This window comes from Lemur catta, chromosome 8 (genome assembly GCF_020740605.2).
Source record: "Lemur catta isolate mLemCat1 chromosome 8, mLemCat1.pri, whole genome shotgun sequence".
Taxonomy (NCBI): Eukaryota; Metazoa; Chordata; class Mammalia; order Primates; family Lemuridae; genus Lemur; species Lemur catta.
Genome location: NC_059135.1, coordinates 29,228,658 through 29,475,395, shown reverse-complemented (window position 1 = coordinate 29,475,395; position 246,738 = coordinate 29,228,658). Strand labels below are relative to the sequence as shown.

At 35.6% G+C, this 246,738-nt stretch overlaps 3 protein-coding genes and 1 non-coding gene across 4 annotated transcripts; 3 read left to right on the top strand and 1 right to left on the bottom strand.

Annotated features, from left to right (window-relative positions):
• Nucleotides 1–23,878: 23,878 nt before the first annotated feature.
• NBEAL1 (neurobeachin like 1) lies at nucleotides 23,879–182,617 on the top strand. Its single transcript, XM_045559692.1, is given in 57 exon segments — nucleotides 23,879–24,031; nucleotides 24,937–25,212; nucleotides 45,496–45,587; nucleotides 51,452–51,613; nucleotides 59,565–59,646; nucleotides 60,146–60,273; nucleotides 64,198–64,280; nucleotides 72,608–72,693; nucleotides 76,832–77,138; nucleotides 78,610–78,716; nucleotides 82,398–82,484; nucleotides 84,855–84,938; nucleotides 86,811–86,909; nucleotides 86,999–87,579; nucleotides 88,648–88,780; nucleotides 89,633–89,752; nucleotides 90,721–91,024; nucleotides 93,323–93,408; nucleotides 96,148–96,237; nucleotides 98,343–98,511; nucleotides 99,334–99,467; nucleotides 99,940–100,099; nucleotides 100,204–100,306; nucleotides 100,866–101,022; nucleotides 102,504–102,662; nucleotides 103,577–103,736; nucleotides 104,453–104,541; nucleotides 106,863–107,438; nucleotides 107,767–107,942; nucleotides 109,082–109,235; nucleotides 109,529–109,657; nucleotides 114,161–114,466; nucleotides 114,556–114,705; nucleotides 116,600–116,716; nucleotides 116,718–116,758; nucleotides 119,339–119,463; nucleotides 124,904–125,030; nucleotides 130,851–130,996; nucleotides 131,955–132,088; nucleotides 134,062–134,163; nucleotides 135,927–136,022; nucleotides 136,419–136,543; nucleotides 139,124–139,264; nucleotides 143,569–143,699; nucleotides 146,536–146,645; nucleotides 151,740–151,857; nucleotides 153,202–153,299; nucleotides 155,955–156,071; nucleotides 159,248–159,337; nucleotides 160,921–161,030; nucleotides 162,410–162,582; nucleotides 164,293–164,387; nucleotides 174,115–174,231; nucleotides 174,990–175,151; nucleotides 175,788–175,936; nucleotides 178,458–178,593; nucleotides 181,485–182,617. Coding segments are annotated over 56 exon segments (8,166 nt in total). The 5' UTR covers nucleotides 23,879–24,031; nucleotides 24,937–25,161; the 3' UTR covers nucleotides 181,587–182,617.
• Nucleotides 134,235–134,346, top strand: LOC123644215. The gene has a single exon (XR_006737037.1). It is a non-coding gene; the product is annotated as a U6 spliceosomal RNA (small nuclear RNA).
• Nucleotides 182,618–196,010: 13,393 nt separating the features above from the next.
• LOC123643865 (cytochrome P450 20A1) lies at nucleotides 196,011–238,369 on the top strand. The gene is made up of 13 exons (XM_045559688.1): nucleotides 196,011–196,191; nucleotides 203,518–203,567; nucleotides 204,186–204,352; nucleotides 207,779–207,921; nucleotides 212,081–212,248; nucleotides 216,815–216,893; nucleotides 223,609–223,724; nucleotides 224,630–224,684; nucleotides 227,468–227,588; nucleotides 234,202–234,313; nucleotides 235,492–235,556; nucleotides 237,868–237,957; nucleotides 238,083–238,369. The coding sequence occupies exons 1-13, from the start codon at nucleotides 196,120–196,122 to the stop codon at nucleotides 238,231–238,233; spliced, it is 1,389 nt and encodes a 462-aa protein (XP_045415644.1). The 5' UTR covers nucleotides 196,011–196,119; the 3' UTR covers nucleotides 238,234–238,369.
• Nucleotides 231,633–233,366, bottom strand: LOC123643866 (dnaJ homolog subfamily A member 1-like). The gene has a single exon (XM_045559689.1). It carries the CDS (start codon nucleotides 233,240–233,242, stop codon nucleotides 232,052–232,054), a length of 1,191 nt encoding a protein of 396 aa, XP_045415645.1. The 5' UTR covers nucleotides 233,243–233,366; the 3' UTR covers nucleotides 231,633–232,051.
• Nucleotides 238,370–246,738: the final 8,369 nt, after the last annotated feature.

Genomic DNA, 246,738 nt, shown 5'->3' with positions numbered 1-246,738 from the left:
AATCAGGTTTGAAAAACATTTTGGTAGAAATCTGCATTATTTTTTGTTTGATTTCTAAAAATTTGTTATTGGTACAAATATCTGTACCTATTTATGGGGTACATGTGATATTTTTGTTATGTGCATGCAGTGTGTAATGATCAAGTCAGGGTGTTTGCAGTGTCTGTCACCTTGAATATTTATCACTTATGTATGTTGGGAATATTTCAAGTCCTTTCTTCTAGCTAGTTTGAAATGTACAGTACATTCTTGTTAATTTTAGTCACCCTACCCTGCTATCTAATATTAGAACTTATTCCTTTTATCTAACTGTATGTTTGAACCCATTTACCAACCTCTCTTTATTCCCACTTACACACCTACACACTTCCTGGCCTTTGGTATCTATCATTCTATTCTCTACCTCCATGAGATCAACTTTTTTAGTGCCCACATATGAGTGAGAACATGAGGAAATCCATTATTACTGAAGATACTACTGTTTATCTGCTAGTCCTTTTCATTTCTTCTTTGTGCATAGGGATGAGGATGAGTGTAAGCTTGGATGTTCAGAAGGTTTCTCTTCAAACTGACACCCTTTGCAAAAACTGTCTCAGATCATTTATAAAAATCTTATCAGAACTTTCCTCACTCTTGTTTTATTTTTATTTTGTACATGAAATTCTAGTTCTCATGGTGCATGGTAGGGGATGTCCATACAAAGTGCATGGGATTTGACTGACTATTGCCAGAGTCATGGGTTTATTTTTAGGCTAGGTCTGAACTCTCTCTGGGCTGGACTCCTATATTTTATATGTATTTATATTAGAATCAAAATTTGTCATCTTAGCTTTTGAAATGATAAAAGGGTTATTTTGAATTATAATGAATACTTTGGGTAACTTTTGATCTGAACTTTTGGAGGCAACTTGGAGCAAAAAAGGAAGGAAAATCTCAAATATCTAATTGTCTACATTTTCGGCAAGAAGAAACTTCCAAAGTATCTCCAGATTATGAAATTGCCTCTAAAAGATGTCTTGGCCAAGGCAAGACAAAAATGTGAAAAATTTAAAACTTACTTTTAGGTCCCTCTATATCACAATTTGAATATAATACCCTTTATCCTTCTATTCTACTTCCCCATTCAATATTCCTCCATTTCCCTCCGTTCTGGCTCTCCTTCTGACTTTTTCTCCTTCCTTTCAAAACAACTCATGAGGAGATGGTCTTGTTGGTCTGATAGAGAAAGATCACTTTTTTTAATATAGTAGCCACCCTTCGCTCTCATTTCTATACTTCAAGTATTTATAATTTCTGGGTTTTTAACCATACAAATTAAATTGTCAGGGGCCTGGATTAATACTTAAACTAGTTTATTGACTCTGTCTTATGTGTGCATGCAAGTATGTTTGTACTCATGCGTGCATTTATGTCAAAATAGGTTTTCTTGCATCTTAACTTTCCTCTCTCCTTAATTAAGGAAAGATAATTAGCCTTTTACTGTGACAATTTTTGTATTTGACTAAAGCTGGCTCACTCTCATTTTTACTTTCTATTCTGCTTCCCATTTTCTCTCTCGGTACACTTTAAAGATTAATTGATGAAAAGAATTATTCTGTCATTATATGCTCACTCTAGGATTTCTAGTGAAGAATTTTTAAAATAAAAAAAATCATTAAACTTCTTTGTGTTTTTTCTTTTAAAAAAGAATGTTCTGGTTAAAACTACAAGAAAAGAAGAAAAGGCCTTGTTTCCAAGGAAAAGGGTTTTTAAGCAGGATTTAAAGAGTTTTTATAATTTGATTTATGAATATAAAGTTTCTATATTGCATGGAAAATGTTCATAAAATATTCCTGATTAATAGATACATTATTGAACAAATTAGAATGAGTTAATCATGTTGGTTTAAAGGGTTTAAAAACAATGTTTTTCTTCCTCACTTTAATATATGAAATTAATGACAACACAATATTCTAGTTTATACAAGAAGGTTCAATGTGTTAATTTAAACTTTCTATATTGCTTGCATTGATATTAAAGGACAAATTATTATTTCTACAAATTGTTTATGATTACAAAATTTACAATCATGATTAACTGAAATGTAATTATAGGTATCTTAAGAGTTTATAATCTTATGATATTTCTATAATATTAAAATTCTTTTTTTGCCTCTAGATAAAATGCCTTAAGATATAATATTAAAAATTTTAAGAACTTTATATTTAACTAAAATTTCTAGATTCATAGCTAACTTAAAAGACCTTAAACAAATGTTAAACTAAGTTAATTGAAACATAATCTTTTCATACTTGGAAAAAATGAGAGAGAAAACATTGGTCCCTAAACAGTTTTATTTTACTATTATTATTATAACATTTTAAAATAGATACTGATTTACAGTTGTGAAAGTGTCTTTGGATTTTATTATATACATAGCCTCCTTAAAATTTACAAAAATAATATGAAAGTCGTGCTCATGTAGAAAAATAGCTAAACATTTCCTGGTTTTCTATCTTCTATTTTTGTCTGAGGGGAAAAAAGTTGGCCACCTTTGTTAAAAGTGGCAATTAAAACTTTATATTCAGTATATTTATTCAGTGTATTATATTTGTTCAGTATATTATATTCAGTATAATTACAGAGAGATATGAACATTTATGCAAGATAATTGACATGGTTTGTTTCTAAAAGAAATTATTACACTTTATTAAGATGATAAGTAAATCCGTAGAATGCTAGAATCTCTTTCTAAAAGCAGAGCTGCACCATTAACTCAGAGGCAATACTCTGAAAAGATCAGTACCGTCGTTGAATATCCTTGAATATGTAATATAAGCATTAAACCAGAGGTGCTGTGCTCCCAATAAGAAGAATACATGGGTCCGGGATTCAAGGGGCAGAAGTAGAAGTGGTCCCGTTTACCATCATTCCCAGTGACACACTGGGAGATCTTATACTTCCCATCCTTTCAGCTCTGGGCTCTGCTGGGCTTGCCCTGGTCCCTAAAGGGAGCATACTCTTGACAGAGGAAACACAGAGTTTTTATTGAACTACAATCTGGCTGCATCAGTGTATTTTGGAGCCCTTGTATCCAGAGACCAGCATGTGAGAAGAGGTATCAACATTCTGGCAGAGGTAATGGACTCTCATCAGCAGGAGCATGTGGAACCCAGATGATCCATTTGGGCACCTTTTGTTACTCCCATGCCCAATTATAACTGTGAATGGACACATGCAGCAGTATTGTCCTAAGGACAATATGATTGCTCAGACCCTTCAGCAATTAAAGTTTGGTTTACTCCATTAATAAGCCATCAAAACCTGTTGAGGTGATAGCTGAGGGTGAGGCAAATTAGAATACCTAGTGGAAGAGGAAGAGCCATGAGCACCATTTGCAACCCCTAGATCAATTGCAGTGTCAGAGAGTCCTTCTAAGTTTGCCCTCATGAAGATAAACCCACAGGAGCCATGGAGGAACTGTACCGTGAACCTGTTGGAAGACATAAATCTGTTCAGTGCAAGGAGTGGGCTGTGGCGGCAATGAAAATGAGTCACTCAGAGCCCTTGCTATACATCAACTAATTGATAAATGGCCCTCACTGCTGTGCTCCAGTTCTACCATCGTGCTTGCAGAAAACATGCTTCCCTCAGGATGCACCCAGCCAATGGATGAGTATAGCAGAGGTACTAAGGCAGGTTCAGTTCTATGAGAAGGAAGACTCTTTGTTGGGCACCTTTGGCCCGTCAGCCTTGTGGACTTCATCAATATCAATCAGGTTGCTGTATTGAAAACCTCAACTTAAACCAGACCCCAAAAAACCTCATAAATACCTCCCCTTTGCCTTTCCCTCCCAGAGATACTGTTAAGATCTGCCAAGGTAGTAGTTTCCCTCACTACAGTAAGCAGAAAGCTCAGTTTTGCTTTATCAACAGGTTATAGAAGGCCAGTGTGGCATAAACCTGGAGATCAAAAAGGTTCTATGTGCCGGGTGCGGTGGCTCATGCCTGTAATCCTAGCACTCTGGAAGGCCGAGGCGGGCGGATTGTTTGAGCTCAGGACTTTGAGACGAGCCTGAGCAAGAGCGAGACCACGTCTCTACTAAAAATAGAAATAAAAATTATCTGGCCAACTAAAAATATATATAGAAAAAATTAGCTGGGCATGGTGGCGCATGCCTGTAGTCCCAGCTACTCAGGAGGCTGAGGCAGGAGGATCACTTACGCCCAGGAGTTTGAGGTTGCTGTGAGCTAGGCTGATGCCACGGCACTCACTCTAGCCCGGGCAACAAAGTGAGACTCTGTCTCAAAAAAAAAAAAAAAAACGAAAATACATTGTAATGGTTTTCTTATTTTTAAATCCAATTATTTTATTTTTTATTTAAAAATATATTGAGGGAATACAAATGATGTTATTTCATAGGTGAATAGTATAATGCTGAAGTCAGGGCTTTTAGTGTGCCCGTCACTAGAATAGTGTACGTTGTAACTGATAGGTAAGTTTTTATCCCTCTCTTCCCTCCCACCCTCACCCCTTCTTAGTTTCCAATGTCCTTTTATCTCTTTGTCATTGTAATGTTTTGAGATCAAATTTATATTCATCAAAAATGTGGGTATATTTAGATCTTTGTAAAGAATTTAACCAAAACATAAAGGGAAGAACAAAACAACACAAAAATTTCTAGTTTATAGTAGCTACAAAACAACGTTTGGCTTTCAGGGAAACAGACTTCTATGTCAATTGCATAATAGTAATTCTTTATTCATGAGATCTCTCTATTTGCATGGAAACAGTGAAGTCATTTTAATTTTTAATTACACTAGAGTTTACATACAGTTCCATAGATTTTAACTCTGAAGTAGCAAGCACAGAAGCTAGAGCTTTACCCCTTCCCATTTAAAAAAATACAAAGGAGGAAAACATGGTTTAAAATGATTATGAATTTCAATTAGTTACAACCTTTAGCTTTATGTTGATTATTTCTAATTTCTTCTAAACCTACCCTGCAGTGTTATATCCAATGAATTCCTCTAATTTTATCTATACATTTTTGTAAAAAGTATTTTCATAGGAAGTAAACTACAATAGAAAATGCAGCAATGGATGCTGGTAGGATAAGTAGTTTGTGAGATATGTGAAATTAATGTGAAGTAATAGACCAGAGAACTAGTTCCACCTCCTAGCTAAGTAATCTTGAGTATCACTTTACTTCTTCGGCCCTTAATTTCTTCATCAGCAACCTGAGGGAGTGAGGATGAATGATCTAAGATTCCTTCTAGCTTTAGAATCTAGTGGTTTTCTGAAATGTCATGGCTTTATTAAGCCCATAATTTGTGGGAGCTATCTACATTAGCCCAGTATTAATATACTTCTCATAACATGGTCATTTGTCAACAGGGACTGAAGCAGACCAATGATAAAAAGCTATTAGATATAACAAATTGTTCACTAAGTGGATCTATTGCAGATTTTATAGCTAGGGAATCTTTTATTTTCTTTTTGTATCATTAAATTTCCTGATATAAAAGTTTTATAGATTCTGTTTCTATTTGATTATGGTAATTTTCAGAATGCAAAGGACAAAGGAAAAGGAACTGACATTTACTGAATATCTACTGCATATTATGCATTGTGTTTTTACTTAATGATTTTTCAATCTTTGTAGCAATCCTATTAATAGCAATTATTCATAAATTAATTTGTAAATAAAATTACTGTTTCATTTTATAAATGAGAAATTGAGCCTTCAAGAGTGTAATTCTGTGCCATTTGACATTTGAAGATATGACTTAAAGTATCATTATGAACTTTCACTGTGAAATGAGCTTTAGCTTCTTTCCTGTTTGTATTTGCTAGTGGTCTGTATCAGTAGTTCTCTACCTGTTGAGTGAGACCCCCAAGGGATTGTAGAGTAATTGTAGAGAGATCTGAGAATCTAATATTGTCTCTAAAAAAATATATGACTTGCATATATATGACTATTTGTTCAAATGCAGTAATAAAAATATGCATTGATTTTAGTGGCATTTTGATTTGGTGGCAAATTTCATGGCATTTGCTTTTTTTTGTTCAAAGAGTGTCTCAAAGAAATGTTTTGATGTGTAGAAGTAACAGTTTGGGAAAACACTGATCTTAATAATTAGGTCTTGTAGATTTTTAACTTTTGGTGCTTGGTTTTCAGTTTTTGTAACTATAGGTAGCTAGCTGTTATAATATCCCTGATCTCAGTTTGTACAATTGTACAGTAGCAGATGGTTAATAAAGTTTATTCTTACCTTAAAATCCTAATCCAGCCCTCTTCAACTTTATTGACATTCTTGAATTAATCCATCACATTTGCAAAAACTGTCAAACTAGACTATAAGGAAGAAATTTATACTTTAGCAGTGCTATCAATAAATATACTGGATCATGAACATTGTTAGACCTAGAACAAATCTTGGAAATCTGGTCCAGTGCCTTTTTTTTTTTTAACAGATGAGTGAATGTGACTCTGCGGGGTTAAATAATTTTCCCAGACTCATACAATTAGTGTCAGAGTTCGAGCTACTTTAATCTAGGTTCACTATAAAAGATGCAATGTTTTATCTAGTCAATTAAAATATTTTTATTGTATTGAGTTGGGTTTTTCTACCAGGAAACCAAAGATTAAACAGACAACTGCTTTGTCTGAGACATTGTTTAAAAAATGGTACTGAGTAAATATAATAAAAAAATCAAAAGTATGAAAATAATAAGATCCCATTGAGGAACCTTCAAAAAGATAGAAAAATAATTATATTTAAAACCTAGTAGTTATATGTCTTATTTAAACATAATTTGGATCTTATGCAGTTATAAATCCTGCTTTTTAAGAACTGAATATTACATTGTATTTTTCCATTGCATTAAAGGTTCTTCAAAATTATGATTTTTAATGGATGCATAATATTGCATAATATAGATATATCACATCTATTTATTCATTCCCCATATTTTTGGACATTTATATTATTTCTACTTTTTTATGCCAGATATTTTTTGTATAAAGATTTTTTTTTTGCATCTCTGACTACTATGTTTCTTGATTTAGATTCCTAGACATGGAATTGCTGTTTAAAGAGCATAAGCATTTTTCACACTTTAATACTATTATCGAATTTCTTTCTGTACATTTATATTATTGGCTGGGCATAGTGGCTCACACCTGTAATCCCAAGGCTTTGGGAGGCTGAGGTGGGAAGATCAGGTAGGAACTCCTTGAGGCCAGGAGTTCAAGATTAGCCTGGGCAACAGAGCGAGACCCCATCTCTACAAGAAATTTTAAAAATTAGCCCAACATGATGGTGACTGCCTGTAGTTTTAGCAACTCTGAAGGCTGAGGGAGGAGGATTGCTTGAGTCCAGGAATTTGAGGTTGCAGTGAGGTATGACGATGCCACTGTACTCTAGCCTGTGAGACCATAGCAAGCAAGACTCTGTCTCAAAGGAAAAAAGAAACCCCCCAAAAACAAAAACATGATATTTGCAGGTACAACACCCACATATGACTTTTCGTTTCTGCAGGCCAGACTGGGGCCCTTGAGTAAGCGTAGATTTTGGTTGAGGCATGAGGGATCTGGGAACCAATCTCTCCTCCAAGATACCAAGGGATGACTTTATATGCATCATACAATACCTACTATTTAGCATCTTAGTTTTTTCACTGAGTATATCTTGAAGAGCTTTCTTTTTTCCCCTCAACAATGTAAAAAGCTTTTTCTGCATTATTTGCATAACACATGATTATTATAAAAAATTTGTTGAAGACATAAAAGATGTTTTTAAAACAATAAAATTCACCTAAATCTCTCCAGAAATAATCACCACTAATATTTTGGCAATCTTTCTTTAATGAATCTCTTAATGTATTTTATGTAATTGGTGTTTATTCTGACAGCAACTGCAATTTGATTCTGGCACTAAACACCCAGAATTAGCACAGACCACAGAAATTAAAGGGCATGGTCCTCAACAAGACTGCCCCCACTTCAGACACCAGTCAAAAGTAGGGACCCCAGGCCACCTGCATTTTCAACTGACTGCAAATCTGGGAGGTTCCCACATCTCTCTTTAACTTTGATAATTCACTGGAACAACTCACAGAACCCAGCAAAGTGCTACACTTACAGTTTTATTAGAAAGGATATAAATCACAAAGAGCCAAATGAACAGACATAGGATGAGATCTATGAGGGTCCCAAACACAGAACTTCTGTGCCCTCTCCTCATGGAATCAGGGCACATCATCTTCCTGTCATATTGATGTATGCACCAACCAGGAAGTTCCACTGAGTTTCACGTCCAGAGTTTTGTTTGGTTTTTATTATATAAGCACGATTGATTGAATTATTAATGCATGTTTGAACTCCTCCAGCCCTACTCCCTTTCCTGGAGGTCAGGAGTTTGGGCTGATACCATGTGGCTCAAAGCCCCAATCCTCTTATCATGTTTGGTCTTTCTCGTGTGACCAGCCCCCATCCTGAAGCTATCTAGGGGCCCATCATGCATCTTCTTTTTGCAAAAACTCAGGTATAATTCAAGGGGCTCTTGAATAACAAAGACACTCATATTACCTGGGCAATTCCAAGAATTTAGATTCACTCTCAGGAACCAGCAACAAAGGAAAGTCAAATTCTTTATTATACTGCAGTGTAATATGCAGTTTTCTTGTTTTATTTTAATTATGGATGCCTGTTTTGGTCTCAAATTTCTTACCATGTCACTATACTAGGTCCCTCTCATTTTTTTTCAAGGCTCTTGTGCAGAATGCAAAATATTTTATATTTCAAATGTATTAATCCTCTGTCTATAATAGTTTTTTTTTTCCTGTTTGTAGTTTGCCTTTTAATTTTGTTAACTTTTTTTTTTTTTGAGACAGAGTCTCACTCTGTTGTCCGGGCTAGAGTGAGTGCCGTGGCATCAGCCTCGCTCACAGCAACCTCAAACTCCTGGGCTTAAGCGATCCTACTGCCTCAGCCTCCCCAGTATCTGGGACTACAGGCATGTGCCACCATGCCCGGCTAATTTTTTGTATATATATTTTTAGTTGGCCAGATAATTTTTACTTCTATTTTTAGTAGAGACGGAGTCTCGCTCTTGCTCAGGCTGGTCTCGAACTCCTGAGCTCCAGCGATCCACCCACCTCAGCCTCCCAGAGTGCTAGTATTACAGGCGTGAGCCACCGCGCCCGGCCTAATTTTGTTAACTTCTATGCTTAGACAGTTCTTCTTCTTCAAATATTTATCTAAAAATTTCTGTATCTTTCTTATGTCTTTTTCCCCTATATATTGGAATTAGTTTGGTGCAGAAGATAAGTAAAGTTTAAATAGTTTTTTTTCAAGTAACCAATGGAATGAATTTTTTGTTTTTTAGATTCACGCTTGCAAGGAGTAGGTGGGTTGTAAGGAATGGGGGATTTGGTGTGTTATAAGGAAGGTTTTTTATCCCCATTTTTTAGGATGAAGACTCTGAAGTTTAAAAAGGTAAAATAATTTTCCCAGGTCATCTGCAAAGGGGAGAATTGTCTATCTGACTCCAAAATCTAAAAAAGACACTTAATATTAACAGCAAATATTAGAATCACATGTAAATACTGAATGACTTAGAAAGTACCTAAGATTATGATACAGTTTGTTCTGATAGGAAAATTGAAAATTAAGTGGAACATAGAAGGAAATCTAGTTGTGACACTGGACAATAACATTAGGGTGAAATCTGGGTCCTCAAACAAAAAGTAAGTTTCCTTTGTGTTGATCAATTTAAACTAAGTCTCTATTTGTTACTGAATCATACAAAAATGTTCACCAAATTTAGGGGGTACATTTATAATGGTCCAACTTGTAGGTTTTGTGGTTCACAGAAAATTCACTTCAGGATATTCAAAGAGGCATATCAAAGAGATAGCTGTATTCCAGAGTGCTAAAATTCAGATACCTCTGTATAACAAAGAACTATTCAGAGACACGTCATGCATTAAGATAGAGGAATGAAAGAAGTGGTTTCTGCCAGGCGAGGCAGCATGGTGGCTTACGCCTATAATCCTAGCACTCTGAGAGGCCGAGGTGGGAGGATCACTTGAGGTCAGTAGTTTGAAACCAGCCTGAGCAAGAGCAAGGCCCCATCTATACTAAAAATAGAAAAATTTAGCCAGGCATGGTGGCGTGTGCCTGCTATCCCAGCTACTGGGAAGGCTGAGGCAAGAGGATCGCTTGAGCCCAGGAGTTGGAGGTTGCTATGAACTGTAATGATGCCATGGCACTCTAGCCCAGGCAACAAAGTGAGACTCTGTCTCAAAAAGAAGTGGTTTCAAATAAGAGCCCCAAATTGAAGGTCACAAGGGAAGATGTTGATTACTGATCATGTGGCTTCACATAGGCAAATCTGTGTATTATGCTTTAGAGTGAGCAGCATGGATTCTCTTGTTTGAATGATGTTAATGACGGTGAATGAATTTTAGAAGGAACTCTGAGAAAGCTAATTGTCAATAAAAATTTCAGTGTAATAGTATCGTTTCCTTTTTTTCCTCTTCTCAACTCTCAATGCCAGGGCACTTTGAGAAACATTTATACCTAAAACACTAGAATATTAAAGTGAAAAGAAGGAACAAAATAGCAGCAGATGAATCAAATAATTAAAATTTCAGAGATAGATAGCAAGTGAATAAGATAGCACTTGTGAAATACTGCATTAGCAATATTAGTAGCTAAAATGAATTGAACCTTTAAAAAAGATGAAATTAGGTAGCAAGATTGTTGAGAAAGTGAATCAACTCTTAAGTGGCATGCAAGAGAAACCTGTGTTAATACTGATCCAGTGTTTTTACTACTGTACTACTAGTTAAAACAGTAGCTATTCTTGTATTATCCAGGGCTGAGAATACTATAAAACTAGCAAAGCAGTTTATCAGTTGGTGTGCCATGAAATTGTTATAGAAACTGCAAGGAGGTTTCAGCCTAGGTCCAATTGCTCATCCCATAAAGACCCCACGATTGAGACAATGAGGGTTGCCAAGGAAGAAAGAAATTATTTTAATACAAAAGACATCTTTCCGGGAGAAGTGGAGAAGCAGCCTCAAATCTGTCTCTCTGACTAAGGGAGATCATGGGCTTTTTATGGAGGGGTGATATGCCTTGGGGCAAGTTGAGGAGGAGAGTGAGTCTTGGCATTAGGAAGTCTACCCTGGGCCCTTCAGAATCTCAGCTCCTTTGTCTTGAAGAAAATCCACCATTCTGGGAAACAACCCCAAAGGTGGAATAGTTAATTAAGGGAGAGGATTATAAAAAACATATAGGTTTCAATGAAATTTGTTCTTGGAGCCAGTTACAAAAGCATTAGAAGCACGGTTTGCAGAAAAATCCATTTTATATACTATAATGTATTTGAGCTTTATATTTTCTTCATAAGATAAGTAGCATTTGTCATTCACTTTATTTCAAAGTATATTTACATATTACTTAACTTTTATTCACAAAATTTCTGTGATAGAGCCAAATTCTTATTTTACTGCTGAGGACACTGAGTTATAGGGAATAAGTGACATGTTTATTAGTATTACATGTGTAATAGTTTGGAGTTGAAATTATATAGACACATTAACTTGCAGGTAGTCTTCTGATGCTTAGCTGAATAATTTTTATATTTGAGATTATCTAAGCCATAACCATTAAAGCTTAGAATTCTTAGATTTTCTTGCTTGCCCTAGCTTTTCAGTAATTCTGTTCACAATAAAGGACCTAAAGCATTTATTTTAAAGAGAAATGAACAGAAATGCACTGAATCACTTGTTATGAAAAAAGAATTATCTCCACTTCTGAAGTATTGCATGGACTTTGTGCATTGATATAAAATTAAATGCACAATGAATGACAATATGTTTAATGATTTATTTTTTCAGTAATGTATATGGAACCTACAATACAAATGTTAGTATTTCAAAAGTCATTTAAAGAGAATTACCTAAAGACTTGCTACATAGCAGTATACACTTTCTTTTTTTTTTTTTTTTTTTTTTTTTGAGACAGAGTCTCACTTTGTTGCCCGGGCTAGAGTGAGTGCCGTGGCGTCAGCCTAGCTCACAGCAACCTCAGACCCCTGGGCTTAAGCGATCCTACTGCCTCAGCCTCCCGAGTAGCTGGGACTACAGGCATGAGCCACCATGCCCGGCTAATTTTTTTGTATATATGTTTTTAGTTGGCCAGATAATTTCTTTCTATTTTTAGTAGAGACGGGGTCTCGCTTGCTCAGGCTGGTCTCGAACTCCTGACCTCGAGCGATCCACCCGCCTCGGCCTCCCAGAGCTAGGATTACAGGCGTGAGCCACCGCGCCCGGCTACACTTTCTTTTTAACTTGCCTTCCCATCCCCAAGTTAAGCAGCATTGCACTATTAACAATGCCAGAAGCACTCTCGGAGGCCGAGGCGGGAGGATTGCTTGAGGCCAGGAGTTTGAGACCAGCTTGGGCAACATAGCAAGACTCTGTCTCTACCAATAAAAAAAAAGAAAAAAGAAAACTATGGGAACCTTTAGAAAAATGTTGTGATAGATGCATAAATAACTTCATAGTTTTTAGTCTCTGGAGATATTGATATTATAAAGAGAATCCAACAAGCCAAATTCCAGCATCATGATGGTGGATCTAGGGTGGCATGGCAGACTGTAAGTTGTCTCCGTCAATCCATTTTTGTATAGTAGTAGCTTGGCACATGAATTCTGGTGAGAAATAATACTTTCCAGCTGAATGTAGCCATTGACTAAGGTCCTTCCCTTTGGCTGTGAGAAGAAATGATAGGAAACTTCCCTACACTTGCCTAAAAGGAAATTGCCCTTTATTTCTACTCTTTCTCCCTTCCTGTGAACTGGTTGACAAGAACAACATCATAGGGGACAGAAGAACAATGAGAAGGAAGGGACCGAGGTCTCTGAATCTCACTGTGAACCAGAGTTGTCCTACCACCTGAACAGCTTATCTACCTTTAGATTGTTATAGAAAAGAAATAGGCTGGGTGCAGTGGCTCATGCTTGTAATCCTACCACTTTGGGAGGCCGAGGTGGGAAGGTCACTTGAGCCCAGGAATTTGAGACCAGCCTGAGCAAAATAGTGAGACTCTGTTACTACAAAAAATAGAAAAATTAGCCAGGCATGGTGGCAAATGTGGCTCTAGACCCAGCTACTTGGGAGGCTGAGGTGGGAGGATTGCTTGAGCCTAGGAGTTTGAGGTTACATTGAACTATGATGGTGATGCTGCACTCTAGCCTGGGCAACAGAGCAAGACCGTTTCAAACAAACAAACATTCATTCATTCATTCTGTCTTATTTAATCCACTTTATTTTTGGGTAACTCTATTACATTAGCTTAACTCCCCCCTTGACTTATGTGGGTGGTTAGAAACAGGACTGGAGAGACAGAAAGATAATAGGTTTCCTAGGGGCATAGACCAGGCAGTTGGCAAGGCTGGAGATGTCCAAGCCGTCCCTTTAAAGCAAAATCTGCAAAGGGTGGATCTGGAACCTAAATGGGAAAGGAAGTTGCTCTTTTCATTATCCATATTCTGACTCAGCTGGTCAATTAATGATCACTTGGGTATCTGGAACTTGTAATTCATTCTATAAATTCTATTATTTTTAACAGTTGTTACAACTGATAAGAAAATTTACAATGCATAAAATATTACACAAAGTATCTAATTTGGCTTTTAGAGTTTTTTGCCTTTTTACCATAACCCAGTCAAGTGGGATAACTAGTCAACTGGTTCTCTCTCTCTGTCTCTCTCTCTTTTTTTTTTTTGAGACAGAGTCTCGCTCTGTTGCCCGGGCTAGAGTGCCGTGGTGTCAGCCTAGCTCACAGCAACCTCAGACTCCTGGGCTCAAGCGATCCTACTGCCTCAGCCTCCCAAGTAGCTGGGACTACAGGCATGCGCCACCATGCCTGGCTAATTTTTTGTATATATATTTTTAGTTGGCCAGATAATTTCTTTCTATTTTTAGTAGAGACGGGGTCTCGCTCTTGCTCAGGCTGGTCTCAAACTTCTGAGCTCAAGTGATCCTCCTGCCTCGGCCTCCCAGAGTGCTAGGATTACAGGCGTTAGCCACTGCGCCCAGCCTCTCTGTGTCTCTCTTAGTTTTGTATTTTATTTTATTTTATTTTTCCTTTTAGAGACCTCTGTTGCCCAGGGTAGATTTCAGTAGTCCTATCAGAGATCACTGCAGCCTCAAACTCCTGGGCTTAAGGGATCCTCCCATCTCAGTTTCCTGAGTAGCTAGCTAGGACTGCAGGTGCACTCCACCATGCCCAGCTAATTTTTAATTTTTGAAAATTTTTGTAGAGATGGGGTCTCGCTATGTTGCCTAGGCTTCTCTCTCTTTTATTATGGTAAATTATACATAACATAGAATTTACCCTTTAAAACATTTGTAAGTATAGAGTTTGTTGGCATACAGTACATTCACATTGTTGTGCAACCATCATCCATCTCCAGAACTCTTTCATCATCCCAAACTGAAACTGTGTATCCATTAAACAATAACTCTCCATTCTACCCCCACCCCAGTGGTTCTCATTTTTTTGGTAATAAAATGTTCTTTCAGTATCCACTAAAATATCAGAAATCATTTAATTGGCTAGAGTGGGTAACTGCAAACAATACGAAGACATAATTAGGAAACTAAGCTTTTGCAATGCCATTTCTATTTCTAAAAATTATTCAACTAAGGATATATCTTTTACAGAGGCTGCTTGATTTCTGATTTGGAAACCTAAACAAGTTGAAAAAAAACAACAATTTTTTTTTCTTGAACTTTCTGTCCTCAGTCTAAATTTATACTGAAACAAGCTTTTGTTTCATTCATAGTTATTTCTTTAGGGCACTATTTTCCATCTGCTTATTCACAGCTAGAAACCATAATCTTCTTGACGACCTAATCTGTTTTGTGGTGATGAAGTGATGAATCATGTGATAAACAAAAGCTAATGATCCTTTTGGCAGAAAACAAATATGGGAATGGAATGCTCAATAAACAAAGATATGTCCTCTATATTAAATCCATTATAATAAAATAAAAAAAGGAAATATGTAACTTTTTTCAGAAATGTCTTCAAAAAATTGTGAAACATTTGCTATTTTAATCATTGTTGAGTTGAATGCCTTTAATATTAATATGCGTGAAACTGTCAATTTAAATAGGAACTACTAGATCTCAGATCTATTCTTTTTTAAAAAGAATACTTTATTACTTTATTACTATTAAAATTGTGATTAATATGAAAACACCCTATGAGTCATGGTTATAGTCTTTTACTGATGAAACTCTAGATCTCATAATTTTAATTCCAAATAAATTAATAATTATTAATCCACGTTATTACTCAAACAGAAAGAGTAAAAAGGAGCTGATAAATTAAATGAATATATGAGTCGAAACAAGTCTCCAGAAACCTGAAAACACAGTACCAGATATAGTTCCTATGAATGCTAATAGATTAATGTTAAGAAATAGCTTGCATTGCTGGACTCTTACTATGGAAAACATAGGGAAGAACTAACTGAGATGAAGGGTAGAGATTACATAAAGATGTTTTTTTTCCTTTTTAATGCTTTTAGTATAGGCAGGGCATAGTAGCTCATGCCTGTAATCCCAGCACTTTGGGAGGCAGAAGTGGGAGGATCACTTGAGGCCAGGACATTGAGAACAGCCTGGGCAACATACCGAGACCCCTTCTCTACAAAAAAAAATATTATTTATTTATTTTAGTATTATATTGCTATAAGAAAAAAATGTTCCTTGATACATAAGAAGTAAAGAGATCTCAGGTATTGATTAACTTGAATTTGAACTAGAGCAATTAAACTTCAAAAAAGCTGCTTTCCACCGGGAGCGATCACGCCTGTAATCCTAGCACTCTGGGAGGCTGAGGCGGGAGGATCACTTGAGTTCAGGAGTTTTGAGATCAGCCTGAGCAAGAGCAAGACCCCATCTCTACTAAAAATAGAAAAAAAATTAGCCAGGCAACTAGAAATAGAAAAAATTAGCTGGGTGTGGTGGCACGTGCCTATAGTCCCAGCTACTTGGGAGGCTGAGACAGGAGGATCACTTGAGCCCAGGAGTTTGAAGTTGCTGTGAGCCAGGCTGACGCCACGGCACTCTGACCCAGGCAATGAAGTGAGACTCTGTCTAAAAAAAAAGAAAAAAAAAAATAGCTGCTCTCTTAAGAGAACAAATGTTCCATTCTTAAAAAGAAGAAATGTCTCAAAATATTTTCACATTTGTAAAGAAGAATTTAAAAAGAGAAAATGCTAATCTTTAAACAAAAATTTCCTGTAATTTCCTTTTTTCTCTTGATTAAAGAATTTTTCTCTACTGTAGAATGTAGAAGTCTTAACTTTCAATTAACTTCCTAGCCAGCATGGTAAGTTCATTATAGATGAAAGTGAAGTGGTTTTCTTTCATGTTTCAACTTAATTTTAATTAGTGTATTCTGTGTGTGTGTGTGTATGGTTACATGTTGCCTTGGGCAAGATGTCACAAGGTCTAAGACAACAAACATAGTTTTACTCTTGTTAAATTCCTGCATAAAAACTTTAATTTTTACACAGAATGAAAACCAAATCATTGAAGTGGTCTTCAGGGACCCATTGTGAGCTGGCTGCAACTTATATCCTCCCAATCTTACCTCTTTGCTGCTTCTACCCTAGATAGACAGGTCAAATAATTCATGGTCTCCTCAAAACACAGAGGCAAATTTCCTCAAGAGCCAAGCTTTACCTAAGTCATTCTCCTTTCAAAATTCTTGTCTTTTTTCTTTCTGGACACTGGAATTCTAATTCAAGGCCTACCTAAAGTACACTCTCCATTGGATACCTTCCCTAACTATAGTGATTACATGGTATGTCTCTGTAACTCTCCCCAGTCAGTGAAACTTTTCCTCTTTTAAGAATTCCCTTCTTTGTTCTATTTCTTTTGCTTTATTTATCTTATGCTTCAGATATGCCTCTTCAGCCCTGAGTCCTAAAGAGGTTGTTAGAGTAGGCATTCAAGTAAAAAGTACATAGGTGTGAAAGTCAAATATGGCTAGCTGTTATAAATTTTGCTTTTCTCTTTTGCTAGTTAATTGTGTGACCTTGTGCCAGTTACTTAAATTTTTTGAATCATAGTTTTCTTTTCTTCTTCTTTTTTTTATTTTTTTAATTTTTTATTATTTTTTTTATTTCAGCTCATCATGGGGGTACATAAGTTCAGGTCATATACATTGTCCATGTCCCGCCTATCCCCCCGAGTCAGAGTCCCAAGCGCGTCCGTTCTCATTCTCCAGACAGTGCGCCTGGCACTCATCATGTAGTCATACCTCCATCCCCTCCCCCCCCCCACCTCCCCGGGTCTGCACCTTCAAGCATGACCATTCCCCAGAGGGTGTGCAACGCACTCGTCATGTAGGCATACACCCATCCCCTCCCCCCACCCCCCATCTTTTTTTCTTTTTAAACAGAGTCTCACTCTGTTGCCGAGGCTAGACTGCTGTGGCGTCAGCCTAGCTCACAGCAACCTCAAACTCCGGGGCTCAAGCAATCCTACTGCCTCAGCCTTCCGAGTAGCTGGGCCTACAGGGATGTGCCACCATGCCTGGCTAATTTTTTATGTATATTTTTTAATTGTCCAGCTAATTTCTTTCTATTTTTAGTAGAGATGGGGTCTCGCTCTTGCTCAGGCTGATCTCGAACTCCTGACCTCAAACAATCCACCCGCCTCAGCCTCCCAGAGTGCTAGGATTACAGGCAAGTGCTACCGTGCCTGGCCTGAATCATAGTTTTCTAATCTGTAAAATGAGGAGAAGTACATTTGCCTTGCAGTGTTACTTTGAGAATTAGAGATAAAAGATGTAAAAGCATAATACTATATACATGGCAGCTGCTCAACAAATGATTATTATGCAGGCTTGAATTTAGTCCCCATTCTACTGATGGCCACCAAAAGGGAGCCCTGTATTAATTTGTACTTTTAGAACTGGATCACATTCTTGAAGTTCTCATTTCAGCAATATCAAGTAAGTTGGACCTACCTTGCCTCTCATGAGGGTTCTGAAGGACATCTTACAGGACTATGAGATTCTGGAAACCAGAGATTCTGAACCAGAGTTTCTCAACTGGGGACAATTCGCATCCCTCCCTCATGGGGACATTTGGCCATATCTGGAGACATTTTTGGTTGTCACAACTGGAATATGCTCCTGGCTTTTACTGGGGTAGAGGGTAGGGATGTTGCTAAACATTCTACAATGCACAGGACAGCTCACAATAACAAAGATACATCCAGTTCAAAATGTCAGTACTGCTGAATTTGAGAAATCCTGCACTAACCTCATCATCCTATGGACTCTGAAAAGCCAGCCCAATGTAGTAAAAAAAAGCCTAGGAATAAGGAGTTTTGGTTTCTAGTGCAATTTCTGTCAACCACAAGTAGTGTATTATAGGAAAAGCTAACCCCTCTGGATCTCAATTTATTTTTAATAAATTGTCATTTAACTTACTCCTTTATCCCCTATGTTTCCTACAATTCAAATTAGCTCTGGAGCTGCACTTTCCAATACAGTAGTCACTAACTACATAGGACTATTAAAATTAAAGTTAAAACTAAAAATTCAATTCTCACTTGTATAAGCTACATTTCAATTGTTCGATAGCTACATATGGCTAGTGCCTACTGTTTTGAATAGCACAGATGTGGAACATTTCCATTATTGCAAAAAGGTCTCGTAGCACTGGTCTAGAGGCTTGGTTAGATTCATATTAAGGCCTTGATTTTTAAAGTTTTAAGACAGAGGCACTGAATTACATGAACTCTATGGTAACATCCAATTCTTCAGTTCTGTGATACTACAGGAGAATACATAATCTACTTTAATAAAAGAATCTGTAAATGGGTGGCTGAGTAGTTTTGATAACACCCACATTCCAATGAATATAATCATAATGAGAGTGTTTTCATGAGCATATCTGACACTGTAGCTTAGACAACTGTATGGTACCCACTGGAAAGGTATGGATAACACTGCTGGTGTCTAGGAACTTGGAAGACTCTGAAGTCCATCCTAGCAACAAAAAGCTGAACAAACTAGGCTAGGTGCCGTGGCTCACATCTGTAATCCCAGCATTTTGGGAGGCCAAGGCAGGAGGATCACTTGAGACCAGAAGTTAGAGGCCAGCCTGAGCAACATAGCAAGACCCCTGTCTTTACAAAAAAATTAAAAAATTAGCTGGATATAACTGACATCTATTGACTACTTATCCAACAACAGCAGAATACACATTCTTATCAAGCTCACATGGAACATTTACCAAGGTAGACCACATTCTGGCCCATAAAACCTACCTTAATAAATTTAGAAGAATACATATTATATATTGTTCTGCTCTCAGACTTCAATACAATTAAACTAAAAAAATCTATACTAGAAAGATATGTGGGATCCCAAATACTTGGGAGATCAAACAACAGACTTCTAAATAACACATGGGTCAAAGAAGAAATCTCAAGAGAAATAAAAATATATTTTGAACTATGTGAAAGTACAACTTATCAAAATTTGTGGGATGCAGCAAAAAAGTGCTTAGAGGGAATTTCATAGCATTGAATATATATGTCAGAACAAAAGGAAGATCTAAGGTCGATAATCTAAGCTTCCACCTTAGAAAACTAAAAAACAAAGAGCAAATGAAATCCAAAGTAAGCAGAAGAAAAGAAATAACAAAAATTAGAGCAGAAGTCAATGAAATTAAAATAGGAAGTCAATAAAGAAACTCAAAAGCAAAGCAGGTTTTTTTAAAAGATCAATAAAATCAATAAGCCTCTAGCTAGGCTAACTAAAAAGATGTGGACAGAATGGAGATAGCTCAGATAGGATTTAGGAAAGGGGAGCTTGGAGAACAAAACCTTGGCCATATGTCTCCAGCTCTGTCTGAGGGAAACTGTGCTCAAGCTAGCAGAATTGAGTATCTCTTTCAATTGGCAGGTTGCCTATAGTGGAAATGGTTGCATGCAGGCTATTATACAAGATGACACTACCCATCAAATTAATATAATTAATTTTACTTTTTAATGACTCATGATGAAAATGCAACTCTTGGAATATAATTTACTTCCTTATGCAATTCTTTCTACAGGGAGATAATGCCCTGAACAAGAGAAATGAATAGTCCAATTGCCTCAGCAGGTGTATTTTTCATTGTTAATTAATTTCGTGGTATTTTAAGGTTATATCTGTTGAGGCGAACTGAAATTCTTAACCCTGACATCATTTGAGAAGCTATTTGAGTGCAGGACCATTTAAGTTAATGTGAAGGCCTTTTGTCATAAAAATCAGACCAGAAATATGCTTGTAACATAAAAAGGCCAGGCTATTTTAGAAGCTGCTGGGTCACACAATCTTATTTTTTAAAATCAGCATGGTAAATATGTTTACCTGAGGTTCCTTAGGAGAAAAAGTAGCTGTAGCTTTATTGTTGGAGAGACACCTAAGTGTTGTTGAAGGGCCCACTCATGAAATCAAAGCTTATCCCCACTCCTGGAAGCCATCAGAAGCCTTCGCAGAGGAAGAATATTGGCATCTAGCTGACACCTGGATGCTACCTAAATGCAGCAGAGTTTACCAGACTCAAGAAGGGGCTGGGACCCATATTATTCTGTGAGGATAATGGAGACACTGGAGGGGAACGGTTTAAAGCTAGGACTTTGGGGAGGGACAGAAGGAAAACTGAGGAGAATTGGGGGAACTAGGAAACTAGGGATTGTCCAGGAGGGACATCTTATTTAAACTTGTGCAATGAGGTATTGTGATTGTTGCCTGTGTGTGGTATAAAGGAAAGAGTTAGCTAAACATAACTCCTGATCTCCCCTGACTCTGTTGCCTTGGGAGACTTGAACCCTTTAGCAAAAGAACTGCTTAATCCTCTATTGCAATCTAGTGTGCATTTTGTCTGAGGAAAAAGGGAAAGGAGATATTAAACTGGGATAATTCTTGTTCGCAGAAGTTTGGTGGGCACCAGCCTTAGTAGAATTATTAGACAGAAAAGAGGATCAACTAGCAGACTCCCCAGAGACAATATGGGTAAGTTGCCTGATTTTCTCCTCCTTAGTGCATAACTTCAGCCCTCCTATTGGGCTGAATGGATGGATCTGCCACACAGGTTACATGTTTTAGTTCTTTGTGAGGTTGCCTACGGTAAGTCAGTCCCCTGGAGTTTTCTCACCTGCTGGTAAATCTGAGGCCTGCTTCTATGATTCATATCAAAGCAAAATACTGTCATCCTTTGAGTCTCACTAGGGACAGTCATGTGGCATCCCAGATGATGTATTTATCTCTTTCTAGCTGTAACTGCAATAATGTCATGTGTGGGGATTCGATGCCTCCAGGTAGCAATTGGTTTGGTTTTGTGTCACAGCCACAGACTACACCTCTTCGGTATCTGTATCATTAGTCACAAGGGGAAGAAAATGAGAATAGATGGATGAATCTATGCAAATCTATCAGTACTATCTTCAAAACAAAACAAAGTTTCCTATTAACTGTAAGAACCTTAGTACTGAAAGTGTGGACTCTGAATCACAAGTGTTGGTATTCTGGGAGCTTGATAGATTGCTGACCCACTGAATCCCAGCCCTGTTGCTTCAAAAGCAGCATTTTAACAACATCCCCAAGTTATTAGTATGCACTTGAAAGTTTGAGAAGCAGTGTATACAGTATTATCAACCTTTGTTTATGGACAAGTGTTTTGGACTTTGTTTATGGACATTTCTTACTTTTTACTCTAATTTAGTAATTAAGTTTATGTTTTATAGTGCTAGTCTTGTGAAAAGTCCAACATGCTGTAAACTAACAGTTTATAGGAAATCTGGAGATGGAACAGTATAGAGACATACACTAAAAGAGGTAATTTCATTCATATAGTCTGCAAATATTAATATTTCTTTAGCTCCTTCTGTGTGTAAGACACTATTCAAGGACCTGAAAATATAGCAGTGAGCAACGTCCCTGTTTTCATGGTGCTCACATTTTAGTAGGAGGGTACACACAATAAACAAATAGTATGTTAGCTGGTAAGTGGCTATAGTGAAAAATAGAGTAAGGAGGAACAGAGGTTGCTATTTTATAAGGAAGAGTCTGGGAATGCTTTATCATAAGATGATTCTTGAACAGAGACCTGAAAATTGTGTGCAGACATCTGGGGAAAGAGATGTCCAGATAGAGGGGACATCATGTGAAAATCCCTGAGGCTGCACTGTGCTTTGTGCATTTGAGGAGCAGCAAAGATGTCATGTCTTGAGTAAGATAAGGGAAGGACAGACTAGTTGGAGAAGAAGTCAGAGAGGAAAATGTGGGAGGAAAACAAAGTAGGTCTTTGCAAGCCTTTTAAGTGGGATGGGAAACCCTCAGAGGGTTTTTAGCAGAGAAGTGACATCTTATTTTTATGTTAAAAGATCACTCTGCTATGTTGAGCGTAATGCATGGGTGGGGGAAGAGTACATAGGCAGAGGCAGGGAGACAAGTTGGAAGGTTATCACAATAATCCAGAAAAGACTTAGTGGTAACAAACTAGAATGGTGTTGATGTGGAGAAATGGTTAGATGTATTTTAAGCTATAGCTGAAAGGATTAGATTGGATGTAAAGTACATGTGAAAGATGGTAAGTACACTTTCTAGGTTCTTGGACTGACCAAGTACAAGAATGGAATTGCTAATTACTAAAACTGGACATCCCACAGGAACTCCTCCTTCTCCTGAAAGTTTGACGTGTTAAGTTTCACATGCCTGCTGGACAACCAAGGAGAAAAGGTGAATGTAAAATGTAACTTCAGTATAAAAAATTGAAGGCATAATTTCCAAGCAACTACTCTCAACTCTACCACGCTGGAATGAAAGCAGCTATTGACAGTAGTAAAGGAATGGGCACAGCTGTGTTCCAGTAAAAACTTCATAACACGGAAACTTGAATTCCATCTAATTTTCACGTGTAACAAAATATTGTTCCCATTTTTATTTTTGTTAAGCAAGTTGTAAGCGGGATGGGCTGCAAAACCTAAAAGGTTTACTCCCTGGCTCTTTACAGGAAAAGTTTGCAGACCATTGTTATAGATGAAACAAGATGGGACGTTAGGTGATCATTTTTGAAGCGGGCGGTAGTATATTGGTCCTCATTATATTAAGTTTACTTTTGTATATACTTGAAATTTTTCATACTGAGAAGTTTTTAAAATGTTTAACAAAGGTGATTAGTCCTACCCGGTTTTTTCCTCCCTTTAACAAAACAGAAACCCTCTGAAAGTTGTTGATAGCTAGTAAGTCTTTTGTTTTTTTTCCTGACCTAGGAAAACCCTTTTGAAGCCTTTAGTGGTGGTAAAATAAGCCCTTTGGACTGACATTTGGTGACGGCGAAAGTACGAGGCACAAACACGATTAGGGAAAACGGTTTTTTCCTTGGGGGGGGCAGAGAGAGGAGAGAGAGGAGAGAGAGAGAGAGAGAGAGAGAGAGGGAGAGGGCGAGAGCGTGCGCGGATTTCCTTTTACATTACCATAAGAAATCAAAACAAGATCCCCCTTAGCTATCACAGTCGGGTTTCCCGCCCACAGAGGACTAGCGGAAATGACGCCACCAGCCGAAATCTCGGTGGCCGGACCCCAGCAAGGGCGGGGCGTAGACGTCAGCGCGCCTGCCCTCCTCCTAGTCCAGCTGGGGGAAGGCCGACTCAGTGCCTGGCCTGGGGCCAGTCGCGGGTAGGGTTGCAGGAGCCGTGTCGACTGCGGCTGCGCAGGTATGTTGGGGCGGGGCTTCAGGTCACCCCGCCCCTCTCCAACCTACGCGACCATTGAGCCGCGGCCGCCCGAGGGCCGGGTAAATCCTTAGCGGGCGGAATGATTAGCCGAGGGGGCAGCCCCGCCCCTGGCTCCTCCCGGCCCTCGCGCCCCGCCTTCCTGTCCCGCCCGCCCGCCTGGCTGCGGGGTGACACGGGGCTTCGCCGTGGGAAGGGGGCGAGGGAGCAAGTGAGGTGAGCGTGGTGAGGTGAAGGGGGTCGTTGGGGAGAGGCACCCAGGTGGCGAGAAATGGGAGCGCCCAGGTGCTTGGTGGCGGAGGGGCTGTAGAGTGAGGGGGCGACTGTGAGGGGGTGAGGCTGTCGCGGGCGTGTCCCGGTACGGCCGGGCTGGCATGGAGCGCGGGGTCGGGAGACGCCAAGCTCGCGTTGCCCCAGTTCTAAAGCTTCTCTTGGCAGCCTGGCACATCTTAAGTTTGCCTCTGTTTCGGTCGTCTGGGATGCGAGGAGGAAATTTAAAGACCCCCGAAAATAGTTGGAGGCTTTCCCGGGCATTTTTCTTTGCCTGCGTGTGCGTGTTGGTTTCTTCCTGGATGGAGAGGTGGAAAGGCCAGGTGGGCAGGTTAACTTTCACTCTCTGAGGTTTGTTAAAACAAACAAGCCAGGAATTCCTCACCCCTCCCCCAATGCCCTGCCCTGCAACACAGCAAACATTCCCAACAACTTTTAAGAAGCAGACTAGTTTGAATCCTAACTGAGAAATCTGAAAAAATTAAAAAATAAAAGCAGACTAGAAAATTCTAAAAGATTTCATGTGTTTGAAATATGACTTTGAAATATGTGCCTTTATGTGTGTAGAAAATATGAAGTGTGAAGGGAGTCTTTTTATTATCACTGGATGCATTTTTGGTTATGAGTATGCATTCATTTTTATGCGCCTAGAGGGTTCTATGATGTGACATTTTGTTAGCTGTGATGATTTCCTGAAGCACAAGTTTCTCTGAAATGTAATCAATCAGTGTAAAAGTTTAGCCGGTTGTTAGTGAGAAAGTGAAGGAGATAAATCTTTAGTTTCTGATAAGTCTAGATTCTTAGATATGGCCTCTTTTTCTAACAAACCTTTGGGTCTTTTTCCTTTGTAGATTTATTTAATTGCCCAACTACCATTACTGAAGATATGTTGAAGTACTGCTGAAACTGCCTTTTATTGGCCAGAAGACAGTCCATTTGTTTCACTTTTTTTTGTTTGCCCTACTGCTTTGAGCTTTACTGTAACGGCTGAAAAACTTGGAAAATAAAATGAACATGCTATGGTCTTGAACATAATTTTTTTGAGGAAAAATTAAAGTGCCAGAGTGAAAGCCAGAATGGCATCCAGAGAGAGGCTCTTTGAACTTTGGATGCTTTATTGTACCAAGGTAATCACTTTCCTTTTTATTTCTGTGCTTTAAAATAATATAAGATTTTGTGACTGGCCATATTATCACTTTATTTAATGGATAATAGTGTATTCATTCATACTGATTACTCCAAACTTAAAAAAACTTAAGGGATTTTCTGTTTTCCTTTTTTTCAGGTTTGAACACATACTTATATTATATTGACATACTGTTAAAAACTAGGGTGAGGTTTTTATTTGATACTTATGATCCTCCCCAAATCCCAAAATTATATAAGTAAAATTATGCTCTTAAGAGAAAAATATTTTTTTGTTTGTGCTTTTCTTTTTCTCCTACAAGTGAAAGTGGGATAGAAGAGATTTTTTTGTGAGGAGAGCATTAAACATTTTTCTCAAAATTAACCTTTTAAATTGTATAAAAAGGTTATTGATGGAGGTTCTTACTGTATGATTGCCACCATTTTAGAACTTCATGAGCATTATCTAATTTGATCCTTACTACAATCCTGTAAGGTGAGCATGATTATCCCCTTTTACTGATGAGAAAACTGATGCAGGAGTTAAATGAGTAGCTGGTAGCAGAGGAACTCAGTACTTACAGACTCAAGTCTATGCTTTTATTCATTTTGACTTCTTGATATGTTTGTTTTTGCCATGCAAAAATTTTTTTCCTCCTTGTCTCTATATGAACTTTTATATAATAGCTTTGATTTTAGGTTATTGAGAAGAGGACTACTTAAAAACATGTTTTTCAAGTAAGTAGCTACATAACTACTTTGAAGATACTGACAAGGGTCAGAGAAAAACCCGTAATCTACTATTTAAGTTAATTTAAATCTGTGTGGTAAAGTTCTCAAGTCACAGCTTCTGTATGGGCATTATCCCTTCGGGCTTCTTTTTTAATACTTTTAGCTCTTTGAAAAGCAAATTATTCTTTAACACTAGTCTCATTTATCTGTAATATTAAACTTTAGAGATTACACTGGAATTTTCTTTGACTTCCTGGTCTGATATTATAATTACTAACAGTGTATACTTTGAAATGTTTAATATGGGTTTTTAAAATAGCTTTTAGTCTTGTGTAATTTAATGCCAGAAATGTCTTCTTAAAAATAGATAACTCTTCCAATAAAAAAGGAATTGAATTCACCACTTTTGAAAATAGTCACTAACACATGGTAGCCAAAAATTGAAATAATTTTTAGTACAAATGCCTGTAGTTTGAAAATGATTTATTAAAAAAGTACATCAAGCTTACTAGGTTTTACTGTTTTCAGAATGACAAAGGTAAATGAGGCTGCATTGTCTTATTAATTAGTTACGTTGTTTTAAGGTAGATCTAATATTTTATTTAAATAACACAGTGCTTATTAAAAAGATAGTATAGTTCATTGGCATACAATGGAATTTTATTTGTAATGATGTTTAATATAAATATGAATCCCTACTCTTTGAAATGTCTATCAATAATGAAGGCCTCTCATGGTCAAGTTTTGAAGTCTATCTCTTCTTGGACAGGAAAATAATTTAAGATTTAAATAATTTGTGCACTTAAGATTTAAATTTTTATTCACTTGTTTTCAAAGATTAGTTATTTAAAATCATGATCTTGTGTTTCACCAGTTCACAAGTAAGCTACTTGTAAGCTAGACAGCAACTTTCTTTTCTGCAGACACCTTGAATCAGGTATCTACCAAATACACCTCAGAGATTTAAATCTTCTTAGGATGATTACCAAATACTATTCCCAGTTGTTCTCTATGCTGTCTAGGCTTATATTTCTCCCACTCTAACATTTAGCCCTTCAACCCACTTGACTTTTTTTTCCACCTGACAAACTTTTAAGACCCTTTAAAAAAAAAAAACACTTGTAATGATCTTTCAGACAACTTCAGGACTGCTCAGATCTTATAAGAATGTTTTCTACAAGTTAGTTCCAAGAGCGTCTTAGACGTTCCTTTTTGTGGGTTTACAATTGTAGCATCTAGTTTTGGCTCTGCCATTCTGTTTTGTAATCTTGAGCAAGACTCACCTCTTTCAGTCTTAGTTTTTCTCATTTGTTGAGTAAGAGTGTATGTGTGTGAGAGAGAGAACACTTGTCTAACTCACCATTAAGATTTTTGTTTTGGCCGGGATAGTGGCTCACGCCTGTAATCCTACCACTCTGGGAGGCTGAGGCGGGCGGATTGTTTGAGCTCAGGAGTTCGAGACCAGCCTGAGCAAGAGTGAGACCCCGTCTCTACTAAAAATAGAAAGAAATTATATGGACAGCTAAAAATATATATAGAAAAAATTAGCCGGGCATGGTGGCGCATGCCTGTAGTCCCAGCTACTCGGGAGGCTGAGGCAGGAGGATTGCTTGAGTCCGGGAGTTTGAGGTTTCTGTGAGCTAGGATGATGCCATGGCACGCACTCTAGCCCGGGCAACAGAGTGAGACTCTGTCTCAAAAAAAAAAAAAAAAAGATTTTTGTTTTGACTTCTGAAGGACAAAGTATAGTTTTTTTGTCCTTATTCTGTGGATTGTTACATGGAACTTTTTAGTTCTTTTTAGGCCTTTATTATGGAAATTTTCAATCATGTGCAAAGTATAGAAGATATTATAGTAAACCCTTTCGTATCTGTCATCCAACTTCAACAATTATCAGTTCATGTTCAGTCACTGTTCATCTGTAACCCTCAATTTCCCCTGTCTTTACTCTTGAATTATTTTAAAGCAAATCCCAGACAATTTATCTTGTCTATAAACATTTAAAAATATATCTAAAAAATAATTCCTCTTAAAAACAATCACAACACAATAATTCTTTAAATTATCAAACATGTGGTCAATGTTCAAACCTTGCTAGTGTCATAATCTTATTTTCCCACTGTTGGGTTCAATATTGTTTCCCAGTTTGTTTGGCTCAATATTTAAACAAAATATACACATTGTATTTTCTTGAAAATGTCTGTTAAACCTTTTAATAATCTATAGGTTCCCCCTCACCACACTTTTTCATTCCTTGCTATATATTTGTTGAAGAAACCAGGTTTTGACCTTATAGTTTGGATTTTGCTCCTTGAATTCCCTTGATTTCATTTAATTGTTCCTTTCTTTTGGGGTCTATAAACTGGCAGATCTAGAGGCTTGATTGATTCAGGTTCTATTTTGGGTGGGGAAGGCTAGAATAATTCATAAGTATAGTGGTCATCAGTGATTTTTGCCTATATGTGTTGTTAAGATATTACAACACTGTATAACCCTATAATTTCTTCAATTATGAGTAGAGCACATAGCAAAGTGTCCTTTCATTGATGTTTGATGACAGTTCCTTAAAAGGGAAGGCAGGTAGCATATATGTTTGGTTCTCTTTGTCAGTTTTCACAAGAATAGCTTAATTTACTAACATCCTCCCAAGGTGATCTATTGTTTTTCTTGAGTATCAAGTTCATCTTTATTAAAGTTTAAATGGTATCTACTGTTTTGCTGCCCTACTTGGTTTGCTGTCTACACAAAACATACATACCTGATTAAAGAAGACAACTTTGAAGATTTATGAAGGACTGCTTCAGAGCAGTACGATTAAGACATCCTCCATATTTGCCACAGTGTTAACTTCAGTACAGGTATTCCATTGAGTATTAGCAATAGGTCAATATAAAGATACCATCGCAGTGTTTCTGTGTAATGTAATGTTTTAAAAGTTGCCGTTGAACATTATAAGAGTTTAGTAGGTGTAGTAGGTAGTAGGACTACCTCAGAAAAAAAACCTTGGGTAATACTGGTTGGTCAAAAGAATGCTAATGGAATATGTAACTATGTATTCTATTAATACCTATTAGTCTGGGTTCAGTTGCAAGACTAAATACTCGTGATTAAGTCCTTTAAGTAGAATTAAAATACTACTTTCAGTTTTTAGCAGATGAGTCCCCATATATTAAACTCTGTATTTGGAAAGAATTTGGATATAAAACTTTGCAGTTTGTTTTTTTTTAATTTTATTTTTAATTGACATTAATTGTATATATTTATGGGTACAGTGTGATGTTTTGATACATGTATACCTTTTGGAATGATCAAATGAGGCAAATTAACGTATCACATACTTATCATTTCTTTGTGGTGTGCAGTTTGTTTTTGTTACCAAACTTTTGAGATCTAACTTTTTACTTTCTCCTAGGAATAGGCTTTAAATTCATTGTTAGAAACATGGGTCTTCCTAATAGGTTATTTGTTAACCTAACCTTATGTAGTTATTATTACATAACACAGGCAAGATGATTTCTGATCACCCAACATTCCTGCTCTCTAAAGATTATTTCACTGGTGTTTAAGACTACTAATTCAAATTATATAGTTTGAACTTCTTGCCTCCAAATGGTCATCCCCACCCATGGTCAAGGATTTGATTAACAGTGCATTTCTTACAGCTTTTATAAGTTAAACATTAATTTGAACAGTTTTAATCTTCTGTCTGGATTTTAGTTTCATAGTTTACTTCGTCTGAGTGTATTTTTCTTATGTATAGAAGGCAAAATGACTTATTTTTTACTGTCTAAAGATATTAGTTTATATTATCTGTAGTGGGCACCATGTTATTCCCTATATCTTTTGATGTTATTTCATACTTAATGTACCAAAGGTAAGAGAGACAGTGCTGAGAACAATTTTTGTTTCTATCATATTGGACAATTTCTTGAAATTGATGTATTTGCATAGGAAAAGACATATGTATCATAAACTCCCTATCTCAACTACTCCCTTGGACAGGCATAAGCTTGTACTTCTGTTAGACATTTGGGCTTTTAGGAGTGCTGCAGTTGGTCACCAGAGTATGTAGATGAGAGAAACTGAGCCTATCAAATTCTTAGATAAGATTAAGCTATTTTTGTTCTATCTGATATAAAATATCAAATACATTAACTGAGTAAAAGGATACAAAGTGACTCAAAAGCATGGCATTTTGAAATGTGGTAATAATGTAGGTTGAAATTCATGGTTCATTTTCGTCATTAGCTTTTTTTTTTTGAGATTTAATTTACACTGAACAATTTTGGAGCCAGTATTTTGTCTCCATACTGCTTCTGATCTTAAGGACTTAGTAGGTTATCTAGTTCCTTTATATCTCAGTTTTCTCATCTGTCAAATGAAAAAAATAATTATTTCAAATATCTTTCAGAGTTGTTGAGAAAAAAATGAATTTATTGTATTTAAATTCTATCTTGAGAATTAGGAGATATATAAGTGTAATATTTATAAGTATTTTGTAAATATATTTGTGGGAGTATGTGTATCAAGATCTCTTCCATTTTGCCTTTATACTGTATAATAATAAAGGGCAATATTCTTTTATTTGTTTATCAGTAATGAAGCTGTGTTCATGAATGTCTTAAATAATTTTTAATCTGCACTTATTTATTTTTGCTTTGAAGCATAGTGCTCAATTATGTTGAATAATGATTTGAGGGTTTTTTCCCCTATGCTAAACCAAGTTTGTTTTGGACCTTGGTGATGCTCCATTTCCTGCTGTTGCCCTTTGTCCTGCTAAATCTGGAATATGACTGAAATAGATAGTTTTGCAGTGAGCTCACAGTAAACTTCCTTTTCAGAATAAAAGTTTTGCTTCATAAAGAAAATAGAATTTAGAGGTTTTTTTATTTAGTTAAAAAGGCAAGTACCCTTTTTATACATAGATTTGGATAAAATGGAATGCACAACTACTCATCTAATCATAAAATTATCAATTTATTTGTATAACTTTGGTTATAATCCTAAATGAAGCTTTTAGTAAGATGGACCAATACACATCAACCCTTATAATTTAACCTGTATTTAATAAGTCTTTGGTATGCACAAAGTGTGGAAATGGCTGTTGATTTTCTTTGACTTAATAATGACTTTGTACATAAGAAAGGTAATGTTCTTGACACTAAAGAAAACAAAATTATTAACAGCCTATTAGTCATTACTAGTTATATGTTTGTTTTAGGAAGTTAGATGTGAAAGCAAGAAATGCATATTTTATACCACTAAACCTGACGTTAGCCCTTAGGAAACTTTGTGGTTTGGCTTGAGGACCTTATGCACTACTCTAAAAAGTTGTTGAGATGCATGAAAATGTTTTATTCTTTCCTTTTTATTATTTTTCCAGTATCAAAATTTAAATTTCCATGGTAGAATGTAGAATTGATGGCACTTAATGTGTAGGTATGGAGCATAATGTGTAGATATGTAAGAGTCTAAAATAATTTCCAGGTTGGTTTGTTTTGGAAACTGATACTTGGTCATCCCATTCACAAAGTTAGCTAGTACAAGATCACTAGGTTTTCAGGTAATCAAGCTGAGTTTTCAGTCCCTGTGGGACATTTAAGTAGAAATACTCCACGTGTATTATTCAGAAAGGAGGTCTATGCTGGAAATAAAGGTTTGAGAGTGGTCATATTGGAAATCATTGGAAAGTTATATGAGCATGAGAAGAAGAGAGTAACAGGAAGTCCTGGAGGACATGATCATTTAAGAAGATAGCAGAAGAGCTTGCTAAGGAGTTTGAATGGGAGAAGAACCAAGAGTGAGTGGTTGCATCAGAAAGTAGAGGGGCATTATAAAGGTCAAAGGAGTGGTCTGCCTTTTCTATAACTTCCTTTTCCTTTTTGCAAAATTGCATGGCAAATTTGTGTAAGTGAGTGAAGAATTGGGACCAAGATCTAATTTACCACAGTCAACACAGTTAAGAAAAGCATTATGGAACATGTATTGTATTCAATGGTTCAGAGATTATTGGTGGCTTCAGCAAAACCAGTTCTAAAAAAGAGTGAAAAAATATTAAAAATACAACTCCTCATATTATTATTTTAAATTATTAAATTCAACAGACTTAAAATTACTACCACGTTGCTATTAAAGTATTTAACATTTCCTCTTGATTTTTGTATTAACCTGGTTAAGGACTTTTATTGGTCTGTGTTTATGTGGTACTGCTCTAGAGCATCTGAAAATTCTCAGATTCCCAAGAATCCATCTGTAACTTTGGAGATAGGCAATTTGAAAAATACTGCTCTATAAATTGAACAGTCTCTGATGACCACTTGATATCAATGCATTGTGACCACTGAAATTAAATAATAATATTAGTTACAAGATAGTCATTCCTAATATGCTTAAAGTAATTAAAAAATTGATAGAAATAAGAATACAAACTTTAAAAATTCTTATATAGAGCTTAGAGACCTCTGAAAATATTTCTGATAACCCCCAGGGTTCTTGGCCCCAGTTTCAAGAACACAAGCCTTAATCAATTATTATATGTGATGTACTGCTGTTTCTCTGCCTCTTCTACAGCTTCCCTTTTTGCAAAATTATGTGGCAAATTTTTATAAATGAATGAAGAATTGGGACCAAGAATCCAATTTACCACAGTCTATTTTCTTGTCATAATTATTCATATCCCTCCCATATAAAACATACACTTCATGTCCATCTCAAGAACTTCAAAACTTCCAATCGTATCACTTTTGAAGCACATGATCTTGTGATGTGTATCAGATCTAATTGTGGACTTTTTTGATATTAAGACCTGTGAACTCAGAAGACACTATTCATATCTGTCGTCTACAGATGCACCACATAGTGGTGAAACTGAGATGGGAGTGCCACAATAAAGATTCTTCAAAAGGGAAAGAATGAGAGGTACATAGAAAGCAATTCACAGCAATTCTGAAAACTCTGGGAAATGTTGCCTGGTCCCTCCCTCTACGCTCAGAGAAAGAATGTTCCATGATTTGACTCAGTTCTATTTCTTGGGAACAGCTGCCCAGGCCACTCTTCTCTCTTGATTTTGGCTTTATACTCTTGTAGGTTGTGTTTCTATCATTTTCCTTTTGCCAAATCTTAAGAGGGCATCAGAGACTATGTACTTTCTTATGACTAAGCATCTCCTTTAGCCTGCTTTCTGCATTAGAAAGTCTCCTATAGAAAGTGGGGACTTCTCTTTCCTTCTAATTTTTCTGCCTCTGGTTCTCTTTTGTCTAGTCATATTGTCTAATAACTCCAACATTATACTTTATAGTGTAAAGTATATATAGTAAAGTGTAAAGTATATAGTGTAAATAAGGGACATACTTGTCTTGCTCCTCATTTTAGCAGGAAAAAGACTGGGTTTTTCCATTACATTAGCTTCAGACTTTGTGGCTGAGGCGTGTATATGTATGTGTATATTTTTGTGTATAACCATTTTAAATCATACATCAATTTAATTTATAATGATGGACAATTTAGTTCCTTATTCACTTTTTTCTAGGTCTACTGATAATGCATGTCTGCCACTATTAGAATGTATTATACAACTACTAAAAATAGTTTTATATGTGTATATGTTAAGATATGGATAATTAGACTATTCTTAAGTTCCAGAGAAATGATATTAAGACTTCATGTAGTTGAAAAGAATCACTGTCATTACTTGCATTAATTATTGGTATTTAGTAGTTGTCATTTTAAGTATTCTCCTTTATTATAATCCTCATGGATTTTAAGTAGGTACATTTGGAGCTAGGTGTGGCACTTAATTTTCAATAGTCCTTCACTGTTAAAGATATAAAATAAAATGCGTATAGAGCAAGGGTTAATGACTTCTAGTGTCTGAATATGTGTTCAGCCTGGCTAACTTTTTCTGCTTATACTCAAAGTCCTTGATGTTGATAAAAACTCTTGATTTCTGTTGTTGAAAATATGGCATTTTTTTTCTGGTCACTCAAAATCTGTTAAGATACAGGGAACTATGTAGACTGACTACGTAATCTGCCATAGCCATAAACAAATCCTTTGAAGGTGGGAGAATTCAGGCAAGGGTTAGTAACACTTGCTGCCTTATCCCTTTGTTATTAAAAAAAGTTAACTCTATAATGTGACACTTCCTCAGGCAAGGGAAGAGGGAGATCTTCTCTTAAATATATTTTATGTAGACCCTGCCATCTTAAAATATGAAAAAATAACTTATTCTTACCTATAGCTAAAGAATATGAACATTTTCCTTTTATTTGTGTCTTGCAACTTAGATTCAGACTGGTAGAGGTATATACTCAAGTTGAACCAAAGCATTAAGTAATCTATGCATTTCACACAAATCTCAATCTAGCATTTCAAAACAAACTGTTTACCTCTAAAAAAAAATGTAATTTTGTTTGATGCATTTAACTAGTATATAATTTTTCCTTACATTAAACATTTGAATAGTGGGAAAGGTATTCACTATTTTAATTTGTGATGCTATTGTGAGGTGAATTTATACTTCTTTTTAATGAATTTTGACATGATCTTTGTCAGTTCAAAATATACAATTTAAACCTTTCTGTTGAATCTTCTTCATTTTAGGGAAAAAAAACTAGATTCTAAGAAACAGTAGTAATGATGTTTTACTTTTATGCTGACCTTTAATTTTTTTATTATTTAAGATATATAAGTTAATTGTAAAAAATTTAAAAATTACAGATATGTAGAAAGTCACTCAAAATCTCATATTCAGAGACTTTTAGTTAAAGTACTTTATGGATGTGGTTAAATACTTTATGGCTGTATAAATTAATTACATTTACTACTACAAATCATTAAGATATTTAATTTGAAAAACTTCAACTTCACATGAAAATTGAACATTATTTTAAACTTTTAAACTCCATTTAACAAGTGTCGATGTCATATTAATGATTTATATATATATTAATATATGTGTTAATATATTTAATTAATACATAGTGGTAATGTTTTTCTTTTCTAAAGAATTACCTTGGGCCGGGTGTGGTGGCTCATGCCTGTAATCCTAGCACTCTGGGAGGCCGAGGCAGGTGGATCACTCAAGGTCAGGAGTTTGAGACCAGCCTGAGCAAGAGCGAGACCCCGTCTCTACTAAAAAATAGAAACAAATTATCTGGCCAACTAAAAATATATATAGAAAAAATTAGCCGGGCGTGATGGTGCATGCCTATAGTCCCAGCTACTCGGGATGCTGAGGCAGAAGGATCGCTTAAGCCCAGGAGTTTGATTGAGGTTGCTGTGAGCGAGGCTGACGCCACGGCACTCACTCTAGTCCTGGCAATAGAGCAAGACTCTGTCTCAAAAAATAAATAAATAAATAAAATAATAAAAAGAATTACCTTTAGTGTGATTTGACTAGTTTTTATTGGGTGCCTACTGTATGCACATGTTATTTACTGTCATTTCATCCCATGATTTTCTATTTTTTATTTGGTTAATTTTTTAAAATTAATGAACTTTAAATTTTAGAGCTGTTTTACGTTCACAGCAAAATTAAGCAAAAAGTGTAGAGTTCCCACATACTCCCTGTCCCCACAAATGCACAATTTCCCCCACCGTCGATATTCTGCACCATGGTGGTACCTTTGATCAATTAACAGACTTCCCCAAAACATCTGAACCAGAAATTTCTTTACCTGTCTACCATGGGTATGAAACTCCAAGATAAACACAAAATTCATGTAACAAGACATATTTTACCTAGCAGTGCAATGTTGGCCTTTTCAAGTCCTGCTGATTTTAACTGTGATTTTTCTATACTACACTGATAAGGCCTGCAACTTTATTAGTTATCTGAATGGATAGTTATTTAAAATCTGAGCTGGGCATGATGGCTTATGCCTGTAGTCGCAGTTACTCAGGGAATTGAGGTGGGAGGACTGCTTGAGCCCTAGTTCAAGTCCAGCCTGGGCAATGATTTGAGATGCTGACTCTAAATAAATAAATAAAATCTAAGAAATACGTAAAATAAATCGGAAATCTTTCTCACTAGGAATTGGTGTGTTCCAAGCCTATTTTTATTAATAGACCTCTATTAGAATATTGCTGCTTTTGTTTGTGTTTAAATGGCTTCCAAACCTTTCCTGGTTGTGACAGGTTTTCCTGTCATCAAAACTTTTGCTTTCCTCTATTTAATTATTACTTTATCTGAGGTCATGCTTTTCCAGCTAGAGTCAGTTTCCTACTTCGGTTGTATTTCCAGATAATAAGAAAATTAAGGCAAGATGGAGAGATAAAGTCATCAGAGATGGCTTAGTGAAAGAGGTAGTGGTGATGAAGGTTTTAAATAATGTACGTAGCTTAATAGTTACAGAAGATGTTCCAGGTAAGCAAGCATAAGACATTACCAAAAAGTATAAAGGAAAATGGTTTTAGTATAGATTATCGTTTCTGGTAATAAAATAGACTAGGCTGTTGGAATTAACCCTTCTGAAAATTACTGGAAATTCTGGATAAAATTTAAAAAACATCTTGAAAGCATTGAAAAGCTGGCAAGATAGTAAGGCATTATGAAGCCAAATCTTAGTAAAACCAGAAACTTAGAGGTAAGTGAAAGCTACTTTTGCCTGGTGAACTTGAGCTTTTGTCTTTTGTGATCTTGTGGGCAGATGGAAGTTAAAGCCAACTGACTAACCAGAATGAGATTTTTCCCTTCTAATTCCACAAAGCTTACACCTTTGGCATAAGGATGAACTAGAAGCAAACCCACTTCACTCTCCCCTCTGCACTAAGGGATATCAGGGAAAAGTGCCATGAATGAGAACCAACAGAAATAGGCAACAAAATAGATCTGGAAAGACTGCATATTAGAAGGCAGAGATTATATGCTTACCAAGTAAAAGTTGAACAGATTCCGTATTTCATAGAATCTGAGACAACTTTGATTATAAGATATATCATTACTTTATGTAACATTTAGAAAAATGCGTCACTTAGATTGTAGCTTAATAATTTAATTCATGATATATGAATTGACCATACCAGGTCCTCATTGTTCTCAAATTTCTTTCGTCTTTTCCTAGAGATTTGGCAGTTTCTCATCTTCATTTGCATGACTTGGCATATGATAGATAATCCTTTTGCATGTATTTCAGTTTCATCTATTTGGGAGTATCTCTCATTTTCAAGTTTATAGATCACTAGCTGCTGTTTGCAAGAAAACAAAATTGTGATTATTCCTACAGTAATGCATATTTGCTTCATTAATGTCAAATAATATCCTGCTGCTCTGTTTTCATGCCTTTCTCTGTACACAATAATTTCATTTTATTGCCTAATCATAGTATACTTTTTTTGAAGACATTTTAATGGCGGTTAAATTCATCTTGTTTAGTACCCATTATACATGTAGATCTAGTGAAGGGACATAAATATGAACACCTATTGTCAGGTTTGGACATACACAGGCAGTAACAAATCTGTCAGCTACATCTCTAAGGGCAATTGTAAGATGCATTATAATTTCAAAGATGTCAAAATGTTGAGTGTATCTTAGAATCATAGAAATACGAAAAAAGTGACCTGGCAGTTTTAAAAAAAAATGAAATGTCTAGAAATGGGCAAAAAATTAGAATTTTTTTGAATTGAATGATAAAAGTACATTTTAGAACTTGGCAGCTACAGAATTACTTAGGAAAATAAATAAATTTACTTACTTACTTTTAGAGACAAAGTGTTGCTCTGGTGCCCAGGCTGGAGTGCAATGGCATGATCATAGCTCACTACAGCCGCAAAGTCTTGGGCTCAGGTGATCTTCCTGCCTCAGCCTTCCAAGTAGCTGGGGCTAGAGGTGCATGCCACCATGCCCAGCTAGTTTTTTAAAGTGTTTTTTAGTGATGGGGGTCTTACAATGTTGCCCAGCCTGGTCTGAAACTCCTGGCCTCAAGTGATCCTCCTGCCTCAGCCTCCCAAGTAGTAGCTGAGATTACAGGCATGAGCCACTGTACCTGGCTAGGAAAATTTAAATATGTATGTTAGAAATGAAAAAAGGCTAAAAATTAATGAATTAGATCCTCCAAGATCCCCACCTCCTGGTGTTCACACTCTTGTGTAGTCTCCACATTGTACCAGGGTTGGTCCGTATGATCAATAGATTTTGGGAAAAGTAATAGTATGTCATTTCTGACATTTGGTTATAAAAGACACTGTTGTTTCCACCTCAGTTGTTATTCTCATATTGGGGAAATCCAGCAGTTCTGAATTGGGTAAGTAGCCCTTTGAAGAGGCCCATCTTGTGAAGTAGTGAAGCCTCTTGCCAACTACTACGTGAGTGAACTTTAAGTGGTTCCTCCAGCCCAGTCAAGCTTTGATATGGCTACAGCCTCAGGTGACATATTCATTTCAAGTTCCTGAAAAATACTGAGCCAGAACCACCCACCTCACCTACTCTTGAATTCCTGATCCTCTGAAACAGTGAGATAATGAATATTTGTCATTTTAAGCTACTAAATTTTAGGGTAATTTGTTATGCAGGAATAGATAAGTAATGCATCATCCATTTAAGAACATAACAACAAACCACAAAAAAGTGAAGGAAACTGTAGTTTTTTTATGTGAAAATTCTCAAATTTATTATATTTTCAATTGCGGAAATATACATATATCACAAGGTTGGCATGTATAAAGGAATAGATTTAAAGTTAATAAATATCACTATTATATAAAATCTTGGGCTGAATGGCATAAACAATCTGTATCTGGATACACTTTTAATTGAGAATCTGGAAGTGGCATTGAGAGTAAATAGCTCTTCTTTCTGCAGATCTTTTTAGTAGTCATCGTGATGTAAGAAAGTTATAAGATTTTTGCAGAAATTTCTTATAATGAAATGCTGGATCTAGGAAATGATGATCAGTAGCTTCTAGTATCACACACACACACACAAAAAGAGAGATAACCAGATATATACCTTCTGAAGGACATATCACCTATGTAGTAATTTTTGCCAAAAAAATGTAATCTGAATTTAATCCTCTAGATTTAATTAGTTCATAGGAAATACAGAGGACTAAGGAATGTGTTAAATGACACAAGGATATGCCTTCATCAGAATCCCTAATGTGAGAAATTCCACATCACAAATGCCCTAATATCTACAACAAATATTTGGGGAAGGAGAATGATGGTAGGGAAGAGGTGTAATGGAAACCTATAGGTTAAAAAAAACTTAAAAGGTATATCAACCAATTGCAATATATGGACTTTGAGTCCCGATCTGATCAAACTGTTGAAAAAGAAAAGCATTTCTGAGCGAATCAGGAAAATTTGGACACGGTATTAAGAAATTGCTAATTTATTCTAGATGTGATAAAACAGTCATATTTTAAAAAGATAGTTTTAAGGATATATACAGAAATATTTGTAGATGAAATGATATATCTGGGTTGCTTCAAAATAATACAGTTGAGGATAGGGCTATAGATGAAAAAAGATTGGTCATGATTTGGTAATTGCTGAAGCCAAGTGTCCATTCTCTATTTTCATGTATGTTTGAAATTTTATTTAATAAAATATTTTTAGAAAGAGTAGAAATTAATGAAATAATAAACACAATGGAAAGGGTCAACCAAATAAAAAGTTGGTTCATGGATAAGGCTAATGAACTTGAGTCAAGAAGAAAAGGTTTGTGGTTATATGTATGTGTTTGGGAAATTTCATACTATATCCACCCTTTTCAGTCCCCTTCATAAGGTACATTTCATTTAGAGACAATCTTTTCTTAAAAATCTCGTTTAACTTAATTAGTGCTTCTGAAACTGAATTGAGCACCGACATCCTTTTTTTTTACACTTGATCTTAGCCGAAAGGCCGAGGAGCTACTGACATCCTCTTTAAAAAAAAAAACAAAAAAACTTTTCAAATCGTATCTGTTTATCCTCCAAGTGAACAGTGTTGGGTTGTGTACTTGCTTAGGAAATGTTGACTTCTCCAATCTTGTAATCCTACATAACCCTCCCACTACTTCCTGTCATTTCCACACTGGAATGATAACAAATATGGTACATCTTTGAACATATCTCAATTATTTTCTCTGTCTGGAATTCCTATCTTCCTCATTCCCTTCTTCAGAATATCTATTTATGATTCTGTAAAAGTTTTTTTGAGTGATTCTGCTGCTCAGTTACATTCATCCTTGACAGAATCAATAACTCACTTCTTTGTATTTTTTCAATACTTTTCTATGTTACTTCTCATGTTTTGCATTTATTTGTTTATGCCTCTTTTTTCTCTTGAACAATGAGCACCTTGAGGAAGAAAAATTCTATTTTATTTGTCTTCATATCCATAGATTCTAGCATGGGGTTGGTACATGGTTGGCAAGTACTTATTAAATGTTTTTTATAGTTGCTAAGTTCTATCAGCAAAACTTGAGGGCTGACCTGAAAGACTAATCACCATTAATGATTCCTGGTTCTATGAGGGGAATTTATCTTCTTTTGTTAGAGTGTTAGAAAATATATAATAAATATAACTGACTTAAATGAACTTTTACAATGCAACTCATATGTAAATTAAGAGCTGCCCAACATATGATTGAAATGCACATATGTATCTAAAAGTTTATACTTTATTTATTTATTTTTTGTTTTTGAGACAGAGTCTCACTTTGTTGCCCGGGCTAGAGTGAGTGCCGTGGCGTCAGCCTAGCTCACAGCAACCTCAAACTCCTGGGCTTAAGCGATCCTACTGCCTCAGCCTCCTGAGTAGCTGGGACTACAGGCATGCGCCACCATGCCCGGCTAATTTTTTTTTTTTATATATATATTTTTAGTTGTCCAGATAATTTATTTCTATTTTTAGTAGAGATGGGGTCTCGCTCAGGCTGGTCTCAAACTCCTGACCTTGGACGATCCACCTGCCTTGGCCTCCCAGATGGCTAGGATTACAGGCGTGAGCCACTGCGCCCGGCCTAAAAGTTTATACTTTAAAAACTTGAATGAATACTATAATCCAAATATCATTGCATGGAGGAAGTAAGGTATTCCCTTTGTTATTAGCTGTAACTGTATCCCTTAAGAACTAGGTGAAATTACATGGATCCCTTAATTCCATTATCCTCTAAAGCCTCCCCAAAGGCAGAGTAGGGGGTGTGGGGTTAGGGTAGATGTTATGAGAAGATAAAAGCCTACTGTGCTTTAATGTAATTTAAATTTAAGTAATCACATGTGCCTATAGGCTACCATGTTGGAAAGCACAGCTCTAAATCTAAGTGTTTAGATTTCATCCTTTGCTAATGGTTGGTGGGGCAGGCATTGAAGGTATTTTAGCAGGAGAGAAGAGATGATTGGATTTAACACATTGCCTTGTGAGTAATATTTAACTCAGGCTAGTTTTGAGCGGGGGCCACGTGAAGCAAAACCCTGCAGCTGGTTTGTGAAAATCTTGCGGATGTTCTTATTGTTACAATTAATATTGACAATTTAATTCTAAAAATGTGAATTGCATTGCATATAATGCATGCACAGAAGGCAATAAAAAACAACAAATTAGAAAGGATCATTTTGTTTTAATAAAACACTGTGGCCCCAGGAAAAATTTTTTTTCTAGTGTGGCAGTCAGTGTGTTAAATTTAATAAATCCCATTAGTTAGCTGTGTATAGATTGGAGAAATTGAAGCTACAGACCAGTAGGGAGCTGTGTAACAGTCTAAAACAAAAGACTATCATAAACAGTGGCAGATGAGATGATTGCAGAATCAATAAACTTGATTTCATAATTATTTTGCTTATTTTCTTATATTGGTCTATGACCAACTTGATGGCAAAGTCTATACTGTAATTATTCTGGTAACCAACATGTTTTGAGTGTTTGCTAAATGCCAGGCACTGCTGAGTGCCTTGGTGTGCATTATCTCATTTAGTGCTCTCAACAACAATATGAGGTAGGAAGCATTATCTTCATTTTGTAAATGAAGAAAAGCTCAGAGCAGTGAAGTAACCTGCCCAATGTCACACAGACAGTAAATGCAAAGAGGTTTGAGAGGAAAAGAATAAAATGAAAAATCAGGTGGTAAGGGGAATTATGAAATATTTAAGTATGTATAGCATAGAACATTCCTGTCTTGTGAGGGTTTCCTAATTTTGTCACATAGTAGGTTATGAAAATAATATTGATATTTATTGAGCACATAGTATGTGGTAGGCTTTCTAAGCCCTTGACATGTATTTGGTTATTTAGTTTTTGCAACAGTCTTGTGAGATAGATTCTATCCTTATGCTCATTTTTATAGAGGAGGAAACTGGTATGCAAACATAGGTTGACTTGTTCAAGAACGTGACAATAGGAATTAGGGTTCAGGTAATTTGGCTCCAGCACTCCTGCACTACTTAATGCATTTGTGTGTGGTGTTAATTGATAAATATTGTACAAATGGGGAGATAGACCATATGATGGTATTTCAGTATACCAAACCATGAAAGTAACTAAGCTTGAGAGTTAATTAATACTATTTCTGTGTGTGTGGAAATCTTTCTTTTTATTGCCTTTGGCAGTGAAGTATAGATCTTCCAAGAGTTTTATTAGACTCTGTGGAATGTGGCTGCTTTTTGTGTTAAATTCTTTATGGTCTTGAGTTTACTGATCCTGACTAAATTCCCCTTTTCCTTTTTGTCTACTAAAGCTTGATTTTATTCATGCGCACAGTTTAAAGTCATTTTAGTGTAGTGGAAAGAGCGCATATTGGATTCATGTATCCTTGGATTTTAATCCCTACATTGTCAATTACTAGCTGTATGACTGGGCAAATTATGTATCTTTAGAACTTCCCTTTTCTAACCTATAAAATGGGCAAAATTAAACCTTCTCTGGATAGTTTTAAGGAATAAATGGGATGATGTATATTTAAAAATGCCTGCTATACTACCTAATACATGGCAGATGCTCAAAAAATTTTTTTACTTCTTAGTAAATGAAACATTTCCAAATTTAAGTACCATTTTTTTCCTTATAGTTGCTCAATTGTTTTAGAACTCTGCGCTTGCCAAATACTTGGTAGCCTGAGTAGATACCACCAGAGTTCCTAAATAAAATATGAAGAGAAATGCATTAATTCTTTATGGTGTTGTGTGACTGTTCTGTATCTTTTACCAAGAGATCATCTTCTGCTGTATTAGAGAGAACAATGATAAGGAAACCTCTAGCTATTGGTATTTCTAGAGTTCTATCCTGAACGGATAAATCAATGAATGAATAAATGAATGACATCCTGGTTGGAAATGTAAAAAGCAAGTAATGAAACTCTTGAAAAAATTTCTCACGAAAGATAGCTCTTTTTCTAAAGTATTTCCTTCTTCTAATTTCTCAGTGATGGAGTAGATAGTGGTAGTTTACAAGCTGATTTTGGAACAGTATATTAATAGAAGGAACAAATACACAAAAGGTCACAGTCCCTGCATATTCAGGGAACATTCTTTTAGATTTTGATTTGTAGTGTAATGATTTTATTTTAGGGAAATAAGTTCTTTGAATTCCCATTATCCAAGAGCAGTGTTTAAGCAATGATATTAATGACTAAGTAACTGAGACTCCTAAATCACATGTTGAAATTTGACTGAAATAACGAAGTGTTGAGGAGGCAAAGGAAAAAAATTGAGCATCAAGATACAACATATGCATACACACACACACACACACACATATATATATATATTTGTATATATTTGTTTTTTTGACACAGGGTCTCACTCTGTTGCCCAGGCTGGAGTACGGTGGTATGATCATAGCTACTATAACCTTGAATTCCTGGGTTCAAGTGATCCCTCCGTCTCAGCCTCCCAAGTAGCTAGGACAACAGCCATGCACCACCACACCCAGCTAATTTTTAATTTTTTTGTAGAGATGGGGTCTTGCTAGGTCACCCACACTGGTCTTGAACTCCTGGCCTCAAGCAATCCTCCCGCCTTAGCCTCCCAAAGTGCTGGGATTATGAGTGTGAGCCACTCTACCTGGCTAATAATACCATTTTATACTCCCACCAGTAACGTATGAGAGTTACAGTTACTCCACATCTTCACTAACACTTGATTTGGTCAGTCTTTTTACTTTTAACCATTCTAGTGGGTATATAATGGTATCCCGTTTGATTTTAATTTGTATTTCCCTTGATAACTAATGATACTGAGCACATATTTGTGGGCTATTTGGCCATTTGTGTATCCGCTTTGGTGAAGTGTCCAAGCCTTTTACCCATTTTTAAAATTGAATTGTTCTTTTGTTATCGATTTGTGAAAGATCTTTATATTCTTGATTCAAGTCCTTGAGAATATTTTCAGCCAGTATATGGCTTGTCTTCCCATTTTCTTAATTGTATCTTGTGATGAGTAGAAGTTTTTAATTTTGATTAACACTGGTTATCTTTTTTTCTTTTTGGCTTATGATTTTTGTGTCTTACCTAAGAAACATTTGTTTATCCCCAGCTAGCAAGGATATTCTTTTTTTTTTTTTTGAGACAGTCTTGCTCTGTTGCCCGGGCTAGAATGCTGTGGTGTCAGCCTAGCTCATGGCAACCTCAAACTCCTGCCTCAGCCTCCCAAGTAGCTAGGACTACAGGAATGTCCTGTCACACTTGGCTAATTTTTTTTCTATTTTCAGTTGCCCAGCTAATTGTTTTCTATTTTTAGTAGAGACAAGGTCTCACTCCTGCTCAGGCTGGTCTCTAACTCCTGACCTCAAGTGATCCTCCCCGCCTTGGCCTCCCAGAGTGCTAGGATTACAGGCATGAGCAGCGAAGATATTCTATATTTTCTTCTAGAAAGTGTCATTTTCAGTTTTTATGTTTAGATTTCCAATTTGACTTTACTTACGCATTTTACGCTTCCTATTAATTCACTGGACATATAAAATTTATTTAGCATCTTCTTAGTATCAGGCACTGATTTAGACACCTGGTATCCATTAGTAAACAAAAAGATAAAAATCTCTACACTTATGAAATCTACATTCTAGGGGAAGTGACAAACAGTAAATTCAATGAATAAGTAAATTATAGAGTATGATAAGATGTGGTAAGGATCATGAGGGGAAACAGAATACAGTAAAGTAAAGAGCAGTGAGAAGGTTTGCAATTTTAAGAAGGATGGTAAAAAGTAGGCCTCATTGAGAATATGTTATTTAAAGAATGACTTGAATAAAATGAGGAAGTTAGCTTCCCTGCCAGGGGAAGAGAAAACAGCCAGTACAAAGGCCTTAGTGTGGGAGCAAGTCTGCCATCTCTCAGAACCAGCCAGGAGGCCGTTGTAGTACAGACTAACAGTGGATAAGGTCATAGTGATATGGGAGGGCAGATTGTTTATAATCTTATAGGACATTGTTAAGACTTTAGCTCTCTGAGTGACAATGGAAAGCCATTTGAGAGTTTACCATACTTAATACATATTTTAAAACAACACATATGTATGCCTGAATATCAGTTAGAGATTTCATATTATTGTTTCTTTAAATATCTGCTTAACAGATATGAAAACATTTTTTTCCCAATAGATATGTTGAATATTGTAATGGTTTTCTTCTTTCAGAAAGATCCAGATTACCTGAAGCTTTGGCTGGACAATTTTGTTTCTAGCTATGAACAATTCTTAGATGTTGACTTTGAAAAGCTGCCTACCAGGTATGTAGAAACACTAATTTCTTAACCTTGGATGAGTTTGTTCATTTTTGGCACAAAGATTTTATTGATGACATATTATCAAGCATAGCAATTATGCTACACTCTTGATAGTCCTGCATAACTTGTTCTCATGGCAGACATCAGGAATTGATCATAGCAGTCTTTCTTGGTGATACTAGATCTGGCCCCTAGAAGCCTCTTTTCTGCTTTGTTGACAGACTGCCTACCAACTGCGTGTCCTGCAGGTCACATTCCAGTGTTAGCGCCAGATCCCACAAGTTAAGGGCAAAGTCCTCCACGAGACTGCCCTCGCTTCAGATATCAGCCAGTAGTCTCGGGGGCCACCTATACTTTTGACCAACTGGCAATGAATTCAGGGTTCTCACTCCTCCCACATCCCCATTCAGGTTCAGTAACTTACTGCACTGACTCTAGGAACTCACCGAAAACACACACTTATGATTACACCTTTATTATAAAGGATACACATAGAACAAGGTCTGGAAGGGTCCTGAGTGCAGAAGCTCCATGCCCTGTCCCCATCAAGTCAGGGCACATTGCCCTTCCTGAACGTCAGTGTGTTTACTAATCAGGAAGCTCTTCAAGCTTTGGGGTCCAGAGTTATACTGGGGTCTTATTACATTATTGATCACATGGTTGAACACATTCTCCAGCCCCTCTCCCTTCCCAGGAAGATGGGGTGGAGGTGAGGTTGAAAGTTCTAACCCTCTAATTAGTGCTTGGTCTTTCTGATGTGATCATTCCCTCTATTGAAGGGCTCACCATGAGTCACTTCATTTGCACAACTCAGATGTAGTCCAAAGGGGCTTGTTATGAATAACAAAAGGCACTCCTGTCACTCAGAAAATTCCAAGAGTTTTTGAAGCTCTGTGCCAGGAAACTGGGACAAAGACCAGATATATATTTATTATATCATAGCCATGTGAGTTGAAACTTATTTCCATTCCTGGTCTTAGAGTAAGACCTTAGAAAACATCTTAGAGGAGGTGAAGTATTTAGTTTTTTAAAAACTAGAATTTTTTTCCCCCATAATATGAGAAAAAAATTAATGGAAAAGTACAAATCTTTTCTTCCATTCCTCTATCCATCACCATTTCTGCACTTTCGCACCATTTCCCAGGCTCACTTCCCAGATAAAGTTTTTTTTCTATATTTTAAGCTATCTTAAAGACCTAGTAGTTGTTAGTTAAGAGAGGTTAGCTGGGATAAAAAACAGGAGAAATGGGGAGAGGCATTTTGCTACAAAAGGAGCTCCAGTTATATTTTGAGGGGAGAAAGGAGGAATGGATGGTGGCTGATGATGAGAAAGAGTATCTGGAGAATTAAAAATCAGCAAGGAGGAAAGTGTTTGCTGTTTGGGAATGGAGGTAGGGATTCAAAGAGGGTAGGTACAGGAGAGTTGAGTCTGGAGAATCAAATAGGGGCCAGATCATTAAGTGCTATGCATGCAATGCTAATGGACTTTGATTTTTTTCTTATGGAAGATAAGAGTGCTACTGAAAAGTCTTCTGTGTAGAATGTCATGATCAAATTTGTTTTTCAAAAGTTACTTTGGTAGCATTGTAAAGGTTGGATTGGAGAGGGTTGAGACTGAAGACAAGAAGCCTAGTTAAGAGATAATTATGATAATCCAGAGAAGTCAGTAGTGCTTTGGACTAAGATGTTGAATACAAGAAAGGATGTGGTTGTGCTAAGAAAGGACTAGTATTTCATTATTTATAAATTCACAGTTTCAGATTTCTTCCTCATTAGAACATTACTTATGATAGGTTTGTAAAGGTTAAAAATATTAAATCTTGAACTTTCCTCAAAATAAGATTATGTATTATTGATTTCTACTAGTAAAAAAATATTTTATTTGTTTGTTTATTTTTTTAGAAACACAGCCTTGCTCTGTTCCCCTGGCTGGAGTGCAGTGGAACAATCATAGCTCACTGCAGCCTCAAACTCCTGGCCTTAAGCTATCCTCCTGCCTTAGACTCCTGAATGGCAAGGACTATAGTGCATGCTGCAATGCACAGCTAGTTTAAGGTTTTTTTTTAGAGACGGGAGTCTCACAGTATTACCCAGGCTGGTGTTGAACTCCCAGCCTCAAATGATCCTCCTATCTCGGCCTCCCAAAGTTCTGGGATTACAGACGTGAGCCACCATGCCAAGCCAGAATATTCTTACAATTTGTGCTTAGAAATACTTTTATTTTAATAATTTATAGCTCTTATTTATTTATTTGGAGATAGGATCTCTGTTGCCCAAGTTAGAGTGCAGTGGCACGATCATGGCTCATAGTAACCTCCAATTCCTGTGATCAAGTGATCCACCTCAGCCCCCTGAGTAGCTGGGACAACAGGTGCATGCCACCATGCCTGGCTAATTTTTAAAAATTTTTAGTAGAAATAGGATCTTGCTATATTGTCCGGGCTGGTCTCAAACTCCTAGCCTCAAGTGATCCTCCTGCCTTGGCCTCCCAAAGTGCTGGGATTACATGTGTGAGCCATTGGACCCAGCATACAGTTTATTTTAAATCATGGGCCTAAGGATTTTTGGAGTTAAGATTTGGGCCTTTGAATGTTTAAACTATTGGAGCAAAGGCTTCTGAAGTTTCTAAGCTACAGTTGTTATCATCTACACATCAGTGAAAATGTCTCCTTTCTTGGGAGATCTTTTCCAAAAATATTATATAGACTTATACCATCACAGTGTTTCAAGTAAGATGAGGAATACTGAGAGCACTGCTTTATTTGCAATGTAGTTGGTTTATTTAAAATTGTGTTTTATATCAAAACTGAAAAAACTGAACCATGAATTTAATTTTACTAATAGAAAACCTTCAGATTTTCAAGTACATGCTATATGCAAGACATTGAATAAAATTAGTCAAGTCACCTTAAGGGTAAAAAACACATGGATAATCCTCATTTAAAGTAAACTGACTTTATAGAATTTCCAAGTCAGAGGATTAAAAATGCAAGGCAGCGATGGCTTTTACCACAGTTGAAAGCCTTGAACCTTAAGCTAGGCTTCTTCCTGTGTTGGACACAGCCAAGCATTGGTAGCTGTTTATAGTAGATATTCAATAGCCAGACAGAAGAGTGGGACAGATTTCTGGAATTTGGGAAATTATAGCAAAAGGAGCATAGAATTTTGGATAGTAAAGTGCTAGAGGTAGGAACATCTTCCAAGTTTTTAAATGCCCATCACATTAGGAACATGGGCAAAATTTCAACTTTATGGAGTGGGGATTTATGGAGTTATATAATGCATGTTCTACTGAGCCCCAATTTTGTTGAAAGTTAGTTTAAAAAAATTTCTCTTTCAGAAGCTATTTTTTTTACACTGTCTAGTTACTTATTTAAAAACATGTGCAAATAGAGAACAAGATGACCAAGGACAAAGTGAAGTACTTTTTTAAATAGGAAGGATAAAATATTAGAAAATTTAATGTTTTCTTTCTTGTTGACATATGTTTTTGGAAAAGTGGGGAGGAATAGTTTAGGCTAGTCTTGAAAATAGTATATTTAAATCTTTATTATTTTCAGATTACTCTGGTTTTTCTGACTGCCTCTCTTTAGCAGGAAAAAAGTATATATAAAAATGAGAGATTTTTCTGGTACTACCTATAAATAAGAGAATGAAAGAATCCAAAGCTACAAGTGAAGTGATGCCCAGACTAAAATGAAACATTTGTAACTTGGTTATAGAATTTGACATTATTTTTAATGTGCATTGTGGTTTATTTTTTTGTGTAATTTAATTAAAATCAAATGTTAATTTTATAAAACATTTTCTGGCTGGGTGTCGTGGCTGACACCTGTAATCCAAGGATTTTGGGAGGCCAAGGCGGGAGGATCGCTTGAGCCTAGGAGTTCAAGACCAGCTTGGGCAACATAGTGAAACCCCATCTCTACAAAAAATTAAAAAACTCAAGCTGTGCATGGTGGCACACATCTGTAGTCCCAGCTACTTGGAAGGCTGAAGCAGGAGGATTGCTTAAACCTAGGAGTTCAAGGCTGCAGTGAGCTGTGATCATGCCCCTGCACTCCAGCCTGGGTGACAGAGTGAGACCCTGTCTCAAACAAACAAACAAAAAAACTTCCTTAATTTATGTTGTAGGATGGTTCAGAAAGAGACTAATTATATTTATTCTATGTATTTTTGTGACTGCTGGTAATGTGCTTTAAATTTTTCTGTCTGCAGTTAATCACATAGCCTTTTACTCAAGTATAAAAAATACTAGTAATACTTCAGATTAAGCATGATCTGAAGAATAGACTACTAAGGTATAATTGCCATTTAACCATAGGTGCGTGCTCTTTAGGAAACTCCCTTCACATTTGGACATTTTTCTTAATAGCAGTAGGGGAAATTAGTATACAATGGCTCACGAAAAGATTCTTAGGCTTTAGTGATAGTATGTTTAAAGTACGTTTTTATAGTTCTTTAGTACCTAGGTCTTTAGACTTTGAATCTAGGTGTGGGTTTTTATTATGAGAGACACACCAGAGGAGCCGCTCACATTTGATGTTGGCATTTGCCCTTAAGGAACCATACAATCTTGTTATACAGAAATCACTTGTCACAAAACATTGGTTAAAAAACTTTAAAACATCTTCTATTGATGTTCATGCTAAGGGTTCTTCATTCACCCTTTTTCCCCCCACCTTCATATCTTTCTCCTTTCCTTTTGCTGGTTATCTTTTCTCCTTCTTCTGATCACATGGCTTCTGGAGTCTATAGGTAGGTCAGTGATGTTTAGTAAAGCAGTTGAGAAATATTAAACTTGTTATAGGTACTTCATTTTTATTTTGTAGTTATTGTTTCTTTTAGAAATGGCATGCATTCTAATATACATAATATTTGGTATACATATTAATAATATTTCTAAGTGGAAAGTAAATTAATTTATATTCTGAATATTTTCATTAAAAATAGTACAATAGTAATTGGCTAGGCGTGGTGGCTCACATTTGTAATCCTAGTACTTTGGGAGGCCGAGGAGGGAGGATCACTTGAGGTAAGGAGTTTTTTTTTTTTTTTTGAGACAGAGTCTCGCTCTGTTGCCCGGGCTAGAGTGAGTGCCGTGGCATCAGCCTGGCTCACAGCAACCTCAGACTCCTGGGCTTAAGCGATCCTACTGCCTCAGCCTCCCGAGTAGCTGGGACTACAGGCATGAGCCACCATGCCCGGCTAATTTTTTTTTTTTTTTGTATATATATTTTTAGTTGGCCAGATAATTTCTTTCTATTTTTGGTAGAGACGGGGTCTCGCTCTTGCTCAGGCTGGTCTCGAACTCCTGACCTCGAGCAATCCACCCGCCTCGGCCTCCCAGAGCTAGGATTACAGGCGTGAGCCACCGCACCCGGCCAGGAGTTTGAGACTAGCCTGAGCAAGAGTGAGACCCCCGTCTCTACTAAAAATAGAAAAAATTAGCTGGGTGTGATGGTGCATGCCTGTAGTCCCACTTACTCAGGAGGCTGAGGCAGTAGGATTGCTTGAGCCCAGGAGTTTGAGGTTGCTGTGGGCTTGGCTGACACCACAGCACTCTAACCTGGGCAACAGAGCGAGACTCTGTCTCAAAAAAAAAAAAAGTATAATTGAAGATATTCATATTCTCTCTCTCTCTCTCTCCAGTAATTCTCTTGTGAAGTAAGACTAACCACACTGCTCTAATAATCTTCTGGTTAATAATTATCTGGTGGTGCTTTACAGGCAAGAAGGCGCAGAGTATCTGTAAAGAATAAAAGAACTTCTTTAGAATTTGGGCTGAAAATGGGGTTCATTTAAGTGCCAGAGATTTTCTTCCTACATTTCAACATCCTTCTTATTTTCTTCCCCTTATATTGTAGGGTGGATGATATGCCTCCAGGAATATCTCTGCTTCCTGATAATATTCTGCAGGTTCTGAGGATCCAGTTGCTACAGTGTGTTCAGAAAATGGCAGATGGGTTAGAAGAAGAACAACAAGCCCTGTCAATTTTGCTTGTGAAGTTCTTCATTATTCTTTGCAGGTATCTGGTAAAAAAAGAAAAAGAAAAAAAAAAAACAGCAAAAAAACTAATTATCTGTTTTAAAATAATCATTACCAAAGTAATCATTTGTTGATTACTGATGTTTATAGTTCACGTGGAGCTTTAAAGAGTGAGTACAACCTTTTGCAATAAGTTTCTGGTTTGTGAGTATAATATATCAGAAAGCCTTTTAGTTACTACACCTAGTTACAGAGACATTCAGGCAAGATTTTAAAAAATTATTTTAGAGTAAAGTCAGTGACAGGAGTTTTTCTTCAGCAAGAAATTCTTATACCAGTATTTTCTGCATGATTCTCACTTGTATATACAGTATTATTACTGTGCATTATTATTTGTGAAAATGTATTTAAGTCTTTCATTTTACCAAAAAAGTGTAACTATCCTACAGGTTATCATATTTTCTAGTTTTATAGATTAAGTTTGCAGTATTTACATTTTGGTGTGTGTAAGTATCAACTGGGAAGCTTAGTAGAAAATATAGTGCTTGAACTTATGGAAATTCTGATTCAAAAGGGCTCAGACATCTGGATTTTTCAAAGATGCCACATTAATCTGCACAAAAGAATGTGAGACTGTTGGTTTAGGGGCAGCATGTACTTCTTGAAATCTGTCGTCTTTGTGGAAGCCACTTCCTATAATATACAGTGTTTGTTTTATAAATATTTTATAATTAATTAGTAGGTGAATAGGGACCTAATTTACCTCTTAGTCTTCATTGACTTAATTGCTCATTGCTTTTGATTACAGGAATTATGGAATGATTGGGCAATAATTGCAAAAACATTTCACCCCTAATTTGAGCTTTCCCAGAGCCTTAGACATATTTCTGTTTTTGTGCTCCTTCTCCTCCTTATAATTTAGACATCCATTATGTTTAGATTTTGATAATAGAGGAAAGCACTGGAATGCTCAACACTTTTTTTGAGTTTTTGAATTTTTTTTTATTAGGAGATGGTTTCTGATGATAAATTTAATGTTCAGTAGCTGCCCATCACAGAACCTGTTTCTATTTCTAGAGACCTCACTTAACTTTAAGCTCCTTTTAAAAATTTTAGTAGACTTTGCTTTAGAGCACTTAAAGTTTACATAAAAATTGTGAAGTACATAGAATTCGCACATACTCCCTTCCTTCAGCCCCCATTTTCCCCAATTATTAACATCTTGCTTTAGTGTGGTACGTTTATTACAATTGATGAGCCAATATTGATACATTATTAACTAAAGTCCACAGTCTACATTAGGGTTCACTATTTGTATTTTTAATCTATAGTTTTGCCTTTTCCAGAATGTCATATATTTGGAATCATACAGTACATAGCCTTTTCAGGCTGGCTTCCACTGATCTTTTAATTGTGTCTATAGTTTTGCCTTTTCCAGAATGTCATATATTTGGATGAGAGTATGTAGCCTTTTCAGATTGGCTTCCTTTACTTAGCAATATACATTTAAGGCTCTTTCATCTATTTTTGTGGCTTGATAGCACATTTATTTTTATCACTGAATAATATTCCACTTAGGAATGTATTACAATTTTTTTTTAGTCATTCACCTATTGAAGGACATCTTGGGTACTTCCAATTTTTGGCAATTATATATAAAGCTGCTATAAACATCTGTGTGCAGGTTTTGCATGGATGTAAGGTTTCAATTCATTTAGGTAAATACCTAGGAGTGTAATTGCTGTATCCTATGGTAAGCTTATGTTTAGCTGTGTCAGAAACTGCCAAATTGGTTTCCAAAGTGGCTATATCATACTGCATTTCCACAAGCAATGAATGAGAGCTCTGTTGCTTCCCATCCTCCCAGTATTTGGTGACTTGGTGACACTATTCTTTTAGATTGTAGCCATTTAAATATGTGTGTGTAATTTCTCATTGTTTTAATTTGCAATTCTTTTTTTTTTTTTTGAGACAGAATCTCACTTTATTGCCCGGGCTAGAGTGAGTGCCGTGGCGTCAGCCTAGCTCACAACAACCTCAAACTCCTGGGCTTAAGCGATCCTACTGCCTCAGCCTCCCCAGTAGCTGGGACTACAGGCATGTGCCACCATGCCCGGCTAATTTTTTCTATATATATTTTTAGTTGTCCAGATAATTTTTATTTCTATTTTTAGTAGAGACGGGGTCTTGCTCAGGCTAGTCTCGAACTCCTGACCTTGAGCGATCCACCCGCCTCGGCCTCCCAGAGTGCTAGGATTACAGGCGTGAGCCACCGTGCCCGGCTGCAATTCTTTAATGACATAAGATGTTCAGTGTCTCTTCATGTAGCTATTTGCCATCTGTATCTTCTTTGAAGTGTCTTTTTAGGTCTTTTGCACATTTTAAAAATTGGGTTTGTTTTCTTATTGTTACGTTTTAAGAGGTCTTTGGATATTTTGAGATACAATTCCTTTATCAGGTATCTTTTTGCTAATATTTTCTCGTCCGTGATTTATGTTTTCATTATTTTAATAACAGTCTTTTGCAGAGCAGTAGTTTTTTTTGTTTTTTGATTTTTGTTTTGGAGGCAGAGTGTCGCTCTTGTTGCCCCAGGTAGAGTGCAGTAGTGTCATCATAGCACACTGAAACCTTGAACTCCTGGGTTCTGCTTCAGCCTCCCAAATAGCTGGGACTAGAGGCATATGCCAGATGCTCGGCTAATTTTTTTCTATTTTTTAGTAGAGATAGGGTCTCACCCTTGCTCAGACTAGTCTGGAACCCCTGAGCTCAAGCAGTCCTGCTGCCTTGGCCTCCCATAGTGCTAGGATTACAGGTCTGAGCCACCGCACCTGGCCAGAGCAGCTTTTAATTTTAATGAAGTCCAACTCAATTTTTTCTTTTCTTGGATTATACTTTTTTTTTTAAACTAATTAATTTTTAACAGTTGGGGTCTTGCTCTTTCTCCCAGGCTAAGTGCAGTGGCATGATCATAGCTCACTGCAGCCTCAAACTAGCCTCAAACTCCAGGACTCAAGCGATCCTCTTGCCTCAGCCTCCTGAGAAGCTGGAACTACAGATACGTGCCACCACACTGGGCCACTTGATTTTGTATCTAAAACCTCATCAGCAAACCCAAGGTCACTTTTATAATATAACATTGCTGTCATTTATTTCACTTCTCCATAAAAGCTAGAGTCACCCAATATATGATTGTTATTATTTTGAACAAACTACTCTGTTAGATCTATTAAGAATAAAAAAATAAAGTATTGCATTCTGTGTTCATTTATTCTTTTTAAAATTCTCTTCTGTATGTAATCCCTGATGGATCTAAGAAGAGTTATTGATTTTTCAGTTTGATCTGCTTTTTTTTTTTTTCTTTCAACTTCAGTCTCACTCCTTGATGCAGCTTTTTTCTTGTTGTGAGGATGGGAGTGATAACTTCCAAACTCTTTATATGTTAGACTGGAAACTTAACGTCCCACTTATCTTATGAAAATCCGAAGTTAAGGCTTTGAATAAAAAGAAAAAGAGAGAGAAGTTCAGATAGAGGCTGGATGCACTGACTCACACCTGTAATCCTAGCACTCTGGGAGGCTGAGGAGGGAGGATCACTTGAGCTCAAGAGTTCAGGAACAGCCTGAACAAGAGTGAGACTCTATCTCTACTAAAAATAGAAAAATTAGCTGGGCATAGTGGCGCACGCCTGTAGTCCCAGCTACTCGGGAGGCTGAGGCAGTACAATTGCTTGAGTCCAGGAGTTTGAGGTTGCAGTGAGCTATGATGATGCCACTGCACTGTAGCTGGGTGACAGTGTGAGACTGTCTCAAAAAAAAAAAAAAAAGTTCTGATAGAAATATAGGTAGGAATAGAGCCATAGTCTTTCAAAACTGACAAGTTTTTATATTTTGCAGTTTTGCTGCTTTATGGATTACATTTTACCACTGTAAAGATGTTTTTGAAATTGTAATGTAATCTACACTGTATTATACCCCTCTCTCCATTTCAGAAGCATAGCTGTAAGGCTTATTTATTAAATTATAGATAAGATATTTTCTTATTAAATATTTAAAAATAACCCTGCTATTTATTTGTAGGACTCTATTAAAACCAAATAACTGCTGACTAATCAATTTAATTGTAGAATTATGTTAGTCAATTTAATTATGTTGTCTTGTCATTTGGAGATATATCTTCTTTTTATACTAATTCAGGTTTAACTTTGTATCATAATTTTTTTAATAAGTTTTATGGAGAGATAATTCACATGCTATATAATTCATCCATTTAAAGTGTATCATTCAGTGATTTTCACTGAATATTTACAGAAGTGTGCCATTGCAGAATTGTGGATCTACCATCACAGCAAATTTTAGAACATATTCATCACCCCATAAAGAAACTCTTTACCTGTTAGCAGTGACTCCCCTTTCATCCTACTTTCATCAAGTGCTAACCACTAATCTGTTTTCTGGATAATTTTTAGAAATGAAATCATACACTATGTGGTCCTTCATGACTGACATTTTTCACTTAGCATTATATTTTCAAAGTTCATCCATGTTGTAGAATATATCAATACTTCATTCCTTTTTATGGCCAAATAATATTTTATTATATGGATATACCATGTTTTATCAATTCATCATTTGATGGATATTTGTGTTCTTTCTACTTTTTGGCTGCCATGAGTAATGCTGCTGTGAACATTGACTTATAAGTGTTTGTATGGACATATATTTTTTTTTCTTTGGTTATATAAGGAGTGGAATTGCTGGGTCATGTAATAACTCAATGTTTAAGGTCTTGAGAAACCGCTAGACTGTTTTCCAGAGTGGTTGTACCTTTACATTCCCATCAACAGTATGTGAAGTTTTCGTTTTCTGCACATTCTTGACAACACTTACTGTCTTATTTGTTATAGCCTTATTAGTGGGTATGAAGTAGTATCTTACTGTGGTTTTGATTTGCATGTGGTTTTTCATGGCTGATGGTGGTGAATTCTTTTCATATGCTTATTGACCATAATTTCTTTGTAAGTTTTTTCATGTTTATTCATTCATTTATTAAATAAATAAAGGCATTTAATAAGTATGTTCTGTGTTTGTATACTATATTTAGTGTTCTGGTTATAAGGGGAAAATAGATATAGTTCTGATGCTTATAAATCTTACAGAAAATGTATATACAGTAGAAATACAATGTGAGCTACATATAATGTAAATTTTTGTAGTATCATTAGAGAAGGGGGAAAAGAAGCAGGTCAAATTATTTTTAATAATATGTTTTATATATGCCAGTATAGCCAAAATATTATTTCAGCATGTAATCAGTATAAGAAATTATTGATGAGTTATTTTGTGTTCTTTTTCAGTACCGAATCTTAAAACTTTGGTGTGTATTTTCTGCTTAGAGCATAACTCAATTCTGACTATCTACTTTTCAAGTCCTCAATAGCTGCTTACAGCTAGTGGCTACCAAGTCTAGAGGGAGGTATCTGTTATTTGGCCTTTATTTATTTACAATTTTTTATTGTAGCAAAATATACATAATATAAAATTTATTTTGAGCCAGTGCTATCTTATCTCTCTTCATTTTTTTTTTTTGTTTTTTTCTGTTTGTTTATTTTTTGGTTATGTTTGAAATTTTCTTTACATCCTGGGTTCCTGTTCTGAGAGCCAATCAGAAAGACTTAGATTTGAATCTTGGCTTTGTCATCTAATAATTCTTTGAACTTGAGAAAATTATGTATCATTTTTAAATTACAGTTTGGAAAGTTATATTTTTATCTGTCAAATAGGGGATCATCTTACCTTTTGTAGATAGCTGTTACGAGTTTTAAATGAGATAGTTTAACATATTAATATAAAAACAGCTATGATAGGGTCTGACACATAGAAGACATTTAGTTAAAGTTATTTTCATGTCATTTTTTGCTTTAGACTCTGTACTTGATAGGGTATTATTGGTACCCAGAGTCCATTCTATGTCCTTTCCTAATTGCTACCCCCTCGCTACTTTCCAAAGGTAATAATTATCCTGACATCTAATACCATGGATTAATTTTGCCTAATCTTAAACTTCATATGAATGGAATTAATCACATACTTTCTATTGTTTTGTGCCTGGCTTTTGCTTTTGCTCAACTTATGGTTCTATTTCTTTTGTGCATTGTTTCTTTTGAGTTTCAAGCTTTTGAGTTTCAAGCTTATGTTGCCTTCTCATGTAGTTATTTTTGATTAAGTGTTGGGCATTGTTTTTGAAAAGTGTAGAAATAATTTTGGGCCTTTCTTCTGAGTGTTACCTTTTGGGATCTCAAAAAAAAAAGCCTTAGAGACTATTGTTTTTGGGCTCTGAATTCTAGTTTTGGTTCTTTTTCAGCATGGTTAACTGGCAGAAACAATTATCAGCTTCTCATTGTTTCATCTGTTACCTCTGTCAGGAATGATAGAAGTCATGAGTACAAAAATGGATGTATATGCAGGTCTCATCTCTTTCTGTTTCCTTTTTCTGTATCTTGGGTTTATAATTTTTCATTTCCTTCTAGCTTTCTGATACCTTTAGACAGATATATATTTTTTTGATGTTTTTTCCATCTTTTCCAGTTTTTGTCAGGGAGAAGATTGGTCCTAGTTTGCCATTATTAGTAGTAGAACTCTTGCAAAGGCTTTTAATTTTACCTATGTCTTTATCTTTATTTTCTCTAATGTCATGACAGTTTGACTTCTTACATTAAGAAGTCTGTTAATTCAGTTAATTTTCTCAGATATCTTAGCATCTACTGGATTTTAAGATATATAGTATTTTACAAAGTCAAAATATCTCAGAAAAGAAAATCAATAAACTTTTTTGTTATGCCAAGAAAAAGATTTTAGATGTAATAAATGTTACCATATTACATGTCATACCTCAGTCTTATTAAAATGGAATAAAAATGAAGGCCATATTTTAGTTATTCACCAAAAACTTATTGATCTACTACTTTAAATAGGACATGATATTGTGCCCTCTTAGAATATGTAAAGATGCTGGTGGCCTTTCTATCAAGGACTTTTTAATATATAGTTGAGGAGATGTGACATAAGTCTAAAAGGGGAACTAAGCTGGGCATTGTGGTACAAGCCTGTAATCCCAGCTACTTGAGAATGCTGAGATAGGAGGATTGCTTGAGCCCAGGAGTTCAAGACCAGCTTGAGCAACATAGTGAGACCCTGTCTCAAAAAGTAAAAAAATAAAAATAAAATGGGAACTATAATTCAAAAAGTAAAATGAAAACTCTTAAACTACACATGTGGTATAATGGCAACAGTATATACAAAAAGAAAACTAAGAATCTGCTTAGAGAAAAAAACCTGTAAGGAAATAATCTAGATGTAAATAGTTGCTTATCTTCTTATTATGTTTGGGTTGTAAGAATACTGGTTTTTTTTTTTCCCTCTTCTGTTTGTACTTTGTGATATTTTCTAATTTTTCTATAATAAATGGATGCTAATCAGCATGTACTTTTAAAACATTCTCTATATAGAGTAGATAAATGGTTCTTGAGATGTATTTCACATTCTTGTTGAGAAAGCAGTTCTATAGCCATATTGATTTTATGTTTTAATAAAAGTCATTTGCATTTTGTTTGCCAACATGTTTTCTCAAAATCCAAGCTGAATACATGAACATACGTTTTGTTTGTTTATTTTTTGAGACAAAGTATCGCTCTGTTTGCCTGGGCTAGAGGCAGTGGTGTCATCATAGCTCTCTGCAACCTCGAACTGCTGGGCTTAAGTGATCCTACTGCCTCAGCCTCCCAAGTAGCTGGTACTACAGGGGAGTGCCACCACACCCAGCTAATTTTTCTGTTTTGTAGAGATGGATGGGGTCTCGCTATGTTGCTCAGCCTGGTCTCAAACTCTTGGCCTCAAGTGATACTCCCAAAGTGCTAGGATTACACCCTGCCCAAACATATACTTTATTAACCATTTCATACATAAAAAATATTAAAAAATCTTTTTTATTCACAGAAATCTATCAAATGTGGAAGAAATTGGGACTTGCTCATACATTAATCATGTCATCACCATGACAACACTCTATATCCAGCAAGTAGGTGTGAACTAATACATTCCTTTTTGTTGCTTTACTGAGAATAACTAGGTTTTACTTTTTTTATATTATAGTTAGGATAGTTAAATGTTGTAAGAAGAGGTAATAATTGAGAAGAGAATTAAAATCATTGTTGGGTAATATATATTTCAGAAGTCTTATACATATCATCTAAAAGTAGATAAGTATATATTATTTTAGTTAAAAATTTATTTGTTATATCATTTGTTAAATAAATTAAAACAGTTTGTGATTTTATGTATTTATTATTCATCGTAAATTCCTCTTACTGAAAACATTAATTTTTCAAAAGATGTTTGGCTATGTATTTTAAATGTGTTCTAGGATATATCTAAAACTTGAGAGACTATCTCTAGTCTATATGATTAAATAACTCTTTTAGTCTCAAAGTGTGAATTAGGCTTATTTGAGTAAGCACAATTTGTTGTCAGACATGAATGAAACATGTCTTTAATTTTATGTTTAACTTTATTCTCAGTTAAAAAGCAAAAAAAAAGAAAAAGAAATGGCAGATCAGACATCTATTGAAGAATTTGTGATTCATGCGTTGGCATTTTGTGAAAGTTTATATGATCCATATCGGAATTGGAGACATAGAATTTCAGGGTATGTGTTCTAAATTATAATGTTCATTTAAAACCTGAATGTCATATGTGATTCTTTAAAGCAAGTCTTCCCTATGAAAGCAATTGGAAAGATGTATATAAGATCCACAGATTGAACTCTGAGCTAGAGAATGACATAGGAGGGAATGAATTAGTGATAAATGCCATTTCCAGATAATTAAATATACTCTGAACTTGTATTTTGCAATGCAGTTGAATGTTAATAATCTAATATAATAGAAATGTTAAAAGCACAATAGCATCAAATAGAGTGTACATATTTTTCAAGAAGATTTCTCCTTTTTATAAAACATTTCATATTTAACATGCTTTTTAGCAATGTTTTGTCCATTTATTTTGAATTGTGGAGTTTGTGTCAGTCAGGAAAACAGAAGCCACATGAGATATTTAAAAAGAGGAGATAATACAAAGAAATTATTAAACAAATGTTAGAGAATTGAGAAAGCAAAAGTAGGACACTGAGTTAATGCAGAGAGAGTGACTTTAGGAAACAGCCACTTTCCCTAAAAGGGAAGACTGTGGGAACAAAAGGAAGAAATGGAGTTATCAGAATATAGACTTTTGGAAAAGAGTCTATACAGCTCTGGGGTTCAGACCTGTAAGGAAGGAGCATTGCTTAGCTGGTGCAGGTATTGCTGAGTGGCCAAGAGGCTGGTTCTGGGACTGCCAAAAATAAACTGAAGACAGTAACCAACTGCCATTGCTACAGTTCAGAACTGTTGCTGGGATGATGCTCACAAGTATAGTGAAAAATTCAGTGTTTCATTACTAAATGGTTTTCATAGGTTTTTCAGGGTTTCAAGAGTGGTATACCCTCATTTTGAATAGCCACTATTAGATGATGGTGAAGAATTAATAACTGAGAGAACACATTTATATAGACTATGTGGTAGTACATTTTGTATGTTCTGTATAGTGATATAATATTTTATTGAAATAAGAGTGGGGGCACCAGCCAGGTTTCATGACAGCTACCCCAAATGCCCTTATGCCCAGAAGTAGTTTTTTCCATCCCTTCTCCCTGCAGCCAAGGGAATCCTCCCAGCCCCTAGGATATCGCTCTTGATTCCTTCATCCCTGATACACTTAGAACAAATTCAGGGAGTGTCTGATATATCAGTGCTGCAGGGGAGTACATAAAATTTGGGTCAAGTGGAGACTTGAAGCAGAGATAAAGGGAAGTGGTAGTCGTGGGAGCCATTAGTTGATTTCCTTAGACGATAGGGCCTACTAAGCCACATGCCTAAGGCACTGTTGCCTCCAAGTGTGTAAGGGTGCAGGGCCCCAAGATGGCTGCCCGCGGGACATATTCTTATTTCCACATTAAAAGTTAAAAAAATAAAAATGAGTATGCCCCAGGAGCACAAAAAAGTATAGCTAAATTAACCAGAGGACATGACCTTAGAAAACTGAGATACGAACAAACATGTTGCAGGCTTCTCAGAAACCAGTTGATATGTATTAGCATCTGCTAAATGCTGCATGCTGGGCCCAAATATCAAACAAGAATGGAGGAATCAAGTATGTTATATTCTAAAAATGGTGCAAGACTGAAGTTTATTTTTAGCTCTAGTAATTTAACCTACTGAAAACATATAGCACAACTATTTATGCTTCAATTTTTGTGTTCTAATATATATAATAGTTCTCACCACTTTTGTCTATGTTACCATATTAAATTTTTACCATGAATATGATGGAAATTATTTGTGTTCATATTGTTACATCTAATATAGGGAATTGAGAATGAGTCATTAATCACAAATTGTATAAGTACATTTTTATAATGTTACTTAGTTAAGGATGTTTATTGTTGTTTATAGCACAAGTTGTTTGGCTAGGATATAACCAACCTATTAGTTACTACCATAATCTTTAATATTATAAATGCACTAGGTAGATATAATTTCATGGGAAAATCTAACCGAAAGTTAAATCACATTTTATCCTTTTAAAATTACTTTTTTTACCACATGACTGGATTTTTTATTTGAAACCCCAGTAAATTTTGTATTGTCATGAAGATGTAAAAAATTTTTGATAATGGTTTTAATTAAATGGGAAGATCTACTAATATTGTAAAATGTTATGTTTAGCATTAAAATGAAGACAGTTACTATGTTCATTTTTATGCCTTCTACACACTAGAAATAGGCATATATTTGGAAAGCAGTGTAGTAGCAAATGTATCTGATATGATTTCTAATGAATCTGGATGTTAGATCTGGATCTTAGAACTCTTTATTCTGCCATCAGTAAGTCCAAGTGTGCTTATCCTATTTGGTTTATTCTATGGTCAATTGGCTTTTCTTCCTAGCTTCAAAATACTTATAAGGAAAGTAATTCGAATAGCTCAGTTATGGTTATTAAGAAGACGGCATCTTAAACCAATGGTTTTTCAGTACATCACACATAGATGAGTGGATTTCTATGTGGCTGTCTTTCAGATATTTTTCATTTTTGTTGGCTTTAATAATATTAAGTGCTTTTTCAGGGCATAAAAAATGTCTGTGATTTTTAAAAATTTTTTTTTACTATTCCACTAGTTGGAATATCAACAATACCCTTTATTTTCTAATCTCCACACCATCGTGCCCATGTAAGAGATTCATTTTGTGTTGAGTTGAAATGTTCGTGGTAAAAGCTCATGCAATTTGTGTTAGCCTTATGAAAGTCTGTAGAAATCATCACATCTATCAAAACTACTGGAATTTTCTTTTTTTTTTTTTTTTTTTTTGAGACAGAGTCTCACTTTGTTGCCCGGGCTAGAGTGAGTGCCGTGGCATCAGCCTAGCTCACAGCAACCTCAGACTCCTGGGCTTAAGCGATCCTACTGCCTCAGCCTCCCGAGTAGCTGGGACTACAGGCATGAGCCACCATGCCCGGCTAATTTTTTTTGTATATATATTTTTAGTTGGCCAGATAATTTCTTTCTATTTTTAGTAGAGACGGGGTCTCACTCTTGCTCAGGCTGGTCTCGAACTCCTGACCTCGAGCGATCCACCCTCCTCGGCCTCCCAGAGCTAGGATTACAGGCGTGAGCCACCGCGCCCGGCCTGGAATTTTCTTTAAAAACAAAAATAATCCCAGCCCGTACTGGATCTATATCCTTAAAACGAAAGCAATTAATGGTATGGACTCATTGTTCCAGATAAAATTTCAGAAAGTGGCAGAGTAATGTGATTTCTGATAAATTTTCAGTTTTATTGTAATAATAAGCTACTAGCCTTAGCTGTCAGTTTAGCAGTACTGCTGAGCAAATTCTTATACAAGTTGGAAATTATTATTTTTTTTTTTTGAGACAGAGTGTCACTTTGTTGCCCTGGCTAGAGTGAGTGCCATGGTGTCAGCCTAGCTCACAGCAACCTCAAACTCCTGGGTTTAAGCGATCCTACTGCCTCAGCCTCCCCAGTAGCTGGGACTACAGGCATGTGCCACCATGCCCGGCTAATTTTTTCTATATATATTTTAGTTGGCCAGATAATTTCTTTCTATTTTTAGTAGAGACGGGGGTCTCGCTCTTGCTCAGGCTGGTCTCGAACTCCTGACCTTGAGCGATCCACCCGCCTCGGCCTCCCAGAGTGCTAGGATTACAGGCATGAGCCACCGCGCCTGGCCTACAAGTTGGAAATTTTAAGGGCTAGTTCCTTGTTCAATTTCCAGTTATTTGGAGAACTTAACCTAGCTACTATGTTTCATAATTCAAAAGAAAAAATCCTTTAATTGATGAGCATTTCAGTTATTGGCTAGACTTCTTTTTCAAGATTATGCCAGTCCTGGAGTTGTATTTTTCAATATACAAATCAAAAGTAAAATATTATATTTGTTTTATAATTGTCTTTGTAATTATGCCATCTCTGTTTGCCCATGTTATAATTTGTTATTAACTTCTTTTTAATGATAGACGAATCCTTAGTACTGTGGAAAAGAGCAGACAGAAATACAAACCAGCTTCTCTCACAGTGGAGTTCATCCCTTTCTTTTATCGTAAGTAACTCCTCTAGTTTTTCTTACTGTGATTATTCTTTATGCTTGCTCTGATTCTGACCTTGATTCAGTTTGTAAATGTATAAGATAAAGGTTGTAAGAATATGTCACTAGAGTATGGCACATGATTTATGTTTGGCTGTGATTATTGTTCTTCGTTTTATTTAATTTACTGTTCTTAAAGTATTTTGAGAAGAGTTGAATATATTAATGACAGTAGTATATATTAGAACTTCAGAAATTTTACTAAAAATAGGAAACTTAAGAATTGACCACCATATTAGTGACTTATATGGGCCCTAATTTTCTTTCTTAAAAAACGATTATGCGGGTGGGTGCGGTGGCTCATGCCTGTAATCCTGGCACTCTGGAAGGCTGTGGTAGGAGGACTGCTTGAGCTCAAGAGTTCGAGACCAGCCTGGGCAAGAGTGAGACCACCCCCCCCTACACCCCGTCTCTACCAAAAATAGAAAATAATAGCTGGGCGTGGTGGGGTGCACCTGTAGTCCTAGCTACTTAAGAGTCTGAGGCAGGAATGTCGCTTGAGTCCAGGAGTTGGAAATTGCAGTGAGCTATGATGATGCCACTGCACTGTACCCAGGGTGACAGAGTAAGACCCTATCTCAAAAAAAAAAAAAAAAAATTTTGCCATCTTTCAAAAATACAGAAAAATTTGCAGGATATAAAGGGAACACTGTGTTCCTTGAGTATGTGTTTCCCACTCAAATTTGTCAGACTTAACATTTTGCCATATTTGCTTCAGTTCTCTTTTATTTTTTTCGTATGAAATAGAGCAAGACAGAAACAGTCCTTGGTGACGAGGATTGCAGTGTCTACTCTGCTTGACCGCCAGTAGTGATACTGGCTTTAGCTACATAATCAAATTCACATGTCCACAATAGGCCATCTCTGGAACTGGCCTCACTTAGAAGATATAACACAGCAATCTTGCATGCCAACAGAACAGTGTAAGGGGTTTCTATTCAGCAGGGCTCCTCAAAGCAGTCCAAAGGCTATTCTTCGGTCCTCCAAGTGAGGTTATGAGATCAAATTGGTGCATATGGGAGACACTGGCTTAGAAGTGCTGCAGAGATACTGAACCCTTTGTATCTTGTATATATAGGCCATGCACATATTTTATTAATTTATCCCAAAGTATTATATATTTTTTATGCTTTATAAATGATTTGTTTTTAATTATATTTTCCAAGGTTTATTACTAGTATATAGAAATACAATTTATTTTTGTATATTGATCTTGCTAAAGATTTGTATCTTGTGACCTTATTAAATTTACTTATGAATCATGATAGCCCTAATGTTATTCTTGAGGGTTTTACATGTATACAATCATGTCTGCAAAAAAGACAGTTTTACTTTTTCCTTTCCAAACTATATGCCATTTTATACTGTTAAATACAAGTGGTGAGAGAAGACACTCATGTCTTGTTCCCACATGTAGAGGGGAAAAAATTCAGTCTTTCACCATTCAGTATGATGTTAGTGGTAGATTTTTTTATAGATGCCCTTTATTAAGTAGAGGAAGCTTTATTCTAATGCTCTTTGGCCAATAGTTTTTATTATTGAATGGATATTGACTTTTTTCACACACTACATCTATTTGAGGTTTTTTTTTCAACTTTAGTGTGTTAATTGGTAAAATAAAAGATTGATTTTTGAATGTTAAGCTAACATTGCATGCCTGGCCTAGAATACCTTTGGTCATGATTGTATGATTATATTATCCTTTTTATGTAATACTGCATTTGATTTGCAAACATTTTATTAAAGATTTTTGTATCTATGTTCAAGCAAAATATGGGTTTTTTTTCCTTATATCTTGCGTGGTTTGTAACAGGGTAATTGTCTTAATCTGCTTGGGCTTCCATAACAAAATACTGTAGACTGGGGGGCTTAAATAACAGAAATTAATTTTCTCACAGTTCTGAGGGCTGGCAAGTCCAAGACCAAGTTTCCAGCAGGGTTTAGTTTCTGGTGAGAGCTCTCTTTGTGGCTTACAGATAGTCACCTTCTTGCTATGTCCTCACATGTTGGGAAGAGACTAGTGTCTATCTCTTCTTACAGGGGCATCAGTTCTATTGGATCAAGGCTCTACTTTTATGACCTCATTTAACTTTAATCACCTCCTTAAAGGCTGTATCTCCAATGCACTCACATGGTGGGGGATGTTAGGGCTTTAACATATGAATTTGAGGGGGAGGGGACATAATTTAGTCCATAACATTCCACCCATAGCTCCCCCAAACTTATGTGCTTATCACATGCAAAATACATTTATTCCATCCCAACAGTCCCAAGTGTCATTCTAACATCAGCTCTGTAAAGTCTAAAATGCAAAGTCTTATCTAAATGTCATCTAAATCATATATGGTTGAGACTCAGTTACAACTCATCCTGAGTCAAAATTCCTCTCCAGCTGTGAACCTGTGAAACCAGGTAAGTCATGTGCATCCAAAATACAACAGTGGGCTAGGCATAGAATGAGCATTCCCATTCCAAAAGGGAGAAATTAGAAGGAAGAAAGGGGTGACAGGTCCCAGGCAAGTCTAAAACCTAGTAAGACAAATTCCATTAGACTTTAAAGCTTGAGAATAATTCCCAGGCCCACTGTGCTAGTGTCACCCTTCTGGCTCTGCAGGTCATCCCTGCCCCTTGTGTTCTGCTTTCTATATAGGCTTGCTCACATGGCTGTCTGTGAAGGCAGCCATGCCCCTGAAGCACTGGGTGGGGGCATCCTGGCACACTGAAGCCTGATAGGTGATCGCACCCTTTGAAACCTAAGGAGGAGGAGGAAACCGCCTTGCCTCCTGGGTCTGTGGTGTTATTCTTCCCTTTCCTTGAAAATAGCACAGGTTCACAATTTTGGTCTGGTTCTATAGAATCCAAGGAGTCCACTGTAATCTGAGTACTTTGGGAGGCTGAGGCAGGAGGATTACCTGAGGTCAGGAGTTCAAGACCAGCCTGGCAATCTACTGAGACCCTGTCTGTACAAAAAAAAAAAAATTAAAAAAAATTAGCTGGGCATGGTGGTGCACATCTGTAGTCCTAGCTGCTTGGGAGGCTGAGGCAGGAGGATCGCTTGAGCCTAGGAGCTCGAGGCTACAGTGAGCTGTGATCATAATGCATTCCAGCCTGGGCAACAGAGTGATACCTCATCTCTAAAAAAAAACAAAAATAAAAATGAGAGGTCCTTCATTTTTTTCCACTTTTTCTATCTCGTTTAGTTTAAAATGGTAGTGTCTTTGCTGGTATAATTCCATCACTATTCCTGGCCACTGCTGAGATGGCTGAAGTCCATTAGTTGGGTGTAACTATGATCTGTTTATTGGCCACACCCTTAGTATTTTTATTCAGAACTAACTTTCTCATTTTGCAAGATGGATAGTCTGAGAATTTTCAGAATCTGTAGGTTTTGGTTCTTTTTGGCTTAACAAGGCCTTTGTTAATTCATTTCTCTCCTCATACATTTTACTATAAGCGGCAAGAGAAATCAAGCTGTTCCTTCACCACTTTGCTTAGAAATTGCCTCAGCTGGCCGGGCGCAGTGGCCCACGCCTGTAATCCTAGATCAAGGCGGAAGGATTGCTTGAGCTCAGGAGTTCAAGACCAGCCTGAGCAAGAGCATGACCCCATCTCTACTAAAAATGGAAAAATTAGCTGGGTGTTGTGGAATGCACCTGCAGTCCCAGCTACTAGGGAGGCTGAGGAAGGAGGATCACTTGAGTCCAGGAGTTTGAGGTTGCTGTGGGCTAGGCTGATGCCATGGCACTCTACTCAGGGCAAAGGAGTGAGACTCTGTCTCAAAAAAAAAAAAAAAAAATTGCTTCAGCTAAATATCCAGTTTCATTACTTGCAAGTTTTGTGTTCCACAAAACACTAGAGTACAGTTGAGCCAACTATTTTGCCACTTCGTAACAAGGATCACCTTTCCTCTAGTTTTCAATAAGATGTTCCTTTTTTCCATTTGACACCTTACCAGAATTGCCCTGAAGATCTGTATTTCCAGCATGCACCTCAAAACTCGTCCAGCCTCTACCCATTGCCTGATTCCAAAGCTATTTCTATATTTTTAGGTATTTGTTTTAGCGGCACTACACTTCTTGGTACCAAAATCTGTAAGTCTGTTCAGGCTGGCATAGCAAAATACCATTGATAGGTGGCTTAAACAATAATCCTGGTCTTATTAAGTGAGTTGGGCAGTATTCTCTTTTCCTCTGTTTCCTGTGAGAATTGATTTGAGATTGCTATTATAATGTTCTTTTTTTTTTTTTTTTTTTTTTTGAGACAGAGTCTCACTTTGTTGCCCGGGCTAGAGTGAGTGCCGTGGCATCAGCCTAGCTCACAGCAACCTCAGACTCCTGGGCTTAAGCAATTCTACTGCCTCAGCCTCCCGAGTAGCTGGGACTACAGGCATGAGCCACCATGCCCGGCTAATTTTTTTGTATATATATTTTTAGTTGGCCAGATAATTTCTTTCTATTTTTGGTAGAGACGGGGTCTCACTCTTGCTCAGGCTGGTCTCGAACTCCTGACCTCGAGCGATCCACCCGCCTCGGCCTCCCAGAGCTAGGATATAATGTTCTTAATATTCACTAGCAAAGCCATCTGGACCTGGAGTTTACTTTGTGGAAAGTTTCTAAGTTTCTAAGGAGTCCATTTCTTTACTAGATATAGGACTATTCACATTTCCTGTTTCTTCTTGTTAGGTTTGTAATTCATGTCTTTCAGGGAATTTGTATTTTTCATCTGTGTTGAATTTACCAGCATAAAGTTGTTTATAATATTTCTTTCTTTTTAAAATCTATGTGATTTAGGTTGATGTCCGCTCTTTCATTCCTGATATTGGTAATTTACATTTTCTCTCTTCATTTTTCTTTATCAGTCTAGCTAGAGGTTTTTAAATTATGTTGATATTGGCATATACTGTTTTTTCCGCTACTTGGGAGGCTGAGATAGGAGGATTGCTTGAGCCCAGGAGTTCAGGGTTCTAGTGCACTATGATCACACCTGTGAATAGCCACTGTACTGCAGCCTGAGCAACATAATGGGATCCTAGCTCTTAAAAAATTATATTGATCTTTTCAGTAAAGCAGCGTTTGATTTTATTGATTTTTCTCTATCATGTGTTCATTTCCTGTTTCATTATTTTTTCCTATTTTACTTAGAGTTTAATTGGTTCTCTTTTTTTTTTATAGCTTCTTAGAGTGGAAGTTTTGATCTTTAATTACATATGCCTTCTTTAGACCTTCTTTTCTAGTATGGACATGAAGTAATGCTTTAGCTGTGCCCCACAGATTTTGATATGTTTGTTTTAATTTCCACTTGGTTTAAAATATTTTCTAATTTTGGGATTTTTTTTTTTTTGACACAGTGGTTATTAAGAAATCTGTTGTTGAGGAGACTGGAGAAATGCTGGTCAAAGGATACAAAATTCCAGTTAGACAGGAAGAATAAGTTCAGGAGATTTGTCTATGACATGGTGACTATAGTTAATAACAATGTATTATATACTTGAAAATTGCTAAGAGAGTAGCAGTTTTTAAATGTTCTCACGACAAAAAATGTTAAGTGTGTGAGGTGATACATATGTTAATTAGTTTGATTTAGACAATCCACAGTGTTTATATATTTCAAAACATTATGTTGTATACCATAGATATTAATATATATAATTCATATTTGTCAATTAAAATAATTAATTCAAGAAAAAAGGAAATGTGTTGTTTAATCTGCAAATGTTTGGGGAGTTTCCAGATCTTTTTTTTCTTCATGGTAAAAAAATTTATGTTTAGAATTAGCTGGCTGGACTCAGTTTAGATGATCCCAGTTTTTTGGCTGTATCCAAAGCATCATAGTCTAGAGACAGTCAAACATATATATGCCTTCTTCTTTCCATTGGGCTTAATCAGAGTATTGACCTTGGCCACATCACTGTAATAGAGCTTTGCAGCTTATTTCATCTGGTGCTTCTTGGCCTTGATATCCACAGTGAACACAAGTGTGTTGTTGTCTTCTGTCTTTTTCATGGCTGACTCGGTGGCTAAAGGGATCTTGGTGATGCCACAGCAGTCAAACTTGTTTCTTCTGTGGGTATTCTTCCAAGGATATTTAGGCTACCTTTGGAGCCGCAGTGTCTTAGGCCACCAGAGGTGGGTGATGTTCAGATCTTTTGTGTCTGTGGATGCCTCAGCACTGACTGCTTGGCCTTCAAAGCCTTTACTTTGGCTTCAGCTTTGAGAGAACCAGGGGCCTCCTTTCTTTTCAGTTGCCATCTTCATGAAAAGAGTCTCCAGGTATCTTTTTATCATTACTTTTTTTTTTGAGAAGGAGTCTCACTCTGTCACCTGGGCTAGAGTGCTGTGGTGTCAGCCTAGCTCACAGCAACCTCAAACTCCTGGGCTTAAGCGATTCTCCTGCCTCAGCCTCCCGAGTAGCTGGGAGTACAGGTGCGCACCACCATGCCCAGCTAATTTTTCTATTTTTAGTAGAGACAGGGTCTCACTGTTGCTCAGGCTGGTCTTGAATTCTTGACCTCAAGCAATCCTCCTGCCCCGGCCTCCCAGGGTGCTAGGATTGTACGCGTGAGCCACCATGCCCGGCCTCTTTTTTTGATTACTTTATAATTCCATTATGGTGAGAGAACATATTTTTTATGACTTTAATCAATTTAAATTTACTGAGTCTTATTTTCATGGCTTATTTTTGATAATTAAATGTTCCTCTCTACCCATGGTAATATTCCTTGCCTACTTTGTCAGATGTGAATTTATATAGCCTCCCCAGCAATCTTATGGTTAGAGTTTACATGGTATATATTTTTACATCCTTTATATATATTACCTTTCTGTGTGTCTACTGTGGCTGAATTATACTCTGTCATCTAGCTCTGAATGAAATCATCGATTTATTCAGCTTACAGGTTCTTTGTAGTTGTTTTTTTTTTTTTTTTTGCCTGTCTTGTGAGATGTCACACTAGCATGTGAGGATTGATACTGAGACACAAAGTGAGCTATTTATATATTTCTGGAGCACTTTCTCTGTATGGCTTTCTCCATTCCAGTATGCTACTTCACAAATTCCAATTGCCTAGGCCTCTCCAAACGTTGATTTCTGGCTCCCCAACTCAGCAAATAGCCATGTTCTTTTAGGTTTCCTTCTTTTTGTGCAGTAGTCCAGAAAGTATCTCCAAACAGGAATCTGAGGTGTGATCCTTGGGCTCACTTTGTTTTCCTTCTCTTGTGTATCACAATTCTGTGTTGTTCATAGCTGGAGGTCATGTGTAGTGCCAGTTATTCTGACATAGCTGGAATGACTTAATTTTTTAATTGTAAATTTCAATCAGTACATTTAACCTCAAAGCTGTTTCTTTTTGGTGACATTTATTGTGTATAAGATTGGAAATAATTTTATTATTACAGTCTTGTCTAAGTGTGTAATGATGTATGCAAAAGGATATTCATTACAGAATTATCGGCATCAAAAGAAAGAGGAAAGGTATAACATTTATCAGCAGGTTAAATGAAGACACTTCATTGTAGTGATATATGCTCTGTGGGCATAAAAATGAATAAAGCAGACATATCTGTAAAAATGTAATAATATCCAGAATGTATTAAGTTAATAAACAAAGCATAATGTAGGAGTATATATTTAGCTTTTTCCTTTTCTTTTTTAAGGCAGGGATAGTGTGGTCGATTGAGGGATAGGTCAGAGGGAGACTTATTTTTCCTCATCAGCTCTTTTATGCTTTTTAAAGTTTTTTTTTTGTCATGTGTATGTATAACCTTTTAAAAACAATAAAATAATTATAATGTTAAGAGAAAGATTACTCTTGGTACCAGAATTTAGAATATTGGCCCTAGAGTGGAGTGAGGAAATCTTTTTGTCCAACTCTTTCATTTTATAATTGACTAGTTGTAGTCAATTATGCCAATAAGAGGCAGTAGTAGTACTAAAGAGGCATCTAATTTTATGTCAGGTTTGGGTTAATTGCCAGTGCTGTCACTTAGTAACCAGGCAAGACATTAACTTCTGACCTTCCATTTGCTCATTTATAAATGGGGGCAAAATATCATCATTATATGGAGTATTATGAGAACTAAATGAGATAACATGGAGTACCCTAAAGTGCCCCCTGACAGATGGTTTCTGTTTTTCTAAGACAAAATTTATATCAGCCTTTTAAAAACACATTTTTGCCTTTTCACGAATAGTTCTTCATGTTTGTATCAAACATTCCTTATAGATAAGTCATATTGTGAAAGAGAAATCTTATTTATTTATTTATTTGTCTATTATATTTACAGAATGTTTTCAGGAAAGTGAACATCTTAAGGAAAGTCTTAAGTGTTGCCTGTTGCATCTTTTTGGAGCCATTGTAGCCGGTGGGCAGGTGAGGAAAGTGTGGAAAGTTAATATATAATAGTTAACAATGCAAAAAGCTTTTGGTGGATTATTTAATGTATTCTTTGTCTTTTTATAACTTCATGAACTACACACTTATTTTTACAGTTCTGTTTTGTTTTAAACTGATCTACTTATTTCTTTTGTTATCTTCTCAAAAACCTAAGTAATAATTTTAGCATTGACAATAAAATTACTGGATAAATAACCAGATTTAACAATTTTTTATATTTTAAGTCTTATTTGTGTTGGGTTTCAGCTACTAGTTTTTACTTTGGAGTATGGAGGAAGTCAACCCTGTCAGTCCAGATGAAATCAAACTCTAGCAGTTGGGTTGACTACAGGAAAGAATTTTAGTAATTTTTTTTACATTAAACATCTTAAAAGCTGTCTGTCATAGACTTTGAGTATAACTTCTAGTTGACAATAGGATTATAACTGAGAAAGAACATTCTACATGTTTTCTTCAACCACAGTTTAAATCAGAGGTTCATAACACTTTTTGTGCTTTTTGTAACACATACTCCTTCGGCAGTCGATAAAGCCCCTTGTCAGAATGTTTTTAAATGCCTGAAATAAAATACATGAGATCACAAAGGAAACCAACTATACTAAAATGTAGTTACTAAAATATTAATAAAACAAACCTGTGACATATTAATATGCACTTCTTTATGACACATTAATTAAAAAGATATAGCAGCAAGTCTACTAGCTAATGTCATTTTTAAAAAAAGATGAGCATAAATGATGTTTTGAGAGATGCAACAACTATAATATATGAACATGCATATGATTTTTATTGGTGACAAAATCACCAATATTACTTATACTACTGTGCTTTGTTGCTTACATTTAAATTTGAAGGAAATACTACAATTCAGTTAGAGATTAGTGGAAATAAAGATACAGCTTTTTCCATCCAAGTTTCAGATCCTATCAGTTCCCTCTCTCCATCTCTTCCTTTCTCTCTTAGATTGAAAATTCTTATCTTCCTTTTTTTAGTTATTAGCTTTTTCATTCACATGAAACATTCTCTTACATCAGCGTACTATGTTGTTTATATTGTTATACCAAATTATGTGTTTAAATTACAGTTTTATTTAAAAACTTAGAAACCTATATTTTTGAAAACTTTAATTTTACTTAAAGATATAAAATTATACCACTAATACACTAGGCGTATCACCTTATCATTTTGGAAATTTCCTTGTCTATGTTCCTTCCATTTAGGAAAAAATCCTTGTCTATGTTCTGGAAGACATCATGAAAGTTAATACTTAGACATTTGTTTGAGTTCAAGAGCCTCTTATGAAGCTCTTTTTTATCTTATAGCAGTAGGGAAATTTTAATATTGTAACATAGGCGATTGCTATTTATTGGATAATTTATTTTTCATTTCCTATTCTGTTTAGAGGTTTAAGAGTATAATATTCATTTTTCAAGTGTGCTTCATAAGCAGATGACTATATATTTGGGTAATTCCTTTTTTTTAATGTGCCCAATTTAGATATATTTTCTTGGGTATTAATCTTGTAAATACCATCCTGAGATTAAGAGTTTCCTATCTGTTGGTATTGCTGCAATTCCCTTTTCCTCCTTGTCTTGACTTTGTTTTCTCTCTGTATTATCATTTTTTTCGTTGAATGGCCCTTGTGCTCAATGGGCATTTTTTTTTTTTTTTTCAAAGTAAGGACTTCTGAATCCATGGGCATTTTTAAAAAAGTACTTTTGTTCCCTCTTACCCTAGTGCCCTATTAGCTCCCAGAGTGTTGCCGAAATTTCCTTCTCTTTTGTTTTATTGATTCTATCCCCTTTTTTGGTACCAGCCACGATTTCTACTTGGGTATCCTGGTGGGCTATGTGACCTTCTCCTCTTGACACTGGTTGGAAGATAAAAGTCTCCTCGTAGTGAGGGAGATGGTTACCAGAATCTTATTTTCCAGTTTATGTTTGCTTAATCACTTTCCTGTAATAGTTGATTTCCTTCTTTTGGGTCATTATCTCCCATTTCTATTATTTCTGTATTTCTCCACTACTGCTACAAAGAATTAATTAGTGTACATGAATGAAAATGGAAGTGGCATTGTTACTGACTAATGTAGAAGCTGACTGGATCCTTTTTTTTTTTTTAAATGCAGAGATTTGTTTTTTTAGTGCCCAAAGGTAATCAAGCCCCAAGAAACCTCTGTAATGAAAACTAACATGAAAATCAAGATATCGGAAGCCCAATTTCTTATTTTATATACTAAAAATACTCTAAATCATTGTGATCCCGGCATATATTTAGAGTTATATCGAAAGCAGAAAATTATTTGTTGAATATGGCATCAGTACAAGGGTATTTAGATGATTTGAATATCTATAGGTGTAAGAAAGATCTTGTCACAAAGAAGAGAAAAATTGAAGTTCAATTACTGGTCTGCTTTCCTAAAGAATTGTACCTGGGCTTCCCATTGGCATGTCTGAAAACTGTTCTATTTTGTGTTGTGTTAAAAACAAGAGTTTTGGAGCCAGACTGACCTAGCTTTTAGTTCCATGTCCATCTCTAGCTAGTTGGGTGACCCTGGATAAACTATTTACATGTGTTTTAGATTCTTTATAATATATGGAAATAGTGACACTTACAGGATAGTTGTAAGGAGTAAATCACAATATTATATCTGTAAAGCACTTAAAGTGCTTGTACTTATAAAAACTAAGTAAATCACAACTGTATTCATTAAATTTATGATTCACTGTAGGTAGCAGTTAATAATAAAATTATAACAGCTTAAGTTAGTTAACTTTTCTCTCTCATTAAAAAAAAATTTAAACAGTCCAGAGTTAATCTGGTGCCTCTATGATTTTCACGGACTCGGGTTCCTTCTGAATGTTAATCTGTCATCCTTATTCTTCTGTCTCACACTACAAGGTAGCTTCTAAAATTCTGGCTATCATGTTTGCATTTGGGGCACAAAGATAGAGGGGGCAACGAAGAAGGAGGAGACAAGCGGCATGTGCCAACTATCTTTTAAAGAGATGCTGAAAAGCTGACACCTGCTGCCTTTTTTTATCTCATTTGCCAAGCTCTTGGTCATATGACTGCAGAGAAGGCGAATATGTCCATATATAAAGTTTGATAAAACTTGCTTCCTCAGCCTCCTTGGCAGCAGGAGAGTTTAGGAAATGTGATCTTTATTCTTGGTAGCCATGTGTCCAGGAAAACATCAGGGTTTTCTATTAATAAAGAAGGTTGGGGAGATTGAATATTGAGTGGGCCATCCACAGTTTCTTCTGTAGTAGTACTTATTATTATTGACATTATTTATTATGTCCATAACTATTGATAATAAGTCTTAATGGCCTAAGTGCTATTACTTTCAGATGATTTTCTGTAACTATGTTCTGTTTCATTATGCTTTGATTTAACAATTTAGAGCAATACATATGTTTATTTCTAAGTTTTACTGGTCACCTCAATATAGCTACCAATTACTTGGTGTAGTTAGTTTTCAGAAATATGTTTATAAAATCAGATCCAGGCCAGTCATAATCAGTTGGGGTGGATTTGTTGTAACCAACAGAAAACCTGAGAGAGATGTAAGCAATTTCGGATTATTGTTTTGTTCTTGCTTAAGAAATCCAAATGTAGGCAGTTCTGGGCTGGTACAGCAGCTCAATGATAACTTCAAGGACTAAGGCCCTTTGATATTCCTGTTCTGCCTCTAGCCTGCTACTTTAATTCTTGGGCTTATCTCCTCATGATATAAAGGGGCCTCCAGGCCTTACGTTTGCATTCCAGGCAGGAATAAGGTGAAAAGGCCAAGGGCAAAGGGTCCTTCTCCTTTTATTTGTAAAGTAATACCCTCTTCATAGTCTACTGCCAAATATTCTTGACCAGAACTATATTATGTGGCTACCCTTACCTGCCAGGAAGGGTGGAAAGTGAGTTTTCTGCGAGGAAGGGAAGACTTAAAATGTATAAACCACTAGCAGTGTCCATCAAATCATTTGTTAAACATTCTTATATATGTTGATTTATTAAAAGAAAAAATTGTCTGCAGATTTATTAAATTCTCTTTGTTACAAACATACAGAACTTCAATTAGGTTTGGGTTTCATTTTTGTCATCTTTAATATTTCAGAGGAATGCTTTGCAAGCAATTTCTCCAGCCACCATGGAAGTTCTTATGCGAGTTTTAGCAGATTGTGATTCCTGGGAGGACGGAGATCCTGAAGAAGTGGGTAGGAAGGTAGAACTAACTCTCAAGTGCCTTACCGAAGTGGTACATATCCTTCTCAGTAGCAGCTCTGACCAGCGTCAAGTGGAAACCAGTACTATTCTGGAGAACTATTTTAAATTGCTAAATTCAGATCATTCAGCTTTACCTAATCAAAGAAGGTCCAGACAGTGGGAAAGCCGATTCATGGCTCTACAGATCAAAATGCTGAGTAAGTATTGCATAAAGACAGTTTTCTCTGAGTCTAATTTTTATTTTCATATTTCTCATTTTCTTTTGAAATACAAGGCCATCATGTGGAAAGTATTGATTGTTTAGTTCAGATATTGTGTGACTGTTTAGATTTTGACTTCCAAATAATTAACATAGAATCATTTTGTTTGTCTAACATCTTTGCTTTAACAAAGAGAGGCAAGTCTCTATAGTCTTTTCTGAAAGGATAGTCCACTAGAAGAATCAATATTAAAAAGAAAGTCAGATATGACTTTGAAATTGTAGGAAAAGTAAATTTTCAGATAATGCCATTTGTAGTAACCTATGGCAAAAAGTCACATACAATCAATTTTGTATATGTCTCTATAACATCTCTGTAAAGGTAACTTCAACATCTGCCCTTCCTCTAGAGGGCCCCTTTTTGTTTTTGTTCTTCATCAGATCCTCTGTGTGTATGTGTCTGTTTCTTTTTCTCTCTCTTTGTTTTGGTTGTTTTGTGTAACTCTGTGCTTACATCTCTCTCTCTGCTTTGCAAGCTCCCTCACCAACATACATGATTTCTTATTGTATTTCCATGTTATCATTAAATGCAAATATTATTAACTCATAGTTACTTAATATAGAAATAAAATATTTTCATTACAGCTAACTAGGAGATTCAGATAAGTAAAAAAAGAAAATAAAAGTTCTTTATATCTTACCACCCAGACATAAACAGCATTAATGTTTTGGTGTATAGCTTCTAAAGACATAAAAATGCTTTTATGTGTTTATGTGTGTGTGTGGTGTCAATTTAAACATATTGGACATCAAAATCTTGTTGAAAATGATCCATTACAACATTTGTTTCTTTAGGAAAATGAGATTTTCTTATGTAATTTTTATTCCTGTATAACATGCCATGTTTTATAATTATTACAAATTTTAAGTTTGTGAGTGAGTTTAAGTCTATATTGAATGGACTTCTTTTTTATTAGGATCTATGGTATTGCCTGTGACAGATGTCCTTTGATTTATGGATGGGGCTATCCCTTCAGTAGGAAACAAGAGCAAAACATTGTCATAAATGGATTAATTGAAGTCTCATTTTCATAATGGCCATATGTTAATTTTATAGTATATAAATGAGACTATGTTGCCAAACACTATGTTGCCAACCAGTTGTTGTTTATTAATAGCAAATTGGGCATTTAAATGTGAGACTTACGATGGAATAACAACTAAATAAGTCTCTGGAAAATATATATCACTCATATAAAATTTAAATATTTCAAATAATAAAGTATAAAATTTTTCACTTTTCTTATCAAGTGGTAATTACAGAATTTGTTTGCTATTCCTCATCCCTATTATTTCCCAATACATTTACATGTTTTGTTAGCTGAAAAGCCTAAATTAAAAATATGATTAAATATTCATATGATCCTAAACTTTCATTTTACATGGATGATTTGCTTTTATTTTTCTAGATACCATCACAGCCATGTTAGATTGCACAGACAGGCCTGTTCTTCAGGCCATTTTTCTGAACAGTAATTGTTTTGAACATCTCTTACGACTGCTACAGAATTGCAAGGTATTTCTCTATTATCATTATTGTCTTTGATTTTAATAAGCTATTGTTTGTGGGTTTTTTTTTTTTTGCTTGTTTTTTGTTTTGAGACAGAGTCTCGCTGTGTTGCCCGGGCTAGAGTGAGTGCCGTGGCGTCAGCCTAGCTCACAGCAACCTCAGACTCCTGGGCTTAAGCGATCCTACTGCCTCAGCCTCCCCAGTACCTGGGACTACAGGCATACGCCACCATGCCTGGCTAATTTTTTCTATATATATATTTTTAGTTGGCCAGATAATTTCTTTCTATTTTTAGTAGATATGAGGTCTCGCTCTTGATGAGGCTGGTCTTGAACTCCTGACCTCTTGCAATCCACCCGCCTCGGCCTCCCAGAGTGCCAGGATTACAGGCGTGAGCCACTGCGCCCAGCCTTGTTTGTGTTTTAATTCACATTTGAGCATATTAGTACTGAATTTTTATAATAAATTTCTGTCTGCATTTAATTATGTAACCAAGTTTTATCTTGAATTGAAACTATTATATCATTTGTAATTTTTTAAATACTTTAAAGGTGGCTGGGTGTGGTGGCTCATGTCTGTAATCCTAGCACTCTGGGAAGCCTAGGTGGGAGGATTGTTAGAGCTCAGAAGTTTGAGACCAGCCTGAGCAAGAGCGAAACCCTGTCTCTACCAAAAATAGAAAAAAATCAGGCACACACCTGTAGTCCCAGCTACTCGGGAGGCTGAGCCAGGAGGATCAATCACTTGAGCCTGGGAGTTTGAGGTTGTAGTGAACTACGATGATGCCTGCACTTTAGCTAGGGCAACAGAGCAAGACTCTGTCTCAAAAAAAAACCACAAAAGAATGACAAAAAAGACTTTAATGGTAGTCAAATTGGAAACTATTAATAATTTCTTTGTATGAGAAGCATTTCAGTACATGAAGTGTTTTATTTTGACTCTACCCAGGAATATCTTTGACATCCTCTAAGTCATTTGTTGCTTCTGAGCTTTCTTAACTATTTGTGTCAAAGGATATTAATATGATCAAGATTTTGCCTTTAATTCTTTGAAAAAGTTAAGCTTCTCATAGAAATGCTGTCTTCTATTGCAGTCTGCAAACCTGACTCCAAGTTACCTATCTTGAACTCTGTTTTTGTTAAGTTGAAATTTCAACTTCACATAAATAGAAATATTGCTTATCTTTTACTGGGTTTACTTTCAAACCAAATTGGAATGTGTGCTACCAGTACCATGATTCCTCAGTATCTCTGGGGGATTGGTTCCAGGACTTCTCATGGGTACCAAAATCCACAAATGTTCAAGTCCCTTATATAAAATGGAATAGTATTTGCATATAACCTATGCACATACTTTAAATCATTTCTAGATTACTTGTAATACCTAATACAATGCTATGTAAATAGTTGTTATGCCATATTGTTTAGGGAATGATGACAAGGAAAAAAAAGTCTCTACATGCGTAGTACAGATGCAATTTTTTTCTGAGTGTTTTCGATCTAAGTTTAGCAGAGTCTATAGATGCAGAACCCAGGGATAGAGAGGACTGATGTAGCTAATCAAACAAGGAAAGTGTTTGATGACGGTAATTTTTTTTTTTTAGTTTTGCATTTCATAAAGGCTTTTTGACATATTGTCCAATTGAACAATTTTAATTACATGCATGTTGTTGCAACATGTTCTTTGTAGAAAATATTCATTGTAGGAAAATTGAAAAATTGAGATAATAATGAAAAAGAAAAGGTAACCCCTATAATTCTATCAACCAGAATAAAAGCTACTGTTTATTAACTGCTTACTTTGTCATGTACACTCTGTTAGGTACCTTCTGAGGTCACACAACATATGCTGCCCTCATGATGACCAGTTGATAGATTAGGCAAGAAGTTTCAGACCCAGAGTTTCAGTTTATTTCTTTGTGACTTCAAGGCCTTTGTTTTTAACTTTTACACTATGTGATGTCCAAAATGATAATTTTATATGTTTATTTCCATTCTTCTTTTAAACATGTAATATTTTTGTGTGTGTGTGTATATATATATATATATTTTTTTTTTTTTTCTTTTTTTTTTTGGGACAGAGTCTCACTCTGTTGCCTGGGCTAGAGTGCTGTGGCATCAGCCTAGCTCACTGCAACCTCAAACTCCTGGGCTTAAACAATCCTGCTGCCTCAGCCTCCTGAGTAGCTGGGACTACAGGCATGCGCCACCATGCCTGGCTAATTTTTTCTATATATTTTTAGTTGTCCAGCTAATTTCTTTCTATTTTTTTTTAGTAGAGATGGGGTCTCACTCTTGCTCAGGCTGGTCTCAAACTCCTGAGCTCAAACGATCCTCCCGCCTTGGCCTCCCAGAGTATTAGGATTACAGGCATGAGCCACCATGCCTGGCCATTTTTGCATAATTTAAATAAAAATTTATAAATAATTTGATGCCTTGTCAAGGCCAAATAACATATTCTATGATTATTAAAGTAGTACATACTCATTGTAAAGTAGAAACATTGATAGCATATTTATTCATCCATACAATAATAAATATATTAATTCCAAAATTTTTTGCTCATGAGTGAAAACTGGTGATAATTCCAATAAAAAACAACCTTCTTAGGATGCTCTTAATAAAGATTTCTTTATAAATCTAAATCTGAATTTTTCTTTCTTTTACTCTTTTTCTTTTTTTTTGAGAACGAGTCTCACTCTGTTGTCTGGGCTAGAGTGCCTTGGTGTCATAGCTCACTGCAACCTCAAACTCTTGAGCGAGTGATCCTCCTGCCTCAGCCTGCCGAGTACCTGGGACTACAGGCGTGCATCACCACACATGGCTAATTTTTGAAAAATTCTTTTAGAGATGGGGTCTTGTTGCCCAGGGCAGTCTCAAACTCCTGGCCAAAAATGACCCTCCCATCTCAGCCTCCCAAATGCTAGGATTACAGGCATAAGCCACTGCGCTGGGCCTCCCTTTTAATTTCTTTTGAATTATCTTTCTCTTTACCGAAACTGAGCTAAGGCCAAGGCCTTTTGGGGTGCTGAGTTTTATATACTGAAACTAAAATACTTAATTCGTTTATTTAATTCGGAAGATGGTAATCCCTTTACAGAATACAAACTAATATAATTTAAGCTCAACTCTTGATGACTTTGGAGAATACTGTTATCCAAAGTTTTAATAAAATGAGCAGATAAATTCAGTAAATGCTACATCTGACCTCCCTTATGAAAGTACATATTAGCATATTTGAGACTCTGAGAGATATTTCTGGAAAGAACCCTTTTTAAAATTAGTTTTATAGGATTTCACAAACTTACTTGACTATAGGACCCTACATATGTATTACTCATTTCAGTATCTTTAGTCTATCTCAATAGCAGCCTTCCTTCTTTTCTGTGAGGCATTCTTTGCTGATTCTTTAGGAATTTTTTAGGAATATTAACTAATTCTAATTATTGCTGTTGTTTCTTATTTTCATAACTTTGAGTTCCAAGAGATAAATATTTAGTATATAAACTAATAGTAGTTTGTAATACAAAAAGTGAATAATCTTTAATTTCTAAAAGTGTGATATACTTCACGAGTGGATTCTTAGATTTATTTTCAAGAGACATGGGAATCCATTTAATCTTCATTACTGCTTATAGGTAACAATTTAATGTTCTTTCTCCATTATTCTTGTCTCTGTTTTTAACAGCTATTTTTAAATGCTAACAATAAGGTGGCAGACAAGAACGAGAAAGACCTTGCCAACAAATTACTGACAGAAATGAATGAGGACCAGGTATCTACAAAGCCTGCATCTTGTTTCAGCTGAAGTCCAAAATCAGTCAATGGGAGTAACTATTCCTGTACTTTTCTTCTTACATCTTAAAATACACAAACAGTATTTAATTCTAATATTCACTAATTACTTTTGAAAATTATTTAAAAATTGAAATAAAAATTGCTTTCCTCTAAAGGATAAGTATCTTCATGGTTGACATAAACAAGCAATGTGTATTTTTTTTTTTTAGTTTGAGGAGATATAAAGTACAGGAATGGGATCCCAAATATCAATGCTGTCCACCTGGTGGTGATTTTCATATTTTGGGGGCTTCCTTTTCTAAGCACTGTGGTACATTGAGACCTTAGGGCTTTGTTTGTGAATATGTATAGTCATTGTTAATATCTTGATTCTTTGCTTCTTATTGACAAGTAATGATTATAATTTAATGGACAACTCAAATCTTAGAGGAAGAGAAGAAGATGCCGAATGCTTTGAGTGTTAATTTAGCATAAAACCTGACTTTCTTTCGTTCTAAAAATTCAACTCTATATGGGTATGATAAAGTAAAAATATGTAATTTTGTTGCTTCTCACAATACATTAGATAATTTAGTTTGAAAGAAAACTACCTATAAAAATTACTTTGCTATTTTTCTTTTCCAAAATGTTTGTGAGAGAACTTACATTATATCTTTTATTAACATTGTTTTAATGTCCAGGTTTATAAATAGAGTTATGGTATAACGAGACATTATAATCCATTGTTTTCTATTCTGGATGTGAAATATCAATTTACAGAGTACTGTTTTAGATTTTTCTGTAAGTATTAATCTATCTTAAGGCCTACTTACATGGATTAATAAAACAATTATAATAGTCTCTTAGAGGCTTATGTTACACTTCCAAATTGTAGGTGAAACAAAGTTTTTTTTGCTTCTCTTGGATGAAGTCTAGGACTGATTTTATTTGTATGAAATTCTGCTGTATGCAGAATGTTTAGTGCATATTGTAATATGTTTATTCTATGAAATATTTAACAAACAATATAAACAAAAACCAGGATTCTAAATTAAATAACTTGTCTAAAATTGGTAAAGCTTAGCTTAATACTACAAAGATCTAATACTCAAAGGTGTTTTGCTCAGAGGGAGAGAGGAAAATACTATTTGTAGAGTGACTACAGTCAGCTCATAGTAATATATTCCTGAAAGAAGATTTTTGGGATTGTTTTTACAACTTTGTAGTCCTCATTCTATGCTTTCATGATTGACTAAGCCTGATATTACAGTCATGTTCTATCTTTTAATATTGTTGATGTTAGTTTTGGTTTCCACAATAAATGCACTGCCCTGAAATTTAACACATCTCTTCTTTATGATGAAGCTTAAACAATAAAAGGCAAAATGAAGCTAGTTTTTATTTTTTCATAAAACTTTTTGCATTAAAAGGTGCCTTCTCAGAAACATGACAGTACTTATGTATGTCATTTTATGTATCTGCTTCAAAGTTTGTACTTTATGTAAAAATAGATATACATAATTGTTTACAAGTATGATTAATTGGTGTATGCACATACCGTTTCAGTTTTTTTTTTTTTTTTTTTTTGAGACAGAGTTTCACTCTGTTGCCCAGGCTAGAATGAGTGCCGTGGCATCAGCCTAGCTCACAGCAACCTCAAACTCCTGGGCTCAAGCGATCCTTCTGCCTCAGCCTCCCGAGTAGCTGGGACTACAGGCATGCGCCACCATGCCTGGCTAATTTTTTCTATATATATTTTTAGCTGTCCATATAATTTCTTTCTATTTTTAGTAGAGATGGGGTCTCGCACTTGCTCAGGCTGGTCTCGAACGCCTGAGCTCCAACGATCCGCCCGCCTCGGCCTTCCAGAGTGCTGGGATTACAGGCGTGAGCCACCGTGCCCGGCCCTGTTTCAGTTTTAACAAAGGGTTTGGAAATTAAGTGAAGAAGATTATTTTAGCTATGTTATACATGCAAGTGGAATTTAAACCCAGAAAGTTCAAGTGTATTTTTGAAGGGAAATTAAAACATAATAGAATTTCAAATGATAGATCTCCTTCCCTTCCTCTTGAGATTGTCCATTATTTTTAAAAAGCATGTGTTAAGCTTGGTGTTTTTTTCTTAAAACATTTTAATGTAATGAGTGAATGTTGCCTTATCCTTCTTGACACATGGCTTATTTTCTGTTAAGTAGGTAACTTTTCTTGCAGGTTATAGTGTTTCAGAAATCCATTTCATTGAAAGAGGAATGTAATGCATGTTAAGTAATTATTTCTTTTTTTCAGGTTTTCAGGACAAAGGTTTCCTAACTGAATAAAAATCTTGAACGCATTTGTTAATTTCTTGCTTTTTTTTCCCCCTCTGGTAGGCATTTCAGGGACCGTTGGATTGTTTGGCTGTATCAACCATTCAGGCTTTGACGGCAGTAATGAACAAGTCTCCAGCTGCTAAGGTAAACCATATATTCCCCTAGTTTTAAGATGTTGTCTTAGATATACTAGTTTTCACTATATAAATCCCGAAGTAATATATGAAAGTATATAATACTTACGGGTTTAACATCCGAAATGAAATAGTTCTCAAAATAATATCATCTTAGCATAAGAATAAGTATACTATTATTTGCTTATACTACTGATAATTTTAAAGACAAATCCCTGTGGGCACTACTTTAGGATTTTAAATGACGTTGATGATTGAACTGCAAACTAATAGGGATTTACAATGTTGTTCAAAGAATGGGACAATGGTACTGGTGTTGAAATGTTGAAATGATCATTTTAAGTGATTCTATGGTTAGTGAATTTAAGAAATTTATGTATTTTTATATTATAGTTTTTCTTTATTAATAAAATGAACGTTTTTCACATGTGAATAGCCTATCAATTCGGGACTTGTTTTTCCAGATTGTGTGGCCATGGGAATTCTGCTTCTTTGTAGCTAACCCTCAGGGTTTTCTGTCCCCTCTCATTCTCTACCACTGACTGTTCTGTCCACTTTCGTTGGTAGTTACCTTACATGCTGATAGTTACCTTATTGGTTTTTGTCAGGATTAGTGAGATCATCTGTGTAAAGTGGCTAGCCTAGTGCCAGGCAGATGCTAAGTGTCAGTGACGGTTATTATTATTACCACTTTATGCTTTTATCTGCCATGTCTAATATACTTCATGCCTTGCCTTTCTGGTACCAGAAATGAATTAATTACTGCCTGTTCCTTGAGCCATGCCTTCAGTTGTATTCCTTAGTTTCCATTGGTTTGTGTTAGGAGACCGTAACTTTTGCTTGAGAAATGTTAATGTAGCTCATGGTTAGGTTGCTATTGAGTAGGCTTTTACAACTTTTACAGTCTGGCTTATGACTTTAATCTCCATTTAATAGTAGTTTCTACAAGGAAGAAATCATTTTAACTTCTGAGTAATTGGTTTTTGATCACAATGGACCACCTATACTGTATTCTGAAATTCAAACCTAAAAGATATTCAAGTCTTTTTAAAAGATAATTTTTTAAACTATGTAATATCTTGCATGGTTTAAAATTCAAAAGGTTATATAACAAACATACCTTTTAAAAAAAAATTTCCTTCCTATCCTTGACCCAAAACAATTATTCCCCTCCCCAGAAGCAACCAGTCTTACTGGTTTTATTTAAAACCTTTTGATATTTTAGTGAGTGTATATATTTTTACCTAATTTAATGGGCCAATTTAGTCTGTTCTAGGCTTTTTGGTTGTCTTTATATTTCACTTCGTGGCTTTGGGTGCCCACGCGTTCAAAAATACATGTGATACAGGACTTCCTAAAATGAACTTGGGGCTTCAGATAATTGAGACCATTTAGATACAAAATAGCAGGGAGAGAAAACTTTGTACTCAGTTTCTTTCCGGCCACCACTCAAAATTGCCAGAACTCTTCAGTCTAATCCTTTGAGGTTTATGTCTGATTCCTCTTACCCTCAAAGTCTCATTTTTTCTCTAGTTTTGTTTTGACTTCACCTAATAGCCTACTAATTACAAATCAAGTGAAAATAATGAGGAAGTGTCATGCCCTAATCTGCAAATAATATAATAACTCTATAATACACAGTTAATGCTAATTTCTTTTTTTTTTGTATTTTGGTAGATTATTGTAACTTCATTATTCTAGAAAATATATGGATTCTGTTTTAAGGTGAAGGCATGTGACTTAAGAAAACATATATTGAATTCATAATATTTTTATTTAATATTAAGTTAATTAGCTTAAATGGGTATTGTTGACTATTTTTAATATCCCAACAAATTTAGTCTTTGAAAATGTGCTTTGATGTATTATTTTCCCCTTCTAGGAAGTATTTAAAGAAAGAATTGGTTACACACATATGTTTGAAGTATTAAAATCCCTGGGTCAGCCACCACTGGAACTACTTAAAGAACTTATGAATATGGTGAGTTTTTAATCTTTCTTAAAAAGAAGTTCCATTATCTCAATTTCAAAAATGACAGCTAACCTTTTGTCTTTTATGTTACTTTCCAGGCTGTAGAGGGTGACCACACCTCGGTTGGGATTTTGGGCATTAGTAATGTCCAGCCTCTCTTGCTTCTTATCCAGTGGCTTCCAGAACTAGAATCCTATGACCTGCAAATCTTCATCTCTGATTGCCTGAAAAGAATTTGTTGTCTTAACAGACAGAGTCGGACTATTTGTGTCAATGCAAACATGGGAATTAGAATCATTGAAACACTTGACTCCCATTCTTCCCTCCATCGAATTTGTGCTGAGAACTTGATTGCAATCCATGGTTCCTTGGGGAGTCAGTCAGTGAGCTCAGAAGAAATCCGTCGACTACTACGATTGCTGAGAGTGGATGAATCTGAATATATTCACCCTTACATCACTCCTGTGACTCGAGCAATCCTGACAATGGCCCGAAAACTAAGTCTAGAGAGTGCACTGCAGTATTTTAATTTGTCACATAGCATGGCAGGAATTTCTGTGCCTCCCATACAGAAATGGCCAGGGTCTGCCTTTTCATTTAGTGCTTGGTTTTGCTTAGATCAGGATCAGTTGTCTCTTGGCATTGCTAACAAAGGAGGAAAAAGAAAACAATTGTACAGGTACTGGTCCAAGTTATGGATTATAGGTGAATGCTGTCATAACAATATATGCTGTGACTTTTAAACAGGAAAAAGTTTTTCCAAGCATCTACTGTGTTTTTTTTAAGGGGGAGAGTGAGGATGGGGATTCAATTTCCCCCCCTTTTTTTTTAAGACAGAGTCTCACTCTGTCACCCTGGGTAGAGTGGAGTGGTATCATGGTAGCTCACTGCAACCCAAACTCCTGGCCTCAAGTAATCCTCCTGCCTCAGCCACCCAAGTAGCTGGGACTACAGGTGGATGCCAGAATGCCTGGCTGATTTTTCTATTTTTAGTAGAGATATGGTCTCACTCTTGCTCAGGCTGGTCTTGAACTCCTGATGTCAAGCGATCCTACCGCCTCAGCCTCTCAGAGTACTAGGATTACACGTGTGAGCCACTGTGCCAGGCCAAGCATCCAGTTTTTAAATGTACAAGAATTTATCTAAAATGTTTTCATTCTTAGTCTGCACACAACTTAATTATAAATGCCTTATTGCTTTCATAATAATAGGTGTATATCTCAAATATTTTGTTGTTAAGTTCTGAGACTTGTTTGGAAATAAGTTTCCTTCTTAAAAGTAGTGTAAATGTGGAGAAAAGAGGAATAATAAATTTGAAAATGAATGATGATCTCTGTTCCATTGGACATGCTGTATGTTTATATGAAGGAACAGAAAACCTATGTGTATGTACATCCAGACTTTACTAGCTAGTAATTTTTAATATGTCTTGTCATTTTTAAGACCTTTATTTATACTTTCTGAATCTTATGTGGAAGAATTTTGAAAATTTGAAACTTTATGGTTTTACTTTTGCTAGTGAAATTCCACTTGTAAGTCTACCTTTTATAATTTACTAAACTCTTATGCCCAAAAAGGATTTTAAAAATATTGTTGAAACAACATTGCATTGATGTGTGACAATAGAATGTAAAGCATAGCATTGTTGATAAAGATGGTCATGATGGCTTTATGATTTTGTATGCTTCAGTGATGATGAAACTCAACAAGTGGCTTCAAGTGTTCTGATAATATGTATTTTTGTTAGCTTTTTTACAGGAAGTGGCATGGGTTTTGAAGCTTTTATTACCCATTCAGGTATGTTGGTTGTGGCAGTGTGCACAAAAAGAGAATACGCAACAGTTATGCTTCCTGACCACAGTTTCTGTGATTCTCTCTGGGTAAGGCTTTAGGACATTACATTTAACTATTAATATGGTTAATGCTATTTACCATCATCATCATCATAAAATCAGGAGTAATCATTTTTCTGCTAAAAAAATTGAACATTACGATTTCTTGGTTTTCTAGAAGCAAATTTGATTTTTTTTTTTTTTTTTTTGAGACACAGTCTCGCTCTGTTGCCCTGGCTAGAGTGCCGTGGCATCAGCCTAGCTCACAGCAACCTCAAACTCCTGGGCTTAAGCAATCCTCTGTCTCAGCCTCCCAAGTAGCTGGGACTATAGGCTTGTGCCACCATGCCCGGCTAATTTTTTCTATATATATTTTTAGCTGTCCAAATCATTTCTTTCTATTTTTAGTAGAGATGGCATCTCGCTCTTGCTCAGACTGGCCTCGTACTCCTGACCTCGAGCGATCCACCTTCCTCGGCCTCGCAGAGTGCTAGGATTACAGGCATGAGCCACCGCACCCGGCCTGCAAATTTGATTTTGAATTTCAATTTTAAATGAGATGATAGGTTGTTAAAAACAATGCATTTCTATTGCTTTTCTAAAAATATATAATGCTTCTCATTAAACTGATTCTAAATATTACTTATAGCCTTGGAAATATAGAAAATTTACGTTACAGTCTGTGTAAATTTTCTAGAATAGGATTAAGTGCTTTTGTAGTACTACAGAAAAAATTGTTATTCACTTTGAAAACATCATTTTAATCAGCATTTAACTATGCTTAATCTTAATGTTCTACTGTTCACACAAACTAGTTATAAAGTAATATTGTGAAAGCGTTTTTCATTCCAAAGATGTAATATAATTTTAGTCTTTTAAATGTGTGTTTTACTTCACCAGCACAATATAACCATTGTTCACATGCCTGGAAAAAGGCCCTTTGGTCAGAGCCTTGTCTATATTTATGACAATGGACAGCAGAAGGTTTCTGCACCTCTCAGATTTCCTGCCATGAATGAAGTAAGCATATCTGACCTACTCTTTACAGATACGATTGAGAACTCTTGAAAATTTTCAGTTAACGTAGAAGGTTCTGTTTATTCTAAATATGTGCCCCCAAATTTTAAGGTGTTTTCTGTATTCTAAGACATATGGTACTATTCAATTCTGTTAGCCTGTCATTATTAGGTGAAATCAAACAATGAGAATAAAGGAAAACAATTCAAGGAAGAAAACAAATGTAATTAAAGTCTTGGAAAAAGAGACTTATAACAGGAAAGCCAAAGAAATGAATACAGCAGACCAAGGTGTCATTTAATAAAGCTCTCCAAATATGTGAAATACTTAAGAGAATATTATGATGAACTCTTTTCCATCTCCATTGTAATTGAAACAATGAAGAAACTTAAAACCTTCACATTGCAGTTAGGTATAAAATAGAATTTATTTACTGAAGTGGTTCTCAAAGAACACTAGTATAAAAAGTTCATTGAGAATTTTTGGATAATTTTGAGAGGGACTTTTCTGAAGGTAATGGAATGGAGTAGATTATTTATCAAGTCCTAGGATTCAAGTCATTCCTTCTGGCTTTTCATCTCAATGACAGGATAGCCTGTAATTAGTGTTAATATTCATGTGTAATTCTCTGTTTATAAATTTAAAGGAGAAAAGTAGCTTTCTTGATTTTAGAAAACAGTAAAAACAAAAAGTTTCATAATATACACTCTTTAAAAATTCAAAATTTGCAGAAGGATATAAAGTGGGTCATAAAAGTAATGCATCCAAATTCTGTAGATCAAAGGTAACTTTGCTAATGATTTCTTATGTATATATATGAATGTACACATTATGATCCAAGAAAAATAAAACTGCTTCCACTTTTATTTTCAATTTATTTATTTTTGTAATTTTATGTACTGTTTAATTTTAAATATGAGGATAGATATTTAATTAAAATTGTATAATTTTTTTGTTTCTTAATTTTTTAGCCTTTCACTTCATGTTGTATTGGTTCAGCTGGACAAAGAACCACCACTCCTCCACCATCCCAAATCCCAGATCCACCTTTTTCTTCTCCCATTAGCCCTCATCGGACATCATTTGGTGGAATTCTTTCATCAGCCTCCTGGGGAGGAACAATTGAAAAATCAAAATTGATTACCAAATTGATATCAGCTGGAACCCAAGACAGTGAATGGGGATGTCCCACATCTCTGGAGGGTCAGCTAGGGTCTGTTATCATCTTCTATGAAGCACTACAGCCTTCTCAGGTGAAGGCATTATATTTAGCAGGTGAGCATGTACAGTCATAATGCTTAATTAAATTTAGAGTTTTTTCTGTTGTCTAAATGTATTCTGAAAAATATATTTGATCTAAAGAGTGTATTTGTTTTAATTGAAGCTGAAAGGGAAGAAAAAGCCCACCATGTATCATACTTTTTTTTGGTAGGCATAAATAAAGCAAATCTTTGGAAAATATTTTTAAAATCATCCATAATACTGCCTCTATTAGTCTGCTACGGCTGACATAACAAAATTTCACAGACTGGGTAGCTTTAACAACAGCAGTTTATTTTCTCACAGTCTGGAAGCTGGAAGTTCAAGATCAAGGTGCCATCAGGTTTGATTTCTAGTGAGGTTCTATTCCTGACTTATAGGTTGCTGCCTTCTTGCTGTGTCTTCACATGATCTTTTCTCTGTGTGCACATGAACAGAGAAAGAGATCTCTGGTATTTCTTCTTTTCTTATAAGGGGCCCTATCAGATTAGGGCCCTACCCTTATGACTTCATTTAAACTTAATTACATTCTTAAAGGTTGGGGTTATGGCTTTAACATAAGAATTTTAGGGGAACATAGTTTGGTCCATAATACTGCCAATACTTTTGACAGATTTTCATGATAGAAACAGAATATAAGCCTATCATAAGAAATTATATAACTGATTCCAAAATCATGAGTCTTACTCCAAAACTTACCATTTTTACAATTGATATATTAATATATCTGAAGAATCCATGAAGGCAGTAGAATTAGGAGACCTTGGATAAGTTTACAACTGGTTTTTTTGTTATTGTTTTGGCTTTTTCTTTTTCTTTTGGCTATGATTTTTTTTTTTTTTTGAGACAGAGTCTCTCTCTGTTGCCCAGCCTAGGGTGCCATGGTGTCAGGCTAGCTCACAGCAACCTCAAACTCCTAGGCTCAAGCAATCCTTCTGCCTCAGCCTCCCAAGTAGCTGGGACTACAGGTATGCGCCACCATGACTAGCTAATTTTTTCTATATATTTTTAGTTGTCCAGCTAATTTCTTTCTATTTTTTTTAGTAGAGACGGGATCTCACTCTTGCTCAGGCTGGTCTCGAACTCCTGAGCTCAAATGATCCACCCGTCTCGGCCTCCCAGAGTGCTAGGATTGTAGGCGTGAGCCATTGTGCTTGGCTGGCTATGATTTTAAACATACATACCAATGGTTATTATTGGATCCTAATTACTTTCAAAATTATAACTGTACTCTAGCAATATGTTCAGGAGTTAAGCCTTTAAGAGTCATATACATTAACTTAGCAGATTAGCTTATTTGTCAAAATGTCTTTTTTAGATTGCATGGGAATTTTGAGATGAATGGGACTGTACAGATTTTCAAAGTTTATATTAGAACCTTATCATTACTTTGAAACTCACCCAAATAATTTGAGGGTGATCTGTAATCTACATAAATTCCAAGTTAATAATAAGTCATTTAGTGTAGTCATTACAGCTTTCTAGTTTAGATTTTGTTCTTATAATTTTTCCTACTTATTATTTTACTTTTAAATAATAATTGTTACATAGTTTTCATAAATAATTGTTTTTAGTGGCTACATAATATTTCCTTGGATTCATAATGTATAATTAGGTCATTTATAATTTTTAATACTGATATAAACTTCAAATTTTAAGTATAATATACTTATGGTTTTTCTTATTTTGGTGTACTTAATGATGAATTCCCAGGTTAAATATTTAAAGTGTGTGAATATTTTTATAGCTCAATATATGTTGTCTAATCAGTTTCCAGAAAAGAATATACCAATTCACAATGCCTACCAATAACACTTAAGTGTACCAGTTTCTCCACAGCCTCAATAATATGGAATGGTCAATACTGTTTTCTCCAATTAAATGTAAAATGGAGCCTTGTTTTCATTTGTATTTCTTTGATGTTTTAGTAGTTGAGAATTTTTTCTTACTCATTTGCTATTCTATTTCTGTGCTGTCTAATCACATTTTTGATTCAATGTTTTGCTCTTTTGTCTTATATATTTGAATTGGTTTACATTAAACTAATAGATTTTGCTATATTTGGTAATAGTTTTTAATGCTATATAAAATTTCTTTTCTAGAGTGGAGCTTGATCCACTCCTCAGCTTTTATAGGTTTTCAATATAATTGGAAGTAATATAAAAACTAAAGTACATTTTAGCTTATGTTTTTTAACTGTGTTGTTTGAGTAGCTTGAAACAGCTTAGTTTTAAATTTTGTTCTGATAACACAGAACCAAAGAGACTGTATATATTCAATGATGTGTGTATATGTGTATAAATAATTTTGCAGGTCCAAATTGTTTAAGCCCTTGGAAATGTCAAGAATCTGATATGGCTGACCTGCCCAGTAATGTCCTTCTTCACTACACAGCAAAGGTCAGAGTAAATTCACGGACTGTCCATGTTGTTATAAGTATGCTATGAATTGGAGTTCTTTTATATTCCTTTTGTCGCTTCAGTGGGTAATTGAAAGGAGGGGCTTGAATTGCCATTTTAAAAATTATGAATTTTCAAAGGAAGGTGAGAAGCAGTAAAAATTAAGGTGTACCTTCTCAACTGGGATTTAAATGTTCCTAGCATTATGTCATCTCGGTAGTATGAATAGGAATAGTTACAGTTGGAATTTGTACTAATGACTTCAGTAAATGAAACTGTCCTTGTATTCTCTGAGTTTATTGAGAGATAAAACAGAATTGTGCTCAGCTTTTTGTTTGTTTTTTAAATGTGATATAGCAAAAAAAAAAAAAAAAAAAAGGGAGGGAGGGAGCAATTAAAAAAAGAAAAAAGAAATGTTTGCTTCCAAGGGAGAAAAAAGTAACTACCTATGTGCATACCATGCCCAGTCCTTTTTCCTTCAAGGATTTATCTAATAAAAATAATTGTGGTCAGCAAGGACTGAGGGAAAGAAAATAAAAGGTAGAACTGGGAGGGAAAAAAGGGAGAAAGAAGTAGGCCAGGCACAGTGGCCACACCTGTAATCCCAGCACTTCAGGAGGATTGTTTGAGGCCAGGAGTTTGAGACTAGCCTGGGCAACATAGGAAGACCCCAGCTCTACAAAAAATTGAAAAATTAGCCACTCATAGTGGCGCACACCCATAGTCCCAGCTACTAGGGAGGCTGAGGTGGAAGGATCACTTGAACCCAGGAATCTGAGGTTACAGTGAGCTGTGATCAGACCACTGCACTCCAGCCTGGATGACAGAGTGGACCCTGTCTCAAAAAAAGAGAAAAAAAAGAAGAAGAAGAAGAAAAGGGAGAAGTAGCAAAAAACATCAGAGGCCTCCATTATACTCAATGCTACATGGACTCAGAAAATGCTTTGGTTTTGTGAGATTATATATTTTTGAGTATCTTTTTCTGGTTTAGCCAGCTGGTACATGATCATAATTTATTACGTTTGAATTTTTTTGTTTTATCTGACCTAATAAAATTTACTTTTTATTTTGAGAAATAAACTTTTTATTTTGATAAATTTAAAAGGTAGAGAGAAAGTCAAAAGAATGGTAAAGTGATATCCTGTATATTTTTCACTTAAATTTATCAATTATTAACATTTTGCCATACTTGCTGACTTTATTTTTTCTTTTATACTTGCTAACTTTATCTCAAATAATTCATGAAAGCAAATTCACATTGCTATCAAAACACTTCATCCCTAAATATTTCTACATAATCACTTACCTACATAAGAAAGTGATCCATAATTCATCTAATAAGCAATATATATTCAAAATTTCCCCCAAATATTTATTTAGCCTTTTAGAAATTAATACTGGATCCAGTCAAGGTTCATGTATTGCATTTGTTATAATGTCACTTAAATCTTATTTTTTGTTTTTCATAACTTTTTTCTCAAAGAAATGTTTGTCTACCCAACCATATTTTACGTTATTTCTTTGAAGGGCCATATCTTATTTGTATTCTCTACTGTCTAATATAGATAGCTAGGATATAATTACATTTAATCCAAATAACATATTTAGTGGCATGTGATGACCAACTGGTCTTTTTGACATCTGGTCATTGTATTCTTTCTACAAAGTAACTTTGAACTTGATTACATTAATGTTGGATTTTTTTTTTTTTTGATATTGAAAGTAAAAAATCTATGTTATTAAAAAAATAGCTATTGCCTTGTTTTTCCCCAAGAAACCCAATATGACCAACATATACAATTAAACGGTTTACTGAAAGAATATTTCTCCAAAGTGGTGATATGTCATGAGACAAGGGTCTGGTCTTGTCTTTTCTTTTCTTTTCTCTCTTTCCCTCCCTCCCTTTCTTCCTTACTTGCTTTCTTCCTTCCCTTCCCTTCCCTTCCCTCCCCTCTCCTCCCCTCCTCTCCTTTTTTCTTCCTTTGTTCTTTTATTTTCTTTTCTCTTTTCTTTTCTTTCTTTGGAATAGGGGTTAGATTGAAGGATGCTTCATTACCTGCAAATTCACAGAATGAATGTGAAGTTCATGGAATGGAAGTTTACAAAATGCCTTTATGAATGGAAGTTAACAAAATGACTTTAACAGTTTCTGGAGTTGCAGACTACGTTCTCAATCTGAATAAAGACAGAATTGTCTGTCAGTAACATGAGGGAAAATAGTGTCTTAAACCTGTAATTGAATATTTATATTATGATATATTTTTCTGTTCCGTGATTTCTGTATCTCACATTTTAATCACATATTTTATGTGTATCATTAAATTGTGCCTAGGTAAGTACTAATGGGAATAAAACTGTGACTTTTTTTAAAAGTGAAAAATCTGTTTATATATATCGATTTAAAAGAGAAAAAATTTAAAACTCTGTAACTGGCGAGTAAGTTTCAGCTATAGCCCATTTTTCAAATGACAGGCAGTGGTGATCTGCTTTTGAAGAGTGAGTGCTTTAGAATCTAGTGCCTGATTCCTTCTTTTACGAGACTGAGAACATTGCTTGACATTCTATGCTGAAAGAAAAAAGAAGAGACAGGGAACAGTAATACCAAAATTCATATGATGGGCATCTTATCATTGACTATTCTATATATCTCTTAAAATTATGGTGAAATGTTCCATACACAAAGTTATGTTTTGTTCTAATTGCACTTAGTTATTTGCCATATTTTTCTTCTATTCTTAGGCCTGCAAAAATTCAATCTGTCTTGATTTATCTGCTAATTGTTTGCATGGAAGATTAACAGGAAACAAAGTAGTGAACTGGGACATTAAGGTAAATTAATAATAAATGTTGGACGACATATAAGTTTACTGATCCTTTTAAAGATTTTGTCTTTTAAGCACCACCAGATTGTTGTGAATAATAGATCTCAGTTAAATGTTATGCAGACATATAATATGAAGGATAAACAACTGCAAAGTTAAATGACTATACTAGTTGAATGACTGATTTGCTTGAATAAGCAATCAGACTACACTAGTTGAATAACTGCTTTGTCATGGTTATCTGTAGCACTTTATTATTTCACTTATCATGGTGAATAGTAACACTTGTTTGCTTGACTCTCCAATAGTCCTTAAGAACTTTGAAGGAAGGGCAACTAGTTTTTTCACCAGTGCTTAGTACAGGGATATGCAATCAATAATTGCTGACTGAGTGATTAGATTAGTAAAGGTTAGTTAGGCTGATATGAAAGAGATATTCCATTTCTTAAATACAGTATTTCCTTGAAAGATATCTTAAATAGAAGTTATAGCCTAAGTAAAAGCAAAAGAAATATAAAAGATAGTTATAACGGGTTGTGTTGGTAAATCAGCAAAAAACTTTTCCAGTCAGTTAACACCAATCAAATATGTTTATTGTTTCAGTGGAACAGAAATCATTAGGATAATGTTGCCTGTGTAGAAATAAATCCATTAATTAATGTTAGTCTCATGTTATTCATGTTGTATAAAGCATTTTTCTCTTTAATTTTGGGATAAGAACATTTATCTGTTAACAGTAAGACTTATGACATGATTGACAAAGTCATAAGTTAACTTTTGCTTCACTTGTAAGATTGGTTTTGCAAAGCTAGTTCTATGTAGTATTATATATAGAAACCTAATTATTTATACCATATAGACCTGAAAATCTAAAAATTAAATCATCTTTGGTGCCTTAAGTTATAGCCATGTGGACTAACTAATTAGACTTTTGCCCGATGTGGAAATCAAAAAGGAACAGAATTATCAAGAGAAAGACAAGTTTATTTATTTATTTTTTTCCTGCAGCAAAATCAAAGACAAATGAAATGACTACTGGTAAAAAATATTTGACATTCAAAAAGTTAATTTACTTACTCTACAAAGAGCTCTTAAAAATCAGTATGAAAAACAGGCAAAACAAAGTAGCAGATATGTAGGATGAACAAATCTAGAGGTCTAGTGGAAAACATGAGGATTATATTAAATGAAATTATTTTGCACTAGAGAGTTTTGTTAAGTAGATTTTAGTTCTTGTTACAAAAAAGTAACTATGTGAGATGATAGATATGCTAATCTGCTTCACTATAGTAATCATTTTACTATCTGTATGTATCCTATAACATCATTTTGTAAGCCTCAAATATATAAAAAATAAAATTTGTTTTTACAAAAACAGGCAAAGAATATGAAGAGGTTGTTTACAGACTTAAGCTAGGTCCACATGGCCATTCAAAACCTTATATGACATTCACTGTATATCACGCATAAGCACTTTTTATATATTAGCAGCAACTTTATGAAGTAGGTATTATTATTATCCCCATTTATAGATGAAGAAAATGAGACTGGAGAGATATTAGTAACTTATCAAAGGATAGAGAGTGTATTTTATTAAGCTACCCAAAATATCCAAAACTTTGAACTTTGGCTGAACCACCCTTTCCACCTTTTTGTTAATTAAAAGTAGAGGAGTGGGTCATATTTCTACCACCAAATGCATTTTTTTTTATGATTTATTCTGCTGTTCATTATGCCTAATTGCCTAGTGACAATTGTTTGTTCTTCCATTATTGGAATTACATTATAAGATCCACTTATGAGCTTATGTTTGGATTGCCTGTGTTCAAAAATCCCTGAACTTTGGAAAACAAAGATAAAATAAAAATGGTCTGGCATGATCTGTCTTTAGTATGGATTACAGTGCCCTCTGAGGTTGCTCTTTAAAGCATCTTCCCCTGCAATGGGTCCTTTAGCTTAGGTTCTTTTAGCTTAGGTTCCTTTAGCTATCCTATATATTGCTTAAAAGTTTATTTAGCAAATTATATTGTAACTTCATATATGTTGTATAGATATTAAATGGTAAAATTGCCCTTTTTTAATAAAATTAAAAAATTGTAATTTTCTTTTTAGGACATCATAAACTGCATAGGTGGATTAAATGTACTTTTTCCTTTATTGGAACAAATCAGCCATTTGAGTGAAGGACAGATTCCTGAAGAAATGAATGAAAGCACAGTTCCTGAAGTGATAACACCTATGGAAAGAGAGGGTATGGTATTGACCTCCACAAAGGCATCAGGTATTATGATGAAATTATTAATAACACAAAATTGTCTTTGAGAAATTTGAGAATTCATTGAAAAATAGATTAAAATATCTTACCACCATTAAGAAGAAACTTAACCCATTTGTAACTGTAGCAGCTGTCCCTGGTTTTACTAATATAGTTCAGAAAGTTTATACTTTCATCAAAAAACTAAAGATGTTGTTTTTACTCTCCACTATCCTTAGTTTATACTCTTATTGGAAATATGACTACATTGTTAAATTTGTGGTGGAGAAAATGTTTACATGCCCATATAAGTATACAATACACAGTTGCTGCTTTTTCTGATTCCTTTGTACAAGTAAAGCTTGGAAACAAACTGCTGAACCAGATTCCTACTTTATTACAACATGCATTGTGATATAGAAAATGTGATACAAAAGTGATTATAACAATTAGAATAATTTTTTTTTTTTTTTGAGACAGAGTCTCACTCTGTTGCCCGGGGTAGAGTGCCATGGCGTCAGCCTAGCTCACAGCAACCTCAAACTCCTGGGCTCGAGCAATCCTCCTGCCTCAGCCTCCCGAGTAGCTGGGACTACAGGCATGTACCACCATGCCCGGCTAATTTTTTCTATATATATATATATATATATATATATGTTTTTAGCTGTCCGTATAATTTCTTTTCTACTTTTGTAAAGACGGAGTCTCGCTCTTGTTCAGGCTGGTCTCGAACTCCTGAGCTCAAACAATCTGCCCGCCTCGGCCTCCCAGAGTGCTAGGATTATAGGCATGAGCCACTGCGCCCGGCCAACAATTAGAATAATTAATGATATGTTCCTGATTCCACAGAGTCAAGACTAGAGAGAAACCTGGTTGCAACATTCATCTTGATTGTGAAGCATTTTATTCAGAGACATCCTATCAACCAGGACAATCTTATTCACTCCCATGGAGTTGCGATTCTTGGTGCCTTACTTCAGAAGGTGAGCCAGTCTAAGATTGTGTTAATGTATCTAATGATTATAATTAGCATCTAGTGTTGGGTTCTTTCCTTCCTAATAAATAAATATAATTTTAAATATAACAGTATTATAGCCTCATTTATATTAATGGATATAATTTGTTTCACAGGCAGCTTTTAAAAACTTTTATGGAATCATTTAAGGATTACTTAGTTTCTATAACAGTGTGTAATCTTTGATATGTATGACCTTGTTTGTTAGCTTTGATGTTTGTGATATTTGAGAAATACAAGACTATTTCAGGAATATGACATTAGGAAAATATTTTCCAGTGTTGAATAAGAAAAATTACTGTTTAAACTGTTTATATTTTTCTAACCTAGGTACTTCTATTTTTATATTTAGTAGATGTTCTGAATTAATGATTGAAATTATAGCTTAATGACAGTTATTTAAAGTGAGCTTTATAGAACCTTCTTCTGTTTGATTTCAGGTGCCAAGCACCTTGATGGATGTCAGTGTGTTGATGGCAATTCAATTACTAATTGAACAGGTATCATTAGAGAAAAGTATGCAGCTCCTGCAACAAATGTATCAATATTTACTCTTTGATTTCCGTATTTGGAACCGTGGCGATTTTCCCTTTCGAATTGGTGAGAACAGGCTATTAGATAACATTTTGTAGTTGTTTTGGAAATTTATAACTACCTATGTGACTTTATTTTAGACATATTTACCAGTGAACTTTCTATTTTAGGTCACATACAGTATCTTTCTACCATCATTAAAGACAGCAGGAGAGCTTTCCGAAAGAAGTACGGTGTGCAGTTTCTCCTAGATACACTTAGGATTTATTATGGGTATGATGCCCTTGCCCCTTCTCAGTTTGATATAATGTTTTCTGTCTGCTACACATTGGATTGGTAGATTTTCTCGTTACCAACAATTCTAATATCTTTTAATTTCAGAGAGGCAGTATAGTGTAGAGGTTAAAATGAACAAGGGGGTCACATTAATTGAGTTTGAATCTTGCTTTCATTAATTGTGCAGCTATAGGCAAATTACTCAACTCCTCTGTGCTTGAGTTTCTGCATCTGTGAAGAGTAGATAATAAAACTATGACCTTCTGTGATTGTTTTAAGGATTAAATTAAATGAACTAATATAAAGCCCTTGCAATTGTGTCTGCTACATAATGAGTGTTGTATAAACATAAGCTGTTTTAATATCTTTAATTTTTGTTACTGAAACTCTTAACTTCAAAAGATTTTCCTTAAAAAGAAAAAGAAGCCAAATGTACTATGAATTTCAATAATTACATGGAAAGATCTTTTTTTAAACTATGAATTCTTTTATATAAGAAACACAAAAAATGTAAAAATTACAGTTTCAGTTCATGCACTTTTGTTTTCTCTTTCAGGAGTGGTTGTAAATATAATGAGCTATCTCTAGATGATATTCGAACAATAAGGACTTCTTTGTATGGACTAATTAAATATTTTCTGTGCAAAGGTGGAACTCATGAAGAGATACAAAGTATTATGGGTTACATAGCTGCTACTAATGAAGAAGACCAGGTATTACACCTAAGATAAATCTATTTTTCCTTTTTAACATTGAAGTTGCCATGTCATCTTATTATAAATTTGCATTTTGTTTAATTAAATATTTTAAGAGTAAAATATGGTATAGTGTCACGTGTAATACCATGCAGTTAAAGAATTAAATTTTATTGACTAACTGAAAGTTTAGTAAAATAGATGGCCATGTAATTTAATACTTCAGTTAGCTAGAAAATACAGTATGTGGAAATAGTTCTGAAGTCAAGTGCTCTGCCCCTGAGCTATACCCCCTGTCTGGCAGTTCTGAAGTCTGTTTTCATAGTCTACATGGTATATGTTTACTTATCATCAGAGTTACTAGGTAGATTTCTAACATGAATTTTAATATAACATAGGTTTATAAAAATGTTGCATAAAGAGTAAATTGTAAATGTGTGTCTAATTTTAAAATACTTTTACATACATTATCTGATTTAATCCTTAGAACTACCCTTTAAGGCAGTGGTTCTCATCGAATGGTCCCTGACCAGTGTTACCTGGGAACTTGTTAGAAATACAAGTATACTACTGATTCAACTTCCAGGTTATTCTGGTATGCATGGTAAATTTTGAGAACCACTCATATAAAATATACACATCAGGAATTACTCTTCTCATTTATACTTTTGGAAATTTATATTCAGGGAGACAATGTGATTTAAAAAGTCATAGCTGATAAATCTGGAACTAGAACCCAAGTATATTTACTGCTGTTTCAGCACTCTTTCTGTATAACCCTCTCAGCACCACAAATTTGAGCAGGTTTATGTCCACTAAAATATTTTGCCCTCATATGTAATATTCATCGCATACTCAGTGGTTTATATGACTTCAGATTTGGTATTATGTAGTTGAGTTAACTTAGGCGATTTTCCTGTAAGGTTAGACTGCTTCAAAAGCTTCTCGTTATTTAAAATGATGAGTAGCCATCTTATTTCATGATAGTTACATCTGTGATTCATTGCCAGTGGTATAGTCAATTCAGTCAAAGCATTAGTTGTTGAGAACTTTCTATATACAAAGAATAATATTAGATGTTGCAGGTAACCTAATGAAGAATAAATTATTATTCTTACTTTTAGCCGTATATGGGAAGGGGTCAGTAAGAGGTTTATAAATAACTATGAAGCAAAGTGGAGTATGATAATAAGTATGATATCTATAAGAGAGGTACAAATTGGAGACCAGGAAAGGCTTTATGGAAGAGACGCATTTTCATATGGATAAAGCAAAAATAGGTAGAGTTTCAACAGGTGAATATGGACAGTGAAGTGGAGTTGTGCAAAAGGAAATGGAGTAAGACAAAAGCAGGGCTGGTTCAGAAAACATCAGATAGTGCAGTTAAGCTAAAACATTAGGGTATGTAGGATTTAGTTAAATATTTTGTGATTTATGACTTTATTTTTGCGCTTACATATAAGTGTGGTGTTTTGTTTTGTGTTGTTTAATTTTAAAAGCTCTTTGGAATTTTGGATGTACTCTTCAGTCTCCTACGTACCAGCCCAACTAGAGGTCAGCTTTTCTTACTGCTGTTTGAACCAGGAAATGCTGACATACTTTATGCCTTGCTCTTAAATCAGAAGTACTCCGACAGATTAAGAGAAATCATTTTTAAGGTACAAATATTTCTTAAGCATCTTTGTATTTGGGGACATTTGTGGATATATGAATTTTCTTGCAACATATACATTCTGTGACTATAAATTCTTTTTTCATATCTATTTCTGATTTTAAATTGTTCAACTTATTTTTATATACATTTTTCATGTTTCAGTTGTTTGCATATTAAAAAGCTAATTATAATCTGAAAAATCATATCAGTGAAATACTCACTTTGTCATACCATCCTCATCTCCTTTTTGACTGATGGTGGGGTCTATGTGGCAATTCACAACATTTTAATAGTTAATAATAATAGTTAACCTTATGTAGCACCCACCGTATGTCAGGCACTAAGCACTTTTTATCTATGAGGTTACTTAATCGTTGCAATAACTTTATGAAGTAGGCATTGTTATTATTCCCATTTTACAGATGAAGAAACTGAGTCCAGAGAGATTAATAACTTGTTGAACGTATGGATAAGTTGCTTCACAAATGTTTCCTTGTCCTTGAAAATTATTTTGATAACTGTTACATAAATGGATTACTAGATTGATCCAGAGCTGTCTTGACACACCTTTGTTCCTCTTGTAGGCTGTATGGTTTGTTTCTATATAAGCCTTAGCCATTAGGAAAGAAAATTTTAAATTATTTCTCTTGCATTTGCCATATTTAAATTACAGTTTTAAATATATTAATTATCTAAATACACTTGCATTTAAGTCCAATTTATTCCTAAATCCATTTTTTAAGGTGAATATAATATGGAATGTTCCTCCTATTAGTGCTGGGTTTTTTTTTTTACATTTAAGGAGTAAAATGATGCTCCAAAAACAATGTGTGTTTATATTTTATTCAGTATTAACCTAAGCAACAAACTATTCTTAGTTCTTTATATTGAGAAGAATATATCACTTGTCATGACCAGATTATGGAACAAATGTTGAAATGCACAAACGTTTATGAACGTAGTAAACAACGTATTCGACTCAGAGAAGTTGGCTACTCAGGATTGGGACTCCTCCTTAATGAAGCACTTATTAATATTTCTCTCATTAAAAACCTGACCAACCAAATCATAAATACAGGTACGACTAAGGCTAATAATAACACATTTAAGAACTGTTTTTTTCTGGAAGTTTTTTTACTCCTTTCTCAGGTTACTTTTAAAATTACTTGTTATTTATTCAGCAGGGCCTTCCTTGGGTACTGTGTCTCACATACTTTTGTTGCCTTTGTCTCCTCAGAGTGTAGCACAGTGCCTTACTCAGTAAATGTTTATTGACAGAGTGATTAAATTAATAACTGAGTCTACATAACAAGAAAAGGACACTAGAGAAAATATATACAAAATATTTTTTTCTTCAAGGGGTTTAAATTTTTAAAGGCAAAATGAAAACTAATTTTAGATATTCATTTTTTCTGGTTTTTTTAATAAATTTTTTTTTTCAGTACTTATTACAAATGGCAGAATTTATGCCAGATGCTGGGAGTTTTCGAGTATAAAGTTTTTTGTCTTAATAAGACAAGACATGTACATGAAAAGATAAATAATAGTATAAGAGCCACATAGTATGGACCGTATGTTCCAGCAATCAAAAGTAAAGAATACTTATTTAGGGTTAATCCAGGAGGGTGTCAAACATTCAAAACTTATTTTTTCTGTAAAATTTGAACATATATATATATAATTCCTATTTTAAGATGAAACAATTATTTCAGCATTTATACAAGTATTACCCATGGTTCTTTCTTTGGTCATCTCTGGAATTTATTTGAACTTTTTGTTTTTTTCCCACCATAGATCCTGTTATTAATTTCAAAGATCTGTTATCTGTGGTATATATCTCTCACAGAACGTACATAAATGTTAGAGTGGTCATCTGCAGAAAGGTTAGTAAACCTTTAAGATACATTTTAACAATAGCATCATCAGCATACTGTAAATTACTTTTGCATCGAGTGTTTTCTAGCAGATAGAAGTTTTCATTTCTTTTATTTTATAAATGACATAATTTTATAAGTAAATAATTTCCTTTTTGAAGTGAGTTCATGTAATCACCAGAAATCAGCATGTGAATTTGTTGTTCTTAGCTCTTCATGGTCTCCTAGAAATATTCCCTTTCCAGAGTCAAAAATTTATTACCAGAGAATAGTTTCTTTATTAAGAACCTTCAATGATTGTGGCCATTTCTAATTTATGTACCATATTTTAGAGTTTCTGAATCTTTCAACTCTTTGGGAAGAATTTTCTATATTTATGAGTATTCCAACAATTATTTGTCTTCAGTACACATTTAACCTTTAAGGCAAGAGATAGTTATCCTGTCTGCCCCATTCAGATCATGACCTTCTCTCTCCTCCACTAGTAACCACTGATCTGTCTACTATTTAATTTGCTTTGTTGCTTCTCTTTTTAATTCTACCTTCTAATTATGTCATAGTACTTTTCTGTCAGTTAAAAACAAAACAAACAACTACAACAACAGATATGTGTGTGTGTGTGCGTGTGTGTGTGTATCTTTTTAATGGCTGATAGTTTTTCATTCTATGGTTATTCTATAAAGTATTATCTTACCCGTTATCGATCGACATTTAGGTTATTTCCTGTTTTTTCATGTTATAAACTGCTGTTAAGAAGATCTTTTTATGTATTTCTTTTCCTTTTTGTGGTAATACATATGTAGGACATACTCTATGAAATAGAATTACTGTGTCAGATGAAATTCAAAATGTAAATGTGATTTTGCCACACTGTCCTTTTTTTTTTTTCCTCTTCTCCATCCTCCTCCTTTGCAGGCACACGTTGTCCTTCAAAATAACTATACCAGTTTACATTTACACAAACTGTGTGTGACAGTGACTATTTCCCCGCAAGTCAACCCTGAGTATTTGAAGTAGGTCATGTAAATTGATCCTTTCATTTCAGTGTGCAGTTAGAAAGAACTCTCAGTGCAGCTTGGTTTTTATCCATTATATGTGTGTGAAATAGATATAAGTCTTATTTTATGGAAACTTTAAAGTCATGAAATCATGAAAAGTTTCTTTGCCAAGCAAAGCTTAATCTGGAAGGAAAAAAAATCGTATTCTGCACCAACAAAGTAATGGTAGCTCACTGACTGATATACCATTAGTGAAGTAAGAAACTTCACATGTCATTGTGCCTCATTGCTTTCTATATCAGCGTACATTAGTACTATTAATATTGAAGTCCCTGCCAACATTATTCATTTCCTGCTATGAACTTGTCAGAGTTAGAACTTCTGTTAAGAGAGATATTCAAAACCTTGAGAGCCAAAGTTCTTTTAATCTACATGAAGTTTATTGGCTTTGTCATAAAAGTGTCTTAATGATCTTAACTGAATTTCTGAAGGTTTTTAAGAACTTGTTTTTATTCAAAAATTGAAATAATCTCGGTAGTAGAGATGATATGTATTCCCATGTCATCATTGTTCTTTAATTTCAAATTCTTATTCCAGCTAAAAAGCAGCATCTGTTTTCTTGGAATAAATTTTTTGGAATTAAAGTTTAGTTTTTGTTTTGTTTGTACAATGTAGACTTATTAGATAAGATAAGCTTCAGTATAGATTTACTGAACAAAATGTTTTTCAAAAACAACCATTAACTTTCTTGGGAAAAAGATGAGACAGGAAAACATTATTCTTCGTATACCCAGCTTCTATCAAGTGTCTTACGTGTTCTATTCAATCTCCTGACTCTAGTGCCTAGAACCGTGCCTAGCACATAGTACATGTTCAGTAATATTTGCTGAATATAGTAGGCTTGTGGAAAGTATTTAGTTGAGAAAATATCAGCTTATTACACTTTACATATATCATCATTCTATTTATATTTTCTCTGTGACCAAATTAAATTAATAACACGTGTGTCTTGGCGTGTGGAAGATCATTTTAGTTGTCCTTTCGGACAAACTAGAATGGACAGGAAAAAATAAGTTTTCCTTTTTTATCTTTTAGCAAATAATTTAGTATATACCGACTCTGTACAATGAGTACTCTGCAGATTAGTTGGAAACACAATGTTAGTCCTCCAAATAGTTTATAAACTAAGTAAGAACATAATCTTTTGAAAGTATATCCTTCTATAGTTTCTCATTCAATTGCTTTGTCATTAAAATAACTGAAAAGAGACTATTCTTGATATAAAGTACTGTGTACTTTTTGAAGAATTTTGTATTCTTAATCTCTTTGCAGATTTTACAGATTTTGCAGTCCCAGCCAGATGCAGCACATCAGATATCACAACAAGTGGGTTGGCAAGACACCTTAGTTAGGCTTTTTTTAAAAGCAAATTTTGAAAATGAAAATGCTCTTCATAAGCACAGTAGGGCTGTTTTAGTGAAAGACAATGGTAAAAATATATCAACTGAAGATTTTAAGAGGAACTTTGATGAAAAGACAGATGAAGAAAAAACCAACTCTTTTGCCTCAGCTAATGTGGCTTCAGATCAGTGGAGTTTGGAAGACAGACACTCTTTAGACTCAAACACACTGTTATTTCAAGAAGATAGCTCTGTGGGAGAATTGTCTTTCAAATCAGAGAATCAAGAAGAATTCTGGCATAGTAACCCTTCACATTTGAGTTTAGATCTCAGTGGAATTGACTCATGTGAAATGAGTGATAGTGGAAGTCAAATGCCAGACAGCTTGCCTAGTACGCCATCCCCAATAGAGTCTAGTAAGTCATTTTCCATGCAGTCTGACAAAGAAAGCAGCATCACAAATGATATGGGCTTTAGTGATGACTTCTCTTTACTTGAAAGCCAAGAGGTAAATTTCCTTATTTTTCTTTTCATATGTATGTTATATACTTCTAATCCTTAGAAATGTGCAAGCAGTTGTTAAAAATTTCGCATTCATGTTCTAAGTTTCATGATCTAAGGTTTAGAAGCCTAAAAGTCACTAGATTGTGAGTTTCTTGAGAGCAAAGCCAATGTCTTATTCATCTTGTATCTTTAGGGCCTGGTAAAAGTTCCAGGTTCATCAAGGCACTTAAAAAATATGTTAAACAATTATAATCATTATGTGTCATAGTTCTTATTACGTACTTTTAACACCTCCTCACTCCAATTACTTAAAATTCCTTTATCTTTTCTAGAGATGTGAGGAGGAGCTTCTTCAGTTACTGACAAATATTTTGAATCATATAATGTGTAAGGGACTGGAAAAGTCTGATGATGATACTTGGATTGAACGAGGACAAGTATTTTCAGCACTAACTAAGCCAGGAATATCCAGTGAGCTACTTCGACCATCAGATGAAATAAAACTAACGTAAGCATTCAGTTAGTGATTTTCCACCCTCCTTTTGAAGTGGGTAGGAGTCTGAAATTATACTCATTATTGAACTTTTGTTCAGTATTCAGTGGATTTAAAGGAAGAAAAGGAGACACTTTGTGTTCAGTTCCTTTTCCTATCTTTTGCCATTCTGTTAGGACCTAAAGAGTAATCCCAAACTAACTCAAATGTGAGGAGATTGAAATCTTTTTTTTTTTTTTTTTTTTTTGAGACAGAGTCTCACTCTGTTGCCTGGGCTAGAGTGCTGTGGCATCAGCCTAGCTCACAGCAACCTCAAACTCTTGGGCTCAAGCAATCCTACTGCCTCAGCCTCCCGAGTAGCTGGGACTACAGGCATGCATCACCATGCCCGGCTAATTTTTTCTATATATTTTTAGTTGTCCAGATAATTTCTTTCTGTTTTTTAGTAGAGACGGGTCTTGCTCTTGCTCAGACTGGTCTCGAACGCCTGACCTCGAGCGATCCTCCCACAGACGTGAGCCACCGTGCTCGGCCCTGAAATCTTAAATAAATTTAAATTTTAAAAGATTACAGAGTCTTTGTTTAAATTGTTTTCTGCAGGATTTGAGAACTTGATACATGGTGTTTTATAGGCTTGTCCAAATTTTGAGTGTTTCCATGCTTAGGGAAGGGAGTAGTGTTTTCATGAAAATTACTTCTCTGAAGGATTTAGGGTTCCCTGTAGATAATAGGACTCTGTAACAACAGCACACCAGGATAGAATTACCTCTTTGTTTTTCTACAGGGCTAGACCCTCTGTAAGGCATAATGAGCCTTTCTTCCCTAAACTTCCCCATTTTCAGCTTTAGAGAAACTGTTTTAAGTATCTCATGGAGGATAGAATGTGAATTATTGTCATAGCTTTTTTATAGTCAAGTAAAATAGGTAACTTTGACTTTTAGTATTAGATATATTAAAGATTGATACTCCAAAAAATTAAAAAGTTACTCCATCGTTATTAAATTCCGTCCATAATGTCTTAGTGATATCTGCCAGTGATGATGTATCTTTGGAGATAAAGTATTGCCTCTCAAGCTGTTTTTTCCTTTTTTATTCATGTCCTACTATCTTCCTAAGATCACAGTGGTTTTAAGAGGACTTTGTTTTACACTTAGTTTGCTACAGAAGATGTTAGAATGGGCAGTCACAGAAAACAGAGAAGCAAAAACTAACCCAATAACTGCTGAAAACGGCTTCCGACTCATGCTGATCATACAAGACTTTCTACAATCTGAGGGACTAGTTAACTCAAATATGTGGACTGAGAAGGTGCAGTAATATCCCTTTGAAATTATATTTTGGGAAGTTAAGAACTTTATTCAGAGAATGAAATTTTGTACCCCATCTTTTTAGAGCATTAGTACATAATCAGATGCAGTAAACGTGGGCAAGATGTGATGAATAGTCACAGATTTTGTTAGACATTGCTTTTATGACTCTTTTGGCTTTTGCCAACTGAAATTGGGCTAGTTTTGAAATATTTATGATTTGTATTAGTGTTGGGGAAAACTCCTCAGTGGATTAAAAAACTGAATGTTTTTATTTCATAATTTTTCCCTTAGCTTTTAGAGGATATGATGCTGCTCTTTGACTGTCTGTCAGTCTGGTATTCTGAAAGTCCAGTATGGGTAAAACTCTCTCAAATTCAGATCCAGTTGCTTCTTGGATTCATTGGAAGGGGTAATTTGCAGGTTTGCCAATGCTTTTACTTTATTTTCTATACTTGCATGCAGCATAAGTATTATTTTTGTGACAACCAAATGATAACGTCTTTTAACTATTTTAATTATTTTATTAGTTCCAAAAATATCCATGATTTGACTTGGAGTTTGAGTTTAGTGAGATCAGAAAAGAGCTTGAGAGAGGCAGCTAGCTAATTGATTATTTCTTCCTGATATTTATGAGTTGATATAATTTTAAGGCTTCCTTTTATAGGATTTATACATAGCTTATATTAAAAACATTACTCATATCATCTATATTCAGTGTAGCCAGCTAGGTGCTAGACAGCCTGCCTAGACTATTTATATATGTACATTTTAGAGCTTATAGTTTTAGGAAAATTATTTTTTAAATTGTTCTTTCAAAGTTTTTTCTAATATTTTACTAATCTACAATTTTACATTTTATCTCATACTTTTCTTTGTTCATCAAACACCAAGTATCTTTCAAGTACTAAGCATTGTGCTAGGTTTTGAAATAAAGGTAAATAAAATATGGGTCACAAGGAATATTTATCTCTATTTTAAATTAAAATTTTAAAAGGTTGGAAAAGTTTCAAGTGGATTTTAGTCTGTCATTTTTCTATTTACATAGGTACTTGTGAGAATCTGGGTTGCATTAGTCATGACAGGTATCCCACAACTATTTATCTGACTCTATTTATTTTCTTTTGATGTTTTAATTTTTGTATTTGGTTCAGGGGCTTTGGGTTTGACTGGTTTCTAATGTACATAAACTAGATAGAGTGTTGATAAGAACATGGAGAGGTTAAAGCCCAGCCATCATGGCTCACACCTGTAATCCTAGCACTCTGGGAGGCCAAGGCAGGAGGATCACTTGAGCTTAGGAGTTTGAGACCAGCCTGAGCAAGAGTGAGACTCCGTCTCTGCTAAAAATAGAAAAAATTAGCTGGGCGTGGTGGCATGTGCTTGTAGTCTTAGCTACTTGGGAGGCTGAACCAGGAGGATTGCCTGATACCAGGAGTTTGAGGTTGCTGTGAGCTAGGCTGACACCATGGCACCCTAGCCTAGGCGATAGAGCGAGACTCTGTCTGAAACAGACAAACAAAAAACCATGGAAAGGTTAAATTTCTAACATAAAGTTGCCCTGTTTTAAAAAGACCATAATCTGACGATTCTGTTTTTAATAATTATTTATTTCTGATTATAAAAGTAACACCTGCTCACTGTGGAAAATACCCAAAAGCATAAAGAAGAAACAAATAAATTATTCAACATCTCATAACCTAAGAGAAAACAACTGTTAGTATTTTAATATTTTTTTGTCATTTTTTTATGAATATATCTTTTTCATATGATTGAAATGATCATATATTTGGGTAATTTTGTATTCTTTTTCTTCCTATTAGATAAAACTCATTTCCCCATGTTACTTTTTTAATAGGAGTTTTTTTCCTTTCATCATTGTAGAAAACTTGAAAAATGCCAGAAAACTAAACAAGGTATTTAGGGTATTAAGACATACAGATGATAGTTTAAATTGTACAGCCTTTTAAGTGTAATTCTAAAATATTTGAACTAAGAACTTTAAAAATGATTATACTCGTCTAGTAATTGTACTCTAAAACTAATCCTAAAATAATAATATTACTGAACAATCTTTGTACACAGAGATGTGCATCATAATATTCTTTTTTTCCTCTACCTAGAAATAGAATGAGGATAGCTTTTTTGGGTTTTTCTTTAACATTAGCCTAATGAATATTAAAGTAGTTGCAACTAGCATGCCAGGTAGTTATTCAATTTAGATGTTGGGACTCAAGGTAAACTAGTTTACCTTGTTTTTTTATTTGATGAAATTTCCTGAAACAAAATGCCTTTGTTTAGTTCACCATTAAATATCCAATGCCTATTTTATAGTAGGGGCTCTATAAATACTCAGTAAATAAATAAATGAATGAGTACAATACCTACAGATAAGACTGATCCTATCTTTCAGTAGTTAGTGACCTAAAACATTTCTCACTAGCCTGTTGTTTAATTTCGTTCTCTCAGAAATAAAAGCATATTTCCTGGAGGTACATGTTAAAGGTTAGGACAGGAATCTCTTTCCTTATTAGGGTTATAATACAGCTGCCTGCAAAATGAATCTGGCTAGGAAAGTTGTTTTGTTTGGCCCATATGTATTAATTGCAAGTATTAGGAGATTTCATCCAAAACCCAAGATTTCCCAGCTTTTCTCAAAAATAAGACTACATGGTTATTAATTCATTTAGTTACAGCATATGGTCCCGAGTTGGTCTGAATCCCTACTCCCCCAGTTTTCTTAGCTCAGCCAGGGACTTTTATCCCTGGCTGCACATGAAATCACCTAGAGGAGCTTTTAAAAAATACCTTGGTAGAATATCACCCATAGTAATTAACTCAGAATCAGAGGGACTAGGGCATCAGTATTTTTTAGTAATTCCTCAGGTGACCCTAATGCAGTACTGTTTATAATATTAGATAGGAGGGGGAATATATGTGGTATGTGTGTATCCAAAATTAAAGCAATGGTCAAGTAAATTATCTCATGTTCATTACAGAGTTTATTTATTAAAAGCAAAGCACTAGATATTCAACTTTTTATGTAAACAATATTTTTAAAGACACATAGCAAAAAAGGCCCAGAATGTTAGCATTGGTATTTCCTGGATGTAGAGATTTTATGACTTTTTTTCTTCCATTTATTGGACTCTATTGGAATTAAGTTCCTTTAGTCAGATTCAAAGACTAAAGTGGGGTAAAGGGTTAGGGGAAAATATGAGGAGGGTGAAGAAGCTTCACTGTCTAGTAGAAAAGTTAAAGCTTTGAGCCATCTTAGAGATTGTTTCTCCAATGCTGTTTGCTTTGTTAAGATTTGCATAGAATGACTGCCTAACGTCTCTTGTTGCCTTAGCCTGCAAAGACCTGTGTGTACATTCCAGACTAGCTTTTGGCACAGATAAATTCTTGAAGTGGTGTCAGGTTTTAATACTTTTTAATTTTCTTTTGCTTTTCTTTATTTGGGAAGATCCAAAATAAGGAAATAGAGTTTAAAGGGGGAGACGAAAGAAGCACAATATATCATTTTTACTGGTTTGATTTTAAGGCTTAGATCTTTCTCTAGCCCCTTAATGGCGTAATTTACCTTTCCACCTTGGGGTTTAAGGTCAAACCTTAATAGTAATATAGAGTATTTCTTTGCTGGGGCTTGTGCTCTTAATATGGGAATTTTAAGGGTAGTTAGGTTTCTGATCAAGAACTTGGACTCCTATATACCTGTCCTTTATGTATCGGAATACTTTTAATCTCAAGTAACAGAAATACCAATTCAAATTGACTTAGTTAAGAAGATTTATTGGCTCATAATTGAGGCTTCCATAGTTAAGATGAGTTTAAGGCAGGGTTCAGTCAGGACTCTGGTTCCATTTATTTGCTGTTCTCATAGCGCTACTCTCGATCATCTGTCATCATAAGCTGTCTTCCCTTATGAAAACAAAATGGCTGCCCAACAGCAATTGGGACTGTATGCTACCTATTTTCTTTTTTTTTTTTCTTTTGAGATAGGGTCTCACTCTGTCAACCAGGCTGAAGTACAATGATCATAGCTCACCATAGCCTCAAACTCCTGGGCTCAAGCTACCCTGCCATCTCAGCCTCCTGAGTAGCTAGAACTACAGGTGTGTATCACCATGCCTGGCTAATTTTTTTATTTTTTGTGCAGACGGGGTCTCACTATGTTGTCCAGGCTGGTCTTGAAATCCTGGCCTCAAGTGATCCTCCCGCCTCTGCCTAACATACTGGGATTACAGGCATGAACCAGTGCACCTGGCCCTATGCTACCTCTTTCATATCCAGAGAAAGAGTGCTTCTTCCTACGGTTATTTTTGGTAGACAATTAGCCATGAGGCTGTTGTTGTGTTTCTGCATATCTTATGAATAGAGACTCTGGCTGCCTTTGTTATGAACTGCCTTTTTGATGTTGTTTGTATGAGCAACTTTGGAAGATAGAGATCATGTCTCCCTCGAGAGCAAAAGGCAGAGTAGTTTACTGTCCAATATAGTAATGGTAATGTCTCCCTCTGTGACAAAGATCAGACAGGCTTACTGCCTAATATAAAAGATTGAGGTTCCCTATGCTTAGGATTCCTGTCCTAAAGTGTGCTCACATGTGCAGGTATCATCTAGTCCTCTTCATTTCTTACTGTGGGAATTCTAGTGTGGGGAACCAGTGCAAAAGCCAATACTCTGGCTATTGCTATTGCTGTAGATTTTTGTCTTTGACCCAGGAGTCTTGTGTCTTCTGCCAACATCTGTGAAACTGTGGCAGCCTAACTTGTTAGCTTGGAGGTAAGGTAAGATCTAAGACCCTTTACAATTCTTGACAGTTACTGTATAAAAGTTGTGAGCCTGCAGAGTCAGGCAGAACTTGTGCTGTCACTGAATGTTTGCTTTAATCTGCTCTTTCTCACCTAAAGTGTTTTCTTCCAGGTCTGCGCAATGGCATCAGCTAAGCTAAATACCCTTCTTCAGACAAAAGTGATTGAAAATCAGGATGAAGCATGTTACATTTTAGGAAAGCTGGAACATGTTCTAAGTCAATCAATCAAGCAACAGACTGAAATCTACTCATTTCTGATTCCCCTTGTTCGTACCCTGGTTTCCAAAATTTATGAGCTTCTTTTCATGAATTTGCACCTGCCTTCTTTACCTTTTACCAATGGTAGCTCTTCATTTTTTGAAGATTTTCAAGAATATTGTAGTTCAAATGAATGGCAAGTTTACATTGAAAAATATGTAAGTTTTATCTTTGTTAGCAAAATTTTTCTATTTTATCATTTTTATAGAAGTATATGTTAAATCTTGTATATTCTCTTTTATATAAGATTGTACCTTATATGAAGCAGTATGAAACTCATACATTTTATGAGGGTCATGAGAACATGGCACTTTATTGGAAGGATTGTTATGAAGCCTTAATGGTGAATATGCATAAACGAGACCGGGAAGGAGGGGAAAGCAAGCTCAAATTTCAGGTAAAAAGTATTGAATGTTTTAATATCTAGTTTTTCATGTTGATTTTAAGCATTTAATATTAAATAAAAATAATACCCACTCTGGGAGGCCGAGGCGGGTGGATCATTTGAGCTCAGGAGTTCAAGACCAGCCTGAGCAAGACCAAGACCCTGTCTCTACTAAAAAATAGAAAGAAATTATCTGGACAACTTAAAATATATATAGAAAAAATTAGCCGGGCATGGTGGCGAATGCCTGTAGTCCCAGCTATTCGGGAGGCTGAGGCAGTAGGATTGCTTGAGCCCAAGAGTTTGAGGTTGCTGTGAGCTAGGCTGATGCCACGGCACTCTAGCCAGGGCAACAGAGTGAGACTCTGTCTCAAAAAAAAAAAAAGAAAAAGAGGCCGGGCGCGGTGGCTCACGCCTGTAATCCTAGCACTCTGGGAGGCCAAGGCGGGTGGATCGCTCGAGGTCAGGAGTTCGTAGACCAGCCTGAGCAAGAGTGAGACCCCGTCTCTACTAAAAATAGAAATAAATTATCTGGCCAACTAAAAATATATATACAAAAAATTAGCCGGGCATGGTGGCACATGCCTGTAGTCCCAGCTACTCGGGAGGCTGAGGCAGGAGGATTGCTTGAGCCCAGGAGTTTGAGGTTGCCGTGAGCTAGGCTGATGCCACGGCACTCACTCTAGCCCAGGCAACAGACTGAGACCCTGTCTCAAAAAAAAAAAAAAAAAGAAAAGAAAAAGAAAAGGCATTCATATTGAGAAAGAAGAAATAAAATTAGTTGCAGATAACATGATTCTCTATGTAGTATAGAAAATCCCAAGGAATCTACCAAAAAATTCCTGTAATTAATGAGTTTAGCCTAGTTGCAGGACATAAAATCAATACATAAAATTTAATCATAATTCTATATACTAGCAATGAATAATTGAAACAAAATTTTTTAAAAATCCTGTTTATAAATAGCTCTAAAAATAATAAAATACTTAGGTGTCTGTCTGGCAAAACATATACAACATCTGTTGTATATATGCCAAAACTACAAAACACTGATGAAATAAATTAAAGAAGACCTAAATAAATGAAAACACACTATATTCATAAATTAGAAGACTCAAAAGTCTTAAGTCATCTTAAGATTTCAGTTCTCCCAAATTGATCTTGAAGAATACAATCCTAATAAGAATCTTAGGAAGATTGTCTGTACATACAAACATGTTGATTCTAAAATATATACATATTATAAATAAAAAGGAATTAAAATAACCAAAGCAATTTTGGGAAAGAATAACAAAATTAGAAGACTTACACTACAATTTCAAGGTGTATTATTAAGTTTCACTAGTTAGAACTGGGTGATATTGGTAAAAGAACATAAACATAGGTGGGTGTGGTGGCCCATGCCTATAATCCCAGCACTTTGGGAGGTCGAGGTGGGAAGATCACTTGAGGCTAGGAGTTCGAGATCAGCCTGGGCAACACAGCGAGATGCCCCTCTATGAAGAAAAAAATATGGTGGGTATGGTGTCATATACCTGTAGTCCCAGTTACTCTGGAGGCTGAGGTGGTAGGATTGCTGGAGCCCAGGAATTCAAGGCTTTGGTGAGCTGTGATCACCACTGCACTCCAGCCTGCACTCTATTGTTTCCATTTTTTTAAGTTCTTCACATGTTTATTGTTGGCTGTTTTTTTAAGTTTTAAAAAATATTAATAGATTATAGCTAGAATTATATCATGCTTCATCAGAAAAAATGATTCTAATGGAATAGAAAAAGCCTGTTAGTTACCAGCTTCTTTCTCATACTACATGGTTTCATTGGTCAAAGTTTTTAAATAATGATATTAAAATGTAAATATACCTATAAATATGTAATTTGAGGCTCTAATTTATTGCTGTTTCCTTTAGGAGATTTTTGTGGAGCCATTTAATCGAAAAGCACGCCAAGAGAACCTGAGATATAATAATATGCTTAAGCAACTTAGTAGCCAACAGTTAGCCACTCTTAGACACTGGAAGGCAATTACAGCTCTATGTTACATGCGAAAGGGGACCTTGGGCTGAAAGGTAGGAGTATGTCATTTATGAATTACTGTTTATTCTTTAGAATTCTGGTCTAGAACTTTTTGAGCTAATGCCCTCTTTATTCCAATTTTTTAAATGTTTAGTTTATATTAATAAAATACTGTTTTTAATTAATTTTATTGTCTTTTGGTGAATTACAGATTTGGGATGATTAGAGGTTTGTGCATATATGTCTTTCACCATGCAATTATTTCTCTTTTACTCTGTGATATAAAGTTGATTGGGTTTAGACTCGGCATAAGTGTTGAACCAGTTTATTTCTGTCTTTCTGATGCCACCTCTTTCAGCTAGGGTTAATGATGCTACGTGTTTGACCTTACAATTTATTTAATTGATCCTAAGTCACTTCTGTTTTGCTAAATTATATTATCTTTTTTAATAGCTCTTTTTATAATGTGGTAAAATACACATCACAGAAAGTTTATCATTTTAACCACTTTAAAATGTACAATTCAGTGGCATTAAATATATCCCTAATGTTGTACAATCATCACCATTGTCTGACTTTGTAACATTTTTATCACCTCAAAAGGAAATCCTGCACCCATTAAACAGTCAGAACAGTCACTCATTATCGATCGTCTTCCCCAGTGCCTGGCAACCACTAATCTCCTTTCTGTCTCTATGATTAGCCTATTCTCATTATTTCCTATAAATGAAACCATACAGTATGTGGTCTTTTGTGTCTTCTTTCACTTAGCATAATGTTTTCATTATTTGTGGCATGTATCAGTACTTTATTCCTTTTTATGGCTGAATAATATTCCATCATATGGATATATCACCTTTTGTTTATCCATTCATCAGTTGATGGACATTTAGGTTGTTTTCCACATTTTGGCCATTGTGAATAGTGCTGCTGTGAACGTTTGTGTACAAGGGCTTGAACATTTGTTTTTAATTCTGTCAGGTATATACTGTGAGTGAAATTGCTGGGTCATATAATATGATAATTCTGTGTTTAGTTTATTGAGGAATTTCCAAGCTATTTTCCACAGCTGCTGTATCATTTTATATTTTCAGCAGCAATGTATGAGGGTTCCCATTTCTCCACATCCTTACCAGTAGTTGTCATCTCCTGATTTTTCATTATGGCCTTCCTAGTGGGTATGAAGTGGTATCTTATGATTTTGTTTTCCATTTCCTAATGTCTAATGATGTCAAGTATTTTTTCATGTGCTTGTTGGGCATTTCTATATCATCTTTGGAGAAAGGTCCACTCAAGTCCTTTGCCCATTTTTAAATTGGTTGTTTGACTTTTTGTTGAGTTGTAAAGAGGTTTTTTTTTTAATATAATCTCAATAATACACTTATTAGATAAATGATTTTACCCTAAAGGTAGGGTATCTTTTCACTTTCTTGATAGTGGCCTTTGATGCGCAAAAGATTTTAATTTTGATGAAGTCCAGTTTATCTATTTTTTACTCTTGTTTCATATGTTTTTGGTGTCATATCTGAGAAACTATTCCCAAGTCCAAGGTTATGAAGATTTATGCCTATCTTCTAAGAGTTTTATAATTTTCACTCTTACATTTAGATCTTTGATCCATTTGCAATATTAATTTGTATTGAAATTATAATTTATTTTGAAAACTATATTAGAAATATAAACTAACTTTATAAATAGTTAAGAACTTCCATTTAACAGTGAAAAAGTAATGGTATCAAACTGTAAGTCTGAAAGTCTATGTTCAAATCTTATTTCTACTACCTGTAAACTTCACGACATCCTGAGCAAATAATTTAGTCTGTCTTAGATTTCTCATGTATAAACTGCAGCTGTGGCCAGGTGCAGTGGTTCACACCTGTAATCTCAGCTACTCAGGAGGCTGAGACAAAAGGATCACTTGAGGCTTGGTGTGGTGGCTCACATCTATAATCCTAGCACTCTGAGAAGCCAAGGCGGGAGGATCGCTTGAGGTCAGGAGTTCGAGACTCGCTCTGAGCAAGAGCGAGACCTCTGTCTCTACTGAAAGTAGAAAAAATTAGCCAGGCATGGTGGCGTGCGCCTATAGTCCCAGCTACTCAGGACGCTGAGGCAGGAGGATTGCTGGAGCCCAGGAGTTTGAGGTTGCTGTGAGCTAGGCTGACGCCATGGCACTCTAGCCTGGGTGACAGAGTGAGACTCCATCTCAAAAAAAAAAAGAGGATCACTCGAAGCCAGGAGTTTGAGACCAGCCTGGGCAACAAAGTGAGACACTGTCTCTAAAAAAAGTAAGAAAAATTAGCTTGGTGTGGTAGCACCCACCTGTAGTCACCTTACTTGGGAGGTTGAGGCAGGGGGATCACTTGAGCCCAGGAGTTTGTGACTGCAGTGAGCTGTGATTGTGCCACTTCCCTCCAAGGGCAACAGAGCAAGACCCCGTCTCTAAAAACAGAAGTTTTTTTAAATAAACTGCAGCTGTTTGGTTCACTTTGGTTTTCTCAGGGTTGAGGGTCATTTGAATCAAATGAGATAATATATGTAAACATTTTTGTAAAATAAAGCTAAACAAAGGGAAAGTACCTTTAAAGTAACTTGAAGCTAAATGATTTTACTTGTTTGCTTCTGAATATTCTTAGGAAACAGAACCCAATTCACTGGAAACTAGCTAATGTAGAAAATTATTCCCGCATGAGACTTAAATTGGTGCCGAATTATAATTTCAAAACCCATGAGGAAGCTAGCGCCTTGAGAGATAATCTAGGTGAGTTCCAATGATTGTTTAATTTTTTATTGAACATAGTGACAGTGTTGGTGGGGTTGGTTATTGTTGTGTTATTAATTGTCTTAAAATTATTTATAATGGAAGTGTGGCATTCTATAATTGATATTTAAATGATTATACATGTTCACTGCTATTACATTTAGCCTATATCCAAGATAGCTTCATGTTTCCATTGATTGTCATTGCTCGAAAAATTTTTTTGAATTATAAAATTATACTGCCCTTTTTGCGCCCTTCCTTTTGCTCTCCCTTTGCTGTGACAGTGGGCCCGGTCGTCATCAGTGGCATATGTATCATGCTCTGTAAACCTATGTCTTGCTCTTACCCTATAATCCTAACTTTCTCTCCTATATAAACCTCATTTTCGTGCTTACCCCCCAAAATTAATTAATTAAATAAAATAAAATTATACTTCATTTGAACTACTATGTCTCTTACAGTGAAACAATGTCCTTTTTCCTGTTTTTTTGCTCATCAAGACTGAGGCTCATGTTAATGTTAAATATAATTAGAATTCTTAGCAATCTTTTAGGACTTTCATAACCCATTTTTATGGAACTCTAGACCCTTAGTATCTTAGATGAGTCAGTGCCTTTTTCTAGAAAAAAGTACTTAAAAATATTTAATCTGACAATATTTCAAAAGAGATTTTAAGGGACTTCTACAACTCTTTTTTTGAAGCCCTTCTTTTCTAACCATCTCATTTGTCATCTCTCTCTTTTTGGAGGTAGTTCTGTGAACTACTCCCAAATCAAATCTTGTTTGTCAAGAGTCATTGGCAGTCATATGTATACTAAATTGTAGTTATAAATGAAATAAATACTAACTTTTATATCTTTATTTTATTTTATTTTTTTTTTTTGAGACAGAGTCTCGCTTTTGTTGCCTGGGCTAGAGTGAGTGCCATGGCGTCAGCCTAGCTCACAGCAACCTCAAACTCCTGGGCTTAAGCGATCCTATTGCCTCAGCCTCCCCAGTAGCTGGGACTACAGGCATGTGCCACCATGCCTGGCTAATTTTTTCTATATATATTTTAGTTGGCCAGCTGATTTGTTTCTATTTTTAGTAGAGATGGGGTCTCGGCTCAGGCTGGTCTCAAACTCCTGACCTCGAGCGATCCACCCGCCTCGGCCTCCCAGAGTGCTAGGATTACAGGCGTGAGCCACCGCACCCGGCCCTATATCTTGTTTTTTAAATTGCCTTAACATATGGCCAATACATTTGATGTTAGAAAATTAATCAAGAGAGGCATGATTCCTGCCATTTAGAGTCTTACATTCTAAAAGAAATCAGATATGGTAAGTGATTTTCCTAATGCAAAATAATGGCCCTACTTAGGATATAAACACTAACTCTGAGTGTATCTTACATAGCAACAGCCAATTGTGTACAGCTTCTCTCTGTAAGTTTGAGACTGTTAAACTTTTTCTGCTCCTTGAAATTTAACTGTCCTTATCACACAGCAAACATCTTTTGCTGAATGATTTCAGTCTAACAGTTACTTAAGGAATAGGGTTCCCTTTTATTTTCCTGACTTTTGCCAAGAAATCCCACTCTAGGAAATTCCCTCTTCTTCCTCTCCTTCTTTCCCCTCTGTACATGCACACAGATATAATTTTATGTCCCTTCTTCTTGGTCTCAATTGTCTTAAGTCTAAGAAAGCCATTTTCTTTCTCTTTTTTTGTCCCAATTATTATCATTATTTTTAAAATTTTACCCTAATTATAATGGTGACAATAAAATTGTAGAGAAGAAAAAATTTACACTTTTCAAAGTAAAATTGGAAATAGTAAAAAACCAGTGACATTAATCTTTAAAGCCTGTAAAGTTCCTTCCCTGAAGTACACTTCATAATTAACTGCAAAATATTTTACCTACTCCTTATTTTTATCTGTGTAAAATATTTTTATCAGCTGCCAGAATTCATGGTGTTCTTTTTAAAAATTTTTTTTCTTATTTTGTTTTGTTTTACTTACCCCAGTACTGCTTTGTAAGCAATCCATTACAGATATACAGAATAGTGTTTACATTATGGGCTAACCTACAAAGCTAACCATTATTTGTAACATTATTTTTGATGGGAAGTCCATTATGAATTATCAACAACTAATTTATGAAGTATGCTTTGGAACACACCCACTTATAAATTAGGGAATTTGAATAGTCAAAAAGAAAGTATATTCTTAAATGTATCATTACAAATATTTGGTTTAAGAAAATTTTTTGTCCATACTTCTTTATTAGACATACTCTTTTCTGATTGCCAAATTCTACAATTTATTTTTAGTCTTTACATTACTTCCCTTGTTTCTGAAGCATTTATTAGTTACCCTCCTCTGTAAGTATATTTCTCTGCTGTTTAACCTCCTAGTTTTCATACCAGTTTTTAGTCTCTTTTTCTATTTATTTATTTATTTATTTTTTTGAGACAGGGTCTCGCTCTGTTGACTGGGCTAGAGTGAGTGCCGTGGTGTCAGCCTAGCTCACAGTAACCTCAAACTCCTGGGCTTAAGTGATCCTACTGCCTCAGCCTCCTGAGTAGCTGGGACTACAAGCATGCGCCACCACGCCCAGCTAATTTTTTTTTCTATATATATTTTTAGTTGGCCAGATAATTTCTTTCTATTTTTAGTAGAGATGGGGGTCTCGCTCTTGCTCAGGCTGGTCTCGAACACCTGACCTCGAGCGATCCACCTGCCTCGGCCTCCCAGAGTGCTAGGATTACAGGCGTGAGCCACCGCGCCCGGCCTAGTCTTTTTTTCTAAAACCTTTTTCCTGTTTATCTTTTCAGTGATGGTATTCCAAGATCCATGCCTAGCCATCTTGCCTTTTGTTTGTGTGTGCTCTTCCTGGGTGATCACATGCCTTCCCCACTATATATGTAATGATGCATTCCCATGTCTGTTTCTAGTTCTAACCTTGCTTTTGAACTTTAGACCAGTGTTTCCAGCTGCCTATTGAGATACCTCTTCCACAGCCTTCATATTACATTTCTGAAACTGAATTTGTTATCTTTTCTAGTTTGTCTGCTTCTCACCCTAGGTTCTGCTTCTCTTGTATCTTGCAGTTATCAGTATCTTCATATATTAGTTGCTCAAATTAAAATCCATGTTATCAATAAGTTTATCATCATATCTTTTAAGCCCCTACACATACTAGCTTTTTATTTTTTATTTTATTTTATTATATATATATATATTTTTTGAGACAGAGTCTCGCTTTGTTGCCCGGGCTAGAGTGAGTGCCATGGCTTCAGCCTAGGTCACAGCAACCTCAAACTCCTGGGCTTCAGTGATCCTACTGCCTCAGCCTCCCTGGTAGCTGGCAGTACAAGCATGTGCCACCATGCCCGGCTAATTTTTTCTATATATATTTTAGTTGGCCAGATAATTTCTTTCTATTTTTTTAGTAGAGACAGGGTCTCGCTCTTGCTCAGGCTGGTCTCGAACTCCTGACCTTGAGCAATCCACCCGCCTCAGCCTCCCAGAGTGCTAGGATTACAGGCGTGAGCCACCGCGCCCGGCCCATACTAGCTTTTTAGATACCATGTTCTTTTGATCCTCTCTTTTACATATCCTTTGAATTTTCTTTATTTTCATTTGCTTTGCTATTTCCAAAGCTTAGCTTGGTGCTGTCCTTCCCCAAACTTAGAATAGTTTCCCAACTGGCCTCCTTGCTGCATTCTCTCCCATCCTCCATCCTCCCTCAATCTTCCATCAGATTTTAAACTTACACTCTTAATGGAATAGTGTCATACATCTACATAAAGTCAGTTTTCTGTTTGTATCAGATTATCTAGACTTTTTTATTTTCAGTTTTGTTGTATTCTCATATGCTTTGAAATTCATGCTTATAATAGATCTCATGAAAAAACATGTTTAGTAGAAATACTTACAAACTTGTTCTAGGAAAGGTATGAGCTGGTACTTCCTAATGTAGAAGAAGGTATGATGAAAGCAGATTTACCCAGAAAAATGCAAGTATACAGTAGGTTGATTCATTTTATATCTGAACAGTGACACCATTTGAGAAGTTATGGGACGATTTGCCATTTTTATAGTGTTTTGTTATTTGTAGTATTATGTTATTATGTAACAACCCTGTGATTGAGTCTCCATTTCAGAGTTAAGAAAATATAGATTCAAAGTGGTCATATGGGCTGGGCACGGTGGCTCACGCCTGTAACCTTAGCCCTCTGGGAGGCCGAGGCGGGAGGATTGCTTCAGCTCAGGAGTTCAAGACCAGCCTGAGCAAGAGCGAGACCCCGCTACTACTAAAAATAGAAAGAAATTAGCCAAACAACTAAAAATAGAAAAAATTAGCCAGGCATGGTGGCGCATGCCTGTAGTCCCAGCTACCCGGGAGGCTGAGGCAGGAGGATCCCTTGAACCCAGGAGTTTGAGATTGCTGTGAGCTAGGCTGACGCCACAGCACTCTAGCCCGGGCAACAGAGTGAGACTCTGTCTCAAAAAAAAAAAAATTAAAAAAAAAAACAACAAGGTGGTCATATGGCTTAGCAAATGGCAGAACAAAATTTGAATCTGGGTTTATCACTTCACAGCCCATGTTCTTTCCATTATACCAGCCCTGCCTTCTTACAGAATATTTAGTTTATAAAATATATTACATTTATTGCATAGGTATGTACCAGAAGTATGTATTAAATTTCATGTCTTCCAGAAAATAACACTTCATCTCTTGGTCTATGTATTATCTCCCAATTAAAGACAATTTGTGGCCAGGTGCAATGGCTCACGCCTATAATCCTAACAATCTGGGAGGCCAAGGCAGGAGGATCACTTGAGGACAGGAGTTCAAGACCAGCCTGAGCAAGAGAAAGACCCTGTCTCTACCAAAAAAATTTAAAAAAATTAGCCAGGCATGGTGGTGCATGCCTGTAGTCCCAGCTACTTGGGAGGCTGACGCAGGAGGATCACTTCAGCCCAGGAGTTTGAGGTTGCAGTGAGCTATGATGGTGCCACTGCACTGTACCTGGGGTGACAGAGTGAATGAATGAACAAATAAATAAAATTTTTCATGTGTTCTTTCTTAGTATTGCTTTAGTACAAATGCAATACGCAGTAAAAGTAGTTCTATTACATTAATACAATGAGCATAATTCTTCCTTTGACTTATTTATTGGCATCCTTTAGAATTAAATATGATTAAAGAAAGTATTTGGCCTATTTCTGAAACAAATAATGGCATCATGAAAAATAGATACCATACTTTTAAAAACATGTATTCCTTTTACCACATGAATAGTAATGTTAACAATCACCATCAAATATCATAGATTACTCTAAATTTTAGAACGTTCTTTACTTATGATACACATGTAATTAACAGTCACAAATTACAGAAGGGCTATAATATTGTTGTTTACTTTGTGTCTAATGGGTATTTTATTTTTGAACAGGTATCCAACATTCACAGCCTTCCAGTGATTCATTGCTTTTGGAAGTAGTGAAACAAGTAAAAGTTAATGATATGGAGGAGGATAAATTAGACCTTCCTGAAGAGGACATAACAGCCAGAGTAAATATGTATGTATAAGTATTTGAAATCATTTTAAATTATTTTCTTCTGAGAAATGGGATTGCAAAATTTTGGAAGATATTTGCTTGAAATTCCAACACTATGTATTTCTAAGGTCCAACAATTAATGCTATATCAGCTATTAAGTGTCTGTCAACGTTAACTGAAATTATTGAGGAAAGCTGCTTAGAACTGAGATGACTTGGAGCTAGACCTTGAAATTAGAAAATATTTTGAACTGAGTGATAATGAAAACAATATATCAAATTTGTGAGATATAGCTAAAGCTGTGTTTAGATGGAAATGTGCAGCATGAAATACAAACTCTTAAGCAGAAGAAAGAAAATTATAAATATAATAATAAAAGCAGAAGTTCGTGAAAGAGAAAACCAAAAAACAGAAAGATTAAAGAAAAGAAAAGATGGGGCAGGGTATGGTGGCTCACACCTGTAATCCTAGCACTCTGGGATCACTTGAGGTTGGTCAGGAGTTTGAGACCAGCCTGAGCAAGAGCAAGACCCTGTCTCTACTATTATAAAAAGTAGAAAAAATTAGTCTGGCACAGTGGCACATGCCTGTAGTCCCAGCTACTCGGGAGGCTGAGGGGGAACACTTGAGCCCAGGACTTTGAGGTTGCTCTGATGACACCATTGTACTCCAGCCTGAGGGACAGAGCAAGACTCTGTCTCAAAAAAAAAAAAAAAAAAGAAAAAGAAAGATAGAAAACAAAAGATGGTTATTGAAAACAAACAAATAGAAAAAATCATAAACCTCTAGCCAGACTGATTAGGAATAATAGAAAGACAACCTAAATTGCCTATATCAGGAATGAAAGAGGAGATATTCCTGCAGATACTGAAGTGATTAAAAAGGAATTTTATGCCAGTAAATTTGACAACTTAAATTCCTTGGAAGACACAAATTACCAAACCTCCCTCAAGAAGAAATAGATAACCTGAATAGTCTTAGATATATTTTTAAAATTTGAATGTATAGTTTAAAAACTTCCCCTAAGCAAATATAAAATATATTCATTTCTTCATCTCTCTGTTGTGTTGTATTGTCATATATGTATTAGACTTTTATATAAGACCAACAAATAGTTTTATAATTAGTGTTTTATTCAGTTGTCTTTTAATCAGTTAAGGAAAGAAAAGAGGAAAATATATATTTTATACTTTTAAAAAATATTTACTGACATAATTTTCGTATTTGTACACTTTATTTCTTTGTGTTTGTTCATTTATCATCTGATGTCATTTCCTTTTAGCCTGAAGGACCTCTTGGAGTATTTCTTGTAAGGAAGGTCTGATAGTCACAGACTCTCTCAGTTTGTCATCCAGGGAGGTCTTTATTTTTTTTAATCATGATATACTTCACATAACACAAAATTTACCATTTTAAAGTATACAATTTAGTGGTTTTTTAATATATTGACTATATTATACAACCATCACCACTGTCTAATTTCAGAACATTTCTAGCACCCCAAAAGGAAATCCTATAGCTTTTAGTAGTTTTTCCTCCCCTGCGTGTCCTAGAAACCACGTATCTATTATCTGTCTTTGTGGATCTGTGTATTTTGTGACATTTCCTATAAATCATAAAATATGTATCCTTTTGTGTCTGGCTTATTTCATTTGGAATAATGTTTTCAAGATTCATCCATGTTGTAGCTTATCATAGTACTTCATGCCTTTTTATGGCTGAATAATATTCCATTTGTAGATGTATCACTGTTTTATCACTGTTTGCTTTTCCATTCTTCAGTCAACAGGCATTTAGGTTGTTTCCACTTTTTGGCTGTTATGAACAGTATTCTATGAATATTCATGTACAAGTTTTTGTGTGAATATGTTTCCATTTTCTTGAATATATACCTAGGAATGGAATTGCTGGGTCATATGATAATTCTGTTTAACCTTTTGAGGAATTGCCAAACTGTTTTTTACAATGACTTCATCATTTTATATTTCCAGTGTAATGTATGAGGGTTCTAATTTCTCCACATCTACCCCAACTTTTGTTAATTTCCTTGTGCTTTTAAGAATTTATTATAGCCAGACTAGAGGGTTTAAGGTAGTATCTCATTAGCATTTTCCTGGTGACTTGTTAATGTTGAGCATCTTTTCATATACTTATTGGCCATTTATATGTCTTCTTTGGAGAAATATCTGTGCAAATCTTTTGCCCATTTTTAAATTGAATTGTCTTTTTACTATTGAGTTGTAAGTGTTCTTTGTGTATTCTATATATAAGTTCCTTATTAGTCACATGATCTGCAAATATTATCTCCCACTGACAGGGTTGTTTTTCACTTTCAGGATGGTATCCTTTGATGCACAGAAGTTTTAAATTTTGATTACATCTAATTTATCTAGTTTTTCTTTGGTCCTTTAGCTTTTGGTGTTAGATGTAAGAAACCATTTCCTAATTCAAAGTCATGCAGATTTACTCTTTTGTTTTCTTCTAAGAATTTTATACTTTAGCTCTTAAATTTAGATTTTTGATCCATTTTGAGTTTCTTTTTGTATATGGCGTGATGTAAACATCCAAATTTATTCTTTTGCATGTGATTATCCAGTTGTCCCAGTACCATTGTCTTCATTTGTGAAGGATAGTGGGAGATTTTTTTGAGACAGAGTCTTACTCTGTTGCCCCGGCTAGCGTGCCATGGTGTCAGCCTAGCTCATAGCAACCTCAAACGCCTGTGCTCAAATGGTCCTCCTGCCTCCCAAGGAACTGGGACTACAGACGTGCACCACCACACCTGGCTAATTTTTTCTATTTTTAGTAGAGATGGTGTCTCACTCTTACTCAGGCTAGACTCAAACTCTTGAGCTCCAGTGATCCTCCTGCCTGGGCCTCCCAGAATGCTAGGATAGCAGGTGTGAGCCACTGCTCCCGGCCTATGAGGGATAGTTTTGATGGATATAGAATTCTTGGTTGATAATTTTTTTCATTCAGCATTTTAAATATGTCATCTGCCAGCCTTCTGGCCTCCATTGTTTGTGGTTAGAAGTGTGATATTAATCTCATTATAATTCTCTATGTCTTATTTTTTCATATAGTGCTTTCAGATTATTTTTATCCTTGGTTTTGAACACCTTTGCTATGTGTTTGCTTGTGAGTATCTTTCTCTTTATCTTAGTTGGAGTTCATTGAGTTTCATAGATGAGTAGATTAATTTTTTTCAACATATTTAGGAAGTTGTCAGCCATTATTTCTTCAAATATTTTTTCTAGCCCTTTTTCTTTCTCCTTTCATTCTGGAACTCCCATTGCACATATGTTAGTTCATTTGATGGTGACCCTCTGAGGCTCTTTCACTCTCTTTGGTTCATTTTTCTTTGTTTTTTTCAGATTGGACAATTTCTATTGATATGTCTTCAAGAGCCCTGGTTCTTTTTTTCTGCATGTTCAGTTTAGGTCCTCTTGTGAATTTTTCATTTTGGTTATTGTACTTTTCAACTCCAGAATTTACATTTTTTAAAAAATGTTTATAATTTCTCTCTATTATATAGTCTCTATTTGACTAGCTCCATTGCTATAATTCCCTTTAGTTCTTTTCATGGTTTCCTTTTGTTCTTTTGGTGTATTTATGTTAGCTATTTTGAAGTCTTTGTCTGCTAAGTTGAATATCTAAGGTCCCCCAGAGACAGTTTCTTTTTACTGCTTTTTGGTTTATGGATCATATTTTCCTGTTTCTTTATATGTCTCATAATATTTGTAAAAACTCTAAATTTTAGATAATAAATTGTTTATGATTTCCTTTCTTGATGATGGTTGTTAATGTTGTGTTTTTGTTTGTCTGTCTGTTTAGTGACTTTCCTAAACTAATTCTGTTTTAACCTGCATGTGTTGCCAATGGTGTCTCTATTCATTGGGGTTTTTGTTTTTTTTTTTTGTTGTAAAACCTGGCCTACTAGGGGTGGCCTCTGGGTCAGCCTAACTTGGTGGTCAGCCAATTATTGGTTAGAAGTTGTATTTAAACCCCTTGATCCCAGTAAGACCGCCACCTTTTGCCAGTGGATTTGTATGTGGCTTAGGGAATACATTCAAAGTTCATGATTTACATATCTGCCCCAGTGTTTACTTTATATGTTCATAAAGCCACATGTTGAGCCAAAAATGAGTAGCTATGTCGCAAGTATATAATTTGTGTAAATTATAAACTATACATGGCAAATATTTCTTTGAAGCTTATTTTAATATTACAAATTGACCAGGTTCAATAGTATCCTTTGTTGACATAATTGGGATTTTTGTTCATATTATTTCAATAATTTTTTTAGATTTCCTTGGTTATTTTCAGGGAACTAGGTAGGAGTAGTTATAAAGGGAACTATTTAATATCTTGAGTAGATTATTTAGTCAGACTTTTAATTGGAATTTTTTTCTTTCTTTGATGACTAGTGAACTTAAAGGGTGTCAGACTCAGTCATTGTAAAGTTAATAACCAAAACACTTTCTGTCATTGAATATAAATAACCTTCAGGTTATTTATGTTTTTAGGTGACTCATTATGCCATTTATTGTAAATATTGGAATTTCACTGTTTAGGAAAACATTCTTTCCAGTAATTTTTTCTTTAAAGCTTAGCTTTAATTTTTTTTTTTTTTTTTGAGGTTTAGCTTTAAGTAAAGGGCTGCAGTATTACCAAGTTGTTAATACTTGCAGACCTTCTTCACAGAAACTTACCGGAAACAAAATTAAACTTAGTCATTGCTAACTTGGACATGAGGTGGATTTGAAATATCTAGGACCAGAGGGCAGCTGGCTTAAAAGATTTACTTGAATAACATACTATGAATGGTAGAAGCACCCATAGAAGCACCCATTTCCATACTTCTCAGCTAAAGTCACCTAGACCACTAGAAGAATGTCCCTTTCTAGTTACTCTCTCCAACAAATATAAATGATAACATTCCTCCAAATATAAGGATACTTCACTTTAAGTAAGGTATGGCAATAGTAGATTTTTGTATTATCTCCAGTTGTGTTGTCAGGTAGATACTGTGATTATGATGCTCTGGTTTTAGTTACTTTTGAAAGTCTCATTTTAGAGTTTAAGAATCATATTTAGGCCGGGCGCGGTGGCTCACGCCTGTAATCCTAGCACTCTGGGAGGCCGAGGTGGGTGGATCGCTTGAGGTCAGGAGTTTGAGACCAGCCTGAGCAAGAGCGAGATCCCGTCTCTACTAAAAATAGAAAGAAATTATCTGGCCAACTAAAAACATATAGAGAAAAAATTAGCCAGGCATGCTGGCGCATGCCTGTAGTCCCAGCTACTCGGGAGGCTGAGGCAGTAGGATCGCTTAAGCCCAGGAGTTTGAGGTTGCCGTGAGCTAGGCTGATGCCACAGCACTCACTCTAGCCGGGCAACAGAGCAAGACTCTGTTTCAAAAAAAAAAAAAACATATTTAATACTTCTAATAATTATTTATAAAACACCACTAATAATACAATCTTTTATTCATTGATTCATATATTCCCTGAGTCAGTTCATGTCTCACAGAATATAACTAAAATGATATGACTGCATTTTGAACTGTCCTCTGTTAATTGTATTAAAGATTCATTATATTTTGTTTTATGGGGTCATTCAAAATTAGAATGTAAAGCATATTTTTATGAAACTGAATCATTGAAAAATAAAAATATTTGGACAATATTTAAGTAATTTAGTATGTAGTAGAATTTTTTGTAAGTAATTCAAATATTGTTTTTGGACATTAATTTTACAGACATGAGATTTATATTTGAATATGGTATTCTTTTCCATTTGAGAAAGATAAATTATTCAGTATTTTTTATTTGTTTTTACAGTGATGAAAAGGAACAAGATCAAAAAGAAAAATTGATATTGATGGAAGACTGTGAACTTATTACAATAATTGATGTCATTCCTGGCAGATTAGAAATCACTACTCAACACATTTACTTCTATGATGGCAGCATTGAAAAAGAAGATGGTAAGGAGTTCTGTGAGAATAATTTTTATTGTTCAATAATTAAATATCCAGTTTCTCAATCATGAATGAGAAGAAGAAAGCAGTAAGCTGGGACTGGGAAATTACAGTCTATCACGTGAAAGGAAAAATGGAAAGTCAATATGGGGTTAAATTTATTATTCAACAATATATTAAAAGGAATGCCTTTTTTTTTTTTTTTTTTTTTTTTGGAGACAGAGTCTCACTTTGTTGCCCGGGCTAGAGTGAGTGCCGTGGCATCAGCCTAGCTCACAGCAACCTCAAACTCCTGGGCTTAAGCAATCCTACTGCCTCAGCCTCCCAAGTAGCTGGGACTACAGGCATGCACCACCATGCCCGGCTAATTTTTTCTATATATACTTTTAGTTGTCCAGATAATTTCTTTCTACTTTTAGTAGAGACGGGGTCTCGCTCAGGCTGGTCTCGAACTCCTGACCTCGAGCGATCCACCCGCCTGGGCCTCCCAGAGGGCTAGGATTACAGGCGTGAGCCACCGCGCCCGGCCAGGAATGCCTTTTTATTATTGATATATTTTAAAAGGTTTGGCTAGAGGGGACTGCTATAAACTTAGGGTATAAAATACGATCTTAATTTTATCATATTTTTGTATGTGTATTTATTCCTGTAGGCTTCTTACCTAATCCTTTATGTGATAATAAAAGGATGATTAAATCTAAGATGCCAACATAAGGAGAAAAAGAAAACTGTTTGTAAAATACAGTATTCAGAATTATTCTCTATTCTCATGGGAAGGCAGTGGAATAGCTATAGATTTGTGACATCATTTTAAAAGAAACAATTTAAACATCCAATGAATTTAATAAAGAAATTGAATTCATTTTCCCTAAGTGCTACTTTTGTCAGGAACTAGGAGGTATTTTCTGCATAGCACGAGTAACTTTATATGGTACCTCAGTCACAAGATTTCTTCTGTTTTCAGGAGTAGGCTTTGATTTCAAGTGGCCTCATTCTCAAGTTCGAGAGATTCACCTACGGCGTTACAACTTAAGGAGATCAGCCCTTGAGATTTTTCATGTTGACCAATCCAACTACTTTCTCAATTTTAAAAAAGAGGTATATAATGTGGTACCTTTCTGAAAATCCCAAAGTATTAGCTTGAAATAATTTTTCAGCTAGTGAGCTCTAATGGAACTTTGGGCTGTATTCTTTTGTTAAGACAAATATTAGAGGAAAAAATATATACCTTGGGGGCTATTCAGTGTATGAAATTTTGTTTGATATTGTTTATATTTGAGTGTTGGCAGGGTGATGGTTTTCAGTTTTTATATATATGGTTAGATAAGTAGTCAGTAGACTATTGAGTGTCAATCAATAAGTGCCTCATTGGATACAATGGATACAATATATAAGATATGACTAGATTTATTAAATTAGGTTGAGTTCAAGTTCAATCATAATGGGGCATCTATTTCTTCTAGGAACACAATAAATTCTTAGGTAGTGTAAATTGTTAAGCACACAGGCTCTGAAGCCGGATTATCTAGGCCCATGTACTGTCTGCTTCAATAGCTATGTGAGCTCGAGCTCATTCCTTTAGGATGCTTGGTCCCAATCCCTTCCTTCTTTCTCTCATTCACTTGGAGTCACACTTATATTGTGGTCTGACAGCTCCTCCCACCTTGCCTAGCCACTCCCATTTTCTCTCATAGACATCTCCCCTAATAAAATCCTTGCATGCTTAATTCTGTCTTGGCATTTGCTTCTCAGAGGACTCAGTTTAACACAGTGACTAATACTCTCTTTTGTAGAGCCCAGGTTTACTTATAGATGATTTGATTCAGACATTTAAAGAGTATTTGACTTTTTCTACAAAAGGTATCTTTTTACTATTACAAATAAATTTTCCTTCATAGGAAAATACAAAGCATGTGTTTCCTTCATAGGAAAATACAAAAGCTGTGACATGTAATTAAGCTAAATCTGCCCATTAAATATGTACATTTGTATAACTTTATAGTTTTTTCTTTTTTCTTTTTCTTTTTATTTTTTTTGAGACAGAGTCTCGCTTTGTTGCCCGGGCTAGAGTGAGTGCCGTGGCATCAGTCTAGCTCACAGCAACCTCAAACTCCTGGGCTTAAACAATCCTACTGCCTCAGCCTCCCGAGTAGCTGGGACTACAGGCATGTGCCACCATGCCTGGCTAATTTTTTTTTCTAAAAAAAAAAAAATATATATATATATATATATATATTTTAGTTGGCCAGCTAATTTGTGTCTGTTTTAAGTAGAGACGGGGTCTTGCTCTTGCTCAGGCTGGTCTCGAACTCCTGAGCTCAAACAATCCACCCGCCTCGGCCTCCCAGAGTGCTAGGATTATAGGCGTGAGCCACCGCACCCGGCCTAGCTTTATAGTTTTTAAAGTACATTTGTATATAGTATCTAATCTTTATAACCTTGAGATTAAATATGGCAAATTCCATTATTCCTTTTTTTATAGACAAAGAAACTAAAGTTCAAAGGTGAATTTTATTACTTTACATTTGTATAGCCCTGAATAATTCACAACACTGTAAGAGTAGAGATTATGTTTAATTTACAGATGAGACTCAGAAAATTAATTGATTTGCCAAGATGATTAGCAGAACTAAATCTGAACTAGACTTGAGCAAGTTTTCTGATTCAAAGTCTAGTGATCTTTCCATTATACACTGTAACTTTCACAAAAGATACATGTCTTGACTTCACCAAGTATAGTAAAGAAATTAAAACCATAACCCACTGTTGATATGAAATGTCCACAATAGGCAAATCCATAGAGACAGGAATTAGATTAGTGATTGTTAGGGAATGGGAAGGAGGCAGAATTGGATAATAACTCTTAGTGAATACAGGGTTTCTTTTTGGGGCAGTTAAAATTTTCTTAAGGTTAGATAATGGTGATAGTTGCACAACTCTGTAAATACACTGAAAAACCACTGAATTTTGTACTTTAAAAAGGTGAATTATATCTCAATAAAGGTGTTACAAAGTCTATAATCCAAATTGATCTTGATTAGTTTTTAAACTATAAAATGCTGTTTTTATAGGTTAGAAACAAAGTATATAGCAGACTGTTGTCACTTCATTCTCCAAATAGTTATGGAAGCAGATCACCACAGGAGTTATTCAAGGCGTCTGGATTGACTCAGGTAGGATATTGTAACAGTTTCTGTTTTGGTGTTCATTTTTTATCTCAGACTTGTTTAAAAGTAAAACTTACATACTCGCTTCGGCAAGCACATACACTAAAATTGGAACGACACAGAAAAGATTGGTTAGCATGGCCCCTATGCAAAGATGACTCGCAAATTCGCTAAGTGTTCCATATTAAAAAATAAAAAAAGTAAAACTCACTTCTTCTAATTATTTTCTTTTGATTATTACTATGGCTATTTTTTCCATTCAGACTGATCTTTTGAATTATCTTTGAATATTCCTTTGTTTCTCTCATACAGACAGTGCCCCCCATATCAATCAGCTCACAGCTACATCCTTCAATAATTTTCTCTTTTAAAAAAATTAAAAATGGGGTTTTTTTACTTACTAATAAAAATAATCCATATATGAGGTAAAAAACAAACAAGCAAAAAACCAGGAAAATGCAGAAAGTTCCATGGAAAAAAGACAAAAAGTAATTTCCAATCCTTGTACCAGGTAAAGCTAATTTTTTTTTTTTTTTTTTGAGACAGAGTCTCGCTCTGTTGCCTAGGTAAAGCTAATTAATAATACTCATGAATTATAGCCTCACTTATATCTCAACATTTCTTGAATTTATAGTGCCAGGACCCAAAGGAAGACTGTTATTATTTGCTTTCTAGGACTGTTAGTAGTCTCTTAATCAGGGTCTTTTGTCTCCTGGCTTTCTCCTTCCTCCCACCTATGCATTAATCTTTCTTAAGTATTGCTCTTTCTCAAGAGCCATCAGCAATTCTTTGCTGTTGCCAGTGAAATAAGTTTTATTTAATAAAGTACATTTCCTGTTGCCTATGCAATAAACTTTATTCATTAAGTTCCTCAACCTGGCACTCAAGAATAATTGGGCTTTCTGTAAAATCTATATAGATAGATTTCACTTCTCACTATTCACCATAAATATCCTTTGCTTAAGGCACACAGTAAACTTAAAGATGAATGTTAATCTGTCAGCAAAATTCTCAAGTACACCCCCACTATGTAACATAACATTGCTAGATACAATGAGGTAATTAATAGAAAATAATGATTATCTCTTTAGAAAATTTGTATCTTATATAGCAAAATCCCACCTACCATGGCTTTATAAAGGTAGTTCTCTGAGGATACTTAATATAAAGTTTCATGAAAATTTTTGGATAGTTCTAGAATACTAAAATATTATTTTTTAATATGTATACTTAAAAAAATTTTAGTTTATAACAAACTTTTCAAAGTGGGATAGTCCTAGAATTAAAAATTTTAACGTATTCAAATAAAATATTTAATTGAAGAAAAGACAGTCTGTTTTTTAAGAAAAGACTTAATTTTTTTTTTAAGTTTTTTTTTTTTTTTTTTTTTAAGGCTAGTCAAGTGAAGCAGTGGGAGTGGAGAAGGAACAAAGGAATGTGAAACTGGTTGTGATCAATTAGTTGTGAATACCACCATACTCAGACCAGCCCAAAAGACTTAATTCTTATCAAGATCTTTTACACTGTAGTATTTATATTAAATTTTCTGTTCCTTTTCTAGAGACCACTTTTTAAAAGGAAGTGAATTTAGGAAAACTTTATTGATTTATCTTCCTGTTAAACATTTATTTTTTAGCCCATTCCTTTTATTATGAAGATGATGAAGATAATGGTTACAAAAGGTTGTGTTGGTATAATTAGTAATAGTTACCAGTTCCTAGAGATGCAGATTATCTAATTTTGATATTGCTCTTTTTTGTGCTCTCTAGAAATGGGTGAACAGAGAGATATCAAATTTTGACTACCTCATTCAAATAAATACTATGGCAGGAAGAACCTATAATGACCTTGCACAATATCCTGTGGTAAGTTTTACATAAATCTCATAAATGTGGAATTGCTTTATGATTTTGTAATATACAAAAGTATATGCATGATATTTATTTTAGATTTTTTAAAAAAATATATGACTTTTTTCCTTTCTGTATATTTTCTACCCTATTTTCAAAAAGTACATAAACATGATGAGTAATTAAAAAATAAAAGCCTTTTTTCATTTATTTCATTGAAAACGTTCCAGTGGTATTATAGTAAATAGTCCTTCTAGTTATTGAACAAAAGATGAATAAATATTTGCAAGAGGGGAAAAATACTTTTAGAAACTATCTCTTTTTGTCTTTAGGTAAGTGTTTGCTATTAGATATGAAGACGTTAGCTTCTCTAGGAAAGAATGTCTAAATTGTAAACTGTGGCTCTTTTAGTTTCCCTGGATTTTACAAGATTATACTTCAGAAGAGTTGGACCTTAATAATCCTGCTGTATTTCGAGATCTTTCGAAACCAATTGGGGTAGTTAATGACAAAAATGCCAAAGCTATGCGAGAAAAGTAAGTGCTTTTTATTCCTATTGAAAGATACCCATTGCTTGTTTGAATTTTTATGGATTTCTACTATGGCCAACCAAATGTGTGTTTTCATTTTTAAATGCACAGCTACTTTTGATAATCACAGTCTCATAATTTGCTTCACTAAGTTTTCTTGAAAATATCTTGGTTGCCTTTTAAATATCTTAAGTATAGTTCTTTTGATTTGCCTTCTTCAACAAATTTACGTTAATGTAGCTCAGAATTTCTTTTTATGTTGTAGTAAGTATGTGCTAAAGGGTAATAGGTCCTTGAAATTTTTCTTCCCACGTATTTTAGACTTTATAACCTAACTAACATGTATATAAAAATATCCATGTAATATAATAATATTTAGATATAAAATTAGTACTAATCTGTCATCCAATAATAGTGTGAATAAAGAACAGTGAAATGTGTAGGAATTTAGACAGTGTCATTTAATAAGAAAAAAAAATTTTATGGTTCTATTTATTTATGATCCACCTGTCAACTTCTCACAATTTTTTTTTGAAGCAAGCTGCCCACTGGCAAAAAAATAATCTGCTTTTAATTTCCCTCTTCTCCATGTGAACTTGCAGGTAACTTTTCAGTTATAACTTATAATAAAAACAAAGAACTATTTTGCAAACTAACTTAGTTACAGATTCATTTGAAAGAAGGTGGTACTTTTTTTTTACTTTTTGTTTGCAAATCTTCCCTAGGAATTTTTGATGTGTTTATCATTTTATTTGATTTGCCAGTGGAACTTGGCTGTGTATATATGTATTCAGTCACTGCCATTAGTCAAACTTTTTGCTGATAATAACAAAAAAAAGGTTGGGTTTTTTTTAAAACAATATTCCACAGGAATTATTTATATGAATAACTTATTTTATTGGTAATCAAAGATACAAGTTGTTTTAAATTTTAATGGTGTATTTGTTTTTAGAGATAGGGTCTCACTCTGTTGGCCAGGGGCGGGATACAGGAGCATAATCAGAGCTCACTGCAGCCTTGAACTCCTGGGCTCAAGAGATCCTCCTACCTCAGCCTTCCAAGTAGCTGAGACTACAGGTGTGTGCCACCACGCCTGACTAATTTTTTTATTTTTTGTGCAGATGCCATGTGACCCAGGCTGATCTTAAACTCCTAGGCACAAGGGATGCTCCTGCCTCTGCTTCCCAAAGTGCTTGGATTATAGGCCCTTATGAGCCACCACACCCAGCCTTATGGTATATTTTTGCAACAATACAAATGACTTTGACCTCTCAACTTTTATTTCCCTAAATATTACTAATTACTATGTAAAAGGAAATTGGCCTCAGCTTGATGAACAGATTACTTTTTTTTTTTTTTTTTTTGAGACAGAGTCTCGCTTTGTTGCCCAGGTTAGAGTGCTGTGGTGTCAGCCTATCTCACAGCAACCTCAAAGTCCTGGGCACAAGTGATCTTCCTGCTTCAGCCTCCCAAGTAGCTGGGACTACAGGCAGGTGCCACCATGCCCACCTTATTTTTTCTATTTGGAGTTGCCGGGCTAGTTTTTTTTTCTATTTTTAGTGGAGAACAGAGTCTTACTCTTGCTCAGGCTGTTTTCAAACTCCTGACCTCAATTGATCCTCCCACCTAGGCCTCCCAGAATGCTAGGATTACAGGCGTGAGCCACTGTGCCCAGCCCAGATTACTATTTTGATTTTAAAAATTCAATGTTTATTGCATCTGTAAAACTCTACATTCTTATTCAGATTTTATAAACACTAATTCAGAAGTCACCATTGAGACCAATTATACATGTAAGTATCAGTCATAGAGTTTGCAGAATCACTAGATATCCTCTGCTAATAATCTTGTTTAGGTCTTTTTCCTATCCACCATCTCTTTTTTCTTTTACTTTTAAATTTCTAGGCATTAATTTCCACAATTCCTAACTGGTGCTCCATATTTTTTCTATTACCTTGGCACAAAAGGATGTCTAGTTATTACATTGCTTATATTAGCAGAAAAATGGAAACAACCAAAGTGTCTAAAAGTAAAGAAATAAATTGTGGTACATCCATACAGTTCAATATCATGTACATGTTAAAAATAGACTATTCAATCACTTAGAAAATGTCAATAGGAAATTTGTAAATGAAAAAATAAGTTGTGAACAATACATTATGTACAGTACCTTTATGTTAAAAAATATTTGTATATAAATGTATACATTAGGTTAGACAAATATTCACCAAAAAGTTAATGTTAATTATCTCTGGGACATGGAATTATAGTTGATTTTAAGTTTCTTCTGTTATAATCATCTTCGTTTTCTAATTTTTCTACAGTGAACATGTATTATTATTGCATAATGCAAAACTGTTCCAGAATCCAGCGTTAGTGATTTTTCATTCTTCAGAAGAAAAGTATCAAGGAATGAAACTTTTCATTTATTAATATGATGTGATAATATGAATAATCATGTGATATGAATAGTAAAGCATATAAACAAGGACTGACTTTTTAAAAACTGTTATCAGTAATACAATATAAACTTATGCCCCCTTATGTAATTTTACTATTGTGGTAAAATTTTGGTTTTTTTTATAGATATGAAAATTTTGAGGATCCTATGGGAACTATTGATAAGTTTCATTATGGTACTCACTATTCAAATTCTGCGGGGGTCATGCACTATCTCATCCGTGTAGAACCATTCACCACCCTCCATATCCAGCTTCAGAGTGGAAGGTATGTTTTGAGTAAATAAGCTGTTTTCTTATGACTACATATTAGTGTTGAAAAGTATTTGCTTCCTGTCATGTACTTTGTAACAGGGCCATGTCTTTTTTTATTCTCCTCTATTCGGTTTTGATTCCGTTAAAAATAGCCAAATTAGTTTGAGAATGAGTCACTCAAACTGACTCACACAAGTGACTTTTATGGAGAATTCCTTTTTCAGAGTTATCCCGGTATACCTTTGTGATTCTTACTCTTTGTGATTCTAAACAGAAGTTTAGAATTCGATCTGATTTACAGAGAATCAAATCTAACCATTGCCCATGCAGTCTTAAAAATATTTATCAAGAGGAGTAGAAAAAGGGAGCAATAAAGGATGCATACATTATAGCAGCAACTCAAAGAGGTCTGTGATACCACTGTATTAATGTGTTACCTGTGAGTACTATAACTTACCTGTGTTTCACATTCTTCTAACAATCCTAAGGAGACTAACTTCTCCATGAATCTTCTGTTCTTCGTTGTGTCCTCCAGGTAGCTCCCTCCCACATTGTGTCTCCTTGAGGCCTTTTATTCTTTAACTACCATTTTGCCTTCCCCACCGAATCAAGAGCTATGGAAACATTGCCTATTTTATTCTCTTTCCATTGAGCTTTTCTCTTTCACAGTTAGCCTGAGTCCTTTATCTTTGTCTTGAGTGCAATAGCCTTGGCTTTCAAGAAGAGACTTTGGCCCCAAAATCACTAAATATCCCCAGATGTTACATTTACCATGGTAGCAGGTAATTTTCTCCCTATAAGATGTAGTAGGTAAAGTATAACTTAGTCTTTTCAGCTTTTAATGATTTTATGAATAAATGATTTTTTACAAAGCTTCAAAAACAGATTCTGTTATACTTCAAAGGACACATGAAAATTATATATCTAATAAGGCAGTAGTCCCCAACCTTTTTGACACCATGGACCAGTTTCTTGGAAGACAGTTTTTCCTGTGGAAGGTTGTCACCTTGGCTCTACCTCAGATCATCAGGCATTGGATTCTCATGGGGAGAACGCAACCTGGATCCCTCATATGTGCAGTTTGCATTGGGGTTCACGCTCCTATGAGGGTCTGATGCCGCTGTTGATCTGAGGGAGACTAGGAGGTGGGGCTTGTATAGTGATGCCAAAGATGGAGTGCAGCTATGGGTACAGGTGGGGCTTTGCTTGCCCGCCTCTTGCCTCCTTCTGTATTGGGGATGGGGGGAGTTGGGGCCCACAGTGATAAGGGACTTGTATATAGAACATATAAAGAATCCTTCCAAGCAAGGCATGGTGGCACTCACCTGAAGTCCTAGCTACTGGAGAGCTGAGGTGGGAGGATTGCTTGAGCCCAGGAGCTTGAGTCCAGCCTGGGCAACATGGTGATGGTGAGACCCTGTCTCTTAAAAAAGAAAAACTAACCCTTACTACTAAATAATACAAAGACAAATGTTAAAAAATGGACATAGGGGCCAGGCATGTTCGTTCATACATGTAATCTTAGCACTTTGGGAGGCCGAGATGGGAGGATTGCTTGAGGCCAGGAGTTTGAAGATCAGCCTGAGCAAGAGTGGGACCCTGTCTCTACAAAAAATATACAAATTAGCTGGGTGTGGTGGTGCACACCTGTAGTCCCAGCTACTCAGGAAGCTGAGACAGGAGGATTGCTTGAGCCCAGGAGTAGGAGGTTGCAGTGAGCTATGATGATGCCACTGTACTCTAGCTGGGGCAACACAGCAAGACCCTGTCTCTCAAAAAAAAAAAAAAAAAAAACATGGATAAAAGATCTGAATAAACATTTCTCCAAAAGAGGTAATGAAAACATTCAATAACACATGAAAAGATGCTCAATATCATGAATTATCAGAGGAATTAAATCAACACCACAACGAGGTACCACTTCACACCCACTGCAATGGGTATAATCAAAAAGATAATAACTAGTGTGGATGAACATGTTGAGTAATTGATACCCTTGTATACTGCTGGTGGCAATGTAAAATGGTGCAGCCTTTCTGGAAAATAGTCTGGCAGTTCCTCAAAAGGTTAAACATAGAATTATTAGTATTAATACCATATGTCTTAGTTCATTTTGGGTTACTATAAAGGAATATCTGAGGCTGAGTAATTTACAAAAAAAGTTTATTTGCTCATGATTCTGCAGGCTGTACAAGGAGCTTGGTGCCATCATGTGCTTCTGGCGAGGGATTTAGGCTGCTTCCACTCATGGTGGAAGGTGAAGGGGAGACAGCATGTGCAGATCACATGGCAAGAGTCTGGGAGGTGGCAGGCTCTTTTCAACAGCCAGTTCTCACAAGAACTGAGAATGAGAACTCACTCACACCTGTGAGAATGCCACCAAGCCATTCAGAGGGATCTACTCTCATGATCCAAACACCTTCAACCAGGCCCCGCCTCCAACATTGGGGATCAAATTTCAACATGAGACTTGATGGGGCCAAACAAACCGTATCCAAACCATAGTAGCACCACAAGACCTAGCAATTCCACTCCTGGATACAGACTCAAAATAACTGAAGATATATGTTCACACAAAACCTTGTACACAAATGTTCATAGCAGCATTATTTATAACCAAAAAGTAGAAATAACCCGAGTGTCCATCTACTGATAAATGAAAAAATAAATGCTATATATTCATACAATGGAATATTATTTGGCTGTAAATGAATAAAAGAAATGAAATGTTGATACATGCTACGATATTGATGAACCTTGAAAATATGCTGAATGAAATCAGCCAGACACAAAAGCCCACATTGATTTATGTGAAATACCCAAAGTAGGCAAATCCATAGAGATAGAAAATAGATTAGCAGTTGCCAGGTGGTGAGTGTAGGGTGAATGGGGAGTGACTGCTAACAGGTACAGCATTTCTTTTTGGAGTGATAAGGATGTTCTAAAATTGATTGTGATGGTTACAAATTAAACCACTGAATTGTCTACTTGAAATGAGTGAATTATGTGGCATGTTAATTTTATCTCAAAACTATTCCTCTCCTTGAATGTGAATATACCACCATTAGACTTTTTAGATGGTCCGATTATCTGTTTATAATTATAGTCAAAGTTCCGTTAAGATCAGTTCTGCCTCAAACCAAGATTAATAGGCACCAAAAAAACCAATCAAATTAGTCATCAATGTCATTTTCCCTTATGGCATGGCTGTACCTGATCAGACTCAAGGCCACTACATACTTACTTAATAAATCCAGGAAAACAATATTAAAGGAAATAAAACAGAAGGGGTTTATGCTTTGTGTGATTAGGGAATGCTTAGTACATCATAGCATGATCACTTGAGCTGCTTCCAACCACTGTAGACTCAGAGTGCCCATGATGAAATTTAAATAAATAAGATTAATTAATTAAAAATTAAATAAAATTAAGATGATAGCATATGCGAGTAAAATACAAAAGCTGTAACCACAGAACTATTTCCCTAACTCACCCTTTGGGTTTAAGGAGAAGTTTGTTGGCCTGGCTAGGATTCACACCTGTAATCCCAGCACTCTGGGAGGCCAAGGCAGGAGGCTCATTTGAGGTCAGGTATTCAAGACCAGCCTGAACAAGAGTGAGACTGCATCTCTACTTACTAAATAAGTAAATAAATAAATAAGCAGAAGAGTTTGTAAAGATATTCGTGTATTGAGAATTAAGTCAGCAGCATTCCTATAACTCTATTAACCAAGTATATTAGTACTATAATATTTAGAGTTATATTTAAACTCTGTGATTTTCAAATATTGAAATAACATTCACTTTTGTGATTTTACTCAGCAAAAATTATGCCATTTTTTAAAAAGTCTCTTAGAATTATATTTAATTTACTTGAAGTTTTTCTCCAGTGTGATTTGGTTTTCAACTAAGATGATACCAGTGATTAAAATTACAGTATTTTGTTCCTGACAACAAAATATGAAAGATAGATTATCATAATAAGGAGAGGAAATTGTGGCAACATAGCAAGACTGTCTCTATAAATTAGCTGGGTGTGGGGATAAGATAGGAGGATCACCTGAGCTTAGGAGTTTAAGGTTACAGTGAGCTATGATGGAGCCACTGCACTCCAGCCTGGGTGATGGAGTGAGACCTTGTATCAAAAAAAAAAAAAAAAAAAAAAAAGAACACATAAACGTAAAAATTAAAGAGAAAAATTAAGAAAAGAGCAGCTCTAATCATTAGGAAACATAAAGGGAGTTTAAAGGTTTTGTTTCTTGCTTTGTTTTTGCTCTCATTCAATGTTTATTGTTCTCTTTCAATTTCTACATGCAGGTTTGACTGCGCAGATAGACAGTTCCATTCCATCCCGGCTACCTGGCAAGCTCTTATGGATAATCCATATGATGTGAAAGAACTTATTCCTGAATTCTTCTATTTCCCCGAGTTTTTGGAAAATCAAAATGGTAAGAAATAGGAGATTAGAAATTTGACTCTGCAAGTCCCAATGAAGCAACCTAAAAAATGTTTCAGTACATTTTTGTAATGTCCTATAGATTATTTAAAGTTCATTCTGTCTGTAGATTTCTTAGTGAAAGGGCTTAACTTATGGTACTAATCTTACCTTCCAGGGAAGTGCTGTTAGGAAGTAAGATAAATGAGTCAAATTTGAATTGGTGAGAGAATTTATCAGACTACAGTGTTTACTAGAGAAGCAAAAATGGCCATATGCTATTTCAGCCATATACTCTTCTTAGTTTAGAAGTCTTTGAGTTAGATAAGGTGAGGGTTTAGATTTGGTCAACAGAACCAAATCCATGGACAAACTCACGTATATAAAGTTTCATTGGAACACAGCCAGCCAATTCATTTACATATCATCTGTGTAGGTACTTTCAAAGTGTAACAGCAGATTTGAGTAGTTGCAGCAGAGACCATATTGCTCACAAAGCCAAAAAATATTTCTTCTTTGACCTTGTATAGAAAAAGTTTGCTGACTCCTGATTTAGAGCATAGAAGAGTAGGAAAACTGAAAATAGTGACAGGGTATAAGTTATTATAGTATTTGAAAATTCATAGAGAACCATGGCAGGAAATATACTTTTAAATGTCCAAATACTTTTTCTTTGAGGTAGTTGTACATTTATTTTTAAACATGTACTTACCATCAAATTGGTATTAACTGATCAACACCTAAGTGCACATATAGTAATAACATTCATTGGGTGTCGGGCAGATGGGAGGGGGGAGCAGGGGATGGGAATATACACACTTAATGGGTGTGGTGTGCACTGTCTGGAGGATGGACGTGCTTGAAGCTCTGACTCGGGTGGGGCAAAGGCAGTATACGTAACCTAAACATCTGTACCCCCCTAATATGCTGAATTAAAAAAAATTTTTAAAAAGAGAAAAAATAAACATAAATCAGGAAATTGGCAAGATTTTGACTACTGGAAATTCTGTAGTATTAAAGGATCATTATTAACTTATTTTTTGACCCCTAACATGTAATGTTAATGTTTGTCACTTTGCTGTATTCCAGGACAAGCTATTGGAGGCAGGGCATCTGATTTTCAGAGTAAGGCAGTCAGAATTGGTGACTTTCAGAAAATCAAGTAAATCTATTGACTGAATCTGATGCTAGACTCTCAGTCAGCCATTGAACTGGAGTCTCCTAAAGTAGGGTATCTCCTGGAATAGGAGGGATGAACAGACTAAATTTGGATGCAGCGTTTAAGGTACTCTTAGCTTGACAATTTATGATATTCATCAGAGCCAGTTGCTGTCCTTAGCACTACTGTCCTGATGGATTCCATTTCTGACTATCCATTACCTCTTTGGAAGGGGCTGAGTGGGAGAAGACAAATACATCAGTTAGAATGACTTCAGAAACAAGTATTAATAAAACCCAATCAAAATAGGCAAACAAGGAAATTTTACTATTTTCCATAATAAAACCCCTCAGATATGATAATTTCAGGTAACTTAACATTATCAAGGCCAACTTTTTCTGTATTTTCACTCTGCCATCCTGAGTGTTTTGGCTTTGGCTAGTTCCTCTCATAGTTACAAGTGACTGAAGCAGTTTTAGGCAACATAGGCAGATACAACAGTATCTTAGAAAGAAGTGGAACTGTTTGTCCATTGTGTCCTTTCCTAAGAGTAAAACACTATTTCTCATAACCTCTCCTCATTCTCCAGAGCTGGATCGTATACCAACCTCTAAGCAGGTCACCTGGAATGGGCATGACATGGGACAGAGATGGACATCCAAATGAAATAAAGGGCCAGGTGTGGAGGCTCACCTATAATCCCAACACTTAGGGAAGCTGAGGTGGGAGGATCACTTGAGCCCTGGAGTTTGAGGTTACAGTGAGCTATTAATATAATTGCACCACTGTACTCCAGCCTAGGCTGCAGAACAAGACCCTGTCTTTAAAATAAATAGATAGGTAGGTAGGTAGGTAGATAGCAAGACTCTGTCTAATTAATTAATTAGTTAATTAATTCTGCTAGCAAATAAGAAGGGGGAATGGCCATGAGGTGGGCAAGAAACAATATCTGCTATACAGTGATTGGGTTAACTTAAAGCCAAAGACCCTGTGGGTACTGTCATTCTATGATATTTAAACCTCTCTCCAACTTGGGACATACTGATATTTTAAGGCAGCATACTGGTATTTTAAGCCTGGTATTTTAAGGCCTTCTTTTTTGAAGGTCTTTTGTATTAACATTCCTCCCCTCCCCACCCCTATCTCCCACGCCACATTATGTGAACCAAAAAACCTCATATTGGGGAAAGTTTTTCAAAATGCCATGTTCTAACTATATGAGCAAATTTTGTTATGCAAGTATCTATTTAGAATAGTGCTATATAAATATTCTTCCAGAAGATAAATATAACTCTTCTAGTGAGTGAGTTTAAGTTATGCCAAAAATCTCTAAAGAGCTGTATTTTGTAAATTAACCATTATAGGAGCTATGTTATTTATTTTTAGTGTAAGAAGAAAACTTAATATTATATTTTGGTCAGATTAAGATGAGGCTTGTAGCTATAGTTCCTCCCACTTTTCTTAACAAAAAAAAAAGTTAATTCTTATTCTGATTTACCTTGTAATAACTAATTTATAACTATTTTATTTTTATTTATATTTTTTAGTTAACTGAGAGAATGTACTCCAATAGATGAGAATTAAAGAAGGAAAAAAGAACATCTGTTTTGCTTAGGAATGTACCCTCATTTGTATTTGTTTTACTTCAAATCTAAAATGATTTGATACATTTTCTTTTTACATGTTTTAGAATTTAACTTGGGTCATCTACAAGTTTCCAAAGAAGTAGTAAATGATGTCATTCTTCCGAAATGGGCTAAGTCAGCTGAAGACTTCATCTATAAACATAGGAAAGCTCTGGTAAGGTTTTTGTGTTCAGAAATTAGACAGATTAATAAGATAAATATTTTCCAGAGGGTGGGATAAAGTATGTCTGGTATTAATTATTTTTCCATATTGTCATCTATTATATATGCTCTTTTTAGAAAGTACAACATAGTAATTTATTTTGAGGAACTGAATCTTCTGTTTTGTGTGATACAATATAGTTCTATGAGTATATAGCAAAATATTAAATATTTTAGTTCTATACGGTGTCTCCCTGCTGTATATGTAACTATCCAGTCACTAAACTGGTACAGTTTGATGTTATGCAATTTTCAAACTTGTTTTGAATCTAACAAGGATGAATACATTTTTGTTATCTCTGAAGAATTTCACTGAGCTTCTGATAAGAAAGGCAGCTAAACATAGGTTGGGTACAGTGGCTCAAACCTGTAATCCCAGCACTTTAGGAGGCTGAGGCAAGAGTATCACTTGAGGCCAGGAGTTCAAAACCAGCCTTAGCAGCATGGCATGACCATGTCTGTACAAAAAAGTTTTTTAAATAGCTGGGCATGGTGGTGCATGAGTATAGTCCCAGCTACTCAGGACACTGAGTCAGGAAGATCATTTGAGCCCAGGAGTTGGAAGTTGCAGTGATCACACCACTGTACTCTAACCTGGGCAACATAGCAAAACCGTGTCTCTAAAAAAAAGAAAAAGAAGAAAGAAAGGCAGCTAAATCCTAAATGCCACTTTGAAAAACTTATTAGTTTTTAGTTAAATTTCTAATTTAGAATTGAAGGTCTAGTGAGGGTTAGTTTAACATTGTTATTGTGTTACTATCTTGTTGATGATGATGGCTCCGTTTTTTTCCCATGACAGCCTACTTAGTTCTCTGTCTAAATTGAAATGTTGGCAGACTCTGAAACCAATTAGGTCAATATTTGGAAATATTCTTTGTCATTAGTATATAGTTGTCAAATTTATAAAAGTCAGACTTAGATTATAATATTTGTAAGCATTAAACCTATATATGAATAAGGAATTGGAGAAAAAATAAAGCAACTTTGAAAAATATCCTGGTACTTCTTAACTAGCCTGAATTTCTCAGGTCCTTTTCCCCACAGGGTAGGGAACCTGTGGCCTTCTAGGTCCTTAAGTGCGGCCTTTTGACCAAAAGGTCAAATTTTACAGAACATGTCCTTTTATTAAAAGGAGTGCAGCAGAAAAAGATGAAGCTTTTCTTGCCTTCTTTGGTTCTTAAATATAACAATCTTGAAATCAGAAGGCTGCTTTATAAAAAAATGAGTTTAGCTGGGCTCAGTGGTGTATGCCTATAGTCCCAGCTACTCAGAAGGCTGAGGCAGGAGAATCCCTTGAGCCTAGCAGTTCAAGGCCAACCTGGGCAACATAGCAAGACCCTGTCTGTCTGAAAAAGAAAAAAAAAAGCACCATTTGTTGAGAAATGAATGATGAATTGCAATCTGGTAATACCCATGCCCTAGCAAACCAGGAGGTGGCAGGGGAGGGCGGCCAGAGATATACCCAGGGAGGCAAAAGAAGGCAAGGGTTTTAAAGGTAAAATGAGGAAGATTATATAAATCGTTTTGAAACAGTTATCCTTGACCACAAGGATTAATGCATTGACTGCCACACTAGGAAAAAAAATGTTTTTCTTGGGGCCCCGGTGTTTTATTATGAAGATAGAATAAAAACTTCAAAAACAAAACAATCCTTTCTAATTTAATGAAAAATTTGTTATCTTTTATTCTTTTCTGTGTGTGAGTTATATGCAACTTGAAAAATAGTTCTCCTGGCTCCTGAAGTGAAGAGACATGTGAGTTACGTATGATTCATGAGGCTATGGGCTCAAAACTAGCATGAGTTAAATACAACTCACATGGCACTTAATGTGTTAATAACAAGGGTGACATCAGTCCAAGGTTGAACAGGCAGTTGCTGGGCAGACGTCCTCACAGAAGTATTCTTTGTGTATGGTTACAGTGGCCTTTGTGCAACCTTTGTGCAAGGTTGTGGTTTTCAGAGAGTTCTTGTAATAATTTTTATCATAGGCATGTGTGCATGAAAGTCTCTGCTTTATGGCCTCTCCCATCTATTTTGTTAGGCTTTGGCATAAGTGACTCTATTCTGATTCTGACAACTTTCACAGCTCCATTAATATTAATAAGAGGTTAGAAATATGTGTTTTAGTTATGTATTGCTGTGTAACAAATTATCCCAAAATTCAGTGTCTTAAAAATATAGCCATTTTACCATCTCTCACAGTTCTGTGGGTTGACTGGTCTCAATTGGACAGTTCTGCTTATCTTGCTTGAGGTTCTCATGCAGTTGTAATCATCTGGTAGCTGAGGTTGGAATCATCTGAAGGCTGCATTGAGACAGTGGGTTGCTGGACTTTTCTCCCTGTCCATGTAGTCTCAAAATATCTCCTCTCCGTGTGGTCTCTCCTGTTGGCTGGGTAGCCAGACTTCTTACGTGGCACTCAGAGATCCCCAAAAGTAAAAAAGTGGAAGCTTGCACACTTTCTTTCTTTTTTTTTTTTGAGACAGAGTGTCACTTTGTTGCCCGGGCTAGAGTGAGTGCCTTGGCGTCAGCATAGCTCACAGCAACCTCAAACTCCTGGGCTTAAGTGATCCTACTGCCTCAGCCTCCCCAGTAAGTAGCTGGGACTGCAGGCATGCACCACCATGCCCGGCTGATTTTTTCTATATATATTTTTAGTTGTCCAGATAATTTTTATTTCTATTTTTAGTAGAGACGGGGTGTTGCTCAGGCTGGTCTCGAACTCCTGACCTCGAGCGATCCACCCGCCTGGGCCTCCCAGAGGGCTAGGATTACAGGCGAGAGCCACTGTGCCCGGCCTCTTTTTTAAATGATACTCTGAACTGTCATTGCATCACTCCTGCCACTTTGTAGTGGTTAAATAGTAACAGTATCAATGCCAGATTCAAGAGGAGGGAAAGTAAACTCCACCTCTCAGTGGTGAAGAGTGAGAAAGAATTTGCAGCTATCTTTATTTATTTTTATTTTTTTATTTTTTTTGAGACAGAGTCTCACTTTGTTGCCTGGGCTAGCATGCCGTGGCGTCAGCCTAGCTCACAGCAACCTCAAACTCCTGGGCTCAAGTGAACCTTCTGCCTCAGCCTCCCGAGTAGCTGGGACTACAGGCATGCGCCACCATGCCCAGCTAATTTTTTCTGTATATTTTTAGTTGTCCAGCCAATTTCTTTCTATTTTCAGTAGAGACGGGGTCTTGCTCTTGCTCAGGCTGGTCTCGAACTCCTGATCTCGAGCGATCCGCCCGCCTTGGCCTTCCAGAGTGCTAGGATTACAGGCGTGAGCCACCATACCCGGCCTGCAGCTATCTTTAATCACCATATATTCTGTGCTCTGGTCACAAATTATTTACATTCCTCCTACATGCAAAATATACTCATTTCCTCTCAAGACACCCCCCCCCCAAAGTCTCATCTCATTAAGCCAGGATTTGACAAACTGTTTCTGTAAAGGGTCATATAGTACACTTTTTTGACTTTTTTGGCCATAAGGTCTGTGTCACAGCTGCTCAGTTCTGCCATTGTAGTGCAAAAGCAAATGGGTATGGCTGTGTTCTACTACTTATCTACAAATCTGGCAGCAACTCAGACTTCACCCACGGGCAGTAGTTTGCTTACCTGCCTCATTAAGGCTTGAGGCCTAAAGTTCAGGATCCTCATTATCTAAATCAAGTCTGGGTGTGGATGAAACTACTCAGGTATGGCTCCTCTTGGATCTGAAGACAGAACTAGAGACAAGTTATCTGCCTCCATATAACAACAGTGGTGTGAAAGTACACAACTGTAATAGACACTCCCATTCAAAAGGGGGAGAAAAACGGGAGGTTCCTAGCAGTCTTTGGTTTATAGCAATTCAGAATTCCAGTAGGCCGCAGTGAGCTATGATTGTGCCACTGCACTCCAGCCTGGACAACAGAGCAAGACCCCATTTCTAACCGAAAAAATGAATTTTAGTGGGGACATGTTCTCAGATCTTTTGTTAGGACCCAGTCCTATTCCCTGAGAGTGGTTCTGAGTGCCTCTTGGTTCTACCCTTGAGCATTTGGCTCCCCCGCCCCACAGCATTCTTCTTTTTCCATACAAAAAGACCCTTGTTTTTTACTTGAGTATCTTTGTCAGCCTCTTTCTTAGTAAGTTGAAAGCCAAAGGTCTCTCTTCATTTTTGAACAGTTTCTCTTAGTCTGAACTAGTATAATTCTATTTAAAACTTTATGGGTTTCTTATGTATCAATTCTATTGGACAAAAGCCATTCCACATTACTTTACCAAACAGTCCCTTCTCTACTTTGGGCCAAATGGGCAGCTACTATGGAAAAATTCCCTTTGAATTCTTACTCTTCTCATACTTTATCATAGGCAGCTAAAAGAAGCCAATTGGCACTTTAAAATGTTATGTCTGGAAGTCTTCACACCCAAATCCATGAGTTCATTAGGTACCCTTTCTATCTTTCATGCAACTAAACCCTAAGTACCTTTTTATCCTGTCTCCAATAACAATGTCCTCACTGTCTTTTAAGTTATCACTACCAGGCTCCAGGAGATCTCTGCCTGCCACCCCATCTACCTCTTGGTATGTGGGTACAGTGGAGAAGAGTGATTTGCAGCCATTTCTTCCACCCCAATGTGGTTTCATTATTGCCATGATTTGAATTTCTTTTTCTATTCTTTTCTTTTTTCCTTGAATTGAATTTCTAGACAAATATTTTAGTGGAAATTTTACCACAAAGATGCATTCCACAGCTATCTTTAACTCTTTTGTTGTTGATATTTGGGCTGTTATTAGCATATTTGTATTCTCTTCACCCATTAGCTAAATGTGTATGTTGATATTAATAAATATAATATTTACATTATAGTAGATATGAATAGTCAATATATGTAGTAGATATTGAATAAATGTTTAACATGATTTTGAAAGAATTCTATTTACAGCCAGAAAGATTTGTGTGTGGAAATGTTTAATTTGCTCTATTTTAAAGAACTGAATTTACAATTTACATTGTGTAGTTAGAAGGTGTCTCTATATTAATTATTAAATTTGTTCCTTTTCTAGGAGTCTGAATATGTTTCTGCTCATCTTCATGAATGGATAGATCTGATTTTTGGCTATAAACAGAGGGGGCCAGCTGCAGTGGAGGCACTCAATGTTTTCTATTATTGTAGTTATGAAGGTATTAACCTATATACTTTTTCTCTTGCTTTATTTTGATAGAAACTATTATTTAACATATGTTTATACACAATCTTTTGGGCCTATTTAATATGAAAAAGATTACATTTTAAAAACAGCTTTCTGGCCAGTTGCAGTGGCTCATGCCTGTAATCCCAGCACTTTGGGAAAGCTGAGGCAGGAGGATCTCTTGAGCCCAGGAGTTCAAGACCAGCTTGGGCAACATAATGAGAACTTGTCTCCACAAAAAATAAAATAATTAGCGGGGCATGGTAGCACGTGCCTATAGCCCAGCTACTCTGGAGGCTGAGCCAGTGAGCTGTAATCAAGCCATTGAGCTATGATTGCACCACTACACTCCAGCCTGCGTGACAGAGCGAGACCCTGTTTCAATAAGAGCAACAAAACCAAAAACTTTCTATTTGAAAGATTAAGAGACCGCTGCATTTTTTGTGATAGTTCAGTGTATATATGCAAATCTAATTATAAATGTCAATTATTAGTACCATAAAGGTTTTGATCTCTGGCATATGTGTCCTATTCAGTCAGGTCTTACATTAAATATTTAGTACTAAATTGTAACCAGACTTTAGAAGAAGGCCTCTAGAGTTACAAATAATAAGTTCTTCAAATGATAAATAAGGTGATATCATTTAGCTCAGGTTCAAGAACATTTTCTGATGACTTTAAAAGGATAAAAAGTAATTCTTTTCTAGTTTTTAAGTAGAACTCATCATTCTAAAGATTCTAACTATTGTAAAGTTATGTAAATTTGAATAGAGTCAGAGACTTTTGGAAAATAAGTGTATTTTTACCATGCCATATCCATTCAGGTTACAGGTTTGTAGGGAGATAGTATTGCACGGTTGTTAGGAGCTTGGACTTACCTAGTTTAGCCAATCACTAGACATGTAACAATCTATATTAGGTGTGCCTGAGTATAGCCAGTTAGCCAGAATATCACTTTTCCCAACCTTTGTTTTAAGCAGTGACTTAAAGCAGTATTTCTGTGTGGTTATTGCTCTTGTTTGAGCTTGACTATCATGAAGAAAACAATTATATGAGTATAGTTTATGTTTTTCCAAGAGAAACTTTTATAGAGTACCTATTAACTTTTAAGTGTTTAAAATATGTTAGTTCTAAATAAAGGATGAAATTTATTTTTATACATATTTAGTGTTTGAAGATTTACTGATTTAAAAAAATTATCTCTTTTCAATGTAATAAATTGAAGAATGGAATAATATTTTGTTGAAAGTATGCCAGTCAGTCTGATAGACTCATCAGTGATGTGGCTTGCTGATTTGTTTTCATTCTATAGTAAACTGACTACTTCTGGTTTTAGGAGCTGTGGATCTAGATGCCTTAACAGATGAGAAGGAAAGAAAAGCTTTAGAAGGGATGATTAATAATTTTGGGCAAACACCTTGCCAACTATTAAAGGTAAATCATAGAAGTTATTGACAACTTAAGTCTTAGAATTGAATTGCTAAGGAGCAGTACTACCAGTATTTTTAAGGATTTTAATGATTTAAAACTTTACTTGAATAAATAAATAAAACTTTATTTCAGAATAATCTAGAATTTGGAAAAAATTACTTTCACTTAAAAATAAATAGATTTTAAATGATTGTTCCTATTTTGAAATAACAAAATATTGAAGTCAAAATCCATACATATATATCCAGTTACTCAGAAGTCACAGAAGAATTTCTATTTACTCAGAAACCCAATCACCTTATATTAATTATTTCCAAGAGGAAAAACTGAGTACCAATTAGAGTATGCCATTAAAACTGTCTTTATATTGGGACTTGTTCCACATGTAAAAGTTCTAGTAGCTGACATCTGCCCCAAAAGGACACTTACCATCCAGGGCCCAAACCCAGTCCTAACAATCAAATTATAGAATATATGACATGTAGAATAAAATTATTAAATGTTACCACATATTTCTTTCCCCATGCCAGTATCTTAAGTTAAATCATTTTTTAACTACACACAGGTTTGAATTCATAGAAGTTAATCTAATGTTAGTTTTCAAAGATGTCTTGATCTTTGTTAGGGTATAAATTTAGAGATGTGAAATACACAATAATATACCATTTATTAAGTAGATACTTTCTTATGCAATCACTGTGTTAGGTGCTTTACCTGATCCTCACAGTAAATATCCAATTAGCCTCATTTTTAGATGGTGAAGCCAACCCTCACAGAAAATAATACCTAGCCTACAATGCCTTAGAGAAATTAAATACTTTTTCTAAGTTTACACAACTAGAAAGTAAGTAGGGTAGGATTTATATGTGTGACCATCTAACTCCAAAGCCTTTCTATCATACCATGATTTCCTCTGAATTAGCAAATATACACCTTTGTTATACCAGATCTTTTCTGTGTTCTTATGGGCCTTTATTTATGACCTAATTATAACACCTTCTGTCTCAGTTGCATACTTATCCATTTGCCTTACTAAATTATAAATATGTTAAAGGCAGCAACCTTCTCTTAATCATCTTTGTATCTTTCTTGCATATAGTATATGCACAGTAAATATTGGTTGAATTGAAATCTCCACAGCTATTACAGCAATAGTATATCTAAGCTCTAGGTTCCAGGTGTACCCTGTCAATTCGATTATCAGGCTAAGCTTTATAATTGTCACTATTCCTTAGCAACGGTTTACTTAGAACTTCCAATATTGGTTTTTAACAGAACAGTCATATATGAAATTAATGCTTTATCTCCTACCTTCTGGTACAGGCAGAAGGCAAAGTAACAGAATAAAACATAACTCATCTATAATATTTTTGCATCAGCTTTACCTTTCTTTTGGTTTATAAGAGTAGGGCTAATTTGTTTTTATCACCATAAAAAATTATACAAAAATCAGCCTCTGATTTAAAATAAAGTAAATAATACTTATTAAGAGCTAAATATTTTAGTACTTATAGCTGTCACGTCTGTTGCCTATAATCTAATATTTTGTGGTAGAGATGAAAGAATTCCCTTCAGATAGAATTCTGTTTTGCATTTTAACTGTGCCTTGGAATGTTAATTTTACTTGTTACTTTGTCTTATCAGTATAGGTGATACTGTTCTGTGTCTCTGACGTGAAAGTTAAGGACAAAAAATAATTTATTTGAAAAGTATGCAGCAATATCTAATTTGATTCTGATAGTATTGACATTTTGATCTTTTTTCAGGAATTAAAGATTCATCTGGGCCGGGCATGGTGGCTCAGGCCTGTAATCCTAGCACTCTGGGAGGCCGAGGCGGGTGGATTGCTCGAGGTCAGGAGTTCGAGACCAGCCTGAGCAAGAGCGAGACCCCCATCTCTACTAAAAATAGAAACAAATTAGCTGGCCAACTAAAATATATATAGAAAAAATTAGCCGAGCATGGTGGCGCATGCCTGTAGTCCCAGCTACTCGGGAGGCTGAGGCAGTAGTATTGCTTAAGCCCAGGAGTTTGAGGTTGCTGTGAGCTAGGCTGACACCACGGCACTCACTCTAGCCCTCACTCTAGCCCGGGCAACAAAGTGACACTCTGTCTCAAAAAAACCAAAAAAAAGATTCATCTGAATTATGCATTTTGAATTTTGAATAATGCATTTAATTTTACCAAACATTTATTAAGAATCTACCATATGTAAGGTATTGTTCTATTGTAGAAATCCAAAAATGGATAAGACTTAATCTCTGGCTTTAAAATACCTATAGCCTAGTTGGGAAGGACAGACCATAAGCAACTATATGTAATCCAATATATTAATAGAATTAAATTAATAGAAATAAATGAGTACTAAATAAAATATAAACAATTTGCCAAGGAAAATAATAAAAGAGAATAATTAATTCTGTTGTAGAAATTTAGGAGAGATAGCATTAAGAAAAATGTTAAAGTAGAAATGAGATTTCCGTAGAAATGGAGAAGGCAGTAACTCAGCTGAGAGAATAGTCTGACCCAAGGCCTGGAGTTGTCAACAGTGCATGGTATGTAATCCACTGTAGCTAGAGCCCGGTGGGTATAAAGAAACACAGTGAGAGATGTTTTAATATAAATATGGAATAATTTTTCCTTAAAATTATTTTTAAGGAACCACACCCTCCTAGATTATCAGCAGAGGAAGCAGTGCAGAAGCAGACCAAAATAGACACTTCTACCCTAAACCTATTTCAACATCTCCCGGAACTCAAGTCATTTTTTATAGAGGTAATATCCAACTTGGTAACATCAAAGAATTTTCTCTGTGAATTCTATACATCTTAAAGTTCTTTTTATTCTTTAATGGAGGAGAAGGATTATAATATTTAATCCAAAATGGTAAATTTTACTGTAATAATCTGTTCTTGGATTTTTAAAACTTTTGTATTGAAAGCTTTTATTTGCTTCTGAGTGGTAGTCTGAACTGTTTCTCTTGGCTTGCTTTCTTCTATTTCACATTTTCCTGACAAGTGAGAATAAATAATTTGCTTTAAAATGCTTTTTGTGGCAGTTGAGATGGTATATAGATGGAGATGATATTTTAGCAGCTCTAAATTATAATTTCTGCTCATCTTTAAAATAGGTACCACTAAGTCATATTGTTAATTGGTAGAAGGAAGAGTCAAATAAAACAGGAGTAGCTAATGCTGTAATTGAAAGAGTTCAAGTCAAAAAATTCAAATGTTTAAATATTTATATTGAATTACTTTGAGTAGTTCAGAATGTGATTATGAAATGCATTCATATCTATGAATTTGGTTAGAACAGATAGTATTAACTCTTGGCAAAAGAAGAAGAAGAAGATAAAAAGTTAAGAGGCCAAGGCACAGTGGCTCACATCCAACACTTCAGGCGGCCAAGGCAGGAGGATCACTGGAAGCCAGGAGTTTGAGACCAGCGTGAGCAAGAGTGAGACACAGTCTCTACAAAAAAAATAGAAAAATTAGCCAGGTCAGATGTGGTGGCATGTACCTGTAGTCCCAGCTACTGAGGAGGCTGAGTCAGGAGGATCACTTTAGCCCAGGAGTTTGAGGTTGCAGTGAGCTATGATGACCCTACTGCAATCTAGCCTGGGCAACAGAGCAATACTCTATCTCTTAAAAAAAAAAGTTATTGAAAATAGTTTGGAGATGTGCATAGAACAAGCATTCTCTATACAGTAACAGCAGGGGTTGGTAAACTTTTCTTTAAGGGTCAGATAGTAAATACTTTGGGCTTTGTAGACTAAGAGACAAAATCAAGTATATTATGTAGGTATATATATAACCGCCTAAAATGTAACCATCTAAAAATATAAAAACCATTCTGAGCTCACCAAACCGCCTACAAAACAGGTGGTGGGCTGGATTTGTCCCACAGGGTGTAGTTTGTAAAACCCTGCATTAGAGCATTACTGTAATGTATTTATTAAATTCAATACCATGGGAAAGCATTATAGAATTTGTTGATAATTTACTGTAAAAATTTTTATAAGGTTTATAACAGTTATAGCTTTATAATGAATTTTACTCAAATGATAATGTTGTAAATCTCACTGTATTTTTTAAATTATTATTTCTTAATTGACATGTAATGTATATTTTTATAGCGCATACTATATTTTAATATAAATATGTTTTTACATGTTTGTGAAAGCACTTCAAGATTAATCTGTCACTCTTTTCCTAGATTCATATTGATTGAGATAGTTGTTTAAGTTGACAATACAAACTAAAAGATTGGTTGTTTTCCAAAAGTATCTCAATCAATTGCCTAGAACTCAGAACACATAGAAACAATGCTCAGAAATGATGACTAATTCCCATGTTGTATTGAGGGTCTCCAAGACCACCCCAGGTTCAGTGCTTTGCTAGAAATCAACATATAGTTGTACTCACAGCTAGGATTTATTGCATTGAAAGGATACAAAGCAATATCAGCAAAAGGAAAAGGCACATGGGGGCAAAGTTCAGGGGAAGCCAGGTGCAAGTGTCCAAGAGTTCTCTCCCAGTAGAGTCATACAGGACATGCTTAATTTTTTCAGTAATGAAATGTGAAAACACATTTTTGTCTGCTGGGGAAAGCTCATTAGAGACTCAGCATGCAAGGTTTATTGGAAGCTCGTCACATGTGCACCTCTCTCTAACATGTACCCGAATTCCAGATATAAAGCAAGTGTTCAGCATAAACCATATTGTCTGCACAGTCTAGGTGCAGTGAGCCATCCTTATTATTAAGGGAAAGTTTTATGTCAGTGTAAGGAACTGTTTGTTAGCCAAGTCCCGGTGCCAGCCAAAGGCCACCTTGGAAGCAGGCCTCTTTAAAGATGGCAGTCTCAGGCCTGCTATGTTAGCTCTTTACTGCATGTAGGCAACCTATAAGACTCTATTTGACCCATAATCTCATGAACATGCCATACTATACTTATTATATTATGCTGATAGAACTATTTTTATTGTGTGTAATCATTTGTGACATTGTTTTTTTAGTAATAACTTTCTAAGTTCCATCTGCAGGTGCAGTGACACATCTGCCCCTCTCTGTACCCACCATGTCCCACAGTAGCTTTCCCCAGGACCAGTATCTAGAGCCGGATAAAGAACATGATAGATATCCTTGGTTACCAATAATTTGTTGATCCTTTTTCATATCATAAGAGATGTTTCCCTATACATTCATATAAAAAGAGAAGGCCCTCTATAGGTCTTCTCTTCCTACATGTTCAAGTGGTGAAGAAAATAGAGGTAGTAGTGAAAGGAAGGACTTAATAAGTGGATTTTTTCGGATACCATTTTCATTTTGTCTTTTTCAAATGCAAGACATTCTTCTCTTGATTAATTCACAATGTGAAGAGAAAATATAAACACTAACTTTTTATAATTTTATAAATTATAATGAATTTTATAATTTTTTACTTAGTCCTATAGAACTCTTAGAACAATACCTGATGTATAATATGTACCCAATAATGTTATACTTTACCTAATAAATGGTAGGAATCATTTCTGAACTATTGTCACATCAAGGAACTGAGTGCAAATTATTGTTCTTTCACATCATAATAAGATAATGGCAGTTGTTATTCTTATATGATCTATATTTTCTACTTTATATTCATGTCAGTATAGCAAGGGAAAAGGAAAGATCCTAGATCACTGGCTGTTTTAAATGATTGCTGCTTCTTGAAATCTACATTTCTTGTTTAACAGCAGAGTAGGAGGATAGAAGGTGATGGGTTTCAGAAGTTTAAAGTATGCCATCCAAACGTGATATATAATTCCTTTCGTGCATTTTAAATGATTACATGCTATGTGAAAGAGTAAAATGCTATATGAAAGGGTTCATCCTTTTTTAAAGAAGTTTTCAGTAATTTGTACCTAATAAAGATGACTAGAACCAGCCACTAAACCTGTTTTATTTTATAGGGAATCAGTGATGGTATTCCACTATTAAAGGCCATTGTCCCCAAAAATCAGTCTCGTTCTTTTATGTCTCAAGGCAGCCCTGAGTTACTGGTAAGTTGATTTTTACCTTTTTCACACTGCCATGTCTGTATCTATTACAACTTACAAAAAAAAAAAAAAAATAGGAAATAACATTTTATAAAGCCATTTTTTAAAATAACAGAGAAACATTTTGTCAAATTAATTTGACCAAGTACAAAAATATATCTTCTATTTACATATCATTATTTTAAGTAGTTACTGTAATTCTAAGATTTATCTGGAAGAATAAATATGTGAAAAGACCCAGGAAATTTTATGTAAGAAAAATAAGGGCTAACATCTTACATTAAAATTTATTATAAAGCCATAATAATGATAACAAGAAATAGGCTGGGCGTGGTGGCTCACACCTGTAATCCTAGCACTCTGGGAGGCCGAGGCGGGTGGATTGCTCGAGGTCAGGAGTTCAAGACCAGCCTCAGCAAGAGCGAGACCCCGTCTCTACTAAAAATAGAAAGAAATTATCTGGCCAACTAAAATATATATATAGAAAAAAATTAGCCGGGCATGGTGGCGCATGCCTGTAGTCCCAGCTACTCAGGAGGCTGAGGCAGGAGGATCGCTTGAGCCCAGGAGTTTGAGGTTGCTGTGAGCTAGGCTGACGCCACGGCACTCACTCTAGCCCGGGCAACACGGTGAGACTCTGTCTCAAAAAAAAAAAAAAAATGATAACAGGAAATAATAGAGACTTTATTAAGGAATACTACAGGGTACTTTAGTGAGTATTTTACATGAATTTTTATTTAATCCAACTAGTTTTTATTTAATCCACCGAATAGTCCTGTGAGATAGGCACTATTATTATTTCCCTTTTACAGGTAAGAAATTAAAACTCAGAAAAGTAACTTGCCCAAAGTCACAGAGCTAGCAAGTAAGGGATCTGAGACCTTGGCTCGTGGACCAAACCTAGGTCTGTTTTATTCTAATTTTGTCATTTAGAAATGATAAAAATGAAGTATAACACAGTGAACAGTAGAGATTCTAGAATTAGCCCTATTTTTATGATTATGCATATTATGTTTGCTTAGAAAAAAAGTCCAGAAAGATAGATAAAAATAGTAGTATTTTTTGAGTGGTGGAATTCTTGTGATTTTCAGTGTTAATACCTGCATTTTTTTAAGTTATCTGTATTGGGGGGTAACCTGTTACTTTTATAATCAAAAGGGTAAAAAGTTTTCATTTTGAAAAGAATTTATTCACTGTGACTATCACTACAGGGAGACCTTAATTCATAAGTTGTACTTCTGATTTATGTTCTAAGTGATATATATTATTATTATATTTTTATGATAAGACTTGACCCTGAGTTTCCTCTGACTGCCAACTAATAAGTGCAGTTTCTTACAATTAAGAAATTGTAAGAAAAAATAACCTTACTAAAGAAAGATCTATTTGGCAACTTTTCTTAACAATAAGATAGTTTTTTCTATTTGAATTATTTAAAGACGTTCTTAATGAGTTTCACGTTTTAAGCATACAGTCCGAAAGTATTCCCTAAGTGATAAATGCTAATATCATGGAAGTATCTGGTTATTCTATACTGCTTTCTTTAATCTTTCATTTAGTTTAAGTCTTCATATGTTCTTTTCTAGATAACAGTAAGCATGAATTATGTTATTGGAACCCATGGATGGCTGCCTTATGACAGAAACATTTCTAATTACTTTACATTCATCAAGGATCAAACTGTGACAAATCCAAAGTAAGTAAATGAATATTTAAAGCAAAATAGCTACAAGTACCTTATTGCCACAAAAAACAACTAGAATAACTGATTCGTGTCATTTTGAAAGTATATTTTGAAACTCAGTTTTCTCTTCTTCTTTCCTTCCTTCCCTCCCCATCTCCCCACTGTTTTTTTTTGTTTTCTGTCTTTTTTTTTTTTTTTAGAGACAAGAGTCTTGCTCTGTTGCCTAGGCCTCCCATCCTTACTTTTTAAGTTATGTCCTGACTTTATATTAGCTGGGCACATAGTGGCTAGCACCTGTAGTCCCTGCTACTCAAGGAGGTGGAGGCAGGAGGATCACTTGAGCCCAGGAGTTCAGGGCTGCAGTGAGCTATGATTGTGCTAGTGCACTGCAACCTGGGTGACAGAGCAAGACCCTGCCTATAAAAAATTTAAAAACAAATAAATAAGAATTTAGTATCTACATTTTTTTTTAAATCTCCAAAAGTTACATTCTAACTTCAGGTAACTTACTCTGAGTTGTCTTAGTATGGTTCCTTATATTTTTTTCTAGTTAAATCATATTCAGTGTTGTTTTGAGGATCAAATTACATCATGTATTTTAAAACTATTTAAAATAATTGTTATCATTGTATTTTCTAGTCTTCTTCAACTAGAATAAAACTCCATGAGATTAAGGGCAATGTCTTTTTTTTCCTTCATATCCCACATACAACTTAGTGCTGTTGTGTTTTGCATGAATCATATTCTCAACAAATTCACATTGAATAATAAAGTTTTAGAGCTGAAGCGTCAGATTTAGCCCTCGTTTTCTGTACACACATTGTAGGCAGATCACTTGTGTCCACCTACAGAATCTAGATTGGCTAAGCTCACAGTTACTTCACTTGGAAGCTGATAAAACCCATATGCTTGCTTTGGTTGGAATAGAAAACGATTATTGTTAAGTATCATTAGATATGCATTGATCTGCCTGATTTGTCTCCTATACATCACCCTGTGTAGAAGAATCCCTGGTTTTAGTTTATTTCTGATTTTCCCAGTCCTGGCGTATCCTATCCTTCTTTAATACTTTGAGGCTGCCACTTACAGAATTGCCAGTTATTAGATAGGCCTTGAAAGCCAAGATTTAAATCTTTTTCACACCTTCACCAATCTCAATGTTTTTATGCTTAACCCTTTGATGGTATGTTATGTATATTTTATTTTATGAAAAATATGAATAAAATAAGATTAATGTATTTTCTGAAAGTCTTTAGCATTTTTAATAGATATTTCAGATAGGACATTTGAGACTTATTTTTTAATTTCTTTTTTAGAAATATTAAAAAAATAGTTGATAATAGTCTAAGTGATCTTTTAAGGAAAAATCTAATATTTAATTGTGTTTACAGAACTCAGCGTAGTATGAATGGTCCTTTTGCTCCAGGGCTGGAAGTAACCTCTAAGCTATTTGTAGTATCACATGATGCAAAGTTGCTCTTCAGTGCTGGACATTGGGATAATAGCATTCAAGTAATGTCACTTACAAAAGGCAAAATTATCTCACACAATATCAGACATATGGGTAAGCATTAACTTTTTTCCCAAAAAACTCAAAATTTTCTGTTTTATTCTAAACTATAAAAGTAGTACACGCTCCTTGTAAAGAGCATTTAATTTTACTTTTGAAACTGAGTGGAACTTTTTGGTAGTGCAGTATTATAAATATTGTATGCTTTCTATAAGAGTATCTCATGTATTTGTTAGACTAAGTCTTTTTTAAAAATTGGCTGATAGAAATAATTTTAAGACAAAATGGTAATAAAATCTGTTGTCATTAACTGCTTTATTACTATGTTAACAGTAAAACATAAGATTGTTAAAATCGTTGAATGTAGTTTAACCTGATAATTCTTACTGTTTGAGTCTTCAATATATGGATAAAACATTGAGTAGATTTTTTTTTTTCTATTGAGACACAGTCTCATTCTGTTTTCCGGGGTAGAGTGCTGTGGTGTCAGCCTAGCTCACAGAAACATCCTGCTGCCTCAGCCTCCCAGGTAGCTAGGACTACAGGCGAGCACCACCACGCCCAGCTAATTTTTTCTGTTTTTAGTAGAGACAGGGTCTCACTCTTACATAGGCTGGTCTCAAACTCCTGAGCTCAAGTGATCCTCCTGCCTCGGCCTCCCAGAGTGCTAGAGATTACAAGTGTGAGCCACCACGCCCAGCTGATTTTTTTCTAATAAATCTATTACGAAAGAGAAATGGAGCCCGCTGCTAATTCTATACCAGTGACTCTTGAGATGTCACTTAGGTCAGCTGTTTACAGTTCAGGAAATATTTTATATTGTCAATTTATGGTACAATATGTACTGTTTTTCTTAAGGACACATATTCTGTCAGATTGTAATTCCCAATCGGAGTAGAAGGTTCATGGGGATGAGAGAGCACAGAAGCATATCAAAATTAACTGGAAAAATAAGCTGGGCATGGTGGCACATGCCTGTAGTCCTAGCTACTCAGGAAGCTAAGGCAGGAGGATCACTTGAGCCCAGGAGTTCAAGGCTGCAGTGAACTTTGATCATGCCATTGCACTCCAGCCTGGGTGACAGAGTGAGACCCTGTCAAAAAAAAATCAAGAATTAAGGCCAGGCGCGGTGGCTAACACCTGTAATCCTAGGCCTCTGGGAGGCCGAGGCAGGTGGATCGCTCGAGGTCAGGAGTTTGAGATCAGCCTGTGCAAGATCCCGTCTCTACTAAAAATAGAAATAAATTATCTGGACAACTAAAAATACATATAGAAAAAATTAGCCGGGCATGGTGGTGCATGCCTGTAGTCCCAGCTACACGGGAGGCTGAGGCAGTAGGATCGCTTAAGCCCAGGAGTTTGAGGTTGCTGTGAGCTAGGCTGACGCCATGGCACTCACTCTAGCCTGGGCAACAAAGTGAGACTCTGTCTCAAAAAAAAAAAAAAAAAAAAAAAAATTAACTGGAGATCCATCTCAAGCTATCTAACCTCCTCCCAAGATGCTAATAGATATTCCTCACACCGCACATCTAGTCCTCAAGCTCAAAGAAGGGTGGTCTCCAAAGAAAGCTCTCCTAGGTGATTTTGATACCATTTCCTTCCTGTGTGACTCTTTCCCAACACTTTTCCTGTGCCAGCCCTGCATTCCTTTTTTTGGAATAGCTGATTTAGTAATAGTTTGAACATTAACAAAAGTTGCCCTTAATGTTCTATTCTCTAGCAAAACCAAACCATTTCATTTTATTTCATTCCTTTTTCTTACAGATATTGTGACTTGCTTAGCTACAGATTACTGTGGAATGCATTTGATTTCTGGTTCCAGAGATACTACATGTATGATATGGCAAATAACACAACAGGTAGTCACACATTTTTAAATGCTCTTGGTTTTTAGATTAAATATTCACCCTGAGAATACTAGTGAGGTATTCTATTGGGAAATGAATTTTTCTCTGCCAGTGAATGACTAAGCTGCTTTGCACTGTCCTGCATTCTGTCCTGTCCTTGGTTTATTGTCTGATTCATTAACTTTTTCCCTATTATTTTCTGAAAACTCTTCCTTATAAACCTCATGTAGGAAAATAGTAATTATTTCTTTATTGGCTTGTTAGCATAATAATATTCCTACTCTGCTTTCTCATGGGACTACTAGAAATTATAGATTTGTAATTCTCCTAATAATATTCGTCCAAGAAGTATCTTTTTTCTTTGGTTTTCTACTTGTTTAACAGGCTTTTACCCACTCCAAATTTATAAAAATATTATCTAAAATTTTTCTTTTAATTTTTTCTTGTTTTATTTCTTACATTACAATCTTTAATTTACTGATAATTTATTTTTCTACATTTTATAAGATTTTATTTAGTTCTGAGTAGAAAGCCATTTATGTCAGCATAAATTATTAAGTAAGCCACTTTTACCTATTTAATTAGATCTTTTCCTAGACAACTCATTCTTTTATACTTCCCTATTTTTATGTGACCACCAATATGTTTTTATTTTAGTAGTTTAGTATTTGGTAAGGCAGATCCTCCTGCCACTGTGTTAACATTATAAAAAATATTCCTTGCTATTCTTATGTAGATATTTATTCTTCCATATGAACTTTAAAAATATTTTAATTATATTCTCCAAAAAAAATCCATTTTAGTCTTTTTGAAATTATATTTTATTTATATGTTAATTTGATATATTTTTATAATTATTTATATCCAGAAATAGAAAATGGCCTTCTATGTTTCTTTCAGGTCTTTTTTATATCTTTTGATAAACATTTTTATAACTTTTTTTTATTTAGGTTCTATACCTTGTTATATTTACTTCTAATTATATTTTTATTACTATTGGTGTATTTTTTTTTTTTTTTTAATTTCAGCTCATCATGGGGGTACATAAGTTCAGGTCATATACATTGTCCTTGTCCTGCCCATCCCCCCGAGTCAGAGTCCCAAGCGCATCCGTTCTCATTCTCCAGACAGTGCGCTTGGCACTCATCATGTATTCATACCTCCATCCCCTCCCCCCCCCCCACCTCCCCGGGTCTGCACCTTCAAGCATGACCATTCCCCAGAGGGTGCGCAACGCACTCATCATGTAGGCATACACCCATCCCCTCCCCCCACCCCCCCATCCCAGTCTGATATCCAATTGGTATCCTTCCCCGATGTACATTTAGGTGATGATCAGGGAAACCAGTTTTCTGGTGAGTACATGTGATGCTTGTTTTTCCATTCTTTGGATACTTCACTTAGTATAATGGGTTCCAGCTCTCTCCAGGAGAACCAAAGAGATGTCGTATCATCGTTATTTCTTATAGCTGAGTAGTACTCCATGGTATACATATACCACAGTTTACTAATCCATTCGTGGATTGATGGGCACTTGGGTTGTTTCCACATCTTTGTGATTGTGAATTGTGCTGCTATAAACATTCGGGTACAGGTGTCTTTGTTAAAGAATGACTTTTGTTCTTCTGGGTATATGCCCAATAATGGAATTGCTGGATCAAATGGTAGGTCTACTTGAATCTGTTTAAGGTATCTCCATATTGCTTTCCATAGGGGTTGCACTAGTTTGCATTCCCACCAGCAGTGTATGAGTGTTCCTGTCTCTCCGCATCCATGCCAACACGTGTTGTTTTGGGATTTTTTGATAAAGGCCATTCTCACCAGAGTTAAGTGGTATCTCATTGTGGTTTTGATTTGCATTTCCCTGATGATTAGGGATGTTGAGCATTTTTTGATACGTTTTTTGGCCATTCTTATGTCTTCTTTTGAAAAATTTCTATTCATGTCCTTTGCCCATTTTTTGATAGGATTGTTTGATTTTTTCTTGCTGATTTTCCTGAGTTCTAAATAGATTCTTGTTATCAGTCTTTTATCTGATGTGTAGTATGCGAAAATTTTTTCCCATTCTGTAGGCTGTCTGTTTATTTTCGTGACTGTTTCTTTGGCTGTGCAGAAGCTTTTTAATTTAATCAGGTCCCATTCGTTTATTTTTGTTGTTGCTGCGATTGCCTTAGGGGTTTTCTTCATAAATTCTTTGCCTAGACCAATGTCTGTGAGAGTCTTTCCTACATTTTCTTCTAGAATTCTAATCGTTTCCCATTTAAGGTTTAAATCTGTTATCCACCGTGATTTGATTTTTGTGAGAGGTGAAATCTGTGGGTCCTGTTTCAGTCTTCTACATGTGGCTATCCAGTTTTCCCAGCACCATTTATTGAATAGGGACTCTTGTCCCCAGAGTATGTTTTTGTCTATTTTGTCAAAGATTAGATGGTTATATGAGGATGGTTTTATATTTGGGTTTTCTGTTCTGTTCCACTGGTCTGTGTCCCTGCCCTTGTGCCAATACCAAGCAGTTTTAAGCACCACAGCTTTGTAGTATAGTTTGAAGTCTGGCAAATCAATACCTCCCATTTTGTTTTTATTGCTTAAGATTGCTTTTGCTATACGGGGTCTTCTCTGTTTCCATACAAAGTGTATAATTATTTTTTCTAAATCTGTGAAAAATGATGTTGGTAATTTAATAGGAATTGCATTGAATCTATAGATTACTTTGGGTAGTATAGACATTTTAACGATGTTAATTCTTCCAATCCATGAGCATGGTATGGATTTCCACTTATTTACGTGTTCTGCAATTTCCTTCCTTAGCGTTTCGTAGTTCTCTTTATAGAGGTCCTTTACCTCTTTAGTTAAATATATTCCTAGATATTTTATTTTCTTTGTTGGTATTTTGAAAGGTATTGAGTCGTTAATTTGGTTCTCCGATTGAATGGTATTGGCATATATGAATGCCTCTGATTTGTGTGTATTGACTTTGTAACCTGAGACATTACTGAATTCGTTAATTAATTCCAGGAGTCTCTTGGTTGAGTCCTTGGGGTTTTCCAGATACAACATCATATCATCAGCGAAGAGTGAGAGTTTGATCTCTTCTGTCCCTATTTGGACACCTTTGATTCTGCTCTCTTGTCTGATAGCTCTCGCAATGATTTCCAATACTATGTTGAAAAGTAATGGGGACAGTGGGCAGCCTTGTCTGGTTCCAGTTCTGAGTGGGAATGCTTTCAGTTTTTCCCCATTCAGTATGATGTTGGCTGTGGGTTTGTCATATATGGCTTGTATTATTTTTAGGTAGGTCCCATTTATGCCTATGTTGTTAAGTGTTTTTATCATAAAAGGGTGTTGAATTTTGTCAAATGCTTTTTCTGCATCTATTGAGAGGATCATATGGTCTTTATTTTTGCTTCTATTTATGTGGTTAATTACATTTATAGATTTTCGTATGTTGAACCACCCCTGCATCTCTGGGATGAAGCCTACTTGGTCGTGATGAATTATTTTTTTAATCAGCACTTGGATACTATTTGCTAGGATTTTATTGAGAATTTTTGCATCTACGTTCATGAGAGAAATTGGTCTGTAGTTTTCTTTTTTTGTTGCATCCTTTCCTGGTTTTGGTATCAATGTTATATTGGCTTGGTAGAATGTGTTGGGGAGAATTCCATCCTTCTCAATATTGAAGAATAGTTTATGTAGGATGGGCACCAGTTCATCTTTGTATGTATGGTAAAATTCAGGTGTGAACCCATCTGGACCAGGGCTTTTCTTTTTGGGAAGGTTTTTTATTGCTGTTTCAATTTCAGTTCTTGATATTGGTCTATTCAGGAATTCTATTTCTTCCTGATTGAGCTTGGGAAGGCTGTGTGTTTCTAAAAATTTGTCCATTTCCTCCTCATTTTCCAATTTGTGTGCATAAAGATTTTTGTAATATTCATGGATAATGTCATGGATCTCTGTGGCTTCGGTTGTGATTTCTCCTTTTATGTTCCTGATGGAAGTTATTAAAGATTTTTCTTTTCTGCTCTTGGTTAGTCTAGCCAGTGGTGTGTCTATTTTATTTATCTTTTCAAAGAACCAACTTTTTGTTTTATTAATTTCCCTTATAGTATTTTTGTTGTCTTTTTCATTTAATTCTGATTTGATCTTAACAATTTCTCGCCTTCTGCTGGGTTTGGGGTCAGTCTGTTCTTCTTTCTCCAGCTCTTTGAGTCTATTCATTAAGTTGTCTATTTGTAAGTTGTCTGTCTTTTTGAAATAGGCATTTATGGAAATGAATTTTCCTCTCAGGACTGCTTTAGCTGCATCCCATAGATTTTGATAAGTTGTGTCACCTTTGTCATTTAATTCAAAGAATGTTTTGATTTCTGACTTAATTTCTTCCTTTACAAAATTGTTATTCAGAAGAAGGTTGTTTAGCTTCCATGACCTTGAGTAGGAATGAGAGTTCCTGTTAGGGTTCATTATTACTTTTATTCCATTGTGATCTGAGAAGATGCAGGGTATGATTTCTATTTTTTTAATTTTTTTAAGACTTGCTTTATGGCCTAGGATATGGTCAATCTTAGAGAATGTTCCGTGAGCCGATGAGAAGAATGTATATTCAGTGGATTTCGGGTAGAATGTCCTGTAGATGTCAGTCAGGCCCATTTGTTCTAGCATTCTGTTTAAGTCTACTATGTCTTTGCTTATTTTCTGCTTGGAGGATCTGTCCTGTGCTGTCAGTGGGTTGTTAAAGTCTCCAACTATTAAAGTGTTGTTGTCTATCATTTGGTTTAGATCGAGTAGGATTTGCTTTATGAATCTGGGTGCACCTAGATTGGGTGTATATATATTAAGTATGGTTATGTCTTCTTTTTGAATTGTGCGTTTCACCAGTATGTAGTAACCGTCTTTGTCTTTTATTACTTTTGTTGGTTTAAAGACTAAGTTATTGGAAAATAAAACTGCCACACCAGCTTTCTTTTGGCTACCATTTGCTTGAAATATCAAGTTCCATCCTTTTATTTTCAGTCTAAATGCATCTTTGCCGGTTAAGTGTGTTTCCTGAAGGCAGCAGATACTTGGTTTGTGTTTTTTTATCCATTGGCCCAGTCTATGTCTCTTGAGTGGGGAATTCAGGCCATTGACATTTAGTGAGAGAACTGATAATTGGGACAGATTTCTGTTTATCTTATTGGGTAGAACTTCTTTTCTATGTTTTCTCTCTTGAGCCATTGTGGTGGCTAGAATTTGATCTTTAGTTCTTGGGTGGTTTTACATTCGTGGGTCTTTGTTGTGATGATCCGTGTGTAACTCTCTTTTGAGTACTTCTTGGAGGGGTGGTCTTGTCTTGGTGAATTCCCTCAGTCCTTGTTTATCTGAGAATGTCTTAATTTCTCCTTCATATAGAAAGCTTAGCTTAGCTGGGTACAAGATTCTAGGCTGGGCATTATTCTGTTTCAGAAGAGTGAGAATGGGGCCCCAACTTCTTCTTGCTTGTAAAGTTTCAGTTGAGAAATCTGGCGTAATTCTAATGGGTCTCCCTTTGTATGTTACTTGTTTCTTTCTCCTTACAGCTCGAAGAAGGGTCTCTTTAGTGGATATTTTGGTCAGTCTGACGACTACGTGGCGTGGTGTTTTCCTATTTGCTATGAGTCTACCAGGGGTTCTTTGAGCTTCTTGAACCTGTATATCTAAAGTTTTAGCAAGGCCTGGGAAATTTTCTTCTATTATGTCTTCAAATAGTTTATCCAGCCCTTGCTTATTATCTTCTTCACCTTCAGGGATGCCTATAACTCTCACGTTAGGTTTCTTCACATAATCCCACATTTCTTGAAGACTCTGATCTTTTTTCTTATTTCTTTGCTCTATCTCTGTGACTGTCTTATTTAATTGGAAAGAGTTATCTTCGATCTCTGAGATTCTGTCTTCTATTTGATCTACCCTGTTCTTGAGACTTTCCACTGTGTTTTGTAGCTCCCTGAATAAATCCCTCATTTCTAGGAGTTCAGTTTGGTTTTTCTTCAATATGTCTATTTCTTTAGTGAATTTTTCTTCCAAATCCTGGAATTTTTTTGCGGTTTCTTTGCGTTGGATATCAGTTTTTTCTTGTATATCATTCAGCTTATTTATAACCCAAGACTGAAATTCTTCTGGTAACATGTTGGTATTCTGAAACTGGCTTGTGCCAATTGGAGGAGAGTTGGTATTTCTCTTTGGGGGCGAGGTTTCCGTTTGGTTTTTTGTGCTCCCCATATTTTTCCGCTGAGCCCTTCCCATCTGGCTCTATCGTTAGATCTTTTCTCACAGCTTTAGTCTAGTTAACAGCACGTCTTATACTCTGTTCTTAGGCTGTGAAACAGTCTAGGTATGTTGCTTCCTTTGTGTATAGGGGGAGACTGTTGTGTGCTGTTTAGAGTTTTTTTTCTATCTCAGTTGGGGGACTGCTTCTGATGGGTCCACCCCCAGAGGGTTGGCTTGACCTAAGACCAGTTTGGCAAGTTAAATCACTGTGTTGTGGACTTTCAGTTAGTAGGCAGGATTCACACTATTTGCAAGCAGAAAGCCTCTTCTTCCTCTCTTTTTCTTTCCCTTCTTTCTTCTTTTTTTTTCCTTTTACTCTTTTCCTCTTCCTTCTTCTTCCCCCCCTGACTTTTGGTTCTTCCTCTGGATGTGTGGTTTCTGTCTCTTCCTGCAGGAAAGACACTGGCTAGGCAGAGGAGGCAGTGCCCTCACTCCCTCAGTGCCCCAGCTGCTGCAGCTCCCACGGGCAAGGGTCTACACTGTCCCAGTGTTCCCAAGGTCCGGGCTCCACACTCTTGCGTCTGGGGAAGCACTCAGTGTTCACACCTGGGAAGGGGACCTGTCCTCGGAGCTCCAGGTCTCCCGCGGTGATTCTGCACCGATATCAGTCAGATCCTTGACCGAGTGGATGTGGGGGTCAGTGGGGAGATCAAGCTGCTTTGCTGTGGGGCTGAACCCGCCCCACTCTCCGGTGAGGCAGGTACGGCCGTCCCGCACTCCGCTGTCTGTTTTCCGTCCCGCACTCTCCAAGTTATCTCGGTCTGATTTCCCACTCGCCTCTGTTTTTTCCTGTTCCCTGTGTCCCATGGTGATTCTCCGTGGGTTCACCTCACCCTTCCTGTGGAGGAGCAATCCTCCAGCGTTGTGGCAGGTGGAGATCCACGCCTTCCTCTCCGGGAGCACAAATCCAGGAGGTCACCTCCACTCCGCCATCTTGCTCGTCTCCTATTGGTGTATTTTTTATCATTTTCATTTCTAATTGATTTTTGCTAGTATAAAGAAACACTGTACAGTGATTTGACTGATTTCTACACAATTATCCTATATTCAATTACTTCACTAAATCGTTTTAACAGCTCTCATGTTTATTAGAACTTCTTGTATTTACTGAATGTAAGGTGGCTATATATATAATTATGTGATCTGAAAGTAAAGGTGATTTTTATTTATCTTTTCTAATACACTATTTCATTTTCTCATATTACATTATTAGCTAGTGTAATAAGGTAAGAAAATTATAGTGAGCATCCCTGCCTTAATATCTGATTTTGATGAAAGTGTCTTCACAATTTTGCCAATTAGTATAATATTTGCTGTTGAGTTTCACTAATAGTATTTTTCATATTTAAGTAGTTAGCTTCTAGTTTTTTTCTTTTGGTAACTTTTTAGTTTTAATGAACTTTCAAATTTATTTTAAAAGGTAGCAAATGTAGTATATTTTTTACCATTTGTGTTATTAGCATTCTCTCTCAGTATCTCCCTCCTTCAATGTCTTTTTTCTCTAAACTATTTAAAAGTTAGAGGCATCATGTTCCTTGAGTGTGTATTTACTCCTACAAACTTCAGTGTGTATTTTCTGAGAACAAAGACAATCTTGTGCATAACCACAGTGTAATTATCAAAATCAGCATGTTTAACATTTGTACAATACCATTATCTAATCCACAATCCATGTTCTAATTTTGTCAGTATTTCCAATAATGTCCTTTACAACTATTTTTCCAAGTTTCTCTTTTATTTATACTTTTTCTTGATGTATTATGTTGAGAAATTTCATTTGTTTGAACCATCTTTGAATTTTTATAATAAACCCACAGAATTCACGGTGTATTGTTGTTACATTTTACTGCTGTATTTTATTTGCCTGGTACTTTAATGATTTCTCTGCTCTTAAGTGAAATAGATCTGGTTTTTGTTCTGTCTTTATCATGTTTAGTATTAGGATATGCAATCTTTATAAAATGAATTTTTATAAGAAGAGTTCTTGTTTCTCTGTAACTGGAACTGCTTGAATAATATAGGAATTTCCTGATTTTTAAAATCATATTGTGGCCAAACATGGTGGCATACACCTATAGTCCCAGCTACTTAGGAGGCTGAGGCAGGAAGATTACTTGAGCCAGGAGTTCAAGGACAGTATGGACAATATAACGAGACCCCATAGCTAAATAAAATAAAATAAAAGTGCACTAAGCACTCAGACTGACACTCAAAGAAGTCAGATGTGTCCCAGGTTGTAGAGTATCAAGGGGAATTCATGCACACTATACAGAACAGATAGAACATCTGGGCAGAGTTGTCTAGGATAATCATGGCTAAAACAATATGGCACCTATTCAAACACTTCATAGCATATAAAATAATACACAAACGAAGCATGATAAAGACATGAAGAAAGAATCTTTCTTCTGGAAGAAGACAGTGATTTGAGAAGAACTCAAAGACAGTGATTTTTTGCAATAAAATTGTGTCATTAGAAAAACATAAGAATAGCAGTTCAATTAAAATAGGAGCTCAAAGATGAAATGATCAAATAGCATAATAAGATGAAAATGGAGGTAGTGAAAAAATCAAACTAAGATTAAAACTGATACCATTACAAATATAAGTAAGCCCAAAACAGAAACAAGAAACAGATTTAATGTGGCTGCAAACCAAATTAATGGCATGGAAAAAAGATGTAATCAAAGTGATTGCAAATGAAAAAGATGAGTTTACACGCAGTTAGATAAAGAATAATAGCTGGCCAGGTGTGGTGGTTCACACCTGTAATTCTAGCACTCTGGGAGGCCAAGGCAGGAGGATTGCATGAGCTCAGGAGTTTGAGACCAGCCTGAGCAAGAGCAAGACCCCCCACTTTGTACCAAAGATAGAAAAAATTAGCCAGGCATTGTGGCATGTACTTATAATCCCAGCTACTCAGGAGGCTGAGACAAGAGGATTGCTTGAACCCAGGAGTTTGAGGTTACAGTCAGCTACAATGACATTGCTGCACTCTACCCAGAACGACAGAGTAAGATTCTGTCTCAAAAAAAAAATAACAATATTAGCCATAGAAATCAAAGACAAATCCACATAAAGATAAATGATGTCCCTAAGTAAAGATTCTAATGAATGGAACAGAAAAAGTATCAAAGATATAATAAAAAAAAATCTTTGATGTTAAAGAAGAATAAATCTGTAGATTAAAAGTGCAAATAACATACTTGGAAAAATTAATCCAAGACAATCAACACTGAGACCATTCAAATTAAGTTTTGAGCTTTAAAAGATTAATTTGGGAATCCAAGGAGAAACATAAGAGTGAGTACTACTATGAATAAAGTCAGTGGTAATAACTATTAATTAGTTCCAATGTTAGTTTTTGATTAAAAAGTTTAAATGCAACATAAACCTTGTCATAAAAAATAGGTAGCAAGAAAACACCTTTATCTTTGCTTTTCTCTTTTAATATTAGGGAGGTGTTCCTGTGGGCTTAGCCTCTAAACCTTTTCAGATTCTTTATGGACACACCGATGAGGTATTGAGCGTCGGCATCAGCACTGAGCTAGACATAGCAGTGTCAGGATCAAGGGTAAGATTTCACTTTTAAGAATTACTAATTACTTTTTCTACAAATGTAATAGTAATATTTATATCTAAAAATGTTTTAGAGGAATTGGTAAAAGTATAGAAATTTTATGCCATGTTTGTGTAGGACTTTGCAAAAGTGGAGTAATACAGAAGGAAAAGACTTGTGGGATTGTATTTTAGGATTTTATTGATTTTGTTAGTTAAGGGAAGAGCGTATTCTGGGAACTAAAATACATTTGAAATTGGAGGCTGAGTGCAATGGCTCATACCTGTAATCCTAGCACTTTGGGAGGCCGAGGTGGGAGGATCACTTGAGGCCAGCAGTTTGAGACCAGCCTGAACAACATAGTGACACCCTGTGTCTAAAAAAAATATGAAAATTAGTTAGGCATAGTGGCGCATACCTGTAGTCCAAGCTACTCAGCAGACTGAGGCAGGAGGATCGCTTGAGCCCAGGAGTTTGAGATTGCCGTAAACTATGATGACACCACTGCACTCTGGCCCAGGCAACAGAGTGAGATCCTGTCTCCAAAAAATTAAATAAATACAATAAAGAGTTAAGTAACAGAAAATGGCCATAGTCTAGATCACTTTCTCAGTGATGAAGTTGTGCAATTGGAATTTTTCCTAAGGTACATGTGTCCTCAAAGAATAATCATTTCCTCGGTTCCTTTCCCACATTTCTTTATCTGGGTCGCTTTACTTTCTTCTTTTTTGATGATCTTTTCCTTTTTCATTTTCTAATATTCTTGTGTGTAGGATGGAACTGTGATTATACATACCGTTCAGAAAGGTCAGTACATGAGGACCTTACGACCACCTTGTGAGAGTTCTCTCTTCCTGGCCATTCCCAATTTGGCTATATCTTGGGAAGGACATATTGTCATCTACTCCAGCATTGAAGAAAAGACTACTTTCAAGGTATAAAACACTTTCGTGCAGTAGGAATAATGTGTCTTTCCCTCCCCACATCATATATGAAGTATTTTGCATTTCGAAGAAGGAAAGATCACCACATTTTAAAGAGGATGTTTTCATTCAGTTTCTTACCATTAGATGTACTTCCATCACAATCTTGTCTTCACTGTAGTATTTTATTTTAGGGAATTCTATTTTGCCTATATAATATATGATTTCAAAATAATTTATGATTCTGTAGGACTTCATAAGCTTAACTAGAAATGATAGCTGACTTAAATTCTTTTTGCACAGGCAGGATATAAATAAACAAGCCCTGAATTTTATGTTTATTTCTTTTTCGTGATAAACCTTTTTGAATATTAAGAGAGTCTTTTTTTTGTTTTAAGAATATGGGGTTTGTTTGGACTAAATGATATTTTAATGTTTGTTGGAGGGAGTGAGATTTCTTGTTTAATATTCATTTACTTGGCAATCTGATTTTAATAATATTGTGTATGTACTTTATCTTTAAATATAATAATATTTTTATTCCAAAATTTTAAACCAAATAATAATTCTGTTATAATTTTAACTGACAATATAAAAACTCGGTTTTTTTACTTCAGATTGTTAAATTTTTTCATCAATTCTTTGCAGGATAAGAATGCATTACATCTGTTTTCTGTAAATGGCAAGTATCTAGAGTCTCAAGTCCTGAAGGAACAAATATCAGATATGTGTATAATTGGAGAACACATTGTCACAGGCAGCTTACAAGGATTCCTGTCTATAAGAGATCTCCACAGGTAAATAATAAAAATTATTGAAGTATCACTTAAGAAAAGATGGCACTTCTAGTCTAGAATAGAAATTAGGAATCTAAGATTTTTAATCTTTTGGTATATCATTTATTATAAAAATTGTCTCTTTTGACAACTACAAAAAAGTGGGGAAGCTAAAGTATTCCTGGATTAGTAAAGAGAACATATATATACATTTTAAAATATATAGAAAAATTTACATTATAAATATTTTACCACAATTTTAAAAAATTTTTAAATATGTAGAGCCAGAAAAAAATTTTCATAGTGCCAAGCTTGGATTGTGGCTTTTGAAATTTGTCTAAATTATGATTTGAATTTTTAAAACTAAAGTTTTTTTTAATTGTGGCAAAACAAACTATTTTTAAGATTAACATATTTGTTTATGTATGTGTATATGGGTCTATAAAGTTGGTGGGGGAATCTTTTGTATAATCAGGTGAAAGAGAGAAATGTGTGAGTAGTGGATATATTTTTAAGTTTGCTATTTTTCATATTTACATAAATACATAAATATATAAGGCACTGTTATTCCATGTGTGCCCCAAATACGTTATTTTCTTCCCTTTTAAAAAAATTTATTGTGGGCCAGGCACAGTGGCTCATGCCTATAATCCTAGCACTCTGGGAGGCCGAGGCAGAAGGATCACTTGAGCTCAGGAGTTCGAGACCAGCCTGAGCAAGAGGAAGACCCCGACTCTACTAAAAATAGAAAAAATTAGCCGGATGCAGTGGTGGGCACCTGTAGTCCCAGCTACTCAGGAGGCAGAGGCAGGAGAATTGCTTGAGTCCAGGAGTTTGAGGTTGCTGTGAGCTAGGCTGTCGCCATGGCACTCTAGCCTGGGCGGCAGAGTGAGACTGTGTCTCAAATAAATAAATAAATAAATAAATAAAAATAATTTATTGTTACTCCTCAAACTATCTTGGGTCTCACATAAAACCTCTTTTTTGTTTTTATCATACAGTGGTACAGTCATAGCTCTCTGTAACCTCAAACTCCTGAGCTGAAGTGATCCTCCCGCCTCAGCCTTCTGAGTAGCTAGGACCACCATGGCTGGCTGATTTTTATATTTTTTATAGAGACAGGGTCTCACTATGTTGCTCAGGCTGATCTTGAACTCCTGGCCTCAAGCGATCATCCTGCCTCAGCTTCCCAAAGCACTGGATGTACAGGCATGAGCCACTGCACCCAGCCTTCCTCTTTATTTTGTATTTTCCTTATTTTTGTCATTCTTTGTCCAGTGGTAGAGCACTGAGTCTGTGATCTGATTATATCAGGGTACTGTTAGGAGAGTATCATATTAGAAAAATAAATGAGATCTTTTAACAATTTACTCTAGAACATAGTATGTACATCGTAGGATTTGTCACTGTCTAATTATTAAACAAGCACAGGCATTTTTCATAATGGAGTATCAAATCAATTTTGGACCAGTTTTATTGACCTCAAAGCCCCTACACATACACACACATGATGCACTCACACACATATACTTTTTGAGCTTTTTGGCCTTCGTACCCAACTTTCACTTATTAATCAGCAAGGTGAAAAGAATTTAATGGGAGTGCCTATGTGCTCAGTACTGTGATGCCTACTCATAATACCTGACTTTGAGGGGTTTAAGACTAGTTGGGGAAATATCAATATTTGTGTACTAATTAGGACAGTTTAAAACTAAATTATGTGGTACTAGTTATATGATCAGGAGGAGTTTTAAAGACATGAAGGATTACTGTGGATGTGAGAGGTCAGAGGAGTCTTGATGAAGAGTTAGTAGTAGAAATTGAAATGGAGATATAGGGAAGGCCGTCTTTTGTAGAGGCAGGGTAGGCAAGATGTGAAAAAATAAAGCACAAAGACAGAGGGACAGCAATGAGCATGGTATAGACTGTGCTGAATTTCAAGGGTACAGTCAAGGCAAGGCTGGAACAAATACCCACTGATAATCTGAGGCTCAGAGAATGGTGACTTGTGCAAAAACTTTATTTCCAACTGTTTTAGGAAGGACACTAAGAAGGACATGGAATCCTGCCTATTTTTTCTTTACTTTGTCTCTCACTTTCCCCTCTAATCCTACCAGCATTCCTCTGTAAAGGGAACATACAGGCTATTTGCCTCAGATAAATGAGGAATGTAATAATATAAGGTGAAAATATGTAATAATAGAGTAGATTGGAAAATAGAAGAAAGAGAGTAAGGTTCTCTAGAGAGTAAGAAAAATAATTTTTATATATTAGGTTGATGATTGCTTTATTAATATTTTGTTTGATTACATATGGTTAGAAGAAAAACAGATGTTGAGAATAAAGATCTATTTATCAAGTATTGTTAGTAATGCTGTAAATGTGGGAGCTTGTGTGAGTCACTTAGACTTTCTAAACCTAACTTCCCACATCTGTAAAACTAGAATGTAGAACTATATAATCATTATTTTCCAGGTATAAAATTCTGTGAATCCATTATATATCCATGTAATTATGTCTGTATTTTTTGTTTCTCTTCTAGTTTGAATCTCAGCATCAGCCCATTAGCCATGCGATTGCCTATCCACTGTGTTTGTGTAACCAAAGAACACAGCCATATTCTTGTAGGTTTAGAAGATGGCAAATTGATTGTAGTGGGTGTTGGCAAGCCAGCTGAGGTAAAACCTAACATCAGTAATTTAATTTCTCGTACTTTTGGGGATTCCTTTGGTTCTCCTTTGTTCCAACTGAATCAGAAGTCTCCATTATGGATGAACAAGTTAAAAAACAAATTTGATTTTTCAAAGGACAGTAAATGAAAAGAGAGGATAAAGCTGTTACTCAAGAGTGATGTTTATATATGATATAATTGACAGTACACATTTGGCAGTTTCTGTCTACCATTGTATATAAATAAGAAAATTCTTTTATTCCAAATTTATTTTCAAGACTACTGCTTGGATTTTCAATACATAAAAGCCCTTACAAAGAAATGAAATACAGGCTCAAACAATAAAACTATAATATTTTCTTTAATTTTAACAAATAACCCAGCATGACTGTATATCAGTTGGCCTTTTGTAAAAGCATCATTTTTTACTTAGATCTACAAATACCCCCATATAATATGCTTATTCTCAGTGTGTTTCCTATGGTAACTGTAAATTTACTTACTAATGGTTTATCCATTACAGAGTATGTGGATACCCTAAATCTAACTCTTGTTCCCAGGACAACTTGGTGGCTATACTCCAAGTAATTTAGTGATTCTTCCAAATAACTTATTTTATCACACCGAGTTAAATTAAGCATTATAAGTTTTTTAGAGTCACCATTGGTCTTTTCTGAGAAATCTAACAATGTAGCATCTGTAGGGTTATTTCAAGGAAAGAAATTACTACATGTTGTCAGTGGTTATAATAAATCTATTATATTAATAGATCATAGGAATCTTTTTGTTTTATAAGATTTTAAGATTTCTTTAGTCCTTATACTCTTTTTTTCAGGACATTATTTTCATAAAAAAAGAGGTCTTATTAAAGTGACTGCAACATTTAGTTTTAAATGTAACAGTCCCCCAAATATTGTCACTCTATATTGCAGTATTTTACTTATGTTTTAAACATTTTAAACATGTTTCCATTCAACACTGAGATTCTTGATTAATGAATTGCTCAAATAATCTGTCCTCTGCTAATGTGATGAATACTTAAGAACTCAGCTGAAACTTTACTCTCTGAGTGTGTTTCACTTTCTGTGGTTTATTTAAGTGCCTTTTAAATTTGCCTGCCTTCCTCTCTCACCTTAGGTAAATTTGTCAGTTCTGATTTTAATGAATTTTTTAAAATAAAATGACCATGATATTTCCATCACTCACTAGAATTGAAGGAAAAAAAAATGACCATGATGTGCATTCATTTTCTTTTAAAAATTGACTGGAAAAAACACCCAACCAGCTGCATCTTATCAGCCTAAATTAACATTTTGTAATATTTACCAAATAAGTTTGGTAATTGGCCCTCCTTGAAAGATTTATGTGGTATAATACATAGACTCTGAATTGTACATAGTGTGTATATATACTGTGTGTATGGGAATTGTTATCTATCTATATCTTTAGATATATCAGCTAAGTTATGGATCTTCAGTAAATTGAATACTTAGAGTCTTGTATAATTAAAATATAATTCGTTCTATAAATATGACAACGTAAAATATGAAATAGACTGATATTTCGTTATGAAAAGACATTTCTCTTCCATGATCTATTTTTATGTAAAACATCAAAATCTTGATTAGTATGTATTTTTAAATCATGTACCAGTTTTATATATTCTATCAATGTGAAATTCATATTTATAAATCAGATGGTAAGGCAGTCATAGACCAGTGGAAATAATGTATTTCAGAAAATACATCTGGAAATGAAAATGCCAAAGCCACTAGTATCTTTGTATAATGCTTACCTTTTATCACTCCAATAAATATATCCTAGAAAAGTGACCATTAAAAAAAGATGGCAAAGGAATCACCATTAAAAACGAGATTGCATTTGGGAAAGTAATTACGACAAAGAATATGGGGTTTTTGTTTTGTTTTGTTTTTTGTTTTTAAGACAGGATCTCTCTCTGTTGCCCAGGCTAGAGTGCAGCGGCATCATCATAGCTCACTACAACCTCAAACTCCTGGGCTCGAGTGACCCTCTTGCCTTACTCTCCTGAGTAACTAGGACTACAGACATATGCCCATGCCCAGCTAATTTTTTCTGTATTTTGTAGAGATGGGATCTCGCTATGTTGCTTAGGCTGGTCTTGAACTCCTGGCCTTAAGCTCCTTCCACTTAGGTCTCCCAAAGTGCTAAGATTACAGGCATGAGCCACTATGCTTGGCCTGCATATAGGTTTTTTTTTCCCCCATCTAGATGTATAAGCACTTTTAAAGGATATTTATTCACTGATTCAATTAATATTTGATTAATATTTATTAAATGCTGGGAAGGGTTGTAGGTGGTACAAATTTAATGATGAACAAAATGTGATTCTTACCTTCGAAGGAGTTATGTTATTCTTATTTCATAAATTACTTTTTATCATTCTATTGTTATTATTTTTTGAAAGTCACATCAAAATATTTTAAGATTACTTTCTTTTCATCAAAACATTATTTTGCTTTGTTCTTATCCTTACAATTGGTATTCATAGTCCTGCAGATATTAATACAAGAAAACTCCTAAACCTATATGTCTTGTATAGCTAGATTATAGTTTGAGAAGCTTATTTTAATGAAGTGAAACATTTTGATAATATGTAAAATAAAAGAATATGGTAATTTTGAAGTAACTGGGACATTAAATTTTTTAATTTACATATTGGCTTTAGACTTTTCTCAACTGAAAGACATAATAAATTGTAGAAGTCTGTCTTTATTATTAATCAATAATCCTTAAAATGTTAATGATTCTGCTAACAAAACCTACTTCTGCACTCTACAAAATCATTGTCTTATATATCAATTTCATTTATTCTTTTTTTTCTTAACATTATTCATTTCTCTGGATTACTTTAAACAGATGCGTTCAGGTCAGCTTTCTCGAAAATTGTGGGGATCTAGCAAGCGGCTCAGCCAGATTTCAGCTGGAGAAACTGAATATAATACTCAAGATTTCAAGTGATTGTTATTTCCATCTTCTGTCATGGATAACTGAAACTTGATTTATTGCTTTGTCACTTTAACCGTATCTCTCAACTCTCTGAATTGTTGCAAGGCTTTTATCCCTGAAAGTCTTTTAGGAATTACCACAATTTGGTATGGTATATATATAAAGACAGATATAGGTTGTATTACTATCTTAAAATTTCTGGTTAACATTAATGAATCCATTTGTAGTAACTAGTTCTTGGTCTACACTAACATGTATTTGAAAAAATACATTTGATTCGATTTAGTGGCCCATTCCTAAAGATCATTAGATCTGTATTTTTTAAAAAGCTTCCAAAATGAGGAAATTAGGTTCAATTCACTTATTCTAAATGGCAAAATTTAAGGTATTTCTAATAAAAGAGTACAAATAATGGGACAGTTGAGAGACATGGATTTTAACACATTCTTTAGTTAATCATTTTCCTATTTACTGACCACCATATAAAAAATATATCCATTTATTTATGGAACTCCTGATGGGAGGTAATATTTTAAAGGCATCTTGTACACTTGGAGTTTCAAAACTCAGTAAAAGTTCCAGGTTTGCATGGTAAGATTAAAATAAGAATATTGAAACTGGTACATTAGCTCATTCCATTACTACTTAGCATGTTATTAATGAGAATTTACTGAGATGTATTATTATCCTTAATAAAAGTTGAGTAGGAAAGAGAGAAACTAGAGATATATTTTACAGACATATTTCATTAATAACATAATTAAGCAAAAATGCTGATTGTGAGTTTGACAGTTGGGTCCGGCATTTGCAGCACAATTTACATCTACAAAGTTCAAAATTTCTTGGCTTTATCTTTACTAAGCAAATACTATGTTTTTCTCTGATAATTAGGAGGGTTAGCAATAATAACCAAATATATTTCATTTTTACTTAGGATATCTGTGTGATTGATGAATGAATTGAAAAGACTAAGCATAATTGAATCATTTATGTATAGTAATTTTAAAAAAACATTTCTATTTTATGTTATGGACAACTTTTAGTATTACAGCTAATTTTATTACATATAATTATTATATTATGCTTTATTATTCAAGATTTTAAAGTAAAAGCCTAATTGGTTTAATATGGAATTCAAAGAGATTGTTAAACTTACATCTTTTATAAGATTATCTTTTGAGTTGGGTCAGAGAGCTTTTACATCTACTAGTGTTACTAATCTGAGATTCCATGGGTTTTGAGGGATTTATGAATGCTCTGAAATTGTGTAGAAATTTTGTATGTGAAATGCAGGAAAGAACGGTTCCGTTGCTTTCTTAAAGAGGTCTGTGACAAAAAAATAAGAATGACTTTACCATAACAGCTTCTTAAAATAGCAGCATTCTTTTTTATTCCACAAATCATAGATTTCCTTACATCCAATTGTTTTCTCAGTTGAATCTTGGAGAAATTTTCCCTTTATAATTTCTCTCTTCCTGTTGACTACATTATCCAGTGCCTTTTTCTTTATAATCCTATGAGTGAGTGAAAATTTTTTAAGAAATAAAAGATTCTGTTTAGGGAAACTTTTAAATAGATTTGATTTGTTAGGTCTAACAGAAGTCTGTAGAAGAATTTTCTTTCCAATAAAGTAAAATCTTGTTTTATTTAGGAAAAATAGCTATGTTTTAGGTAAATAACACTGAAAGAAACTGGTACAGCAAGTGTAAAATGGAACACATATAAATGTGAAGCTTTCCTTTTCTGAGGATTTCTGGAATTTGCACTGAAAAATGTTTCAAAACAAATCAGTAGAGATAATTATGATTTATAAGTGAGATTGTCACCTTTTTTTTTTTTTTTTGACTTCCAGTCTAGTGCTCCACCCATGGTACCACTACGGCCATCTTATTTTTTTTTTAGGAGATTTCAAATCAGCAGAACAAACATGATTCATTTGTGGCTTTTAAAATATTGATTTTTTTGGGAAACTTCTTCTAAATCAAAACTTTGTAAATGTTTCTTTTGGTTATTTATTCAGAGATTTTGCTATAAGAATGCCTTCTTTATTTTTAATATTAATATTGGATTTGGAAATTAATTTGGGTGCTTACAAGTTATAAAAAAACTTAGCTAATCAGAGAAAAATTCCTAAATTTATGGTGTTTTACTGTGCTGCTTTTTAGATGGGAGAACTGAGCAAATAATATTTATTTTATAGCACAAATAAGAAGTTTTGTTCATTGTATAATAGATATCCCACGTAGACTAATACTAGTTATTCAGAGTAGTGGAATTATTCCTTATATTCATTTTTCCAAAAAGTAAAACCAAAAATGTGGAATTTTGAGATAAATCTTTGAGAATACTGGCAACAGTGTAGAAGAATAGAACTTAAATTTTACCTTTTAAAATAGTAGAACAATTAACTGAGTAATATGTTACTCAGGATAGTCCATTGAATTAAAAATCACTAAATAAAATCATTAGGAAGATGTACTTTTGGGGATTCTGGTGTATTTAGGTGTTAGCTGTAGAAATTTTTCCTATATTGTATAATGAGAGAAATTGACAGTATCATTAGAATGGAATAACAGATGGACATTTCAGTTGGTGGATATGATAGCTTGGCTGTTACAAAGTTTGCTGTCTTTGCAGAACCTTTTGTTGCTTTTGCTTCTTGACAGTGGTGATGATGGAAAAAAAATTTCAGCATCCTGGTAATGGAGAGAGATTTACACTAAGATAATCATTTTATTTTTGGAAAGTGAGATCAAGCATTAAAACATAAGTGTGCACTTACAGAATAAAGAAGCTATATGAAATTTTTTACAGCTATCCCCAATCAGTATTCTGTCATTACTTCGATAAAATTGGAAAAGAGAAGGAAAAATAGATTTTTTAGGAGAGGAAAATTTTTTAGGAAGGAAAAATAGGACATGAAAACCAGGAAAGTTTGTAAAAGTGAAGTTTGGCCAATTGGCTTAGTCTTTCTTTTTAGCTTGTGAAGCTCATGTCAGTTATGAAGAAGTTTCTATTTATGAATTTCCTTTAGGTCACAGTGCAGTGCATCCTTTTGTAGGAGAAAAAAATGCCAAGTATTCATTTTGTCATTAGCAAGGAACATCAGTGAAGTTTTCTTTCTTTCCTTTATTTAGGGGATATCAAAATTATTCTTCAAAGTACTAGTATTGAACATCAGTTTTATGCTTTTGAAAGGAATAAGTATGCCCTCATAATTAGAATTTAGATTTGAAGATTGAATCTTAACCTAAGATATTTTATATTTTGTTTGAGTAGGAGTAGACAGAGAAAACTGTTAACTTGGATACCAGATTTTTATTTAATAATGATAGAGACATGGCCTTTGCCTTTAAGTATATTTTATATTATTTTTAATAAGGAAATATTTTAATTGAACTTAAAGAAGTTAGATCCTTTTATATATTTATATTTACAAAATGAGTAGCATTGTCTTTACCACCTTTCCAATGAAAAGATACAAGTGCTTAGACTATAATACATATAAATATTATATTATTAAATAATATTATGTATATCTAATATGGGGTGGGGGTTACGTGTATAAAGATTGATTTGTTCAAATATATTGTTAAACCTATCTTCCATAAATAGGTTCTTAAACCTATGTTCAGGATACAGTTTTTGACTAGGAGACAAGAAATACATTATTTTTATTTTTTGAATCTAATCTGTTTTCATTTATCAGCCAGACTCACAGTTTGCTTTGTATTGTTCCTCTCATCAACTGGACCTGTTCTTTCCAGTAAGTGAGCAATCTTCAACATGTTTATCACCCTAGGCAAATATCCATGCTCAATATTCTTTTTGCCTAATTCATATATTCTGTATACTGAACATTTGATTTGTTTCAGGCTTGACTCCATCCAGAACATTGTTCTATAGAGTTTTCCTGTATTTATCAAAGTTGTGGTGGTGCTTTTCCTGATGACATTAGGCAACAGTATAGTGTTATCAGTCATCATTTCAATATTATTTAAAATGAGGGCTCTTCTAGGCCAGTGGTTCTTAATGGAGATTGCAGATCAGATTTGTCCATGGAGTTTTATAAATATGCAGATATCTAGGCACTACTGTGGACTTTCTGAATCTCTTGACTTGATATTCTTGGAATAAAAAAATTATGTCTCAGGATTATTATATTATATCTTAAAATATTTTCCTATATAGAAATTATGTCCATGTATTTTTATAAACCAGATCTAATATTCACAGGCTTATTTGAAAATAGGCCTAATCATTATCCTGAGAGACATTTTGTCTAAAATTTGCTTGGAATGACTTCATTATCTTTATTTTACATGCTGTAGAAACAACCAGATTTCCTTTTCACATCCATTATTCTTATCATGAACTCTCTTCAGACCTTTCACATTTGAAAATCATAACTAATATTTGCCTCCAAAAACATGTGTCTGTTTGCTAATATTAGTTGCTAGTGACTATCAGTGAATGTTTGCACACTTTAATTAGCTAACATTTTAAAGAATAAAAAGCATGAGTGACAAATGCTAAATTTAAAACATAGAATTAGATCTCTATTAGACTTGATGCTTGTAATCAGAATTTTCAGTTATGAGGCAGGAGGATCATTTGAGCCCAGTTGAGCCCAGCCTACACAACATAGCAAGACCTGGTCTCAAAACAACAACAACAAAAAAAACCACTGGATAAATTCTCTAGGTACTACTTCTGATGACTTTTGTAGGTACAGCCTCTTTATGGAAATATTCTTTACTTTTTTATAGGTATTCTAGGGAATAAAGCATTAACATTTAAGATATTTAGGCATAAATTGGAAATGATTCAATTTTCTATGTTAAAAAATATAAGGCTTTCCTACAATATAGGAGTTACGTGATTTTCTTCAGGATAAGAACCTTTGTAAAAATGGCTATATTATCAGATACTTTTCTGATAGATTGTAGTAATTCATCACATATATGTCCTTAGGTGATTATCTTACTGACATTTGTCACATGTGGATGATTTCTAAAAACATTGGAATTTGGACCTATGAAGCTAATGGCTTTAGTAATAAGTAAAAGGATACATTCAACAGTATTTACCTTTATCTTAATGCCCATAATCTTATGAACTGAAACCTTAGTCTGTAATCCTAGCACTTTGGGGAGTCGAGGCAGGAGGATTGCTTGAGTTCAGGAATTCAAGACCAGCCTAAGCAAGAGTGAGACCCCATCTCTACAAAAATAGAAAAATTATCTAGGCATGATGGTGCTCACCTGAAGTTCCAGCTACTTGGGAGGGTAAGGCAGGAGGATCACTTAAGCACAGGAATTTGAGGTTGCAGTGAGCTTTGATGACACCACTGCACTCTAGTCCAGGCAACAGAGAGAGACCTTGTCTCAAAAAAAAAAAAAGAAAGAAAGAAAGTCACGAATTCAGCATTTGTTTTTCATGGTACAGTCATCATATGTTTCCTTAGAAACTTATGTTTTTCAAATATAACCATAATAACAACAATTTTGTCATTTAAAAAATTACACATTCATTTGTCAAAGTTGACTGTTAGTGGAGGGTGTGTGTGTGTTTCCACTTACATGATGGCTGTCTACTTATTTAAATTTATTTATAACTATTTTTGAGTGTACAAAGTGATTAGCTGCTTGTGATACTATAATAATGTAGCATTGTAATGTGAGACTAAGAAAAATTAGAATCTAGGCGGGATTGAAACAATTATATTTTCCTGATTAAAATATAAACTATTTTTAACTTATTGCCCCCCTTTCTTACTACTGCACTTGCCTAGTCTTAAAAAAAAAAGAAGACAGGCTGGTTGCGGTGGCTCACGCCTGTAATCCTAGCACTCTGGGAGGCCGAGGCGGGTGGATCGCTCGAGGTCAGGAGTTCGAGACCAGCCTGAGTGAGACCCCGTCTCTACTAAAAATAGAAAGAAATTATCTGGGCAACTAAAAATATATATAGAAAAAAAAATTAGCTGGGCATGGTGGCACACGCCTGTAGTCCCAGCTACTTGGGAGGCTGAGACAGTAGGATCTCTTAAGCCCAGGAGTTTGAGGTTGCTGTGAGCTAGGCTGACGCCACAGCACTCACTCTAGCCCGGGCGACAAAGTGAAACTCTGTCTCAAAAAAAAAAAAAAAAGAAGACAAAAATATTATTCCAATTGGACCTTTTAAAATTTTATTTTAGTAATATATTTTAACCTAAGATATACTTAAAACTACAGGTTCACTGGTAGTCAGTGTACTAGTCACCATTAAAATCCTATGTTGATGTTCCGTCTTGTGATAACATTTTCCCACACTATATAAGCAATGTGTTTTATGTTTTAGTGGGCTCAACCTATAAATTCATAAATGCTATTCTTGTATTTTGGAAGGGAAAAATACTTGTCTGTTATAGACATAATTAATTACTTTGCTCTTCAGAATGGTAAAATTATATTAATTGCTAAACAATTTAAGAAGTCATTCTGGTAGGAAAATTTCAGTAGTCCAACTTAACTTAAAAAATTTCAATCTCTTAGTTTTTTATATAGAGCTTAAAGAGAATAACTTTATTTCTTCCTTTGGAATTTTGATTGTTTTTCTTAGATAACTGTAATGATTTAATTATAATAGTTTCTAGACTCCTTCCAAAATTATGGCATGTCACAGAAGGTCTTACTGTTAAAGATCTTTTACATTCTGAACTGTTTTTATTCTGCTTTTTACTGTTCTCAAAGAATGTGATTCATAAACACCATTTCTAAACTTTTTTGTGGCTAACTGCTTATTTTGTAGTTAGCTTTACATAAGAAAACTAGGTGGCTGGTCAGTTCTACTTAGAAACTGTTAACGGGTATGGCTTTCCTTCCCCCAGCTGTTGCTTTTATGGACTTGGAGCAAAAAGTAGAGCAAAAAGTTTAGCAAAAAGTAATCAGATATCAAGCCAGACAGCCATTTTCTATCTGTTTCATTGCTACAGAAGTGAATCCATTAAGACAAAAATATCAAACATATTTAATTCATCTCTTTTGTCAGTTTTTCAAGGACTCAGATTAAATAGGACCATTTGAGTGTTGGACAGGGTGACAGTGACTTGAATGCACATATATGCACATAGCCAACTCAGAGGGGGCATAGCTGAAAATTCAGAATGACTTGTTGAAAAAAAAGTTCATGGAAATTGTGCTGCTACTTAAATACTGAAGGAATTCAAAAAGTTGTGTATTTATTTTAAAATGTTCCTTCTCATTCTACTGGAATTGACCATGAAAAAGAATATTAAATAAGCCTTATTTATATCTTTGACTGTCCAAACTGTGACTTAGTGGATATTTGTATGCCCCAAAACAAGGTGTTAAAGTTGAGCAAGTTTTAGTCTTAATAAAGATGTGTAAATAATTTTGGTTAGTATTGTCATTATAATTAAGTTACTGTTTGGTGCAATACATTCTTTCCTTCCTCATCCTCTTAAAATTAAATATGTAAGATGTATGTTTTGTTTTATTACATTACGTGCTATTTTTTAAAAATTCAGTGTGTGTATATCAGGTAATGTTTGATTTGTTTCTGTATAGCATGATTAAGGATAATAATTGAAAAATTTGCACTTTTTTTAGTCCCTTGGAAATTTATATTCTAACACTTTTTAAGAATGTACATTTATTTTGTACATAATAAATTAGCTTTGTATATGAAAATGGGTTTGAATCAAATAAAAGAATGATGTTACTTTCCTCAGTCAACTTGTGATTCTTAATTCATAGTTTGGTTAGCACTTAGTCTTTGCGAAGTTATTTTGGTAGACAAGAGATTGGATATGATATTTGTTCAGCAGAAAACTGCTGTTTCTTTCTCGTATGAGCAGAGTTTCTTCTGTGGTCCTGTGTGCACAAGATAAATATTACATCAATTGGCAAGTTTTGTCATATATAACAACCAATATATAGCCTTTTGCTGTAAAGCCACCTCAAAAACACTGTTGGATTTTTTTCCCTTAGCAAATTATCATATGCTATAAATCTCCATTTATAGTTAACCAAATAATACATTAGATTGGATTTTTTAAAACTTATTTCCTTTCATAATTAAAATCCTTTATCCATCAACTTTTGATAGCCCAGACGTTGATTTAATCCTTCTGTTGTGTTAAAGTTAATAGAACCTAATCCATAATAAGACAATCCAAACTGTTCCAGATTCTTGCTTTAACTTTTATCTCTAGATCCAGAATAACAAGAAAACAAAATGAACATTAACCTTTATCTGCTAGCACCATCTATTCACTGTACTACCCGTTATTGAAGATACTTCACTAGAATTGGAAACTTCCAGTATTAGTTCACCTGGTAAGATTTCTCAGTCACTGGATAATTAAAGCCAGGTTATTTATGGGATTAATTAAGACTGCCTTGCTTTTGTAAAAACAAGTCTATAATACCATGTCAGGCATCAAATAAATGTGTTTGTTTCATACAATGATATTGGAGCTTATATTTTCTCATTGTATACAGTTGACTGACTCTTGAACAACTTGGGGTTTGAACTGTGCAGGTCTACTTATAAGCAGATTTTTTCAACCAAATTCGGGTCTAAAATACTGTATTCACGGGATGTAAAACCTCATATATTCAAGGCAAACTTCGAATATGCGGGTTCCACAGAGCCAACTGCAGGACTTGAGTATGTGTGGATTTTGGTATGTGAAGGAGCCCTGGAACCAATCCCCTGAGTATACCAAGGAACAACTGTAATATCACATTGATCTGATGAAAATCAGATTAAACAATATTTTAAAACTTTTTATTGAGAACCTTTTATTAATACTTTATTCACTGTTGAACTTATTAGAATGATTTTGACAGTCTGTTCAATTCTTGTAAAACAGTTTGCCCAAATAATATTTGGTATCTTTTTTTTGGTGCCTCCTGCTCCCTTCTTGGATCTTGTCTGAGCCTGCTAAGGCCCTACCTGACCTCCTGACCTCCTGACCCTTTCCTTTCCTGGGCAGCCTGATCCTTCACTGCCAGGAGGCTGCAGGCCTCCCCTCTTCTCTTCTCCAGCTCCCTCCATCCCCTGATCTGACTGCAGCTCAGTTTCCATGCTGTGGTCCCAGGTTCCGGCATCCCCCCTGGCCCGTTTATTGCCCATCCCTTCTGAGTGCCCGCCGACCCCATGACACTCACAAGCCTTGCTCCAACATTTGGTATATTTTCTAAAAGTTATATTCATTCAAAAGTGGTTTAATTATAACTTGGCAGAGATGGAAAAGTTAGGATAAGGCTATAGAAAAATTGTGAATTACCATTATTTATGCTCTAGTACTATAAAAATTTTTTTAAGTAGCTACCTTTTTACGTTGTTCAACTTTATAGCCCAAATTTTTTAACAACTCATGGATTTTTGGAAGAAAATCAGTGTGTCAAATCATTCATATGCATATGATATTATGGTGATTATAGAAGAGAAGATGGATTTAATTATTCAGCCTAGAACAATAATTTCAGAATCCTATTTAAGCATTTTTTTGGTCAGGATTCTATCAAGGTACATCACAGAGATGGGAAATAACATGAGAATTTGCTTACTTGAAACTTAAGCACATTGTCAAAGAAGTTGAAAAAGAACACTGATGACCTAAAAACAAACTTTATCAAATTTTACATGTGAAAAGAAAGATGCAGATCATCTGGAACTTTTAGTTGAAGTATAAAATTTTGAGGAAAAAAATCTAAATTTATATTAAAACTGAAAATTGTAATATGACCGTTTGTGTTATATACAAATAGTTTTGATTTTCCCATATTGATTACATGAGTAGTGGTTATATTAATTAATAGTCTTATTACTTAGAGTAATAGTAAGGCAGAGGGACTTCTCCACACACAGACTTTCTCAGGATGATGTTACCTTGATGAACTTGCCATGGTAAGTTGGTAACTTGCCATGGTAAGATGCTGCCAGCACAGTGTCTCATGCCTATGATCCTAGCACTCTAGGAGGCCCAGGCGGGAGGATGGCTTGAGCTCAGGAGTTTAAGACCAGCCTGAGCAAGAGTGAAACCCTGTCTCGACCAAAAACAGAAAAAATTAGCCAGCGTGGTGGTGAGTGCCTGTAGTCCTAGCTACCAGCTACTTGGGAGGCTGAAGCAGGAGGATCACTTGAGCCCAGAAGTTTGAGGTTGCAATGAGCTATGACAATGCCACTGTACTCTGGCCGGGGCAACAGAACAAGACCCTATCTCAAAAAAAAAAAAAATGATTGCATGGCTGGATGTGATGGCACTCACCTGTAGTCCCAGCTACTTGGGAGGCTGAGGTAGGAGGATCACTTAAACTCCTTAGCTCAAGTGATCCTCCTGCCTCAGCCTCCCAAGTAGGTGGGACTACAGGCATGCACCACAATGCCTGGCTAATTTTTTTTTTTTTTGTAGAGATGGGGTCTCACTCTTGTTCAGGCTGGTCTTGAACTCCTAAGCTCAAGCTATCCACCCGCCTCAGCCTCTGAGAGTGCTAGGATTACAGGCATGAGCCACCTCAACCGGCCTAGAATTCCATCTTGAGGAATTGTTTCTGGGAGCCACTCCTTGTGCCAACTAGAGTTGAATTTGACAGGAAACAGTATCTATGCCAAATGGTTCAAAAGACTTTAATGAAGAAACCATACACAGAAGTGTGAGCAGGGTTAAGGGAACAAATAAGGCATGTTAAAGTGAAAGGGTGGCCTTGCAAAATTTCTCAAAACCGGCTCACACCCTAACATGAAGTATCTGGAGACTAGCAACAGGGGAAACCATTGTCACTCCTAGGTCTGAAGAGACAAAGAGAGAAAATAATATTACTGTTGCTCAGAAAGGCTAAGAGGATCATAGGAGTCTCTACCTCAAAGCTATAGTTATAGTGGGATATGGCTCCTGCCAGCAAATATGGTGCAGACTGAGAGGGAGCAAAAAAGCTTCTAAGGCTGCTTTCCTCTCAGCCATAGCTGACTGATGCCTCCTATTGGTGGACTTGGAAGTGAGTTTACAAGGAGCCCAGGAGGCGTAGTCTGAAGGAATTAGCTTCAGTGGTCACATTACAGGGCAAAGATTGGCAAAGAATGGATCTGAGGTATGGGGGAGGGGGTGGGGAATAGAGAACAACCAGCACAGATGTTTTCCAATCCTTGATTTTCAGTAAAATACAAAGAGGACTTAATTGAGATGTGAGCTAACAGACTAAATATAAGAAAATTGGTTCATTTTATATAAAAAAAATCATAGTTTTTATGATTTTTGGCTGGTATCTCAAAGGGACTGCAAAATATTGAATAATGATGTTTATATATAACAATGTTCCACCCTGTTATTTATGTGGAAAAGGCTTCTCAGGGCTTACAATTATTAAAGCAAAAAACAGGAGTAGAACTGATGTAGAATCCTGGCTCATGTTTGACAATAATAATCATTCAAGGCTGGTTGTGGTGGCGTGCGCCTATAGTTGTAGCTACTCAGGAGGCTGAGGCAGGAGGATTGTCGGATGGGCAATCTTGTTCTCAGTTCTTGGTGTGCTCTTGGCTGAAGAGTGACCAGACACATCCAAAGCAAGGTAAGCCATGAAAACGAGGTTTATTGAGGAAGAGCAAGATACATTCCCCACAGACTACAAACGGCCCTCTTTTGTAACAAGAGGCCCGGGTTATGGTCTGGGGTCCTGGTTTATACTGTCTAGATTGGGCCCTCCTCATGGTTCTGATGTCACCATGGAACCACTTTGATGGACAGTTAATGGAAGGATAATTAGCCTTAGGTTACTCTAGGTCACTTTCCAGATCCTATTGTTCCTGGGCTGCCTGGCCCAAGGGCTGGGTAATTCCCTGCATTCTTTTGCAGATTGGCAGGGTGTTCCTCCTTCCCCCAGGTATGACAGTTGCTTTTGCTTGGAGTGGAGCACGTTCAAGTTGGGGCAGCACCAAGACAGGGCATGCATCCTAGTTCTTTTTCCCCCAAGTGTGGCAATTGCTCAAGGCAGCACCATGGTGAGGCACCCTGCCTATGTCCCTGGGATAGCCAAGGTCCCTGGATATCTACCTAACAGGATCACTTTAGCCCAAGAGTTCGAGGCTGCAGCAAGCTATGATGCCACTGCACTCCAGCCTGGGCAACAGGGCAAGACTGTCTCTAAGAAAACAAAACAACAATAAAAAACTTTTCTTAGAATAAAATTCTGTAGGGTAAGTGCAATGGAAATAAGTTCGGAAAAAGAAACCATGGAAAATGTCCACCTATTCACAAAGGGTTTATATATTTAAAAAGAGAGTCTGATGATAGTTATCATATCACTATTATATTTAAATTCTTTTTTATACATTTAAAAGAGATAATTTCAAAATGTGAATATTTATAATTCCTTAAAATCAAGATAAAAATTTTAGATGTCAACACTGTGAAAGTATATATATGATCATTAAAAGTACGTTTTAGAGAGTATCTGGGCAAAAAGTTTGAAAAACACAGAAAGAGGAGGTAGATGTCTGTTCAACCTGTGGAACTTCTGTCTCTTTTTCACAGACCCACAAAGTTCAAATGGTCTCAGGCTACAGGTCTATTTAGGGCTAAAAGAGGAGTCCAGATATCCTGGAGGATTGTTGCCTAAGGTTACTGTTATGTAGCTACATTATGCACTTAAAAATCTTATGTTTATTGTTTTGAAATCCTATTTGGAACATCATTTTGATTGGAAATGTCTTTACTATTCCAAACAAGAGACTTGAAAATGAACTTATGAAACACATGACGGTTTGAAAACACACTTATCTGCAGAGAGAGACCTAAAAGTGTAATTTCTGCAAAGTGGAATATTAAATACCAATGTTTCAATATATCTGCTATAGATGCCAAAAGATTTGGCATTTTCAATGAGGTATGTTACACGCTGTGCAACAGTCATTTATTACAGAAGCTCTAAAATGCATTTCTCTTGCTGAAGTGCTACCTGTTCTTGACATTTTATATTATTAAAGCTATAAAATCTATAAGTACTTTTAGGACCATTTCACTAAATGGAGCACCAGTAAACACCAGGCATTGCCTTACCTTATCCATATCAAAACTTCTGAGCCATGTGAAAGAGAAGTCCTAGGGTATTTTATGCCCTGAACAACTAATATTAAAATGCTAAAGTAGATACCATTCATTCAGGGATATTTTTTTTTTAATGTCAACTGCCCCAAAATCCGACATTCCAGTTTTGCCAGGCGCTGTGCTAAGTGCTTTTCATAAAATATCTAATTTAATCTTACAGGCAACTGTGTGTGGTATTATATTCACTGTTTTACATGGAAGGAAACGGAAGCTTAGAAAATTTCAAGCAATTTATCGAAAGTCAGAGCTAGCAGAGCAAGAAAATCTTATCCATCATTGAACAAGTCTGCGCCTTCATTCATGAGAGAGTGTCATAGACTCGCTAGTGCAGCAAACAGGAATTCTGTGAAACGAGTAGTATCTAACGGTGCCTAACTCTCAGACTTCCCTGTCCAGGTTAGCTTAGGTCAGTGTGGTTCTCACTCAAATTTCAGTGTGTGACAGTATCCCCGGTAAGGCTTTGTTAAAACAGATTGCTGTCAACACCCGCCTCTGAAAGTCCGATTCAATAGGTCTGGGGTAAGATAACAATCTGCATTTCTAACGAGATTCCACACTTGGAGAACCATTGGTTTAGAGCAGCGGTGCCCAACCTTTTTGGCACCAGGGACCGGTTTCATTGAAGGCAATTTTACCATGCCCCTCCCACATCCCACCAAAGGAGGCGGGTGGTTTCGGGGTGATTGAGGCGCGTTACATTTATTGTGCAAACCTCTCTGCTAATGATAATCTATATTTGCAGCCGCTCCCCAGCGCTAGCATCACCCCCTCAGCTCCACCTCCGATCATCAGGCATTAGATGCTCATAAGTAGTGAGCAACCTGGATCCCTCGAATGCGCAGTTTACAGTAGGGTTCGCGCCCCTATAAGAATCTAATGCCGCTGCTGCTCTGACGCAACTCAGGCGGTGATACGAGCAAGGGGGAGCCTCCGCTTTGAACACAGCCGAAGCTTCGGTCGCTCTTCTGCCGCTCACCTCCTGCTGTGCAGCCCCATTCCTAACAGGCCACCGACCGGTACCGGTCCCAGCCCCGCGGTTGAGGACCGTAGGTTTAGAGGTTTAGATCTTAAATCCATTGGAAAAAGTGTTGGTCGGGGCAGAGCAAAGATAACTCCTGACGTTTCTCAGAAGCTTGGGTTCTCCTGTCGCCAGCAACTCCGTCCCCAAGTCGCGGGCACGCTCTGCAATCCTGCCCACCGTCATGGGCGGCTCAGCCTCCCGGGATGTGCTCAGGCGCCGCGCCGGCTCCTCGGCGATCCATTGCTTTCCCCGCCGGCCGGGCCGCAGGCCGTGACCACGCCTCCGGCGGCCCATTCGCTCGCAGGTTCCGCCGGGTGCCCCCGCCCACACGCTAATGCCTTAGGTCGGGCCAGGCTGAAGCGCTGCTGCCTGAGCGCTGGATCCGAGACGTGGCTCCCCGGGGCGGAAGAGCCATGTTGGACTTCGCGATCTTCGCCATAACCTTCTTGCTGGCGTTGGTGGGAGCGGTGCTCTACCTCTACCCGGTAACCGCGAGCTCAGCCCTCAGGGGCTCCGGCCACCGCCCCAGCCTCTCCCGGCTGCATCCGCGTCGACCTGGGGGCGGGCCTGAGGGGAGGGCTCGGGCTCCCGCGCTGGGACCGCCCCCCGAGTCACGTGACGGTTCTGCGAGGGCGCGCGCAGCGATGGCTGAGGAGGGCGGCGCGGGCTTCGTGACTGTCCCTGCAGCCCGGGCAAGGCGGCCGTGCGGCGCAGCTGTCCAGTCGGGTGCTGAGCAGCGGAGGAAATGCCCCGCGCGGCAGCGGCAGGGCTGAAGGCTGGTCCTCGCGAGATAGCCTCTCCTCCCCGCGCCTGGCATCCCACGCCAGTCTGTCAGGGCAGTTTTGAAGTACTTTGGGTGGTTTTTTGGCAGTAAGTGGGCCAAACCCAAATTCCCTTTTCTAGTGTGTCAGGGAGGAAACTCCAGGGCGTGCCACTCCTTTCTCCTTTCCTGAGGATTCTCCCAGCACTGTCGTGTCGTCTGCTTTTCCCTCTGTCGATCTATCGTTACTGGAGTTCCAAGTGCTGGAGGTCCAGGTCTTACTCCTCGCGGGACCTCAGAGGCGAGTGGGCTCATGGAAAGAGACCGCGCCGCCGGCTACTGGGCCACCTCACCGGCCGCTGGACTGTATCTCCGCGTCGCCTGTCCTTTCTCCACTCGCCTTTGTCAACCTCATAGGGAGGTTCTGAACACAAGAATTAATGGATGAGGAATAGTCTTTAAAACATGTTCTACAAAACAAGGGTGGTTTTATAGTAAAAGTTGAAAAGTCGTTGAAGCTCCAAGTGCATCACTGGTAATGACCATACACATTTTTTTTTTTTTTTTTTTGAGACAGAGTCTCACTTTGTTGCCCGGGCTAGAGTGAGTGCCGTGGCATCAGCCTAGCTCACAGCAACCTCAGACTCCTGGGCTTAAGCGATCCTACTGCCTCAGCCTCCCGAGTAGCCGGGACTACAGGCATGAGCCACCATGCCCGGCTAATTTTTTTGTTTATATATTTTTAGTTGGCCAGATAATTTCTTTCTATTTTTTAGTAGAGACGGGGTCTCACTCTTGCTCAGGCTGGTCTCGAACTCCTGACCTCGAGCGATCCACCCGCCTCGGCCTCCCAGAGCTAGGATTACAGGCGTGAGCCACCGCGCCTGGCCTTTTTTTTTTTTTTTTTTTTGAGACAGAGTCTTGCTTTGTTGCCCCGCCTAGAGTGAGTGCCATGGCGTCAGCCTAGCTCACAGCAACCTCAAACTCCTGGGCTTAAGCGATCCTACTGCCTCAGCCTCCTGAGTAGCTGGGACTACAGGCATGCGCCACCATGCCCGACTAATTTTTTTCTATATATATATATATATATATATATATATATATATATATATATATATATTTTAGTTGGCCAGATAATTTCTTTTTATTTTTAGTAGAGACGGGGTCTCGCTCTTGCTCAGGCTGGTCTCGAACTCCTGACCTCGAACGATCCACCCGCCTCGGCCTCCCAGAGTGCTAGGATTGCAGGCGTGAGCCACCGCGCCCGGCCCATACACCTTAAATGTTCATTTCAGACTGGTGAATATATTAGACTGGATTGCAACTACACAATCTGGAACTTCCAGAAATCTTATTTTCTGAGGAGTTAAACATTTTTATTGCCCCGGGTCTTGAATTTTTGATTTTTAAATGAGACTATCCTTTTATCAGCCAATAGAAGCAAAAGTGTTTATTCTTTCAACCTATTGTGTGCCAGACTCAGTTTCATGTGCTGGCAATCCAGCAGTGAACAAACCAGACAGAAAATTCCTCTTAGAATTTATATTCTAGAGAGGGGGAACAGACAATATAAACAATTAACAATTTTTTAGTGCTAAGTATTATGGGTAAAAATAAACTTGGGGGTAGGTGGGATTGTTATTTTAAAGTTGGATGATCAAGAGGTAAGGAGACACTTGAGCAGAGACGTGAGCCATTCAGATATCTGAGAAAGAGCATTCCAGGCAAAGGGAACAGCAAATGGCAGGCCCCAGGGAAACCTGCCTAGTGCGTTTCTGGAAAGCAAGAAGACCAGTGTGGCTGGAGTGCAAGTGAGGAAGGAGACAGGGATGAAGGACAGATTTTAATTGACTTGTAGGCCATTTTATGTACTTTTATTATGTGCCACTAGGGGCTTTCAACAGATGAGTGACATTTGAGATTGAAAGGAATTAAAATTTAATTTTATTAGATAAATTTTAAAAGAATCATTCTGGCTATTATAACAAGAATAGACTTATGGGCCGGGGGCAAAGGTCAAAGTAGGCAGAGTAGTTAGGAGGATATTATAATCATTTTGATGAGAGATGGTATTGGCTTGGATCATGGTAGCAGTGACAGAGATGGTGAGTAGTAGTCCACTGTGAAGATAGAGACGATGAGATTTCCCAATGGATTGGATGGGAATAGAAAGGCATCAAGGAAAATGCCAGTTTTTTTAGCCTGGTGGCTGGAAGGGGAAGGTTGGATTAACTCTAGGAAAGATCAGGGGTTCTGTTGTTGCTGATTTTTGTTTTATTTTTGTGGGAGGTAGTGGGATAGAGATTAGGAACTTGGTTTTGGGTATGGTTTGAGATGCTTGCTAGTCACCCAAATGGAGATGTTGAGAAGATAATTGAATATATGTCTTGCGTTTAAGGGAAAAGTCCAGGCTGGAGATATAAATTTGGGAGCTATCAGTGTACAGATGGTATTTAAAGCTAGGAGACTGGTTGTGATCTCTCAGGGAATTTAGATAGAGGAGAAAACAGGTCCAAGGACTAAACCCTGGACTCCCCAGTGTTTAGAGGTTGAGGAGAGAAAAAGGAGCCACAGCCAGAGAAATAGAAGGAAGCCAAGTGTTTTAAGCAAAAGAGAGTAATCAGCTAACTCAAATGTTGCAGATATATCAAGTAAATTAAGGCCTGAGAGTTTAATAACATTGCTAATCTTAAAAAGAGCAGTTTCAGTGTAATGGGCGCTACACCTAAATGGAGTGATTCAGAGATATCAAGTAGAGACAGCTCTTAAGAGTTTTGCTGTAAAAGGGGCTGGTAACTATAGAGGAAAGTGAGGAGAAGGGAATCTTTTAAGGTGGGAGAAATTATATTATGTTGATGAAGACTGTTATGTCATGAGGGGAAAACTGACAATGTAAGAAACAGGAGAGAATTGCTGTGCTGGATCCATTTTCTTGAGTAGGTAGGAGGGGACGAGATCTAGTGTGGGTGTAGAGAGATGGGGGCATTTATTAAAATAATTGGGAGCATCGTTCATTTATAGTTATAGGAGGGAAGCTGATGGAATATAAGGGCAGAAATGTAGGCAGATAGGTAGGTGTGGTGTGGAAATTATCTCCTGATTGCTTTTGTATTTTAAATGAAATTGAGGTAAAATTATCAGTTATTAGTGAAGACGGGATTTAAAGAGAGAGGGGTAAAAAGTTATGTAGAAGATTAGGAGAGTGAATGGACTAGGGAAATGTGTCATTTCCAGACAGTTCACTTGAGATTCATGAACTAGTCAGTATGGCTGTTTTTCTCTGCTTGTGTTTCCACCCCCCCCCCACCCCCCCTGGCTGTGTGGGTCAGGGGCAGAGTTGACAGAGCATTGAATTTAATCAGAATTGTAGTTTTGCTAGATGATTTCATGAGAAAGGATACAAGGTGAAGGAAGTATATGCAAAGGAGTGGTTATAGTGATAGATCATGGAACCTAAGCTGGGTAAAGTGGGAAATGACTGTATGACTGGATGGGTTAAAAGTCCCTTAGGGGTTAAAGAAGGTTTTTTGGAATCAGGATATTAAAAATAGTGAGAAGGAAAGATAGGAGGCTGTCAGAAATTTGGATGCTTGAAATTAAAGTTTTAGAGGTGTTGAAGTTATTGTCAAGACGTAGTATACAATCATGGCAGTGAGTGGCTGAGGTATGGTGGAGGTTTGAGTAGGGGAAAGACGGATCAAGAAAGAGGATAAAATTCTATAGGAGTAAGAGTCTGAGGGAAAAAGAAAGACTTGGAAATGGTAGTCCCGGGCTTCTTGTGGTATCTAATGTAAGGAGAAAAATCAAAATAATATTATTCTGGATGGTCATGAGTCAGATAATAGTGGTGAAGCTATGACTATTGGGGAGTTTGAAGTTTTGTAGGTTCTTGTCAGGTGCATACCAAATTTGGGATCCTCCTCAACATTTTCACTATTTTGGAGATGTGGAAGTATAAAGAGTAGAAGAGCATTTTACCTGGAATTCTGGGGCTTACCTTTCATTTCTGCTAATGAAGTGTAGAGGTTAGTATAGGAGCCATCTTAGCCAGAGTACACAGACTGCTGAGACTCTCTCTTTGTGCCTGATTGAGCTGTGGAAACCAGGATTAGAGTGGTGGGGAGGGGTTTTTTTAGTATTTTCACACCGTTAGGGTTTATTCACTCCTGTTTATTAGTAGTGTTCTCTAAATATTTTAGCATTTTTGTCATCATACCATTCAGTGAAACCATCCAACTATTCAAATGTATCTGTTGTATTTTTTTTCCCTGAAGACATCTTTTCTGGACCCCTGTATCATCTTTGCCCAGTCAGTTACCATCTCAGTTTGATGCATAGTTTCCTTTCACTATCATTGTGGGGAATCTTTTCACCTGTGTTGGATACTCTAGTTCCTGGATGCCACATGGGTCTCTTTTTTTCCTTTCTTTCCTTTACTTGCTACAGAACATCATTTTTCCAGTAGCTTCCTAAGAAAGTATGCATGGAAAATAAATTTGATAAAACCTTGTTTGTTTGAAAATACCTCTATTCTATCTTGACACTTGAATAATAGTTTAGCTCAGTATAAATTCTAGGCTAGAAATAATTTTCCCTTAGAATTATAGAAGTCACTACTCCCAGCTTGTTGTTTCTGAATCTGAAATCTCAAAGCCTCCAGCCAGAAGGAGAAGTAATCACAGGAATGGAGGAGGACACCTAGGGGTCTAAAGAATATGTATACATACATCTTACCCTGCCTTTCTGCTTCCTGTAGTGCAAATCTGATTGCTTCTTGTAGGAAATCTTCCTCTGCAGACCTCCAGAGGTCTCTCAACTGTGTCATTTAATCACTCTTCTAACTGCTTAACACTTTTGAGATATTGGTTTAATTGTTGACCTACTGTTGTCTCTGCTTCTATTCTCTTTATTCATGTTTCCTTCTTTCTTATTTCTTACTTTTATTTTAGTGGGATTTCAGCAGGGAGAAATAATAGAGGAATGTTACCAATCCGCCATATTTAAAGAGAAATCAGGAAACTTGTTTCAGACATTAATAATTTCAGCCTAGAAAATAAAATTATTTTTTATACCCATTACTTGATTATCTTTTTTTAAAATATGGGGCTTTTACTTCCTTTTCCCGCTATTTGTAATATTAAACTTGATAATGTATTACTATATAGGACAAATTATAAATTGTAGCTTTCATTATTGCCAGTTAAATCCAAGTAATACATACTATTGCCTAGATAGCAGTCTTGTAGTATTTAGCAGAAACCATAAAACTCTTCAGTTAGTACCACTCAATCCATTATTTCTCTTTGGGTTACATACCCCAAAGGGTGTGAAGTGGGAACAAAAGGAAAAAAGTAAAGTTGTACACAGATTTTCATAGCACTACTTGTAATAATAAAAGAAAGAAAAGATGTAGGCCACATGTTTTACTGCAGGATAGTAGTGAATGATGAAGCAATTCTGGCAACATAATGGAATGCAGTGTCCAAATAACCTTTTAAGTGTCCAAATAAATAAATAAATATTTATTCACTTAAATGTATATAATGTTAAGTAGAAAATAAAATGCCAAATAGATAAAACCCTGCTTTACAGTAGTCAGAATCATTGACAAAACTCAGAATTGATTCTATAGATGAATATGTTAGGTTTTTAAAAAATATTTACTTTAAGAATCATTTTATAAAAAGTTTTATTATAAAAGTAATATGTGCTTATTGTAAAATAAAAAATAACACTGACCCCAAGCAACAGCAGTCATAAACACAGTAAGAAATTGTAAAAAGTTAAAATTCCCCAAACTTTTCCCCAGTTCATTTCTTAGAGGTTGTCACTTTAACAGTTTGCTATGGGCCAGTGCGGTGGCTCATGCCTGTAATCCTAGCACTCTAGGAAGCCAAGGTGGGTGGATCATTTGAGCTCAGGAGTTTGAGACCAGCCTGAGCAAGAGGGAGAACCTGTTACTACTAAAAAAATAGAAAAGAAATTACCTGGACAACTAAAAATATATAGAAAAAGTTAACCGGTCATTGTGGTGCATGCCTGTAGTCCCAGCTACTTGGGAGGCTGAGGCAGAAGGATCACTTACTTGAGCCCAGGAATTTGAAGTTGCTGTGAGCTAGGCTGATGCCACAGCACTCTAGCCTGGGCAACAGAGTGAGACTCTGTCTCAAAAAAAAAAAAAAGAAAGAAAGAAAGAAAGAAAGAAAGAAAGAGTTTGCTGTGAATTATCATTTAATATTAATATATTTTTGTAGGAGACATCTCACTGTATGGCACTGGGAATAATGACTGCATTAAAGTAAAAGATGAATATCATTGCCTTAATCTGTTTGGGCTGCTATAACAAAACACCATAAACTGGGTGGCTCATAAACAGCAGAAATTTATTTCTTCCAATTCTGGAGGTTGAGAAGTCCAAGATCAAGGCAGTAGATTCAGTGTCTGTTTTCCTGGTTCCTAGATGGTGCCTTCTCAATTTGTGGTCACATGGTGGTAGGGACAAACAAGCTCCTTCTTTATAAAGGCACTAATTCCATTCCTGAGGCCTCTGCCTTCATGACCTAATTACTTCCCAGCGGCCTCACCTAATAATATCATTACACTGGGGATTAGGTTTCAGCATATAAATTTTGGGGATACAAACATTTAGACCACAGCCATCACCCTGTATTTTGCTGAATTCTTTGACTAGAAAGAATACAATTATTTTAGGAATGAAACTATTATAAGCGTGGACCTTGATTTTTTTTTTTTTTTTAACCCAAGCCCAGTGGGGCTGTATATAAACACAGAACAAAGAAAAATGTGCTTGATGTAGAGTGGCTATTAAATTCTTTAAACACTTCAATTGACACAGAGGAAGAATGTTAAGATAACTCTTTTCCACGCAAAGAGCCCTTTTTTTTGTATTTTAATATAGAAATAATTTCCTAGATTCAACTGAAAGGGAAAGCCATCATTTAAGGTCCTACAGATGTCTTTGTTAAACATAATCTGACTTATGGAATATATGATAATTCATTATTCTAAACTTTTTTTTTTTTTCCTTAAGGCTTCTAGGCAAGCTTCAGGAATTCCAGGGATTACTCCAACTGAAGAAAAGTAAGTAATTATTTTTTTGGAATCAAATAGAGTCAACTTTTCATTTTTGGTATCATAACTAAACCACATTTTTAGATTACCCTTCTTATTTAATATCCTTTGTTTACCCTAAATTTACCTCTGAGCATATAACCTAAACTTTGTTAGGACCAGAAAGGAGAGCTGTATAAATCAAATCTCTAATGGCTTTCACTTTCTCTTGCCAGAGAAAGCCGAAAATAGAAATGCAAGATTAAGATAGAAGGAGGGAAGAAAAAATTGCCATGGCTGATCTGATTATTTTCTCCAGGCTATGATGATGTCTATTATTATCTCAGTATTAGGCTACCAAAGTTGGATAGTTTTCCAGTATCTAAGTCAGATGTTCCTTGTGTATCTTTTTTATTTGGTTTGAAGTGTTATGAATTCTCAGAATATCAGACAAATCGATTTCTAAATATGACTATAGAAACATGGCAAGAAGTCAAATATAATTTCGTTTTGGATTTTACAGTAATTTGAATTTCATGAACCTTTGCATTAATCCATTGACATAGTTAATTCAGAGTTAACTATTGTTTTTCTGATTTTTTTTCCAAGTTAAATTGATTGTTTTGTCAAATGTTACTCTTTTGTCAGAGATGGTAATCTTCCAGATATTGTGAATAGCGGAAGTTTACATCAGTTCCTGGTTAATCTGCATGAGAGATATGGGCCTGTGGTCTCTTTCTGGTTTGGCAGCCGCCTTGTGGTTAGTTTGGGCACAGTTGATGTACTGAAGCAGCATATCAACCCTAATAAGACATGTAAGTTTAATTTTCTTTCTAATTAGCTGATCCTTATTTTTTAAGAATAAATGTTTATAAATAAAGAACTATTGGCCAGGCTTGGTGGCTCATGCCTGTGATCTTAGCACTCTGGGGGTGGAGATGGGAGGAATCGCTTGAGGTCAGGAGTTCAAGACCAGCCTGAGCAAGAGCGAGACCCAGTCTCTACAAAAAATAGAAAAATTAGCCGGGCTTGGTGGCGTGCACCTGTAGTCCCAGCTACTCGGGAGGCTGAGGTAGAAGGATTGCTTGAGCCCAGGAGTTTGAGGTTGCTGTGAGCTAGGCTGATGCCATGGCACTCTACTCAGGGCAACAGAGTGAGACTGTCTCCCAAAAATAAAAATGTTTATAAATAAAGAACCATAAATAGTTCTTGAATAGGCATAGCTAATATTTATTGAATGCTTTGTACTATGTGCTAAGCATTGTGTTGTAATCTTTATTACCTCATTTAAGGCAGTATTATAAAATAATTATATTTTTCTTTATAGGTATATACAATAAAATCCCAATATAAATTTCAACAGGATTTTTCTGGGAACTTGAAAAAATAGTTCCAGCATACGTCTGGTAGAATAAATGTATATGAGCAATAGGAAAAATCTTAAAAAGAATATTAATGAGGGAAATACTTGTACTATGAGATAGGATAGTGTAAAGCTAGATTAATTTAAAGAATCTTGTACTGTCATAGGACTAGAAAGACAGGTTGATGGAATAGGGTAGGTAGTTTGGAAGACAAACCAAGTATATATGATAAAAACAGCATTTTGTGACAAAGAAGAAGTAATTCCCAAATAAATGGTTTTGGAAATCTTGGTTAGTTATTTGGAAAAAAGTTAATCTCAATTCCTGCCTTATTCTTTATATCAAGACAAATTCTAAATGATTAAAATATGAAGTCATGAAAGTCACAGAATAAAACATGGTTAAATATTAAATTTTTTTTGGTGGGTAGGGGGGAGGTATAGATAAACCTTTTCTTACAATGACACAAGATCTAGGAGGTATAACACACAACTTGGACAAATTTGTCCTCATAAAAATGCAAAATTTTAGTGTACTTAAAAACACCTTGAGCCAAGCACAATGATGCATGTCTGTAGTCCCAGCTACTTGAGAGGGTGAGTTGGGAGGATCGCTTGAGCCCAGGAGTTGGAGACCAGCCTGGGCAACACAGTGAGACTCTATCTCTAATTAAAAATAAAACAAAACAGAATAAAACAAACAAAACAAATACCTTGAGAAAGGATGAAAGAGAAATGGGAAAATGTGGGCCGCACGTTACTACACATAACAAATAGTAATTGATTACTCTATTTCTGTTAAATAAAAAGGTACCATGAAAATGTTTAAAAGAGAAATAGGAAAACTATTTACCACTCATGTATGTAATTATGTTTATGGTAAATAAAAACTAACAAAAATGAAATGCCCTTGTAGAAAAATGGACAAAAACAAGGTAATTAAGAAAGAAGAAATAACAGTCAGTGGGCAGTAAACAATTGAAAAGATTTCAGCCTCACTAATATTCAGTTGGATACAAATGAAAATGAGATTTTTTACCTATCTGACTAGAGGAGATAAAAAACACTGGCAAAAGTCATTCTTGATGAGGGAACGGGGAAACATGAAGTATAAATGTTGTATTGTACAAACTTTCTGGAGAGAAGAAAGTTGGTAGTAACCTTTGACTTCTTATGGAATTTATCCCTAAATTGATAATTTCATAACTGTAAAAAGATTTATACTATCATTATTTAAAATCAAAATTTGAAACATCTTAAATATTTATCAGTAGCTAATAAATGAATACTTTCAGGCTTTAAGATGATGATATAGATTTGTTTATGAAATACTTGTATAGCAATTATTATATGTCAGCACTATTCTAAGCTGTTTATAAATATTAATTCATTTAGTTCTCAGAACAACTTTATATATTTTTTCCTTTTTTTTATGTTTTTGACTGCTTCTCAGCTGCATCAGAGCAACTTTATAAAGAAGATATTATGTTTATTCCTATTTTGCAGAAGGGAAAGCTGAGGTATAGAGAGGTTAAGTCATTTGCCCAGGGTCACACAGCTAATTAGTGATGAGCTGGGACTTGAAGATAGTCAGAGTCCAGATTGTGCTTTTACAGCACAATTCACAATTGTAAAGATGTGGAAACAACCCAAGTGCCCATCAATCCGTGAGTGGATTAATAAAATGTGGTATATGTATACCATGGAGTACTACTCAGCTATAAGAAATAATGGTGATATAGCACCTCTTGTATTTTCCTGGATAGAACTGGAACCCATTCTACTAAGTGAAGTATCCTAAGGATGGAAAAATAAGCACCACATGTACTCACCATCAAATTGGTTTCCCTGATCATCACCTAAGAGCACATTTAGGAATAACATTAATCCGGGTGTCGGGCAGATGGGGGCAGGGAGGGGATGGGTGTATACATACATAATGAGTGTGATGCGCACCATCTAGGGGATGGACACGCTTGAAGCTCTGATTCGGGGGGTGGGGGGGGGTGGGGAGGCAAAGGCAATATACGTAACCTAAACTTACCATATAATATACTACCCATATAATATGCTGAAATAAAAAAAAAAGATTTTGCTTTTAATCACTAAGCTTTCCACAACATGAAAAGATGGTTCTGTCAGGGAGTACAATGATGAGTAAAACCAGACACAGTCTCTTCTCTTATGGAGTTTCTAGTCTAATATTGGGGACTGAGGAAAGCATGTAAACATTCAAATTATCACTCTAATGAACTGTGAGAAGTGCTCTGAAAGAAGGGAATGTAGTTCTTTGTGAAATCGGACAGATTTTTGTTTCTCCCTGTTAAGAAATAACAGCTATAAAAAATGTCTTAAATGTTAACGGTGAGTGTCTCCGTGTGGTGAGATGAATTTTACTTTCTTATTTATATTTTCCTATATTGTTTGAATTGTTTACAGTGACAATGTATCTTTTGTGTGTATGTGTGAAAACAATATAGTCATTAAAGAAACACTTTTAAAAATGAAGGAGAAAAGAAATATTTGAATTCAGCAAATAATTTTAACCGTAATACTTGATAACCACACAAAAACTTATCCGTTTTGCTTTAAAATCAGTTGAATGGCCTTTTTTAAAATTCAAAGATATTGTAGTCATGTAGGTAGAAAATTTTTGCAAGTATTAATGACTTAACAATGGAATTCCCAGTCAGAATATTGTATTCTTGCCAATTTTCATTGACTCTTAAACTGTTCATATTTAGAAAAGAAAATTAAGGGATTTATGGAAAAAAATTGCCAGGCTTCTGTGCTATAATCTCTTATCTCCCTGATCTCTTGTACTCTTTTTTTTTTAGTGACTATTTTGATATAGAAATATTTAATTTGTCTGTTTCAGTGGACCCTTTTGAAACGATGCTAAAGTCATTATTAAGGTATCAATCTGGTGGTGGGAGTGCGAGTGAAAACCACATGAGGAAAAAATTGTATGAAAATGGTGTGACTAATTCTCTGCAGGGTAATTTTGCTCTCCTGCTAAAGGTAAGGTGATAAGTAGTTTTATGTGCTGTTCTACAATATGTTATAGATAATGTATTTTTTTTTACTATTGGTGTATCTTATTTTTGCTACTCTTTTCTTACCTGTCTCTCTAGGCTAATTTTTAATCTTCTGAATATTCTGTTTTCTCTCTGTAAGCTTATTAATTATGTATTCTTTATATAGAGAGAGCAGGGTTTTTGAGTGTTTGCAGTATTCAAACTTGGGCTGATGATTATTTGTCATGGAGGGCTGTCTTTTACGTGGTGGGATATTTAGTAGCATCTGTGGCTTTTACATAGTAGATGCCAGTATGTGCCCAGTTGTGATGACCAAAAATGTCTCTAGACGTTTCTGAAAGTCCCTTGGAGGGAAAATCACCCTAGTTGAGAACCTCTGCCTTACAGATTACAATAGGTATTCTTGACTTATTATAACCTAATGTTAGTGATAACTTTTACCAATTACTCAACAGTGCTAGGACCTTACTAACTCCATTTTCTCTCTCACATTTCTATAGTTTGATTTTGTAGAGTCAATATTCATTTGTTATTTATCTATATTCCATTCTACTGTTCAGAATTATTTTAGTGGCACATATATAGATCAATGAAATAGATCCAGAAACAATCCCAAGTTCATATGGGAATTCAATGTATGATGGCTAGCATTTCAAATCAGTGGGAAAAAGACATGTATTTAATGGTAAGACATAAAATTCATGAAATTAAATGAACCATTTGTGAAAATTAAATGAATAAATAAAATAATTGGAATGCACGCTTTATACTAAAGTAAATTCTACTTTAAACATAAGGTTTGAGCTAAAGAATCAGCATTGATATGTGATACTTAGAATGAATTCAAACAAATGGCTCAACATTCTAAGGCTGTGGATAATGAGAGGGTGTAGCTTTGTCATATGGGGTCCTATAGGCCTGACAACTTTAAAAGGCCCATGTAGGATTGGACATTCAGGAATAGATTGAGTAATGAAGAAGGTGAGATCTGGTAGTTCAGGATGTAAACAGGTGAACACTGACACTCAGCTGGGCTTCCCATTTCTGTGCATGAACCTGAGACTGCTGAGATGGTCACAAGTTATGTACTTTTTCTAGAATTGTTTTGACGTAAAAATCCTGTGCTTATTAAGAAAAATAATGTTTTCTAAAAACAAACAAACTTTGACATTTGGGGAAAGAAAATCTTAAGGGTTTGTCTTACTGAGCTTTGCTGTATTGTGCTTCACAAATATGGAGTTTTTTACAAATTGAAGGTTTATGGAACCCTGTATGAAGCAAGTCTATCAGTACCATTTTCCCAACTCACTTCATGTTTCTGTATCACATTTTAGTAATTCCTGTAATACATCACACTTTTCCATTATTATTATATCTGTTATGGTGTTCTGTGATCACTGATGCTACTATTTTAATTGTTTTGGGGTGCCACACTCCACACCCATGTAAGACAACAAACTTTTTTTTTTTAATTTCAAAGTATTATGGGGGTACAAATATTTTGGGTTATACGGATCACTTTTATAATGCTTGAGTCATAGTTATAAGTATGCCTGTCACCCAGATACTGTTAATTGTACCCATTAAGTAGGTTATCCCCCCTCCTTCCTACTTGATTTCCATTAAGTTTTACTTCCTCTATGCACATGTGTGCTCAAAGGGTTAGTTCCAATTTAATAGTGAGTACATGTGGTGTTTGTTTTTCCATTCTGTAGATACTTCACTTAGGATAATGGTCTCCAGTTCCATTCTAATTGTTGGAAAAGGCATTAAGTCATCCTTCATGGCTGAGTAGTATTCCATAGTATACATATACCACATTTTGTTAATCCACTCATGAAATGATGGGTACTTGGGTTGATTCCTTATCTTTGCACTTGTGAATTGTGCTGCAATAAATATTCGAGTGCAGATGTCTTTTTGATAAAATAACTTCTGTTCCTTTGGGTAAATACCCAGTAGAGGGATTGCTGGATCAAATGGCAGGTCTATTAGTTCTTTGAGCAATCTCCATACTGTTTTCCATACAGGTTGTACTAATTTTCAGTTCCACCAACAGTGTAGAAGTGTTGCTTTATCTTTGTGTCCATGCCAGCATCTATTATTTTTGGACTTTTTAATAAAAGCCATTGTAACAAGGGTAAGGTGATAGATATCTCATTGTGGTTTTAATTTGCATTTCCCTGATGCTTAGTGACATTGAGCATTTTTTCATATGTCTATGGTGATTTGTGTATCTTTTGAAAAACTTTTGTTTTTCACATTTTTGTCCACTTTTTGATGAGGTTGTTTGATTTTTTCTTGCTGATTTGCTTGAGTTCTTTGTAGATTCCGGTTATTAGTCCTTTATCGGATGTATGGCTTACAAATATTTCCTCCCATTCTGTAGGTTGTCTATTTGCTCTGTTGATTATTTCTTTGGCTGTGCAGAAGCTTTTTAATTTAATCAGGTCCTATTTATTTATTTTTGTTGTTGCTGTGATTGCCTTTGGGGTCTTCATAAATTCTTTGCCTCGGCTGATATCTAGAAGAGTTTTTCCAACATAATACAGAAGATCAACAAAACAAAAAGTTGGTTCTTTGGAAAGATAAATAAAATTGATAGACCTTTTGCTAGGTTAACCAGGAATAGAAGAGAAAGGACCCTAATAAGCTCAATGAGAAATGAAAAAGGAGATATTAGGACTGATACCACAGAAATACAAAATATCATCTGTGAATACTATGAAAATCTCTTTGCACATAAACTTGAAAGTGTAGAGGAAATGGACAAATTTCTGGAATCACGCAATCTCTCAAGACTCAATCAGGAAGAAATAGAATTCCTGAATAGACCAATAACAAGCGACAAGATTGAAGCAGCTATAAAAATCTTCCAACAAAAAAAAGTCCTAGACCAGATGGATTCACAGCCCAATTTTATCAGACCTAGAAAGAAGAGTTGGTACTCATAATGCAGAAATTATTCTATAACACTGAGAAGGAGGGAATCTTCCCCAACTCATTCTACAAAACCAGTATCACCTCAATACTAAAGCCAGGAAAGGACACTACAAAAAAAGAAAACTACAGACCAATATCCCTTATGAATAGAGATGCAAAAATCCTCAATAAAATACTAGCAAACCGAATTCAACAGCATATCAAAAAAACAATCCACCATGACCAAATGGGCTTCATCTCAGGGATGCAGGGATGGTTCAGCATACATAAATTGATAAATGTGATTCACCACATAAACAGAAGCAATAACAAAGGCCATACGATCATCTCAATAGATGCAGAAAAAGCATTTGACAAAATTCAGCACTCTTTCATGATAAAAACTCTCAACAAAATAGGCATAGAAGGAACATATCTCAAAATTACAAAAGCAATTTATGACAAACCCACAGCCAACATCATACTGAATGAGGAAAAGCTGAAAATATTCCCTCTAAGAACTGGAACAAGACAAAGGTGCCCGTTGTCACCACTTTTGTTTAACATAATACTGGAAGTCCTAGCCAGAGCAATCAGGCAAGAGAAAGAAATTAAGAGCATCCTAATTGGGAAAGAGGAGGTCAAACTATTGCTTTTTGCTGATTATATGATCTTATATCTAGAAAACCCGAAAGATTCCACTAAGAGACTCCTGGAATTGATAAAGAAATTCAGCAAAGTCTTAGGGTACAAAATCACTATGTACAAATCAGTAGTATTCCTGTATATCAATAAATCAAACCAAAGCTTGTGATGTCTTTGCTATATACTGTTTTTATTCTATTAGGGATTAATAAATATTTGGTGAATGAAGGAATGACAGAGAGACCCTGAGAGTCTGTCAGAGACTCTGTCACTGAAGCTTGTGTAGGACATTTATATATCTTATTTTATTCTATCTTATTTTCTGGCTTTATTATTTTGGTGGTAGTTCTGTTTTATTTTACAAATCAGCCCTTTGACAGAAGCTGAACCTGAACCATTGAGGATGCAATTATAGATGGAGCCAGTGTTAGTCTGATAGATGAGTAAATATCTGAATCCTTGCTTTGGTTACCGAGTTGAGCTATGTATGCTATGAAATGAATCTACTTGCTAGAGTGTTCTAAGATTTGATAAGAGGAAATAGTAAATCATTGTGGTTTCCTGTTCTCTTTCAGCTTTCAGAAGAATTATTAGATAAATGGCTCTCCTACCCAGAGCACCAGCATGTACCCCTCAGCCAGCATATGCTTGGTTTTGCTATGAAGTCTGTTACACAAATGGTAATGGGTAGTACATTTGAAGATGACCAGGAAGTCATTCGCTTCCAGAAGAATCATGGCACAGTAAGTCTAGGGCTGAATTTAAAATGCAAATTGGATAGTTGAATAATGCAGACTCTTCTTATCAAGAAGAAGGTTTAAGATTCTATAGCATAGAAATTCCTTGTTTTGGGCTAAACAATGTAAGCAAAATAAATGTTGTCTTTTTTAAAAGGCTAAGAATTGCTTTTTTTAAACAGTTACCTTTTGAAATATAAAAAACACATTACTAAGGAAATTTTTTTTTTTTTTTTAAGAGACTGGGTCTCCCTTTGTCACTCAGACTGGTGGAGTGCAATGATGCAGTCATAGCTCACTGTAACTTCAAACTCCTAGGCTCAAGTGATCCTCTGGCCTCAGCCTCCTGAATAGCTGGTACTACAGGCCCACAGTACCATGCCCGTCTAATTTTTTTTGTATTTTATAGAAATGGGATCTCACTATGTTGCCCTGACTGGTCTCGAACAGCTGGCCTCAAGTCATCCTCCTGCCTTGGCCTCCCAAAGTGCTGGATTACAGGCATGAGCCACTGTGCCCAAGTGAAATTTTCTTTTAATATTTAGCAATTATGTTATAAAAATAATACTAAATTCTAGAATAAAGAGAAAAACTATATTTAATAGAACTAGATTAAGTCCTATATAGAAAGAAGTTAAAACCAATGGAGCATGAACATGCTAATGAGATGATTGGAAGCAAGGCTAGTTTTATCGAACTAATTCTAAAATTTAGTAATTCTAAAGTTGAATTACTGTTTGTCTTTTCTAGATTTACAGATGGAATTTATTTATTATTCTCTATTTTTATGTGTTTCAACATTAGATTAATTTATTTGGTTCAAATCATATGTAGGTTATTTACTCTACCATGTTTTAGATCTGAAGAATTATTCCTAATATTGTTTAAATCTATAAAACAGGTTGAATAGTTAAGTTAATATGTTTTAAACAAAAATCACCAGGAACTGTGGGCCAGTTCCCTGTCACTGTTTAATATTATACTTTTTCTTGTTATTTTTGTTTGATGATTTTTAAAAATACGTGTTTCTTAATAAACATTCACATATTCGGGTACGTAAAAATAAAAATGGAAAAATCACTCTAAATTCTACTTCAGAGTCAACTACTCTGTGTACCCAGGCAAAATAAATTGGTTAAAGAATTCCTAAAATGTCTTCTTATTTTAATGAAGAATCAATTTTTGACTTAATTGTTGATCTCTGTAGTTTTTCATGTTGATGACACAGCATTTTAAAATTTTATTTTATTTTTGTTTTTAGTGATAGGGGTTTCATTGCATTGCCTAGGCTGGCCTCAAACTCCTGGTTTCAGGCAATCCTCCCACCTCAGCCTCTCAAGTAGCTGGGGCTACAGACATGCACCACTGTACTGGATAGTATTTTTGAAGAGATTTCCACTATTGTTTCCAGAATTTTCTTCTAGTGCTGATATCTATCCTACATATTTTATGCAGTATTTTCTTCCTGTTCCTTTTTCTTTCTTATAACTTCAAAATAGAAATACTTTCAAACTTACAGAAAAGTTGCAGCTAGTACAAGGAACTCTCATATATCCTTTACCCAGTTTCAGAAGTTATTTACATTTTGCCCCACTTGCTTTTGTCATTCTTCTTCTTTGTTTCTATCTGTCCATCTATCTATTTATTCGTCCCTTCCTCCCCCTTTCCTTGAACGATTTTAGAGTAAAGTAGACATTTTGCCTCTTTACCGCTGAATATTTCAGTTTGTATGTCCTAAAAACAATAATATTCTCCTATACAGTGACAACAGTTATCTAATTTGGGAAATTAAGCATTGATACAATACTATTAGCTCATCAAGTGCCTATAGTCAAATTTCTTCAATTATCCCCATAATGTTCTTATTTTAATAGCTTGCCAGCCCTTACCCCCACCCCCAATCCAGGACCCAACTCAGGATCACTCATTACTTTTAGTGATCAAATCTTCTTAATCTGAAACAGTTCCTCAGCATTTCTTTGTTTCTTGACCTTGATATTTTTGGAAAGTGTAGAACAGTTATTTTGTAGAATATCCCTCAATTTGAGTTTGTCTGATATTTCATGAGTAGATTCAAAAATCTGTATTTTTGACAGGAATCTGGTATTTTCTTAACATTACTAGAAGTTGTCAAAGGAAAATTTTCAGACCATAAGCAGTACTTAATATCCTTCCTCAAATGATCTTTTATTGTCTAAAACACCAAGGGATTGCAATTGTTCAGTCATGCCACCAGGAATAATAACCAGTTTGTGAATTCAGTGGCAGTGACAACTGCATCAGGACTGGTACTTGGCTGACAACAGTTGGGAGATGTCATTAGTTGTAAGAGGCATACTTATTTCACAGGTGTTCCACCTCACCTTCAATTGCATATGGTTTTTCTGAACTGCCCTCCCAAAATATTGTACTGATTATTTTCCCACCAACATTAGTATGCTTATTCCGTGTGCTTTTGACAACATTTAAAATTGTTGGTCCTGTAAATCTGTGCCTATGTGATAAGTCAAAAATGATATTTTATGATTAAAATTTATAATTCTTTTATTTGTTAAGTTAAATGTCTTTTTATAGTTTTGTCAAAACTTGTGTTTCTTTTGTGGAATGCTTTCTCCTGTCCGTTGCCTATGTTTCTACTAATGGTTTCTTTTTCTTACTGACCTGCAACAGCTGTTTATTTTTATCTCAGTTTTCATTTGCTCTTACTTTTTTTTTTTTTGTGACATGTTCTGCTCTGTTACCTAGGCTAGAGTACAGTGGTGTTATCATAGCTCACTGCAACCTCAGACTCCTGGGCTCCAGTGATCATCTTGCCTCAGCCCCCCTAGTAGCTCGGACTACAGGCACACGCCACCATGCCTGGCTGATTTTTCTATTTTTTGTAGAGACAAGGTCTTGCTCTTCCTCAGGCTGGTCTCGAACTCCTGGCATAAAGCAATCTTCCCACCTAGGCCTCCCAGAGTGCTAGGATTACAGGCGTGAGCCACTACACCTGGCATGCTTTTACTTTTATTGATAATGCTTTTTCAGTATCATAAATGTTAATGTTGTTATGTAAGTAAATCAATTTGACTTTTTCATTATGAATTTTTACCCTGTGCTTTATGTCGTGCTTAGAAACTCCTTCCACAGTTTAAGGGCATTCCTGATATAAACATTTAGTATACATTTTAAAAATACTTCTAATAGTTTAATTTTTTATGTTTAAATAATCTGAAATTTATAACTTTTAAGGTAAGAGTTGAGGACTCTTAGCCTGAGCAACATAGTGAGACCTTGTCTCTACAAAAAAATATGTAAAAACTAGCCAGGTAATGTCTTTTCTTAATTTTTTTCTTATATCTTATGTTTTTTTCTATTTTTTTCCCTTTGTTTTTTCTTTCTTATTCTAGTCTCTCTCATCCTAGCTGGGTAATCTCTTGAGCCCAGGAATTTGAGGTTACACTGAGCTATGGACAGGCCATTGCACTCTAGCCTGGGCAACAGAGTAAGATCCTGCCTAAAAGAAAAAATAGAAAGGCCAGGCATGGTGACTCATGCCTGTAATCCTAGCACTTTGGGAGGCCAAGGCAGGAGGATAGCTTGAGGCCAGGAGTTCGAGACTAGCCTGGGCAACCTAGTGAGACCCTGTCTCTACCAAAAAAAAAAAAAAGTTAAAAAAGTGGAGCACTCTTTATTATTTTTCAAATACAATATTTAGCTATTGATTAATAAATCTTGTGTTCTTTCCCTGAATTCTTTCAGAACTTTTGAATTATAATCAAGTTAACATTTTTTTCAGGGGCTAATGACCCAATTTGGAAATATGGAAGCCTATTCTGTTGCTTTTTATCTCCAAACCTTAGATGAATTTTTTACCTTTTTCTGCACCCCAGCTAATGGCTATCAATATTGCAAGTGAGGCTGGGCGTGGTGGCTCATGCCTGTAATCCTAGCATTTTGGGAGGCCAAAGTGGAAGGGTCACTTGAGTTCAGCAGATTGAGACCAGCCTGAGCAAGAGTGAGACTCGTCTCTACTAAACGAAAAAAATTAGCCAGGTGTCATTGTGCGAACCTGTAGTCCCAGCTACTTGGGAGGCTGAGGAAGGAGGATGACTTGAGCCTAGGAGTTTGAGGTTGCAGTGAGCTATGATGATACCACTGCACTCTACCTGGGGTGACTGGGTATGACTATGTCTCCCAAAACATAAAAATAAATTGCAAGAGAAATAAAAGTTTGTAATTACCTGTGAATTTTACTTATCTACTTGTGCTATTATAATAAAAATTTGAGGATTGACTCTGATGCTGTGTCCTTTTTCCTTTCTATTCATACTCCTTTTCAAGAAAAGGAACTTTTCACTTTCCATTTGTAATTAGTTTGAAAGTGCATTGACTAAAATCATTAAAATATATTTGTCCCTATCCTCTGAGACTGTGGAGTAAATGATTGTGCAGCCCTCTTAAAAGGGAGAGCTTAATTATCAGATTTTTGGTTAAAAAGGAGTTCCTTAGTTATTAGCTTACATTGCTCTGAATTATTTAGAAAATCTACCTACTGGATAATAGATAAGTATATTTTCCTGTTTTCAGGTTTGGTCTGAAATTGGAAAAGGCTATTTAGATGGGTCACTTGATAAAAGTACAACTCGGAAAAAGCAATATGAAGATGGTAAGTTTGGTCACTCTTAATTTTTGGTAATGACGAAAAGATACGTATCCCAGTTTTTTTGTACCCCAGTTTTAATAGGGTTATCTCTAAATGGTGATATTACAGGTCATTTATATTTTCTCTTTATGTTTTTTTCCTACATTTCCTGCCATGTAAGTTTCTCTTTAGCAAAAGAGAAAAAAAACAGTAAGTTAGTAAAAGAAAACACTAGCACTCACTGCAGAATGAAGGTGCTGTAGAGCTGGTACACTCTACAGAATTAATGGAAAGTGTAAGGGTACAATGTTAAGAAAGCAATTTGACAGAACATATTAAGAGCCATACATAATGGATGAAATTATCTAAAACAAGAAAATATTCATGAAAATAATTTTTGTAGTACTGTTTCTGCCAGTAGAAAACCAAAACCAAACTAAATATTCAATGTTAAAGGTATTGCCAAGAAAATAATGTCAATATGATTAAATATTATACAAATATTTGTAAAAAATGTAGCAACATAAAAATTTTTTGCCATTTGTAACATTGAGTAAAAATATCTTCAAAATTGTTTGGTATTAAGTACAACTTTATAAAATTTACACAGAAAAATAGCAATTTTAATTTAAGATCACTCCCCCAGATTATTCTCCTTTATTCCTTTTTTTGTTGTGGTTTTGTAGTTCCTGTCAGTAGTTGAATGATTGTGATGCTTCAGTATTTTTATTCTGAGCTGCTTCAATTCCTTCTTTGGAAGCAGGCGGGGTAAATTAAAATACATAGGCTACATTGGAATAATGGATTATTTTCCATATTTAGTTGCATTGCTTCACAGGATTCTCTTCCTTCATCTTTTCAACAAACAACAAAAATTGAGGCTTACTGTGTGCTAGGACCTATTATATGCATGGAAGACAAAAATCCTGGTCCTTATTAGCTTACTATTATAGTGATTCCCTTGTTGTCCAATGGAAGTCAAAAAAAGCCAATTTAATTGACATATTTTCTGCTGTTTTTTATTACTATCCTGATGCTCTTGATGGATGCATTTGGATTAATTCCCCTTGATAAAAAATGTATTTCAGAAATATTGGTTAGATTAATATGAAATGAAAATTAATAATTTATATTCTTTGATTCTAAATGAAAGTAAATTGTCTAACATGATGTATTCCTTGGTCTATAACATGAACATAGTACAAATTTGAGCTTTTATTGAAAATGATTATGGTTTGGTATGGAATCCCATGGCTGGATCAGAGCTTCCTTCGTTTAAGTAATTCCCAACCTGCTCTGCACATCAGTATCACTTGGGGAACTTAAACAAAACAAACTGAAGATTGGGCCCTATCCTAGACCAGTTTATTCAAAATCTGGGATAAGGGTGGACTGGGCATCAGATATTTTTGTAAAGGCTCTCCAGATTATTGTAATGCACTTGTAGGGTTGAGAATGTAAAACAGTATTTACCAAACTTTGCTACACCTTGAATCTTTTAAAACATATTGAAGGCTGGCTTCTACCTATAGACATTCAGATTTAATTGTTATGAGGTGTGACTTGTACTTTGATGATTCAGCTGTGTAGCAAAGTATTGCAATTACTGTATTACAGTGTTAATAATTTCTCATTTGGATAACTAATGTGTATTGTATCATTCAATTCTATAAATATTTGGGGAAGATCTGTAATATGCAGGCATGTTTTAGGTGGTAATCTAAACCAAGAAAGTTTCTTGCCCTTGTAGCACCACATTCTAGTGGAAAGAAACAGACAATAATCTAAACAAGTACATTAAATAGTATGTTAAAAGGTGAAAAATGCTGTAGAGAAAAATAAAACCAGAAGGGGATAGGGAGTGCCAGAGGGTGAGGAGGTTGCAACTTTTTTTCCATTTATTTTTTATTTGTATATATTCATGGGGTAAAAGTACAGTTTTGCTGCATTGATATATTACATTGTGGTGAAGTCAGGGCCTTCGGTACATACATCACTGAAGCAACCCACATTGTACCCACCAAGCAACTTATCATCATCTACCTCCTCTCACCTCCTGACTCCTCCAAGTGTCCTTTGTCCATCATTCCACATTCTGCTTCCATGTGTACACATTATGTAGCTCCCATTTATAAATGAGAACATGTGGAATTTGTCTTTGTGTCTGAGTTGTTTCATTTAAGATAATGGCTTCCAGTTCCATCCATGCTGCTGCAAAAGACAATGATTTTATTCTTTTTATGGCTGAATAGTATTCCATTGTGTATATACACCACGTTTTCTTTATCCATTCATCTGTTGATGGACACTTAGGTTGATTCCATATCTTTGCTATTGTGAATAGTGCTGTGATAAACATATGAGTACAAGTATCCTTTTGATATAATGATTTCTTTTCTTTTGGGTAGATACCCAGTGGTGGGATTGTTGGATCAAATGGTAGTTCTTTGAGAAATCACCATACTGTTTTCCATAGAGGTTGTACAAATTTACGTTCCCACCAACAGTGTGTAAGCATTCCCTTTCTCCACATCCTCACCAACAGCTGTTATTTTTTGCGTTTTTAATAATAGCCACTCTGACTGGTATAAAATAATATCTCATTGTGCCTTGAATTTGTATTTCTCTGATGATTAGTGATGTTGAGCATTTTTTCATATGTTTCTTGGCCATGTCTTCTTTTGAAAAATGTCTGTTCATGTTCTTTGCTCACTTTTTAATAGGATTATTTGGGTTTTTTGATGTTAAGTTGTTCGTTTTGTTTACTATCCTTGTAAATTCTGAAGAGTAGTCCCCTTGTCACATGCAGTTTGCAAATATTATCTGCCATTCTGCAGGTTGTCTGTTCCCTCTGTTGTTTCTTTTTCTTTGCAGAAGCTTTTTGGTTTAAGTCCCATTTGTCTATTTTTGTTTTTGATGCATTTGCTTTTGGTCTTACTCATGATTTTTTTTGCCTAGACCAATTTCCAGAGAGTTTTCCCTCAGTTGTCTTCTAGTATTTTTATAATTCCAGGTTTTACACTTAAATCTTTAATCCTTCATAAATTGATTTTTGTGTATGGTGAGAGGTAGGGGTCCAGTTTCATTCTTCTGCATATGGCAATCCAGTTTTCCCAGCACCATTTATTAAAAAAGGTGTCCTTTCCCCAGTGTGTGTTCTTATTGACTTTGTCAAAGATCAGTTGGCTGTATGTGGCTTCATTTCTAGGTTCTCTATTCTGTTCCATTCACGTAAGTGTCTGTTTTTATACCAGTACTGTGTTGTTTGGATTACTACAGCTTTGTAGTATAATTTGAAGTCAGTTAATGGGATGCTTTGTTCTTTTCACTCAAGATTACTTTGGCTGTTTGGCCTCCTTTTTGGTTCCATATGAACTTTAGAATTGTTTCTTCTAATTCTGTGAAAAATGACATTGGTTTGGGGTTTTTGTTGTTGTTATTGGGTTTTGTTTGTTTGTTTGTTTGTTTGTTTTTTGAGACAGGGTATCACTCTGTTACCCAGACTAGAGGCCAGTTGCATGATCATAGCTCACTGTAGCCTCAAACTCCTGGGCTCAACCAAAGCAATCCTCCTGCTTTGCCTCCTGAATAGCTAGGACTACAGTTATTTGAGGTGGCGTGTGCCTGTAGACCTAGCTACTTGAGAGGCTATTTTCTTACTTTTTGTAGAGAAGCTAGTCTCAAACTCCTAGCCTCAAGCAATCCTCCCACCTCAACCTCCCGAAGATGTTGATAGGTGTTGCAATGAACCTGTAAATTGCTTTAGGCAGTATAGTCATTTTAATAATATTAATTTTTCTGATCCATGAGTTTGGGATGTTTTTCCATTCATTTGTGTCATCTACAATTTCTTTCATCAGTGTTTTGTAGTTTTCCTTATAGAGATCATACACCTTGTTGGTTAAATATTTTCCTAGGTTTTTTTGGGATTTTTTGGGGTAGCTATTGTAAAAGGGATTGCCTTCTTGATTTGGTTCTCAGCTAGATCATTATTGGTGTATAGAATTGCTACTGACTTCTGTACATTGATTATATATCCTGAAACTATACTGAATTCATTTATCAAATCTGAGATTTTTGGTGGGGTCTTTGGGTTTTCTAGACATAAGATCATATTATCAACAAATAGGGATAATTTGACTTCCTCTTTTCCAATTTGGATGCCTTTTAATTTTTTCTGTTTTCTGATTGCTCTGGTGAGGACTTCCAATACAATGTTGAATAACAATGGTGAAAGCTGGTATCCTTGTCTTATTCTAGTTCTTAGGGGGAATGCTTTCAACTTTTCCCTGTTACATATGATGTTGGCTGTGGGTTTGTCATATATGGCCTTTATTATTTTGAGTTATATTCCTTTAATGCCTAGTTTCTTGAGAATTTTTATCATGAAGGGATGCTGAATTTTATCGAATGCTTTTTCTGTATCTATTGAGATGATCATATAGTTTTTGTCCTTAATTCTATTTATGTGAGGTACCCCATATATTGATTTTTGTATGTTGGACCACTCTTGCATCCCTGGTGTAAAATTCACTTGATCATGGTATATTATCTTGTTGATGTGCTATTAGATTCAATTTGCTAATATTTTGTTGAGGATTTTTGTATCTTTGTTCATCAGGGATATTGGTCTGTAGTTTTCTTTTTTTGTTGCATCCTTTCCTGACTTTGGTGTCAGGGTGATACTGGCATCATAAAATGGGTTTGGGGAGAATTCCCTCCTCCTTGAATTTTTGGAATAGTTTTAGGATTGGTATTAGTTCTTCTTTGTATTTTTGGTAGAATTAAGCTGTGAATCCATCTGGTCCTGAGCCTTTTTGGCAGGGGAGATTTTTTATTACTGATTCAATCTCACTACTCATTATTGGTCTGTTCAGGAGTTTTATTTCATTTTGTTTCATTCTTGGGGGGTTGTATGTTTCCAGGAATTTATCCATTTCCTCTAGGTTTTCTGGTTTTTGAGTATATAATTGTTCATAATAGTCTATGATGATCTTTTATATTTCTGTGGTATCGGTTGTAATGTCTTCTTTTTCATTTTTGATTCTGTTTCTTTGGATCTTTTCTTGTCTTGATTAGTCTAGCCTAGTGGTTTATCAATTTTGTTTGTCTTTTTGATGAACCAAGAGATTGCAATTTTAAGTAATTATTAGGAAAGGCCTCACCAAAATGAGGTGACTTTTGAGCAAACACTTTAAAGACATGAGGAAACTAGTCATGCTGACCATGGGGCTACCTGGATGTCCAAAGGAGTATTCCATCTAGAGGAAAAGTAATTGCAAAGTCCTTGAGGTGTGAGACTCTTCCTGGTATATTTGAGATACAACAGGAAGGCCAGCATGGCTGGATTGAAGTGAATTATGAGAGGAGCAGAAGGAGATGAGGTCAGAAAAATTGGGGAGAGGCACAGATTTTTTTATGGCTTATAGGCCATTGTATTGAGTAGGTTGTTAACTATGACATAGGAAGCCACTGAAAGGTTTTGAGCAGAGTTAGATCTGAGTTATGTTTTAAAAGGATCACTGGCTGCTGTAACAGACTATAGGGGGCCTGAGCAGAAGCAGGGAGACCAATTGGGAGCCTCTTGCAATGAACCAGGCAAGAGAAATAATGTGGCTTGGACCAGGCAACAGAAAATATAGAACCAAAACAAAAGAAGAATAAGACAGTAATTCTGTATTTTGAAGATACACCCACCAACATTGGCTGACAGATAAATATGGAGTATAAGAGAGAGGGAGACACCAAGGTTTTAGGCCTGAGTAGTTGAAAAATGAGGTTATTAGGAAGTCAGATGGGAAAGACTGGGAAGATTCAGTTCTAGGGGGAAAGATCAAGAGTTCAGTATGTTGGGTATGCTTCAGACATCCAAGTGGAGATGCCAGGTTTGTTGTTAGATGTATGAGTCTGGAGTTCAGGGGAAAGAAGTCTTGACTAGAGATATAAATTTGGAGGTGTTCAGTACATGGATTGTATTAAAGCCTTGAGACTGGAGATCACCAAGGTAGTGAATATAGATAGAAAAAAAGAAGAGGTCCAAAAACTGAGCCCTGTGCTTGGACATTCCATAATTAAGTCAAGAGACGAGAAGGAATCAAAAAAGAAGACTGAGAATGAGCAGGCAGCAAAGTGGGAAGGAAGTGTGGAATTTAGGGGAGCATGGAGTCCTGGGAGCTACATGAAAAAATGTTTCCTGGAGAGTAAGTTATCAACATCATCGGTGAAGTGATAAGTCAAGTAAGAAATGGATCTTTGGATAATTTTATTGACCATTGGGTATCAGTTATTTATAACTTTCAGGTTTTAGAAATTCACTTTTCTGATTATTCCACATCTGTTTCTGTCCCTACATGCGTGATGACTGGTTTGGGAGAAGAAGTGGAGTTAAGCAGACAGAATTTAGAAGGAAGGTGGATGATATCATGAGAGAGGTTTATGTGTTTTGGAGGCCTATAAGGTGCTGGCATTGTTCTACTTCTTGACCTGGGTGATGATGATTCAGATGTTTGCTTTATAATTATTCCTTAAACTGTGCTTATATGTTTTGTGCACTTTTTTGTACATATGTTAAATTTAGCAAAAAGGAGGAACAGAAAATTATAAATTAGTTTTCTTTATTGTTGGTTGCTAACTTTGAAAGTTTTATTCTTTATATGATAACATTGTGCAGAATTATTTTTAAAAAGTTCAATCTCCACAAATGATTGGATTCTAAATCATTTTGTTTTTCTTCTCTAAGCCCTTATGCAACTGGAATCTATTTTAAAGAAAATCATAAAGGAACGAAAAGGAAGGAACTTTGGTCAGCATATTTTCGTTGACTCCTTAGTACAGGGGAACCTTAATGACGAACAGGTGATATGATTGTCAAATGTTTATCAAATAAAAAATAATCACACATGTACACAGTGTGCTTTTTATTTACTTTAGTCCAGATACCTTCCTAGAATTCAATGGCTTCTCTTCTCTTTTATTGTACATCATAAGTAGTATAAGCACTTAGTCTCCTGTTATTTAGCTCGTTGAAGCATCTGTATATTATTTTATATTTGGGTAAGCAAATATTGAACTAAAATGCTCTGGTTATAAAAGAAGAAGTTGTATAAGCCTTTATAGACTAAGTCACTGTACCTGCATGACCAGGTATGGCAGTTTGGCTTATCCACAGTACACATCAGCACACCACTGCATTGGTGGTGTTGTCAGGCAAAAGACAGGAATGGAATCATTATTGCCATATCTGTTCACTGTGGGAATCTTCTGCCTCACTCTACACATGCAAGTCCTTGTGGCCAGAAGTGATTTTCTGGGTGTGTTTTGGTGCAGAAATTGAATCAGCCTTCTAGGACAGTAGTAGGATCTTCTCCATTGTTCTGAGGCTTTATTTTTGCACCACGCCAAGTCAGAAATATAGGACTGAGCCAATCTGTTTGCCAAAGTGTATCATAAACCAATAATACTAGCAAGAAATAACCCTGATTTGATCATTGCACATTGTACACATGTACCAAAATGTCACATGTACCCCCAAAATATGTGTAACTGTGATATATCAATAAAAAATAGACATACACACAAAAAGCAGTGCAGTATTTAGGTTGGTTTTCATATACAGATTTTGTTTTAATTAAAACATCATAAAGAAATAATATACTTTTTTCCTTTCACTGACCCTAATTTTATACTCTATAGATTATTTTAGCAGGGCTTAATTTAGGCCCTTGCATTTCACACTTTCTAAACTTAGTTTTGTTTCCTAGATCATAGAAGACAGTATGATATTTTCTCTGGCCGGTTGCATAATAACTGCAAAATGTAAGTATAAATTGAGTTCTCTTTCAGATGGATTACAAAATACACAAGGGTGAAGCTATTCTAAAATAAAGGGAACACTGCAAGACCTCTTTATAATTTCCCTTACCTCTTTTTTATTCTTATTTTAAAGGCTTGATTCACACAGGTGCCTTTTTTTTACCCCAAAGTGCTTGATACTGCCTCTGAAAATTACCATAAATTTCTTGACACATTTTATTGATTGTGAATTCTAGTTAGTGCCTTTAAAATGAACTGCTATTGACACATTTCCAACTGGAGCAGTGAGCTTTTCCATTTCCTGCTGCTGCTTTTCACTTTGACTCCAAGCCAGTCTGTTATTATTAAGGTCTACCAACAGAAGATATAGGCCATAGAAATCATGATTTAAAAGAACTCCTCTCTTGGTGGAATCAAAGGTGATTTTTATTTAAAATTCTAAAATGTGTGATGTGTTTCTAAGTTTCCTCACTGGTGTTTAGATTAGTGGAGTACCATTCATTTATACAGTATTCATAAAAATATTTTTATAGACATAAAAATATATTACAATAAAAATGCTTGAAAGAAGTATTAGGACATCAGTTTAAAATATAGAAAATTTACGTTCACTTGGAGGATTTCATTTATAGCTCTTTCTGTTTGAGGAAGTTTTCTTTAAGATGGTGAGTAGAAACGTAAACTTAAAAGTTTTTTCTTTGACATCTAGAGATGTCCAGATATTATATAAAATGGAATTTAGGTAAGCATATGTCAAAAATAACATACTTGACCTTTTAAAAAAATGCTGAGTTACTGGATACGTCTATAGTCACAGCTACTCAGGAGGCTGAGGCAGTAGGATCTCTTGATCCCAGGAGTACAAGTTCAGCCTGGACAATATAGCAAGATCCCATTTAAAAAAAAAGGAAATAAATAAAATTTTAAAATGGTTACTTGTTTTAAAAATGTATTAAATCAAAAATATGGCTTCGCTAAAGACTTTCAAAAACTCTGAATCAGTTGTGGTCTGGACACTAGAAAAAGTGACTGTTTCCAAGATCAAATTAACATTTTAATCTTATTTTCAGTTTTTAGGGAGATTTTAAGAGTATTTCTATTTCTTTGCATATGAGTTATTTATTTCTTAAGGTATCTCTGAAATTTTAGAGAGATAAGATAGGCAGGAAACCTTAATTAAAGTCTAAGGTTAGTTTGCCATGTATTGACCTTGGGCAAGATACTTATCTCTGCATTTTTCTCCTTTTCTAAAATAAGAGTTTAGTTCTAGATGACCTCCACAAAATTGTATCTGATTCAGTATTATATTTAAAGGACATTAGATGGCTTAAAAATCACATTTTTAAGCTATTTCCAGTTATCCTTTTTAATGGAGTTCTACAGAAGAACCGATGTTTGAGATTATTAAGCTTATATAGTTTTATTAATTTTAAGTGATAATATAGTCAAGCAGGGTATGTGAGTGACTACTTTATGCAAATCCTTGTGCTAAATTCTTCAGGTATATATTACTATATATTATAAAATTGTATTACATACATATTGTACACTACACAAATTTTCACACCCCTTGTGAAATAGAAATTCTATAGTTCACTCAAAAGCCATAATGAAGAAGCAGCATATATAGGGAAAAGTTAAGGACAGGCAGTCACTCATATGCTTTTTGTGAATTCTGAATGTGAGAAATTTATCAAAATAATTGAGTAGCAAGTAGCTATTGATTTTAGTGATAATAATATGGGTAATAGTTGATTCTGGCAAACTTCTTAAAAAATTAACTGAGACAAATTTAAGTCAGCTCTTAGCTCAGAAAAGAAATCATTGATAAGTAAAGGTAGAAGTTACTATAAGCATATGAAGAAGTATTTGTGACCTGGAAACAGTAGAGCTACAGATGGTGTCAGTTTAAGCATATTCTAGAGAAAGAGATATATCCAAATTATTGCATTTTTTGAGTAATTATAATCCCAGTGGGTCCCTAAAGGAAATATAACTACTCATTTTCCTCTGTTTTATTTTCATCGTATATTTTCATTTCCTCACTGAATATAATCCATAAATCAGTTTAAGGTAAGCCATGAGCCAGTGATCTTCCAATTTTGGTATTAATCCAAATAACTATGGTACTGCATTTGTTAAAAGTACAAATGCCGGGACCTCACCCCAAATGTACTGAGTCACAATCTGTGGATGTGAGTTGTAGCATCAGCCAACTCCTGGGTGATGTTTGAGAACCATGGTCCTAAGCAATAACCAGTCATAGTTTTTGAGCCAGTGTATTTACCATTGAGTAAAAAATTTAGAATATTGATTTATAGGTAAATCTCCTGCTGCTTTGATTTGTATGAATCATTTCATTAGTGCTCCTAAGTGAACTGATAAATTAGTTTTTTTATTTTGCAAGGTTGAATGAACCAGATAAATCCATCACTATCACCAACATTGAACACTCCCACAGATAGGAAGTTTATTATCCTAACTTTTACCTAAGGTAAAATGTATTAAGTGGCTTCAGTTACTTGCCAGTTTAAAGAAAGAAAACATCCAAATTCCACTCTCTTTTGGGCACCATTCTGTAAATATTCACGTTCCATTCAATAAAATACAATCCTGTGAAGAATTTCGTTTTACTCTTTGGTAGTATTTATGTATCTTATATCAGAAGAAAAAATGCATATATAAAACCCCACTCTAAGCCATTTGTTTTTTAATTTTGTTTTAAATTCTATATGCAAACCATGAGTTAGCTATTTTCATTGTTATTAATATAATTTTTCACCTAGTGTGTACCTGGGCAATCTGTTTTTTAACCACCTGTGAAGAAGTTCAAAAAAAACTATATGAAGAGATAAACCAGGTTTTGGGGAATGGTCCTGTTACTCCAGAGAAAATTGAGCAGCTCAGGTAAGAACACAATAAAAGGAAGAAGAGATCATTAAAAGGTAAATTTGAACTGATTTATTTATTATAAAACTAATGTGACTACCTAGGAAAACTATATATTTTCATAGGACTTAAAATATTTACATATAGATTTTAATAGATAATTTAACCTGTTTTACAAAATCATAATGTACTGTGGGAAACCTTTAAATTAGTCTGTATAAAATAGTACCAGTGATGTCAAGCAGTGGGACACTCATACTTTGTTGGTGGGAATACAGAATAGTATAGCCACATTGGAAAACAGTATGGTAGGCTCTTATAAAGTTAAACATATGCTCACCATATGACCCAGCAATTCTACTCCTAGGAATTTCATTCCAAGAGAAATGAAAACATGTCCACACAAAGACCTATATGCAAATGTTCCTAGCAGTATTATTCATAATAGCCAAAAATTGGAGGCAGTTCAACTGTTCAGCAACTGATAAATAGATAAACAAATTGTGGTATAACCATACAATGGAATACTACTAAGTAATAAAAGGAACACAATAGCAATACATACAACAACACAGATAAATCTCATTATGCTAGATGAAAGAAGCGAGACACAAAATACTGCTTACTGTATGATTTCTTTTATGTAAAATTGTAGAAAAGATAAAACTATAGTGATATTAAGCAGATTGGTGGTTGTCTGGGGCTAGGAATGGGGAGGGGATCAACTACAAAGGGGCATGAAGAAAATTTTTAGGGTAAGGGAATTGTTGTATATCTTGCTTGTGGTGGTTATTACATACTTTTATACAATTACTAAAATTCATCAAACTGTACAGGTAAAATAGATTCATTGTATGTAAGTAATACCTTAGTAAAGAAAAGATTTTAAAAAATAGCAGCTATGACTGCTCAGGGGTTAGAAGTCTGAGACTGGGTAGCAAGCAATCCTACCTTGGGGCGTATTTCAGCTACAGAAAAGAATACAGGGCGATAGCTATTGGGAAGAGCTAGAAGCGGTGGGTTTCACAAGGAAACTTCTGTTTCAGAGTCTTTGTAATGTTGGAAGTTTTATTTATTACATTGAATATTGCTTTTTTTAAATTTTAAGTAATGTAAAATAAAATAAAAAAGAAAAAGTAAGAAACAAAAAACGAAAAAAGTAATACTAGCTCTGTTTTGAAGTTTTATATTATAATATAGAAGTGTATGAAGTAGAAAGTGAAGGTACTTTGTAAATGTATCCTAAGAGATAACAATTGTTATCTATCTTTGCTATTTTTCTGTGCACATACACATGTATATAAAACAAAAAATAAAAAACATTTTAAAATATAAAACATAACTCTTCTGAAAATTCAATTTTTTTTCTGTAAATATTTTGTGGATAGTATTCTCATGTGTAGTGACTTCATTACATCCAATCAATGATCAAGTTCTGTTGATTCTAATTTCCAATGAATTTTTTCAGGCCTTTGCCGTTGCCCCCACTCTAGTTCATATTACCATCAATCACCTTGACTAAGATACTTCAGTAGCTTTGGCTCTTGCTCCTCTCCAATCCATTCTCCAAATTGCTGCTGGAGCCCTGGGCTGCACGCTGCAATCATTTAGGGTGCTTTAAAAATACAGATATACCTAGGGCCAACCCCAAACCAATTGATTCACAATCTCTGAGCATCAGAAGTTTTCAGAAGCTTCTCAGATGATTCTAATGTGTATCCAAAGTTGAGAATCACTGAGCTAGTGATCTTTCTACATCTGGAGAGTCACATCTGATTAGGTAACTCCCCAATTTAAAATCCTTCAGTGGCTTCCGATTACTCTTAAGATAAAGTTTAAACTCCCTAACATAGCTTATGAGGCATTTCAAGAGCTGGGCCTTACATACGTTTCCCACCTTATCTCTCATTACTTGTACCTGTTCGTAGCCTTGGATTCAGCTATACTGAATGTGTTGTTTCTCTGAAGGCACAGCACTCTTTGTTATTTCCTAGCTTTTGCATAGACTATTCTTCGGTATAGATTCTCTTTTCCTCTCTCCTCTGGCTAACTTCAGTTTTGGTGTATTTTGGTTTTTTTCTTTTGCTGGGGGCAGGTCTCAGCCTAGGTGTTTATTTCTCTACAAAGCCCTTTCCCTGGATTAGGTGCTTCTGCCATGTGTTCCCATAATACCCTGAACTTCCTTTATCATAACATTTACTGTGCTTTTTTAATTGTTCATCCTTTATGTCCTCTCCACTTTCTCTCCCCCTGCCAAATAGATTCTGAATTCTTTGATGATATCTGTCTTGTTCACTATTGTAGCACAGTATCTAGCACAGTCCTTCAAATGTAGTAGTTACCCAATCAATATTTGTTCAGAGGAAAGGAAGGAAGGATGTTTCCTCTTTTGTTTTTGTTGGTTTTTGACATTATAAACAATGTTTCTATGCTTACATCTTTGCTGGTATTTCCAATTATTTCTGTAAAATAAGGTCGTATAGTTTAAGGTATATGCAGTGGGACAGCAGTTAAGATGAGGGAGTGAGGAGTATGACAAGCATGGGTTTCAATCCTGTCAACACCGTTTACCTGCCGTGTGATGTTAAACAATTGCCTCTAATTTTGATTTGTAAAATTAGAATAATGCATCCATGGGATTCTTGTAAAGATGAAATGACTGCATATAAAGTATTTAAGTGCACTGACTCATGGCAAAATTACAGTACATTTTAGCTTTTATTCTTCTCATTGTGATACACATTTAATAGTTTAATATATATTGCCAAATTATGCTTCAGAAAGGTTGTACCGGGGCCTGGCTAGGGTGCCAGGCTTACTGCCTGCGCCTTACCCATCCCCCACAAAAAAAAAAAAGAAGAAAGGTTGTACCAACACAGGTCCACTATATGACAAGGAATTAAAGAATAAGAAATAAAAATGTGCTATTAAAAAAAAAAAGAAAGGTTGTACTAATACTTCCACCAACTAGATATGAAAGTGTCTTTTTTCTCCATTTTATTTTTTTCTTTTTGAGACAGAGTCTCATTCGGTTGCCGAGGCTGGAGTGTGGTGGTGAAATCATAGCTCACTGCAACCTCAAACTCCTGAGCTAAAGTGATCCTCCTGCTTCAGCCTTCCAAATAGCTGGGACTACAGGCATGTGCCACCACACCTGGCTAATTTTTTATAGAGACAGAGGTCTCACTGTGTTACCCAGGCTACTCAAACTCTTGGCCTCAAGCAATGCTCCCACCTCAGCCTTCCCAAGTGCTGGGATTACAGACATGAGCCACCACACCTGGCCCTTTTTCTCCATCTTTTTTGTTTTTTAATTGTTTATTTAAGAGACAAGGTCTCACTCTTGTCACCCAGACTGGAGGAGTGCAGTGACACAATCACAGCTCACTGCCCTCGAACTCCTGGGCTTGAAGTGATCCTCCTGCCTGAGCCTCCCAGGTAACTAGGACTACAGGTATGCACCACTATGCCCAGCTAATTTTTTTTTTTTTTTTTTTACATTTCAAGAACTGCTTATATTCTGATACCCAGATTTAAGCATGTGAACACATCGATGAGACTTTTAAACATACAATTAAAGCTATTCATCATTTGTTATACTACCAACATTAAATTACAGTTACTTTGGAGCATAAGTCAAATGGTTTAAAGTAAGCCTGTAACATACCTAAGGAAGACCTTCCTATATTATGCATGCAAATTACTTCTCCATGTAAAGGTCTCTTCACTTCTAAATTATCCATTTCTGGAAGTTACTACTCAGGGGCTTGTCATGGTCCAAAGAGAAGAAGGAAAAAATAACCAGGACTGGTCAAGTTACATATCTATGGATATATTATATATGGATGGCACAGAGGGAATGCAATTCTAGAAGTGCAAGCCCTCAAGAAGCAGCATATTATGATAAACTTCTTCTTTTGAAAGGCATCTTTTCTATCACTGATACCACAGGCTAAATTATATAGTATGCCATCTTCAAGTAACAGTTGAGGCAAAATAAATGCAGAGGCATCACAATGAATCCCACCTAATACAAATTAACTACACAGACCAACACATCTCTACAAATTTAAGTTTTCTTTTTCTGATTGCCAGTTAAATACAGAGTTTTAATTTCATAGCTTAACAATGAAGGGTCATACATGAAGCCAATACATACACCTAGCATTTCAGTCTAAGCTTGTCCACATACATAGCTCAAATCAATTACAAGGTTTAGCCTAACAAACGCTAAGGGAACTTTTTTTTAAAGTAATTTTTACAGGTATTAAATTTCACCTTGCACACTGAAGTCATCGTACATACAGGGCAAAGTCAGATCTTTTATATTTGCATTTATTCATTTAACTTTTAAAACACTACTATAGTTGAATATTAAAAGAAAAACAATAGCAAGTAGTGAGCATATTACGATTAGAGTCTTTCACTCATTCACTACTGCACATGAAATGCCAGCAGTGAAGTATCATTAACTGGCCTCATTAAGAGGTTTGACACTGAACACCACCTCTGGGATGATGTTCATCATCCTCATATGCTTCTCCATTGTAATGGTGCCGTCTTTCTTGATTTGGATCAAAGTCCACCAGTTCTACTTGATCCATTTCATCAGTCTCTTCTACTTCCTTCCTCTCGGGTAAGAGTTTTTCCAGCAGAGACAGTTTATCAGGAGAAAGAAAGCCGTTTTCAGGGAAATTTACCTTAAATTCGATGATTAGGCGACCCTTTTCATATGGTCTACGATAAATTGGCATGCCTTCATTTAGCACACACTTGATATCTCCATGCTTGACAATTTGACCTGGATGAGAGGTGATGACTATGGTTCGGTTGTCAAGAGTAGATATTGGCTTTTGGAAGCCACATAATGCTTCAACCAGCTGTATGTCCATACACATAAAAAGGTCTTCTCGTCGAGTAAAAACAGCATGGTCCTTCTGATCTAACACAATGATAATATCTCCTGGCTCTAGTCCTGGTTCTTGGTCTCCTTCACCATGGAATGTTATCTTCTGGCCATCTTTCATACCTTTGTCAATATGAACTTCTAGAATCTTCTTTTCTCGAACTATCTTCCTTCCATTGCAGCTTTTACATCTATCTTTAGGACTGATCCGTTCCCCATGGCCCTGGCACTCCATGCACACAGACTGAATTTGCTGAACCATTCCAGGGCCTATCTGATGAATTCTTATTTGCATTCCAGTACCTTGGCAATTGGGGCAGCACTCTACTGCTCCTTTCTTACCACCTCGGCCTTCACATTTGTCACAAATCACATTCTTTTGCAGAGCCAGTTTTCTTGTTGCACCATTATATAAATCTTCTAAGGTTACTGACAGCTGATGTACAACATTGTTACCTCTCCTTTCTCTTTGCATCCTTCCTCCTCCTCCAAAAAACATATCAAAGATGTCCATGGGGGAGCCAAAACCGCCACCAGCTCCACCCTCTTTAATTGTCTGTTCTCCTCCTTTGTCATATAGTTCCCTTTTCTTTGCATCAGAGAGTACTTCGTAAGCTTGAGAAATCTGTTTAAACTTCTCTCCTTCATTTGGATTTTTATCAGGGTGGTACTTCAACGCCAGTTTCCTATAAGCCTTTTTCAACTCTTCATGAGTGGCATTGGGTTTGACCCCCAAAACATCATAGTAAGTGGTTTCTTTCACCATTTTCTACAGCCGGTGAGCGGGCTGAGGCCGATGTGGAGGAGCGGGAAGGAGTGAGTAGCTGTGCGCAGCTTGGGCAGCCGCTGCTCCTCCGCCTCTCACCGAGCGTTCTGGAAAGTTCCCTATGCCCAGCTAATTTTAATTTTTTTGTAGAGACAGGGTCTCACTATGTTGCCCAGGCTGGTTTTGAACTCCTCACCTCAAGTGATCTTTTTGCCTCAGCATTTCCCAAAGTGCTGGCATTACAAGCATAAGCCACTGTGCCTAGCCTTCCTCCATCTTTTATTAGTGATATCTGTTGTCATTCTTTTTCATCTTTGTCAATCTAGCAAGTAAAAATAAGATGCTTTGATTGACAATCTTTAAATTGTTAATTAGGTTGAGTATCATTTTATGTATCTCCAGACCATTTGTATTTTTTCTTCAATTGCTTTTTTATATTTTCTATGTTTCTATTAGGGTATTTGATTATTTTAGTTACTTTGAAAGAGCTTTTATTACCTTTTTAAAAAAGCTTTTATAGATCTTTTTTAAAAGCACTTTTATACATTAAGGATATATTTACTGAAAATATTTTTCCTAATTGTCTTTTAATTTTTCTCATGTTTACAAATATATAAACAAAATGTTTTTGTAGTTAGATTATTTATATATTTCTTTATGCTTTCTGTCAGTGTGTCATGCTAAAAATGAAGGACTTTTCTATTAAAAATTGTAAAAATATTATTTTGAGTTATGTTCTGGTTCTGGTACTTTTAGAAGTATTTTTCTTTGTTTAAATCTTTATCCACCTGGAATTTGTATATCTTTAATATATAGCATATCTTTAAGATAAAAATTATGATGGAACTATTTCATGTTAGGAAGATTTGAGAAGTTGATGAAGGACATTTTTTAAATGTGTGCACATTTCAGACTGTCTCTCCCCCAAAAAATATCTTTAAAACATTTTTTTTAAACAGGTATTGTCGGCATGTACTCTGTGAAACTGTTCGGACTGCCAAACTGACCCCGGTTTCTGCCCAGCTTCAAGATATTGAAGGAAAAATTGACCAATTTATTATTCCCAGAGAGGTAGGAAACATTTGATATATTTAATAACTTATTCAGTTATTCTCAACACTTTCGGTATGTATTTAAAAGTTTATTGTCTACAGTGCCCAATAAATGCTATTCATTATTAAATCAAAGATACAATCCTTTTAATTATAAAGTAATAACTTTGACGTTCAAGCAATATAAAAGTCTTTCTTCCCCACAGGTATTACTTCTAACACTTCACTATGTGTTTTTGTAGACCTATTTCTTTGTATTTATATCACTATGTGTATGTGTATACACACACACATATGTATGTATTTTAAAAACAATTTACATGTGAAAAGTTACTCTTCATATATTCTTTATTATTTTATTGAGTGTATCATGGCTATTAGTACAACTGGCACTTGATACAGATCCAACTCGTTATTTTTAATGGCCACTTAATATCCCATTGTATGGATGTACCATCATTTATTTAAGCAGTCCCCACTAATGAAAATTTAGATTGACATTAATTTTTTATTATTACAAATTATGTACTTGTATAGGCACTGAGTAGAGTCTTAGAAATGGGATTTTTGGGTTAGAGTCCATGTGTATGTTGTATTTAAATTGCCCTCTAAAAGGCAATTTATACTTTTAGCAACAATGTATGAAAATGCTTTTTCTCTCCAAATCCTTACCATCTCGGACTTTTGAGTCTTAGGACTTTTGAGTCTTATACATATTTTGTGAATCCCATTATTTTAGTTTGCTTTTCCCTGATCATTGAAGAGATTGAACAACTATTCACACATACATTAACAGTTTGTATTTTTTCTTTTGAATTATCTCTTTGTAATTTTCATTTTTCTTTCTAGTGAGCTTATGTTTTTTTGTATGTTATATAAAACTCTCTTGGTTATATGGCAAATATTTTTTCCTATCTGTTAGTTACCTTTAACTGTTGCTTATGGTGGGTTTTTTTGTTTGTTTGTTTTAACTGGGTATAGGTTTTTAATTTTCATATAGCTAAGTCTGTTATTCCTGTAAGCTTCCAGATTTTGTGACATGCTCAGGGAGGCCTTCCCCATTGTAAGATCAACAAAATGATGGCCTGTCTTTTCTTCTATTATTTTATCTATACTAAAAGCAATGTAGGATACGTTGGCTTTCTGGGAGTGTTTTGTCTCTGTTAGGCCTTGACTAACGACTGATTTTTTTCACAGACCCTTGTCCTTTATGCCCTTGGTGTGGTACTTCAGGATCCTAATGTTTGGCCATCACCATACAAGTATGAAATATCTGTCATTGTCTTTGTGATTGTTGATTTTTATGTGTTTGTATGTTATGCATTCCTCTTCTAGGTTTTGAGGAGAAAATTCAATATGTGGCAATGCTACAACAAAAGAAAGCCACTGCCTCCCCTTTGTATCTTCAGTTTACTGCTTTTTCTCTTCCATGAATCTGCTACTCCTTGTCTCTTTTATTACCATTTCTATCCTAAGATTTGTTTAATTGCCTGATCTCTATAACTGTCCTTTAATTTCAATAGATTGGCATTCTTTTGTTGATAAGTGGGTATCGCTCATGCAGTTTCTATTTTCTTCTGTTGTTCTCTTGCAACTATTAAGCTCTTTAGTACAATTCAGAAAATAGTTGTAGTGTATATGTATGTTATGTGTGTGAATGGCAAGGGAGGGAAAAGGTAAAGAACAAAGCTACTGCTGTTTGCCTCCTAGATGGGGATCCAGTAAAATGTGCTTTAAGGTAACAGGTGTCTGGGCAAGGTTGCTCATGCCTGTAATACTAGCACTTTGGGAGGCTGAGGTAGGATTGCTTGAGGCCAGGAGTTCAAGACCAGACTGGGCAACATAGCGAGATCCTATCTACAAAAAATGTAAAAATTAGCCACGTGTGGTGGCACACTGCTGTAATCCCAGCTACTCGGGAGGCTGAGGCAGCAGGATTACTTAAGCCCAGGAGTTTGCGGTTCCAGTGAGCTGTGATGGTGCCATGGCACTCTGGCCCAGGCAACAGAGTGAGACCCTATCTCAAAAAAAAACCAAAAAAAAAACCCAACAAACTAAAAGATAATGGGGAAGGATTTACTTCCCTGGAAGAGAGTTATATGCTGAGTTGATTGGAAGTAAAACCGCACTGTGAAATGCAGGGGGGTGAGGTTGGTGGCATGGATGACATAGGTTACCTAACAACATAGGCAGATGACATGGGTAACCTACCTACATATTAGGTAACCTACTTCTGGAGCGTAAGGATGGGTATACTAAGTGTTCCTATCATTTTACTTTTTAATATTATGATGACATTAAAGGGAATTTCTTAAATCAAACAGCAGTCCTTCAAAATTTGCTGTAAAGTAAAAATTATTAGGTAATTTTATATTCCAAGTGGCTTTTACAGCAAAATTAAAGATATAGTTTGTAGGAAAAATGTATGCCTATAATTATGAATAACTAAAATTTCAAATTTTAAAACCCTAAAAAGTATTTATGTAGAAAAATGCCAAGGTTTTGATAAATTTTAAGTGTAATATGAAAAATATAGGAACTTCATTATAACAGTTAACATTATTGCTATCCTCAAAACACTCAGAGAATTTAGGTTATAAATTGAAAATATGAAAAGGAATAGATGCTATAATGTGGAAATCATTTTTAGGAATCAAATATAGGAAGTAAAAGTGGTAGTGTTTTATGCTAAAGAAAAGCTTTCTGAAGCTGGGTAGCTTCTTACTCATCCTTTGTGGAAGATCCAGAGATTTATTCTTGTCAGTACCTTGAGAGACAACTCACACTAACAGAAATAGATATAACCAAGATAAACCCCATAGGGATGACAGATTAACTGTAGTTTAAACATATAGTTGACTTTTTACAGAGTGAAATTCTGTAAACAAAAAACTTTTCTTAGCCCCTTCATTTCCCTCACTTATTAATAAATCCGAGTATAATATAATTGATTAGTATAATTTTAAGGCTAGAGACTCCTTTTTTTTTTTTTTTTTTTTGAGACAGGGTCTTGCTCTGTCTTCTAGGCTGGAGCACAGTGGTTTATCATCATAGCTCACTGCAGCCTCAAACTCTTTTGGAGCCCCCAGTTTTAAGAAATTTTAGGCTGGTGTGGTGGCTCACACTTTGTAATTGTAGCACTTTGGGAAGCTGAGGCAGGAGGATCACTTGAGGCCAGGAGACAAGTCTGAGCAATATGCCGAGATCATATCTCTACAAAAAAAAAGAAAAGAAAAATCAGCTAGGCATGGTGATGTGCATCTGTAGTCCCAGCTACTCAGGAGGCTGAGGTGGGAGGTTCGCTTGAACTCAGGAGTTTGAGGTTACAGTGAGCTTTGATGATGCCACCGCACTCTAGTCCAGGTAGCAGAGCAAGACCCTAGCTCCAAAAAAAAAAAAAAATAAGGAAAAGAAAATAAATTTTAACTGAAGAGGCAATATAAAATGTTTCACATATTGATCAGATTTTTAACTTTATTACATACCTGTATTCTTTTAGTGTCAATATGTAAACTTGTGATTTTATATTGTATATTGTGCTATATTGTGATTAACCTCAAATTTTCTTTTTAGATTTGATCCAGATCGGTTTGATGATGAATTAGCAAGGAAAACTTTCTCCTCACTTGGATTCTCAGGCACACAGGAATGCCCAGAGTTGAGGTAAAGTGAAGGAAAAAGATGCCAGATTCTGTACTTAGAATTCATTGTTAATAAGAATGAGCAATCTATGTAATAGAAGTATAATTTTTAATCTTTAGTAACTAGTTGACTTTCTTCCTATCTAGGTTTGCATATATGGTGACCACAGTACTCCTGAGTGTATTGGTGAAGAGACTGCACCTACTTTCTGTGGAGGGACAAGTTATTGAAACAAAGTATGAACTGGTAACATCATCAAGGGAAGAAGCTTGGATTACTATCTCAAAGAGAGATTAAAATTTATACAGTTTAAATCCCTGTTAAAAAGACTGAGGAAAATAACCATTTATAAAATGTGTGTTGAATCCTTTTATAAACCAAGTATCATTTTGTAATATCAATACCTATTAATACTTCATTATGTAAAATTGGATTTTTATATATCATGTTTTCTTAATTCATGATATACATCTATACTTAGTGGAGTGTTACAGTGCTGCTACAATGCACCAATATATTGATAATTTTAATGAGAAGCTTTAGCTTTCTACTTTTAATTCTTTTTATCACTTTCTGTGCCATTATTTATTTTCATATTCTTTTTCTTAGTTTGATCTCTCAAATAATATTCTTTTTTTTTTTTTTTTTTTGGAGACAGAGTCTTGCTCCGTTGCTCTGGTTAGAGTGCAGTGGTGTCATCATAGCTCACTACAACCTCAAATTCTTGGGCTCAAGTGATCCTCCTGCCTCAGCCTCCTGACTAGCTGGGACTGCAGGCATGCTCTACCATGCCTGGCTAATTTTTGTATTTTTTATAGACATGGGGTTTTCAAGTGATCCTCCTGGCTCAGCCTCTCAGAGTGCTAGGATTATAGGCCTGAGCTACTGTGCTCAGCCTCAAATGAATATTCTTGAAGAAAGAAATTTTCTGTACAAGTTGGAGAATCATGTTTTCAGAATATTCATAAAATAGAAACAAAATCCTAACTCCTTTTTGTACTTCTAATAAATCACCTTAAAGGGAAATAAAAAGGACTTCCCATAATTTTATTTCTTAGATTAATATTTTATATTCTGACCATAAATTTGTTTGTGTTTTAATCATTTTTATTAGGTTTGAATAATGGGTAATATACCTTGCATTTGCTATTTTTTTGCCTCATGGCTAACACACATTTTGAACTGATATGAATTATTTGGAAATTAATTGTTGTGTCTGAATATATTTTGAAGCACCCCTCCTATGTGAAAACCTAAGATTGAGGCTTGTTATTCCAATTTTGCTAGAAACCTTAGCAGTACTGTAGTACTCCACTAATTCTCATTTGTGGAAAAAACAGAATTCCTAACTTTAGTACTAACTACTATGTCATATACTAAACATAGTGAATCTGTCATTAAGAAAGAAGAGAGGCCAGGCAAGGTGGCTCATTCCTGTAATCCTAGCACTTTGGGAGGCTGAGGAGGGAGGATCGCTTGAAGCCAGGAGTTTAAGACCAGCCTGAGTAACAATGAGACCCTGTCTCTACAAAAAATTTTTAAAAATCAAAAAAAAAAAGAAAGAAAGAGAGCACTAATGAAAAACCAAAACCACACCAAAGAGGAGGGAAAACAAAGAAAACAAAGATGGATGAAAATATTTACAAAACATGACAGAAATAATAGCCATATTACATATAAAGAGCTCATACAAATTGGTAAAGAAAAAAACATACAATAGATAGACAAAAGACATGAAAAGCTTTCATAGGAGGGAAAGTCTAATAAACTTTCAGAAAAGTGTTAAGTCTTACTAACAAGTAAAGAAATATTAAGGCTATTTCAAGAATATTTTAGTATCTCAAAATTATACTTTAACACTTAAAAGTTTTAGATTTAATACTTATTTTATTGATAGCATGGTATTTTAGTCTGGTTTTTGGGCTATATTATTTATAAAGAATTCTTTTTTTAGAAATATATTTTTCTTTAAGACAACTGAAGGAAATATGCCAAGTGCAGATAGATAAAAAAGGAAGAAGAATACTTGTTTGCAAGTGAGCTTATTTTTAATACTGCTGAATTTCATTTGTAATTGTAGTTTCAAGGATGTACCCCTAGTTATTGAGTCATTTTATGCTGTTTATGGTTAGATAGCTAACATTTTAGACCTAATTACGATCAGTTAACATAAAATTTAACTAACTGGATTCAGCCTTTATTTCTGAAAAAATATTGATGAAATAATTTAAATTTTAAAACTTTAAGTGAAATCTATTCTTAGTTACTATCATCATGTTATTTCTAAAAAGACTCATTGTTAGGCCGGGCGCGGTGGCTCACGCCTGTAATCCTAGCGCTCTGGGAAGCCAAGGCAGGGGGATCTTCTCAGCTCGGGAGTTCGAGACCAGCCTGAGCAAGAGTGAGACCCCATCTCTACTAAAAAATAGAAAGAAATTATCTGGCCAACTAAAATATATATAGAAAAAATTAGCCGGGCATGGTGGCGCATGCCTGTAGTCCCAGCTACTCGGGGGGCTGAGGCAGTAGGATCGCTTAAGCCCAGGAGTTTGAGGTTGCTGTGAGCTAGGCTGATGCCACGGCACTCACTCTAGCCCAGGCAACAAAGCGAGACTCTATCTCAAAAAAAAAAAAAAAAAAAGACTCATTGTTAACTGTTTCCCTCCCCACCTATCATTTTTATGGTTTTGTGTATATAAAACATCTTCCTCTGTTATGCAGGTTCCATGAGTGGGTTGGAACCTGGCAGTGGAAGGTCAGAGTAGGCAATTGAAATGTAAGCCAAGTGTCAGTAAGATCAGATCAGTTGAGATGAGAGAGGTAGAATTTTAAAGCAAGTGAGATCTGATAAGTGATGATCAAGGCGAAAACAGGGCAGCGAAGCCAGAATCTGGGAGTTAGCATAATTGCCAATAAATGACACAGTGTAGAATAACTAATAATGATGGGAATCAAGGAAAATAGAGCATAGAGGAACCAACTAAATAAGTATATTTTATCTATAGTTACATGACTAACTTAAAGCATTAAAAAGAAATCATTTTCTAGAGGATTTTTAAAAAGTAAAAATACTGTTAATAATCATATATAAAATAAGTTATCCATTCGCTGTTCTTATTTGGCTCTTTGCTTTTATCAAATGACTGAAATTTTGGTAGCCTTGGTGTCACTGATGGCTTGTAGCATGACTCTCACAGGACTCGTAAGTTATTGGACCATCAAATGCCTTTTAATTGATAGTAAAATGAGGAATTTAAGTTTTTTAGCTTTGGAGATTTTTAGAAACTTTATTTCTTCACTGATTTTGATTTGCATTCTTTTTGATAGTTCAGAAGTTTTTTGTTAAGAACCTAACCACAAAACCTTTTTTATGCACTAAAAGGGCCCTTTCACACTTTGTGCTAATAAAATTTAAGGCAGCATTAATTCTGGGTGTTTGGGAAAAATGAAAAAGTCACATGCTGTTTTTACCTAGCCCACAAATGTCTATACATTGTGGCCCGTTATTTTATATAAATAGATTTTATCTTATTTATAGTCCATATATCAAAATTTAGTTATTTGTTTTCTTTCTTTCTTTTTTTTTTTTTTATGAGACATAGTCTTGCTCTATTGTCCCAGGTAAAGTGCAGTGGCATCATTATAGCTCACTGCAACCTCAAATTCGTGGGCTCAAGGGATCCTCCTGCCTCAGCCTCTGGAGTACCTGGGATTACAGGGGCTCACTATGAGCCCAGCTTATTTTTAAATTTTTAATAGAGATGGGGTCTTGTTTTTGCTCAGGCTGGTCTCGAACTCCTGAGCTCAAGTCATCCTGCCATCCCAGACTCCCAGAGTGCTAGGATTATAGGCATGAGTCAATGCACCTGGCCTGTTTGTCTTCTTTATCTTAAAATGGTTCTTGATTTAAAAAAAATCTTCTGTTTTATTATGAAAATATTATGTTTATTGTAGAAAAGTATAGGAAAACACAAAAATGGGAAAACCCAGTCACCTGTAGCCTCACTACTTGAAGTTAACCACTGTTAAGATTCTAATGTAGATCCTCTACTCTTTTTATGCATATATAATTTTTACATATTATACATAATATTCTTTTCATTTAATATATATGGACCAACAGTCTTTTCTATAACTGGAACCTTAATATTCTTGTCACCCCTGATGTAAGCACAGATTTTTGTCATTCTTGCCTTCTGTCTCCCTCTTTTCCCTTCTCAGATATTCTTGTTGTTCTTTTTAACTTTACAAATGGCCTTCTCCATTCATTCTTTCAAAACAGTTATATATATGTGTGTGTGTGTGTGTGTATATATATATTTATATATATATATATTTTTTTTTTTTTTTTAAAGAGACAGGGTCTCACTTTGTCACCCAGGGTGGAGTGCAATGGCATGATCATAGCTCACTACAGCCTCAAACTCTTGGGCTCAAGCGATCCTCCTGCTTTAGCCTCCTGAGTTGCTGGGATTACAGATGTCAGTTACCATGCCTGGCTCAAAACATTTATATATTTGTACATCTAAATTGTTAATGCCATAGAATAATCTAGGTATTACAATGAGCGTTAAAGAAATGAAATTACTTTACTACGATAAGAAAAATATTCATTATAATTAAATTCTAGTTGAGATGGTATTTCAACTTTTAAGAGGTAATCTTAAAAATCTGTGTTGTTGAAATGTTTTAGTGGTGGTGTTTGTGGACTCTGAGGCAAACAGATTAAGGTTCTTCCATGAAGCTATATTTATTTTTTTTCTCCAAATTCATAAAAAGCACTATTAACCTATAAAGTATACTTTTTTCCACATGTGGTTATGCTGACAGATTGAAAACCACTTAACACAACACTGCTGAGTGTGTAAAGCTGAGGGCATGACTGGTAACATCAAATAATAGATAAGTAGTAGTTAGTAACTAAGAATATACCTGGGAGAGGAATGGACACCATTTTCAAGGGCAAGCTTTTATAACAAAAACAAATTGATACTTGTGACCTTATTTTTCTTAGCCAACACTGTACCTTTTTTCTAAGTTACCAAGACTAATGATTAAGGTGGAAGGGAAGGAGCCGAGGGGAGGCTATGACAACAAAGCAGTTACTGTTACTACATAAATCAGAGGAAATCAGCACAGCCAAAAAGACTTAGTACAGTGTTGTTTTGAGCTATTGTGAGTGACCTACACTGATAAAAGAGAAGTGAGACTGAAACTTGCAGTAATAGCTAATCAAAAAGTAGAACAAAGGACTGGAACAAGCATTCGTTATGAACCAAGTGCTTTTTATACCTATCTCATTTAGTTTGTAGAGCATAGCAGTAGGTTCAGTGGCAAACTAAACGAGTTTTTCATTCTTTCTAGAAGAATTACTGTAAGTGAAGACAGGCAAATACTAGACAAGAAACAGTAAGTAAAAGATCTAAACTTCAGATTATCTTAATATCCTCAGTGGGAATAGAACTATCATATGATCCAGCTATCCTACTAGTGAGCATTTACCCAAAGGAAAGGAAATCAGTATATCAAAAAGATATCTGCACTCCCATGTTTATTGCAGCACTATTCACAATAGCTGAGATACAGAATCAACCCAAGTGTCCAACAACGGATGAATGGATAAAGAAAATGTGGTACATACACACGATGAACACTATTCAGCCATAACATAATAATGTAATCCTGTCATTCGGGGAAACATGGAGGACATTATGTTAAGTGAAATAAGCCAGAAACATGTTTTGACTCATACAAAAGCTGAAAAAAGTTGATCTCATAGAAGTGAAAAGCAGAACATAGGTTACTAGAGTCTGGAAAGGGGGTGGGGGGCAATAGGGAGAGATTTGTTAAAGGACACAAAATTATAGCTAGGTAGAAGGAACAAGTTCTAGTGTTTTATAGCACTGTAGGATGACTATAGAATATATTTTGAAACAGCTAGAAAAGGGGATATTGAATGTTCCCAACACAAAGAAATGGTAAATGAAATAATGGATATGCTAATTACTCTTATCTGATCACTATACATTGTATGTACTGAAACATCACTTTGTGTCCCATAAATATGTACAATTATTATGTGTCAATTAAAGAATTTTAAAAATATCTTCAGTGGGGTTTATTGGTATCCCTAGTTCCTTTTTTTAAATAAAAAAATTTTTTTTTTCAGAGACAGGGGTCTCGCTGTGTTGCCCAGGCTGAACTCAAAACTGCTGGGCTCAAGCCATCCTCCAGGCAGCCTCAGCCTCCTGAGTAGCTGAGACTACTTTGTTACCTCATTTTTATAAGGGCTTCTGGGACTAGACTTCTAAAACAGATCAATTTTGATGTTTAATTTGTAGAATTCTATGATACTGAATGGATAATTGTAAATTTTGAGTTGGGAGCCACTTTATAAAACATCCAGGCAAGAAATGACATTTCTTTCAGTTCCATTCCCCATTGAATTGGTTTACAGTTTGGTGGCTGTCTTTCTAGAGAGTGGGAATGGGTCTTGTAGCGTGTGATAAAATGCCATGACCAAATAAGTTGTATATGTCCTGTTTGCTGATTTCTTAAAAAACCATTTATTCAGGCCGGGTGCGGTGGCTCACGCCTGTAATCCTAACACTCTGGGAGGCCGAGGTGGGTGGATCGCTCGAGGTCAGGAGTTTGAGACCAGCCTGAGCAAGAGTGAGACCCCGTGTCTACTAAAAAATAGAAAGAAATGATCTGGCCAACTAAAAATATATATAGAAAAAATTAGCCGGGCATGGTGCCACATGCCTGTAGTCCCAGCTACTCGGGAGGCTGAGGCAGTAGGATCACTTAAGCCCAGGAGTTTGAGGTTGCTGTAAGCTAGGCTGACGCCATGGCACTCATTCTAGCCTGGGCAACAGAGCGAGACTCTGTCTCAAAAAAAAACCAAAAAATAAAAAAAAACCATTTATTCACGTCTAAAATGCTTACAAATTCTTATTTTAATTTACTTTTATTTTTTGTAGAGATAGGGTTGCGCTATGTTGCCCAGGCTTGTCTCGAATTCCTGGCCTCAAGTGATCTTCCCGCCTCAGCCTCCCAAAGTGCTGGGATTACAGGCATGAGCCACTGCACCCAGCCTTATTTTAATTTTAAACACATGATGGTATAGAATGAAATTTTGTCACCTCACCATTGTAACTATATCATACAGTAGTAAAGTACCTGTCCCCAAAAAGGCAATAAATATTTATGAATACATGAATGAAATCTTTATTGGGGTCTAAAAATCAATAAAGCCAATATTGATGTTACCTAATAGTTGAAAAATAATTTTAGGTAGCCAAACTACCCATAATGCTAATTGTGCTTTGTGATATGCCATGTACCCAATTAATAGAAGTATTTAAGAAGATGTATGACCATCTTTCAATGATGCCTGTATTAGGTGTGAACGCAGATTTGTAAAAGACTAGTTATACAGAATATCAGTCAAAATAGTTTGGAAGCAGGTAGTCATTTGTCCCTTCTGTATCTTATTGCTAGATCATCATTGAACCAGGAAATGTTTAAAGATCAGGGTTTTTTACCAGGTTAGTGAGAGCATTAGTTCCCAGTGTGTCTCATGGAATACTACGCTGTAAAATACTGTGTGAAAAAGTTTCCTTGATCACATTCTTTCTCAGATATTTATAATATAAATATTGGAAGTAGGCCAGGCACAGTGGCTCACGCCTGTAATCCTAGCACTCTGGGAGGCCGAGGCGGGTGGATCGCTTGAGCTCAGGAGTTCGAGACCAGCCTGAGCAAAAGCGAGACCCTGTCTCTACCAAAAATAGAAAGAAATTATCTGGCCAACTAAAATATATATAGAAAAAATTAGCCGGGCATGGTGGCGCATGCCTGTAGTCCCAGCTACTCGGGAGGCCGAGGCAGGAGGATTGCTTGAGCCCAGGAGTTTGAGGTTGCTGTGAGCTAGGCTGACGCCATGGCACTCACTCTAGCCCAGGCAACAAAAGCAAGACTCTGTCTCAAAAAAAAAAAAAAAAGAAAAAAAAAATAATATAAATATTGGAAGTGCTGACAAATCCTGCTGTAAAGAAATCTATTTTAACTTGGTTAAACTCTGAATATTCCAAATGTATTTGATGAAGGTACGCTTTTTCCAGTAACACCTGTAAAACGAGTTCCTGTAAAACCTGTGTTTCATGGAAGTAGTGTTCTATAAAACGAAACCCATTTTGTCCAACATGATATAGAAACAAATGAGTTTTAAGGAACATCTATGTTAGCTAGTTCCTTAAACCTGTGGTCCCCAACCCCTGGGCCATGGACTGGTACTGGTCACATAGCAGGAGCTGAGTGGCAGGCGAGGGAGTGAAGCTTCATCTGTATTTACAGCCACCCCCCATCTCTCGTATCACCGTATAAGCTTCGCCTCCTGTCATAGCAGCAGCATTAGATTCTCATAGGAGCTCAAACCCTACTGTAAACTGCATGTGAGGGATCTAGGTTGCATGCTCCTTCCTCATGAGAATCTAATGCCTGATGATCTGAGGTGGAGCTGAGGTGGTGATTCTAGCACTGGGGAGCGGCTGCAAATACAGATTATCATTAGCAAAGAGGTTTGACTGCATAATAAATGTAATGCCCTTGAATTATCCCGAAACCATCCCTCCTACCCCCAGTCTGTGGAAAAATTGTCTTCCATGAAACCAGTCCTTGATGCCAAAAAGGTTGGGGACCACTGCCTTAAACTATGCATGGTCCAAAGATTCTGTAGCCTAAAGAATGACTATAGTGTTGTTATATAACCAACCCACCTGAATTCCATATTCTCTCCTT

What these genes read in the sequence shown, in the direction of transcription:
- LOC123643865 (XM_045559688.1), top strand. Translation starts at nt 196,120, where the DNA reads ATGTTGGACTTCGCGATCTTCGCCATAACCTTCTTGCTGGCGTTGGTG. An exon ending in TATCAACCCTAATAAGACAT is followed by an intron (nt 204,353 to 207,778) that starts GTAAGTTTAATT and finishes TGTCTGTTTCAG; the next exon opens with TGGACCCTTTTGAAACGATG. An exon ending in GGAACCTTAATGACGAACAG is followed by an intron (nt 223,725 to 224,629) that starts GTGATATGATTG and finishes TTTGTTTCCTAG; the next exon opens with ATCATAGAAGACAGTATGAT.
- LOC123643866 (XM_045559689.1), bottom strand. Translation starts at nt 233,242, where the DNA reads ATGGTGAAAGAAACCACTTACTATGATGTTTTGGGGGTCAAACCCAAT.